The 288,358-nt window shown below is 31.9% G+C and overlaps 8 protein-coding genes and 1 long non-coding RNA gene across 16 annotated transcripts in view; 7 read left to right on the forward strand and 2 right to left on the reverse strand.

Annotated features, from left to right (window-relative positions):
- Window positions 1–614: 614 nt before the first annotated feature.
- LOC127738834 (sarcoplasmic reticulum histidine-rich calcium-binding protein-like) lies at window positions 615–10,250 on the reverse strand. The gene is made up of 5 exons (XM_052250237.1): window positions 10,085–10,250; window positions 8,825–8,896; window positions 8,329–8,383; window positions 6,967–7,003; window positions 615–4,743 (listed from the first exon to the last, which is right to left on the reverse strand). The coding sequence occupies exons 1-5, from the start codon at window positions 10,232–10,234 to the stop codon at window positions 4,659–4,661; spliced, it is 399 nt and encodes a 132-aa protein (XP_052106197.1). The 5' UTR covers window positions 10,235–10,250; the 3' UTR covers window positions 615–4,658.
- A 45-nt stretch (window positions 10,251–10,295) lies between these two features.
- On the forward strand, window positions 10,296–61,698 carry LOC127738807 (uncharacterized). 5 transcript variants are annotated; one of them, XM_052250191.1, is made up of 18 exons: window positions 10,296–10,365; window positions 10,747–10,936; window positions 13,135–13,185; window positions 14,451–14,655; window positions 16,289–16,612; window positions 17,720–17,804; window positions 18,067–18,146; window positions 27,639–27,722; window positions 29,639–29,722; window positions 34,454–34,489; window positions 35,591–35,854; window positions 42,764–43,099; window positions 43,716–43,757; window positions 44,600–44,625; window positions 47,582–47,911; window positions 48,536–48,641; window positions 58,896–58,955; window positions 61,236–61,698. In XM_052250191.1, exons 3-17 carry the CDS (start codon window positions 13,150–13,152, stop codon window positions 58,937–58,939), a joined length of 2,082 nt encoding a protein of 693 aa, XP_052106151.1. In that variant the 5' UTR covers window positions 10,296–10,365; window positions 10,747–10,936; window positions 13,135–13,149; the 3' UTR covers window positions 58,940–58,955; window positions 61,236–61,698. The 5 variants fall into 5 exon arrangements, with proteins under 5 accessions (XP_052106151.1, XP_052106152.1, XP_052106153.1 ...); XM_052250192.1 differs by lacking the exon at window positions 61,236–61,698 and adding an exon at window positions 60,831–61,169; XM_052250193.1 differs by lacking the exon at window positions 48,536–48,641 and having other exon boundaries at window positions 47,582–47,687.
- A 1,423-nt stretch (window positions 61,699–63,121) lies between these two features.
- LOC127738838 (uncharacterized) lies at window positions 63,122–72,235 on the reverse strand. The gene is made up of 2 exons (XR_008000173.1): window positions 64,142–72,235; window positions 63,122–63,896 (listed from the first exon to the last, which is right to left on the reverse strand). It is a non-coding gene; the product is annotated as an uncharacterized LOC127738838 (long non-coding RNA).
- An 11,568-nt stretch (window positions 72,236–83,803) lies between these two features.
- Window positions 83,804–106,349, forward strand: LOC127737124 (uncharacterized). Its single transcript, XM_052247658.1, has 7 exons — window positions 83,804–83,881; window positions 87,930–88,006; window positions 90,401–90,626; window positions 96,464–96,796; window positions 98,716–98,803; window positions 103,592–103,707; window positions 106,276–106,349. Exons 2-7 carry the CDS (start codon window positions 87,950–87,952, stop codon window positions 106,347–106,349), a joined length of 894 nt encoding a protein of 297 aa, XP_052103618.1. The 5' UTR covers window positions 83,804–83,881; window positions 87,930–87,949.
- A 296-nt stretch (window positions 106,350–106,645) lies between these two features.
- Window positions 106,646–136,695, forward strand: LOC127738809 (YTH domain-containing protein 1-like). Of its 3 annotated transcripts, XM_052250197.1 has the most exons (12): window positions 106,646–106,730; window positions 116,900–117,010; window positions 117,865–117,921; window positions 119,166–119,210; window positions 120,567–120,863; window positions 121,877–122,206; window positions 122,648–122,692; window positions 125,813–125,838; window positions 127,439–127,798; window positions 131,793–132,281; window positions 135,493–135,543; window positions 136,379–136,693. In XM_052250197.1, the coding sequence occupies exons 1-11, from the start codon at window positions 106,670–106,672 to the stop codon at window positions 135,520–135,522; spliced, it is 1,851 nt and encodes a 616-aa protein (XP_052106157.1). In that variant the 5' UTR covers window positions 106,646–106,669; the 3' UTR covers window positions 135,523–135,543; window positions 136,379–136,693. The 3 variants fall into 3 exon arrangements, with proteins under 3 accessions (XP_052106157.1, XP_052106158.1, XP_052106159.1); XM_052250198.1 differs by lacking the exon at window positions 131,793–132,281 and having other exon boundaries at window positions 136,379–136,695; XM_052250199.1 differs by lacking the exons at window positions 135,493–135,543; window positions 136,379–136,693 and adding an exon at window positions 130,036–130,066 and having other exon boundaries at window positions 131,793–131,906.
- Window positions 136,696–157,836: 21,141 nt separating this feature from the next.
- On the forward strand, window positions 157,837–188,290 carry LOC127737125 (uncharacterized). The gene is made up of 7 exons (XM_052247659.1): window positions 157,837–158,031; window positions 173,812–173,875; window positions 181,074–181,296; window positions 184,538–184,867; window positions 185,452–185,536; window positions 186,451–186,566; window positions 188,283–188,290. The coding sequence occupies exons 2-7, from the start codon at window positions 173,828–173,830 to the stop codon at window positions 188,288–188,290; spliced, it is 810 nt and encodes a 269-aa protein (XP_052103619.1). The 5' UTR covers window positions 157,837–158,031; window positions 173,812–173,827.
- Window positions 188,291–198,311: 10,021 nt separating this feature from the next.
- LOC127738811 (uncharacterized) lies at window positions 198,312–241,746 on the forward strand. The gene is made up of 10 exons (XM_052250201.1): window positions 198,312–198,337; window positions 199,941–200,234; window positions 200,914–201,237; window positions 203,923–204,249; window positions 210,268–210,315; window positions 212,247–212,272; window positions 214,917–215,168; window positions 227,469–227,960; window positions 230,517–230,586; window positions 233,465–241,746. Exons 2-9 carry the CDS (start codon window positions 200,162–200,164, stop codon window positions 230,559–230,561), a joined length of 1,587 nt encoding a protein of 528 aa, XP_052106161.1. The 5' UTR covers window positions 198,312–198,337; window positions 199,941–200,161; the 3' UTR covers window positions 230,562–230,586; window positions 233,465–241,746.
- A 4,755-nt stretch (window positions 241,747–246,501) lies between these two features.
- On the forward strand, window positions 246,502–266,337 carry LOC127738841 (leucine-rich repeat-containing protein 74A-like). Of its 2 annotated transcripts, none has more exons than XM_052250240.1 (12): window positions 246,502–246,648; window positions 252,680–253,243; window positions 254,191–254,375; window positions 256,932–257,039; window positions 257,926–258,019; window positions 259,104–259,153; window positions 260,521–260,688; window positions 261,860–262,054; window positions 262,483–262,578; window positions 263,479–263,751; window positions 264,491–264,576; window positions 265,918–266,337. In XM_052250240.1, exons 2-12 carry the CDS (start codon window positions 252,748–252,750, stop codon window positions 266,063–266,065), a joined length of 1,899 nt encoding a protein of 632 aa, XP_052106200.1. In that variant the 5' UTR covers window positions 246,502–246,648; window positions 252,680–252,747; the 3' UTR covers window positions 266,066–266,337. The 2 variants fall into 2 exon arrangements, with proteins under 2 accessions (XP_052106200.1, XP_052106201.1); XM_052250241.1 differs by lacking the exon at window positions 246,502–246,648 and adding an exon at window positions 252,311–252,416.
- A 5,479-nt stretch (window positions 266,338–271,816) lies between these two features.
- Window positions 271,817–288,358, forward strand: part of LOC127738842 (leucine-rich repeat-containing protein 74B-like) — a 24,181-nt gene continuing 7,639 nt past the window's right edge. Inside the window, exons 1-6 of the mRNA XM_052250242.1 lie at window positions 271,817–272,133; window positions 281,899–282,376; window positions 283,201–283,388; window positions 285,644–285,751; window positions 286,253–286,346; window positions 287,147–287,196. Of these exons, the coding sequence (XP_052106202.1) occupies window positions 281,995–282,376; window positions 283,201–283,388; window positions 285,644–285,751; window positions 286,253–286,346; window positions 287,147–287,196 (822 nt within the window). The 5' untranslated portion in view covers window positions 271,817–272,133; window positions 281,899–281,994. The remainder of the gene's footprint in view (window positions 272,134–281,898; window positions 282,377–283,200; window positions 283,389–285,643; window positions 285,752–286,252; window positions 286,347–287,146; window positions 287,197–288,358) is intronic.

The following is a 288,358-nucleotide window of genomic DNA, read 5'->3' on the forward strand; positions in this document are numbered from 1 at the left end:
GATTAGCTTGAAATATTTTTATCACCACAACAATTATAAATGCTGTTACAGTGAGGCCTGTCTAGTTTTAAATATAGGTTAATTCTGTAAGTACTCCAGCACCCTATACGAAATTGAATCTTAACTTATATATTTCTATACATATAAGGAGACGGGGATCCCTACTGACATTTTTAGTATAAGTGTGGGGTAATGATGGCTTGCTCACTCTGGTGTTTAAATTAGAAATTAAGACATTTGTCTTTCATACTTCACGAGGGACATATTCTAGAGACAAAAGTTGCAATATTAATGACAATCTTGTATATAAATCTTTCTGATATAAAAGTAAAATAACAAAAATACTGAACTCCAAGGAAAATTCAAAATGGAAAGTCCCTAATCAAATGGCAAAATCAAAATTTCAAACATGTCGAACGAATGGAAAACAACGGTCATATTCCTGACTTGGTACAGGCATTTCCTTGTGGTGGATTAAACCTGGTTTTATAGCTAGCTAAACCTCTCACTTGTATGACAGTTGCATAAAATTCCATTATAATTTATATTGACAACAATTTGTGAACCAAAAAAACAGACATAATAGGGAAAAATGTCAAAATAAAACACATTAACTAATTAGAATTTTTTATTTCCATGTTATTTAACATTTACACACATTAGTTGTTCTTCAGGATTTCACATACAAACAGTGACATACATACTCTATAAAAATACAAAAAAATGATGAACGTACGAAAACAAAACATAGAAATAAAATGCAGATGTTTGTCACCTAGCAACAGAACCATAGCTCATATGGTCCTTAAAATATTTTTTGACAATTTGTGGATCGCGAAATTGTCAAAAAATATCACAAGGACCATAAGAGCTATGATTTTGCAGCTATTTGTCACCAAAACAAAACATTCATTTAATATTTTTAAGAGTTTGGAACTAAATAATTCTGTTACCATTTGTGACAAAATTTTCACTCCATAATATTTTAAATCAATATTAATACTTTTGCTTAGAAATATTTATTGTTATACACAATAATGCATGACTGAATTGTTTTTGCTTTCAAGTTTATATTTCTGCAATGCGTAAATAATGAATTTAAATAAAAATTGAGCCAAAAATCATGTTCGTTTTTGAGCCAAAAGAAAAATGCATACACATCTTGATATTTATTTGAATCATAAATTATAGATAAAAACAAAAATTGCCAAAAACACTGATGAATGCCAACTACTGTAGTAAAAATGATACCTAACCAAAAATGTTGAAAAAATTTAACAATCAACAGTCTAAATTCACAAAAAATAACCCCTTCAATGAAAAAAAAAAATAAAACTACAACAAAATGGCAAGCTGTAATAATGCATGCTGTTATATTGTAATTTAACATATACAATATATTGTCTTTGTCCTATAAATATGATATTTTAAATAATAAGTAAGTTATAGATAAATATTTTCTGTGGGTCCTCTTTCATCTTGCCTGGGTTGCCAAAATGTCGATTTATATCAAATACTATTTATAAATTTTAAGTGTTATTTAAATTCTAAGCAAATACAATAGATTTTATCAACAATTACAATTTAAACCTCCTTCAACAATAATGACATTTGTGCAATCCAGTCCTGAGTTTTGTATGCATGTATATATAAACTGGTGATTTGAATTTTGATTCTGATTCAAATAGGTTTAAATGAGTAATGACAGCCATTCGGACAACATGGCGGATGTAAATAGAAATTGAGAGTTTAATTTTAAACTGAAATCATAAGACTATCTATTACAAAATGGGGACTTAACAACATAGTTTACTGATGCCTAACATCCTATTCTTTAAGCTGTCAAGTTAAGATCATTATTCCACACGATTTTTAACATGATGAGCCTGAATGCCCCAATCCAATTCTAAGGTTATAAAGCTGCCATTCAACCATTGTAGGAAAGAAGTTCAAGATGCAAATAGAATAAATATGGTATGCTTGCAGGGAATGTCAGACTCGCTCCTAGGACACAATACACGTATAAATATAATAGATCTATATATTAATTAGTGAATAATGGATGGATTATCACAGCAGATCTTAGGAATGTATCAGATCACAACACAATACAAATCTACAAATACTGAATAAGGACGAAAACATTTCACAGAAATTATTGTAGATTTTTTATTAATGGGAATAATGTATCGCAATAATAAGAACTCGCATCTGATACACATATCTGTATGCAGCATTTCCTAAAATTGCAATAATTAAATCGCATTTTTGTTTATTTTTCAAAAAATGGCAATAATAAATGTACACAATAATTCCTGAATTTACAGTATCAGATCTTGCACACATTGGTTAAGGGTTTTCAAATAAAAACATAGAAACATGTTAACTAGGCAAAGCATACACATAAACATCATGTTAGACAACTCTTGGGGGACTTAAGTTAACCAGATACATGTGTACACACAAATGTTGTGTCAAATGACACTCGTAGGATCACATCATACAACATAAACATCCGAATAAATACAGGAATTAAAATCTTCCATAGCTTTGAACACACTGAAATCAATTTTATTTCAAATAATGCTGTTTCATTTTTAGAAGCACTTCATCTTGAAATATTTACAAACTGAAGTGTATAAGGGTACTTTTAAGTAAATTTTGTGTTTAATTAAAAGTTTGATACACAGGAGTACTTCACAAACTTCTTATTATGGAACTTCTTCCCATATGACAATAGTTATCCCCAAATAGACTGAACAACATGAAAATAATCATTTTGTAATCTTCAAGAATCATAATTAACAAAACAACATCCAAAGTAATAATTTTTATCCATGAAACCAAAATAATTGTCTGGAGTGCACAGACATTTTAGTAAAAGTTTATGTTTCCGGTATTGGCAAAATAAACTGGATATTTGTTTTTTATTTATTTTTTCTAGTAACTTTCAATTTAAGTTTTACATGTATATTCCTTGTACATGTATTACGAAAGTAAGCATGGATTTCAAAGTCTTGACCTGACAAATAATTACCTTTCTGGTAAATAACATATAGAATTAAAAACTTTTATTTCTGTGATTTTGTTTAATAAATATGTAATTAAAAATGTGCATTTCATGTTATTTCAAGAAGAAATTGACATTTATATAATTTGGCCAACTAAAATAACTAAATCATAAAAATCACTAATAGCTAAAAGACATTTTTTTTTATATGTAGTATAACAAGGAAGCCAAAATCAACAGAGGAATCACTATATGTATTTGATAAAGATCTGACATACAGATAGATAAAAAAAAATCCATCTCCTCAAAGTTTTTGTAATTTTTCAGAAAAATCTACTTAAAAGCTTGGTACAATGAGAACCAGTTCCATGATAACTTACATGGCAATGAATAATGAAACCATGCACAATAAAGAACAAAGAGGTAGTTCACATCTTAAAAGGCATGTATCTATCACCATGACGACTAAAAAACCTAAAAATCAACAACGACATAGGAGGAATTTCAATCTGATAAGAGAAAATACTGAAATTTGATTGTACAAAGGAAATATTTTATATGTCAATTTCATAACATAACCTCAACAAGATATTAAATTGTTGTCCGACATGATCTGTGTGCACAGACTAGCAATCTTTCCACCCACCTTGAAAAATAAAATTTAGAACAACAGGCATAACAAAGAAACTCATAAAGATATTATATTAACCAAGGAATACAAATTTAAAAAAATAAAAAAAAAATAACATTTTTACACTTGAATTTAGGAGAGTTTGTTTCCTTTTACACATTCGTGAATACCTCTTCCTCAAAACTTCCCTGTAAATACATAATTCTAAGACAAAAAGCATACATACATGTGTACAAATAAAATTCCACTTTCATGAATCTTGTAGTCCTGAATTTAGAGATACCAAAATAACAAATTTGTTTATAAAAGAATAATAATTCACTCTCTTGAGTTGGACTAGGCACTAGAGGAAAAATATAGTCTCAGTCAATTTTGTGCATTTCAACAGAGTAACCTTTGGACTACAAGTATCACGAAAGAGCACAAATAAATGTTTTCTCTTTTCACCAAGTTTGAATATGTCATTTTTGAAAAGAATATAGGTAATATCCTTCTTCAAAAACCAAAATGAAAATAACAATACTCCATAGGTTGAAATTCATTGCTTATGACCAACCAATCTTTACATTTTGATGTATGCTCTTGAAATCACTAGCCGTAATGCATCAGATTCTAAAAGAATAAATTATAAGAGTTATCTCCCATTATGATAGGTTTTTACAGCTATTTTAGGCACATTTTATTATCTTTCAAAATCTTTTTTATCCTCTGGAACCAAAACTCAACTGTGCTTTATTTTACTATTTTACTAATTTTTTTTATCTACATTTGCCTTTAATATTTTATTTCCCAAAAATCTAAAATACCATGTGATTTTACTTATTCAAAATCAACAACCCTTCAACAATGGGAGACAACTCCCACCTTGGAGAAAAAAGAGTTTCACACAAGAGTAAAGTAAAATGTAGTAAATGAGGAGACTGCTGCCAGATCTTTGTTCTTGTTTCTTAAATTATAACTTAAATGTAGAAAATGATGAGGAGACTGCTGCCAGGTCTTTATTCTTGTTTTCGTGAATTATAACTCGTCTTTCCTATCGATATATTCCTTTACAGAATCAATATCTTTGTTGATTTCATCAGGATCATGACTGGGTAGAGCACTGAAAATAAAATCAGAACTCTGTAATTTCTGAACATGGCTAATTCTTTTAAACGTAATCATTAAATTTATTAAAGATTATAACTTGTTCTTTTCTAAATTGGCCCTGGTATCATCCTGAGACTCCCATATCAGCCTGAGGTGCAAGCCGAGGGATTATCTTTAGTGTTAGTGTTCTTTATTTGCGTAACAAGTTCTGCTGTGTTGTTTTGCTCCACTTTGAAAGAGCATCTTCCTTGCCCGACATTTTTTATTTGAATGCTTATGACCTTGTTGAGAGCAGTTCAAAATAACTATTTATTTGGCCTGGGCAGAATTACGACTGTGGAAATTCTACGTACATTAAATACATATGGTTAACCAAATGTTTATATGTGAAAATTAATTTTATATGCATAAGTCCTTTGCTACTTTGAATATCACTTTCACAGTCTAAATAACTAAATAATTCTATGCCTTTTATTGTCAGAGGATATCTCCAATAGGATTACCTTTTCCTTCTGGCTTAGAGGTAAAAATTAAACTCAGTTTTTATGTATCATATTTTCCATCATTTCAACATTTGTATGTTTTGTTGTCAGTTGGATAAGATGTCAGCATGTTAATACAATTTGTCAGTTACTAAGAGGTTTTTTTCTACAGCATTTTGATCATCACCAAATCACCAGATAAACTACTGATTCCCAAATTACCAGTGAAATGAAAATGTTATTTAGAAAATTCCTGACTTTGATTAGCAAATCCATTCTTGCAAAAAGATTGCTAAATCTCAACGTTTTGGGAATAATCTTACCGTCCTCCTTCTTGTAATTGTCTGTGCATTTATTTAGTTTTACTGATATGTATCTACTAAATGATTGACTTATCTCCTCCTTTATCCATGATTGGGACTATCAGTTTACAGACTGGCGGAATTAAAATCATTTTAATGCAGAAAATATGCCGAATTAAAATGTTCACTCATATATACACAGTTAAAACTATAATATGTCTCTGTTCAACATTAAACCAAAGGCTGGTATTTGTAACTTAAAATAGAAACATATTCCTTTCTGCTCACTTCTCCTAGAATTTGAAGGAATTCCAGCCCATACTGGAGGAGGAAACATATTTGAACAGAATTGTTTTGCTTTTGTCATATCGTGGCCTTTTATAGCTTACTATACAGTATGGGTTTTGCTCACTGTCGAAGACTGTACAGTCAATGCAAGATATCAACGCAATCTGGAATGAGTTTCACAAAAAAATCTTACAACTAAAGTTGAACGTAAGTCTTACACAGTATCCTTATGAATAATTTTAGTCGTAAGATTTTTTGTAAAACTCATTCCTGGTATTTGGTTGATAGTTTAATATCACATTGGCAAACAAACCACATCTTCTTACCGTATTTTTATACTAACAGCTTAAATATATCTTCCCTCATCAATTAAGGTATACAAAGAGAAACTAATTTACCATGCTCCCATTTTTAAAAATAAATGAAAAATTAAACTTCATCTACAGTTTTTACCTGTACGGGTTTATGCTATTAAAGAAAATTTCCAATTAAACATGTTTTAAAAACTTCTTTACTAAGGAAACAATCAGAAAAAATCATATGTAAAAATGTGTATTTTAACATACATGTTGTTTACAGAGGTGTTTATCCTTATTTCAGTCAATCAGACTGAAGTATTAACCATTTTCTCAGTTTTTTTCAATAGTAACACTGGTGAGCGCCAAAATGCAAACTTTGTAGGGGGATCTGGGGCATCCCCCCCCCCCTAAACTTTTTTAAAAAATAAGATGCAAAATCGTGCATTCTGAAAGCTTGTAGAGTCATGTTTTTGGATAACAAATATATAAATTCATTAGAATTTTTTTTCTGAAAATCTCTGAAATTCCACAAGTCCTGATCAGCCAGAGCTGCCTGCTTTGTAGCTGACATCTTTTCATAATTTTCAACTACCTTTTGTTACATACTTTGAAAGATTGGTAAAACAGACTATTAATTAAAGATGTTCGTCTATCTCTATCACGTTTTATATGGGGTCTCTTACACCGCTCATTCAAGCACTTTGTTAGAAAAAAAAATAATTCTGAAATGAACCAGAAACCGTACTTCTGGGAATAAAATCTGTTGTCCTTATTTTGCATTTAAAATCCTGGTAAAAATCCATAGTGGTAAACACTACTGAGTTCACCAAAAGTGATTCTTGTCTTACAAATATTTCAAACTTACCTCACAATAGCAGCTGATACTTTATCTAAAATTCCTCCTAAAATAAAAAATAAATCGTTCATTCAGAAATCAGTCTTTGCCATATTTATGATCCAGCGACTCTTTTCACAAAAATCTGAAGAGTAAAAATACTCGTAAGTCATACACATTTCAGTTTAACTTACGATCAATTTTAATCATAAGATTTTTTGTGAAAAGAGTCGAAGGCTGTGAGAATAGATAAAATACAATAATACCAGAAGTATAGAATTCTTTTTGGAAAGTAATACATGTATCATCTATATGTGAACATGTAATAATATATTTAATTATGATTATTTTAATGGTACAGATTTAGTCTAAATCTGTTTTAATTATTTTATTTGATAAAAGATGCTTCTTTTCTTACAGTATGTATATATACCCATGCTGACATGCACAACTGGTGCATCAAAATGGTTATTATAAGTACACATATGGTGATTCAGTTAAAATTCCATAACAATGGTGAGTTTTCAGTGAATGTTGATGACTGAAATTGATTCAATCTGAATTGTTTCTCTATTAACTTAGGAATAACAAGCATTCTGTGAGTATTGCATAGCAATACATAGTCCCCCTACCGGTTACAAATTCATTGTAATGGAAAGAAATTCTAACTTGATCTATAACTTGTCATGGTGTAAACTACATAAAAAAATCAAGTCAAAATCTTCAAGCATGACGAAAAAAACTGTTGAAAACTGATTATTTAAGTGAATTTTCTATGTCCAAAGACCATAACTCTGCACAAAATTATCAGACAGGAACAAAATTCCATCTTGATCTGTAACTTGTCATGATAAAACTATATACTAATCATCCAATCAATATCTACAAGAATTTCAAACAAACCTACCACTAAATTCTTCAAACAATTTACCAAAAAAAAGGAAAAAAATCCAAAATGTAATTTTGTCTTTTAAACATCTTTTAAAAAATGATTTATTTCCCTTTGAACAAAAATCTACTAATTAATAAGTATTTCATCAAAAAGTTAATTCTAGGGAAAGGGCTTTAACTGAACGAAGAGAAAAACTAAAATCGTGAAAATTGATCTTGACCTGTAACCATGGTAACCTGTCATGATAAATCAATATACCAAATATCAAATCAAAATCTTCAAGCACGAAGAAAAAAAGCCTGGAAAACTGATTGCCGGACTGACAGATGGACAGACAGACAGACAAACAAACAGACAGAGTGCAAATCTAAAGTCCCCTTCGACTTCGTCGGTAGGGGACTAATAAACTGAAATTCAATCACCTTCAATGTTAAGTAATTGCCCTGATTCACAGTGAAAAAGCACCATCTAGAGTGACCTGTGGATGCAGACCCACTTACCTGGTTGACATATAGTATCACAGACTGCAGAACACAGGTTACAGTATTTACAGTACTGAAATATAAAAACGATGTATACATTGCAATATTATAAAAAGGATATTGTGTGAGTGTAAATTAGACAAAAGTCTAATAATATTCTAAGAAATAGCCTATTCCTCATATGAACAGCGTTTTTATTGCTGATTTCTCTTAAATTGAGATTTTTATGTCAACAAAAAGGAAAACATGCCTCAGGACGTTTCACAGAAAGAACAAACTTTTTTGCAAACAACTGATTTAGAAAAACCATGAAGAACATAAACATGATAAAAGTTTTCCCACATACCCCCCTAAAATAATCAGTAGAGCAACATATTCTGCCTCTGTATCTTGTGCTTAATTATATTTCCCCATTTTTATTCTTTAAATTAAAATAAATCTAAAATTTGAAAGATTATAGTCAATGCTTTTCTACAAATTCATGAAAATACATGAAATGTGTAAAAATACTTACTTTACACATTTTGCAGTTGGGTTTGGATGCACTTGTTTCACATGGACAATCTTTTTCACACAATTTACAGAACTGAAATAAATATAATTATATATTATGAATTCTTGTTATATTGCCCAATTTCATACCAAATGGTATGAATAAATTTCATAGAATCAGTTTTAGTGGTTATTGAAGTACATTTTTAGAGTGGTAATGGCCGTTGGGTTTCAAGAATGTTTGGAATCAAATGTGTGTCCAAAGTTTAGGCGAGTTGTTTTTCTAGTTTCAATGGACCTCAAATGCTGCTCTTTTTTTATGAAGATTCATAGTTATGACAGTGTTGTTTGATCCTTTGAGTGCTTTATTACATGTGATCCCTTTCGGTCATTTTGTTACTCATGTTTTCTCACAAATTTGTATTCTTGCTACACTGTACTCACGTTAACCCACAAATTTGTATTTTTGTTATTCATCTTTTCCCACAAATTTGTATAACTCACCAAAAAGAATAATGAGGACACCATTTTAAATATTTTCTGTTTGAGTATGTATGAACATGATAAAATGAGTCTAGAGCTTCTTCAACATACGGTTTTATAGCAAACAAAATGAGTTCTCTGGGGCAACTCACCTAAGATCAATCAGGCAGATGTTTGTATCTGTACAAAGATCAGTATTGAGATGACATATTTTTTTAATATTCATTGTTTTTAGGTATAAATTATTGTGTTTAAAACGAGAAAGAAAAAAAAACGCTACTGTACATGAAGATAGTGTTTCTTTGTTTACATTGAAATGACATCATATATAAAATTCCTAACAATAGGACCAACTTATTCTTCTTCTTCTAAGTTCTTCAAGTGGATGTCCACCCTATTTGCAGGGTCATTGCATTGAAAATATATGCGTTTAATTTAAAAAAAAAATTAAAATTTACCTTGTTAATACAGTTAAATGTTAATTAAATAAAACAAAGGTAAAATGGTAAAATGAGAGAGAGAACATGTATTTACACCAACATCGGATAATTCAGTTACATTTTCATGAAAAAATTGAAAAATTATGCCATGTATGCTGGGAATGTGTTTTACAATAAATGTTTATACTAATATGCTGTTAACAGGGTATTGTGAAATATTCTAAAGGTTTCTGACTTCATCATCTTTTACGGACAACACCTGCCTCATATTACAAATTAATAAAAATGTTAAAAATAGTAAAAATAAGAAGTTGTCTCCTCCTTGTTGTAGTGCTTCTATTCAAGGAAAATTCAATTACTTTGCAGTAACTACAGTATCCACAAACAGATCCCTTCGCATATTCTACTTTTTCATCATCCACCTTCACGTCTTCTTTGGGACTACCTGCTATACAAAAAGCTATAAGAGCTAAACAAAAAAGTAGGGAAATGAAAAAATTCTGAGCCATCTTTTGCCGACGGAGAGTTATCTACCTTAGTGCCTACTCACTTCCGGTTAAAAAACAAAAACGAAAGTAGCCTGTTCCGTTGTCCGTTGATGAAGAAAAAACGAAAGTATCCATCATAATGAAGTAAAATGGTAAAGTAAATATTTTATGTGTTTTATGAAAGTTTAAATGGTCTTGTTATTGTAATGCATACACTCTTGAAAAGTATTAACTCATGACATGATCGAATCTAATCAAAAATAGCTCCAATTTCTGACTTGTTGCTGCTTGGACGTAGATAAACGTCCAAGAAAAAATATCTAAAAATAGTATCCAAAGATGCGTCATTAATAATTCAATCCAGCGAGATAAACATAATAGTAACTACTTGATTTCAAGCAACACGTCAAAAGAACTTGAAATATTTGAAGAAAAGTATAGTTTATGTACATGGATTAAGGTCTAATCAGCGTAAAATTGGGAACAACTCAAAACTTTCCAATTAATGTGCACTACTTTCACTTTTATTTTAGAAAGATGACCTCACTTACATTTGTGCTGCCAGTATTTTTACTGTAACATCAAAATCAATAAACATTCACATACTAAGAAAGAGAGAAGTATATGTTTGAAAAGAATTGGCGATAGTTTATGTTATTTTGAAGTTATTAAAGTGGATTGATTAATATTTACAAATGATTTACAACTTTAAGAATGTTTGAGGTACAGTAGAAATTTTTACTCTTGTTAAATATTAGATTTTTTTTTATATAAACTTTTTAACTTTTCGCCCAAATATCGCCTATTGAAAGCTTGATTTTACTTCTTTTAGTTGCTTTTATTTGACAGAATAGGTAACCTGTAAAATAAAATATATACTCAGCCCACCTCGGTGCAAAACAGATGTTAACGCCCAATTTAAAAAACTGACTCTAGGTTAAAGAAATATGATAACTTAGTATTAAGAGTCATGCTAGATGAACTTTTGCCTGTGCTGTATTTTGAAATAGTATTACAGCAATAAATGATCTAAATGAAGATTTTATCAAATTAATTATTTGATAGATTGATTGATTAGTGTTTAATGCCATTTTATCCAATTGATGATTGGTGTCATGCATGAAGGGTTGCGGTACTGTCTGCATTTGAAAGTACCCTTTCACTAACTTTCAAGCTTTTTAAATCTATAAGTGACCTTTTACAAATGAACATTTCTGTCTATTCAATGTATTTTAGTCAAAATTTGCAGACTGTAATTTGGGTGACCAACTTTGCAGAGCATACGGTAACCAAATTAATTCTATCTCATCCAGAATGTATGCATAAAGAATTTGCCGCTAGCATGAGAGGATGTGAAACATACGACAATCAATCAATCATTATAGAGAATGTTTGCTTATCTTGTTTTTTTAGTTTCGTTAAATATATATATATATATATATATACTATCAATTTATAATAGTCTTTTAAGAAGCTTGTTATTTTGAAACAGAGTAGCGAACACCCTTAACCAGATGACCTTTACATTTTCTTTTTGAACCGTTCGTTATAGTTTATATTATTTAATTAATCCATACTGACCATAGTATCAAATTTATTTTAAGGTATGAAATTTACAAATGAACATTTCTGTCTATTCAATGTATTTTAGTCAAAATTTGCAGACTGTAATTTGGGTGACCAACTTTGCAGAGCATACGGTAACTAAATTAATTCTATCTCATCCAGAATGTATGCATAAAGAATTTGCCGCTAGCATGAGAGGATGTGAAACAAACGACAATCAATCAATCATTATAGAGAATGTTTGCTTACTGTGGATTCATTTTTATTCGTGGTATACCAATTTTCGTGGGTTTCGTGGGTCACAGCGAACCATGAATTTAAGAATTCAACGAAGAATAATCCTGAGAAATGTGTATGGAGTCGGATGTTTATTTCCGGTTATGTTATGCAGTTCTAGTATAGTGTTGACTAGCGATAAACATTGTAACATAACACGAGTTTTTATTGAAAGAAGATACAAGTATTTTGGTTAAATCAATAATAAATATATCGAATATCAATGATAATTTACTTTTTAAAATTGGTTAAAACTGTTCATGGAAAATAACTGCAAGTTGTTAATTATCGTGTCATAGTTTGGTTTACTGGTGATTAAAAAATCAATAGGATTAAGTACGGGGATATTGCCTGTAGGTAATATTGTTTATGACATGAACATTTATTTTCACACCTTTTACTTATATGACTGTTTATTATATCTGATTAGGGAAATGCGCTTTCAATCATAGAGTTTTGAATGCCTTATAAAATTCCGACAAGAATTTATAAATTGTAAAACAAACAAATGATTATTTGTCTCTGTCCATTATTGTAATAGAAGTTTTCAATGAACATGATGAACACTTTAACCTAGAATGACCAAGCGAGGATTTTGACAATTCAAAACTTTTTCAATGAATTCCTTCTATTTTCTTTGTTTTATTATTGATCAAACCAAGGAGGTTATATGATCTCCTAAATCAAAAAGAAATCCATGAATTACGTATCTGAATTTTTTTTTTGTAATCAGCAATCCACGAATTTACGTATACCACGAAACAACTTTTTTTCTCTATCCACGAAAATTGATACCCACGAAAATAAATGAATCCACAGTATCTTGTTTTTTTAGTTTCGTTACATATATCAATTTATAATAAAATTGAGAATGGAAATGGGGAATGTGTCAAAGAGATAACAACCCGACCATAGAGCAGACAACAGCCAATAATAGTCTTTTAAGAAGCTTGTTATTTTGAAACAGAGTAGCAAACACCCTTAACCAGATGAGATTTACATTTTCTTTTTGAACCGTTCGTTATAGTTTATATTATTTAATTCATCCATACTGACCATAGTATCAAATTTATTTTAAGGTATGAAATATACAGATGATGATCTTCAAAGAAGGACAGAATATCTTACTGGTAAGAAAAAAGTTTGATCTATACGGTTTAGATTTAGAAATTAGTGCTGAAACATATTGTATAGACATCTGTCTATTGTTAATTAGTGCATTTTCATTTGCATCATTGGGTCGCTGTCTTGTTAACATACACTCCACATCTAGTTTTGCTATGTTTATTCATGCATTGTGATAAACATGTATATATTTGGTAAAACCTGATACCTAACGAAAGTCTATGCCAAGCCTTGATAATAGAATATTCTGTGTTGCCCGTCACTGTGCAAAGTTTTCGCATGGAACCAATCACATTCAGTTTTTTAAATGCGGTTCCTTACCTGGAAGAAGAAGAAGAATAAGGATATAAAAAATTGTTAATAAAATCTCAGATGCTGAATACTTAGTTGAGCATAATTTTGAAAGGTATTCTTAAAAAGAAAAGAATCTGAAAGGTTCATATACTTCTTTGGTACAATTAACTCCAAATAATTTAAGGCAGGTCATGTTTTAGAAAAAAAATTGCATTAAAGAATTATGGTGTACATATATAATAAGATGATGATACTTCCTAAAAATGACGGTTTTGGTGCAAATCTGAAATCCATGACATTTTATGCTCCAGCCGTAGGCATTAAGTGTTACCCTTGACCATCTGTCCTTCTGTCATCCCATCTTTCCTACCTTCCGTCTTTCTGTCCGTCCCATTTTGGTTGCAAACCTTGAGTGGGGCATTTGTGTCCTCAGACACATTTATCTTTGATTTCACTATGAAATATATCTTAGTATTGGATCTAATGAAAATCATATGTTTACATGAAAATAGTTTGGAATCAAAGAAATAATATGCATAAATTATTTTGGGAAATCATTTCACAATATGAAAATATAAGAAGATGTGGTATGATTGCCAATGAGACAACTCTACACCAGAGACCACATGACGCAGAAGGTTAGAAACTATAGGTCACTGTTCAACATTCAATAATGAGCAAAACCCATACCACATGGCAAGATTTAACATGCCCCAAAATTTCAAATGTAAAACAAATCAAAAGAGAAAACTAACAGCCTTGATTTAAGTACAGATATGGGTGATAAAGCTTTCTTAAAATTGAGAATTTTGTGCCAATTTGAAAGTCATGATGTACATGTACACCACTATATGGACCCTAGTTTTAACAATCAAAGAAAATATCATGTTCATCTAATTACATACATTTTTCGAGCTTCACATATATTAGGAGTTGAGAGTGAACACACATTATAACTAATTTTATACCTTTTCAGATTCTTGTATTTTTGATAAATGTCATTGATGGATCTAGAAACTGTACAGCACCATTGCGTGTAGCATCATGCCCTAAAAATACCCATGAATGGAGGCAAAGAGCAAAGAACCATTGCAATAATGAAGCTTATTTATATCACTGTCTTGTTACACAAAAAGATGAGCTTGTAGAATGTTGCATGACGCTAGAGATAGTAGATGCAGGTAAATTTAATAAAAATCAATCTTACTATATTATGCACATAGAATCATTGCAGGCATGGCAGGTGTAAATATGAAAATAAGGACACGTGGTATGATTGCCAATGAGACAACTATCCACCAGAGATCAAATGACTGTGCCCAGTGTTACCCTTAAAACAGTAGATATGCTGATCCTACAATGAATTACCCTGATACTATCAGAAATGATTCTCTAAGGTGTTATTTGCAATAAATTTGTTACCCCTGATGCTATAAATTTGAGAAACATAATGATATTATAAATTTTAAATTACTGTTGAGAACACTGCTTAAATGTTTTTGGTTTTAGTGTAAGAAAGTTAGTTATAAGAATTATTTAAAGAGTTTTGATTGCTATCATGAGGACAGATTTTTATGCAGAGTTGTATCTTTCGTCATCTAGTAATTAGTAATCTACTCTCAATCACATTTACATCAACTTGACCTTGGCTGTGAACTTGATGAGTATTATAAAACTAAAAAAAAAATATAGAAACATTAGATGCAATTTATTGCTTTGGTGTGATTAATTGAGACTCACTCGTTAGTTTTTACTAAAACTTGTACTAGTGGTTTAAAGTTATATCTCTTAGTCTTTTAATTTTTATGCCCCATTTATGGGCATTATATTTTTCGGTCTGTGCGTCTGTTCGTTCGTCCGTCTGTCCCGCATCCGTGTACTATGGACACATTCTTGTTGAGAACTATTTTAACTGGGCAGATTTGGTTGGTTATAACCCCTGGCCCGAATACCAAGGGCTGAAAAAGGGTTTTATACCATGGCTCTGGAGGAAGCATTTTTAACACATGACAGCTTAGTCATATAAAGATTGAAAATCATCTTAGTTTCTAGATAAATTTCTTGAAAGATATCTTTATTTATAATTGTAATTCAGCAATAATATTAGGCATTTGCCCCTAGACCTGACAGTTTAGCAAGGGTCATAGGAATCCTTGCACTTATATTTTTAAGGGATACCTGAAAGAAGGTTTTCTATATTTGGGGCTAATGAGAAAGTAATGTAAACATTTTTTTTTGTGATAAGGCCAAAAAAAAATATATGTCTGTTTAAGGTTACATACTTTAAAAAAATAGGGTAGGTAGGTCGGTATTTCCATTTTATTTTATTTTTTTATTTTATTTTTTGTGACATGTTTTTGAGTCATGCCGTTTCGTCTTGTCGTGGTCCGAGTTGATCATTGGCCGAGTTTACCCGTATTTTTAATGATTGGATTATTTCCCTTGGTAATTGGTTGGAAAAAATGGCGGCAAAGCGTTTATTTCATCACACGAGTTGCGAATTTCCTTAATACAGCTGTCATATTCACAATTGTGAACATTGGGATGTATCAGGCAATTGATTTATGTTATTTGCAACACTAACTTCGCTTTTGACACAAGTTCAGCATTGTTCAGTTTATTTTTTACTTTACAACGGAAATAAAATGACTTAGGATCGGCGCTCAAAAGTAGGGTCGGTCGGGTAACCGTAAACAGACAATATATTTTTTTTGGCCTAACTGACTTTTCCTGCTCCCTGATTTTTTTTTGAAAGAAAGGATTTCAGGGGAAAGAACTAGGCTACCATTTAGTTTACATGAACTTCTATTTCAGGTCAGTTTCCACAGTACAACACATTGAACAACAAGATACAGAAAATAGACTGTGATATTGATTATTATATGCCATCCAAATGGCCCTCCAATGAGATACTTAATCATGGACCTAGACATTGCAAATATGAAAAAAGTAAATGTAATCTAATGGGCATGAAAATTTGTTCGGATGGAAATACAAAAACAGATCGAACATGTAAATGTGATTATATGAACAAGTATGTACCAGAAATGAATATCAGTACACCATGCTTCGACCAAAGTAAAAGCGGATGTATACCAACAAAGGATTGTCCCGGTAAAAACGAAGAAATAAACATGGGTTAGTTATTATGAATTATATCTGTTATAAATTGATGAAGTGATGAAACTTTAAGTTTTTAATATATAAAGTTTGTTTTGAGACAATCAAAAACCCTATGTTGAAGAAAAACAGACAATATAAACCATGGTTAAAATAGAAAGAAAATGGAGAAAAGACAAAACAACATTACACATGACACAAACAAAATTTGTTTGTGAAAATTGCTATGAAGTTAAATAGAATACAGATATTTTATTTTTGTCTCGCTTGACAGAGTCAAAAAGTGAGACATAGGTATGCTGTTTTCGGCGGCGGCGGCGTCAACAATGTATTAGTTTGTGATTAGGTCTAGTTTATGGTGAACCACTAGTGGTAAGTCAAAGATATTTGTTATGCAGTTGTATTAGTATTGGCACATCTCATTACCATGGAGATTATTTGGCCCCACCCCCTCAGTTATGGTCTATTGACTTTGAAACTTTTGCTTAGTTTTCATGTATTAGTTTGTGATTAGGTCAGTTTATAGAGGAACTATTAGTGGTAAGTTATTTATAATTGATATGCAGTTGTATAAGCATTGGCATATCTCATGTCCATGAAGATTATTTGGCCCTGCCCCCTCAGTCATGGTCTATTGACTTTGAAACTTTTGCTTAGTTTTCATGTATTAGTTTGAGATAAGGTCGGTTTACGGGGAACCACTAGTGGTAGGTCAATGATATTTGGTATGCAGTTGTATTAGCATTGGCACATCTCATTACCATGGAGATTGTTTGACCCCACCCCCTCAGTTATGGTTTATTGACTTTGAAATTTTGCTTAGTTTACATGTATTAGTTTGTGTTGAGGTTTGTTTAAAGGGAACTACTTATGATAAGTCAATGGTATTTGGTATGCAGGTGAATTAGCATTGGCACATCTCATTTCCATGGAGATTGTTTAGCCATGTACCTTCAGTCATGGTTCATTGACTTTGAATATTTGCAAATCTTACATGTGAAAGTGTTGCTTTTTTAATTTCAACATTTGCGTTATCGAAATTACCAAAAAGCGAGACATATCTCTGTGATAACAGTTTATTCTTATAATTATCATTATTAATTGAATCTACTTTTGAATTTTAAGAATACAAGTGTATTCAAGTTTGTGATCCAGGATTTTATCGACCAGAAGGAAGAATGAATTGTACAGTAGTGCTTGAAAGTACAACGTAAGTGTAGAAAGCTACAAAATTATGTTTGAAAATAAGCTCTTGACACATTCCCTTTTCCATTCTCGATTTTTTTTTATCAATTTTAATGTAATGCAGGAAATTCCAATTAATCAGATTAATGTGACTAATTTTGATATTTTTAAATTTTTCTAATAGATGCAAGTACATACTTTACTATTTTATTTTATTAGCTTGTTATTATTGTTTCAAAATGTTTATAATTAAAACAATAACATTAGTGGTATATTTTTACCTTCAGACAAAATACAGCCACTAACACTGACGATACAACCAAAGACACGAAAGATGATATGAGAAGTAATATGACGAATCCAACAGGTATACACTCAGGTTGTGGAGGGGGGCACTTCAATACTTAATGGATAGGGGGTGCCGCTGGGGTTCTGTTACCCCACCCTTTTCATATAATTTAGATTTTGAAATTGTAAACCTTTTCATATATAGCGTAGGTTAAAAAGTTACCTTTTCCCATATTGTTTTGGTTTCGTGTTGTGAAATGTAAGTGTGGAATACAAAAGTGTCAAAAGAGAGAAACATGTTGATAAAAACACATCCAGAAACACCAACAAAGATGACAGACGAAGAAATAATGGGAACTTTATTGACCTTATCATATATTTCGGATAGTTTTTCCGACCTATTCACATATTTTTAAGCTTGAAAAGGTGACCTGCTCCAGCGGCACCTCCTATCACCTTGTATATAGGAAGTGCCCCCCCCCCCCCCCCCCGAGAATATATTATGGCCTTTTTATGAAATTTTCCTTTGATCTTACAGACTGATAATTTCCTTTCTTAGCACAGTAGAATGATATGAAAAATTTGTGCTAGAAACTAAGGGCGCACGTGCCCGTTGTCAATGAGATTAACAACTTCATCATAGGTAAAATAGCGATAAACAGATTATCATTGGTCATCTCTACTCAATTGCTTTTCTTACTTTCGCCGTACTGGCTAAAGCGAGAAAATCAATCTTGTTGAGTGATAAACGATAATCTATAATTATTATATACTGAGGATTCATTATTATTCATTGGAAACCAATTTTAGTGGGTTTCATGGGTTCAGGTGAACTACGAATTTAGGTGTTCAATGAATGAAAATTTGAATATAGGCTTGAATGCAGACTTTGGCAAAACCATGAAATCAGATAGCAGCGAAAATGCAAGTTTTCCTCAATCCACGAAAAATAAGTGCCCACGAAAATAAATGTATCCACAGTAACTAAAAAAATTCTCTTTTTTCATTGGCTAAAATCATACAGTCTTCTTTGATAAAACATTATATTCACCGTGAGAAAAATCATGAATTTGGAAGAGCTAAAGTGTACCGGTACCTAAATATAGATATTGCAAGGCAACATCAATGATGTAGCTCTATGCTGTCATCAGATTCTCAATTTTTTCTTTTTCTTGTTTTATGTGTATTTTTATACGCCCGTTTACGGGACGTATTATGGTATACCGTTGACTGTCTGTCCGTCTGTCCGTCCGTCAGTCCGTCCGTCTGTCTGTCCGTCCGTCGTCAACATGTCGGACATTAACTCAAAAAAGCTTTAACCAATATGCATGAAACTTTGGTGAATTGTTAATATCAGTTGCATAGTATTGCGCAATAGCAAGAAATCTTCAATTGCACAGTATTGTGCAATAGCAAGAAATCTTCAATTGCATAGTATTGCGCAATACCAAGAAATCTTCAATTGCACAGTATTGTGCAATAGCACAGTATAACGCAATAGCTAGAAATCTTCAATTGCACAGTATTGTGCTATAGCACAGTATTGCGCAATAGCAAAGTATTGCGCAATAGCAGTATTGCACAATAGCAAGAAATTTTCAATTGGGTCAATGTTTGCAATTGTTTCTCCATAGGCGGTAATGGTAACGTTTTCTTCTGTTGCTCAGTCCATATCATTAACTTGGATATGTATGATGACTCGTTTCGAAGCTGAGACATTATCACATATGTGGTTAAATTTTCAGGGTAGGAAGTTAGATTACTTTTCCCTTAAATTAGCAAACCCTGAAAATCCTTTCGTGATGCGGCTCCTCGTGGTAAAAAATCCCTTTTTTAACACAATAAGTTCTTTAAAAATTTAATACTTTGAACACATTTAATAGCTCCATAGTTTTTACACATTTATTCTATGTTCCCCTACTTTCTAAATCAACACAAATGGTTAAGCTCAGTCACTTGTTTATCATAGAAATGTGTCAAATATAACTACACAGAGATTTTTTGTTTACACACAACTTTTAAGTTCCTCATTTTGAGGCGCATTAGGGATAAAACCACTCTAAACTACTGTGAATGGCATTTTTATGATATATTTAGAGTGAAATGAAGTACAAATTTTCAAAATTTGTCCTTTCACATAATTCTATTTAAAAAAAAAAGTTTTTTTAGATGTATTTCTGTGAAAACCCTTTATCAGTGAGAAATGCACATGAGGTTTTAAAGGAAACATTGTGACATCACATGTATTATGACATCATTAAATAACGACCGATTAAAATAATGCTAATTACAGTTTGCAGTGATACATGAGGAACAGTTGCTTCAAGGTTTAACTCGAAATATCGAGTCGAAAAGATCAGTAACTAAGCATTTTTATATAATATCAAGACCATAGCAACAGTTTTCATATCAGCATATTTTCAACATACTGACTGTAATTTCAATTGCATAAATACCATAAATAAACAATTTAGAGCTTGCCTAATAAAATAAAATGCTTACCAGTTATTTAGAACTGTTTATAACCTCTAGTTTGCCGTCTCAGGTTAAATAGTAATGATATGTCTCAAACTGAAATAAGACAAAAAAATTTACTCAGGCTGTGTTATCATTTCATATAAATACATAAGTATTATTGAGAGAGAAAAAATCTCATTCTTGAAAGTTTTATCACAAAAAAAGAGAGATGCTTCTCCCTTGTGGCTTATTAACTTTCATTTAAACCTTTTATATGAGGAGCAATGAGTAGTATCTTAATTATAATAGTTGAATAGGTGCAGCACTATGTTTTCAAAAGGTTTGACCCTCCCCCTTTTTCACTGAGAAAAAGACAATATCTTGTGATTTGCTTGCGTGCATTAAAATTGAATAGTTCATGATTTTCTGAAGACATATTTGTCTGTTTATTCGCATATAATTTATAATGACCAGAGGTCAAATTATTGGGTAAACGCACATGTACAAAATGTAATGATGACTTATGTATCTAATTAGCTCACCGGGGCCCAAAGGGCCCCATGTGAGCTTATGCCATCACTTGGCGTCCGTCGTCTGTCGTCGTCTGTCGTCGTAAACTATTTCAAAAATCTTCTCCTCTGAAACTACTGGGCCAAAATAACTTCAAACTTTAACTAAATGTTCCTTAGGGTATCTAGTTTATAAATTGTATCAGAAGTTTTGATCCATCGACAAACGTGGCCGCCATGGCTTAAAATAGAACATAGGGGTCAAATGCAGTTTTTGGCTTATATCTAAAAAACTAAAGCTTTTAGAGCAAATCTGACATGGGGGTAAAATTGTTCAATTGGTCAAGATCTATCAGCTCTGAAATTTTCAGACGAATCGAACAGCCCATTGTTGGGTTGCTGCCACCAAATTGGTAGTTTTAACAAAATTTTGCAGTTTTTATACGACCGCAAAAAAATTTTGTGGTCGTATATTGGTATGACGTTGGCGTCGGCGTCGTTGTCGTCGTCGTCGTCGTCGTCCGGCGTCGTCGTCCGAATACATATTGGTTTTCGCACTCTAACTTTAGTTTAAGTGAATGGATCTTTTTGAAATTTGACCATAAGGTTAAATACCACAAAAGGAAGGTTGGGATTGATTTTGGGGGTTATGGTACCAACAGTTAAGGAATTAGGGGCCAAAAAGGGGCCAAAAATGAGCATTTTCTAGTTTCCAGACAATAACTGTGGAACGGTGTATGGATCTCTCTGAAATTATACTACAAGTTTCCATACCACAAAGGGATGGTTAGGATTTGCTTTGGGGGGTTATGGCTCAAACCGTTTAGGAATTAGGGGCAAAAAAGGGGGAAAAACAAGGTTGTCCTGGTTAATGGACAAATACTTTAGTACAAAACATAATTTAAAGCAGTGTAAGGGAGATAAATCAAATACATCATTGAAATTATCTCCCTTACACTGCTTTTAAATTATGTATAAAGTAATGGTTAATGAACAATAAAGATAATCTAAAACAGTGTAAGGGAGGTAATCCAAATACAACGTTTTAGTTACTTCCCTTACACTGCTTTTAAATTATGTTTAAAGAAATGCATATTTATAAAGGAAGACCAGTAAAAATATCTGCAAATGTTTTCATCTTTTTTTTTTACAAAAAAATCCATATGAAAGATTTGACACTATATTTTTATTAATTCTATTATAAAATAGATTAAGTTAGCACTATGGTAAATTTAAATGGGTAATTATGGTTGCCAACTCCATTGGAAATTTGAATTGAGATTATGACCATATCTTGAGGGAAAGAATTTTTTTGGGGGAAAAAGGGGGGGGGGATAAAAAGAAATTGTGGGGGGCCAATTTTTTCTCATTTCAGATTTCAGAAATTAAAAAGAATTATTCTTCAAATATTATTTTTTTTTCAAATTTCAAATATTGAAAAATTTCAAGAAGTAATCTTTAATTGCACAGTATGGCGCATTAGATTTGTAAAATCTTTGATCACATTTATTTATTTGTTATGCCGAATCTAACAGTGTATTTAGATTTTTAATTTTGGGTCCAGTTTTCAAATTGGTCTACATTAATGTCCAAAGGGTCCAAAATTAAACTTTGTTTGATTTTAGCAAAAATTGAATATATGAGGTTCTTTGATATGCTGAATCTAAACATGTATTTAGATTTTTGATTTTTGGCCCAGTTTTCAAGTTGGTCCAAATTGGGGTCCAAAATTAAACTTTGTTTGATTTCAACAAAAATTTGAATATATGGGGTTCTTTGATATGCTGAATCTAACCATGTATTTAGATTTTTTATTTGTGGACCCCGTTATCTAATTGGTTCATATTGAGGTCAAAAGGGTCCAAAATTAAACTTTGTTTGATTTCATCTAAAATTGAATTATTGGGGTTCTTTGATATTCCAAATCTAACCGTGTATTTAGGTTTTTAATTTTGGGTCCTGTTTTTTAAATTGGTCTACATTGAGGTCCAAAGGGTCCAAAATTAAACTTAGTTTGATTTTAACAAAAATTGAATTCTTGGGGTTCTTTGATTTGCTGAATCTAAACATGTGTTTAGATTTTTGATTATGGGCCCAGTTTTCAAGTTGGTCCAAGATAGGGTCCAGTATTTAAACTTTGTTTGATTTCAACAAAAATTGAATATGTGGGGTTCTTTGCTATGCTGAATCTAAACATGTATTTAGATTTTTGATTATGGGCCCAGTTTTCAAGTTGGTCCAAATTGGGGTCCAAAATTAAACTTTGTTTGATTTCAACAAAAATTGAATATATGAGGTTCTTTGATATGCTGAATCTAACCATGTATTTAGATTTTTTATTTGTAGGCCCCGCTATCAAATTGGTTCATATTGAGGTCAAAAGGGTCCAAAATTAAACTTTGTTTGATTTCATCGAAAATTGAATTATTGGGGTTCTTTGATATGCCAAATCTAACCGTGTATTTAGATTTTTAATTTGGGTCCCGTTTTTTAAATTGGTCTTCATTGAGGTCCAAAGGGTCCAAAATTAAACTTAGTTTGATTTTAACAAAAATTGAATTCTTGGGGTTCTTTGATATGCTGAATCTAAACATGTATTTAGATTTTTGATTATGGGCCCAGTTTTCAAGTTGGTCCAAATTGGGGTCCAAAATTAAACTTTTTTTGATTTCAACAAAAATTGAATATATGGGGTTCTTTGATATGCTGAATCTAACCATGAATTTAGAATTTTTATTTGTGGGCCCCGCTATCAAATTGGTTCATATTGAGGTCAAAAGGGTCCAAAATTAAACTTTGTTTGATTTCATCAAAAATTGAATTATTGGGGTTCTTTGATATTCCAAATCTAACCGTGTATTTAGATTTTTAATTTTAAGTCCCGTTTTTTAAATTGGTCTACATTAAGGTCCAAAGGGTCCAAAATTAAACTTAGTTTGATTTTAGCAAAAATTGAATTCTTGGGGTTCTTTGATATGCTGAATCTAAACAATTGTTTAGATTTTTGATTATGGGCCCAGTTTTCAAGTTTGTCCAAGTTGGGGTCCAAAATTAAACTTTGTTTGATTTTAACAAAAATTGAATATATGGGGTTCTTTGATATGCTGAATCTTACCATGTATTTTGATTTTGGACATTGGACCATAATAGGTAAATTAAAAAAAATTCAAGTTCTTAGACCACATTCTTTCTGTGTCAGAAACCTATGCTGTGTCAAATATTTAATAACAATCCAAATTCAGAGCTGTATCAAGCTTGAATGTTGTGTCCATACTTGCCCCAACTGTTCAGGGTTCGACCTCTGCGGTCGTATCAAGCTGCGCCCCAGCGAAGCATTTTATTTGTTACTATTTTGAATATTATTATAGATATATATAAACTGTAAGCAACAATAATGTTCAGCAAAGTAAGATCTACAAAAAAGTTGTTATGACCATAATTGTCAATTGACCCCTTAAGGAGTTATTGCCCTTTAAAGACAATTTTACACAATTTGTTCATCAAGTTTGCTAACATTTAAAAAATCTTCTCCTCTGAAACTACTGGGCCAATTACCTTCAAACTTTAAGTAAATGTTCCTTAGGGTATCTTGTTTATATATTGTATCCGAAGTTTGTATCCATCGACAAACATGGCCGCCATGGCTAAAAATAGAACATAAGGGTCAAATGCAGTTTTTGGCTTATCTCTCAAAAACTAAATCTTTTAGAGCAAATGTGACATGGGGTAAAATTGTTTAATTGGTCAAAATTTATTGGCCCTGAAATTATCAGACGAATCGAACAATCCATTGTTGGGTTGCTGCCACTGAATTGGTAGTTTTAACAAAATTTTGCAGTTTTTTGTTACTATTTTGAATATTATTATAGATATATATAAACTGTAAGCAGCAATAATGTTCAGCAAAGTAAGATCTACAAAAAAGTTATTATGACCATAATTGTCAATTGACCCCTTAAGGAGTTATTGCCCTTTAAAGACAATTTTACACAATTTGTTCATCAAGTTTGCTAACATTTAAAAAATCTTCTCCTCTGAAACTACTGGGCCAATTACCTTCAAACTTTAAGTAAATGTTCCTTAGGGTATCTTGTTTATATATTGTATCCGAAGTTTGTATCCATCGACAAACATGGCCGCCATGGCTAAAAATAGAACATAAGGGTCAAATGCAGTTTTTGGCTTATCTCTCAAAAACTAAATCTTTTAGAGCAAATGTGACATGGGGTAAAATTGTTTAATTGGTCAAAATTTATTGGCCCTGAAATTATCAGACGAATCGAACAATCCATTGTTGGGTTGCTGCCACCGAATTGGTAGTTTTAACAAAATTTTGCAGTTTTTTGTTATTATTTTGAATATTATTATAGATATATATAAACTGTACGCAGCAATAATGTTCAGCAAAGTAAGATCTACAAGAAAGTTAATATGACCAAAATTGTCAATTGACCCCTTAAGGAGTTATTGCCCTTTAAAGACAATTTTACACAATTTGTTCATCAAGTTTGCTAACATTTAAAAATCTCCTCTGAAATACAGTTGAGCGATTCAGGCTCTTGAGAGCCTCTTGTTTTACTTGTGTGAAGTGTGTTATTTTTCTATATTATCAGTAATTCCTGTAGACTAGAATGATAATTACAAAACAAAGACTTTATTGTGTCATGTTTACTTACAATTTAATAATGTTATTAAATCTTCATGCTTGTTTCCAATCATAACAAGTACCTTTCGGATCTCTCGGGAAAACAGAGATTAGATTGTGCATAAAAGAAGTGTTCAGCCCCGTGCCAGTAATGCATTTCAAAAGCAAAAATAGTGGCTGATCTTTATAGATAATGTTTATCTAGAACCAGCTGTGATAACTAGGTATATATTAAAGACAACTAACCTTCATTTTCACAATTTTCTCTGGTGTACAAGGTGCAATCCTTCATAAATCAGTCTGAGAGCTACTGATATCTTGTTGTAAGATGGGTCAATGTTCGCAATTGTTTCTCCATAGGCGGTAATGGTAACGTTTTCTTCTGTTGCTCAGTCCATATCATTAACTTGGATATGTATGATGGCTTGTTTTGAAGCTGAGACATTTTCACATATGTGGTTAAATTTTCGTGGTATGAAGTGAGATTACTTTTTCCGTAAATTAGCAAACCCCAAAAAACCTTTCGTGATGTGGCTCCTCGTGTTAAAAAATCCCTTTTTTAACACAATAAGTTCTTTGAAAATTTAATACTTTGAACACATTTAATAGCTCCATAGTTTTTACACATTTATTCTATGTTCCCCTACTTTCTAAATCAACACAAATGGTTAAGCTCAGTCACTTGTTTATCATAGAAACGTGTCAAATATCACTACACAGAGATTTTTTGTTTACACAGAACTTTTGAGTTCCTCATTTTGAGGCGCATTAGGGATATTGACCCAATTGCACAGTATTGCACAATAGCAAGAAATCTTCAGTTGCACAGTATTGCGCAATAGCAAGAAATCTTCAATTGCACAGTATTGCACAATAGCAAGAAATATTCAATTGAAAATTAATACAAATCTTTTCAACAATTTCAATTGGATTAATTTAAAGTCTTTAATTTTTTGGGGGTTCTAACCTTTTATTACTATTTTGGATATTGGGGTCCCATTTTTAAATTGGTCTACATTGAGGTCCAAAGCGTCCAAAATTAAACTTTGTTTGCTTTCGTCAAAAACTGAATTATTGCGGCTCTATGCTATGCTGAATCTTATTGTGCATTTAGATTTATTATTTTTGGCTCTTGTTTTCAAATTAGTCCATATTCAGGTTTTTTTATATGCTGAATCTAACCATGTTGTTAGATTTTGGATATCAGGCTATACTTGTTAAATTAAATGTCCCATTTCAAATTTTTAAGATCTTTTACCACATTTATTTTGTGTCAGAAACCTAAATTATGTAAATTTTTTTATCACAATCCAAATTCAGACAGTATCAAGCTTGACTATTGTGTTCAAATTGCCCCAACTGTTCAGGGTTTGACCTCTGCGGTCGTATCAGGCTGCGCTCGGCGAAGCATTTTCTTATGCATTGTCCTCTGCTGTTTAACTTTTGTCATGTTGTAAATATGTTGTCGTTGCTAAAGCATATTAAATGCTTTCTTCACTAAAGTATTCATTAAGGTATGTAATTATACTATATATGGAGACACAATTGGTTGGTTGACATTAAGCAACTATCACTCAATCAGTGGATGATCCAGGGGGGGGGGGGGGGGGGGTCCGCGGTTGGAATCCCCCCCTTTTTTTTTTTGACGATCAATACATTTGAATGGGTACATATGGTTGGACCCCCAATTTATCCTTGGTTGGGAACCCCCATTTTGAAAATGGCTGGATCCGCCCCTGCTCAATTAATAGTTTCTTTGATTTTTTTATGGGATAAAGATAATTTAAATGTGGGAGATGATTTATGAGCTTTGTCAAAAGAACCCATAGTTATTTATATTTATGTTGTAAATTATTTATTTAGGTGTTTACCAATTTGAAATATTTATTTGTAAATAAGACATGTTTGTTTATTACTGATAATTGAAATAATAAATACAGTTATTTATCTTCTATTTCAGATTTTAAGACAACAGTTGCTATACTAGTTGTAGTAGTATTTGCTGGTATTTTGGCTTTATTGGTCTATTTTGTCAAAATTGGTAGTAAGTATACTTAAAACACATTTAGCTCTGAATTCTCCCCCCAAAAAATTAAGCCAGTAGAAAATAGTTATTAAGGGACAGAAGACTTATGAGAACAAAATAAACATCTTTTGACATGTTTTTTTTTTGTGAACCAATATGTTAATCTCTATTATTATACTTCATATCAAAATGCGGGATTCTGATTGGTTAATACAAGGAAGACAATTTACTCTTATCCCATGGCAAATACTCTGTCACCCTTCACAGAGATGTTTGATCATTTGTGCGCTTTACTAAATAGGGATGACTGTTATGTATGAGACGTGATTTTTGAACAGACAGTTTATAACATACCATTCAATATAATAAAGTAAATAACACATAGCTAAAAGGGTGATAGAGCAGATTGTTACCCCTCTAAAATCATTGTCAACCTTGGCTTAGCTGTGGTTAACAATGTTTTCTCTTGGTAACAATCTGCTCTATCACCCTCTCAGCTATGTGTTATTTATATAATGTCTGTAACATTAATAAGTTATCTAGAATTACTTTTATAAAACCTTGTTAAAAATGGTTAAATACTGTATATTTAGTAAAAATGAAAACAAATTATGTGTTTCCTATATTTTTGCAGATATTTTTTCTGAAAGGTCAATTTTAGTTTACCCATACTCATGGAATACTACAATTTCCATGTCCCTTTGTTCATTGATTTGTCTATCCTTCTTACACTCATAACATTCATGACATCTCATACCTGCCAACTTTTCAATACTTCCATTGGGGATTTTAAACGTAAGAGGACCTAGTGCATGTTTTAAACATGTCTAAAGGTATATTCAATAGGATATACTAAGAATTTTAAGGAGTATATATGAATTTTAATGCCATTTAACTCATTTGAATAGCTATTTTGAGATATACAGTTCATATAATGGCGGATTTGAATAGTCAGGCCAACCACTCACATGGGTGATATCCCCTACAAATTGGGATAGTTGCCAGGCCTGAGTAATCTTTCTCAGCTTTTGTATTAAGAAATGATTTGATATTCAGTCTAGAACTTAATTCTGCAGATTTGTATTGTGTAAGCCATTTTCATATCTTTTGGGCAGTCCCAATCTGTTTGACAGAACTTAGAATTTTGATAATAGGGAGTACAATCTTGCAGTGGGGGCAGTGTAGAATATTTGAATAAAGCTTAATATTTCAGAAGACCTGGATGCTTCATACTTTGTATGGAGATACCTTATGTTACAAAGTTTCTGTCATTCATGTTTTTGTAGTCTAGTTCATATCTCAGATACTAGAAGCAATATGCCAACTGTATCTGCTGTATGAAATGATTGTAAGGTGTACATGTCTGTCTGGCAGCTGGTTTCATCTGACCTTGACCTCATTTACATGGTTCATTGGTCAATGTTAAGTTTTCATGGTTTTGTCCATTTAACAGATACTGTAAGCAATAGGTCAACTATATTTGTATATGGGATGATTGTAAGGTGTATGCATATCTGTTTGGCAGGGCCCATCTGACCTTAACCTATTTGTCATGGTTCATTGGTCAAAGTCAAGTTTTCTTGGTTAGGTCTGTTTCTAAAATACTACAGGTAATAGTTTTAACTATATTTGGGGTTTGAAATGATTGTCCTTCTGACAGGGTGCATCCGACCTCATTTACGTGGATCATTAATAATGTTATTTATATGTAATTCTTGTAGTACATGTGTAACCTTCTTCTTAATGACTTTCAACATAAATTCAATCATGATCAGTAAAGCAGGCAACACTTTTCAGCATGTGCACTTATGTTGTGTTGTTTGCACACATTTAGGCTTATGTGCCCTTTCAACTGCCACAGCATAGATGACATAAGTGAATAGTATGCATAGATACTATGTGAGCAATGATAGTTTAATCATTTATTATTTCAGAACTACAGGATATTGCATGCTGTAGCTGGATTATAAATAATATCACCGCAAAGAACTACCAGGGAGGTACTAGAAATACAATGAGTAAGTATTGTGCTGAGATAAATTATGTGATCTGGTAAACCTTTTTGGCCAAAAGGTAAATAGTGTACCTGGAAACTTGTCAGCTCATTTGAAATAACGTTATTTCCACAAATCTATATACAGGGGGTGTGACGGATCCATCATCCTTTGCCTTTCAAATTCTTAATATTTTCCGTGGGATATTCATTTTATAGAATTTACAGTTTTATAAAAGTAGAGTGATTACAATTGAGACAGAAGAACAAAGGAAAAGGAAATGAACAACTATGGGTCACCCTGTGGTCTTCAACAATGAGCAAGCTAGTTGATAGAAAGCTATTAAACCCTCTTGAATTACAAAATTTGCATCAAAAGATTGTGTACGAAATAAATTCAATAACTTCATCTCATTAACACAATTTTTCTCTTATTGCGAACCCAATGAAAGTTTTCCACAGTGCCATCTCTATCTTGACCAGGTATTTAAACTTTTGCAAGTTCACCTGTCCTATTGAATGAATACAATAGCTATTTTTCTCTGTGTAGTTTATTCACTGGGACCTTTAAATTTCTTCTAAGAGAAATCTATCACTCATTGATTAATTTACCTGAACAAAAAATTTAACTCTCCATGATAAAAATACATGTACCAATACTAAATAAGGACACACAAAACTATATGTGATGTTGATTTATTCAATATCTAATAATTTAGTAGGCTTCTAGAATGTATTAGGGTAAGTTGTCTGCATTGGCTATTTGCAATATTAGCTATAATAAACTGATTTACTTTATTTGCATTATTTAACAATTTTTACTAAATTGTCTACAGCTTTTCATAATTTTGTTCCAATGTTTTGACATTAAATTTTGCTATGTTCCTATGGAAATTTGTGACTTTCAAATTATTTTTTTTGTGTTGGACCAAAAAAACTATGAAAGTGACAATGCTAATATTTACTCTTATTATCCATTTAGACTGTACTTCAATGTACATTTATTCTAATCAAGCTTAAAGGTTTGTGAAAAAATGTCAAAATAAATAATCCTCTCAGACATAGATTTATAGAAATAAAAGGGATAAGTTAACATGAATAACTATCTGTGAAAATAAGTTGGTTTACAGTATTTTATTAAATGTATTCTATAACTAGACAAAAAAAAAAATCAAATTTCAATAGGAACATTGATAAAACTTTTGTTTGAAATCAACTTTTTATGATTGAATCAATGTTTCTATTAAACTGAATGAAAATATATTATTATAATATTGAATAAATACATCATCACACGCAGTTAATGAGTATATAAAAAGTATAAGAAATTTTTTTTACTCAGGTAAATTATTGCGAACCCAATGAAAGTTTTCCACAGTGCCATCTCTATCTTGACCAGGTATTTAAACTTTTGCAAGTTCACCTGTCCTATTGAATGAATACAATAGCTATTTTTCTCTGTGTAGTTTATTCACTGGGACCTTTAAATTTCTTCTAAGAGAAATCTATCACTCATTGATTAATTTACCTGAGTAAAAAAATTTTCTTAATTATAGACAAAAATACTGTTTTTATACTCATTAACTGCGTGTGATGATGTATTTATTCAATATTAATAATATATTTTCATTCAGTTTAATATAAACATTGATTCAATCATAAAAAGTTGATTTCAAACAAAAGTTTTATCAATGTTCCTATTGAAATTTGATTTTTTTTTGTCTAGTTATATAGAATACATTTAAGAAGATCTTAATTTGAACATCATAATTTTCAAGTATTTATTCATGTCAAACAAATTTTTTTTTAAAAGGAACAATGTTGAAAGTTTTGTCAGAAATCAACTTTTTATGATTGAATCAATGTTTATATTAAACTGAATGAAAATATATTATTAATATTGAATAAATACATCATCACACACAGTTAATGAGTATAAAAAAAAGTATTTTTGTCTACATATAAGATCATTTTTTTACTCAGGTAATTTAATCAATGAATGATAGATTTCTCTTAGAAGAAATTTAAAGGTCCCAGAGAATAAACTACACAGAGAACAATAGCTATTGTATTTATTCAATAGGACAGGTGAACTTGCAAAAGTTTAAATACCTGGTCAAGATAGAGATGGCACTGTGGAAAGCTTTCATTGGGTTCGCAATAATCAATGAGTGATAGATTTCTCTTAGAAGAAATTTAAAGGTCCCAGTGAATAAACTACACAGAGAAAAATAGCTATTGTATTCATTCAATAGGACAGGTGAACTTGCAAAAGTTTAAATACCTGGTCAAGATAGAGATGGCACTGTGGAAAACTTTCATTGGGTTCGCAATAATAAAATTTCAAACCCCTTTTATTAAAATTTTGTTTAAACTGTCTAGATTGTAAAATCATGTATTGAATCATTATATAAACTGCTGCTTTTGTTCTAAACTGGCATTTTGTTAAGAGTAGAAAAGTATGATACTTGAAATTAACAGTTGCAATATGCTGTATCTGCAATAGTTTGTTCAGGGCCTACAGTCACAAGCCTTGACTCAGTACTCAGGTGTACAAATTTTGTGCTCGAAACATCAAATCCAGCATTCTGATTGGTTGAATTCTGAGTCTTAGTACAATAATTGTACTTTGAATTTTTGTGACCGTAAGGCGAGGTATTGTACCTTTTATGCTATAAAATGACAATGTAAAATTATGTTTGTGGCAAGAAACAAATTTAATTAAAGGCTAGGGGTAGGTAATAATAAGCTAATACATTTCTTAGGGGATCAATTTTAATGAAACAAATGAGAATTGGATATCGCTTGATATCAACTTGAGTTATTTGATTTCAATATAATGATAAACAAGATTATTGCTACTATTTAAATTAATTAACGAGAGTTGATATCAAGCGATCATATCCAATTCTTACAAGTTGATAAACCTATTTCTCTAATGGTCAACGCATTCATTGTGTTATATAAAAAATTCCATGAATTGTTGATCTAGTCTTTTGCACATACATGTACAAGTATGACGTTATGTGTCCTGTTCCAGCTTCAAAATTTAACATAAGACATTAAAAACATTTTGCACACTTCAGAATGTAATTAAATTTGACAAAAAAGAAAATTTTCAGGGGAAAAGTGTGAGTGTTTTGTATATTATTGACGAAATCATATATGTCAGTTGTCATAGACGAAATTGTCTTAACTTTGGAAGTCATCAATGACCTAATGAATAGCCAATGGAAATGTCGTCATATTGATTCATGATGCTGAATAAGCCAGTCAAATGAATGCATGTTTCGTATCACTTTTTCCTATCACACTCCATGCAGTGTGATACAAGAAATATCTCTTCATGCAAGAAATAGATAACAGGCCACAACCATAAGAGAATAATAATATAACAGTTGTTGCCTTTGTTTGAGGTTGTAACACGAGGATATATATCGACACTAAAATCAAATATTCCTGACGGGATATTTTTGTATTTTATGTTAAAGTCATATGAAACCAGTTTCTTGAAATTTTTATGTTATCTAAATTATTGAACCAATGCATTCATATATACTTAACTAAGTCTTGCATACATGTTTTTCATATTACACATCTGTAACCTATTATCGACAATTATTACATTGGTAGCATTGAATTACATTGATTTCCCAGTCAAATAAAAACCGATAATTTCACATGTGAAATAAACGTGGTTATTTCACTCTCTGACATCATACAACAATAGGCGTTGTCAAGACGTCGATAACGTCGGATCAAAACAAATTGTGAATGCGTAGAAAAAAAATATAGTTCTTTACATTTTCTACATTAATTTCATTAAAAAAAGCCATTTGCCAATGTAATAAAAAGAATAACTAATCAAAGAATTCAAATATCGAAAAATATTCAACTCGTGACCAAACAACACTGATAATTAACTCATGCGCTATGCGCATTTGTGAATTAATGTGTTGTTTGGTCACTCGTTGAATATTTTTCTCATTTTGAATTCTTCGATTAGTTATTCTATAAATAATATTTCATTCAGTGGTTGTTGATCGCAAGCTAATTAACTTTCGAGTTTGTTGCCGAAGATTACCGTATCTTGGCATTGATAAACAATAAAAACAGAGCACATTGAAAGCGTGACAGATAAGTGAATTGAAAGAGCCATGACATTTGTTTTTATATTTTCCATGTGTTCCCATTTGTTAATTAAACTATTCCTTAACAGTTGTTAAATGATTTGTTGTATTAAATTTGTTCTTTAAGAATCTGTTATTTCTATTTACCTTCAAGAGCACATGTGTTTACATACCTTCATTCGGGTTTTCCCCTTGCGTTTGCGCTGTGCGGTGGCCGAAGTTATAACGAGAGGTCTCGTAGTTAAGGTCACTGCATACGGGAAAATATTGGCGAATTAGTGTCTTGGAAGTCAATAAATCAATATTGGAACATTTATGAAGACTTTGATAAAAGAAAGGATTTTCTTTTTAAAAAAAGTTCACGTTTAATACTTCTTTTAGAGTAAAACTTAGTCATTCAAGTATATAAAACATGTTCAACTTTTTTTTTAAATTTGAAGTTTCATATCACTTTAATCATAAAATTTAGGAATAGAAACCCCTCAGGAAAATTTACCACTATACAATATTGCATGCTAAATATTCTACAGAGAATATTACTACATGCTATGTCTTATGGCATGCTTATTTTTGCTAACTTTCTATAGAGAATTTTATTTGATATAGTACAAAGATTTTAACTATAGTTACAGGTGAAGAACAGGCTCCACTAATAATAATACGTAAGTATAATGGAGTAAGCCATCAAACACCCCCCCCCCCCCCCCCCCAAAAAAAAAAAAACCCAAAAAAACAAAAACAAAAAACAACCTAGCTATCTTACTTTTTTGTAAAACCAGTCTGGGCTATATTGGAATCACCTCTTTCATTTGTCAACCTGCCAATTGTCCAAAAAATGTTTTCGTCAAACTTTTATCAGAAATTACTGAACAGAATGACTTCATTTTTTGTCAGCAGCTTGACCATGATTAGTTGTAATGTGTGAGCACTTTTCATATCTGTCAGATACCTACTTTCTGTTTGCAGATACTTTTAAGTTTTCAATATGTTGAATGAACTGAAAATATTTTGTCACACATTTTCTAATACTACTGTACAGAATAACTTCATATTTGGTCAGCAGCCCAACAGTGATAAGTTTTTACTTTTGTGTGCTTTTTGGATCTGTCAGACACCTACTTCCTGTTTTGAAAGACTTTGAACTACAAGTTGCAATATGCTATGACTAAAATTGCATTGTTATTGTTTGTCAGTATTTAAGAACAAAAAATGTATATAAATCTTAATATACTAGGTTAACACTTATGATATATAGTTTATTGTGAATTATTTTATGGTTTAAGATATTCTTATTGCATTTAGCTTTTGAGACTTTGTTTTGTGTCGATTGACTTCTTTTTACCTTGTTAGTGTCAATTGACATTTTACAGGTCACATATGAGATTTTTGATTTGTGTCTTTGGGTTTCTAAAACCATTTTATTTTGATAAGGGGCTTTGAATTAAATTTGCAATTGAAATACAATTTATGCAAAATGAACATTTTTATTATGTGAATACACCCAGAACAAGCAGACTAGACTGGGTATGGGGAAGCCTTGCTAAAACTTTTTTAAATTGAATTTCAAAACAATTTTTCTGTTTTTAAACATCTTCAGATGCTGAAGCACCATGCACTTTTACATGAAAAATATTCAGGAACACTTATTGAGATTATTTTTAGTTGCAAGATGAGCAGTACCGGCTCCTAAATTGTCCTTCTCTTCAATATCTAACACTTTTGAAATACTGTAAGACTGAATAGTTATTCATAATTGTCTTCAGAAGCAGTTAAGGATAAGCATAAACCTAAAGTTGGAAGCTCAGTGGATCTGAAATATATGTTAGGAAATGGGAATAGTTCATCTTCTGGAGTAGAATGGTTTAAAGATGGAAAACCTATTCAGATCTGTTCCACCAAATATATAGAGACTACAAACACCTCATATCCATCCTTAAAAATTGATGACATCACTGTACACGATACTGCAGATTACAGTTGTAGAGTTAATGGGATTGATAGTGTTATAATAGCAGTGTCAGTGCAAGGTAAGAATCTTTGAACATCTGTTTTTTTTGTTTTTTGTTTACATTTTGTAATTTGTTAGTTAAAATAGATAACTTGCATTTTTTTCAGTAAAAGTTGATGAATGTCAAGAACAACTGACCGAGTGTTTTCCTCAATTTGATTTAAAGGCTAATATTTAAAAAAAAAAAGGGTAAAATGCGTGGTTGTACATCATACCAGTTAGTTTATTCTCCCAAATAAAACTTTTTGCTCCTCCAAAAAAGTTTTTTGCTTAACATTCACCTTACAGTTTCTCACACCTTAAACTTGTCTGCTGATGTTCTCAGAAATGCTAGTCAGATGTACTTATGGTTCGACAGTGTGCTTTAAAAATAAATCCTGTTATAAAAATAAGTTAAAATTCAACAAAAATTATCAACAATGAAGATAACCCCTGTTATGTTGCCTAACTGTGTTCCATTTAGCTTAATTAAATCTAATGTATAAGTTGAATTCCACATTGCCAAATGATAAGAAATCAATCTTTACATTTCAGTGCTCACAGGCACTTGGGATGTATTGTTGGGTTACTGTCCATGATATTTAGGTATTGGATCATACAGCATAAATTAATGAAATGAAAAGAGATTGAAAGTTTAATTTAGTATCATTATTGGCATTATTGATTGATAGATATATAATTATCAAGAAATGAACTGCAGAAATTAGAAATTCTCTTCATTAAAAGAGATAAAAACTATCAGATACATACTTGTCAACCTATGAAAATGAAAAAACCTGTACAAACTTTTTATACGACCGCAAAAAAATTTTGTGGTCGTATATTGGTATGACGTTGGCGTCGTCGTCGTCGTCGTCGTCGTCGTCGTCCGGCGTCGTCGTCGTCGTCGTCGTCGTCGTCGTCCGGCGTCGTCGTCCGAATACATATTGGTTTTCGCACTCTAACTTTAGTTTAAGTGAATGGATCTTTTTGAAATTTGACCATAAGGTTAAATACCACAAAAGGAAGGTTGGGATTGATTTTGGGGGTTATGGTACCAACAGTTAAGGAATTAGGGGCCAAAAAGGGGCCAAAAATGAGCATTTTCTAGTTTCCAGACAATAACTGTGGAACGGTGTATGGATCTCTCTGAAATTATACTACAAGTTTCCATACCACAAAGGGATGGTTAGGATTTGCTTTGGGGGGTTATGGCTCAAACCGTTTAGGAATTAGGGGCAAAAAAGGGGGAAAAACAAGGTTGTCCTGGTTAATGGACAAATACTTTAGTACAAAACATAATTTAAAGCAGTGTAAGGGAGATAAATCAAATACATCATTGAAATTATCTCCCTTACACTGCTTTTAAATTATGTATAAAGTAATGGTTAATGAACAATAAAGATAATCTAAAACAGTGTAAGGGAGGTAATCCAAATACAACGTTTTGGTTACTTCCCTTACACTGCTTTTAAATTATGTTTAAAGAAATGCATATTTATGAAGGAAGACCAGTAAAAATATCAGCAAATGTTTTTATCTTTTTTTTTTACAAAAAAATCCATATGAAAGATTTGACACTATATTTTTATTAATTCTATTATAAAATAGATTAAGTTAGCACTATGGTAAATTTAAATGGGTAATTATGGTTGCCAACTCCATTGGAAATTTGAATTGAGATTATGACCATATCTTGAGGGAAAGAATTTTTTTGGGGGAAAAAGGGGGGGGGGGATAAAAAGAAATTGTGGGGGGCCAATTTTTTCTCATTTCAGATTTCAGAAATTAAAAAGAATTATTCTTCAAATATTATTTTTTTTTCAAATTTCAAATATTGAAAAATTTCAAGAAGTAATCTTTAATTGCACAGTATGGCGCATTAGATTTGTAAAATCTTTGATCACATTTATTTATTTGTTATGCCGAATCTAACAGTGTATTTAGATTTTTAATTTTGGGTCCAGTTTTCAAATTGGTCTACATTAATGTCCAAAGGGTCCAAAATTAGACTTTGTTTGATTTTAGCAAAAATTGAATATATGAGGTTCTTTGATATGCTGAATCTAAATATGTATTTAGATTTTTGATTTTTGGCCCAGTTTTCAAGTTGGTCCAAATTGTGGTCCAAAATTAAACTTTGTTTGATTTCAACAAAAATTGAATATATGGGGTTCTTTGATATGCTGAATCTAACCATGTATTTAGATTTTTTATTTGTGGACCCCGTTATCTAATTGGTTCATATTGAGGTCAAAAGGGTCCAAAATTAAACTTTGTTTGATTTCATCTAAAATTGAATTATTGGGGTTCTTTGATATTCCAAATCTAACCGTGTATTTAGGTTTTTAATTTTGGGTCCTGTTTTTTAAATTGGTCTACATTGAGGTCCAAAGGGTCCAAAATTAAACTTAGTTTGATTTTAACAAAAATTGAATTCTTGGGGTTCTTTGATTTGCTGAATCTAAACATGTATTTAGATTTTTGATTATGGGCCCAGTTTTCAAGTTTGTCCATGATAGGGTCCAGTATTTAAACTTTGTTTGATTTCAACAAAAATTGAATATATGGGGTTCTTTGATATGCTGAATCTAAACATGTATTTAGATTTTTGATTATGGGCCCAGTTTTCAAGTTGGTCCAAATTGGGGTCCAAAATTAAACTTTGTTTGATTTCAACAAAAATTGAATATATGAGGTTCTTTGATATGCTGAATCTAACCATGTATTTAGATTTTTTATTTGTAGGCCCCGCTATCAAATTGGTTCATATTGAGGTCAAAAGGGTCCAAAATTAAACTTTGTTTGATTTCATCGAAAATTGAATTATTGGGGTTCTTTGATATGCCAAATCTAACCGTGTTTTCAGATTTTTAATTTGGGTCCCGTTTTTGTCGAGCCTGCGACTTTTGGTCGCAGAAAGCTCGATATAGGGATAGTGATCCGGCGGCGGCGGCGGCGGCGGCTACGGCGGCGGCGGCGGCGTTAGCTAACTTCTTAAAAGCTTTATATTTCAGAAGGTAGAAGACCTGGATGCTTCATACTTTGTATATGGATGCCTCATGTTACGAAGTTTCCGTCAGTCACATGTCCAATGTCCTTGACCTCATTTTCATGGTTCAGTGACTACTTGAAAAAAAAGTTAACATTTTTTGTAATGTTAAATTCTCTCTTATTATAAGTAGTAGGATAACTATATTTGGTATGTGCGTACCTTGCAAGGTCCTCATGCCCGTCAGACAGTTTTCACTTGACCTCGACCTCATTTCATGGATCAGTGAACAAGGTTAAGTTTTGGTGGTCAAGTCCATATCTCAGATACTATAAGCAATAGGTCTAGTATATTCGGTGTATGGAAGGACTGTAAGGTGTACATGTCCAACTGGCAGGTGTCATCTGACCTTGACCTCATTTTCATGGTTCAGTGGTTATAGTTAAGTTTTTGTGTTTTGGTCTGTTTTTCTTATACTGAATGCAATAGGTCTACTATATTTGGTGTATGGAATGATTGTAAGGTGTACATGTCTAGCTGGCAGGTGTCATCTGACCTTGACCTCATTTTCATGGTTCAGTGGTCAAAGTTAAGTTTTTGAGTTTTGGTCTTTTTTTCTAATACTATATGCCATAAGTCAACTATATTTGGTGTATGGAAATATTTTATGATCTATATGTCAGTCACGCAGGTTTTATATGACCTTGACCTCATTTTCACGGTTCATTGATCAGTGTTAAGTTTTTGTGTTTTGGTCTGTTTTTCTTAAACTATAAGCAATAGGTCAACTATATTTGTTATATGGAAGAATTGTTAACTGTACATGTCTGCCTGGCACGGTTCATCTGACCTTGACCTCATTTTCATGGTTCATTGGTCAATGTTTAGTTTTCTTGGTTAATGTTAAGTTTATGTGACAGTTGTAATAAAGCTTTATATTTAGGACTATCAACATAAAATCAATGATTAGTAAAGAAGGCGAGACATTTCAGTGTGTGCACTCTTGTTTAAATTGGTCTTCATTGAGGTCCAAAGGGTCCAAAATTAAACTTAGTTTGATTTTAACAAAAATTGAATTCTTGGGGTTCTTTGATATGCTGAATCTAAACATGTGTTTAGATTTTTGATTATGGGCCCAGTTTTCAAGTTGGTCCAAGTTGGGGTCCAAAATTAAACTTTTTTTGATTTCAACAAAAATTGAATATATGGGGTTCTTTGATATGCTGAATCTAACCATGAATTTAGAATTTTTATTTGTGGGCCCGCTATCAAATTGGTTCATATTGAGGTCAAAAGGGTCCAAAATTAAACTTTGTTTGATTTCATCAAAAATTGAATTATTGGGGTTCTTTGATATTCCAAATCTAACCGTGTATTTAGATTTTTAATTTTAAGTCCCGTTTTTTAAATTGGTCTACATTAAGGTCCAAAGGGTCCAAAATTAAACTTAGTTTGATTTTAGCAAAAATTGAATTCTTGGGGTTCTTTGATATGCTGAATCTAAACATGTGTTTAGATTTTTGATTATGGGCCCAGTTTTCAAGTTTGTCCAAGTTGGGGTCCAAAATTAAACTTTGTTTGATTTTAACAAAAATTGAATATATGGGGTTCTTTGATATGCTGAATCTAACCATGTATTTAGATTTTTTATTTGTGGACCCCGTTATCTAATTGGTTCATATTGAGGTCAAAAGGGTCCAAAATTAAACTTTGTTTGATTTCATCTAAAATTGAATTATTGGGGTTCTTTGATATTCCAAATCTAACTGTGTATTTAGGTTTTTAATTTTGGGTCCTGTTTTTTAAATTGGTCTACATTGAGGTCCAAAGGGTCCAAAATTAAACTTAGTTTGATTTTAACAAAAATTGAATTCTTGGGGTTCTTTGATTTGCTGAATCTAAACATGTATTTAGATTTTTGATTATGGGCCCAGTTTTCAAGTTTGTCCAAGATAGGGTCCAGTATTTAAACTTTGTTTGATTTCAACAAAAATTGAATATATGGGGTTCTTTGATATGCTGAATCTAAACATGTATTTAGATTTTTGATTATGGGCCCAGTTTTCAAGTTGGTCCAAATTGGGGTCCAAAATTAAACTTTGTTTGATTTCAACAAAAATTGAATATATGAGGTTCTTTGATATGCTGAATCTAACCATGTATTTAGATTTTTTATTTGTAGGCCCCGCTATCAAATTGGTTCATATTGAGGTCAAAAGGGTCCAAAATTAAACTTTGTTTGATTTCATCGAAAATTGAATTATTGGGGTTCTTTGATATGCCAAATCTAACCGTGTTTTCAGATTTTTAATTTGGGTCCCGTTTTTTAAATTGGTCTTCATTGAGGTCCAAAGGGTCCAAAATTAAACTTAGTTTGATTTTAACAAAAATTGAATTCTTGGGGTTCTTTGATATGCTGAATCTAAACATGTGTTTAGATTTTTGATTATGGGCCCAGTTTTCAAGTTGGTCCAAGTTGGGGTCCAAAATTAAACTTTTTTTGATTTCAACAAAAATTGAATATATGGGGTTCTTTGATATGCTGAATCTAACCATGAATTTAGAATTTTTATTTGTGGGCCCGCTATCAAATTGATTCATATTGAGGTCAAAAGGGTCCAAAATTAAACTTTGTTTGATTTCATCAAAAATTGAATTATTGGGGTTCTTTGATATTCCAAATCTAACCGTGTATTTAGATTTTTAATTTTAAGTCCCGTTTTTTAAATTGGTCTACATTAAGGTCCAAAGGGTCCAAAATTAAACTTAGTTTGATTTTAGCAAAAATTGAATTCTTGGGGTTCTTTGATATGCTGAATCTAAACATGTGTTTAGATTTTTGATTATGGGCCCAGTTTTCAAGTTTGTCCAAGTTGGGGTCCAAAATTAAACTTTGTTTGATTTTAACAAAAATTGAATATATGGGGTTCTTTGATATGCTGAATCTAACCATGTATTTTGATTTTGGACATTGGACCATAATAGGTAAATTAAAAAAATTCAAGTTCTTAGACCACATTCTTTCTGTGTCAGAAACCTATGCTGTGTCAAATATTTAATAACAATCCAAATTCAGAGCTGTATCAAGCTTGAATGTTGTGTCCATACTTGCCCCAACTGTTCAGGGTTCGACCTCTGCGGTCGTATCAAGCTGCGCCCCAGCGAAGCATTTTATTTCAGCTGATTTAAGTATTTAGTAAAAAAAAATTTATATTCTAAATCGAACAGTTTCCAAACCACAGACCTGCCACCAACTATCTCGAAAGACGAAAACTGTAATGAACTTAATAGGAAACATTGTTTATCTAGAAATCCATTAAAATTTTTTGAAATCAGACATTTTTCTGTCCAGTTCTGATTTAAAATCTACCCCATATGTATAAGCCTCCGCCAGTAAGAGCACTTCTGAATACCAAGAAAGATAACTCTAAATTTATCCATCTTCTCATTACTGATAGACTTAAGAACTGTGCCCATCCTTCTAACTTAATGACATTTAGGTTTAGGTCTTTTGAGTTATTGTGATAAGATAAGAAGATAAAAACAAATGCGACCACTTCCATTTAAGACAAGCACTGTCTTAAAATTAGTACAAATGCTACAATTGTGAAGAATTCAGTAATTTTGCATGAATTTATGATGCTATAACCTGTTGCATAAAAGCATTGTATTGACAAAAACAGCCCATTTTCATGGAACCAAAGTATTGTCCTTTCCAATAAAGAGCTAAAAATATATACGATTGACGAGCAAATCTAACAGACATGTCTACAATTCACCAAATGGGAGTTCTATTAAAAAATAGACTTAGCCTACAGAAACTTTTCTCTCACTACATGCAAAAACAAGAAACTTCATCCTTCTAATTAAATATTCGTGAATTTATTGTTTAAAAAGTGTCTGTCTAAATCATTTTCATGGGTTATTTATCTTTATCCAAATTTATTTCTATTGTAGAACCAGTCATAAAATTACAAAATTCCTACAATGTTAGTTGTGGTGACAATTTAACCATTGGTTGTGAAATGAAAAACTTTCCAGATGAATTGTCTTTTGAAGTGTGTTGGAAAAAGAGGAAAGAATTAAAAGATCAGGATCAAATTTTAGAACCTAGTGATAAATATGGTGAAACATATTCAGATTATCCTCACCTGACTATTTATAGGATATGTAAAGAGGATGAAGGGCACTACTCATGTTGGATTTCATATGAAATATGCGGAAGAACATTTCAGGTTCCTGATGCCAGAACTGCTATTAAGAATAATTTGACAACAGTGAATGTTAATGAAGGTAATTATTTTTTATGACTCAGATTATTCACTGCTGTCTTGCCACTTAGAAGTAAGCCCTTAATTAGCTACCTAAAAGATGACGTTTTGATCCATTTAGTGTGAATGTTTCATATATTCCTCCCAAATATGGGAGGACAATTTTTTATTTAAAAGTCAGTCTTTTTTTTAAAAAAAAACCCGATGTTGGATAGATGTACATGTGACATTATTCTATAAACATACATGAAGAGTAAGAACAAAAGGCTAAAGGTTCCCTTCATGGTCTTCTATGCTAAGAAAATACATTTTTCGAATTTACACGACATGCATGAGGAAAAATCAATGTGAACCCAAAAAGTCAACTTAGAATACTATTTACCAAAATAATAACAATGATGATGGAAAATAGGTGAAATAAAGACAAACTGTAAATGGCCATGATGTCTGTGAATCTGTCTACAAAAAATCATGGAACGAAAAAATAAAGTAAGTAACACTTCAGGATAGCTTATTTACAACTGTTGTAGATTTGAAGATGTAAAATTTGTTGTGAAAGAGCTACTGATTTCTGGCACAGATTAGTGTAATTAATTGTAGCAGGTAAATCGATTAAAACTTCTGTTTTTGAATTTCAGGTAAAGTAGTTCAGCATATTGACAAGAAAATAGATGTAACTGGTAAGAAAATAATATTTGTATTAGATTTTCTGTGCTTTGTTACATTAATTTTTATTGGATTATTGATAAGATTTAAAGGGAAACATATGCTTTGTATTTTTGCTTTTATATAAGAGACTTTTTATTGTTTAAACATTGTGTTATTTGATCTGTTGTAATTATGAATGAAAGCAGATGCATTTCAATAATTAATTATAATGCGATTGTTATGTAACAATTTTTTTCATTGGCTCAAATTTACCATAAATTCCATGGTTGACATGTCGTAACTAAGGAGTGAGCTGCAATGTTGAATTAATTGCTTTGATCAACAAATGTTTCATTACTACAATATAATTGAAAATAACAAAAACACCTACCCCAAAAACGCTGTTTTGATGTGATTTAATTCAAAATTAAATCGTAGAAGTAACATATTAACCTTCAGTTTGAACCTTGTCATTTGTATGATGCCATGTTTAGTCATGATGTTTATGCACCAAAATCATTCATGAATTTTCACGGAATTTTATCTTATTTCAAATTTATAGATACGTGTCAAGTTCAAATGTATTATTTCTTTTTGTAATATGCATTAAAACCATTTTACTGGCTCTGCCAAGCGTTGCCAGTAAAACTACAATTGTGACCATCAAATTGCAAATTGAAGCCGCCAACTCTTCAACTACAGTACTGTAACACTGGCACAGATTGGGATAAAAAACGTACTGTTGTGTTTAAAATCTCCAAAAACCCAGCAGGTCAAATATTTGTTCTTCTGTTTTTTTATTTGGTTTTACTAGTGTAAGAATTAATATCCAAACAGTCAATTGTATGCAGTTTCTTTTTTTTTCTCATTGCAGTTAATAATGCAGGAACAGTAAATATGGTAAGTTTAATAATAAATGTAAATGTGGATTCTCTTTGCTGAACAGTCAATAAAAAAATTATTTATATTGGCTTCACATCTTTCTGTAATATTTTGAAAGATAAAAGGCCAGACATGGACATCATGTTTTTATGATTACCGTTAAGATGAAATTGTGCTACATGTTGCCGTCAGGAAGAAAAATCGATATTATGGATTTATACGATATAATAAAGCTTATTCCTTAGATTCTAGGGATTGAGAGTAGGCATGGCCTTCATTGTCAAGCAAATAATTTTTTATTACTGTCAGCATTAAAATGAGTTTTAAAGTTTTATAGGCATCACTTACTAATTTTGAGCTACCATTAGCATCAAATGGAGATTAAATGGGGAATGGAAATGGGGAATGTGACAAAGAGATAACAACCTGACCAAGGAGCAGAAAACAGTCCAAGGCAACCAATGGGTCTTCCATTTTCCCATTCACTGTCATTTTTGGCTTGATATTAAAATTTGTTTGAGAAAGAGAGCATTTCTGTTTTCAATTAATCAGATCTGAGATTATTTTTACATGTCTGTTTCATTTTACACTGAAAACCATTAACTTATTGGTGTTTTCAACTTACTGTAGGTTTTTAAAGCAATTGCTTTCATGCTATGGCATATGACCATCTTTGTGACCCAGATCAGAGAAACTGCCCAGATCAAGAAAATTTTTTTAAAGCAGATTCCTGGTCTGTCATTCTTAAACACCTATGTATGTTTTCTAATGCAATACATTGATTGAAACTGTTGAAAAACGATGTATTTTTGTATTGTTTGACTACCAAAGAACATTGAAGTCCGAGTTGAAAAAAGTGCATTTTTATACCTGCGATTTCCTCCTTGAGATGCTTCAACAAAATATTGAATCATTTCAGTTTTTGTTTTAATATTGAAAATTTGGCCGAATTATCTCCCGTGCGTTTTTTGTTGTTTAATTCGTGTTTCTTTTCGAAAAAGGTCAAGTTGCTCTTGTTCATTCATAAAATTATTGTTCATTCATAAAATGATCGTAAAATCATTACACATGTTATAGTAATGTAATCTTATCTCACACTATTTGTTTTTAATTAAAAGTAGCACAGTTTACGCATTCTAATTACTCTTACCATGTTTTTAATCCATGAAATAACAGGCCTTATTATTTTAATTGCTGTTGATACTGATAGACTCCACTCTGTAAACAAATGATATAATGACAGTGTCAAATGTCATAATAACCCTAATGATTACCTGTAATCTAAAAATAGAGAAAAATTACTGAACTTGTAATTTTGTTTGCGCAAATAATTTTGCGCAACGAAATCTGTGTTAAAAACACATAACAATAAGTTCGTTTTCCTTTTTTGTCATAATTCCGTAAGATTTATCGATCATCTTATAGATTAAATGGCCCGTTCAAACGTGAAAGAAGCCAAGTTAAGACTAAGAGATATTCACAAACAATTTGGAATTTTCTTGTTTCATAGATTGAAAAAAAAATTTCGTCCATTTGGATATAAAAAAAATGGGAATGCATGACAAATGATGAAACAGATATCCTCGTCTTTCTAGTGGACGAGTCTACTTCGTTTTTGACATGGATCTGATAAAGTCGACGTGTTTGCAATTTTATTTCACATGTTTTCGAGGTTGACGATCATTATTCACCATGTTTCCTGAAAGTTGATAAATATTAAAGCAATGTGGAGCTGTTTTTTCTTGTTCGTGAAATGACAATTTAATTTCATGTTTGTCCGTGATACCCCTTTTTCGAAATTATATGACGATGGCACATATCAGCTGAGAAATAATGTTAGGGACTTAGATTTAAGAAATGATGATAAAGTAGCAGTATTAAAATATTGTTAGTAAGCTGAAGTATATTTATATTTTTTACATGTTTATGTCTTGTAAGATATTTTTTTTCTTTTTTTTTTTCGACCGACCGGACTCTTTCATGTGAAAAATCCGTAAACCAACAAATTAAAAAAACTCTGGTCTTAGTGATGAAATTGGTAAAGCGTAAGCCAGTTTGCAGGTTAATCGACAGTTAAAGTGCCTTTCATGAAAATTTCAAAAGCTGGTCCCATCTTCAAAATATTTAATCTTGTGTGTGAATGAATGATTCTTATTATGAAAAAAAACTACAGTTCGGAAGAACATTTGCGTCAAAAAAGTTGAAATCTTAAACTGAATGGTTAGATTTAAACCAATTATGATAAAATTAAAGCAATAAAGATAATGAAGCCTGGAAATTATTTTCCAGTTATAAACACTCTACCAGGGGATAATCTATTATGATTTCTTTGTGAGTTATATGTTTCTGCAAATATATTTGCCTCCACCGTAAGCCTGGGAAATGTAAAACATGGTAAAAATTACTTTCTGCTGGATAAGTCTTTTATTGATATAAAGTTAAAAATCCTTACTTCTCACTAGACAAGACTCCTGTCAGGTTTAATTCTTATACTTGTGGATGAAAAATAAAGGTCATAAAACATTAACTTGGCAGCCTTGAAGGCTTTGATTATCAAGGTGAGGATGGTCAAAATAGAAAAGTAAGGTAACATTATTATTTTCAGTGTAAATCTATTAATAGAATCATCCCATTTTCTTAATTTTGCTGTTTGAAAAAACTTATCAAGGGTACAAGGCTTCGAAAAGATTGGTGCATAGAAAATGTCACATGATAAGACTTTTGCCTTCCTGAAATTGAAACAACCATTATCCTAACACTCTCCTATGAATTCTAATACATTTGTATGTAGAAATTGACATTGAAGCTGCTCTATTTTTACTGTACATTATAATATTTAATCATATTACTTTTTATTGTATGGCATGATTGTTACTATATACATTAAAAAAGAACAAGCTTGATTTATACAACTCTTTCAGCTCAATGTAGAACACTGTTCATTTCAAAAGCTGTTTATATTTTATATTTTTAGGGTGATGGTGTGAATGCCAACTTCCCAAACAGTACGGGTAATTGTAATGATAATAAAACAAGCAGTGGATCCAGCAACCCAGGTGGAGTTAGTGAAAAAAGTGATAGTAATGTATCAGATTCAAGTGAAAAAAGATTGATCAGAAGCAATGCTGATGAAAAAAGCGCAGCTTATACAAATAACTCAGGTTCAACAGTAGGCAGCAATCAGATGGTTAATACAAATACTTCAGGTTTAACAGCAGGCGGCAATCAATTGGCTACAAACAATGATCATATGTTAGATGTAAATAAACCAAGATCTACTTTATTTTCTCAAATACCAGTCACAGTAAGTATTTGAAATGTATAAGGCAAAAGGTATAGGTAGATATAAGAAGATGTGGTATGAGTGCCGATGAGACAACTATCCATCCAAGTCAAAATTTATAAAAGTAAACCATTATAGGTCACAGTACGGTCTTCAACACGGAGCCTTGGCTCACACCAAACAGTAAGCTATAAAGGGCCCCAAAAAATTACTAGTGTAAAACCATTCAAACGGGAAAACCAATGGTCTGATCTATATAAAAAACGAGAAACGAGAAACACTTATGAACCACATCAACAAACGACAACTACTGAACATCATTTCTCTATTAAAATAATTGTGTGCTTCAAGGAGCATGTGTTAGCAGTGACAGCTTTTCTTTTGTATTGAAATTGCCTTCCTGAAATTGAAACAACCATTATCCTAACGCTCTCCTATGAATTCTAATACATTTGTATGTAGAAATTCACATTGAAGCTGCTCTATTTTTACTGTACATTATAATATTTAATCATATTACTTTTTATTGTATGGCATGATTGTTACTATATACATTAAAAAAGAACAAGCTTGATTTATACAACTCTTTCAGCTCAATGTAGAACACTGTTCATTTCAAAAGCTGTTTATATTTTATATTTTTAGGGTGATGGTGTGAATGCCAACTTCCCAAACAGTACGGGTAATTGTAATGATAATAAAACAAGCAGTGGATCCAGCAACCCAGGTGGAGTTAGTGAAAAAAGTGATAGTAATGTATCAGATTCAAGTGAAAAAAGATTGATCAGAAGCAATGATGATGAAAAAAGCGCAGCTTATACAAATAACTCAGGTTCAACAGTAGGCAGCAATCAGATGGTTAATACAAATACTTCAGGTTTAACAGCAGGCGGCAATCAATTGGCTACAAACAATGATCATATGTTAGATGTAAATGGTTTATTTACATCTAACATATGATCATTGTTTGTAGCCAATTGATTGCCGCCTGCTGTTAAACCTGAAGTATTTGTATTAACCATCTGATTGCTGCCTACTGTTGAACCTGAGTTATTTGTATAAGCTGTGCTTTTTTCATCAGCATAGGATTTACATGATAAAAAATTTTGTATGCCCCCGCCGCAGCCAAGGGGGCATTAAGTGTTACCCTTGTCAATCTGTATGAACGCCCCAAAATTAGTTTCAGTTCTCTAACTCCAGTTTGCCTCAACAAAATGTTATAAAACTGATACACAATGCTAATTACCACAAAACACAGATCAATTTGAATTTGGGTGGCATCACTTATACTGTTCTAGAGTTATGTCCCTTTACAAACGAAAAACTTGCTAAATTTTTCGTTTCTGTTCCCTTACTTTAGTTGGCCTCAACCAAATGTTATGAAACTTATACACAATGCTTATTACCACAAAACTCAGATCAAATCTGAATTTAGGTGGTATCACTTTTATTGTTCTTGAGTTATGTCCCTTTATAATGTTATATGCAAGCAGGGCATCATCTATTAAGTGGATACTAGAAGCAATTTCAACACAAAAGAAAAGCTGTCACTGCTAACACATGCTCCTTGAAGCACACAATTATTTTAATAGAGAAAACCAAAAAAGTGCCATCTGATTCAAGGTGTAGATAATTCTTGGGACTTTTTTCTTATCCAAATATACATAACGCTAAATGATGTAATGAAAAAAGAGGTTATATAAACAGACAAATTCCAATTGTGAATTTCAATCATTTGAAGAAACAGAAAGTTTTTGGCATTTGTACACTATCAAAAGTTGCCATTTCAACTCAATAAATAGCTAATGATTTTTAAAAATAAGGAGATATGCTAAGAATGTCAATGAGACAACTATCTACCAAAGACCATAGGGCAAGAACATGAAAAACTACAGCTCACCTAATGACCTTTAACAATGAGTAAAACCCATATAGTATAGTAAGCTATAAAAGACTCTTGGATGATAAAATCTTTGTTTTCTGTATGTTAGTATTTAAAGTAAAATGTAAAATGTAATTGAAGTTTTTCCATTTTTGTAGAATAATGTAGACATATCTACCATAAAACAGGTAGCTAAAAGAATGAACTTTACTGTGAAAAATGTACCTGCTGATGGAAACTGTTTGTTTCATGCGGTAGCTTATCAAATATGCTTTTTGTTGATCAGCAAACATATTTTGGAAAAAATCTAAGGAATTGAGACAAAAAATAGTTGACTTTTTGAAAAACAATGATAAGACCCCCAGTGGAGAAAAATATTCTTCTTTTTTGTCATGTAATGAAAACGAAAGACATGAAGAATGGACAAAGTATTTAGATGGCATGTGTAAGCAAGGAGAATATGGGGATGAAATTGTTGTAAGAGCAATAAGCCATTGTTTTAATGTTAATATATGGGTTCTTTCAACTCACAGATCCAATGACTTTACCAAATACCCTGCTGCCAGCTCACCTGATACTTCTAAAATGGTATATCTGGGATATATTCACGAGAGTTTACACTATATGATATTATCATTTCCAAAAGGTACAGTTTTTATAGTTACCTATACAGTTTTTATACGACCGCAAACAAATTTTTGTGGTCGTATATTGGTATGACGTTGGCGTCGTCGTCGTCGTCGTCGTCCGGCGTCGTCTGAAGACACATTGGTTTTCGCACTCTAACTTTAGTTTAAGTGAATGGATCTCTATGAAATTTTACCATAAGGTTCAATACCACAAAAGGAAGGTTGGGATTGATTTTGGGGGTTATAGTACCAATAAATAGTAAAGGAATTAGGGGCCAAAAATAAGCATTTTTGTAACTTCCAGACATAACTTGTGTGTTAGTGTATGGGTCTCTCTGACATTGTACCACAAGGTTCCATATCACAAAAGGAATGCTGGGATTGATTTTGGGGGTAATTGCCTCCAAATTTTAGGAATTAGGGGCCAAAAAAGGGGCAAAAAACAAGCATTTTTCTAGTTTCATGACAATAACTTGTGTGTAAGTGTATGGATCTTTCTGAAATTGTACTACAAGGTTCCATATCACAAAGGGAAAGCTGGAATTGAGTTTGGGGGTAATTGCCGAAACGTTTAGGAATTGGGGGCCAAAAAGGGGCCAAAAATAAGCATTTTTCTAGTTTCCAGACAATAACTTGTGTTCAAGTGTATGGATATCTCTGAAATTGTTCTGCAAGGTACCATACCACAAAGGGAAGGCTTGGATTGATGATGGGGGTAATTGCCTCAATATTTTAGGAATTAGGGGCAAAAAAGGGGCAAAAAACAAGCATTTTTCTAGTTTCAGGACAATAACTTGTGTGTAAGTGTATGGATATTTCTGAAATTGTACTACAAGGTTCCATATCACAAAGGGAAAGCTGGGTTTGAGTTTGGTGGTAATTGCCCTAAACGTTTAGGAATTTGGGGCCAAAAAGGGGCCAAAAAACACATTTTTCTAGTTTCCAGACAATAACTTGTGTTCAAGTGTATGGATCTCTCTGAAATTGTACTGCAAGGTACCATACCACAAAGGGAAGGCTGGGATTGAGTTTGGGGGTGATGAATCATAAGGGGGTTCAAAAAATTTGGGGGGGGGATTTTTTTTTTTTCCTTTTTTTTCTTTTTTTTTCCTTTTTTTTTTCTTTTAAAATTTTCCATTTTAAGTTGGTTATTTCTGATTTATATTTAAAAGCAAATAATAATGATATGGTAGGAGATACACACCAAACAGGATGTGTAAATTATTATATAATAAGTATTGTGCAATAGCAAGAAATTTTCAATTGCACAGTATTGCACAATAGCAAGAAATCTTCAATTGCACAGTATTGCGCAATAGCAAGAAATCTTCAATTGCTCAGTATTGCGCAATAGCAAGAAATATCCAATAGCACAATATTGCGCAATAGCAAGAAATTGTCAATTGTACAGTATTGCGCAATAGCAAGAAATATTTAATTGCACAGTATTGTGCAAAAGAAGATACTTCGTATAAATTGCTTATTTCTTGACCAATTTCAATGGGGTTTTATTCTTGAATTCTTGGGTTTCTTTAATATGCTGAATCTAACCGTGTATTTAGTTTTTGGATTTTGGGCCCCGTTTTTAAATTGGTCCACATTGAGGTCCAAAGGGTCCAAAATTAAACTTTGTTTGATTTGATCAAAAATTGAATTATTGGGGTTCTTTGATATGCCGAATCTAACTGTGTATTTAGATTCTTAATTTTTGGTTCCGTTTTCAAATTGGTCTACATTAAGGTCCAAAGGGTCCAAAATTAAACTTAGTTTGATTTTAACAAAAATTGAATTCTTAGGGTTCTTTGATATGCTGAATCTAAACATGTATTTAGATTTTTGATTATGGGCCCAGTTTTCAAGTTGGTCCAAATCGGGGTCCAAAATTAAACTTTGTTTGATTCAACAAAAATTGAATATATGGGGTTCTTTGATATGCTGAATCTAACCATGTATTTAGATTTTTGATTTTTGGGCCCCGTTATCAACTTTGTCCACATTGAGGTCAAAAGGGTCCAAAATTAAACTTTGTTTGATTTCATCAAAAATTGAATTCTTGGGGTTCTTTGATATGCTGAATCTAACCATGTATTTAGATTTTGGATATTGGACCATAATAGGTGAATGTCCAATTTAAAATTTTTCAGTTCTTAGACCACATTCATTCTGTGTCAGAAACCTATGCTGTGTCAAATATTTAATCACAATCCAAATGCAAAGCTGTATCAAGCTTGAATGTTGTGTCCATACTTCCCCCAACTGTTCAGGGTTCGACCTCTGCAGTCGTATCAAGCTGTGCCCTGCGGAGCATTTTATTATGACTTACTATACAATTTTTATATGACTGCAAAAAATGTTTGCGGTCGTATATTGGTATGACGTTGACGTCGTCGTCATCCGAAGACACATGGGTTTTCGCACAAAATCATTTTAAGTAAATGGATCTCTATGAAATTTTACCAGAAGGTTCAATACCACAAAAGGAAGGTTGGGATTGATTTTGGGGGTTATGGTACCAACAGTTAAGGAATTAGGGGCCAAAAAGGGGTAAAAAATAAGCATTTTTGTAACTTCCAGACAATAACTTGTGTTTAAGTGTATGGATCTCTCTGAAAATATACCACAAGTTTCCATACCAGAAAGGGATGGTTAGGATTGGCTTTGGGGGGTTATGGCTCAAACCGTTTAGGAATTAGGGGCTAAAAAGGGGGAAAAACAAGGGTTTCCTGGTTAATGGACAATTTAAAAGCAGTGTAAGGGAGGTAATCCAAAAACAAAATTGTACAATGTTGTACAATGTTGGATTACCTCCCTTCCACTGCTTTTTAATTATCTATTAAAGACTTTTATGATATGATGTATTAAAATGGGTAATTATAGTTGAAAAAGGGGTGGGTAAAAAAGAAATTTTGGGGGAGGGGGCAATTTTTTCTCATTTCAGATTTCAGAAATTAAACATAATTTCTTCACATATTTTTATACGACCGCAAAAAAATTTTGAGGTCGTATATTGGTATGACGTTGGCGTCGTCGTCGTCGTCGTCGTCGTCGTCGTCGTCGTCGTCGTCCGAATACACAATGGTTTTCGCACTCTAACTTTAGTTTAAGTGAATGGATCTCTATGAAATTTTACCATAAGGTTCAATACCACAATAGGAAGGTGGGGATTGATTTTGGGGGTTATGGTACCAACAGTTAAGGAATTAGGGGCCAAAAAGGGGCCGAAAATAAGCATTTTTGTAACTTCCAGACATAACTTGTGTGTTAGCATATGGATCTCTTTGACATTGTACCACAAGATTCCATATCACAAAGGGTCAATGCTGGGATTGATTTTGGGGTTAATTGTCTCAAAATTTTAGGAATAAGGGGCCAAAAGGGGGCAAAAAACAAGCATTTTTCTAGTTTCATGACAATAACTTGTGTGTAAGTGTATGGATCTTTCTGAAATTTTACTACAAGGTTCCATTTCACAAGGGGAAAGCTGGAATTGAGTGTTGTGGTAATTGCCCAAAACGTTTAGTAATAAGGGGCCTAAAAAGGGGTTTAAAATAAGCATTTTTTAGTTTCTAGACAATAACTTGTGTTCAAGTGTATGGATCTCTCTAAAATTGTATTACAAGGTACCATACCACAAAGGCAAGGCTGTTATTGAGCTTGGTTTGGGGGGAAAGGGGGGTGGGGGTGATGAATCATAAGGGGGGCGGGGGTCAAAAAAGGGGTAATTTTTTTTTTTCCTTTTTTTTTTGTTTAAAATTTACATTTTAAGTTAGTTATTTTTTATCACGAAGAGAAAGTAGGAATTGAGTTTTGGGGTTAATTGCTCAAACATTTATGAATAAGGGGCCAAATATTGGTCAAAAATAAGGATTTTTTTAGTTTGCAACAAAAACTTGTGTTCAAGTGTATGGATCTCTGTGAAATTGTATTGCAATGTACCATACCACAAATTGAAGGTTGTGATTGAGGTGGGGGATGATGAATCAAAAGGGGGTTGAAAAAATGTGTGGGAGGTAGGATTTTTTTTTTCCTTTTTTTTTCTTTAAAATTTTCCATTTAAAGATGGTTGTTTCAGATTTATATATGAAAGAAAATAATAATGATACGGTTATATATCATGAGGAATTGAAATTTAAAATTATTTATATTGGAAATTTAAGTTACATTGGAAAGTAATAATTGGCTTTGGGGGGGGGGGGGGGGGGTGGTGGTGGTTATGGCTCTAATGTTTAAGGAATAAGGGGAAAAAAGGTTAAAAAACAAGGGTTTCCATTTTAATAGACAAATAATTGAGTAAAGAACATTATTTAAAAGCAGTGTAAGGTTGGTAATTCAAACTCATTTAAATATCTCATCTACACTGCTTTTAAATTATGTAAATTGGAAATTTGCCAATAACTTTATTGTTAATAAATGCATTGGAAATTTGCCAACAATTTTAGTGTAATAAACTTCATTGGAAATTTGCCAATATAAAATTTTGCTGATGAAGGTTTTTTGTTTACCTTTAGCCTTGACTATGAAGTCATTTTCTATTTTTATAGCCTTATGATGTAGTTGAATTATTTAATACTTTTATGATGTGTTTAAATGGGGTTTTATCATGTTTATGATTGCAAATTTATTGTTTTAGTATAATAAACTCCATTTAAAATTTGCCAATAAAAAAAATTTTTGTTTATTTTTAGCTATGATTATGATGTCATTTTCTATTTTACTTTTATGGTTGCAAAGAAATTTTTATTTTTAGATATTACTGTTAAATGATGCTGATTAAGGTTTTTGCTATGTTTAGCCATGACTATGATGTCATTTTCTATTTTAATATCTGTTATGATGTATTTAAATGGGCTTTTATGGTTACAAAGGAATTTTATTTTTAGATATTACTATAAAATGTTGCTGATGCTGATTAAGGATTTTGTTTATTTTTAGCCATGACTATGATGTCATTTTCTATTTTAATACCTTTATGATGTAATTTCCATTTTTAGATATTACTGTTAAATGATGCTGATTAAGGGTTTTTTGCTATGTTTAGCCATGACTCTGATGTCATTTTCTATTTTAATATCTGTTATGATGTATTTAAATGGGCTTTGGTTACAAAGGAATTTTATTTTTAGATATTACTTTAAATGTTGCTGATTAAGGATTTTTGTTTATTTTTAGCCATGACTATGATGTCACTTTCTATTTTAATACCTTTATGATGTATTTAAATGGGCTCCCATGTATTTAGATTTTTGATTATTTATACATGTTACCAAATTGGTCCACATTGAACAAAAACGGTCCAAATTTCAACTTTATTACATTACATCAAACATTGAATTCTACATATTCTTTGATATATTGAAATTAACAAACAATTTAGTTTATGGATATTCCACCATAATATGTAAATTAAATTTTTTTTTCCAGTTCTTACACCACATTCATCCTGTGTCAGAAACCTATGCTGTGTCAAATATTTAATGACAATCCAAAGTCATAGCTGTATCAAGCTTGAATTTTGTGTCCATACTTGCCCCAACTGTTCAGGGTTCGACCTCTGCGGTCGTATCAAGCTGCGCCCAAGCGAAGCATTTTATTTTTTTTTTGCAAAAAAAAGATGGATGGGGATTTTTTTTTTTTTTTTTGGGGGGGGGTTCAATACGTCAATAAGCATAGTGTATTGCACAAAAGCAAAACAAAAAAAATGGGTTGATTTATACTTATTTTTTTGGGGTGCGGGGGGGGGGGGGGTGGGGGGGGGGGGGGGTGGGGGTCAATTCGCACAGGCACAGTGTATTGCACAAAAGCAAAAAATTGAATATCAAATCAAATCATATAACCAATTCTAAATTTTTTGACTACAGTTATTCTGTGTCAGAAGCCTATTATGTGTCAAATATTTAATTACAATCCAAATTCAGACCTGTATGAAGCGTGAATATTGTGTCCATTTTTGCCCCAACTGTTCAGGGTTGGACATATGCGGTTGTATCCAGCTGGGCCCGGCAGAGCATTTTATATGACTTACTATACAGTTTTTACAACTTACTATACAGTATACAGAATAAGTTTAACTCATTGTGGAAAGTAGTATGGTGACGGTATTAAAGTAGGGTTTGTTTTGATAGTTCTTAATCACCATGTCACTTTTTATGACAAGAAATGTGGCTGTTTAAGGCAAAAGGTCAGGTCAAAAAGATCGCAAGAACTTTATTTTTTTTCCCTGAAATATGTTAAAATAGCAAACACACATTAAAAGTCTGTTTCAGGTTTGGCACTTGACTTGACTTAATCCACTTCGTCCCAAGGGGGACATAGGGCGACTACAGTTTCTCTCCATTTCTTCCTGTCCATGGCTGTTCGTTTTGTTTCTTTCCAGGTCTTCCCAATTTTACTCAGCTCTGTTGTTAGTCCCCTTCGCCAGGTGTTTTTTGGCCTCCCCCTTTTTCGATGTCCTTGGGGGTTCCATTCTAGGGCTTGCTTGATGATATTTGTGTCAGGTTTGGCACAACAAGTCATAATTATAATTTATTGGTCATGTCCGGAAAATACGACCATTTTGGAAGCCCTATGGTGACCTGTAGTTGTTTACATTATTTTCCTTTTGTTCTTTTGGTATAGATAGTTATCTCATATGAAATCATACCATATCTTCTTATTTCTATCTTAGTTTGAATCTTTATTATCGGATACATTTTAGCAAAACATACATTTAAATGTAACTTTCTTATCTTTATGATCTTAAGTTTAAATTAGGCCTAATAAAAATTGTTTAAGGAAAAGCACTTAAAACAAAATTCTTGCCAATACAACAAAATAGAGGAATACTGCTTTTATTACTAATTTCCATGTTTGGTGTTGTTCAATAAATAAAGGCAACAGTAGTATACCGCTGTTCGAAATTCATAAATCGATTGAGAAAAAAACAAATCCGGGTTACAAACTAAAACTGAGTGAAACACATCAAATATAAGAGGAGAACTACAACACAACAGAAACACAACATTAAAATGTAACACACACAGAAACGAACTATAATATAACAATGGCCATTTTCCTGACTTGGTACAGGACATTTTAAGAAAAAAATGGTATGTTGAACCTGGTTTTGTGGCTAGCCAAATCTCCCGCTTTTTCAAAACTTATACACAATTTCTAGTCAACTTTTAGACAATTAATTTTCCATGGTCACAGGTAAATGACCAACTAATTTGTCATGTTAATGATATGCAAGTAAATAATATACTGTAAACCAACTAATTTTTTGTAACTTTGACGAGAAGAAAAATATTGCAAATATAAATGGTTGTGAATTTGTAAAACTTGGATCTTTCCTTATTCAATAACATCAAGTGAATTAGAAAATCATAAAATTAAATTGTTGTGAAGAGGCTGGAAAGGGCGGAAAGAGAAATAAAGTATCCATGAATATAAGTTGGTTTACAGTATAAAAAAATACCTACCACAACTATATTTTTTTATGTCTGATAAATCCAGTATGTTTGCAGTAAGACAACTGTAAAAATAATTTGTTGTTATGTGCACATTAGATCACTCCCGTTTTGACGATGATTTCATGGTTTACTGAACATGGAAATATGATAGTGCCAGCTAGTCATGGTGTTTGGACACATATTCTTGTTTTAAAGTTAAATTATTCAAAATTGAAAAAAATCTTGAATAATATATATATTTATACTGCAACTAGCTGTGTTTATTTCCTAAATATAGTAACAAAGCTTTATCCTGCAATCGACCTTTCTACTATACTAATACAGGTGTACAAATAACACGAAGCGATATATGTATACTAGACATATATAGTCTCCTGGTATCCTGCTTCTGTTGCGAGCGAATGGTTATGTCAAATGACTGTTTACGTCACAGTTTAATTTGGGATCCTCATTGCAGTCCGCGTTTAACTTTAAGTCATGTGGATTTCTTTCAAAAACAAATTCAACAATTGGGATGGAAAAAAAAGGTACAAAATTAATTGCAGGATAAAGACAATAACTGTTTAGTGTCTTTAATATCAGCCGTATTTGTACTCGGCTCGAAACAGGAGTAATAGCTCGCTGAAGCTCGCATTACACCTGTTTCTTAGCCTCGTACAAATACAGCTGATATTTAAAGACACTAAACAGTTATTGTCTATATATTTTGTGCAATGTCAATTTCATCATGGATCACTTTTTCCACAATCAGGGGTTCGTTTAGGGATGAAAATAAGTTTGAAATTTGCGCTACAATTCAAATAGCTATCAATGTATTAATTTAAGTTGCAGTATAAAAACAATATTAGGTCAATGTCAGAAAAATATAAACTTTTTTGTATTCGGCACAAAAATAGGGAGGGGCTCGGTAATACCTCGCCCTTCCCCAGTTTCTCAGCGTCATACAAAAAAGTTTATATTTTTCTGACATTGACCTAATATTGTATATATATATCCATAATATGTATGGTAGACTATTTGCTTACTTATCATTCTCTCTGTTTCAGAAGATGTTCCAACAAAACCATCCTTAACAGAATCATATGTTTGATGTCTGTAATATATAGGTAATAATTAGTTTATATTTAAAAAAAAAATTTATACTGATTATAAAAATAAGAAGATGTGGTTTAATTACCAATGAGACAACTCTCCACTAGAGACCATAGAAGGGGGCAGGGATAAAATAAATAGAACATTAATATAATGGAATATGTAGACAGCTCTCTCACAAGCAAAAAACCCTAACTGTAAAATATAAGGGCATACTGATTGTTTGTTTTTGAAGTTGTACATGCAGAACTTACTAGATAAACTTTCAATTAGCATTAATTGAGTATATAAATTTTCGTTGACTGTAGATTATAGCTTATTGCAGTATGTAGAATTCAGTTTAGTTTTATGCAACTTAAAAAACATCAGCTCTATCATGCTACACCAACATCACCTTATCCCTTTTAAATAGTGGGAGATATTGTAATTAGCCAGTCATGTGACGCCAGTTGACCTTTGTTTTAAGGTCTTACTACAAATATGACTTGGAGTGGTAGATTCCTTTTTCTTTGTGGATAGTTCATTCAGATCTGAATTTTGTTTTTATACATCCATTTCTCAGAAATTCATGATGATACATCATTAGGACAATAGAGGTACTGGTAATATATGAATTCAAAGTGTCCCTCATCCCCAATTTGTCTTTATTCAACCATGTATAATAATATGGAAGTAAAATTTAATATCATTGTAAATAGGTCTAAAATATATAGAAAACTTAGTTTCTGAGAATTTTAGACATCTAACTTGATATTAAATAAATGAAGTGCAAAAAATAGGTCAGAGTGACATACTTTTAATCAATGTCTGGTTTACTCTCCTTAATGGACCTCTAGGTGGTCTCCTTTATGTGTGTGGGTCAGGGTATGAGTTTGGTGACATTTAATCCCTCATGATATCAAATCAAAATATATTTGCTACCTTTCCCATCTGGCAATGTTAACTTATTTGTAAATATCATTATTTACAGTTTCTCTCTATTACTATATAGGTATGCAAAAAATAAAAAAATAAAAATACCAAAACAAAATGAGTAAAAGGATCATTCAAGGGCAATAACTTCTATAAGAGGTCAACTGACGATTTTTACAATGTTAAATTATTAGATGCTGGTGTCTAGTGCTGATCGTCTTTGCTTTAACAGTTTCTATCTTTTAACTATAGTTTCTGCAAAATCAAAAACATTTGGTTTAATTAAATCATCATTCAACTGCAATAACTTCTGTAAGGAGTCAACTGAAGATTTATGCCTTGTCAAGTTTTTTGTAGATCTTATCTTGCTGATCATTTTTGCCCTTTACATTTTCTGTCTATCTAATATAGTTTTCAAAAAAATTGGTAAAAATTTTAATTTTTAAAATCAATAACTCCTAAATGGATTTGTCTGACAGTTTTAATCAATATGTCATCTCTGAGAACATTTGACAGAAAGCTGTCATTTTTGTCAAGCCTAGAACATTTATGTGAGACATAGCGATCCTAGATTCCATTGTCAGCGTCGTAAACATTTAGGTTCGGTCTGTGGTTAAAGTTTTTCAAGACCTAAATGACTTTGTCAAACCTTCATGGAATTTTATGAAACTTATTTATGACCAAAATACAGTATCCAGAGCAAAATTTTGAAAATATTTATTTTAATTTTTCCATATTTTACTGATAAATGGACTTATAAAAATAAGAAGATATGGTATGATTGCCTATGAGATAACTCTCCACAAGAGACCAAATGACACAGAAATTAACAACTATAGGTCACTGTGTGGCCTTCAACAATGAGCAAAGTCATACCGCATAGTCAGTTAGTTTTTTTTACAATTAACAAGCAGATACAGTTTGGGGTTAAAGTTTGTTACACATTTTTTCTGATAGATGGACTTAATTTTTTACAGTTAACATTTACAGATAGTCTGGGATTAAATTATTTTGACTTGATAAATTTGTAAACCTTCATAGATTGTTATGAAACTTGGACAGAAACTTATCTTCTAGACCAAGAAATATAGTAGCATCTATGACACTTTGCGATTTCAACTCCTCCGACACCATTGGACAGAAAGCTCTCTTACTTTGTAGGTTTCTGTGCTATCATGTGTTGTTGACCATGTAATGCACTCATTTTGATATGACCATTGTTAATGGGAGAAATGGGACTTTTATCATATTTTGACTATAGTACCACAATGACACATTGTGACACACAATTTTATTTCTCATTTATACAGCAGCACAGAACATTTTGCTACAGATTAGCAATCTTGTTGTGTCTAACTCCAATGTATTTTGTTTACTTCCAGAATACTCTCAAAAGATATGATGTGAAACCGGTGTCAAATACTGCCCACAGCTGCTGATCTCTTGCATATCACATGACTTTGTGCAAAATATTCAACTGAGCATTGGCAGTTCTTTTTATATGTAATATATGTATTGGTAAAGCCAAAAATTTGAATGAAATCATTAGTTTCAGTGATTTGTGCATAATATTTTTAATTCATACAAAATCTTATGTATTTTTACATCTGATCTCATAAATTTGTTTATAAGATAAGATAAGATAAGATATTTTATTTCCAATTATGGGCCCCAAAGGGCATAAACATTACAACATCAATAATTTTTCATAATACAATACAAACAATGAGATAAAAAAAAAAAAAGTTAAACGAGAACTATTTAAGTTCTTAAAGAATACGTAGATAAAGAATCTATAGTATGTTTTTTTTTTTAATACTAATGCATTTTATTGCAAGTGTGGTTGATATACTGCCTGTACGAACTGTGACGCCCGTATATGACACCGAAACCAGGCGTAAAAATCATACTTTATCCGGGCGTCATTGCAGTGTTTAAGGAATGCATGTCCAGGCGTCAACCAGGCGTAAACCAGGCGGAAACCAAGCGTAACTGAGGCGGAAACCAGGCGTAATATTTAAATGAGTACGCCTGGTCCAGAGAAAACCAGGCGTAATATGCAAATGAGTACGCCTGGTCAATAAATAAACCAGGCGTAATATCCTTACATAATACTACACTTATTTCAAATCAGTGTGTTACCCTAGCTGTGTTCTTTTGTGTATTCAATACAAACTTCTGTACTGTTGCTTTAATTTCTCATTGTTTGACATAAAACTGGAAATATTAACCATTGAAGAAGCTAATATAGAAATAAATACATTTTAGACAGACACTGCCACTGGCTCAAATAAGTTTAAAGTTTAAAAAAGAATTATGACAATTAATTTTTCTTGAAATAAAACTTAAGCATTTTAATTAACTAAGTTTTTATAAATTAATGTCCTTTAAAATATAATGATAATACTGCAATTTAACTTCATGTAAAAGATTTTAATGTTATTATCCAAGGTTAAAGGTTTTGGGATTTCAAAATTACTGTTAGAACTTAAAACTTAATAACTTAGGTTATACTCACATAATTATTATTTACCATGTTTTACTTTCCATTTTTTCACAATTTTTATTAATCAATTTGATTCCATATTTCCAATTTCAAATTCTTTCAAAAAGCACAAAACAAGCTAATTATCCCTGAACATATGAAGCTGCCATAAGTCCAACTCTTGCAAACTAAAACCAAAGAGCCAAATTTTGAAAAAAATTCCCATGATCCTTTAAACAAAGCATTATGGGTATTATGACTTACGCCATACCAACAGTTTTACGCCCGTAAGAAAATTTACGCCTTGCTTATTTCAATTTACGCCAGGTTTACCACTTTTTTCTACGCCCGTAAGGACTAGAAATTTACGTTTCCTGCTCCCTTACGCCTGGATCTAGACACGTAAGTACCACTCACGCCTGGTTTACGCCTTATTTCCAGGCGTAATACGCCTTATAATTTCATACGGGAGATAACAAACAAGCAGCCCAAAAAGAAAAAAAGAAAAATAGATATCCACATATGTATAGTACACAAAAAGTTGGATCAATTAAATATATAATAATTAGCCAAAAAGAAAGTAGAAATTAAGCATGTCCATGACTCATCCTGTGTCAGCAGCAATTAGGAAAGCATTATGGTTTCCCAAAGGCAGCTGACACCAGGGGGCGATACCTTATGGGCCATAGGCATGTAAAATGTGTGTAAATGTCTCTTTCCTACCTGTATCAAAAGCAAACAAGGAAGCATCATAGGTAACTTGAATGCAGTTGATACCAGGGGATATATTATGATAGAGTTTTTGTTTGACTAGTTAGCCTGACAACTGACACAACATAGTCATACATCTTTTATAAATGACTTTTTTTTTAAAGTGCAAAGGTTGTGAGTTTATATTAAAATGCAATATGCAATTGTGTATGCAAACTATGTTAAAATATAAAACATTACAATTAATTTACAATATAAAAGTAATATTACAATTTTAATTGACAAGTAATTTCTGTAGATATTTGAGTAGATAGATGATACTGAAAACTTTAGCAGATTAAATTAAATTGGAAACTGTTGCAGGTTTTACTCATTAGATAACCAATGATAATGAAGCTCATTGTTAGCATGCTATGGAGTGCATAGTGGATAAAAATGTCACACTGTAAATGAGTAAAGCTTATAGGATAATTTAGATATTGAAATGGTATTTAATACCATTGCTCAATCATTTTTACCAATGCTCAACCATTTTGTATGGAAGGTGTAATAGGATCCCAGTTACAGGATATCAATCCAGTATCAACGAAATAATTCCTATATAAATCTACCATCTTTTAAATAAGATATAGGTATAAGATGAAAATTATGTAAAGATGCTTAAATTTGTAGTATATTCACAGGGTTTTCATTAAACTTTCAACTTCTGTTAAATTTTAAGTGATTCTGAAATGTATAGGGTGGATGATTGTCTAAGTAAATGGTCCTAATTTTATTTTCAATTTTAACCAGGAAGTTAATAAAGTTAATGAAATGGCAGTATAAATACTCAAAACAGTATTACTCTCTTAAGGTGGTACCCAACACCTTGACTAATATTAATTTGGCTCATTTAATTTTCATAAAATTTTGACAAAATGTTTACTTTGACCCTTTGACAAAAATATAAAAATTTCAAAAAATTTCAACCAAAAATTTTTGAAAACACTAATTTTGATCATTGAGAAGCTTAATATTTCCTTAACAATACAACGTGATAAAAACGTCTAGCTGATTTTTACAGAGTTATCTCCCTGTAGTGTTAGGTACCACCTTAAATGCCAGTCATGACCCTTCAAGACTTCTCCAAGAAACCATGAAGGGGGCTACTAGTATGAGAAAGTAATTGAAATTTTGCAGTCTAATATAATAGGGAATAAAAAATCTGCCCATCAATTATGATAAAATTGCATTGAAGTAATAGGGGAAATAATTGGGTTCCCGTTCCAGATTTAAATGTAAATTCATTAGATGCCTTATTGTTTTTATACAACCGCAAAATATTTGCCATCGTATAATGTTATGACGTTGTCGGAGTCATCCAGACAATAACTTTAGTATAAGTAAATGGATCTCTATGAAATTGTACCACAAGGTTCCATACCAAAAGAGGAAGGTTGGGATTGATTTTGGGTGTTATGGCCCTAACCATTTAGGAAAAAGGGGCCAAAAACAATACTTTTATTAATACTATGTATAAATTGCTTATTTCTTGACCAATTTCAATGGGGTTTAGTTCAAAGTCTTGAATTCTTAGAGGTTTTTTAGTATGCTTAATCTAACCATGTATTTAGATTTTGGATATTGGGCCCCTGTTTTTAAATTGGTCCACGTTGAGGTCAAGAGGGTCCAAAATAAACTTTGTTTTATTTCATCAAAAATTGAATTATTCGGTTCTTTGATATGCCTCATCTAACTGTGTAGTTAGATTTTTAATTTTAGGGGTCTGTTTTCAATTTAGTCCACATTAAGGGCATACGATACAGTTTTGATCCCACAGTGAATTTTTTTTATGAAAGTTTGCATACAAGCTATTTTTTACCTAGTCAATTCAAATATGTAATAAAAAATAGACCTTCATGTGCTACTTTTAGAGATAAATGGGATAAAAATTTTAGACATTTACTGGAAATTTCGGTTTCTTGCATGACATTTCTATCCTTTGGAAAGACACAGGGGCGATTCCATGATATTTGAAAGAGGGGGCGTAGAATACAATTTTTTTGGACCTTTTTTTGGCTAAAAAACATAAAATAATTGTGAAATGCACTAATATAACGGTTCTTTGACTTGGTGCATGTATATTTTATAGTTAAAGTGTCAGGGTTTGATATTTTTTATGCCAAATTCTCTCCACTAATTGTCTATGGTATATTAAAATGATTGGATGGATCTTAACAGCAGTAGACCAATAACGAGAAATTCCAAATTCTAGGGTATAGGGCGTTACTTTACATTTCAATAGTCCTAGGCCAGGATTTTATGAACAGGAGGCGAAATTCCGGTTGCCCTGGTATAGGGTCCATGGGGAAGGTCAGAAGCTCCTGGATTTCAACAATTTAGCATCAAATTATGAAGTATTATAACAGACTCCATGATAGACAAATTGGTGAAAATAGTCTGCCTTCGGATCATTCAAATTATGTATTGATTAACATGTGGATATCAAATCTTTGGAAGAAGTTATAAATTCAGTTAAAAGGTTATATGAAATGGGCATGAAAAATGGAAAATAAATCTTTAACGATAGCTTTTTCTGAACTTTTGATATATATATATACCCGTTTTGTTAAAATATACCTTTTCACTGTTTTGGTCTTTTGGAAAATGTTGTTTGTGCTGTATTTAGGCCCTTTTACCAAGAAATTTGTTTTGCATGCACACGTATAAAAATTGCAATCATAGGTTTGAACGTTGTTTTCAATTTAGTAGATATAAAAAGATGTGGTATGAGTGCCAATGAGACAACTCTCCATCCAAGTCACAATTTATAAAAGTAAACCATTATAGGTCAAAGTACGGTCTTCAACACGGAGCCTTGGCTCACACCGAACAGCAAGCTATAAAGGGCCCCAAAAATTACTAGTGTTAAACCATTCAAACGGGAAAACCAACGGTCTAATCTATATAAGAAACACTTATGAACCACATCAACAAACGACAACTACTAAACATCAGATTCCTGACTTAGGACAGGTGCAAACAGTTGCAGCGGGTTTAAACGTTTTAATGGTACCAAACATTCACCCTTATCTGAAACAATAGTGTAACATTGTATTTATAATACCCCGTTCTAGATAGTCAAATCTGACCCCTTCCAATGCAAGGCGAAAAAAACATAACCCCATTTCAGACAATTAGCTGAAAATGCAACCCCGTTTGTCGGAACAAACCCGGTATCATATATATAGCGAGTATCCCCCGGGTAGATGTAGAATGGCCATTGGGGAAGTGTCACACAAAACAACCATTTCATGTATAGATTTACTTACCGCTTTGGTTGTTTAAAAAAGGTGTCCAAGTCACCCATCGGATGGGGGAATCAGTATAAAAGAAATCAGAGTATGTGTTTAATTAATGAATATGATAAATTGCCATATTCAATACAATATAAGCAGATAACGATAGTTTTTTTTTTTTTTTTTTTTTGGAAAAGGGGGGGCGTACGCCCATTACGCCCTTACCTGGACCCGCCCCTGAGACATGCCTAACTTTTTTGTGTTAAAAGATAAATGGAAGCGGACTTTTGTAGAAACATCTGTGATATCTTCTCTAAATAAATGTGCTTTGAATTTGTATAACACTTCTTTGGAAATAATTCATCTTTAACACATTTTCATGATTTTAGTAAAAAAAATGGCATTTTTTGTTGTATATTATTCTAATTTGAAAAAATTCATCGGTGATTTGTTTATAAAAATTGGCACAAGTAATCTTCATACATAATCAAGCCAAATGTTATTTTTCAAAAGAGGGGTCCATGAACTCATCTTCAAGATAAATCAGTCTGAATGATGAAAATCAGTCCAAAAATGCATCTTTTCCCAATATGTCACAGTTTGAAGTCGTGAAAAATAATATTTTACGTTAGCGACGTCATTACCTCCACTGTAACTATCGTATGCCCTTAAGGTCCAAAGGGTCCAAAATTAAACTTTGATTGATTTCAACAAAAATTTAATTCTTGGGGTTCTTTGATATACTGAATCTAACAGTGTATTTAGATTTTTGATTTTGGGCCTGGTTTTCAAATTTGTACACATTAAGATCCAAAGTGTCCAAATTAAACTTAGTTTGATTTTAGTAAAAAAAAACTTTGAGGGGTTCTTTGATATACTGAATCTAACCGTGTATTTAGATTTTTGATTTTGGGCCCAGTTTTCAAGTTGGTCCAAAATGGGGTCCAAAATTAAACTTTATTTTATTTCAACTAAAATTTAATATATGGGGTTCTTTGATATGCTGAATCTAACAGTGTATTTAGATTTTGGATTTTGGACCCTGTTATCAAATTGGTCCATATTGAGGTCCAAAGGGTCCAAAATTTAACTTTGTTTGATTAATTCATCAAAAATTGAATTCTTGGGGTTCTTTGATATGCCGAATCTAACCATGTATTTAGATTTTGGATATTGGACCATAATAGATAAATGTCCAATTTCAAATCTTTTAAGTTCTTAGACCACATTCATTCTGTGTCAGAAACCTTCATCCACTTCTTCCATTACTAGGCCACCATCAATAAACTGATTATTTTGCCACTTTTGGATGCGCATGTAAATATTTTATAGAAAAATAATGTGAAGATTTGTGCTATACATTCTATACACAGTGAAGTTAAAAACATCTTGGACGACGGTCTAGATCATCTCATGTAGGTGAGGGAGCTACCATTTGATTTTTATGGGGGGGCTAGGATGAAATTTGAAAAAAATAGGCAGGACAGGAGTTTTGAGTAAAAAAAAAGGCAGGATGAGACACTTTGCAAAAAAAAAAGGTAGGATGACAATTTATGTAAAAAAAAGTCAGGATAAACTAAAAAAAAAAAAAAAGGCAGGACCGAATAGAGTGAAAAATAAAAAGGCATGACAGAGATTACAACTAAAAAAAATGCAGGACAACATTTTTCATCCTAGCCCCCCATAAAAATCAAATGGCAGCTCCCTTAGTCTTGAAACATTCAAGACTACCTGCACTGGTGGTGATAAATGGTAATGCGTTCCAGTTCCTTTATAATTTTTCTTGGATAGAACGATTCTTTCCTCAATTCTGTTCTATGCCATGGTACTTGGAAACTGTTGATGTTTTAATTTACCGGATAGTCTGTCTGGTGGATTGATAGTGTTATCTGTATTAACACTGCTTAACCTATACTGTGTCAAGTATTTAATCACAATCCAAATTCAGATGTATCAAGCTAGAATGTTGTGTCCATACTTGCCCCAACTGTTCAAGATTTGATCTCTGCAGTCGTATCAAGCTGCGCCCAGCGGAGCATTTTATTTGTACTATTGAGAAATATTTTTATACTATACTTGCTGACCCACTTATAACAGCCTTAACAATCCACTTTAATTTATAAATGCAAGTGGAAAGTGGGTGATTGCTTTAGTCTAACATATATGGTGCCAAATAAGAGAGTTGAAACTATGCAATAGCTGGTATTTTATTTAATAGGTTGAACATATTGTTATGCAATTGATTTCTTAATATACTTACAACAGTTTGTTGTTTTTACATGATTATTTTTTTTAAGGAATGTTTTTCCTAATTTACAATCAGCATCATCAATTGTTGACAGTTTTCATGAATTGAATCATGTTTATTTAGCTTTATATAAAATATGTACCAAGTATATTTTTTCTTGTCAACAGTATTTTTGTAAGTGCACTTAAACTGTAAATAGATATTAGCAATTAAAGGATAGGTTGTGATGAGTGCCTTAGTTGTCAAAAAAATTGCACTGGAATTTGAAGTTTTAATTTATGATATACACTTATATATGTCTCTTAATGTTGAGGTAATACATAAAATAAACAACAACTATAAATAAATGTAATTGTGACATCATGGAAAAGTTTCTTCTGCCATTTTCATGGACAAATATCAATTTTATGGAGATTATGTGGCACTGCACCTTCTGTCATGGTGCATAGGTTTAGTTTGATTTCTATAGTTTACATTTTGAATCATTGTCATTCTAATCTCAACATTTGAATGTTACTATCAAAATAAGATACAGGCTAGACATGTCCCTGTGTCAACAGTTTATTTATGGTTGTTGCAATGATAACCTCTGTTATATTTTTGAATAGATTGATTCTTTATAAATATTTAATTTATTGTTATATCATTTTATTGAAAGCATTGGGTCAGTATATTGTTTTTAATGTTTTTACCATATGGTTGTCTTTTAGCTGTATTATAAGAATCAAATCAGAATTTTTATATATACAGTTATACAACAGTTTTTGTCATCAGACTGTATCTAATTTATTCTTTATACAAGAATTGATTTAAAAGTGGAAAAATTTGTAATAAGGAAATTTGATAATAATATTTTTTTTCCATATTCACTTGACTTAGGAGGGTCAGTAAAGCATGTAGAGCTAAGAGGTTAGTTAGTTTTATATTTACTTCTATATTAGTCAATTGATGACCCTTAGCTATGCGTGCAAGGCTAACCTTACTTAATTGGATTTTTAAGAGAGACTAAATTTATTTTCTTTTGTTAACTTTGTTCCAGTTTTTATCAATTCCCTGTTTGTACATTCCAGTGTAGTAATTGAGTGACAATTTAAGTATCTGAGATCAAATCTCTATATCAATATGTCCGTCCTTAAAGGTTTCTCCTTTTAAAAGTCCCTGGGTATTTGCTTATCAAAGTAAAGCTAAAGCAACACATTATTTCATTGCTTTATGAGAAGATTTTTTTTCAAGACTTAATCTTTATTTGCAAAAAAGTATAAAAAAAAACAAAAAAAATCCAAGACAATTCCAAAAGAGGATCCAGAAATTTTCACAAGGGGGCCCACTGACTGCCTAAGAGGGGGCCTGCTCGAGTCATGCCTCGGTGATTCCCTATATAATCAACCAAATTTTTCCCACAAATATTATCGTTTATATATCCAGAGGCAGATTTAGGGGCCCTGCACCCTGACCCCCCCCCCTAAATCCACCTCTGCATATATAAATGATAATATTTTCATCAACCATCTTTTCTTTCACTAATTTCAATTACCAACTGATCAAATTTCACAGAAAATGTTGACATAACAGTGTATTGTCATCAAATTTATAATGTCATTCCATAATGGATTGTTTCAAATTGATTTCAATGAATTAAAGTTAGTAACTGTTTGAATTTATATTCATAAAGAAATATAACAGAAGACACCTGCAAGAATAGTTTAGAAGCCTTCAAGAAATTCAATATGGGTTCCAGATTCTACAATTATAAACAAAAATCAGATATAGTACATAAAAAGAATTAATTTAAAATACAAGTTAAGAAAGTATATAACATATTTAATATGTATCACACTACACAACTGTTTGGTATTTTGTAGTTTCACTTGCTCATAATTACTCTGTTATAGATTAGTATGTGAAATATGAAATATGAGATGAATTTTCATCAAGTACATTTGTTTTGTTTGTTCTTTTTAATGTATACTCAGCTCAATTTTGTTTTTATTTAGATATATTGTAGAGTAAAACTTTTAAATAGTTTTAGTCAAGTTTAAATTATTAAAGAATGTTGCAGTCAGGCATTGTGTCAAACTATTGTTATGTTTTAGTCATATATTGAAAGATTTACAAGTTTTCCATGTGTAAAAATAATAGATATTCGATTCAAATACTTGGGTTCCAACTTTTTCAGTTTTTACAAAATTAAGAAACAAATTGATTCTTAATGCAAGTTTTTAAGTGAATACTATAGAAAATTAATTTCAAAATTCATAATTAAATTCCTTAATAGTTATAGAGAAGAATAGTGGCTCATGAAAATCCCTCCATAAATTTTAAAATATTTATTGTTAATGATGAGGGGCCTGATGGGGGGTCTCATCACGATTCACGAGTTGATTTTTTTGTCAATCATGATTCACAGAAAATAAATTTCCATGATCACAGATCACGAAAATATAAAAAAAAAAAATCCGTAGAAAAACGGATCACGATAGCGAAAATGCGCCGATCACGAAGAACGAAAATAACCCATCAGGCCCCTCAATGATGAGGATTCACCCACATACACACAACAGATCCATCATAATATTGTAATCGCAATATAAATATTTATAAAATTAATGTCTAATTATCCACCTGTATGTTCATTGTTCTTTATTGAATGTTTTTATGTCTTATTGATATCATCCAATACTTAAAGGGTATTTTTTGCTGAATATAATTTTACTCATTGAAGGCTTGTATTACCCTTTAAATGTATTAAATCCTACATATATCTGCACATTTTTGTTTCTCTGTCAGTTATTTTCAATATGTTTTTTTTACCACTTCAGGAGAGTATTCAGGCAGGGGCACCCTCAGAAATCTGGAAAAAAATATAAATTTTAACAGAGGACACATTAAATTTATTAGGGTCATGCAATCAAATCTAGATCTGTGTCATAACTTATGTAAAAATCTTTATTAAAAATACTTTTAAGTCATAAACAGTTCCTATTACTTTTTATTTACCTAGGGGAATGTTGAACATCCTACACAGCAACAATGCACTTAGTCTCATAGTAATATAACTTTTAAAAAACTAGCAAAGGAAGAATGTTTTTGTCAATCACACGTGACAATGAGATTATATCAATTAAAAAAAAAGAGGAAACTTTCAGATCCTGTGAAGATGGCTGATCCTAGAACTTAATATATATTTATATAAGAAATAAAGACATGTTACTTAATTTTCTTGCAATTAAGACTTATAAGAGGAAAGATATGTTTTAATAAATCATTTGATCAGGTTAACAGATTTTCCTTGCTCAAGAATATATTATTTGCCATGATAAGGGCTATTCCATTAGAATGTGAGAGGGTAGGAAGGGAAGTTTAATTATTGAATGTGGGTCATGGGTCTTTTTTTCAGTATGCATCTATTACCATTATGCAAAATTATCTAAAAAATGGTTCTTAGTTGTAGGGATATTTTGAAAGTCCCTTCCTACCCTCCCACATACATTTTAATGGAATAGCCCTAACTAGAATGCATAATAAACTGAATTACTGGTAAAATATTATTATCAGATCGATTTTGAAAGCCTTATTAAAATATTTTCTGACAATCAGCATATAATATACATGTATAACCAATATACATGTGCTGCTAGAAATCAAAGGGGAATTTTAAGCATACAATGAACTAATGCATCTCTAATACATATCATAACTGTTTTAATCTAATGTTTTGTTTTTGAATGAATATTTGTGTTCTTTAAAAAAAAACTGAGAGTTGCCCTATTTCAACACCACTGTAGTTTTCATGGCCAGTCCTAGATGGTGCTGAGTAATTATTCTTTTTCTCAAACAAGGAATATCATGAGAAGAAGCATGCAATGTGATTTTGCCTCAATTGCTTCTGTTTTCTCTGAAACCTCTTTAAATTGACAAGGTAAATTGTCACTGAACTACTTTTTCTCTGTATACCAGTACATTTTTTGTAGTGTTGCAAAAGAGTAATATGAGTTGTGTGTCATTGGGTTACTGATTCATTGATGTATACAATAAATAGCATGTGTTGTGAGAATTGTTATTATTTTCTATATGTTGAGATAAATAAATGATAATTATGTGTTGTTTTCTGAAGAAAGAATTTTCATGAAAGATATCTTAGGGCTTCTTAGGACTTCTGTTTTTGTATTAACAGTTCAAAGGATGTGAAGCTCCAGAATTTACCAGTATATATTTATTTTTTTAATAATACACTTAGCAACAAAATAAACATACTACCTCTTTGTAGACCTTAGCTAGATGTCCTTTGAGACTACTATAGACTTAAATCTGCTTTGTTTTTATGCTAAAGATATTTTTTTAATGCTACATAGATATCTTTCTGCCTGTCGAAGACTTCAAGTAGGCTTCAATTTTTTTCAGGTTAAACACAAATCAAATTTTTTGATAATTGAAAAATCTATTTCAGAATGTTTTCAAATTTAAGACTTGATTTCCTTGCTTTAAAAACCATTGTGTCATAATTTCTGATTAGTTCAAAAAATGTAGCCATTTGGCAAATGAATTTATAATAGTGGTGATATGTTTTTTGGTTCATTTAGTATAATTCAAATAATAAATCATGCCAGCAGGAATTATTATTGTTTTGTTTATTAAATTTCTTGTACCATTAGTTATTTGTATGATTTTTTAATGTACTACAACGAGTATAAGTGTATATTATCACTTGTGATTACAGTAGAACAGATTAAGGTTGTTGATGTTGGTAACATTTTTCAAATATTGAACAAACCCTTTTGAGAGAATAAAGTGTAAAATACAATGTGTACTAACTTGCACAAATTATATTAATGTTTACTTAATCATTTTACTAGCAGTGAGTTTGAAAGATGTTTAATGATTAACTGTGAAGTGTTCAAGAAAAAAAGTATTTTTGGTGTTCCAATAAAAAAAATATTTGAATGTTTTGTTCCTTTTTTCAAGCGAAAGTATTTACAAGTTATCCTAAAAGTCAAATGGCTTATCTAGGGTTTGCTTACAGACTTGTTGCCATAATTATTGATATTGCTAATCATAAACTTTAACAACTACTTACCACAGATGTTGATAAGCACTGTTTCCATATAGAATTCTGTTATAAGAATTTGAAGGCTATTAATGTAAGCAATATAGTTTTCATCAAAAGTCTGTACAGACATAAATATCTGATTACTTTATGAGATGAAACTATACTCGTCATTCTTAAACATACAAAAACCCATTTTATACTAAATTTTCGATAACAAATGGGTATTGAAGACCTTTACCTTTAAGGAGGTAAAATGCAAACCTACAAATTCCTCTTGTTCATCTTCCTTAAACGAATATAGCCCTGTTGGGCGTGTTATAACTGGAATTTTGGCATTTTTGAAAATATACAACTTTGAGAGTTGAATTGCCTTCCTGTTAAAACCCTTAAGTTTATTTGCTTTCTTTTAATATATATTTAGCTAAGATGGCTTTGTTTTCGTCATAGTTCTCTCAATAGACACCGTGCAGAATCTTAACACTAAACATTATTATTCTGAAATCAAACTAGTAATGAAAATACTACAATTCAACCCCGCCTAGCACTTGAAATTCCTATTTCAAAATGTTACTAGTTCAATATGGTCCGTGTAACACTTAACAAATCAAATTTTATAGGGTGTTCAAATTTGAGTGTTTTTGATTTTTATGCCCCACCTAGGTGCATTATGTTTTTCGGTCTGTGCGTCCATTCGTCTGTCTGTTCTGCTTCAGGTTAAAGTTTTTGGTTGAGGTAGTTTTTGATGAAGTTGAAGTCCAATCAACTTGAAACTTAGAACACATGTTCCCTATGACATGATCTTTCTAATTTTAATGCCAATTTAGAGTTTTGACCCCAATTTCAGGGTCAACTGAACATAGAAAATGATAGTGGGAGTGGGCAGGTAAAAGTTTTTGGTCAAGGTAGTTTTTATACGACCGCAAAAAAAATTCGCGGTCGTATATTGGTATGACGTTGGCGTCGTCGTCCGAAGACAAATTGATTTTCGCACTCTAACTTTAGTTTAAGTGAATAGATCTCTATGAAATTTTACCATAAGGTTCAATACCACAAAAGGAAGGTTGGGATTGATTTTGGGGGTTATGGTACCAACAGTTAAGGAATTAGGGACCAAAAAGGGGCCAAAAATAAGCATTTTTGTAACTTCCAGACATAACTTGTGTGTTAGTGTATGGATCTCTCTGACATTGTACCACAAGGTCCCATATCACAAAGGGAATGTTGGGATTGATTTTGGGGGTAATTGCCTCAAAATTTTAGGAATTAGGGGCCAAAAAAGGGCAAAAAAAAACAAGCATTTTTTCTAGTTTCATAACAATAACTTGTGTGTAAGTGTATGGATCTTTCTGAAATTGTACTACAAAGTTCCATATCACAAAAGGAAAGCTGGAATTGAGTTTGGGGGTAATTGCCCAAAACGTTTAGGAAAAAGGGGCCAAAAATAAGCATTTTTCTAGTTTCCAGACAAAAACTTGTGTTCAAGTGTATTGATCTCTCTGAAATTGTACTGCAAGGTACCATACCACTAAAGGAAGGCTGGGATTGATTTTGGGGGCAATTGCCTCAAAATTTTAGGAATTAGGGGCCAAAAAGGGGCAAAATACAAGCATTTTTCTAGTTTTCAGACAATAACTTGTGTTCAAGTGTATGGATCTCTCTGAAATTGTACTGCAAGGTACCATACCACAAAGGGAAGGCTGTTATTGAGTTTTGGGGTGATGAATCATAAGGGGTGCAAAAAATTGGGGGGGGGATTTTTTTTCCCTTTTTTTCCTTTTTTTTTCTTTAAAATTTTCCATTTTAAATTGGTTATTTCTGATTTATATATAAAAGCAAATAATAATGATATGGTTTGAATAGATAAATTAAATTTTTTTAAGTTCTTAGACCACATTCATTCTGTGTCAGAAACCTATGCTGTGTCAAATATTTAATCACAATCCAAATTCAGAGCTGTATCAAGCTTGAATGTTGTGTCCATACTTTCCCCAACTGTTCAGGGTTCGACCTCTGCGGTCGTATCAAGCTGCACCCCAGCATTTTATTGATGAAGTTGAAGTCCACTCAACTTGAAACTTAGTACACGTGTTCCCTATGATATGATCCTTCTAATTTTAATGCCAAACTGAGTAGTCTAAGTGCCAAATTAGAGTTTTGACCCCAATTTCACGGTTAACTGAACAAAGAAAATGATAGTGCGAGTGGGCAGGTTAAAGTTCTTGGTCAAGGTAGTTTTTAATGAAGTTGAAGTCCACTCAACTTGAAACTTAGTACACATGTTTCCTTGTATGATCTTTCTAATCTTAATGCCAAATTAGAGTTTTTACCCCAATTTCACGGTCCACTGAACATAGAATATGATACAGTCCATCAGATTGTCTTTTTCTGAATTTTATGCCAATAGGCGAGACATATCTGTGTGTCAACAGTTTATTTTCTTATGGTATACTTTTGCGCCATATTTACCTGTAAACGATTTACCTATGTACATGTAGCATTAAGAATACTCACTTGTAAGGATGTTTGAAATTTTGTTCAAAAAGATAGAGTCTGATAGTGGGCCTGAAACCGACCTAGTTGTGATAATAAATTCCGTCAGACTTTTGTAGAGAAAATAAAGAAATTAGATGGAGATATGCTGTTAAATCATGCTATGCAAGGCTATTTACGGATGACTCGTACACAGTTATTTGATTGGGGAATGAAATCACATACATTAGTCAAGCACACAGAAACTGGCGCAAATGGATATCGGCCCCAAATACGATGTCATTAAATGTAACTATACAAAGAGTTAAAAGATGTTAATAAAATGCTAAAAGTTGTTAACTTCTACTTCATTCGGTCTCTGGGGGGAAGTTGTCTCATTGGCAATCATAACACATCTTCTTTTTTTATATAAAATTTAGATATGACACTGCAATATACCACTGAAGTCTGCTAACTGCTGCTTCAACTATTCTCGGGACCTCGGTGAGCGAGTGGCCTAGCTACTGTCACATGATCACTAGCCTGCCAACACGGAGGTTGTGAGTTCGAATCCCACACATTGCTGGTGCGTTCGACTCCAAACTTAATTGACTAGGATTGTCAATTTTCCTACCGAAGGTCGGTGGTTCACTCCGGGCACTCCAGCTTCCTCCACCAATAAAAATAACCGCTAGCCAATAGTGCTGAAAGTGGCATTTAACATCAATCAATTAATCAATCAATCATTTATTTTCTTTAACGTTGATGCCGCATTACATAGTCTGAATGGCATTGATGTATACTGCTAAACTCCATCGTTTGAGGTGGAAAACGCATTGTTTTCCTTAGGTTTCATTGGTACTTGATTATAAGCCCTATCCAAGTCCAGTTGATATATCACACAAAGCATCCTAGTTATCTTCAGTTCTCAGTATGGGATACACATCTTTTATTGTCTTTTCATTTAATTTCCGGCAATCCACACATAGCTGTCATGACCAGAGTATTTATTTTTTTGGATACAAAGACAATGGGAGCAGACCATGGAATACATGATTATTCTATGCAGAGACATTATTTGTTCTGTCATACTTTTCTTCTGCAAATGCGCTTCTTCATTTACCAAAATTTGCATCTTGAATAATAGGACCCTTATCGGGGGTTCTTTGATTGGTGTTTCATCATGTAATTTGATAGAATGCATCACGAACAAAGTTTTTCCAGGTTTTCAATTAGGATTTGCAAATATGTCTCTTGGTATTGCATTAACACCTTCCAAAATTGATCGGTTAATAACTTCTTTCCATCAAGAAACTTCTTGTCCAGGTAACTGTGCATCAGTCTTCTATCTTTTTTCACATCAATGTGACAAACATCAACATTATCAATCTCTACCTCAGCATTGCCACCGATATTCATAACTGGAACAAACAAAGCCATATGTGCTCCTTTATACAGTATGACATCTGTCTTGGTTGTATTAAATAATCTAGCATTAATTATTCCATTCAATTCAATCACAAGCACGTACACTTGCTAGCACTAGTCCATTATTTTTTATAAAACTTCTCTCAGGAGACAGAACCCTATAAGTATTCAATGAAGTATTTCCTACCTTTCTTGAAAATCACGATTTTACTACTTTCAAAATTACTACCCATCACCTTTATCATGACAATAACAATAAAATTTCAATACAAACTGTTAGACTGATTTTTGTCGAGCCTGCGACTTTTGTCGCAGAAAGCTCGACATAGGGATAGTGATCCGGCGGCGGCGGCGGCGGCGGCGTTAGCTCACTTCTTAAAAGCTTTATATTTTAGAAGGTGGAAGACCTGGATGCTTCATACTTTGTATATGGATGCCTCATGTTACGAAGTTTCCGTCAGTCACATGTCCAATGTCCTTGGCCTCATTTTCATGGTTCAGTGACTACTTGAAAAAAAGTTAAGATTTTTTGTAATGTTAAATTCTCTCTTATTATAAGTAATAGGATAACTATATTTGGTATGTGCGTACCTTGCAAGGTCCTCATGCCTGTCAGACAGTTTTCACTTGACCTCGACCTCATTTCATGGATCAGTGAACAAGGTTAAGTTTTGGTGGTCAAGTCCATATCTCAGATACTATAAGCAATAGGTCTAGTATATTCGGTGTATGGAAGGACTGTAAGGTGTACATGTCCAACTGGCAGGTGTCATCTGACCTTGACCTCATTTTCGTGGTTCAGTGGTTATAGTTAAGTTTTTGTGTTTTGGTCTGTTTTTCTTATACTGTATGCAATAGGTCTAGTATATTTGGTGTATGGAATGATTGTAAGGTGTACATGTCTAGCTGGCAGGTGTCATCTGACCTTGACCTCATTTTCATGGTTCAGTGGTTATAGTTAAGTTTTTGTGTTTTGGTCCGTTTTTCTTATACTTTATGCAATAGGTCTACTATATTTGGTGTATGGAATGATTGTAAGGTGTACATGGCCAACTGGCAGGTGTCGTCTGACTTTGACCTCATTTTCATGGTTCAGTGGTCAAAGTTAAGTTTTTGTGTTTTGCCTTTTTTCTTATACTATATGCATGATATGCAATAAGTCAACTATATCTGGTGTATGGAAATATTCTATGATGTACATGTCAGTCTCGCAGGTTTTATTTGACCTTGACCTCATTTTCACGGTTCATTGCTCAGTGTTAAGTTTATGTGTTTCAGTCTGTTTTTCTTAAACTATAAGCAATAGGTCAGCTATATTTGTTGTATGGAAGGATTGTAAGCTGTTCATGTCTGCCTGGCATGGTTCATCTGACCTTGACCTCATTTTCACGATTCATTGGTCAATGTTTAGTTTTCTTGGTTAAGTCTGTTTCTCAGAAACTATAAGCAATAGGTCAACTATATTTAGTGTATTGAATGATTGTAAGGTGTACATGTATTTCTCGTTTGGTTTATATGACCTTGACTTCATTTTCTTGGATCATGTTAAGTTTATGTAATAGTTGTAGTAAAGCTTTCATTTAGGACTATCAACATAATATCAATGGTTAGTAAAGAAGGCGAGACATTTCAGCGTGTGCACTCTTGTTCATTATAACATTGAAGTGGAATTATAGTCTTATAGGATTGTAAGTATGCTTTATTTTATCACCTTGCACTTCCTACAACAGTTTGTTCAAATTTCTGACCAGTTGAACAGTTTGGTTTTACAAAAAAAATTGCAATTTGGTCAGAATTTTAAATAAGTTGCAATAGGTTGAGAGCAACACTTACAGTCAAGTCACAGTAACTATAATTATGAGGGTCTGGATTGGGGGTCCTTACCTTCTGTATTCTTTAATTTTTTGGGGCATGTTTCTTTATCTTTAGAAATAATGCTTATTCTGTAGAATTCTCATAAAAATTACTTTACCATCAAATTATTATTATCACGATTTCTTTATTCTTAATCAGTATTATATTGCCTAATTCTTATTTTCCCCACAGTAAGACTTTATACTGTTGTACCCCATCATTTTCTGTTCTTTATTTTTTTCTCTCTAATTATTTTTCTCTATTAATTATTTCCCCCCATTGTTCCCTATTCTGAACACCCCATCCAGACCCTCATTATTCAGTAAATATTTTAACATTTTATTATGTTTACTAGGCAGAATATATGTATGACTCATATATGGAACTTTTGGGTTCAAAATAAAGATTCTCTTATCACGTATATATGCGTAAAACAAAAACAAAGGCACAAAAAAACAAAATAAAAAGGATATTTGAGTACCACAAAATTGCTGAACATTAGATAAATCTGATCAAATTAAGTTTTGGACCATGGCAAGAATAATCAAAATGCATTAATTCATTTGAGTAAAAGTAAGTTGCTAAAAATAAATGGAACCAACCGCTCTTTTTATAAATAGCAGTTGTAAAATTAAAATTACGAAATGACTTTATTTGTTTAAACTCTAGCGAGATAGTTCACACATAGAACTTATTTTGATACCACAGTCACTACTCAAAAAATGGAAATTTACACTGATGGGGTAATTGAAGTGATACTTTTTGTCGAAGACTTTAATTAGTTCTTAACCGACCCACACTGTCATTTTCATGGTTTAGGTCACCTCTCTAACTTAATTTTTAATGATATCCTTTTTACAAGTATATCATGGGATAGATAAGATCAACTTAATCATACTAATTGTAAGTTGACCTCCCAATTCCCAACCAAACTTTTAAGTGACCCAAAGGCATTCTTTCCTCATATTAGTTGGCAGCTCGTTTCATAGTTTGGCTCCTGCATATCTGAATGGGGCGTATGACATTTGCGCCGATTTTATAAATTTTCAGTTTTTCATTTGCGCCGATTTGGTTGTTAATTTCATTTGCGCCTATTCAATAATTTTAAGTTCCATTTGCTCCTTTTTGCATTTTAGTGCTGTGCCTTTTTCATGGCGTAAATAGGTTTCATTGTCCTTTGATATTTTAAAGGCTGTAAATAGATTTTTATATCATTTGATATTATATTGCTGTGTGTTTCTTTATTCTACATTGGCTAGAGGTATAGGGGGAGGGTTGAGATCTCACAAAACATGTTTAAACCCGCCGCATTTTTGCGCCTGTCCCAAGTCAGAAGCCCCTGGCCTTTGTAAGTCTAGTATGTTTTTTTTTTATTTTAGTTCATTTATGTTTTGGAGTTTAGTGTGACGTCCATTTTCACTGAACAAGCACACAATTTTATTTAGGGGCCAGTTGAGGACCACCTCCGGGTGCGGGATTTTCTCGCTGCATTGAAGACCCATTGGTGGCCTTCGGCTGTTGCCACGGTCTGCGCTTTGGTCGGGTTGTTGTCTCTTTGACATATTCCCCATTTCCATTCTCAATTTTATCAGTTATTTTAGTGGATGCAAACAGCTAGAGTGCTTTTAACCTTAAAATTGACTTGTTTTGCTCGAAATCCTACTTCCACCTACCCGTTGTGGGCAGGAGGCAACAGTTATATGCATGTTTTAATTGATAATTCATAACATATGTATAACTGGCTAGTGGAAGAGGTTTATAATGATAAATAGAAATAGTTTTCACCTGTAATTTACCTGTAAAACAATCGGCGCAAATGACAGACTGAAATAATCGGCGCAAGTGAAATGCAGATCGGCGCAAATGCAAAACGCCGATCTGAATGAGTGCAGCACATAGGTGGTCAGACTATTAAAATCATACCTCTCACTTGCCATATTTATATATATATATATCGTTTATGTATATGTGCAACGCGACATATCAGAAAACGGGATCGCTGAGCCGGGTTTGATTTTAATCAGACTAATAGGCGGTTTTCCTTACCTGTAAATATCAGCGATATACATGTATAATTGTCATTTCTGAAAGAATAACGACAATTTTTAATTTCGATAGGTTCATATTAATACATTGGACATTGTTTATTAACAGTTTTGTATACCTCTATTGATATCATTCTAAGTACATGTATTTTGATTTTAAACCTGGTATTTTTGACTTAGTTAAAAGCTGTTATGTACTAACAGAGGCATATATAAAAGTGAAATCATATATGCATATTATATTGTTATTCAGGTCTCAGACAGGGTTTATAATGCGACATTACCGGCTGAGCGTTTATATTGATCCCTTAATTAATCATTACTCTTATATATGGCGGTGGACACGGTGCAGGTGGTGTTGCCACGATGTCACAGAAGCAAAAGGTTCTAATCCCGCTGAGGGAAAAACAAAAATTCGAAGATCTAATTAACTTTGTTGGGCTAAATTTGAGACGAATTATATATATATATCAGTACATGTTTCTTTATATTTTGTGTTTTTCACTGAAGTAGATAACTTATATCGCTTTATTGGATTGTAAAATAGCAGTACAAAATTAGTCTAGTTTTTGCTCAAATCGGAAAATATTGAGACAGAATGGCAATGTTTGAGTAAAACAGTTTATTTTGATAAAGAAGAATAAGTGATTTATTGTATTTATTAAGACCATTTTTACAAAAATAAAATTTGTTTTTGTTCGATTCAAATTTTAAACTAAAGCGATATATGGGGAGATAACTATTACTGTAAAATTTCATAAAGGAATGTTAATGAAATTTTCATTTTTTACTTGTAGAAAGAAAACAAGTTCGCTGATACCACTTTTTATTTTTAATTTCTAAATGCATGTTATAAGACCTATCTTCCCATATTTTATTTCAAAATTCTATCTGATAGCCGATTTATTTCTATTCACAATTTTTTTCATGGATAATCTATGCAAAATTACCAAATTTTGCACACACTGTAGCTTGAAAAATAGCACGGCGACCTATACTTCAGTTTATGATATTTTTGAAAAAAGCACGGTAAAATCCACATTTTGGCAAAGTATAGAATAGAATAGAATATCTTATTCACCAAATTAGGATCCTAGGAGGACACGTAACACATAAATAATATCATTATAAACAATAATATTTGCAATGAAATCTAGACAATATACATGTAATAACGTTAATAAAAAGAACATAAAAAGAAATACACACACCAAGATAACAACATATTATAATTCAATTAATATATACTGAGGGATAGGCTCTGGGCAAAGAAAATTAACAATTTGCTTTTCCAGATTTTTCGGTGCTGCAGGCAATAATGTCAGTAATGTCATGAATTTTCTCACCTTTTGTAGGATTTTCTGTAATCGACGGCTGAACTTTTGGCGGTAACTGAAGTTGTTTCAGATTGTCCTTTTCTTCTTCAATTTTGCGTTTTAATTCCACTTTTTGTTTTTTCTCAGTTTTTAAGCGTTTAATAGATATAAGAAGATGTGGTATGAGTGCCAATGAGACAACTCTCCAACCAAGTCACAATTTGTAAAAGTAAACCATTATAGGTCAAAGTACGGCCTTCAACACGGAGCCTTGGCTCACACCGAACAACAAGCTATAAAGGGCCCCAAAAAATGACTAGTGTAAAACCATTCAAACAGGAAAACCAACGGTCTAATCTATATAAAAAAACGAGAAACGAGAAACACATTTGAACCACATCAACAAACGACAACCACTGAACATCAGGTTCCTGACTTAGGACAGGTGCAAGCAAATGCAGCGGATTTAAACTTTTTGATATGCGCCAACCTTCACCCTACCTGAAACGATAGTGTAACATCACAACATAGAAAGACACACTATAAAATATCAATTGAAATGGCTTAACTCAATCAAAAGACATATTAACAAAAACAAGTGAACATACACTGAACGAATAAATTTGATCTATGACACAATGTAAATACAAAATTAATAAAACAAGGGAGTTAGATGTTTAACAATATCAGAAAGACAACCATAACCTTGGACAAAATGCCGCCAAATAAAATAACGTACACAGGTAAATAAAAATAATTTTGTTGTAAGGTATACATGGAGTACGGAAATAATTTTTACAATATAAATAATTTGTATAGTTCCTAGTACGAGAACAAAAGTGAAAATTTATCGTCATACTGAACACTTATCAAAGGTGGTATGTATTAAAAATAGTGAGACTAGGTATGATCTCTAATGATAAAAGACAGTTGTCCCATTCACTCTTTCTGTACGTTGTTTTATAATATTGTATAAAAACGTTCTTTGGGTTATTGACTACATTTCGAATTTGTCTATGGAGAAACAAGCGCAATAAAACTTATACTCCCAAACCGAAAATAGAAACGAGCATTTGGATATCAAATTTACCATTGACGCAACTTTAATGTTTAGATGTAAAAATTCACTGTATCGTCGTTGTATCAGGTAGGTCTATCGGTGAAGTTGTTAAGAAGATAAACCAAGTATTAACTATGTTTTTCGCGCCTGTTACAACCTTTTACAGGTCGTTGTCGACGTTGACTAGATATGTCGCTGGTTTTAAAATTTCAGCTTTTTTCAACTTTAGGGGTCCCAACCTATTTGGAGGTCTACTACTAAGCTAACCCGAATTCAAAACCCATCCTAACTCATACCAAGGATTTGTATAGTGATATACAAATCCTTGCTCATACCAAATTCTAACACTATCCCTAATTCTAAAACCTAACCTAACAAAAGATTTGAGAGGATAGCAGAGATTGCAGAAATTTTGCACTGTAGAAGTCAAAAGTAGTAAAATGAATGGTCAAATCATGTCAATCTGTAATTTAGTTCTGAAGAAATGAAGAAACAAAACGTTTGTAACTTTCATGTAACTGGAGATTTGTTTTGTAACTTTCATGTAACCAGAGAGCATTATCATTCCAAAATTACTTCTGTACCATTGATTATAGTTAAATTGAACAATCAACAGGTGATAGGATATTAATTGCTTGATCATGTAGATATACCTTCTGATTATGCAATACCCCAAGGATGTTCGCCCTGTCAGATTCATGTTCGCCATAGTACATGTAGTACCTGTTGGCCCTAATACCTGTTAGACCTGGGTCAGTTCACCCTGATTTTTATTTCATTTTGTTGTCTTGTTGACACGTATAATATATATTTGAATAGAGTATGTTAAAGTTGGCCAAATATTTATGTTGCATTGCTTGCTACCAGATAATTATTTTCCTTTGATTTGCACTATAGTGTTCAGGAATATAATGTATTTAATATAAAATAACTGAAAATCCACTTCCATGATATATATATATATAAAAAATTTGGTCAAAACAAACGAGATAAAAAAAGCCAAGCTGCAAAAATAATTTCCCTCTCATCATTTGCTCATGTCTTACATTATTGCTTTTACTCTACTTTATTTCGAAAAAATGTTAGTTTTCATAATTAATCCACCAGTCAGTGAGATTAAAGACACTCGGCATAATTTACCTAGTATTCAGAATTCTTAATTACATTCAACAGTCATTGAAAGTAATTCTGAATAAACATCAATTTAATGTAATAATGAAGCCAATTAATGCTCCAAAATTAGGCTTTAATTTTTAAATATTTCCCTTCGGTTTTTGAGAAATATATATTTTCTTTAATATTTATTATATAAATATCTGACTAAGTTTATTAAACCTTAATACACCAATAATATTGATATTGGGTGAACAGACTCTATGGGCTAACGAACCCAGGGCGAAAGGACCTAGAGCGAACATGTCATCAGGGCGAACAGACCTGATACCAGATGATTAAAGGTTAATACCAGCATTGATAGAAAAGTAGAATTTGGCATTTCTACATTACTGTCTAATGTAGACTTGCAAATTATAAGTAAAATGTTCCATTCATTTGCATATTTAATTTGATTAAGTTTTTGTTTAACCGCAAAAAATTGACACATCAGTAAGGAGAGCTAATCAAATAAAAAATTCAGCAATACTGTAAACCAACTTATATTCGCGGATACTTTATTTCGCGTTTTGCCCTTTCTAGTCCATTTCGAGGCGATTTAATTTCGCAATTCTCAAATTTACTTGATGTAGATGAATAAAGAAAAATCCAAGTTTTACATATTCGCGATGATTTATATTTCCGTTATTTTTCTACTCGCAAAAGTCACGAAAATAAATTGCTCGCAATAATTAGTTGGTTTACAGTATTAATTGGAGGAGATTTAATGTCCCAGGGTGGAATTGGAAAAACAAAAAATTAAAATCAAAATCTACCCACCAAAATATACATTAATCATGTAATTGTCTTTATGGAATTTAAAATAACACCGTCTAAGATAAATAGACTCAAAGGAGTGTGCCGATTTACAAGGCAAACTGGGAAATAATAAACGTGATAAAAAAAAAAAGTAAATGACCTACAACATAAAACAGGAAAGGGTTAATACACATACTGTTGATGAACTCTGGGTAGAATTCAAAACTAAATGAACTAGTCAGTGAGAATATTCCACACAAATACCTCACTACAAAAAATAAAAAACCATGGGTTATAGCTGAAACAAGAAAATTAATGAAAATGAGAGAGACTCTATAAAAAGATGAAAAAATCTTGAAATGACATCATGAGAAACAAATAAAAGCAAATTAAACATCGGGTTCAAAAACAACTCAGACAATCATACTGGCAGTACATTGAAAATATTGTTACTCCAAAACCTGATGAAAACAACTTTTTCAACATGAAAAAATTTTGGTCTTATATTAAAAGCAAAAAAACTGACTACAGTCATGATAGTGGAATAACATCACTAAAGCAGAATGGAAAACTTATAACAGACTCAAAACAGAAATCAGATGCTCTCAACACTTGAACAGGCAGTTTCAATCTGTTTTCTCAGAACCAAACATACCGTAATCATTGCTACTGAACTTGAAAACAATCAGTGCATGCAACAGAAAACAGTTTACTGTAAATTCAGAAATTATTGCGATGTTTTTATTATTGAGAAAAATAGGACAGGGTTTTAATCGCAATAATTTAAACTCGCATTATTAATTTTTTTATAGGAATTACAGGTTTTTCTCGAAATCACAAAAATTCAAATCGCATTTTAGTCTAAAATGACAAAATCGCAATAATAAATGCACGCAATAATTTCTGAATTTACAGTACCCTACCATGCAAAACATAAGTATAACCATCCAACGTATCTCCAAACGCCTTTTAAATGAAAACCCATCCAAGTCAAGTGGACCAGACGAACTTAAGCCACGCCTCCTAAGGGAGTTAGCACATGAAATATCACCAGTGACTATTCTATGCTTTATATACCAGAAATCATTAGACACTGGCAAACTCCCCACTGACTGGCAAACTGCACATGTCTCCCCCATTTTCAAGAAAGGGTCTGAATATAATCACGAGAATTATAGACCTATTTCTTTAACATGCATATGTTGCAAAATTATGGAACATGTTGTAGTTAGCGCAATCATGACACACGCAGACAACCATAACATCCTGTATCCCTTTCAACAATTATGGAACATGTTGTAGTTAGCGCAATCATGACACACAGAGACAACCATAACATCCTGTATTCCCTTCAACACGGCTTTAGAAAAAATAAATCTTTTGAAACTCAGCTTTTGGAATTTATAGATGATGTCACGAAAGATATTGAAAATTCAAAACAAACAGATGCACTTATAATGGATTTTTCTAAAGATTTCGATAAAGTCAGTCATAATTCATTAAGGCACAAACTAAATCACTAAGGGATACAGGGTAAAACAAATGCATGGATACAGGGCTTTTTATCATGTCGTACCCAAGCAGTTATCCTAGAGGGTGAGACTTCAGGCTATGTCCCTGTGAAATCAGGAGTGCCTCAAGGATCTGTTTTGGGGCGGAGTCTTGATTTTGTTTTACATCAGTGACATATCAGTTGGCTTAAATTCCACCCCTACTTTATTGAGGATATAAACAAACTAGAAAAAGTACAAGGACAGGCTACTAGATTTGTCACTATCAGACACAGAAACACCTCAAGTGTTATTGACATGATAAATCACCTAAAACGGAGAGACCTTGCACAAAACTAAAAAAAAAAAAGATAAACAAATAGTAACTTTTATGGGAACTGTCCATAAGAAGAGAGGACAGAGGAAATGTGTCATGACACGATGCAAACTATTCAATGCATATTTCTAATTTGTTCCCACGCTTACCATGGTGCTATCCAAAAATCCTGGGGAGAACACTGACCAATGTAAAAACAAGGGAATCATAAGATAATATAAGCTTGCAAAAATTATTTGTATTAATACAGATAATTTGACAACCCTGCATACCAAGGTATCCACTTCAGGGACTCTATCGAAATGATTAACGCAGGCGTTGGTTCACCAAACGGAGTTTAATACAGATTAGGTTCTATAATTCATTATATGTGTAAAGATTTGTCTTTTTTTTTCAGTGAAAGGAAAATGTGCAGGAATGACATCAAATAAAGGAGTATTGAAAAGTATCAACACTTCATTCAAATTGTTAACAGTAAGTAGATTATGTTAAAGATGTTTAATATTTGAATTTTTTCTACAGTCTTATCAGAGGATGTGTTCAATGGTAATTACAGGAAAATAAGACAATTCTGAACAACATCATTTTGAGACATTTTTTTCGCCTGAGGGTCAGTGGTCAGTGCTTTCTGTAATCACTAACTGAAACGATTTATAACATATTTTTCTGATATTCTCCATTGATATATTTAAGAATTTATTAAAGAAACTCCACCAGGCAAAGTTGACCTTAGAAGAACTTGGTTGTTTACCTCCTCAAATATTGAGGTATTTACCTCCTCACATATTGAGGTATTTATATGTCCTTGGCTTTCAAATGTTTGGGTTTGATCATAGATCAAATTCATGCATCTTTCTGTATATATTTCCTATGTCACACTATTGTTATTAAGCCACAGTAAGAGCCTATTGTTCAATGATGTCATTGAAGCCGATTGACCTCTGGGAAATGGATGTAACATGTTCATAAAATTAACTCAGTGTCTAGATAGATCTGTTACTGTTGAAGGAAGTTCTTGAAAAGTGATTCGGACACACAAAATTCATCAAGTGTTATTTTCATTTTTTGTTTTCACTGGATTTTCATTTTGTCCTAATTAGTTCCCTACCGACGAAGTTGAAGGGGACTTTAGGTTTGCACTCTGTCCGTCTGTCCGTCTGTCCATCCGTCAGTACGGCAAATCAGCTTTCCACACTTTTTTTCTTCGTTCTTGAAGATATTGATTTGATATTTGGTATATAGTTTTATCATGACAAGTTATAGATCAAGTTCGAATTTTGTTCGGGTCTGATGATTTAGTCCAGAGTTATGGACCATATCTAATGTTAGAGTACTATGTTAAACCATATTTCTGTACAAAGGGAGATAAGTCATTTTTTAAAAGACATTCTTTGTTAAATTATTTGAAGAATTTTTTGGCAGGCTTGTTTGTTATTTAGTATAAACTAATTTTCTGAATGCTATATATATATATAAAAAAAAATTATGAAGAGAAATCCTTTAACTAGATAATAATCTATTTTTATTAATGTATATATTTCAATACATTTCATTGTGTAGATAAAAGTTGTTGACATTTTATAGATAAGTTACAAATCTATATTAGTTTGTGACAAATGAAAGAAAAAATATTTGGAACTATTAATTATATTTGATTATAATTTGAAAATAGATATACACTGTATTACATCATATCTAATTTTAGAGAACTATTAATCATATCTAATGTTTTTTCACTCATATAATCAGTTTTCCACACTGTTTTTAGTCATGCTTGAAGATATTGACATGATATTTACTTTTTGTTTACACCATGACAAGTTATAGAACAAGTTAGCATTTTGTTCCAGTGAAATGAATTTTTAGCCAGTAGGGGACTATGTATTGCCATGCAATACTCTCAGAATGCTTGTTTCAATTGGAATGAAATAAATACCATTAAATGTAACATTTATAATAATTCTATTACAAGTAGACAACTAAAGATATAAAGAAAATATTTTTCATGCAATAACGTATACAACTACATGATCTGATGATATTTGTAATTGAAGGTAACCTTATAATGTAGCCAGATTTAAGACAGCTTTCTTTATAAGGCAAATGTAAGGATAAAGTTAGTAATTTATTGTAAAGTGATAACTTGTTATGTGTAAGGCCTTTTTGGATCTGTCAGACATCTACTTCTTGATTTTAAATACTTCATTTTATGAATGAGGTAGGCCTATCACAACAATGCATGCAATTCATTGTTTCTTTATCCAGCCATTCACACTGAGAGTAGTCAAATGGTTTGCAAAATGTCTGGCTTGCTACTGTTACCCTGTCAACCCTATGGAGATAACATACTTTTTATTTTGTTTTATTCATTTTAGAAAATTTTTACTTCATCAAATTATTAAAAATGGCTGTCTTGAACAAAAAAAGGTCTGAATTTTCATATTAGAATAAAAAAATTCTTTTATGTCATTTCTATTCTTATTTTAACATAAGTAGGCATTGTATCTATCTATATGTCAATATATTACATATCACTTATGAGGGGGTCTCATAGGGGGGGTTGGGGTATGGTCCCGGACCCCACTTATCATTGCAATGATACTAGTAAAGCTTGTAATTTCACGTATCCTGCCTGACTTTAGTTCCCTTTTTCATATTTAAATTATTTGACTTTCACGTGTCACGCTTACACGCATCACGCTTACATGCATCACGCTTAGACCCCAATGAGACCCACTTATGATTGATGGTTAAAGAAATTAACTACCCATGTTAACATGGTTAAAACAGAGCATCTATGGAGCATGACTTGAAAGAATTATTTCATAAATCTTTTAATAAATTATAAACATTGTATCTTTTTTTCAGATTCTGATATTTTTTAACAGTTTTTGTGAAGTCGCAAGTCAGTGTTCAAAAGCAAACTTTGTACCAATTTGTAAACAGTCATCATCTGCTTGGATAGCACAAGCAACAGACATATGTGCTGACATAGATACCTATCATTGCCTTATAACAGAAAATTATAAAGAAAATGTTGACCATGATAATAAATATGTGGAGTGTTGTATGCCTAGTGAGACTATATCTGCAGGTAGTTATACCCCAAAATTATCTGTTCCTCTTATGATTATGGTCTGTTATCTATTTCTTGCATGAAGAGATAATTCTTGTATCACACTGCACTAAGTGTGATACAAAAAAGTGATATGAAAACTGCGTTAATTTTGATTGGCTTATCCAGCATCAAAAGACCATATTACGACATTTCAATTGGCTATTCGATAGGTCATTTTTAACTTTCAAAGTTTAAGGCGATGTACATTTCGTTCATGGGAATGGACATATGTGATTTCTTCAATAGTATACTAAACAGGCACACTTTTCACCTGGAAATCTTCTTTTTATCAAATTTTTCTTACATTCTGAAGCGTTCAAAAGATTTTAGAATGTCTGATGTTAAAGTTTGACGCCATAGACTAGATTCATGGAATTTTTTATTTAACACAATGAGATTGTTGGTTAAAAGAAATAGGTTTTAACAACTCGTGAGATATTTTGATTTAATGCTAAAAGACAAACAAAATAACTACATGTAGTACTATTAAGCATGGCATTACTGATATAAATCATTATAGGTTTCATAACGAGTGAGAATTGGATATCACTTGATATAAACTCAAGTTTAATTTTAATATAATAATAAACGAGCATACGGCAAGTTTTTTTATACGACCGCAAAAAATTTTGCGGTTGTGTTACTTGTGTATTGGCATCACGTCGTTGTCCACGTTGTACGAAGACATTTGGTTTCCGGACAATAACTTTAGTATTAGTAAATAGAAATCTATGAAATTGAAACACCAGGTTTATAACCACAAAAGGAAGGTTGGGATTGATTTTGGGGGTTATGGTCCAAACAGTTTGGGAATTAGGGGCCAAAAAGGGGCCTAAATAAGCATTTTTCTAGTTTCATGACAATAACTTGTGGAATGGTGAATGGATCTCTCTGAAACTATACCACAAGTTTCCATACCACAAAGGGATGGTTAGGATTGGCTTTGGGGGTTATGGCTCAAACCATTTAGGAATTAGGGGCAAAAAAGTGAGAAAAAACAAGGGTGTCCTGGTTAATGGACAATTACTTAAGTACAATGTTGTGTTTGAATTACCTCCCTTACACTGCTTTTAAATTATGTATAAAGAAATGTTGTATTGTCTTGAGGTGATTAGCTGTTAATTCATTTTTAGAAGTTACTATTTTGATAATTTTAAAAATGCTGATTAAGGTATATTAATTTTAGCCATAATTATGTATGTCATTTTCTATTTTAAGACTTTTATGATGTATTTGAATGGGTTATTATGGTTGCAAACTTCATTGGAAATTTGAATTGAGATTATGACCATATCTTGAGGGAAAGAATTTTTTTTTTGGAAAAGGGGGGAGGTTAAAAAAAATTGGGAGGGAGGGGAGGGGTAAAACAAAATTGGTGGTGGGGGGTGGGGGCAATTTTTTCTCATGATTTTAGAAAAAAATACAGATTTTTGAAAAAAAAAAAGGGGGGGGGGGGGGGTAAACAAAATTTTTTTGAAAAAGAAGGGTGGGGGGTGGGGGGGGGGGGGGCAATTCGCAACAGCATAGTGTAATGCACAAAAGCAAAAAATTGAATATAAATTCAAATCATATAACGAGGCTTGTTTAGGGGGGTATCAATATCCCATATCCCATTAAGTTTTTGTCCCAATATCCCATATCCCTATAATGTTCACCCCTAATATCCCAATAATTTTTTTTTACAAATATCCCGTATCCCTAAAACTATTTTGAAATATCCCAAAAATCATTAATTCATTCCCAAACCCATTTTTGTATACAACATTCGTAAATACATGTTGTACGTTGTAGTATGGATGTCAAGGATGTTGACTTTTTCACAGAGAAAAGTTAATCATTCAGAATTATCCAGAGACCTTTAAATTTTAATCTACATGTCTCTGGAATAACCAATATATAACTAAGCGTTTGTAACAAATAAAAAGTTACTGTAGAGATAAGCGTGAGCCACCAAATGTGAGCTCATCAAAGGCACGTAGCTAAGAGAATCACCCAATGTGAACTCACAGATGACACGTCGTTTTAATAGAAATGATAAGAAGCAAAAAATCCAATTCTACAATAAAAAAAAGAACGGAATGAATATAATATGCAGCAAAGAGCTGCACATGCAAAAAAGCATGTATAGTTAATCTATTAAAACGCAAATTATCAAATCAGGAATATATCCTGTTGGCGAAAGGCTTGAAATTTATACCAACGCCATCAAGCAAAAATGCAAAATGTCTATACTAAAAGACTACAGTGAATTTGCTAGACAACTGCGATGTCGATATATGTTCAGTCATGAAGAATAAAATGTGTAAGGGTTCCGCGGAACCCAGTGTCTCGCCTACTTTTGCTGTTAATCGCAGGCTCAACAAAAATGAGGAAAAAAATTAATAAAAACATTCCTCTCGATACTATCTTTTGATTGTGAGAAGCTTCTGTCCAAGTTTGGTAAAAATCCAGGATAGTTTATGAATCTAATAAATGTTTTAAAAACTTTAACTGTAGACTGTATGTAATGTTAACTGGAAGAAAAACTAAGTTCATTTATAAGTAAAATACTGAAAAACAGGTACAAAATTTTAACAAAATTTCCTTCTAGATACTAGCTTTTGATCATAAACACGCTTCTGTCCAAATTTGGTACAAATCCAGGATAGTTTAAGAAAGTTATTAAAATTTTAAAAACTTTAACCACAGAGTGAATGTTATATTTCCCGGCAGAAAAACTAAGTCCATTTATAAGTAAAATACAGAAAAAATTGATTTTTTTTTACTAAATTAACTTCTGGATACTATCTTATGATCATAAACAAGCTTCTGTCCAAGTTTGGTAGAAATCCAGGATAGTTTAAGAAAGTTATTAAAATTTCATAAACTTTAACCACAGAGTGAATATTTATGGACGCCGCCGCCGACGATGACGACAACGCCGACGACGGAATGTAGGATCGCTATGTCTCACTTTTTCGACAAAAGTCGAAGGCTCGACAAAAATGACCTTCGTCCATTTCATAGCAATATAGGATATAAACCTGCTTCTATGTGCCATACGTCAGAAAATTATATCGATTTAACAAAGCTTGAATTATCTTTTCTAATAATTAAAAAAAAAAACAATCTTACTAAGGGCGAAAGAATAGCAAGTACGCAATTTAAAATATGATGAAACAATAGTAATAAAAAAGGCAGATAACAATTCAAATTGTGTTATTTCAGACAGACTAGACTACATAACAGAAGTCACAAGACAACTAAATACTCAACATTACTGCCAATTAGATTCATTTAAAGGGGCATTGGTTGTCAATATCATGTTCATCGATTTGACTCAAATTCTCATATTTGATTTATAGCATACTAAAACATATATCCAAATTATTAAAAATATAAAATAAACAATTTACAAGGCATGGGCTCGATAATATGTTTCATCGTCTCTTGTGTATTTTAGTCTAGACGCCATCTAATTAACTATCGAGTTGACCTCCGAAGACTGCCGACGGTCATATAAGCGATTTATAAACATAAATGTAGATATGAATAGATAGCAAACTCGTGCAATAGGATTTTTCTAGGTCTGTTTAATTTTATATGGTTAAAAATATAGGGACGATGGATTCATAATATATGATGGAACATCAGATGAAATTGCAGATTCTTTTCGTCTAGCAAATAATTATAACCCCTTATTGAAGTCCACCTATGTAATCTCAAACGACAAAATGTCGTTCTAAGATGTTCTTGTAATTAAAGGTCAAAGATTTACAACACATGGCATTCTCGACCTTGAAACACATTTTAAAGAAACAAATTCTTATCTCTATCTGCATAGAAATAGCTGTCACTCACAGCATGTAATCCGAGGATTTATTAAAGGTGAAGCAATACAGCAAATTAGAAACACAAATGACCATAACAATTTAATAAACAATCAAACTAATTTCAAAGTCAAATTATTAGATAGGGGTTATGATAACGTCGAAATAGATGATAGTATTACTGATGCTTTATCAATTGACCCTACTGAATTATTACAGCAAAATAAATCGAAGGAAAAAGAAAATATTCCGTTAGTTTTGATAACTAAATATAATCCATATATATATATACGTAAAATAAAGAAACGGGCATTTATTACAGTTTGACGAAGATTGTGTATAAATATTCAATGCTGCACCAATAGTTGCGTATAGCAAACATAAAAGTGTTTGAGATATGCTTTAAGTTAGTAGATCAAAGTTGAAGACTTTAACATAAAATTGACAGTTGGACCCCTGATGATGGCAGATCTGTCATAATAACTAGACCTATTGATGAAGAATTGAAATATAAATATATCAATATATACATGAATAATTTTCATATTTGATTATACTAAAATAAAGCATCTAAAATGACCATCCCAAGCCAGAGCCTCTAATCCCAAGCTTTCACTGCCGAAACACTAAAATAGTGATCAATAGTACGTGTTGGGTCCTATCATGCAATTTGGGATGCGTGATTGCATGGGGTTTTTTATACTAACAAAACTCAATGAAAATCAACAAAGCACTTAAATAACTTTTTCAAGTAAATCATTTTTGGCAATTTTATCAAGTGACATGTAAATATTTCTGTACTTAACTTTTAATTTTCACATTTTTTTTTCATTTTTCATTTTCAAAATTCAATATCCCTAAAAATGCACCAATATCCCATATCCCATTTATTTTTAGGACAAATATCCCATATCCCTAAAATTAAAATGGCAAATATCCCGTATCCCAATATACCCTATACATTGCAAGCCTCTATAACCAATTCTAAGTTCTTTGACTACATTTATTCTGTGTCAGAAACCTATTATGTGTCAAATATTGAATTACAATCCAAATTCAGACCTGTATCAAGCGCAAATATTGTGTCCATTTTTGCCCACACTGTTCAGGGTTGGACCTCTGCGGTCGTATCGAGCTGCGCTTGTCGAAGCAATTTATTATCACTTATATAGTGATAAAAAAACTTGCTGTGCTTAAATTAAATAAGCATGCACATTAGAATTGATATTCCATAAAAAAATATTTCACGAGTTGTTAAGTTAAAACCTAATTCTTTAATTTGAAATTAAGGGCTTGTCTGTACTTATTCTTATGTTCAAAAGGTAAGATAATTTTTTTATGATTGACTGTAGGTTTATCAATAAGTGCACATTTTAATAATCACTTTTTATACAATCGTTGTTTTCTTTATTCCAAACACTGCCATATCTCACCAGTTATTGTTAGTTTTTAAAACAATATAATGTTAAGTGGCAACTAATATAGTTTCTAAGGCAACAAGCAGTGATAAAAATTGCACATTTTGAGTATTTCCCCAATTTTCTTGCATTTATCAATATTCACATTAATTTGAAAAAGGAAAAGTATGACCATATCAAGAAAATGTGAAACTATGCATGAAACATATTCTCTTGAAATATTTTGTTTTCTCAAATGTGCTTCATGTTTCCTTGTTACTGTGGGCTCATTATTATTTAAGGGATACCAATTTTCGTGGATAATGTGGATTTTGTGGTGATCGGTAAACCTTAAAATTTTCAATGAACTATAGGTTTTCTATAGACTTGTACCGGTATGCCAACTTGGACAAAACCATGAAATCATATATGCTTAAAATATTAGAACTCGATGCCCCTTCTTCTTTATTTACTACTTTTTCAATTTCATGCATTTCAGAGCATGAAGACTGTATCTTGAACTCAAAAGATGTCTGAAAGGTTTTAATTGTGTAGGTGGGAAGATCTCTTAAAGACATTTTTCATTTACATCCTTATTTTTCTTCAGGACACATGCCTAGATACAACGTAGCAAAGAAAACTCTCCAGGAAATTGTGTGTGATTCTGACTATTATAGTCCAAGACAGTTTCAATCAAACAAATACAGAGAACATGGAGTTGCTCATTGTATCCATCAAAAATCTAAGTGCCGTTCGGAAGGCATGGCAATCTTTGATGATAGTGATGCAGTATCAAATCGCAAATGTTTCTGTAATTATACAGGGAACTATGTGCCTGAATTTCCTGAATTCCTTGTAGATGGTGTCTATTTCGATGAGAGAGATAACAGATGCATTATTTCAAAGAAATGTGATCCATTATATCAGGAACTTAACATGAGTAAGTAAGATGAAAGAGGTATAGTACATGTATCATAATTTCATCAAAGGTATACCAGTAGTACTATAGTAATCATGACTTCTTTGTTTATACATTTATTTGATTAAAACTACTAAATTCCAATACAAAATACAAATGATACACTGTAGAAAATGGTAAAAGGGTTCAGAGAGTGTTATAAAATATCATATGGAAGATTAGAAGAACTACATGTACAGTCAACAAAACATCACACAGAAAGAAAACAAGTTTGAAAACTTTTAAGTGAAACTATAGAGAACATTCTTGATTTACAAGGCACTTGTGCACCATTTCTGTTTCTACATTTTGGTTCTAGGCAGTGCGTCGAAAATAGAGTGTATTGGTTATTTATTAATTTAGAAATCTGTTGAACAAAAGTTTGCAAAGAATCTAACTACCGGTAGATGAAATTTTCAAATCAGATGGCTATTTTAAATTTGAGCTAAATCTTCTTTAAGATCAAATCTGAAAAAGTCCCTACTAAACAAAATACAGATTACTGTAACTGACTTTACATAAGAAATATGTAGCTATTCTTGTCAAAAAGAATACATGTAGATGCAATATGACCAAAACAGACCACAAAGTTTCTTAATGATTTTGTTGCTGTTTAAAATCCCACTTTTAGGTCTTTGTAGGCCTATTTCAATTGATCACTTTATAAGATAATGGTTCATATTTTCTATCATTTGTTTTTATCTGTTTGATTTTATCTGGGTTTTCCGAAGGGTTTTGTTAAAGTACAGCGGGTGGGCTGCTGGCAGGCAGGCGGCTAACAACAGTTTCCACGCAATAACTTATGAACCTTTCTACCAATGCTTTTCAAATTTTAATATGTTGATACTAATGACCAAATAGAAGTGAACTTCTATATTGACGATTTTCATTTTTACTGTTCAGGAGTTATTCCTTGATATATTGGAAAATTGCACTTTATGTCGTTTCCATTCAATAACTTATGAGCCCTTCTGCCAATGGTTTTCAAATTGTTATATGTTGTTATTCGGTCTTACTGATGACAAAATAGAGATCAAGTTCAATATTGACCATTTTCACTTTTATCGTTCAGGAGGTATTGTCTTTGATTTATTGGAAAATGGCACATTATGTTGTTTCCATGCAATTACTTATAAACCACTTGACCAATGTTTTAAAAATTTTAGTATGTTGCTACTGATGAAAAAATGGAGGTCAAGTTAGATACATGTAATGCTGATTTTTACCTTTGCCAAGCAGGAGTTATGGTTCTTGATAGATTGGCATTATATGTCGTTTTGTGCAACCAATCCTCATAATGTTTTATTAGGTGGTCAAGTTTGAAATTGACAATTTTCATTTTTGCGGTTCAGTAGTTATGGTCCTTCATAGATTGGATATTTGAACTTTATGTTGTTTCTGTGCATATACTTTATTTATGAACTGTTCAGCCAATGCTCATAAAGTTTTAATATGCTGTTACTGATGACAAAATGGTGGACAAGTTTTATATTGACAGTTTTATTTTTGCCATTCTGGAGTTATGTATGGTCCATGATAGATTGGAAATAGGTATAGAATGTGGCAGGTCAAAAAATCTTGAAAGAGCCTTTCAAAGTACAGAAAACCCAGTTTGCTGTCAATTTGACAGCTCATTCCTTGTTAGGTTTAGTGATGGATGTTTGGGATAAATTCCAAAACTGTGGATTGAGCATACCAACCAATGAAAATTTGAAATTAATATAGATGCATGTGTTTTATGTATAGATTAACTTGTTATATATATATATTCATCAGATATCTTTGATAGAGAATTCAAAGGGTCTTTCAATATTTTGCGAAACATACTATCTTCATGCACTACCAACATGGAAATTAAATCTCTTGAACAACAAGTCAAATATATCATTTTATATTTACAGTGTACAAGTGTGTAGATGTTTGTACAAATAGAACTTACAGACCACCTATGTCTTTAGAATGCATTCCATATCCAACAGCATCTACAAGGTAAATCATTTATAATATTGTGGAGTGAGGATAAAAATTAAAGTACATCTACATGTATAACTATATTTCAAATTAAAATATGTTATTATATATACCATGTATACCACTTTAGGACAGGGGTCTATATAGCATTCACATTGTCCGTATGTCTATTGGTCCAACAAATATTTCTTAATTTTCTCAAGTACTTAAGAACATAATGACTTCATCTTTTGACATCAGATTGACAGTGATGAGTTGTGACATGTTAGTTTTTTTTATACGACCGCAAAAAAATTTCGCCGTCGTATATTGGTATGACCTTGGCGACGACGACGCCAAGGTCATACCAATATACAACCGCAAAATTTTTTTGCGGTCGTATAAAAAAAACCGTCGTCCGGCGTTGTCGTCCGAAGACACACTGGTTTTCGCACTCTAACTTTAGTTTAAGTGAATGGATCTCTATGAAATTTTACCATAAGGTTCAATACCACAAAAGGAAGGTGGGGAATGATTTTGGTACCAACAGTTAAGGAATTAGGGGCCAAAAAGGGGCAAAAAATAAGCATTTTTGTAACTTCCAGACATAACTTGTGTGTTAGTGTATGGATCTCTCTGACATTGTACCACAAGGTTCCATATCACAAACCGAATGCTGGGATTGATTTTGGGGGTAATTGTCTCCAAATTTTAGGAATTAGGGGCCAAAAAGGGGCAAAAAACAAGCATTTTTCTAGTTTCCAGACAATTACTTGTGTTCAAGTGTATGGATCTCTCTGACATTGTACCACAAGGTTTCATATCACAAAGGGAATGCTGGGATTGATTTTGGGGGTAAGTGCCTCCAAATTTTAGGAATTAGGGGCCAAAAAGGGGCAAAAAACAAGCATTTTTCTAGTTTCATGACAATAACTTTTGTGTAAGTGTATGGATCTTTTTGAAATTGTACCACAAGGTTCCATATCAGAAAGGGAAAGCTGGAATTGAGTTTGGGGGTAATTGCCAAAAACGTTTAGGAATAAGGGGCCACAAATAAGCATTTTTCTAGTTTCCAGACAATAACTTGTGTTCAAGTAAAATTAAAATTGAGAATGAAATGGATCTCTCTGAAATTGTACTGCAAGGTACCATACCACAATGGGAAGGCTGGGATTGATTTTGGGGATAATTGCCTCAAAATTTTAGGAATAAGGGGCAAAAAACAAGCATTTTTCTAGTTTCATGACAATAACTTGTGTATAAGTGTATGGATCTTTCTGAAATTGTACTACAAGGTTCCATATCACAAAGGGAAAGCTGGAATTGAGTTTGGGGGTAATTGCCTAAAACGTTTAGGAATTTGGGCCAAAAAGGGGCAAAAAAACAAGCATTTTTCTAGTTTCCAGATAATAACTTGTGTTCAAGTGTATGGATCTCTCTGAAATTGTACTGCAAGGTACCATACCACGATGGGAAGGCTGGGATTGATTTTGGGGGTAATTGCCTCAAAATGTTAGGAATTAGGGGCAAAAAAGGGGCAAAAAACAAGCATTTTTCTAGTTTCAGGACAATAACTTGTGTGTAAGTGTATGGATCTTTCTGAAATTGTACTGCAAGGTTCCATATCACAAAGGCAAAGCTGGGTTTGAGTTTGGGGGTAATTGCCCTAAACGTTAAGGGATTTGGGGCCAAAAAGGGGCCAAAAAACAAGCATTTTTATACGACCGCAAAAATTTTGCAGTCGTATATTGGTATGACATTGTCGTCGTCCGAAGACACATTAGTTTTCGCACTATAACTTTAGTTTAAGTGAATGGATCTCAATGAAATTTTACCATAAGGTTCAATACCACAAAAGGAAGGTTGGGATTGATTTTATGGGTTATGGTACCAACAGTTAAGGAATTAGAGGCCAAAAAGGGGCAAAAAATAAGCATTTTTGTAACTTCCAGACATAACTTGTGTGTTAGTGTATGGATCTCTCTGACATTGTACCACAAGGTTCCATATCACAAAGGGAATGCGGGGATTGATTTTGGGGGTAATTGCCTCCAAATTTTAGGAATTAGGGGCCAAAAAGGGGCAAAAAACAAGCATTTTTCTAGTTTCATGACAATAACTTGTGTGTAAGTGTATGGATCTCTCTGACATTGTACCACAAGGTTTCATATCACAAAGGGAATGCTGGGATTGATTTTGGGGGTAAGTGCCTCCAAATTTTAGGAATTAGGGGCCAAAAAGGGGCAAAAAACAAGCATTATTCTAGTTTCCAGACAATTACTTGTGTTCAAGTGTATGGATCTCTCTGACATTGTACCACAAGGTTCCATATCACAAAGGGAATGCTGGGATTGATTTTTGGGGTAATTGCCTCAAAATTTTAGGAATTGGGGGCCAAAAAAGGGGCAAAAAACAAGCATTTTTCTAGTTTCAGGACAATAACTTGTGTGTAAGTGTATGGATCTTTCTGAAATTGTACTACAAGGTTCCATATCACAAAGGGAAAGCTGGAAATGAGTTTGGGGGTAATTGCCCAAAACGTTAAGGAATAAGGGGCCAAAAAGGGGCAATAAATAAGCATTATTCTAGTTTCCAGACAATTACTTGTGTTCACGTGTATGGATCTTTCTGAAATTGTACTGCAAGGTACCATACCTCAAAGGGAAGGCTGGGATTGATTTTGGGGGTAATTGCCTCAAAAATTAAGGAATAAGGGGCCAAAAAGGGGTAAAAAACAAGCATTTTTCTAGTTTCAGGACTATAACTTTTGTGTAAGTTTATGGATCTTTTTAAAATTGTACTACAAGGTTCCATATCACAAAGGGAAAGCTAGGTTTGAGTTTGGAGGTAATTGCCCTAAACGTTTAGGAATTTGGGGCCAAAAAGGGGCTTAAAAACAAGCATTTTTCTAGTTTCCAGACAATTACTTGTGTTCAAGTTTATGGATCTCTCTGAAATTGTACTGTAAGGTACCATACCACAAAGGGAAGGCTGGGATTGATTTTGGGGGTAATTGCCTCAAAATTTTAGGAATTAGGGGCCAAAAAGGGATAAAAAAACAAGCCTTTTTCTAGTTTCATGACAGTAACTTGTGTGTAAGTGTATGGATCTATATGAAATTGTACTACAAGGTTCCATATCACAAAGGGAAAGCTGGGTTTGAGATTGGAGGTAATTGCCCTAAATGTTTAGGAATTTGGGGCCAAAAAGGGGCTTAAAAACAAGCATTTTTCTAGTTTCCAGACAATAACTTGTGTTCAAGTGTATGGATCTCTCTGAAATTGTACTGTAAGGTACCATACCACAAAGGGAAGGCTGGGATTGAGTTTGGGGGTGATGAATCATAAGGGGGTTCAAAAAATTTGGGGGAGGGATTTTTTTTTCCTTTTTTTCTTTTTTTTTTTCTTTAAAATTTTCAATTTTAAATTGGTTATTTCTGATTTATATATAAAAGCAAATAATAATGATATGGTTTGAATAGGTAAATTAAAATTTTTTAAGTTCTGAGACCACATTCATTCTGTGTCAGAAACCTATGCTGTGTCAAATATTTAATCACAATCCAAATTCAGTGCTGTATCAAGCTTGAATGTTGTGTCCATACTTGCCCCAACTGTTCAGGGTTCGACCTCTGCGGTCGTATCAAGCTGCGCCCTGTGGAGCATTTTATTATAATGAAAAATGTCAGAATATGAGACTTCAAGTTCATTCCATTTATTCCACATTGATTCAGCGATGATTGATCTGGAAAATCTGGAAAACCAATTCCAATTGCTAAGTTCTACTGAACAGAATGAATTCACATAGTTAGGTTAGTTGCTTTGTGCTTTTGAGTTTTAAGATGTGAGCTCATTTCAGATCTGTTATACACCTACTTCCTGTTAACCATTTTTTTATTATTATGCCCCCGCAACTAAAAGTTGGGGCATATTGTTTTACCCCTGTCCGTCCATCCATCTGTCCGTTCTTCCGTCCTTCTGTCCGTCCCATTATGGGTATATAGTTATTCCAGAGAACTCCTCCTACAGTTTGAATGCTAGGAAGTTTTCACTTTGCTGGCTGTTTGTACATATATTGAAGGTGTGCATGTGGTCAGGGTTTTGATTTTTATTACTATTTGCTCTTTTGGGAGATAGTTGAACTTTGTCATTTTTGGAGTATATACTTGCATAAGAGGTGCATAGTGTTACTGGATAACTCCTCCTACAGTGAACCATAGACCTATGTGCTCCCATGCTCAACTTTGTGTGTTTTAGAATAACACTTTGCATCTGCGGGGGCATCATTTGTGTCTCTCAGACACAATAATATCTCAAAGAAAGCCCTACATTGACTTTGTTATAATACAGTTACTTCAGAGTGTAGTGCAGGGAGGGGCCATCACTTTGTCTAATTAAATAGTAGAGACATCATTAGTAAAACAATGTGTACATTCTTTTTTTTTATGTGAAAATATATGTAAAATTGACTGTTGCGGATTCATTTATTTTTGTTGGTACCAGTTTTCATGGGTTGAGGAAAAATTGTATTTTAGTGAATACTTGATTTTGGGGTTTTGCAATGTCTGATTACACACCTCTAAAAAAATTCTACTTTGTTGAACATTTAAATTCGTTGTTAACCTATACCCATGAAATCCTCAAAAAATGGTATCCCACGAATAATAAAGAATCCACAGTGATATGAATTTTTCCTGTAATTTATTTTTTTTTAAATTCATTCTTAATTTCATTTTTCAACTATAAATATTTGTTTGATTACAGTTTTCAAGAATCAATTAATTTAACACAAGTTCTGAATCTTTCTTCAAAATAACTTCAATTACAGATCACCAGATAAAGTATCTTTGGGAGTAACAAAACCACCAGTAGCAACAACTACCAGTACAACTGAGAAACAAACAACTGTGATTAAAGTTTCACCAAAGGACGTGGGTCAGATAGGTAAATACATAATGTCAACTTTTTTCCTCATTTTTAAAGACGGCCAAAATGATATGGTGTACACCTTACAACAATTCTGTACACCAAATGTAGAAGACTTATTATTTAAAGTAACAGATAAGATGAGTTAAAGGTAAAAACTTATTAACAATCTTTGAACCATTATTGTTAGCTTAACAAGTTTATCTCTCTTTGACAGACACATACTTTACCTCTTAGAATGATAACATAAACAACCCAGGTCTACTGTGTTTAAAATGAACATTTACAAGCATAAAATATAAGACATAAGATATAGACATAGATAAGACAATGTTATAATTAGTCCAGCAGGTGAGAAAATCCTCTCAAAAGCAACAAGAGTTAGTGTTACTTTATCACACCATCACTGAATTGGACTAGAGTACTCATTGCCATTTGTATCTAGTATGCCTCTTTGGAGTATAACTGCTTCCCTAAAAAAAGGTCATTTTGACCTATATTTTATATTTTATTGATTCCATTTAGCTGATTCAGTTCTCAGATACTAAGGCCAAAATAAAAAAATACTTGTGTTTTGGGTTTCCATTCAAAACATGTTTTTATGCCCCCACCGTAGTGGAGGGTGCATTAAGTTTTACCCTTGTCCGTCAGTATGTCCATACGTCCCAAAGTTGGTTTCCGTTCTCTAACTTTAGTTTACCTCAACCAAATGTTATGAAACTTATACGCAATGGTTATTACTACAAAACACAGATCAAGTTTGAATTTTGGTGGTGTCACTTTAACCGTTCTAGAGTTATGCCCCTTTACAAATGGAAATATAGCTGAATTTTTCGTTTCCGTTCTCTAACTTAAGTTTGCCTCAACCAAATGTTATGAAACTTATACACAATGCTTATTACCACACAATACAGATCATGTTTGAATTTTGGTGGTGTCACTATTACTGTTCTAGAGTTATGGCCTTTACAAATGGAAAAATTGCTGAATTTTTCGTTTCCGTTCTCTAACTTAAATTTTCCTCAACCAAATGTTATGAAGCTTATACACAATACTTATTACCACAAAACTCAGATCAAGTACAAATTTGTGTAGTGTCACTTTTACCATTCTTCAGTTATGTCCCTTGATTTCTTTATATGATATGCAAGTGGGGGCATCATCTGTGTCCCATTGACACATTCCCCATTTATTTTTTACTCAAAATGGCTACCTTAAGGTTAAGAACTTTCTGTAGTGAGCCCTGCCAAAGTTGTAGGTTTTAATATAGATATTTAGCAAAATAAAAAAAGACTTCAAACCTACCTACCCTAGTTTTCTGAAGGATCTTAAACAAAAAAGCTTTTCCGTTTGGTTCTAATAGATAAACAATCATAGATAACAGGGTGTATAAAGGATGCATATGGGGATAAAATTGAGAATGGAAATGGGGAATGTGTCAAAGAGACAACAACCCGACCATAGAGCAGACAACAGCCGAAGGCCACCATTGGGTCTTCAATGCAGCGAGAAACTCCCGCACCCGGAGGCGTCCTTCAGCTGGCCCCTAAACAAATATATATACTTGTTCAGTGATAATGGACGTCATACTAAACTCCAAATTAAAAACAGGAAACTAAAATTAAAAATGATACAAGACTAACAAAGGCCAGAGGCTCCTGACTTGGGAAAGGCGCAAAAATGCGGCGGGGTTAAACATGTTTTTTGAGATCTCAACCCTCCCCCTATACCTCTAGCCAATGTATAGCAATTTATGTTTTTATCAGTTTGTTAAATCACAACTTGAAAAGGAATGGCATTAGATTCACACAGATTCTTGTACAGGACATGGAAGTTGTGCAATAAATTTTTATTGTGTGATTTCATCAGGTTTCTGCTCATATTATTTGGAGATGATAGGCAGCACCAAACTTCTTCTATCTAGTTTGCATCAAGTTGTAGAAGCTATACATTGCTCTCCTAAAATCTGACATTGTCAGAAGATATCATCAACTTTTAGGTTCAGTTTGTGGTTAAAGTTTGTTTAGACATAAATAACTTTGTTATAGAATTGTAAGAAAATTTGACAGATGCTTCTTCATAATCAGTGGCCAAGTGGTCTAAGTGGTTGAAGTACTGTATCACTAGCCTGTTAACACTGAGGTTGTGAGTTTGAATCCCACTAGTGACATAAATAAGTTTGTCATAGAATTGAATGAAAATTTGACAGATGCTTCTTCATAATTATAATCCGTGGCCTAGTGGTCTTAGTGGTTGAACTACTGTATCACTAGCCTGTCAACACTGAGATTGTGAGTTTGAATCCCACTAGTGACATAAATAAGTTTGTCATAGAATTGAATGGAAATTTGACAGATGCTTCTTCATAATCCGTGGCCTAGTGGTCTTAGTGGTAGAACTACTATATCACTAGCCTGTCAACACTGAGGTTGTGAGTTCCAATCCTGATATTGGCAGGTCCAATCTTCATTGACTAGAATCGTCAGTTTTCCTACAGAAGGACAATGGCTTCCTCCATCAACAAAAACTGACTGCCACAAAATGGCACAGTAATGTTAAATGTAGTTAAACACCAATCTTTATTAGACATCATTGACTTTGTTAAACCTTCACTGAATGTTATAAGATTAGACAGATGCTTCTTCATGATCAAGAAATAGCATCTGAAGAAAAAAGTTTGAATTTGTTTTATTTTATTGATAAATAAAATTCAGGTTGTGGCAGTCAGCATAACACTTTTACACTGACAGCAGCAATTGCAGTAAAGACACTAGGTACTGCAGAACACTTTACAATTTTCTATATGACACCTTCGTTTGATTGACTAAGTTCTGCACCTCCTAGATACTAAGTGATCATATTTTGATTCTTTTTACTCAAATTTATTTCTTATTTTATAACTGTTCAATTATTAAGCCAATTCAATGACATTTATTTATTTTTAATTGCAGATGCATCTAAAACTATCTTGTTAGTTGTAATGGGAGTTATTATTTTACTATTTGTTGCTGTCCTGTTATACATGTGCTGTAGGAGAAAAAGTAAGTTGACTACAGTTTAATATAAGATCAGAAGAATTTATGAGTGTGTTACTGTGACTCCTTTGTGGAAGTGAAGAAAGGACAACACTTTCAAATTGATGAGATGATGAATGGATAGTATTGTTAATCAGATGAATGATGAGATTCATAAACTTGACAATTTGCTATTCTCTTTTTAGCTGCTTTTCTCATAACTTGGCGTCCATCGTCTGTCGTTGTCAGTTAACTTGTACAAAAATCTTCTCTTCTGAAACTACAGGGCCAAATTTAACCAAACTTGGCCACAACCATTATTATGGTATCTAGTTTAAAAAATGTGTCAGATAACCTTGCTTGCCAACCAACAACTGTCCTTTTCTAGATTTAGATATTTCAGTTTTACACCAGAAACTTGACACAAAAATTTACAACAAAATGGATTTTTTTTTCCCTATTGTAAACTTTCTTTTTTGGACAGTGATGGTGCTTAGGCACCATCTTACGGTGTTTATGTGTTCCAACTTGTTTGTAGTGACGTTTTGGATTTCCATGAGCGTAACCTATGTATTATTGGTAAATTATAAAGTCAGAGATTTGGTTACCACAAATTACTTAAAAATTTTCCATAGATACAAAGGTTTGGTTTGCAAATTAGGCTGTACCTGTAGAAAACTTATTTCAAACTGAATAACACATCCTAAATTTTATGGTGATGTTGTTTACAGAGCCTAGAAATTTAGAATAAGATACCTCCCTCGTAATCTTATCAATCCTTTAAATAAACTTATTCTAAAAGGTAACCAGTTTAACACTGTAATTAGATCTTTGAATATTGTTTTCATTGGTATAAATATTGATTTTTTTATCAGTGAATTAAAACCATTCTAAATAGTATTGTTATACACATATGCACTTTCACTACAATCTGTCGATACTTATATTTTATCATGTGTGTACTAATTGATATTTTAGTCTTAGATGCATAATTGTTTTATTAGTTGTTATTGACTTTGAACTAGCTGTCAGTAACTGCAAGTAGTCTCAGATCTGTACTTTGTCTTTTTTGTTATTAAGGATGTATAAATACCCTGCCATGTCTGGTCTGTGTTTTTGTTAGATGTTTTTCTGCTTTGTATCTATCTGATGAGTTAAGCCCTTTTCAACTGATTTTTATTATAGTTTGTTCTTATGTTGTGTTGTAACACCACTGTCCCAGGTTAGGGGAGAGTTGAGCACTCACAAACATGTTTAACCCCACCACATTCTTAATGTGCCTGTCCGAAGTCAGGAGCCTGTAGTTCAGTGGTTGTCGTTGGTTCATATTTGTTTTTCGTAAATTGTTTTGTTTTAAATTAGGCCGTTAGTTTTCTCAATTGAATGTTTTCATATTTTTCATGTCAGGGCCTTTTATAGCTGACTATATGGTATGGGTTTTTCTCATTGTTGACGGTGGCTCGGTTGCAAATAATTGCTTACATCCACTTCATTTGAACTTTGGTGGATAGTTGTCTCATTGGCAATCATACCACATCTCCTTATTTTTATATGGCTGACATGTCTAAATATAGAACATAGTGGTTGTTTTTTGTTGCTGTATATCATATTTATTTTTCCTTCATTATTTTGTACATAAATCAGACCGTTAGTTTTCTCGTTTGAGTTTTTTTACATTTGTCATTTCGCGGCCTTTTATAGCTGATTATGCGGTATGGGTTGTACTCATTGTTGAAGGCCATACGGTGACCTATAGTTGTTAATTTCTGTGTCATTTGGTCTCTTGTGGAGAGTTGTCTCATTGGCAATCATACCACATCTTAAGTTTATACCTATTGACTTTTGAAAATCCCAATTGTGGTTCTAGTGCGCGACATCATTTTCAAAGGTAACTTAGGTTACAATTTTTGCAGCATTTTTGTGAAAGCTGTTTTGTACTTCAGAAATAGTGTGATATCTTTTTTTATGCCCCTACCGTACCCTTGTCCGTCTGTACGTACGTACATCCCAAAATTGGTTTCCGTTCTCTAACTTAAGTTTGCCTCAACCAAATGTTATAAAACTTATACACAATGCTTATTCTGTTTGAATATTGGTAAGGTCACTTTAACCATTCTCGAGATGTGCCCCTTTATAAATGGAAAAAAATGCTAAATTTTTCGTTTTCGTTCTCTAACTTGAGTTTGCCTCAACCAAATGTTATGAAACTTATACACAATGCTTATTACCTCAAAACACAGATCAAATTTGAATTTTGGTGGCGTCACTTTTACCATTCTAGAGTTATGCCTCTTTACAAATGGAAAAAATTTTCATTTTTTTTCTAAAAATATTAATGATGTCATTGTTCAAGTAATTTTTATACGACCGCAAAAAAATTTTGTGGTCGTATATTGGTATGACGTTGGCGTCGTCGTCGTTGTCGTCGTCGTCCGGCGTCGTCGTCCGAAGACACATTGGTTTTCGCACTCTAACTTAAGTTTAAGTAAATGGATCTTTTTGAAATTTGACCATAAGGTTAAATACCACAAAAGGAAGGTTGGGATTGATTTTGGGGGTTATGGTACCAACAGTTAAGGAATTAGGGGCCAAAAATAAGCATTTTCTAGTTTCCAGACAATAACTGTGGAACGGTGTATGGATCTCTCTGAAATTATACTACAAGTTTCCATACCACAAAGGGATGGTTAGGATTTGTTTTGGGGGGTTATGGCTCAAACTGTTTAGGAATTAGGGGCAAAAAAGGGGGAAAAACAAGGTTGTCCTGGTTAATCGATAAATACTTTAGTACAAAACATAATTTAAAGCAGTGTTAGGGAGGTAAATCAAATACATCATTGAAATTATCTCCCTTACACTGCTTTTAAATTATGTATAAAGTAATGGTTAATGAACAATAAAGATAATTTAAAACAGTGTAAGGGAGGTAATCCAAATACAACGTTTTGGTTACTTCCCTTACACTGCTTTTGAATTATGTTTAAAGAAATGCATATTTATAAAGGAAGACCAGTAAAAATATCTGCAAATGTTGCATCTTTTTTTTTTACAAAAAAATCCATATGAAAGATTTGACACTATATTTTTAATTCTATTATAAAATAGATTAAGTTAGCACTATGGTAAATTTAAATGGGTAATTATGGTTGCCAACTCCATTGGAAATTTGAATTGAGATTATGACCATATCTTGAGGGAAAGAATTTTTGGGGGGAAAAAAGGGGGGGGGGGGATAAAAAGAAATTGTGGGGGGTCAATTTTTTCTCATTTCAGATTTCAGAAATTAAAAAAATTATCCTCAAATATTATTTTTTTTTCAAATTTCAAATATTGAAAAATTTCAAGAAGAAATCTTTAATTGCTCAGTATGGCGCATTAGATTTGTAAAATCTTTGATCACATTTATTTATTTGTTATGCCGAATCCAACAGTGTATTTAGATTTTTAATTTTGGGTCCAGTTTTCAAATTGGTCTACATTAAGGTCCAAAGGGTCCAAAATTAAACTTTGTTTGATTTTAGCAAAAATTGAATATATGAGGTTCTTTGATATGCTGAATCTAAACATGTATTTAGATTTTTGGTTTTTGGCCCAGTTTTCAAGTTGGTCCAAATTGGGGTCCAAAATTAAACTTTGTTTGATTTCATCAAAAATTGAATATATGGGGTTCCTTGATATGCTGAATCTAACCATGTATTTAGATTTTTTATTTGTGGACCCCGTTATCAAATTGGTTCATATTGAGGTCAAAAGGGTCCAAAATTAAACTTTGTTTGATTTCATCTAAAATGGAATTATTGGGGTTCTTTGATATTCCAAATCTAACCGTGTATTTAGATTTTTAATTTTGGGTCTTGTTTTATAAATTGGTCTACATTAAGGTCCAAAGGGTCCAAAATTAAACTTAGTTTGATTTTAACAAAAATTGAATTCTTGGGGTTCTTTGATATGCTGAATCTAAACATGTGTTTAGATTTTTGATTATGGGCCCAGTTTTCAAGTTGGTCCAAGATAGGGTCCAGTATTTAAACTTTGTTTGATTTCCACAAAAATTGAATATATGGGGTTCTTTGATATGCTGAATCTAAACATGTATTTAGATTTTTGATTATGGGCCAAGTTTTCAAGTTGGTCCAAATTGGGGTCCAAAATTAAACTTTGTTTGATTTCAACAAAAATTGAATATATGAGGTTCTTTGATATGCTGAATCTAACCATGTATTTAGATTTTTTATTTGTAGGCCCCGCTATCAAATTGGTTCATATTGAGGTTCGAAAGGGTCCAAAATTAAACTTTGTTTGATTTCATCAAAAATTGAGTTATTGGGGTTCTTTGATATTCCAAATCTAACCGTGTATTTAGATTTTTAATTTTGGGTCCTGTTTTATAAATTGGTCTACATTAAGGTCCAAAGGGTCCAAAATTAAACTTAGTTTGATTTTAACAAAAATTGAATTCTTGGGGTTCTTTGATATGCTGAATCTAAGCATGTGTTTAGATTTTCGATTATGGGCCCAGTTTTCAAGTTGGTCCAAGTTGGGGTCCAAAATTAAACTTTTTTTGATTTCAACAAAAATTGAATATATGGAGTTCTTTGATATGCTGAATCTAACCATGAATTTAGATTTTTTATTTGTGGGCCCCGCTATCAAATTGGTTCATATTGAGGTCAAAAGGGTCCAAAATTAAACTTTGTTTGATTTCATCAAAAATTGAATTATTGGGGTTCTTTGATATTCCAAATCTAACCGTGTATTTAGATTTTTAATTTTAAGTCCTGTTTTTTAAATTGGTCTACATTAAGGTCCAAAGGGTCCAAAATTAAACTTAGTTTGATTTTAGCAAAAATTGAATTCTTGGGGTTATTTGATATGCTGAATATAAACATTTGTTTAGATTTTTGATTATGGGCCCAGTTTTCAAGTTTGTCCAAGTCGGGGTCCAAAATTAAACTTTGTTTGATTTTAACAAAAATTGAATATATGGGGTTCTTTGATATGCTGAATCTAACCATGTATTTTGATTTTGGACATTGGACCATAATAGGTAAATTAAAAAAATTCAAGTTCTTAGACCACATTCTTTCTGTGTCAGAAACCTATGCTGTGTCAAATATTTAATAACAATCCAAATTCAGAGCTGTATCAAGCTTGAATGTTGTGTCCATACTTGCCCCAACTGTTCAGGGTTCGACCTCTGCGGTCGTATCAAACTGCTCCCCAGCGAAGCATTTTATTAAAATTGGAGTTATCTTCCTTTGTCCATGATTATAGTTAAATCAACTACAATCAATGCTTTATACAATGCAATGTTTAATTTTGCCTTCCACTGATAAAACACAGATCAAGTTGAAATTGGGTAGTGCCACTTTAACCATTATTGAGTTATGCCCCTTTATAAATCGAAAAATTGCAAAATTTTTAGTTTCCATTCTGTAACTTAAGTTTGCCCCCACCAAACATTATGAAACCTATACACAATATTTATTACCACAAAACTAAGATCAAGTACAAATTTTTTGTTTCTGTTTTCTAACTTTAGTTTGCCTCAACCAAATGTTATGAAACTTATACACAATGCTTATTACTACATAATACAGATTAAGTACGAAATTTGGTTTGTGACACTGTTACCATTCTTGAGTTATGTCCCTTTATAAACAAAAATTGCTGAATTTTTGGTTTCTGTTCTCTAACTTTAGTTTGTCTCAAACAAATGTTATAAAACTTATACACAACCGTTCTAGAGTTATGCGTGTTTACAAATAGAAAAATTGCTGAATTTTTAGTTTCTGTTCTCTACTTAAGTTAGCCTCAACCAAATGTTATGAGACTTACACACAATGCTTATTACCACAAAACTCAGATCAAGTTCAAATTTGGGTAGCGTCACTTTTACCGTTCTTCAGTTATGTCCCTTTATAACTATATGATATGCAAGCAGGGGCATCATCTGTGTCCACATGTGGACACTATCCATGTTTATTTTGTAATGCTGTGCTTTATTAAGACAAGCTCCTTTTATAAATAAGTTTTCAGCAGAGGTATCTTTGGTGTGCAGTAGCTCACTGAAAATCTAGTTTTTCTTGCATATCATCAGTGTTAAAGATTCAATTTAATAAATACCAAACTAGTTGTGAGTTTAAAATTGTTATTTCTAGTTATTTAGGTAGTTCTTTCCAGCAAATTACGTCAGATCATGCTATTTTCCTCTGGCTATGGAGTTGTCTGTCAGTCTTTAAAAGATTATTTTTATGTCCCACCTAGGGGCATTATGTTTTTTGGTCTGTGTGTCCATTTGTTCGTTTGTCCGTCTGTCCGTCTGTCCGTCTGTCCCACTTCAGGTTAAAGTGTTTGGTCAAAGTAGTTTTTGATGAAGTTGATGTCCAATCAACTTGAAACTTGGTACACATGTTTCCTATGATATGATCTTTCTAATTTTAATGCCAAATTAGAGTTTTGACCCCAATGTCATGGTCTACTGAACATAGAAAATGATAGTGCCCGCTTCAGGTTAAAGTTTTTGGTCAAGGTAGTTTTTGATGAAGTTGAAGTCCAATCAACTTGAAACTTAGTACACATGCTCCCTATGATATGATCTCTCTAATTTTTAATGTCAAATTAGAATTTTGACCCCAATTTCACGGTCCACTGAACATAGAAAATGATAGTGCGAGTGGGGGCATCCATGTACTATGGACACATTCTTGTTGTTTGCTGTTTTTTGTATCTTCTTATTTTTGTTACCTCTTTAAAAAGTTCATGTTAATGCTTCTAACAAACAGTGCACCTAACAGAAGGCAAGGTTCTTTAGAATTTATTACAGAACTCTTCACCAATATCCAATGATTAGTTTCCTAAATGTAATGTTGCAAAGCTTTATTGCTTTAGCATGCAGCAAGCTTATTTAAAAAAAATAAATTTCATGATAATCTTTTACGCCAGCTAGCTATCAGCTTTTTAAACTATTTTGATGTTCTGTTTGTTTTTTATACTTACTTTGCCATTGGCATGGGGGCATTTGCATCATTTGTCATCCATCATGAACTAGTCAAAAACACTAATTATATCTCTTTATTTATCACCTTGACATAGATGAAATAATATTTCACTATTAGAAGTCAGTTTGGTTTATTTTTTTTCAAAATAAGCCCAAGAACACTGTTGATGTATTATTGGCTTGCAAGTACTATACGAATATATTTCTTAAAAATTTATATGTTATTTATTGTACAAATTATTATTGGTCAAGGGAGAAACTTTGGAAATGTTTGAACATATAAGAATGTGTAACAAAAACATGCCGATTAAAAATTTAAAAAATGATTAAAATCAATTTAAAGCAAAAATGAAAAGTTTCTTTTTGAACTGTTCTTTGTGGATAATTGTCTACTAACCAATGTCATCAACAGTTGCCTTTTTTTTCTGTCTGAGCAATCAAAATCATATATTAAGTATTAATTATATAAAAATCTTTAGAACTGTTGAAATTACTTTAGGAAGATGTCTGGAAATACCATGTACTGCTATTAAGTGTCAGTTTTAAAAGCAGTATGACTGCCACATTGATACTTTACTATATGTTTCACTTTGTAAATACAGCTTTTTCACAAACCATGTCTCTTTTGGGGAGATAAATAATATTCATAGATATTTTGTTTTGTTTACATACTGGTTCCCAGATATGATCTCTCTGTTTCATCTCATAGAGACATAAAATGGGAATGTTACCAGTATAAATACACATGGATAGCGGCCAAATTGAATTCTGAGTAAGACCCTAAGTGAACAGAGGGGTAGTACAGAATTTTAGTATAAGTTTGGGCATATACATGTTGAAAATATGCTGCATATATAGCCCTATGTTTTGACCTTTGAATAAAATAGTAGTGCATATAAGCTTTCCTATCTAGGATATAATTTTTTACGAAACTTCATAGTAAAAGTGGCACAGTTTTAGTCGTAAAAGGAGTTCCTATGGGAAATTGCATTGTCTATATTTACAGAAGTGCAACCTATATATTGATTCCTTAAGGAAATGTATAGGAATTTATGTATGTATATCCCCGCTTCAAAGGAAAGAATACTGTTTTACCTCTGTATATCCGTATGTCCATCCGTCCCATGAAATTCTGTTGCATTTTACTAGGGAACTATAAATAAAAGCTTCCTGAAATTGTTTTCAGTCTTCATGTGATAATGCTATACTGTGTAATGCAGTTTCACATTCATTGATCATCAACTTCATGTTTAACGAATACTTATATAGTCTAACACATAATTGCCCCTTGTATGAAATATTCATCCCAATTTTTTAGAGAACTATAAATAAGAGCTTCCTGCAATCAATTTTTGGTCTTCATGTGAACATGCTTTATGGTGTAATGCAGTTTCAGATTCATTGATCGTCAACTTACTGTTTACGGAATACTTATATATATATTCTAATACATAATTCTCATGTATGAAATTTCATTGCATTTTTTTTGGAACTTCAAATAAAAGCTTCCTGAAATTTGTTATCAGGCTTCATGTCTTCATGCTTTATTGTGTGATGTGTTTCAGTTTCATGGCTTATCAACTTTCTGTTAACCAATTACTAATGGATGTTGCTAAACTGCAGAAATAGACACGGAAACAAAGAAATATGAACGGAATTTGAGAAAAAAAGACTGAAGTAACAAAATCACATAAATATATTGAAAATAGGATAGGAGTTATCAAGGAAAATAGCAAACAGTTTAGGAAATACACAACATCTAAAAAAAAAACTCGCTCATCTAAGTCTATGTGCATGTTCAACAATGGGGACTTTCCAACATTGTAGACTTGAATAGATTCATGACAAAAATCTTTTGTTGATCTTGCATTGCTGACAATTTTCTGTTTACAGTTTCTCTCTGTCTTCTTTAATTTTTACCCAAAACAAAAGAGGGTAAAAAGGGTTGCTATTTAAGGGGAATCACTCCTATAAAGAGTCTACTTACTATTACAATACAATTTGAATCGTTTGTAGATCTTGTCTTGCTGATCATTTTTGTTATTTTATGTTTCTATCTATTAGCGTTTTTCAGAAAATAACCAAAAATGATAAAAAAATGATAAAAATCATCATTAAAGAGTCACAACTCCAATAAGGAGTCGTTTGGAGATTTCGACTAAGTTTGACCTATTTGTAGATCTTGTCTTGCTGATCATTTTTGTTATTTTATGTTTCTATCCTTCTTTTATAGTTTTCAAGATAATAATAATCGAGCAGCACCCATTACTTATATATTCTAACACATAACTACTATTTATGAAATTGCATCACATTTTTCTAGGGAATTTCAAATAAAAGCTTCTTTATATTTTGTTTTCAGGCTTCATGTCTTCATGATATACTGTGCGATGCATTTTCAGTTTCATTGCTTTTCAACTTCCTGTTTATCGATTACTTGTATGTACCGGTACTAACACATAATTTCCATGTATGAAATTTTTATTATGTTTTTCTAGGGGACTACAAATAAGAGCTTCATAAAATTTTTAATCAGGCTTCATGTGAACATGCTGTGTGATGCAGCTTTAAATGTATTGCTCATCAGCTTCCTATTGACTGAATTCTGAAAGCGGGGGTATCATTAGTGAGCCAGTAGCCATCAGTTTTACTTGTTTCAACAATTATAAAGATTTCTATATACTTGTAAATTTTGATAATAGCTTTTTCATATGTCATATTGTTTTTTTACATATATATCCCTGTAAATATGCATCACACAAATTTGATATCCAACAATTAGTATGATTTTTTGGAGCTGTAAAATTCAATGCTTTTAATGGATTTCTTGTAGGCTTCATACATTTGTTTAAAATTTTACTTTCCAATTATAAAAAGCTCTCACTTTTATTCAACTTTTCGCAGATAAATTAGCTTACCTTAACAACACCACAACATATTGATAAATGATTTAAAGTTTACCTACCCATTTTAAAGTTAGGGGAAATTTTCACTTACTCATCTCTGAAACTATCTTTTCCCTGGTATCATGGAAGTTGAATTATCATAGCCATTTCCTTGTATCTCAAAGACTCTTGCATTTTTGCTAAGTGATATACAAATCATTCTTATGTAAAATGATTTTTTTTTATGTTCTACGTATCTAAGGACATTGGCTATTGTAAGCAAAATGCTTACAAAAATTTCCTATTTTCAGAGAATCATGAAGGTGGTGTTTGCTTTAGATTTGACAGAAACGTTTTTCATATACACAGTGTAGACAGTGTACACTTTGGGAAAAAAGTGACTATACAGACTGCAGCCCAAGGTAAATTAATACAATCTGTAATAAGATTTTTATATACTAGACTAGTTGTGTTAACATGGGTTTTTCTATCCTTCCTCATGGGCTTGTAGAATTACACCTTCTAACTAGAATTCATTTAGAATGGTGCAGAATTCCCAAGTTTATCAGTTTACCCAACTAAAATAAACAGGATTTTTACATAAAAAAATTTAGCTATCAAAAGGGCTATGTCCTTGTACTTTCATTCTTTGCATCTGTCTTATCTGCTAAGAAAATTACAAAAACTGAATAAAGTACAATTAGAAGAAAGATCTTCAGCTAAGTGCAAATGTACCAACAGTAACCTCAACCAGCTTTCATTCGCAGTTAGCACATTTCCATCCTCACAGCTTCTCCATTTGTGTGCCGTGTGCCTTTTTCTAATTTGATTTTGAATATGTAGTTAGTCATTCATTATCTAGATAAAGCCAGAGTGATTACCACACCTGGTCCATAGATTCATAATTAGTAGCTTCTCTCATCATTTTGTACTGGTCTTATATCTATTTTCATTAATCAGGGTTACCTTGGTCAAACTTTTTCTAAAATTTTTACTTCTGAAATCTCTAAAGCTGGAATCTTATGATCACTGAGTCTTGGTGTGTGCAGGTTTTTCTCACTTTCAAAGAACTTCTCAGAATGTGAGATATAGATATGCTAATGAACTACATGTATTTGCATAAAGCCTCAGGTAGAAGCACTAGGTAATCAATATTTCAACCAAACACAGATGCTCTGAAAAATTACATAATCCTAATTTGATGTTATTATGTGTATACTGGCAAAAATGTTTTTGTTTAATATGTACAAATAAACTTCTTGTGACTTTTTTTAAGGAAATCCATCAGAACCTAGTGAACAGCCTGAAATTGTTCCATTAATGGAAATAATTAGTAAGTAATATTGTAAATAAAGCTTTGATTTGTAATGGGATAATTATTCATTCATGGATGGCAGAAATTAGCTACTGTTTACAACATACATTGTATTTCCAATAATACTGCCATAATTGCCTCACTTGTCAAGAAGGATGTAGAATGTGAAACATATATAGGAATTCTTATTAAAAAAAAAAATTTAATGTGATGATTTATCAAGGGAAATAATTCTATAACTTTAGAAAAAAAATTCAATGTATGAATATTTTATGAAATAAGTTGATTTAGTTGAATTATTAACCAAAGTTCCTGCTTAGATTTGCTCCTAAATTTGATTAGGCATGATGATCTAAATAGGTATAAGTTGCAATTTTATAAGCATTGACTTGTAAAAATTTCCTTAACAAACTAAAATTTTGTAAAAGTCGCAACAATTTCAGATACTTTCAAAATGACTGAAACTTACAGTGATTTTACAAATTGATGTAAAATGCAAACCATGTATATATACTTTATGGTCTAGATCATATTTAGTGTTTTTGAAATACTGATATAGTCTGCAACATAAAAGTAATTTACCTGAAAAATTTTAACAGGAGCCTTTACTAGTTAATCGAATTTAAGTCAAAAACTATCACTTTTTAGTTTTATCTGAATCTCTCTCAAAAGAATGAACAATGAATTATAAAGGGTTCAGTCAATTTTCATACTTATCCACTGCGGTACTGTACAGACAATTCACTTCAGTCAATTAAGATCTGTTCAGTAAGTATTATTTATCTGTACAAATCAATAACATACTGAATTGTCTGAAAAACTACTGAACAGTACTTAATTGACTGCAAGCAAATGGTCTGAACAGTAGTGCTGTAATTCAGTGGTTGTTGTTGGTTTTTTGAATACCATAATTTTGTTCATTTAATATTGTAGTTTAATTCAGCCGGTTAGTTTTCTCTTTAGAATTGTTTCATTTTTTCATCAAGATGTCTTTTATAGCTTACTATAAAATATGGGATTTGATCATAGTTGAATGCTGTACTGTACCACATAATTATTCACGTCTTTGTTCCTTACTTAATCTTTGATAGCTAGTTGTCTCATTGGCAATCATACCACAAATCTCCTTATTTTTATATTGCATGCCAAGTTTTAACATGTAAATATTAGTTATATTGTGGTGTTCTGTATCTGATTTTTAATAGAATTAAACTTATTTAAAATTACTATAATAAAAATTGTCTTTTTCTTTTTTTCTAAAGGTGAACCATCAGATCCAAATTTAGAGTCAGAAACACTCTCAAAGGGTATGTAATTATAAACATGCACATTATGTTATTTTAAGTTAACTTTCCTAAGTATCCTGCAATATGCATCTTCGCTAGCCAAGGGTTACGATCCAGTCCCTTCTTCTTCACCCTTGGCAGATTTAGCAAACATTTGCGATAACAATGTTGCGTCTTCTATCGGTTGATAAAAGTCACGCCCATTCTAAATACATTATTTTTGATCAATGGTAACACTTGAACTCTCTTCAGTGTGGAGATGTAAAAACGGTTGCGTCTAGAGTTTACAAACATCTTGAAGCAGACAGGAACTGAAAATTTAAGTTGACATTCCATCATTTGCGCAAGAAACATATTTAGGAACTTCTATTAGTTGATTAAGAACATTTAAATTGTCACTAAATATCGTCATATGTTTTGGGGGGTAAAGATTTGCTGGACAATCAGCACGTGGCAATTGTTTATCTATATTTTCTACATTTACACATGATCATGTTAAAGGCCCTTTTTGATTGGATACAGCCAGTTACGACTGCAACCAATGGAAAGCACTACCTCGTGGATCTGAAATTCTCTCTTAATCCGCCAAGGGTGGAGAGGAGGGGACTGGATCGTAACCCTTGGCTAGGGAAGATGGCAATATGTTGAGTTTATTCTTTGGGGTTTGTTTTGCAAATCAAATGATATAACTATGTGCCTGTCCCAAATAAGGAGCCTGTAGTTCAGTGGTTGTCGCTGGTTCATGTCTGTCATACTTGTTTTTTCGTAATTGTTTTGTTATAAATTAGGCTGTTATTTTTCTCAATTAAATTGTTTCATATTTTTCATGTCAGGGCCTTTTATAGCCGACTATACAGTATGGGTTTTATCATTGTTGAAGTTCGTACATTTGCCTATAATTGCTTACATCTACTTCATGTATGATATTAATTCCAGGTTTAATAAGGTGTTGGATGAACAGGCATGAAATAGAATACAATTAAAATTGCTGTTGTAAATAAAATTGAGAATGGAAATGGGGAATGTGTCAAAGAGACAACAACCCGACCATAGAGCAGACTATTTTAAGAAAAATAATTGAAAATTGTACATGTTTTAGTTGGTGGCAAATATTCCATGTATGATATTCAAGACAAACATTACAGACGTCATCAACCAAAGAGTAAATTGAGTTCGAGGTCTATGCAATATCATATTCTTACCATTCGAGTCAAATCCATGTGGTTCAATCCACCTATAGTAAATCCAACAGCTTTGAGTTCTCCAGCCATATGTTAACACATGTAAAAGTGTTGCTCATGTTGCTGCAGTATTCTTTTGAGTTTACTATTTAGTATATATATACATGTCTAATATACTTTCCTGTATTTTCTACAGAACCAAATGTACCATCATTGCGAATTAAAGTTCCTAAAAAGTTATATACTGAAGTAGTAACTTCTACCTTAAAAATTGAAGTTACTATTTCTGGAGATGTACATGAAGTAATATGGTATTTTAACGAAGAGATGGTAGATTTAACTAACATTACAAAATACTCAATTGAAAATATTTCGCAACCATCACTGACAGTAATGAATTTGGATAGATCTGATAATGGAAGTTACTATTGTGAAGCTATTGATGAGAAGGAAAATAAAGTACAGAGTGATTCTATTAGAGTGAAAGTGAAAGGTATTACTGCAATAGAAATAGATATTTAATTTTCTACAGCAAGTTATGGAAAATGAGGTCAAAGGTCGCATGACCTTTAGATAAAATATTCTACTATAGTGGTATCAGTCTTCTTTGCCTTCAAACATATCATTAAAGTGAGATAAAAAAGAAGAAAAGCATGGTGCAAGTCCTCTATAAACAAACCTTAATGCAACAATTTGGATTTAACCTATAAGAATCAGTGTTTTCTCCAGGTGCAAAAAAATCCCATCCCATTTATATGTCATAAAGTAAATACCAAATTATTCTGGGACTAACTGAAATGTAACAAAAAGTGTCTGGAGATGATTTAAAAAAAGACTTTCAATCAGCACTATTTTTGAAATATTATTGAACTTTCTGCCTATCAAAACATGGGATGAGTTGTATAGTAAAAATTCTGAAATTGAGAATTATTTTATTGGAGGTGATTTGATAAAGATATCCCATATTTATTCTTTTTGTGGGGATAGGGTCTTTTTTTTTGTTTAGATACTAAAATTAGTTCAATAATGAGCAAATATTTTAATTTGGGGACTATATTTTTTTTACAATAATATATTACAAAAATGTACCAAAATTTAATCCTTATCACATGTGTAAGACAATATCATTCTCTGAGATCTTAACAGAAAGGATCATACATAGAAGTAAACAGAAAAAAAACTACACTAAGCTCTTTCCCTTTACATGGGGCATTCGGATTGTCAGCTTGCTCACTAAAGATTCATTCATTAAAAAATGGTATAAATTTTGAAGGTTTAGTGAGATTTCCTTTAAAATAAATCTTTTTTTTTTACTCTTTATGTATAAATTGTTATTTTAGACATCAATTTAAGCAAAACAATTAAACTTGAAGGGTTGTACAATGTTATATTGTTATTTAGGTTTCTGAAGTTATTATTGTGTATCTGAAACCAGATCAGTACATTGAGATCTGTAATGATCACACTTTTAGACAATTAGTAAATACAACTTTGTTTTATCTTTAGAGCCTGTTGTGAAGGTGAGCAAATTTTCAGTTGATGTTGACAAGGGAAATAAAACTACAATTGAATGTACTATTACAAATAAACCCAGAGATTGTAATATCACTTGGCTGAAAATTTTGATAAGTGATAAAAATATGAAGGAAGAATTGAAAACCAGTAAGAATAAAGATGCCAAATATCAAGATTCCAATGTAGACTTTCCACACTTGACTATATTAGATGCTCAAGAATCAGATGAGGCTTATTACCGTGTTTGCCTTAAGTATTGCACATCTGCTGGAGAAAGAACAGTTGAAAGTGAAAATCCAACAAGACTTCATGTGCATGAAGGTATATAGGCAGGTTTATCTATGCAATGTGTTGCTTATAAATAGTTTGATTTATTGAAATAGTTTTATTAGGGTCCCATCATCTTTCGGGAAATAACTCCAATAGTAATTACTCTTTCCATATCAATCAATATATTTCTATTTAATACTTTGATGAATTATAGTTATATATAAAAACATGAGCACAATTTAGAGGAGAGTAATATATCTTATTATTGATATAGATATGTTAGGTTAATGCATGTAAAAAGAGTCCTTTAAGAATTTGAAAGGTATATTGATTTTTCTTTAAGGTAGACATTGCATTAAGGTAAATTTTCTAAAAAAATTCAAGCTTAATTTTAAATTTAAAAGGAAATTTAACCTACCATTTATTTAAGGCAAGAATGAAATTGCCTCCTTCCTATTTATTATCTAAAGCTTTTTTTTATTAATGTTTTAGCAAAGAAAGGAGTTGTGAATATAGCTAAGAATTTTGATGTGAGAAGTAAGTACCATTGTATTTGTGTAATGATTCATTATAATAGAAAACAATCTTATATGTTTGTTTTATCTGTAATGACAGGGTGCATATTTGGCAACAATTTTTGAGAATTTCTGAACAAGGACTCTCAGGACTCCAGGGTGATTCTTGGTAAGTGACCCTAATATGCTTTGCCACAACCTTACTAAAACAAGTTTAAGCATTTTGAATTTGGGTATTTGATGACTATTTCGAGTTCAAAAATTTGATTCCATGTCAGTTTGGGTCCAAATATTGCCAGCACTAAACAGAATAAAACACTTTTGCCAAAGCTTCTCCAAATTCAAAATACTAGGCTTAAATGTATTGCCTGCTTTATATATTGTGACTGATAAATGGGTTTAACACGTTCTTTACTGGATTGAACTGGTTTGTGTGTCTCTATGGCATTATTAAAATTGCATGAGACTGTCACCAGGCCAAATTAATTGTTGTTTTTTACCATATCAATTTTTGGGCAAGTTACAGCAGTTGCAAGACAGGAAACATATTAGAAATGGTAAAATTACATATCAAGCTTACTTGCTTACAACTTACAACTCCTGTAAGCATCACTGTTCATTGTCTATATTAAGTTATTTGGTTTTGGTCTGTTTTTCAAAAACTATAAGCAATAGGTCAACTATATTTGGTGTATGGAATAATTGTAATCTGGAACATGTCTGTCTGACATAATTTATCTGACCTTGACCTCATTGTCATGGATCTTTTCAAATGTTAAGTTTATGTGACACTTGTATTAGAACCTTTATCTTTAAGATTTTCAACATAACATCAATGTTCAGTAAAACAGTCAAGACATTTCAGCATGTGCACACTTGTTTTATTCTTTTTGTTATGTCGGCTGTTGCATTGTCGCTACATGTCAAGCTATGTGTATGAAACCATTTCAAATAATCTGATGAAAGGCCATATGCAATTTTATTTTATGTTCTGTACAACATGCTGTAGTACTGTAATTTGTTTATAAGTCTGAAAATTGTTGAGGTGATGAAAAAAATATTATCTTCATTGACATGATAGCCTTGTCCTACTAAATCTGCAACTTCTAAAACATTTTTTGACAACTCCTGTGACCTGTCAGTTTTACTTGTGAATACTTCACTGTAGCAGATATACCCTGTTTGGGCATCTGCCAATGCCTATATTTTAATTCCCATTTGGCAGGCTTTGCTGGCATGTACTGCTTAAAGGACCAAGTTCATGAAGGGTTAAAATTGGCCCTTAGATTTAGATTTTTTTTTAATCAGGCCATAATACTACAAATTTCACATAGAAATAGTTACGATATTACTTTTAATACAAATTAACTTCATTTTGGCACATCAAATTAAAAATGACGAAGTATTGACTCTTTAAGTATGCATTATTTGTGTTGTAAAAACAGTTTTTGTCAAATTTTCAATAATTCTTAACAATTTTTAGCATAATTTACTTTGGCCACCACCCAAAATCCAGATAGTTTTGTGTCTAGAGATTCAATTTCATCATTGGCAACTCTTGGTTACAGAACATTTTGGATCCTAGGTTGAGCCCTAGGGTTTCCTCCAGCTTTTTATGTCCGAAAAATGCATAAAGTCATCGTATTTTGACAATATATCCAAAATGTTCTGATTTTGAGGCCAAAAATGAACCCTTACGAAGAGATGTATTTTAACAAAGAAATAAGGCATTTGAAAAAGATCCATTTAAGAACCAAATTATGGCCATTTTGAAATTTTATGATAAAGTTGAAATTCAAGGCCATATTTTGCCTAAAGGGAACCTTGTCCTTTTACCCTTCCTTTGAAGGCAATTATACACTCGTCAATAGACGTCTGATGGTTGGGAAAGAATTCTCATTTCATTGAAAAGTTGAATATATTTAAGATATTTCTAATTTATATAGAACATCATATAATGGTTCACCTGGTTGTGCAGCATTTTTGTTATCGGCAAAGTGTAAGTAACTCATGATCTAAATAAATCTGTTTCCGTCCAATGTTTTGTGAAAAATACGAGATTCTATATTTGAATCTGTTGACCAGTATAGCATTATCTCCGGTTTGACGTCAATGCTAATTCCAAAGCAGAGACCAATGAAAGCTTTTGTTTTAGATAAAGAAGATTTAGACTGCCTGATTAATCCCAATCAGGATTGTGAGTTATCTGCTGAGTAGCATACTTGTTGGTTTAAATTTTTATGTACTCCAAGATAGTGTCATCAAGAATTTCTTTTTTACTTTTTTTTGGCACTTTAATTTGGTCATGAAATTGAAATTTCGATGGATGGGTGCGTGCAGCTTCTGATACTTCTGATTGGTTTCCTGATGAATTTCGTTCTGAATATCCCAATCGCATGATTCCTGAATGAAGCAAGACTTGTTCACACAGCTGTCTAACTGTTGGGTTGATTTTTTTTTGCCACAAAATCCAAGATTTTTGTAGGAGGATTCAGACATTTCAATTTTGTTTTTGTTTACGGACAACATTTTTTAATCACATGGTATTTCACATGTTTTAAAAAGGGAATCCCCAGTTTGAAATGCGATAATGCAAGGTCAGAGTTATTAGTAAAGGGAAATATTTTTATACACATTCTAATGCTCATTGGAGATAATTTATTAACAAGTTTATACTGAATTTTTCATTGAAAAATCCCCTAATCACAAATAATTACCATGAAAAAAGATAAGGCAAGGTAAACTTTCTAAGGCAAATATGTTCTACTTACAATGATTCTCTATGGCAAATATGGTTGACCTTTTGTTTTCATTGTTTGAGAAATTGACGGTATGGAATTTGATATTTTTCAATTAACCATGAAAATTAGGTAAAGTCAGGCGAATCATTTACATATTACAATGATACCATATAGCAAATGAAATTGTACAATTACAAATAGTAACTAAAACAATCAACATAACACAAGCCTTTAAAAGCATTCAAACTCATTTAAAATTGGTCTTTATCATAGTCAATATAGCAGACAATGATTTTCAGCATGAATACTCATATTATTATGATGTACTGAATTTTGACTTTGTTGTTCACAAATATCTAGAAACATACCAGTAGTAAAATGTAATTATTTTCTGTTCACAGGTAATCATATTGGACATGTGATTATGGTAAGTAATATAGTTTAAGAAGGGCAGATCTTATATAAGCTTACTTGACTTGACCTTGACAACCTCTTATTATCTACATGTTCATGCTTGATTTATTTTTTTAAAGGTACTGTTTAAATATTTCCAGCCTCACACTGAAAACTGTGTGAAATGATCACCTCTTCTCTGTGTTTTCATCTTTCTTCTTTGAATTGATTTGACAAGGTCAAACTAGACCTGGGGGCCTCAGTGGCAAAGTGGTCTAAGTAGTTGACCTACTGTATCACTAGCCTGTCAACACCGAGGTTGTGAGTTTGAATCCCGCATGTATCAGGTGCTCTCGACTCCAATCTTAATTGACTAGGATTGACTGAAGGTGGGTGATTCTTCCTCTACCAATAAAAAACTGACCGCCACAAAATAGCTCAATAGTGCTGAAAGTGGCGTTAAACAAAACACCAATGAATGAATCAATCAAACTAGTCCTGTCAAAGGGTGTGGTTCTCTCACAGAAATCCAGCTTCCTTCACCAATACCGGTACAATACAGCCAATAATGCTGAAAGTGGCAAACTTTAAACTCCAACAATCAAGCAATCAATTAAACTAATCCTGGAAATGAGAATAAACTATTTTTTTTGGGAAAGAAGACTCTCAAATTTTCGGAAGTCCTATACAATTTACCTAGTTTCAAAATTACAATTATTCAAGGAGTGTTACTGAAAAGTAAAATAACAAAAATACTTAACTCAATGGAAAATTCAGAATAGAATGTCCCTTATCAAATGGCAAAATCAAAACCTCAAACACATCAAATGAATGGAAAACAACTGTCATATTTCTGACTTGGTACAGGCATTTCCTTATGTAGAAAATGGTGGATTAAACCAGGTTTCATAGTTAGCTAAACCTCTCACTTGTATGACATTTGCATAAAATTCCATTTATTGACTGACAGCAAAGTGTGTACAAAACAAACAGATATAATAGGTAAAAATGTCCAAAATTTGGGTACAGCAGTGAACATTGTGTTATAATCTTAATCACTATAAAAACAAACAGCTATGTCAACAAAGAAAATCAAAATGGCATATAGCACATAAGCAAAAATTAAAGACAAGAATACAAAGAATGACCATAGCACAATAACACAATGATGGGATGTATAGATTCAAGCCACGCCAAAAGGATAGTACCAAAAGTGGACTAAACAGTATAGGTTAATAATATACTAAGACAAATAAAATAATACTATAACAAGTAATTAAGATGATAAACAAACATCAGTACCTAGAATCTAGACTTTAAGACCATCATGTATTAGTTGTGAAGTTGATATGGAATATTTATCAACAACGGGTTGATATCTTCCGATGAACCTTTTTTAGAACCCTGATTCATCAAGTTTCTACTAGGACACTGGTGATGTTTTATAAAGTCTGAGTAGCAGCTGCATGCTCTTGAAATTTTTTTGTGCATTATAAAATGGAAGACATTAAAACATGCAATATAAAAAAAATTTGAATCTAGTTGTTTTTCTTTATATTTAGTGCAAATAATCATATTTACCTTGAAATATCTGAATAAAAATACTGGTAATAATGTTTTCATTTCATATTTAGGGCAGTCAAGATGTTACATTGCAGAAAGGGGAAAATCCTGAAGACGGCAAACCTAAAATAAGTGGTTCTAAGGAAAAGGATGATAATGATGATGGTGATAGGGATGATGACGATGAAGAGGAAGAGGAGGGGGAAGAGGAGGAAGAAGAAGAGGAGGGGGAAGGGAATGAGGAAGAAAGTACAAAATCAAGTGAAGATGGTAATAAATTTCATAAAGGCATTCACAATGGAGATACTTCAAATAACTCATCTGCTGGACAGAATAAAGGAGAAATGAGGGACAATGATATTGTAGATATAAACAAGGAGATGAAGCTAAATTTAAAGATACAGACTGCAACATCAGGAACATGGGGGAAGGTGAGTTGCTACAAACAATATTGATATTTCAGCAGCTGGTATTAAATTGTGAAGATGGAAAGTTTTTGCCAAGGTGTTTCAATTCAGTAATTTCACAATAAAGATGAAAATGTCCTTGTGTTGAGCATAGGACATTAGATTTATCTCAAATTCATCAAGTTAGTGGCTAAATCAGTTAAGCATTTGAAAAAATTGTAGAAAAAAGACCAAATATTGTTTTTAATTTCACACATTTTCTGAAACTTTCCTTTGTGTAAATCAGAACAAAAAAATTAATTAAATTCAGTCATACCAAATAAAGACTTATATAGTCCGCGGGTTTTATTCGCCAAAATGGAACCTGCCAGACAGGGGTGCTGACTATAGAGTACGATAAGCAAGAAATAGGAGAAAAAAAATGTGTAAGCGAGGTGGTTTGTTTACATTCTGCGATGTTTGTTATTGATATTGTAGAGGGAGCTCTTATCATTTTCAAAACTAATAATTTGACCTAATCCTTATTAATATGTAATTTTTATTCAATATCAAATATAAACTGATAAATTTCAAAATTAAATGCTTCACTTCAAATTTCTCGTTTCTTTTCACTGCATTGCTTAAAATAAACTGGAATCTGCTTGAATTTAGAGGAACGAAAAAAGTGTAGAAGTCAACCGAGAAACTGCTTACGATGTATAAACTACAAAATGTAATCGGTTATTCGTTCTGTTTTGGTGTTTCATACTGGCGCATGTGTTTTGTTTTAGCTTAAGATCCTTCAAACATTAATGTGATAGATATATTAAACATTGTTTTACACAAGGATGGAACTGTTTTACTTTTAAAGTCATATTCTAGTGATATCTATTAAGTACGGATTTTCCGTACACTCTCACCTCACCATATTTATTTTCATTTACACATGCTATTCAAACTTCCGGTTTAAACATACACAAGTTTGTAAATTGTTTTTATTTGTGATTTGGACTTATTTTAACACTCTTGAAGTGTTCTAGAATCATTTACAAACATTTTCACTTTCTATTTGATGATGAAAAATACTGCAAATGACAACACACGATTTGAAATTACCAGAGTTTCATTAGACATTTTCTAACAGTTACAAAAAGTTTCTTTACCTGAAATTTCTTGGTGAGAAGGGGTTGTGGACAATGTACCAGTGCGAACTATACAAGCCCGATTACGGTATTTAAATGACAAAAGATTTATATAAAAAAATTATGATAAAAAGCATGAACAAGAAAAGTGCAAGGCTTATAAAAATAAGGCAATTCCTTATATCTTCATCAAACTGTCCTTGGCAGCATCATTTTGTATTATTAATCATAAGAGGCATCTTTCAGATTGTCAATGACAAAATATTTGATTGTTTACCATCCCTTCATTTTTTGTATCAAATAAAATTAACCTCATAGTTAATTTTTTTATTTGCTTCTGTTCGTTATAATCCATAAATGATCCTTGCATGATCCTTTTCAAGATGTGATGATGTTGCCAACTTGAACTCCAAGACAGCCACCAAAGCAGAACTTGTTTACCATAGAATCCATTTTACAAACTGAATGCTTTGTATGGATGTCAATGATTAAGTCTGTCATAAATTAAGGATTTCAAATTATTCTGAAAAATCCAAAATATCCATCTTATAGACTTTTTTTTAAGCACAGGCCTCTCAATGAATGTGAATCATCTTTCTATAGGATCTATTTATGTTGTCTTGCAGGGTTCATCTGACCTTGACTTCATTTTAATGTTTCATTGGTCATTTTCCCAATTAGGTCTTTTGCAGATACTATATTAAAGCAATAGTCTTAACTATTCGGTGTATGGTATGAAATTCAATCATGATAAGTTTGATGAATTTGACATCCTGTTCTGGAGTAATTGCCCCTGAAATGTTGATTTTTTTTTTTTTTTTTGCAGTTTTGGCTGTTCTCTGAATAACTATATGAGCTAGGTTAAACATGTAAATTTGCAACACAAAATGTAACTGTAGTATATGCATATTAAAGTTCTAATTAGCAAACTGATGATAGATTCAGACACATGTGGGCTTCTTGTTATATGCAGGTTCAATTAGTTTAAAAGTTTCCTAATTCAATTTATAATTATGATATTCTATCTTTGAACTTACAAACAAGGCAAGGGTCATCTTTATTACATTGTAACTTCAATGCTTCTATATGTAATTTAGTGTTTTAGTTACTTCTTGTGTACATACTGTTCCATATTTTTAGGGTATTATTCATTCCATATGACAAATCAAATGTAAGTTGGTATTTTACATGTAAATAACAATTTATAAAGCTTAAATGTAGCATAACAAAAAGGCAAATGGAAATAGTTATGCTTAGTGTCTCATTTGACAACTGTTGGTAGAGAATTTATTAATGGTAAAATAATTTAGACCTGTGGACCTGGTTTGTCTTAATAGGTATACTCTAATGACTCTCTCTGAAATTAGTCTCCCGAACCAAATTTTTTACATGTTTAAAATAGAAATGTTTCAGATTTTGTATAAACATGGTTCAGCCTAAATTACTTGTATTTCCACAATCACTCACATGAAGTTATTGATTTTATTAACACAAGTTGTGAAAAGTGTATACCATAAGTGGTAGGTCAATGCTATTTGGTATGCAGTTGTTTAAGCATTGGCACATCTCATTTTCATTGAGGTTATTTAACTGTGGCCTTACCATACCTTCTTTTTATATACCCTTGAAACTGTAAAAGAGAAAGGAAAAAGTGACAAAAAAAAAGACCAGGCAAACGCTCAATATTATAGTTAGAAGTTAGAATTTTAATATAGGTAAATGAAATTAAGATTTTGAAAAGTGTCTATTAAGCATGAATTGCAGTATGGCGATAATCCTCTTCCATAAAATTGAAGTCAGTCTTAAATTTCATGCTTTGGTGACTCTGATTAAGTTTTAACTCCCATCTTTATTTCTGCACTATATTTTAATCTGCAATCATGTGATAAGGTGTTAACCTCATTTAAGCTGTAGGTTCATCGGAGTTACTAACTATTTGCATCTGTAGTCAATCAGTTAGTCTGTCTTTACACAAAATACATTTTGATCATCGCCACTGAAACCATACACCTATTTTGGACCAGAGTTGGCAGGATTGATATATTGGAGGTCCTGTATAAGTATTCAAAAAATCATTTTTCCCTTTGAGTGAAAAACCTGGCTGCAAAGCCGCTGCATAAGTCAATATTTGATTCTGATTGGCCAATTATTAAAGTCTCCTCCTTTGAAAAGAAAAGGCAGATTTTAAAAACATCAGTTGATTAATGAAATTACCAACCTTTGGATAAATATGTCAGAAAGAATTCCCTGTGAGAAATAAGGGGGAAGATTGCCATGTGAGAGAGAATTAGACTTCTATCATCATTTAGTTGGAGTCATCTAATGTTTGATGTTGGTGTAAATCTGATTAAATACCCAATAGATTTAAGTCCCGGAAATATACTGATTTTAGCATATGAACTATATCCAGCATATTTCTGAGTCATTGCAGGCACCACATTGTGACCTCATTTGCTATAAATTGTATTCCCTTGTTCAACTTTTCATGTCAATATGATGCCAAGTGGTCTAAGTATTTCATCTGTTGAGTTAATATTACTATATAACCTGTCAACAGAAAGGTTGTCATTTTAACCATTCACACGGCTGGTATGAAATATATAGCCAATAATGCTGAAATTGGTGTTAAACATAAAAATCTATCAATGTGAAGCTATTTAGCAAAGCTTATTATTGTAGTTTTATCTAGACTGTTCTGTTAAATTTTATCATAAACAAAATAGCAACTACATAAGTAACAATTCATCTGTCTGATTCGTTTCAGCTTAGAATATTATATAATACAAATAATTCATTTAGGTATTTAACACATTTCTAAAAAAATACTTTATATAACTAATGTTAGTTGATCCTTCAGTTGAGTTTTTACTTAAACAAATGATTATTCCTTTTTGTAGAATAATATTGACTTATCAAATATAGAAAGAATAGCAGAAGAAATTAAATTTAGTGTTAAAAATGTTCATGCAGATGGAAACTGTATGTTTCATGCAATTGCTATACAAATCTGGACAATGTTGCAAAGCAGAATCATGGAGGAAAAGGCTAAGGAATTAAGATCCAAAACAGTTGAATTCTTAAGAAACAATGATGAAACACCTAGTGGAGAAAAGTATTCCTCATTTTTAATATGTGATGAAGAAAACCAAAGACAGGAAAAATGGCTGCAGTATTTAAAAAACATGAGTTCTCCTGGAATATATGGAGATGAAATTATTCTCAGGGCAATAAGTCACCATTTCAATGTCCATATATGGGTTCTTTCAACTGCTAGGCCAAAGGAATTCATCAAATATAATGCGGCCAGTTCAAGTGGTGATACTATTGTAGTGCATCTTGGTTTTATTGATGAAAGTCTTCACTATGTGAAATTAGAACGAAAAAAGGTATAAATTTATATTAATTTATAAAAAACTAAAATTTATTGCATTTAAATACAAAATAAGTTAAAATTTTTAAGCTTTAAAAAAATCTCCCCAAAAAACAAAGAATAAATTGTAAAAATGCAATGCTCATAGAAAATTCTAGAAAATATTTTTACCCAATCTTTGTTTCTAGAAGCACAAAAACAAACGTTCACATTTGCTTTGTTAATACGCTTGATTCTAATCTATATCTTTCTATCAAAGTGTTTGGTTTTAGGTGACTTAATATATTTCTTTAAGCAGTGTCAGATTAAGTAACCTAGAATAAAATATAATAGGTGTTTGAAAAATGTCAAGAAGGCACAATGACTATGTCAGTTCATAGATGCAGGGATCCAGTTAGCTCATAAAACATTGTCATGACATTAGAAATCAGTGTATAGTAAAAGAGTTTTTCTGTTAATGGATATGATATAGATCAAAAGGGCCCAACGGCTCAATGTCTTAATAGTTTCTAATTCATCAAAGGAATATTTAAGAAATCATGTAGGTGTTAAAGCACTGGATTGGTGATTTCGTTGGGACTAACAGTCCACCAACTGTAGTATCGACCAATTTTTAGAAATGAAAACTTCATACTTTGGTGTAAGGTATTAGGATTTATCTTTGTGGGAGTATAGCAGTGTCCAACAAAAAGAAGATCAATGTGACCTACATTTACACTTAATTGACCTTGATTAAGATTATTGTTTCCATGGTCAGGCCTCAGATACTAAGTGACCTGCAATATTATATTTTGGTGAAAGGATTCATCTTTTGGAGTATTGCAGTCTCCCACAATAAGAAGCTCATGCTGACCTATTCGTTACTGTAAATGAATGTGTGAACAAATAACAGAAATAAGTACAATTTGGTGTGTGCAATTGGGAAAAAATTGACAAGAACAATTAGTTATTTGTACCATTGAATATTTCCTTAGGTTACTAGTAATATATTTAAAAATGTTCATACATAAACAAAAAATGAATTTATTAATTGTACCTTTAGGTTCTTTTTAGATTTTGACCTTTTTCATAGGCTTTTATAGTTACTGGATGTCTTTGCCAGCTAAAAGTAAAATTTTATCTTCTTTGTGTTTAAATTAAGATTCTTCGTGCTCTTCTATTCCATAGTGCCAATGGGGTGGGGGTATTGACTTATCCCTGTGCTTCCTTCCTATGTTCCAAATTGGATACATTAGGCTTGTTAGAGACATGGTTTATCCGCTAACATATCCTTCAGTTTTCAAGCTAGAACTTATATATTATGTAGTACACATACTCAAGTTTTATATTTTATCAAGATTTTGATTTCCTTTAAAGGAGAAGGTCTGGTAAAGGTCAATTTTGGCCTAATTTGAAGTACATCTGATGAAAGAGTTTTGACATTTTTGAAACACTTAATTTTCTACTTCATTCTATTCTTTAAACACCTAAGTTCGATTCAATTATGTTATTTAAATGATTTATCATTAAAGACACTCCAATTCAACCTAAAATTTATCAATTATGCCATTAATTGTCACTTTTCAGATGGCTTTTGTCTAAAATGAAAATGGCTGCATTCGTATTCAGTCTCAACCTTATATTTGTTATTTATTATCATCAAATACAACACATATAATGTGTAGGGTGATAGTTCATATACATAAGATGTGCATTTCTTCAGGATTATGATTTTGTTTTAAATTTTCCACAAAAGACAGAATGTTGAACTTTTTGTAAAAGTAAGTAGAGTTCATGGTTTGAACATCAGTAAACTGTGGTTACTTTTTTTTAACAGCTAATTCCTCCTGCAGTTTTCAAGCTGAACTTTATAGTTATGATTAGTGTTTGTACAACTATAAAAGGTGTGCATATTTACATCAGCATTTTCTGAGAGTTTATATTATGCAGGGTATTATAACATATATTAAGGGTGCATATTATCCCAATTTTGATTTTTTATTACATGTTCACTTATGAAAGAATGTTAAAAAATTTTTGGAATGGTCGCCAATGTGTCAGTTTGTTAGACACACCCACTTGAAGTTGCACTTCAACATCAATGTTTACGAAATCCAATTTTTTTGGCATTATATTCATGCATGCTGCAGGGCATCATCTTTGTCTAGTTTTTGTTTGCCTTTTTCAGATATTATCCATATTCATGTCTTTTTTGGCATTACATTTACATTTTATCAACAGAAGTGTACCATATCATGAAAAAAAGGGTTCACAATTGTTAAACTGTATCATATATATGATTAAAGAATCCAATTCACAATTTCTCATTAAAAAAAACACATAAAAGAGCAGAATTGAGATTTACAAGAGAACTAGTTTTACCCAGTCACATTTTCAAGTACCCATCCCAAGTCAGGAACATCATCATCTTTAAACTTTTCTTTATTGAAATATTGGGTGTTGATGGCATATAGTATATAATATTTTTGTTGAACTCATTAAAAACTTTTTATGGACTTTGGATGATTTGGAGCTTGAAAGCATCTATTGTTGAGGACTGTATGTTTCCCTTTAAATATCTTGAATATTTTTAAGCCCTGCCTGTGATAATAGAGGCTTTATGTTTCCATGGTTATGCATCTGTCACTCTTCTCATATCAGGTTTTAGTTTGAGGTAGATTAAGATTTGGTTTAAGGTAGTTTGTGGCTGCATCAACTTGAAATGTAGTACACAGGTTTGCTATGATGTGAACTCTTGAACATATATTTCAAATTAGGGTTTGACCCAGATTTCACAGTTTGATGAACATAGAAATATGATAGTGAAAGCAGAGAAGGGTGTCCTATGACACATATTCTTGTTGTTGATTGGTTGCTGCTCATTATTGTATTCCTCACATCTTCTTTATTTAATTGATATGACACAGCATCTATGCAGTGAACATGTTTCATTGCCATATTGAGAGAAGAAGACATAAAATTATTAAACAAATTTGTGATCACGAAAGAAAGCAGTAACTCACAACACACAGAGGGAAAATATTCTAAGATGCAAAGAAGTTAAAATGTCAAATAGATGTACAAGAAATGAACTAAAAAAGAATAAGCATGCATAAAATTGTGATGGTAATCCACAAAGAATTGATGTCATTTTCATGCATAGACTTACTTTTATCTTGACTTTCAACTGAAAAATTTATATATTTGCAAACTTTTATTTATATTGAAGTTTTTTTTTTCTATTATAGGAACAGGTCAACTTTGAATCAGTTGTGTGATGTTCAGAATAGTTAGGCCAGGTAATTAAAAGCTTTTTATAATTGTGCAAGACCAAATGTGAAATAATTCTTCTTTAATTTCACTTTAAAATTACTCCACCTCAAGTTGACAAAAATAATAATGATGCTTCAATCTGTCCAAAATCATATTAATGTATGTGAGAGATCTGGGATATATCTCATTGAGAAGTCAACAAGACAACACAAAATAATGAATGTAAACCTAGATGTGAATTCATGAAAAAAAATGTCCATCTCACATTTTTGGAGCAATTTGCAGCATTTTCTCTTGATTTTTTTGTGAACTCAAGTTCTCATAAATTTTTTTTACATAGTGCATTCAAAATTTTAGAATGATTGTATGAAGATTTGCAGTCCTTTTCTTTACACATACTTAGAGATTTTGCCTGATTAATCTCATATCTCGCAGAAGATTTCAATTTTCTTATTTTGCTAATTTAAAAAAATCTTTAGATATCACCTTTCCTTTAACTTAAGCTTCAAATCATTCATATACTGTGGATTCATTTATTTTCGTGGGTACCAATTTTCGTGGATTAAGGAAAACTTACATGTTCTTGAATATTTAATTTTGTGGTTTTGCCGAAGTCTGCTTACAAGCCTATAGAAAATTTGGTATTTGTTGAACATTTAATTTCGTGGTTCACCTGTACCCACAAAACCCATGAAAATTGGTATCCAACAAATAATAATGAATCCACAGTACTCTCTGAAGCATATTAAAAAATGTATCAATACCATTTATTTGATGTTTACAATTACAAACCATTTGTACTGCGACTTGCCCATCTTAGTCTTTTTCATTATCATATGTATTCTTTTAATTCTTTTACAGGTTGTATGACAAAAGTTATAGTCTACAAATGTGTTCATAGAGTTTAGAGAAAGGTACAGCATGCACTGCCAGATTGTACTGATCTCATACAAGGTTCAGAGAGAAAGTTGTTAAAAGATCAAAACCTCAAGTTTTCTGTGAAACAAGATGTGTTACTGTCTGGATGTATGGTAGTTTTGATATGTGTAGATGTTGGTTATTTAGGTATTATGGCTCAAGGCATGCTTATAGTTTTCCACAAACAGCATATCATATAATTATACATATTTGTTATTTAAGCATATTGTTGAATTTCATCTCATTGTTATAGATTGAATGTAATTATTATTATGTTAATGTTACAGCTGTTATCCTAATGCTAGCGAGTTAAATGTTTGATTTGCTTGCTTGCTTTGTTTGTATTAAAGTTTGCTCAAGCATTGTAATTAAGATTGACATCTGCAAAGAATATAAGTAGGTGGAGTTAAACCTGTATATAGGAAAATTTGATTATTTGATAATGTCCAATCAAATTTAAATATAATGTATACAAGTTTAACTCTGCCTTTTTATATTGTTTTCAGATGTCAATCTTAATTACAATGCTTGAGCTAACTTTAATACAAACAAAGCAAGCAAGAAAACCAAACCTTTAACTTGCTAGCATTAGTATAACAGCAATAATGAATATAAAATATTTTGTTAGTTGGTAGAAAGTACCAATGCTCAGTTTACTATGGATTCATTAATTTTGGTTTATATTAATTTTTTATAGTTGCAGAACAATTAGCGATTACAAAGGTATATAAATTTTGATTTCATAATTTGCTCCTATCAAAGTAACTTAACCTTTGTATCTCTTTGAATATTTGTGGTGTCTACTAAAAAAAATCCAAAAATTAATATTCATCAAATATCAATGAATCCACAGTAATTAATTTTGATCTCCTGTTAGTTTTTTTTAATGAGAGATGAAACTATTTTTATATATAAATTGGTGCAAATAAAACTATGCAACTTTTAATCTATTGACATGATAGAGGATTCTCAGGATTATTGACAACATAATAGCTTAGCTTAATCCTCTTCATGGTCTTGAGCATATAAGGCATAAGCAAGGCACCTCCAATAAGATCTATCTTTTGTCATTCTCTCTTTATGATTCCAGGTGTGACCATGTCTTTTTATATTTGCAATTGTGTCTCTTCTCCTTGTACCTTGTGGTATCCATGTCAACATTTTATTCACATTTCTGTTATTACCCATTCTTCATATATGACCAATATACTTCCATCTCCTTCTTTTGGTCTCATTTGCTTTGTTTATCACAACTGTTCTTTGGTAAGTTAACTGTGAAAAATTATGTTTGGCCATCTGATGTTTATAATTTGTAATGAGCAGCATCCTTCAAATCCTCTAATTCATCTTTCCAATTGTAAAGTTTTTTGCCATGTTTCTGCACTGTACAACAGGACTCGCAGAACTATCATTACTCACATATAGTCAAATCTTTGTAGAAACATTTCAAGGTCATCATTTAAAATAGATTCTCATACAGCTGATTTTTTCAGAACCAAATATTTATTTTGTTTATCCTACCTTTATTTATTTTTAATTTTCTAGGTGTCTCCAAAAAATTGCAAAAATAACCCTCATCATCCATCGTTCTAATAGTTCAAAATAGTTGGATGAGAATCTTAAGATGGTTTTTGTCTTGCATGCCACGAAAGTCGCGGAAAGCGAGACATAATGATTGCTTTTCTGTTGACGGCTGCAATGACGCCGTCAACAATTATTAGTTTTCTGCTTAATTTAGTTTGATAGGAACTACTTGTGATAGATCAATGATATTTTGTATGAAGTTGCATTACTATCAGTACATATCAGTTTGACGAGTATTTTGAGGCCCTGCCCCCTAGGATATGGTTCAGTGACTTTGAATTAATTAGCAATTTTGAATGTTAAGTTTTCTGCTTAAGATAGATTGAAGGAACTACTGGTGATAGATCAATGATATTTTCTATAAAGTTGCATTACTATCAGAACATATCAGTGTGACGACTATTTTGAGACCCTGCCCCCTAGGCCATGGTTCAGTGACTTTCAATTAATTAGTAATTTTCAATGATAAGTTTTATGATTAAGTTAGCTTGATAGGAACTACTTACAATAGACAATATTTTCTATAACGTTATATTGCTGTTTGTACATCTCAGTATATCAACCATTTCGAGGCCCTACCCACTAGTTGGTCCAGCAACTTTGAATTAATTAGCAATGTTGCTGTCCATCAGATTGTCTTTTTCTGAATTTTATGCTAACAGGCGATACATACCTCTGTGTCAACAGGATATTTTATAGTGGCTTAAAAATCATATCATACTATGCCATACTTGCCAACCTCTGACAATGAGAAATCATGTCATGACATGACATGACATGTCAAAAAGCGTGTGAAAACGCGTGACGAAGATGCGGACTTTTTTATATGTACAATGTTCATAATTTCACATTATCATGATTATACAAATTTGTTAATATATAATAAAAACAATATTCTAGAGTAAACTTTTATTGTATTCAACAGTGGTCTGTTTTGCTGCTTTTAAAGCAACACCCTAGGCTTAGGCACATATTCAAATCAACTGCCAGTTTGATTACATTTACTTGATAACAAGGCACACAATATATCATTGTCGAGTTCTGATCAGAATTCAGTGTAGATTTTTTTATAATTGAAAATGTTCTCTCACAGTCAGAATTGATATTTGGCTGAACTTAAATAGCTTGATAAGCTTTGAAAGAATGTCATAACGTATTTTGCCATCTAAAATGTCATCTATTATCTTTGCCATTGCTCCCAACGAACTATATATGTTGCTATTGTCTCTGAGGCTATTGTCTGGTCAAAACTGGGTAGTTCATCAGAAGACAGCTGGTACTATGAGAACTGATCCAACAGTTCTGTGATATTTCCATCCCCTTTGGCCTGTGGGAATCTGTTTGGCTAGGTTTGAAACTGAAAAAGAAAAGTATTTTATTATTTGATTATCATTAAGCACGTTAAATGCTTAATCAAATCGCTACATTGTAGTTCTCCTCTCACATGTATTGTTATGATTGCAACATAGGGTGCACAATGCGTTACTCGTCTCTCGATAATTTAAACTTGAACTCCCAAATATAATTTGTAAATCTTGAAATTTATCTTGGTACGTACACATCGTTTTCGCTTAGCAATCGGCTCTTTAGACGACGGTACAGGTCCTGAAAGCGAACTATTTCTGGCGACATTTCCCCTAAGTGAATTTGAAAGAAAGAAAGTCACAAAATCGTAAAAACTAATCACAAACTACTTACCTTAAGGGCTTTTGCTGTTCGTCCATATAGAAAATAAACAATGGCGACAATACAATTACTTCGAAATTTTCGGTATTTTTTGTCTAATAATGAAAAAACCCGAGAATCGCGATATCACTAACGACCAAAAAATCAAAACAACGAAAAAGCGTGTAATTGCGTGTAAAGATGCGAAACGCGTGTATCGCCATGTGACAAAATCCTCGCGTGTAAACCGTTGAAAAAGCGTGTATTACACGCGAATATCATGTCAGTTGGCAACTATGTACTATGCTTAATTATTTTTTGACAAAAGGAAGACAATTCAAATGTTAAAAATGTTCCATCACACACCATACATCTGCTACCATAAAAGTCATATATTGAAAAAAGTCTGTTAGTTTTGAATGCTTAAGGACAATATTTTTTTTCAGAATCATTAAGAAAATGTTAAGTTTTAAAGATGTGCATATAAAAAGTTAATATTACACAAAATGATTAAATTCATCATTAATTCAATTATGATAAACATAGTACAACGCACATATTTTATTTTGATTTATTATAGATGCTTTAAAAATGGCATCTTTTATTTTATGTATTTTGTATTATACCTCATATAGATTTCTGTAAATTATTATTATTGTATATAAGAAAGGAGTATTTTGTTTAAAATGATGAAGATGGTAATAAATTCAGAAAACTTAGTATAAAATAGGTCTGTGGTTTTGTATCTTACACATGTTTCAAGTGAAATTTGACTGCTAAAAATTAATTGTTGCAGTATTAAGTTATGTTAAGGGCATCAATGTATATAAGTGTGTTATGTATTATAATAATTTTATATTATGTAATATGCTAGTTGAGAATATAACAGTAGAGAATATGCCAGTTTAAAGTTATGCTTTTTAAATCCTAGAGAGACATTTAATAAATATTAATCAAATAGCTATAAGTCAGAAATCTGTGATATATTTATGTAAAAGTTATATTTTTTTATATTCCCACACAGTATAACTGTTGTACAGTAACCCACCTAACCTGTAGTATTAGATATTCCCTATTTTGGATTATATATGATTACTTTTTGAGAAAATTTTATTATTTGAAAAATTATTCAAGGAAATATGTTTAGATTTCAATAAGAACATTCATAAACCGGATTTTCGAAGGAAAATCAGTTATTTTGTTTTTGATTTTCAAATTTAATCAGACATAATTTGCGTTTGCGAAAAAAATAAATAATTTATATGTAAAAATTATGGTTATTTGTGAGGTTGTATTTAAGTCTTATTCAGTGAAATTTAGAGTAACCCAATTCAATGACATTTACAGGGAACCTGATCAATTTCAACAATAAATAAACAATAATGGTTGTATTTTCAGTAAAGATTGGCTTTTATGAAAATGCTGAGGTTTTTGGTATTTTTTTTTAAAAACGTTTTTGTATCAATTTAGAAAAGCATTTTTTTATGGCATTGCTTTGAAGATATAGCTTTGACAATTATTTACATTAAACCTTAGTAGTTCTCTAATCAAGTATTTGCTCAATCACTATGATCAAGGGAAACTGAATTCCAAAACATTTGTTTTTTTCCATTAGATATAGCTTTCATATATTACTACCTTTGTGCTTTGCTTTTATTTCACTTTGACCATTTTGTATTGCCAAAGAAACCATGATGTAAAAATTGTGTTTTAAACACTATCAGTGGAAGCTTTTAAAATAGTTAGAAATAGAAAAATAGAGCTTTAAGCTACTATAGCATATGATGCTGCCTATGAGACCGTTGTTCAAATTCATTTTTTATTGTACTTAAATTCTTTTTAATTTATCATCTATTTGATTGATTCTTGAATTAATCAAATAATGTTTACAAATTACCTTTTTTACTTTCTGAACATGATATAAATAGGTGTAATTTGATCATTAGATGCAGATATTATACAGAGAATTGTGCAATGTACAGTTTTCAGGAAAATGCATATTGGACAAAGTGATTATGCTGTCTGAACATGTGACTAATAAATGGAAATCCCCCAAACATAGATTAACAGTGTTTTGAAAGTCTGACGTTTTATTAAAGTCATTTTTAAAGTATCTGTTCTAAATACTGCATTACAGCACCACATACATTATCAGTGTCAGTTATGTATCAAATGCTTATTTTTGTCGTGGCTACTTAATTGATACGTAAGAATTTTCTGTCTAAAAATATGTGAGGCCTTAAATAGGAATAGGGTATTAGAATGAAATTGCTTTGCTTGAAATAATTCAACGAACAAACCAATGTTGTAATCCTACAGTTGTCTTTGTGGTTTTGTAATGGTATAAGACTGAAAATGCTCATTTTTTATATTTGTACCTGGAATGTCATCATTTTGTATATAACCTATAAATACTTAAGAGTTGTAATAAGTCCACCCGACCTCAGAGCTATTGTCATTACATGGAGTCTGATGTTTGTAATCCATAATTGACTTTTTAAAATATCTTTTTTGAAAGCTCGAGGCAAAATGGAACTGATCTTGGTCACAATCATTTATAGGTTGCTTTACTTGGATGATCTTGCTAGTCATCCAACATTGTTGTGGTTACAAATATAGACCATAATGACTTGGATGGAGAGTTGTCTCATTGGCACTCATACCACATCTTCTTATATCTACATAATGGTAAAATTAATAAATATAATAGTAAGTCATTGAAAATCCCATAAAGTTTATATGATAACAAAACTTTTGGATACATAAATAATTTTCTTTATTGATTTTGGTCTACTCCAAATAGTATCGAGAATTACCCTCACTATAACTAAAAATACAAGATTGTAAAAAAAAATCAGTAAGAAATATAAGGAATCCTGTAAAACGGTAATTTGCTCTAATCCAGCCGTAGCTATAATTTTGGTATTTTTTCAGTTTTATCATCTTTTTAATTCTGTGTAAGTTTTGAATTTTCAAATATTTTGGCCTTGGGCATCGCCGAATAAACATTTATTTTCAAAGTGTGCATCTGGTGCAGTAAAGTTGGCACCGTTTAGTTTATTGCTTCTAACATATGGGGAAGTCAGTCATTTATGATACTGTTTATGAAAAAAACAGACACCATGTAACTTAAAGAGGAAAATTTGACAAAAACTGAAAAATAATGTTGAGAACACATTCCATCAGGACATTTAAGAAATTTATATACTTGTCATATCATAGAATAGTGTTCTTAAATACTATCATAATTGTCTTAGACATAACTAAAAAGAGAAAAAATTGCAATAAAAATTCAATAAAAGCTATCCTGAAAAACATGTAAATGTTGGTTACTGTCGTCATAAAAAGAAATAGACAATGTGCTAGTTCTGTGCAGTCCTATACTATTTTAAATAATGATTTGTTTTAATTGATGACACTGTTTGGGTGGTGGTTCCTTCCCAAAACTGCTGGACAACAGGTTATTGCTCTGAATCATTTGTTATAATTTTATTGAAATTATGCATACAATTCAAGTGAGCTTATGGACTTCTTTGAGGATTTAGATTAATGCCGCATTGCTGGAATGGTCAGCCTAAATAAAAAAAGATTTCAAGTTATTTAGAAAATATGAATACACAATTTTTGCAGATGCATACAGAAGATTTGAAAAAAAAATAGTTGCTTGTAGTTTTGATATTAGAATGTGGATAATTGCAATATAGCTATTACATCTATTAGTTGTTTGTTTCTTTTAATTTATTTAGTTGTGCAAATAGAATGCTGACAGTATTGTACTTCTATGTATTGAAATTAAAGAAAATAAGTGCATAATATACATTCATTGAATATTGCAATTATATGATTTAATCAACTGTATATGGAAAATTTTGAAATTATATAATATAATTAGCTGCATAGCACTGAACTGCAATACTATGATGTAATTGATTAAATATATAATACTTAAAAAGTGATTTGATCAATGAATCATCTGAATAGAGAAAAAACTTTTAAATGTAGTATCCTATAGTTCAAATAATTAAGTTAAGTTAAAGACTTTACAAAAATGTATAAAAATTAGCAAACATTTTTTATTTCAATTGTGCATATATCATGTATGTGATATCTTTTAAAAGCAGCATTTAAAAATTGTGATTTTCTCCACATTTATGTTTTGACGTACAAAATTAAAAGCTTTGATGAGTTTTAAAAAAAAAAATGATTAAGGTTGCAAAAAAAAAAAATTCAAACAAGCATGTTACACCTAAAATGTTTATAAAATATAGACTATTGCTGTCTCATGTATAAGTGAAACAATATTTTTATCAAATTTCATCATATTGTAGGGTTCTGTTCATACTGATGCATTTTTTTATACGCCCGTCAAAATTTTGACGGGACGTATTATGGTATACAAATGTCGTCTGTCTGTCCGGCATAAACATGTCGCACCGTAACTTGAGAACGACATCCAAATTTCATTAAACTTAATATAGTTGTTTCTAATGATGGTCAAACGATCCGTATACTTTTTGGTGAAAATAAGATTAAAACTTTTTGAGTTACAAGTAACTAAAACAGGTGTGTGTTTTTTTTCACATGTCGCACCGTATCTCAAAAACAATTTATGATTATTGCTTAAAACTTTACACACTTCTTAGGATATATTAATCTTAAGATCTGTATACTTTTTGGTGATGATTCAAAATTTTATTTTTGAGTTATTGAGTAATTTGTTAAAAAAAGGGGATGGGGTTTTTCACATGTTGCGCCGTTTCTCAAAAACGATTTATGATTATTGCTTTAAATTTTACACACTTCTTAGTTATAATAATCTAAAGATCTGTATACTTTTTGGTTTTGATTCAAAATTTTATTTTAGAGATATTGAGTTTTTTATAAAAAAAAGGGGTGTTTTCGCATGTCGCGCCGTATGTCAGAAACTATTTATGATTATTGCATAAAAATTCACACACAAGACAACGGGCGTATCATGCGCTCATGGCGCAGCTTTTTATTCTCAATATAACCGATAACCAAAGTTAATAAAATAAGGTATAATGAGATCTGATATTAGTCCTTAAATGTAAAATTACAAAAAAGTTGAAAGCAATAGGATAATACAATAATTTCTAATGTTACAAAAGGGATGTGCAAAATATATTATGCGTTTTTGATGTTGGACCAAATCAACACTTGATAAATTTCAATGCTCAAACCTAAACATTTGAAAGCCAGGAATGCATAAATATGCTGAAACATTATACAATTATAGCCTTTGTATGAGGTCGATACAAGGATATATTGACTGAGGACGAAGTCCGAGGTCGATATACTTCTTTGGGTCGATATATCCTGTATTGACCTCATCAATAGGCTATAATTGTTATATTATTAATTTCTGACCATTTTTGTATCAAAATTCTGATTTGATTTTTTGATTTTGTTGGAATTTTATAAATATCATATTGTCTCCTAGACAATAACAACATATAAGTTGTTATTTCATTTACTTTTTTTTTTTTTACATCTTATGTATATGAAGATTTTTTTCTTCAAATAATTGATCATAGATATTTTTTTATAAAACTTTTAACAATATCATGAAATTCATTACATGAGGTCACAAAGTATATCGGTTTTTAGATATTCTAAAAATAACTGTGCAATATGCTTTTTGCTTTGCAATATGCATTTTGCTATCCACAGTTTTCTCTCTACCTTCAAAAATATAGTTTAAAATGTGAATATCTCTGAACGAATCAAATTAGTTAAAAAATATGAATTAATAATATTAGGAACTATATCATAATTTGTCTTGAAAGATATCATATCATTTCAGTAGTCTTCCAGATCAAATAGAAATCCTTGCCTTGAATGAAATCATTATTTTATGATACAGAATTGTTTTAGGTGAAATACTTGGTGATTTTTTCTTGTATTTGCATTTCAACTCATTTAATTATTGTTAAGAGGGTAAAACATGTTTTTTTATTTTTTATTATTCTTCCCTCAGTTTATTTATTTTGTATTTACATTGTATCATAAATCAAATTAATTTGTTTAGTGTATGTTCACTGGTGTTAATATGTCTTTTGATTGAGTTAAGCCATTTCAATTGATATTTTATAGTGTGTCTTTCTATGTTGTGATGTTACACTATTGTTTCAGATAAGGGTGAAGGTTTGGTACCATTAAAACGTTTAAACCCGCTGCAATTGTTTGCACCTGTCCTAAGTCAATAATCTGATGTTCAGTAGTTGTAGTTTGTTGATGTGGTTCATAAGTGTTTCTTGATTCTCGTTTTTTATATAGATTAGACCATTGGTTTTCCTGTTTGAATGGTTTTACACTAGTAATTTTGGGGCCCTTTATAGCTCTGTGTTGAAGACTGTACTTTGACCTATAATGGTTTAATTTTATAAATTTTGACTTGGATGGAGAGTTGTCTCATTGGCACTCATACCACATCTTCTTATATCTACTTGCAAATATACATTCATTAATCATCAAGTGGGGATTTACTTAAATTGCTATAAATGACTGTTTTCTTAGTTATCAGTTGATTAGAAAAAAGTTATGGTTTCATGTATTTTTGTTGTTGTTTTATTGCATACTTACATTGGATTCATGAGTAATAGTTTTCCCTGTTTTACTGATACATTGCAGATTTTTAGTCCTATTTGATAAATGCAGTACTTACCAATTATTTTATAATCAGGAGAAATAATATTGATTGATTATTTATTTTATTTTAATTGATTTTGCTAATATGATATATTGTTTATGTTTTATTGTAACTTTTTTCAGTTTCATAGTCATTATAAGCATCAATGTTAAAATGAATGTTTTTTTTATGGTTGTGTATAGTTATTCGTAAAGATTTGCAATTAAATAATATCATATGCTTGCAAATTTTTAACAGTGTTCATGATAATTCTGAAAGCATGTTGGTGCTCACATAGGTGTCAACTCTTAATCCTTTTATACAAAACTTTTTTATATCATCTTATCTCTTTTTGAAGACCAAAGTCCTTACATGTAGGTCATGATTCCCTCTTTGGAGATAACACTTTTCTCTGCATTTCAATATTACTTCATAAGATGTTTTCTGTTTTTTTTTTTATCATAAATTTATTTCTTTACACAATAAAAAGAGACAAAGCCACCTGCCGTGTTGTTTTAGTTTATATATCCTTAAATAATTGGATCTATCTGAATCTTGAAAGACCTTTAAAAATGAATAATATAAGTAAGAAAGCATAGATAAAATAGTGTTAAAACAGCAAGAAATAGTAAATTTTCTGTCTGAAGAAATTTGCAGAGGGAAATCTAAAAGTTTTAAAATTTGACACCTATGGCACCTTTTATTGTTACTATAGAAAAAACTTTGTGCATACAATTTTAGTAGGAATATGATAAACTATTTTTTTTTTAATGTTAAAAAAAAAGTGTTATTTAATGTAGAAAGGTAATGAAAGTCATGAGGTAAAAAATGTTTGAATTCCTTGAGGCATTACTGTTTGTAGATTATTTGGCTCTTGCCATCACTTAGTATCTGTCGTAAACCATTTTGAACAATTTTATGCTCTAAAATCATGTGACAACTAATTCAGTATAATTATATATATTTACATCAAAATTATTCAGTAAAATGTGTCTGAACTGGTCTCCATGTGCCTGATCATTATGACTAGTATTGACAGTTAGCCATTTCAGTCCGGTTTCAAATTTCTAGTCACTCAGATTCATGGGAATACCATGTGTTCAATCCACCATTTTCTACATTTGAAAATGCCTGTACCAAGTCAGGAATATGACAGTTGTTGTCCATTCGTTTGATGTGTTTTGTCATTTGATTTTGCCATGTGATTAGGGACTTTCCGATTGAATTTTCCTCGGAGTTCAGTATTTTTGTGATTTTACTTTTTATGCCATCTCATTAATAATTCTATGATTCTATGATTGCAACTGTGCTAAAACCCTAAATTCATTCCCCACAAGATACAGCTTTTTTATTCAAATCTTAAGGTATTAATTTGTTCCTTTACTAAAAAATGATTTGCAATTAATTTTAAAAACTAGCCAAAATTGGCAAAATAGAATACCTTTAAAAAAATCTTGACTGACAGCCAATTTTATCCGAACTTTTATGATTGTTTACACCAGACATACTATCATCTTTCTTCAGTAATGGTTTTGTATAATCTTGTTTGAAATAGTGCTAATTTGTTGGTGCAGTTTCAATGATTGCTGGTGTTGTTAAAAATAGAATAATAAGAAAAATATACAAGTTGAATGAAAAACAGATTCGTTTGTTCTGATGCCTATATTGATGTATTCCTGAAATCGAAGAGTGATACAGTCTCCATGGGTCTCTAGTCTTGTTAAGCAGATTGTAGTTATGATGTAAATCATGTTTATTTTAGTCATTTTTTTAAACTTAAGATATTTGTTTTAACATCGTTGTTGATTGGAATTATGTATGCCAATGAAAATTAAAGTAATTATACAGCCCCATTTCATTAAAAAATCACTTTTTATTCTTGTCAATTTTTTATGCTCAAATATTTATAGAACAACAACAAAAAGTAAATTTATTAATATATCAATATTATAAATTTGTTTTTTTTTAAATTTGCAAATGATGAATATATAGTTGAATAAATTTTGATCCTTTTGAATTTACCAATCACCTTCAAGTTGGTAATATTCTTATTTTGGAATCTTTGTTTGAATGTTGAAATTTGAATGGACAACATAATGTCCTACCATGAATTTTTATAGAAAAAGCAGGAATTTTTTAATTATATATATAAAAATTTTATACTATTTCAGCTTTGAAATGCAATAAAGTCGATTTCATCTATAGTATTGTTTTAATTTTAAATACATAATGAATTGTCATGTAAAACACAGATATCTGTCAATCAAACTCAAAAACATCTTAATTGTTATACAACATCATGATATGATCTTCAGAAAATGGACAAAGCATAGTTTTTATTTTCTGAATGGAAGAGGGAATATTTTATAATGGGTAACATCAGCAAAATTCATTTGTGTCATTTCTTTGGTACAAAGATTAAACGGACTTGCAACAACACCACTGATTTTTCTGTTGAAATTAATCTCAGCAAAACATGATGAAATAAGGAGACATATTTCAAACATTTGGAGTGAAAAATTTAACTCAACATATTCATTTCCAGTTGTATAGAAACATTTCTTACTTTATTTTTCGAAAGCCTCATATGACAACTAAACCACTCTGTCCATAAAAAGGTTTGCAGACTCAATTTCTGACGACAATACATGCTAATTATCAAGTTTAGATTACAAGCATCATATACAAAGAACTTTCAAAGAATTGCCAAATGTAATGATAATTCTGATTGATATAATGTTTCTGCCCCTGGGTTCTTAAATAAAAACAAATCACGATTGTTTATTGAATATAAGAAAATAACAATAAAAAAAACGTGTAAAAACTCACCAAAGATATCAGGCTTATAATTTGCTTACACTCGTTTCGTCTGCATACGACTCACCTGGGCGCTCAAATCAAAACAGTTTGGAGGTCAAATGAAAATGAAGAGCATTAAAACCCTAAAAATTCCCAAAAGTTTTACCAAATACGTAAGTGGCAATCTTTTCATGCGGGTAGAAAATTTTTAGTGTTTGGAATATAATTCAACATTTTACAAAGAGTAAATTTATAGAAATGGAACATATCAATACTTATTCATGTCAACACAAAAGTGCTGACTACTGGAATGGTAATAACACCAGAACCACTATCATGGTATCGACCCACTTGTAAAAACTCGTCAAAGATGACAGGCTTAAAATTTTATACGCCAAACTCATGTTTCGTCTGCATAAGACATATCAAGGACAATTAATAGTTATCAAAGGTACCAGGCTTATAATTTGTTACGCCAGACGCGCGTTTCATCTACATAAGACTCATCAGTGACGCTCAAATAAAAAAATCAAGAAAGACAAACAAGTATAAATTATGTGTTCAAAGGACAGAACACCCTTCAAATCACTAACCCCAACTTAGAAAACGGGTTAACCTTTAGTACTCAGAAGTGTAAGTATTGTCAATTCCATTGATGTTAACCGGACATGTTCTTGACAAAAAATTATGACCAGAAAGAACCCTTGGAATGGTAGCTTCCTTGTAACCAGCAGTGGTTTATAAATGAAATCCAGTTAGGAAATACAGGCTCTGGAGTATCGTGTCAACAGTGAGAAAAATACTCTACACTGGTGCTGTTTATATTTTGCTACATACTTATGAGTAAATCTATTAAGTTTACTTTCAATCGACACTTTCTATTGACTTCTCTTTGTATGTTTCTAAGGTATTTTTATTTTTTCAGTTCATTGAAATTGATGTGATAAAAAATAAGTCCTCAAACTGACTAATTCAGTCAATGGACACCATCTTTAAAGCGGAACATGAAATCTAGAGAAAAATTCTGTTTGTCTTTTGTGAAGTCCCTCTCTAATTTGTGCCCCAAAAGAATAAAAAAAAAACAAGTCAACAAGAGGGAGAACAAAGTTGCCATATACTAGTAGATGTGGATGCTTTTGATATGATAAACATGTCCATAAAAAACACCAAATATGTCAATGAAAAAGTTTAAATATCTTGACAGGTGTCACATGTAGAACAGGATCTGGCTACCCTTCCGGAATGCAGTCGCTCACCCCCGGTTTTTGATGCAGTTTGTGTCGCTCAGTCTTTAGGTTTTCAAGTGGTTTTTGTTGCCTGTTTTTCTTTGGCGTTTTTTCTTCTTTTTTTGCTATGAAGTTGGTTTTTCTTCCAATAATAAAGATATTGTCCGTTTGGTATCTTTAGCCTCTTTATGATATCATTTCAGATTTTTATACGGCCGCAAAAAATTTTTTGGGATCGTATAATGGTATGATGTCGTCGTCCGAAGACACATTGGTTTCCAGACAATAAATTTAGTTTAAGTTAATGGATCTCTATGAAATTTTTTAAGAACGTTCAGTACCACAAAAGGAAAGTTGGGATTGATTTTGGGGATGATGCTTCCAACCGTTTAGGAATTAGGGGCCCAAAAGGGGCCCAAAACAAACATTTTTCTAGTTTCAGGATAATAACTTGTGTATAAGTATTTCGATTGCTCTGAAATTGTACAACAATGTTTAATACCACAATTAGAAGGTTGGGCCCCTTTTATATTTCATATTAGGGGTTATGGGGCAAACAGTTTAGGAATTAAGGGCCTAAAAGGGGCCAAAAACAACAATTTTTGTAGTTTCCGGACAATAACTTGTGTGCAAGTGTATGGATCTCTCTGAGTGATATTGTACCATAAGGTTCCATATCACAAAGGGAAGGCTGGGATTGAGTTTGGGGGTAATTGCCTCAAACATGTAGGAATTAGGGGCCAAAAACATGCATTATTCTAGTTTCCAAACAATAACTTGTGTTATATGTGTATGGATCTCTCTGAAATTGTACTACAAGGTTCCATACTACAAAGGAAATAATTGGATCGTATCTTGGGGTAATTGCTCCAAAGGGGGATTCCAAAAGTTGCGGGGGGGGGGGGGGGGGGGAGAGGATTCCAATTTTTTTAAGGAATTCATAATTTTTTCAAAAATTTTCAAATTTCAAATTTTGTAAAAGTTTCAAGAAGTAATCTTCAATTGCACAGTATTGCGCAATAGATTTGTAAGATCTTTTACCACATTTATTTTGTGTCAGAAACCTATATTATTTCAAAAATTTGATCACAATCAAAATTCAGACAGTATCAAGCTTGAATATTATATCCAAATTTGCCCCTACTGTTCAGGGTTCGACCTTTGCGGTCATATCAGGCTGTGCTCAGCGAAGCATTTTATTTTGTTATGGTAGGCAAATCCTGCTGCACTAGTGGTATGAATTCGTTCATGTCAAAATCGAGGAAGAGAGGACAGGATTGTGGTAACATATATGTGGTCAACTGTGACCGATATTCCATATCTATCAACCCGGCATCTCTTGTAAACGTTTGTCGAAAAAACCAAGGGATGACTTCAACTTTTCAACTATGTAGTAACTGGGACTAGTATAATAGTCCCAGGTAGTAATAGCTTCCTTGTATAAAGCAACTCTCTAGACAGTCGGGGATATAACTCTATAGGGTTATTACAGAAAAATAACATACATTTGTTATTGTGGACTAAAAAATCAAAGAACTGTGATAACATATGTATGTTACATGTTTCAAAGGGACAATATACATCACTAGTTTAGTTAAAATGCATACAAGTTTTATTGATATTACTATTGTCTTTATGTTTACTTAACTATAGAAAGATATAACAGTTCATAGTTTGCCAATTTTGCATAGTACACCTATATGTTATTACAGAAAAAATATGCCTGTAATAACTAAAGGTGTTATCACATCTTCTCTATATCACTCCAAAACATTTTCTCAGACATACATCATGCTTAATTACAATGTATTTTAATTTATTGTAAGAAATAATGACCAGAGCATGTAATGAGGTTCTGCGCAAGCTTCCCAGTAATTCCCAAGTGTCTCATATAATAGGTTATATCAGAGATATATAAATTGTATTATATGTCTCTGGTTATATTAACTAAGCTATGTTATTACAGCTAATTTCATCCCTTAAAAGCCTCGTCTCATTGATTTACCATGGTTAATCAAAAATGTAATAATTTAGTTAGAAAATTAATTATCAATGCTATGCATTTAGTTTCTGCGCAAAGTCTCAAGAGTTCCCTACAACTCGTAGTTAAGTTACGAATCGACTAGTTACGAAACGACCAGGTTACGAAACGACCTGCACCCGATATGAGTTGTAGGTTATGGAAATGTTGAATAAATATTTCGATTAAAAATATAAAAAGACTTATTAATATATATAACAATAACAAAGGACAACATAATGATGAATCTCAAAGAAAGAAAAAAAAAATGAGTAAGTTTATGTTCTAAAGGAAGACGATTTGCAAAAAAAAAATTAAAAAAAAATTGAACTGTGCCAACGCCGGTCCGAAGCCCAGGTGAAAAAGGAGGACGGTTATGCAATTGCATGTCAATTTTACATCTGGATACTATCTTATGATCATAAACAAGCTTCTGTCCAAGTTATTAAAATATTTAAAACTTTAACCACAGAGTGAAAGTAATGTTAACTGGCAGAAAAACTAAGTCATTTTATAAGTAAAATACGGATAAACAAGATTTTTTTTTACAAAAAGTCCTTATAGATACTATCTTATGATCATAAACAAGCTTCTGTCCAAGTTATTAAAATATTTAAAACTTTAACCACAGAGTGAAAGTAATGTTAACTGGCAAAAAAACTAAGTCATTTTATAAGTAAAATACGGATAAACAAGATTTTTTTTACAAAAAGTCCTTATAGATACTATCTTATGATCATAAACAAGCTTCATGCATGTCAATTTTACATCTGTATGATTCTTATTCTCCGGGTGCGGGAATTTCTCGCTGCATTGAAGACCTGTTGGTGGCCTTCTGCTGTTGTCTGTTCTGTGGTCGGGTTGTTGTCTCTTTGACACATTCCCCATTTCCATTCTCAATTTTATTCTGTCCAAGTTTGGTAGAAATCCAGGTTGCAGGCTCGACAAAAATCAAATTTGAACAATTCTTAATATTACAAAAAGGAAAATCGGGATACCTGATGAGGATAGGCCTAGGTCTATACGAACATAGCCGAAACACCTTTTATATAACAAAGAACACAGACTCAGCTCTGTGATTCTTTTTTAAGAATACGCACACTATTCAAATTAGAAGCATGCCGTGTGAGTTTTTTTTTTTAAATGTTCACCAACAAATGCTGAAAACAGTATTCCATAACATAAAATTATCATCATACATTGAGTTATGAGAAAATGAATTTATCACAAAGGATTATAAAAAGATATACTGGAATAGTCCTGGACACGACTGATTTTAATATGTTTAAGTGATGGTCTGTGGTGTGTACATTACTGGAATGCTTCTCAGAATAAGGGACCAGCATATTACCAGTTGTAAGATCACAATGTACAATGATTTACATTTTCTACCGAAGATTGGCTGTCAAAAAGCTAACATTCCAATTTTCAATAACAGTTAACAGCAAATACATTCTCACAATAACAGATAACAAAAAAGATAATAGTCCTATAACAGCTAACAAGGAGTATGACAATAACAGCTAACAGCAAATTCAATTTCAGAATAACAGATAACAAAGAATTAAATTGCCCCATACCAGCATAACAGATAACCCCCCCCCCCCCCCCCCCCCTTATTGATGGTAGTGACATGGCTCATTTGAAACAGTTCATCGGTTCGACTGTTCAACGTAAATTTGACCAGAACGTAACTCATAAAAGTCTTCATTCACATGCAGAACAAATTGACAATGCATCTTATAATTATCTAAAGGAATTTAATAAGAATTAAGACGAAAACATTGTCTACAGAATATGAATTTCTATACAAAACAACGAGAAAGGTGATTCAGACATCGAGCTGAATTATGCAGAGGTATTTGCAAATCCTATTTATGGAAAATCTAGAAAAACTTTGTTGAGGGTGCATTCTATAAAACTGATTACATGACAAAACGCCAATCAAAGAACCTCCGAGAAGAGTACCATTGTTCGAGAGGCTAATTTTGGAAAATGGAAAATAGACTTTACAGAAGAAAAGTGTCATACCACGAATTGGTCCTCCTTTTTTGACGGAAAAATACTATGAATGAATATAACTCTTGAAAGAAGAAATACAATTTTGTCTTGGTACTTGTTCATTAGTGAAATCCATTGGATATGTTCAGGGGCGGATCCAGCCATTTATAAAAGGGGGTTCCTAACCCAGGATAAAGGGGGGGGGGGGGGGGTGTTTCCAACTATATGTCCCCATTCAAATGCATTGATCGTAAAAAAAAAGGGGGGTTCCAACCCCCGGAACCCCCCCCCCCCCCTTGATCCGCCACTCCACTGATGTTTCATAATTTGTTCTAATTGAATTATTTTTTTTTATTTTTTAAAGCAAAAACACGGGTTAGGTTAACAGCACTAGAACACTAGTTTTCAAACGTTTACAGTAGCTATCCCACCGCGCTGCCGCTATTTGTAGCGTGTCCATTTTTAGGGTCGACTGATAACTATGATATGATTCTTATTCCGAAGCGAATCTATGTAAGATCCATATTAAATATAAACAACTATTAACACAGTATTTAGTTTTTTGTCGAGCCTGCGACTTTTGTCGCAGAAAGCTCGACATAGGGATAGTGATCCGGCGGCGGCGGCGGCTTAACTTCTTAAAAGCTTTATATTTAAGAAGGTGGAAGACCTGGATGCTTCATTCTTTGTATATGGATGCCTCATGTTACGAAGTTTCCGTCAGTCGCATGTTCAATGTCCTTGACCTCATTTTCATGGTTCAGTGACTACTTGAAAAAAAGGTAAGATTTTTTGTAATGTTAAATTCTCTCTTATTATAAGTAATAGGATAACTATATTTGGTATGTGCGTACCTTGCAAGGTCCTTATGCCTGTCAGACAGTTTTCACTTGACCTCGACCTCATTTCATGGATCAGTGAACAAGGTTAAGTTTTGGTGGTCAAGTCCATATCTCAGATACTATAAGCAATAGGTCTAGTATATTCGGTGTATGGAAGGACTGTAAGGTGTACATGTCCAACTGGCAGGTGTCATCTGACCTTGACCTCATTTTCATGGTTCAGTGGTTATAGTTAAGTTTTTGTGTTTTGGTCTATTTTTCTTATACTGTATGCAATAGGTCTACTATATTTGGTGTATGGAATGATTGTAAGGTGTACATGTCCAACTGGCAGGTGTCATCTGACTTTGACCTTATTTTCATGGTTCAGTGGTCAAAGTTAAGTTTTTGAGTTTTTGTCTTTTTTCTTATACTATATGCAATAAGTCAACTATATTTGGTGTATGGAAATATTCTATGATGTACATGTCAGTCTCGCATGTTTTATTTGACCTTGACATCATTTTCACGGTTCATTGCTCAGTGTTAAGTTTATGTGTTTCAGTCTGTTTTTATTCTTAAACTATAAGCAATAGGTCAGCTATATTTGTTGTATGGAAGGATTGTAAGCTGTTCATGTCTGTCTGGCATGGTACATCTGACCTTGACCTCATTTTCACGATTCATTGGTCAATGTTTAGTTTTCTTGGTTTAGTCTGTTTCTTGAGAAACTATAAGCAATAGGTCAACTATATTTAGTGTATTGAATGATTGTAAGGTGTACATGTATTTCTCGTTTGGTTTATATGACCTTGACTTCATTTTCTTTGATCATGTTAAGTTTTTGTAATAGTTGTAGTAAAGGTTTCATTTAGGACTATCAACATAATATCAATGGTTAGTAAAGAAGGCGAGACATTTCAGCGTGTGCACTCTTGTATGACTATATAATTATTCTATAACTTCCAACTAGTGTAAAAATATGTAAATATTTTCATATACTTTCATTCCCATTTGTAAATACAAGAAAGATATAGTTCTTTTTACTTCTAGTTTTAACATCATTATCTAATCTATCAACTGACGACAGAAAACTATGTATTCTCTCACACTCTCACACGTTCTTTGTACTCTCCTCTTGGCAGTGCCTCGGCGGTACCTGATAGTATCGTTCTCTCAGTTGACACTGGTCGGTATCTATATACCATACATGCACACGATATCTTTAACAAACACTTAATGCGACTATTTTTTAACCGAACCCCTTATAAAATTACTAGACTCAGTTTGAATTATTTCTAGGACTGTATATTGCCCTAGCCAGGGAAAAATACCGTCGCAGTATTGTGTACAATACATTACATGTATTGTAATCATTTAATTGTTTTTACAATACTGGGACAAAATTTTATTCCAGTAATATGATACAGGAGATCCACAATAACAAACAATACTGTATAAAACTGTATGCTATATAACCTTTTCTGGAAAAAAAAAAGAAATCATGCATTCTTGTTTGTTCTCATAGTGAAATCTAAAATGACATTGCTGAATTTATAACAGAAATTATGTTTTGAATATCATGAGCTTACAATAGCTCTTCCCATAAATACCCCTTTTAATATTTTTTCCAAAATAGAAAAAAATAGACTGCGTTTATATTGTAACGTGACCGAGGGTAGGAACGTGATATAATCCCCTAAAAAAATCATCAAAATAAAACAAACAAACAAAAATACACTTTTATTTTTTTTTATTTTGAGGATACTCGTGTGTATGTTTGTCTAGACGTCATCGAATTATCCATGAAGATGACCTCTGCAGACTGCCAACGGTCACATAACTGGATATAAACATAAATATAGATATAAATAGATAGCGAACACGTGCAATTAGATGATTTTTCTAGGTCTGCTTGATTTCATATTGTAGGTTAAAATGTATGTTTATCATAATTTTTACTTGTATAAGAATGATTATTTGTGACCGGGTTAAATCAGTCAACCAAATGGTTAATCCTTGTTTCGCTTTCAATGTTTAGATTCTCAGTTTCCCTTTTTAATAGCTGATACATGCGTAATCCATCTCCAGCTAAGGGTTAAATTGAAGGTCACATGAATACGGTTTCAGTGAATAATTCATCAGCTATGTTTCTTATCTTATTTTGTAAAAATTGAACAAAATTGGCTGCTAAAAGCGAATTATTATTTCACCATTTCACTTTCATTAATGATTGAACAAAACCAAAAAAAATCATATTTTATTTTTCGTACCTTTTAAATTTAAGAAATAGAAGGGAAAAAATATAGCAGAAAAAAAATAACATGTATGTTTGGAAAAAAACTTATATATTAGAACCGCACTTTTCCCTTGTCAAGTTATACACCCGCCCCCTCCCTTAAAAAAAATAATAATAAAAAAAAATTGGTAAGTCTTAGACTTTGAATTTGTTATTCACTACAATTTATGTACAAAATTCTTCTAAATACATTAAACTACAATGCGAAAATAGTTTTCAAATTATCATCTAAGAGTAAGAGACCGACAGACGGCCAGCTTTTTGAAAAGCTAACTTGTAAAACTGATCTTCAGAATTATCTCCCATATACATTGAAGATTCACTTCCGGAACAGAAACGAAAGTAGAAACTCAAAGGAATCCAAGATTATCGAGAAACAGAAAGGGATGTAAAAGTCAGTTAATAGTAAATGCGTAATTTTATTTAGTTTTAAAGAAAGTATACTAGACATAATTTGTGTTTTCCTATGACAAATAGTCGAATAAAGTGTTGAGATGCACAGAGTGTATATAAACAGCTAACAGGCATGCAGGTAAATCATACTAAATGTCAAACTTGATACGAAAAATAAGAATATAGTTCTATGTAATAAGAATAACTTATTGAATATAGGGGGTTTTGAAGTTCTGAATTGGGTAATATTGGTTTGCTCTATGAACATCATGTACCATGTAGCTATGACTGTCAGGGTGTGGGCTGTGGCTGGATACCACAACACGTTAAGGGTATGGAAATTTACAAATGTTCACGTTGATGAATTTTCCCCAAAATATCCTCAAACAAAAAAAGTGTACTTGTTTTAACATGAAATACTAGGGTGAACTACATGTACTTCTAAAAAGAATAATGTCAAAAATGTAACTGTCATAACACTAGCTGAGTTCTTGTATACTTTTTTTCCCAAGGTGGTCCTTCCAAACAACCTGCTGGTCCTCACTATTTTTCTATTGCAAATTACCAAAATTGTGTCAGTACTTTGAAATATTAGGTTGTCAAAACCTTTAGACTAACAGTTTTTGAGAACTCTGCTATAGAACTTTTACTGTAAACCAATATTTAGGCTATATAGGAATCTATTTTTATATCATATATTTACAATACTTTAGTTTCAAGATAGTCTGTTTTCCCATGTCCAATTTTATTTTACACAGACAAGTCACATGATGACGTTAGAAATCTATGCAGTGGTTGGAATCAGAACAACATGAGGGTAGTTAGGAATGCCATTTACCCTCAGGCATCTAAGGTCATTTTCGACTACCGTTAGCATCAAATTGGTTAAAATTTTCTACTGATTCGTCAAAATATCCTTATCCTGATTCGTCAGTGGTCTCAAAAAATAATTATTACTGTTATTTTTGGAAAGAATTTAACTTGATTTGTCAAAATCAGTTAAATTTTTAATCGTCAGAAAGAAATTGTACATTTATAGTCATGCACCAAAAATGACCTTTAAATGTCATTTAGCGTTATTCGTTATGAAGATACCCCCATTACAACCCTCCAACACTATCTGCATTAAAACATTAACATATATGGGCAATGTCACGTAACGGTAGGTTTTCATTAGGGTAAGGAGTTCAAACTAGAACACTGGTTTACTTTTTGAGGTGGAAAAAACTAAGTATGTGCATAGAAAAATGTCATGTGATATTTTCTTGATCCCTACATTGAAACAACAACTATCCTGGAAATCTATTATAAATAAATATTGATTGAAATGTTATCAAATTATTAACAAATTAATAATTTGTTTTCCTTTTTACTTAGCATATTTTCATGTATACATCAGGGCTTCCAAAATTTTTTTGAGCCAGCTGGACATTTCGTATCTTATCCCGATTTTAAATACCTTTAGACTTAGTAAATTAGGCAATTATGATAATCAGTTGGTCATCATATAACCAATGATTGACATTAAAACGATATTAAACTTTACTTTGATATAAATTCGATGTTCTGGCGTAAAGTGTTAAATTGAAAGGGCAGTATTCGAAGTGTGCAACATCAGCATACTAATTCTGCCTAATTCCGCTTTAGACTCTTTATTTGTGCAAAATAACGTTGTCAAAAACTTTACTTTCGTTTTTAAAATCACATTTTCCTAATGCCGGATGTTGACTTGACAATGGTAAATCACGGATCAGAGACGGATACCTAATATCCGTGTACGTTTATGATCGAGTTAAGTAGCCTTTTCAAGTTATTTCTTCAAGAAAATACTCAAAATGAACATTAGATAAAGGTATCAATGATAATTTTAGCATTATTGAAGAATTAGGATGCATAATTAAAATTCCCACCAGCGCACAATAGACAATAGACACATGCGCACACATGTACTTGTTCAAACAACGTGGTTCTGACGATTATTCGTTTAAAACCTTTTCAAATTTTTCATCAAATCATATTTATTAACGTATTTCTTATAATTTCAATCTTTTAGACTAAATTAATTAGATGCAACCCGCTGAAATGTAAGAAAATAACTTTGAATACCCTTTAACGTACCCCAGTATTTAACATGATGTATAGTGTTTTTAAATATAATAATGAGGGCCCCTCAATAATGAATATCATACAAATTCGAATTCATTTATAAATACTCTTATTTCAAGAATTATTTTAAAATCTAAGGATACTTTTTTAAAACTGAATGCTCATTTACAATAATATCTACAAAGCGTAATTAGATAGGGTGTTGTTCCATACACGCTTACATGTTTGACCTCGTTTACCTGATCACCTATATGTCCATTGTTATGCATCATCAATTCTATTGATTAAGACAAGCTAAGGTCTCACATCAAAGGTAATGACCTGTAATCAGTGAATGATTTATGGCTTCAATATTACTTATTGAAGTGATAATTGTTTGACAGCTTGTTGTTTTTTAAATAAAAGAACAAATTTTTTTTTCTACTTTTTATTGATGTACCAAGCCGTGCATTTATGTACCCAGAGGATTAGACTAACTGAGACACTTCAAAGTATGCTGCATCTGTTTAATTAAACCCAAATATGACCGAAATATCTTTGTGAAATAGATTGCCACAATTATAAACTATAATGCGCAAACGGACATTTTTACCGAACGATAGTTGGTTAAAAAAGTGAAATGACCGTTTTATGAAAATGCCTTGCATAACAAAAAGTGGCAAACCTATGATATTTGACCGTCTGAGGCTGAGAGCAGCCGGACTTTTTATATAAATTTCGGTCAAGTCCGGAATATATGACCGTTTTGGAAGCCATGGTATACATCCAAAATTTATTAATTACCTTAGTATCATACATGCTTTTAACTGATGGCTGAATAAAAATAGTGAAATACATTTTGTCATATTTAGCACATATTAGATCTGTCCGGGGCATAACTTGAACAAGTAACTTTCAAAATTATCTATACATTAAATGAAAATGACCCAAGGGTTTCAATCCTCTGCTGAATCAAACTAAAAACTTGAAAAAGGTATCTGCTGCTTGTATGAGTAAGAGTAAAGATGGGTAACCTCTGAGTCAGAATAATGTGTCCAGGTAGAGTGACTTGTTGTCCTGCTGAGGCAAAAAAAAAATATATGTCTGTTTACGGTTAGCCGACCTAACCTGCTTTTGGGTGCTGACCCTAAGTTATTTTATTTCTGTCTTTACCTAAAGTGAAAAATTAATTGAACTTCAAGAGCGAAAGTTAGAGTTGCAAATTAAAGAAATCAATTGCCTGATACATCCTATCATATATATATAAATGTTCGCAAACGTGAATATGACAGCTGTTTTAAGGATATTCACGACTCATTAAACACTTTGCCATCATTTTTTCCAATCAATATTAAAGGGAAATAACCCAATCATTAAAAATATGAATAAACTACCACCATGGACAACTCTGACCACGGCAAGACGGACCGCACAATTCATAATCATGTCGCAAAAAATTAAATAGAAAATGAAATAAAATGGAAATAACGACCTACCTTTCCTATTTTTTATAATGATGGATCCTTAGACAGACGTAATTTTTTTTGGCCTTACTCTGTTAAAATTCAGCTCATCATTTCAGACTATAACAAAGCAGGAATACTCTAGATCTTCATATTATATTATCATTTTCTTCCTGATATACATTAATATGTGTCACTGGATGTACCATCAATATAATCGTTAAAATCATCCTCATCATCATCAAATGCTAGCAGTAAATTGAAAAATAAAATATTCAGAGAGATGTGTATTCAAACTACCATAAACACTTCTGGTGGGAAACATATTTAAACCCGCTGCATTTGTTTGCACCTGTCCTAAGTCAGGAACCTGATGTTCAGTGGTTGTCATTTGTTTATGTGGTTCATAAGTGTTTCTAGTTTCTCGTTTTTTATATAGATTAGACCGTTGGTTTTCCCATTTGAATGGATTTACACTAGGCATTTTTGGGGCCCTTTATAGCTTGCTGTTCGGTGTGAGCCAAGGCTCCGTGTTGAAGACCGTACTTTGATTATTGTGACTTTCCTTTTGAATTCATATTGTGTCCACAGCTTTTATGAAGATTTCCAATTTGCTATCAAAATTATTTCTTAATCCTTTACACCCTTCACGGTTACTTCATGTACTTATAAAAATCAGTGCAGAAGAAATGAAATTTTACACAAAACAGAAGTTTATTAACAACCAGAGCTCAAAAACAATTTTACAAGACTTAGTATAGATAGAATAATGTTCGCAAAGACCTTATACATATATGTTATATTATTTATCCAAATTGAAATATCAACCAAAAACAGTCAAACTGTAAAAAAACAGTGGAATCGTTTCAAGATGTACAAAAATAATATCCATTTTTCCTGCAAATAGACTTATTATAAAAAATTGTTTCATTCTTATCATGCTTTTTATTCCCCTACCAACGAAGTCGAAGGGGACTTTAGGTTTGCACTCCGTCCTTCTGTCCGTCTGTCCATCCGTCAGTCCGGCAAATCAGCTTTCTACACTTTTTATATGCCCGTTTACGGGACATATTATGGTATACCGTTGACCTTCTGTCCATCGTCTGTCCGTCCGTCTGTCCAACCGTCCGTCATCAACATGTCGGACATTAATTCAAAAACGCTTTAACCAGTATGCATGAAACTTTGGTGAACTGTTTATATCTATTGACGTGACCTCCTTTTCGTTTTTTTTATAAATTTCAGATTTACCATTTCCGAGTTTTGGGGTTTTATTCATTAAAAAAAGGGGGGATTTTCCAGTTTTCAGACAATAACTCAAAAATAATTTCACCAATTTGCATGAAACTTTTGTGAATTGTTCATATCTATTGACGTGAGATCCCTTTCGTTTTTTATAAATTTCAGATTTAACGTTTCCGAGTTTTGGGGTTTTATTCATTAATAAAAGGGGGATTTTCCAGTTTTCAGACAATAACTCAAAAACAATTTCACCAATTTGCAAGAAACTTAGGTGAATTGTTTATTTCTATCGACATGAGCTCCCTTTTGATTTTTATAAATTTCAGACTAACGTTTCCGATTTATGGGGTTTTATTCATTACAAAAAGGGGGATTTTCCAGTTTTCGGACAATAACTCAAAAATGATTTCTGCATTTTTTATGCAACTTTGGTAAATTCTTTATATCTATTTTTGTAAGCTCCCATTTGATTTTTATGAATTTTCAATTTTACGTTTCCGAGTTATAAGATTTTATTTGTTTATAGTCTGACAACAGATTTACTAAGTATTGCGCAACAGCACAGTGTATTGCACAACAGCAAGAAATCTTTCATATAACCAATTTCAAGTTCTTTGATTACATTTATTCAGAAACCTATAATATATCAAATATTTAATTACAATCCAAATTCAGACCTGTATCAAGCTTGAATATTGTGTTCAATAACTCAAAAATGCTTTCAGCAATTCTTATGAAACTTTGGTGAATTGATTATATCTATTGATGTAAGCTCCCTTTAGAATTTTATAAATTTTATTTGTTTATAGTCTGACAACAGATTTACTAAGTATTGCGCAACAGCATAGTGTATTGCATAACAGCAAGAAATCTTTAATTGAATATAAATTCAATTCATATAACCAATTTCAAGTTCTTTGACTACATTTATTCAGAAACCTATTATATGTCAAATATTTAATTACAATGCAAATTCAGACCTGTATCAAGCTTGAATATTGTGTTCATTTTTGCCCCAACTGTTCAAGGTTGGACCTCTGCAGGCGTATCCAGCTGCGCTCAGTGAAGCAGTTTATTTGTCATGTGAAATGTACTCACTTATTATGAGTACACATGTAACTTGAAGACCCATTGGTGACCTTGGTCTGTTTTCTGCTTTGGTCAGGATGTTGTCTCTTAGACACATTCCCCATTTCCATTCTCAATTTTAAATCACCTAATTAATTATATTTGGAGTGTCAAAAACTCTTTGGATGCCTAAGATGAATTACATCATGCTTTTAATGATACTTTTGATTTGGTTGAAATTTAAAATGTTGGATTATCTATAATACACTTCCACTCAATCTTATACAATCTTATCATATCAAAGTTTTCTCATTTAATTCAAATCATGGTACTCGAATTGGATCAAAATTCAAGTTAAATTAATTGCTAAATTTGCTAAAAATATACTTCCTCACTGTGCAGAGAGGAGTATTGTTGTAATTTTTTTTCTTGACAACATCTACCCCAGAAATAGATTACCATGTCTGGTGTACAAAATTTAAACCTAATATCTATGATAAATTTATTTTCAACCACTGGGTCGATCCAACTGCTGGTGGAGTTTTTCCCCCCGAGGGTATCTCCAGCCCATAAGTCAGACTGTCTGTGTTGACATAAATTATCATTGATATGGTGATAATTATAAACTAACTGTTTACAAAACTTTAATTTTTGCGGAAAAATAAGGATGTTCTACCCCAGGAATAGATAACCTTAAGCTGTATTTGGCAAAACTTTTAGGAATTTAGGGTCCTCAATGCTCTTGAACTTCGTACTTTATTTGGCCTTTTTAACTTTTTTGATTCAAGCATCACTGGTGAGTCTTTTGTAGATGAAAATCTCTTCGAGCGTACAAAATTTCAATCCTGGTATAAATGATGAGTTTATCTACATGGATCATGTACATACCACATCTTCTTATATCTATGTACCGGTACTTAATTTCCTTGATGAAGTTAAAATAAAAAGGTGATTCAGTGATAAATATTCCTATTGGCACGAATCACACTCCTTTAATGGCATACTTATTCCTGTATTGGAATGAACCACAAGTAATGGCCAAACTCAGTAAAGATCTGTTATAGTTATCCCATGAGGACGCGGTGTGTCAGTGTAAGATCACCCCGATGGCCGGAGGCCAGAGGGTGAACTTACACTGACACACCAAGTCCAAATGGGATAACTAGTTTACATCCCAGCTGTTCTAGATTAGATAAAAACCCATTTACGCTTTATCAAATCTAGTTTAGAATGCCACACAGTCATTATAATATACTTATATATTACTATATAGTATATACCCTTTATGAGCCCCAAACACAATGTTTAAATATATTAAATTAACAGACAGTTTGTATCCAGTCGTCCTGGTGTAGGGGTATGACTTGTGGGTCAATATGCTAAAGTTCTTGAGTTTGATTCCCAGCATAGATACTGGATTTTTTCTACACAAATTTTGATAGTAAGTCTTTCTGGACTTTTTGGAATGAAACTAAACATGGCATGAATGTTCCTTATAAGGTTTTAACCAAGTGTTGTTACTTTGTAGCCAATCAATCATCCAAGATGGCTGCCAGCAGGGAACTTAGTTTAACAAAGGACCCTATGTGAAATACATACAAAAGTCTTCTTTTAAAGAATCATTGAATGGAATGAAACCAAACATGGCAGGAATGTTACATATGAGGTGTTGACCAAGTGTTGTTACTTTGTAGGAAATCCATCATCCAAGATGGCTGCCAATGGGGAACTTAGTTTAACAAAGAACCCTATTGGAAATATATACAAATGTCTTCTTCTAGAAAATCGCTTAATGGATTGAAACCAAACTTGGTATGAATGTTTCTTTTGAGGTGCTGACCAAGTGTTGTTACTATATACTGTGGATTCATTTATTTTCGTGGGTATCAATTTTCGTGGATTGCTGAAAACTTTCATATTCGTGGATATTTGATTTCGTGGTTTTGCCAATCTCTGTATACAAAGCCTATTGAAAATATGTTATTCGTTGAACATTTGAATTCGTGGTTCACCTGTATCCACGAAACCCACGAAAATTGGTATCCAACGAATAATAATGAATCCACAGTAGCTGATTTGTCATCCAAGATGGCTGCCAGCAGGGGGAGTAAGTTTAACAATAAATAAACATAGGACCCTATGGGGAAATACATACAAATGTTTTCTTCTAGAGAACCACTAAATAGAATGAAACCATGAGGTGCTGACCGAGTGTTGTTACTTTGTAGTGGAACCATCATCCAAGATGGCCGCCAGCGGGGAACTTAGTTTAACAAAGGACCCTATGGACAATACACACAAATGTCTTCTTTTAGAGAACCACTGAATGGAATGAAACCAAACATGGCATAAATGTTCCTTATGAGGTGCTGATGAAGACCTTAATACATGTATCTTTATAGATTGAGATATACTGTAAACTGCAAAAATATCAAAAAAAAGAAGATCTACACATAGTCAACATGAGCAAAATTGTAAATTGACATCTTGTTGGAATTATTGTCCTTATAAGTCATTTTCTACAATTTTGATGAATTTATTGGTAATTTCTGTAAACTTTACAAAAGTCTTCTGCTTTTGATTAATTTAGGAGGCCAATATTAAACCAAGTTTGGCCTCAATCGTTATTAGAGTATCTGTTATCTATTTTTTCGTGATTTCCAAAACCAAAGTAGAATCAGGTGAGCGACACAGGCTCTTGAGAGCCTCAAGTTGTGGTTTCTCGTTTAAACTTTACAGTGGAGAGGAATTGTAAATTTGCATAATGATCAGTAGGCCTAAGATTTGCAAACAAGCCTAATTGCCAAAATCTTCATACAACTCCTTATAAGAGACTTAAAGAGTTATTGCTCTTGATTGACAATTTTTACCCATGTTTATATTTTTTTTGTAAAATATAGTAAATAGAGAGAAATTATAAATTACCAAAAAATGCCAGCAGGCAAGGTCTACTTTATAGACCACATAATTGTCAGTCAACTCTTTATAGGAGTTATTGCCCTGGAAGAATGATTTGTTCCAAAAGTTTTGTGTTGTCTTTTGGCAGTAACAATAGAGAGACTGTAATTACCAAAAATAATCAGCAGGACAAGATCTACAAATAAGTAAACATAGCCAAAAAAGTCCTGATAGAGCCTGTTGTTCAGTGCTTGTCGTTTGTTGGTGTGGTTCATAAGTGTTTCACTTTTCTCACTTTTTATACAGCCGCAAACAAATTTTGGGGTCGTATATTGCTATCACGTCGTCGTCAGCGTCGTCATCGTCCGAAGACATTTGGTTCCTGAACAATAACTTTAGTTTAAGTGTATGGATTTCTATGAAATTTAAGCAAAAGGTTCAAAACCCCAAAAGGAAGGTTGGGATTGTTTTTTGGGGTGATGGTCCCAACCGTTTAGGAATTAAGAGCCAAAAAGGGGCCCAAAACAAGCATTTTTCTAGTTTCAGGGCAATAACTTGTGTATAAGTATTTATTTTCCTCAAGATTTAAGAAATTGTCAATTTTCCAACAAAAAAACAAGATTTAAGAAATTGTCAATTTTCCAAAGAAAATTTGGGGGTCACAATTTATTTTGCTAATTCTTTGTACATGTATATAGTCTGAAAACAGATTTACTAAGTATTGTGTAACAGTACAGTGTATTGCACAAAAGCAAGAAATCTTCAATTGAATATAAATTCAAATCATATAACCAATTTCAAGTTCTTTGACTACATTTATTCTGTGTCAGAAACTTATAATTTGTCAAATATTTAATTACAATCCAATTTCAGTCCTGTATTAAGCTTGAATATTGTGTCTATTTTTGCCCCAACTGTTCAAGGTTGGACCTCTTCCGTCGTATCCAGCTGTGCTGGGCAAAGAAGTTTATTATATAGATTAATATTAGATCGTTGGTTTTCCTGTTTGAATTGTTTTACACTAGTAATTTTGGAGCCCTTTATAGCTTGCTGTTCGGTGTGAGCCAAGGCTCCATGTTGAAGGCTGTACTTTGACCTAAAATTGTTAACTTTTTATACATTGTGACTTGCATAGAGAGTTGTCTCATTGGCACTCTTACCACATCTTCTTATTTATACTAACAGGAGTTATTACCCTTGCATGATGATTTTTAGCCATATTTGTGTTTTTACCTACAAAAACAATAGCATGGTTGAAATCATCAATTGGCTTGTAGCAGTTATCATCCTTGAGTTATGATTTTTACCTACTTTTTTACATCGAGACGACTGTGAGGTCTTTCCGATGTATTGCTATCACCTGAACTTTGCACACATAACTTTCGTTTTGGGATTGTAACCGATCTATAAACATGACAAATACGCGGATATTAAACTAGTGCAAACTAACATTCTTTATCGTTTGTTATAAATACATCTCTTCAATGAATACTGATAAAAAATATTTTTGTTTAGAACATAAATTAATAATATGAAAATGTTTTGTCGTTAGATATATATATATATATATATATATATAAGTGAAAAATCATTGATAATATCTATGCACACGTACATTGATAATATCTATGCACATGTACGTTAAAGCATGCAGAAGAATATCTCAAGAACGTTTTGCGACAATTCCGGCAAGGACAGGTAACTCTGTAATTGTTTTTGCGGGAAAATATGAACTAATCTTTTAGAAAAATCGAAATTTTTACAGAAGAGTGTCCACCATGCACTTGCACTGCACTATTATTAGAATAGTAGAATAGTATGATATACAAATGGATGAAAATTATATATACATGTAACTGTTATATTAATATAATATATAACAACAAACCAGTGTAAACTGATTTATATCACTACATTATAATAGTTAGTACGGTGAAGTTGAATTTCCTGTCATTTATTCATCATCTATGCATGAACTTGTCTCAGAAAAAAATATATCTCTGAACATTAACCTCAGTTTCAGGTATAGAGATGTGATTTTTTTCTGTGACAAGTGCTTTTGATCATCCACAAGAACTTGCGGTCATCCGATGTTCAGTACTTCAGTACTTTGATTAATTTTTGCTGGTGTGTATATTTCCAAAATGTTAGCTATGCCCATGCATATATCTGTAACAATATTTAAGATTTAAAAAAATGTAACCTGTAACGGAAAAATTCATCGATCAGGATTTCTTTACCCTAAATTACGTACAACAGTTACTAAGTTCTTCCATATACAACAGTTTGGTTTGAAAGTTTGGCTGTTCCTATTGAAATCTTTAAACATATGGTATATTACACCCATATTTTACTGTCTTTAATAGGTTGTGGGGAGAGTTTATTGCTCACATCACAGACATGTTAAATCCTGACACATTCTTAATGTGCCTACTCTAAGCCAGGAACCTGTAATCAAGTGGTTATGGTGGTTGTTATAAGTTACTATTTGCCTAATTTTTTTTCTTTCATTGTTGTAATTTCCATTGGTTTTCTTTTTCTTTTTAGCTGACTTAAAATGTTGTGGGTTTTGCTCATTGTGTTGAAGGCATTACTGTGACAAGTTCTTGTTTACCTGTTTGTTTTTTGTCTATGGATCTCTTTTGCAATCGTAATGTCCATTGAAAGGCTTTTTTTCTCATTATAACCTTTTCCAGTTTAATAACCATTTCAATTTATTTTTTAATAGCTACTGTTTTCAGTTGCACCTGTGAATGGTCAAATGGGTAATACAAATGTACATTGATTTTGAAAACTTTTTGCAGTTATAAAGTCATAAAAGATAATATAATATGGAGTCCTGTGACAATAACTACATCAATATAAAAAAATAAATCAGCTGTTAGGTTTGCTTCTCTCACTCTTTATTTTTCTCTGTTAGCTTGTTGACTCTGAAATGTACAAGTTGTTCTGAATATGCATGTAACTTTTGCTGTTTGATTGAACACTGCCCGTGCGTGTGCACTCGACTCCAATCTTAATTGACTAGGATTGTCAGTTTTCCTATCGAAGGTCGTGGTTTTCTCTGGGCACTCCTGCTGCTTCCACCAATAAAAACTGGTCGCCATGAAATAGCCCTAATGTGGTGCTTAAAAGTGGTGTTAAAACACCAACAATCAATCAATCAATTTATTCTACTCATATCAAGCATATTGGGTAAACTTATGCATCTATGCACCTTTTATCTCTTCACAAAAAACATCATACAAAAATTTATCTTCAGTTAAACTAAAATGTTTATACTTTTAAGTTTACTTTTAGTGCTTATGTACTCTATGACATAGGAAAAAATAGTTAAAAAAACAATAATAAATTTAGATTAAAGATGCTAATTTTAGAAATATATGTACAATGTACTATTATGGCATTTCCTTTATTCTGGGTATTTTGCAGATTTATTTTTAAAACTATTGTAATATATAGTATATTGAAATGAATAAGCTTGATATGTATTTACATGTCTATCTCAATTAGGTGATTCTTAAATAAGGGTAAAACTATTTTTAGTTTTTATGCAATATTTGTCCAAAAGGTAGATGAATATGACAATAAAAATAAAATTAAAATCATAATAGATTGAAGTTTAATAAAGGTGACCTTGACAATTTTAATATTTTTATTTTAGTGTCAGAATGTAGAACTTATGTATAATTTAATTATTTTTTTATAGCATAATCAGATTCAATTTATTTACTTTGAAATGAGTGTTTGAAATACTTTTATACAAACAGATAATGATTAATTCTGAAAAGTTGTTATTCTTATTGAAATAATGGGAATAGGATTTGGTCATTGATTTAATAGGATTAGGTCATCATGATCACTACCCATAGGTGGATATTTAAATTCCATATTTCATCACTTCAGTAAATAGATTAATGTTTATCACCTGTTTTAGGCAGTGACTAAGCTTTTTTTTAGTATGGAACAGAAATGCCAAATTACTTTCTGATCCCATATTGTAATCTTAACATTGTCATGACATTTTCCATAAATAAAGTGCAGAAAAGTTAAGATAATAGATTGTTTTACCCAGACTGAGTATACAGGCACACATTGCACTAAGGTATTGAAATTTTGCAAATAATAATTTATTTAATAGTGAAACATGTATTTTATTTCATGTTAAGACAAGAACTAAAGAAGGAAATTTTTGAGCTAAAATGTTCTTGAATCAACTTTTCTAACTTTTTGCACTATGTTATCTTTTAAAAAATATAGAGAGGACCAGAAGCAAACCCAACAGCTTATTTTTGCCTATTATCTTGAAAACTAATAGATACAGAGAGATTTCAAATTGCAAAAATGATCAGCAATTCAGGATCTACAAATAAGTCTGCTTGATCGAAATTGTAAGTCGACTCCTTATTAGAGTTATTGTCTTTTGATGACGTTTTTTACCAATTTTTTGCGTTTTTCCCTTATTTTTTAAAAATTATGATAGATAGATAGAAGCTTTAATAAGCAAACGTGATCAGCAAGACAAGATCTACAATTAAGACAAATGGAGGAAATTGTCTGACGACTCCTTTCTGGAGTTATTGCCCTTTAATGTCAAATTTTACCATTTATTTTGCGTTTTTGCCTTATATCTTCAAAATTGTAATAGATAAAAAGAAACTTAAATAAGCAAATATGATCAGCAAGAATGTAGTTCTTGTCTTGCTTATTTAAGTTTCTATTTATCTATAATAGTTTTTATCAAATAAGTCAAAACGCAAAAAAAATTGGTAAAAATTGACATTACAGGGCAATAACTGCAATAAGGATTCTACAGACAATGTCCTCTTTTTTGTCTTAATCCTAATTGTTTTGCGTTTTACCTTATTTGATTAAAATTATTATAGGTAAAAAGAAACTTTAATTAACAAATATGATCAACAAGTCAAGATCTACAAACAAGTCAAATTTTGCTGATATAGTTAGTAGACTGCCACTCTTTTTTGGGGTGATTTCCCTTAAACAAGGATTTTTTTACCCTCTTTTGTGTTTTGAGCAAAAACTAAAGAAGATAGAGAGAAACTAAACAGACAAAACAATCAGCAATACAAAATCAACATAAAAGAGATTTTTGTCATGAATTCTATTCTCGTTTGACGAGAGTGTCCTTTTGAGCTAAAGAGGGCCAGGTGAGCTTTCCTCATCACTTGGCGTCCGTCGTCCGTCGTCTGTCGTTGTTGTTGTAGTTAACTTTTACAAAAATCTTCTTCTCTGAAACTACTGGGCCAAATTAAACAAAACTTGGCCTCAATCATCCTTAGGGTATCTATTTTAAAAAATATATCCGATGACCCCCGCCCATCAACCAAGATGGCCACCTCGGCTAAAAATAGAACATGGGGGTAAAATACAGTTTTTGGCTTATAGCTCTGAAACAAAAGCATTTAGAGAAAATTTTGACGAGTAAAAATGTTCATCAGGTCAAGATCTATCTGCCCTGAAATTTTCAGACAAATCAGACAACCCGTTGTTGGGTTGCTGCCCCTGAATTGGTAATTTTAAGGAAATTTTGCAGTTTTTGGTTATTATCTTGAATATTATAATAGATAGAGATAAACTGTTTACAGCAAAAATGTTCAGCAAAGTATGATCTACAAATAAGATTAACACGACCAAAATAGTCAATTGACACCTTAAGGAGTTATTGCCCTTTAAAGTCAATTTTTCACAATTTTTTGTAAATTTTTGTAATCTTTTACAAAAATCTTCTCCTCTGAATCTACTTGGCCGAATGGAATTAAACTTAGCCACAATTATTATTAGAGTATCTTGATTGAAAAATGTATCTGATGACCCTGCCCTACAACCAACATGGTCCCTATTGGTAAAAATAGAACATAGGGGTTTACTACATGTACTATAGAAGTCTATGGGAAAATGTAAAAAAAACAATTTCAAATGGTCACAACTTGAAAACTAATTTGAATAATGATAATGGGTCTTCAGTAACTAACTATTGTAAGACTACAATGGGTTGACTAGATTTTTTTTCCAGGGGGTGCAATTTTTTCAGGGGGGGGGGTGTTAATAATTTCTCCTTGATATGTTCCATTTTCATAATTTTCAGTGTCACTTTTTCTATAAACCATTAATTATTATATCTTTTCTTTCAGCATACTTATATTGGCTGAACGCCCCCCAGACCCAGCGGTTAGTCTGAGTCAGGGGAACCCCTGCCCAAATTTTTTTTTGAAGGGTGTTCCATAAAAACAAAGGCATTTTCAGCATTATACAGGCCCTGGGTGAAAAAAATTTTGGATCGGTGAAAAGAAAATTTTTAACATGACCAATTGGCAATTGACGTCTTATTGGAGTTATTTTCTGCAATTTATTGGTAATTTTTTATAAATCTTAAAAAGACTTCTGCTTTTAATTTAACTACTGGGCCATATTTAACCAAACTTAGCCTCAATCATTATTAGGGTATCTATATGATTTTAACCTTATTTTACATGATTTCCAAAACCACAGTAGATACAGGTAAGCGACACAGGCTCTTGAGAGTCTCTAGTTTGAATATGTATATATACATAGACCTAGGTGAGGAACACAGGCTCTTTAGAGCCTCTACGTTTTTTTTTAAAAGTGACCTTGTGACCTTGTGACCTGAGATATTTTTCAAAAATAACCTTGTGACCTAAGTGGGTAACCTACTAGTAGCCCAGAAATGTCCATGAGGATCTCCAATATTTTGATATGATCCTGTTCATCTAGTTGAAAAAGAAATAGAACTTTAAAATGCCTAGTAATATAACATAATAGATATAAGAAGATGTGGTATGAGGGCCAAGGAGACAACTTTCCATCCAAGTCACAATTAGTAAAAAGTTAACAATTATAGGTTAAAGTACGGCCTTCAACACGGAGCCTTGACTCACACCGAACAGCAAGCTATTAAGGGCCCCAAAAATGACTAGTGTAAAAACCGTTCAAACAGGAAAACCAAAGGTCTAATCTATATGAAAAACGAGAAACACTTATGAAAGACACCAACAAACAACAAACACTGAACAACAGGTTCCTGACTTAGGACTTAAGCTTATTTTTGCAAATATAATTGAAACTTAATTTGACAACTTGAACAAATAAACTAACATGTCATTATGTTTTTTTCTTTCTTTCAGAAAATGCACATCAATTATGAAGTACATTAATGACAAGAAAGAAATTATATACAACATCCTGAGGGTATGATAAAATTAAATTCAGTTTTGGTTTATAATGATTAAAGACTTACACTGATCAGAGATATATTGTATCTATATCTTTCTATTTTATGCTTTTTTATGATGGTCTTAGGGATCTCCATGACCCTATGTATGATGTTATAACATCATTAACTTATCCTCCAAATGGGGCCCCCATTGTTAAATAATATCCTCCCATGCACAGTCATAAAAAAACTATGCTAGAATCTGCTGTTTCAAGTTTGCAATAAGACCCAATTATCTGTAATTCATGATCTTTTTGGACAATAAGTACATTTTCTTACAAAAAGTTGATGTCACCAAGCAAATATCTCCATGTCACAATGTTCTATGGCAAGTTTCCCCCTGTTAAAAGGAAATTGAAATCTTGTCTTCTGCAAAACTCCTCATATAATCAGACTCATTCAGAGGAGGAAGGGCCTCGGTGGTCGAGAGGTCTAAGTAGTTCATCTACTATATATCACAACCTATGAACAATGAGGTTGTGAATTCAAACCCCACACTCTGCAGATGTGTTCGGCTCCAATTTTAAATTGACTGGGATTATCAGTTTTCCTGTAGAAGGTCTTAGTTCACTATGGGCACTTGGGCTTCCTCCACTAATTAGAACTTACCGCCATAATATAGTCAATATAGCTGAAAGTGTTGTTAGACACTAACAATCAATCAATCAGAGGAGAATATTTTAGCGAATCAATAGGAAATTTGAGGGAAAAGTATTGTAAATTTTAACAATGTTTAATGCCAAAATATAACCTATTTAATGCCAGATTTTTAACCATTCTACAATGTTCTATGGAAAAACGAAAATTATCTTTGCCAATTTTTGCGACTGAAATATAGTTTATTACATTAAATAGTAAAATTATCTATACTATTAAATTTGTAGACCAAATTCTTTTAGCTGGTTTGTCTCCGAGGTGACGATTATTATGTAGTAATAAATAGTTAGTGTATGTAATGTACTTTATAACTTCATATAGTAATTGCTTTAATTAGCGTAGCTTAATTAATTAAACTCCAAATAAAGTTCCATAGCTGGTTTCTTACCGTCTACATCTTGTAAGTTGGCGGAAATGGTTTTGTATTCAATTTGTCTTGAATTTATGACAACTCGGCCCACGGCCAACTCTCACCACTCAAACACTCTCACTAATTATTACAACTTGCATCACTTTATCAAACTTGCACCACTCAAAAAAAAAGAAAAGAAATATAACAAAAGAAATGTGTTAAATCATTAGATTGTTTTTCTTCTCTTTGTAAATTCCTCCTTTCTCGGAGCACCTGTGTCACTCAGAGACAGAACTCGCACCACTCGAAAAAAAAATACTACAAACTCGCACCACTGAAGAAATGTTTTAAATCATCAGAGAGTTCTAGATTGTCTTCTCTTAGTTATTTCCTGTGTAACACCAAGACAGAAGCTACTAATTGGACATTAAAACTCCTATGGCAGAAAAACTGACAAACTAATCAAAACTATCAACATAATGCACCAGTGCATAGAAACAGTTTGAGAAACACGAACCCAAGCTGTGTATCACCATAAACATTTCAAGTAGTCTTCAAGCCGCGCTCGCGCAGGTTTTTTCTAGTAGATTTAAATGTTAAAATAGCACAATATTGAAATGTCATATTTCAGTAAAAATGCAGTGTGATAAATGTGAACATGATGAATATCTGGTTCAAAAACTTCCTAAAATAGACATGATAGAGGATGTACAAGTTTTACATGTTTTATTCTCTCAGCAGATTCTAACTATACTTATGACTAGTTACAAAAATAATGATAATGAAAGTAGAACAAGGAAGTCTTTGAGATTAAGAACTATATTTATATTATTGCATACACTCTATTAATATCAAAACCAGCTAGGAATTTTCAGGTGTCAATTTTTTTAACAGATTGTTTCTAGTTTAGTTTTATGTAGACTAGAAAACATGAGAAGTTTCTGATCGGTTAAGAAATGTCTGTCTGCTGTTCAAATATAAGTGATGTCTGCCATCATAGTTACTAGTTTAAAAAAAAAAAAAAAGAACTAGGCAATGCTGTATTTCACTGTGATTCATCTGTAAAAGGCAGAAATTTAAATGACTTTTTTTAAATATAGACAAGTCAAATGATTTTTTTGGCAGACAGTCACCTGTTTATCAGTTTACAACAGGTGAGAAGTCTAGATACAATTGGATTGTCATTTGCTGATCAATACTTGAAGAGCTGCTGTTAACATGATTAAATCCTGCCAGCTTGTATATTCGAACATGATGGTAATGACATCTATGAAGTGAAAATACACCTTATCGCTATTTGTCTGCCAATACTGGACATCACAAAGGTTCACGTAAAATTTTGACGTCATAATAGAAAATATCTGACGCCACAATGGAAAAGTAATTGTTGTATGACTTCAATAGTTCAAGAGGCGCAGATTCTCTGGTCGAAGCAGATTTCCAAATAGCGATAAGGTCTATGGTAGTATGGGGAATGGGAAGAGGGGAGGGCAGGGATGTGGGCATATGAGTTCTTTGAATTCTGATATTGATTTACAAATGTTTGTATGAATGAATAAAAAAAATGTCAATGAGACAGCAAACCAACGACACAAATAACTAAAGGGCATCTAGAAGTCATCATACAGTCCTCAACAATAGCTCTTAATCACCCCAAGTTGAATATAAGATGTGATTATCAAAAAATCCAAAAGCAGTGCTATATTCTCAAAACAGCATGAACATTTGACATTTCCAAAAAAAAAAAATGATCGACTTGTAGTTATGTTGATAAAAAACTTGTATGCACATGATGCAGATACAGTACACACCAGGCCTTTGGGGCATTAATCAGTACTCAGAGTTCAAAAGGTATAAGTTTGGTAAGGGCCATATTGGAATATTGAGTCCAGTGTTTCAAGATAAAAAATGTTTTAAGTTGATGAAAAGACACTTAAGAAAGAAAATACCGGTAGAGTTTTTCTTATAAAGGGTTAAAATTTACAACCCAAATAGGCCATAAGTAGAAATTTTGGTGAAATTTGACAAAATGGTCTAGATTTCAACCAAATTTAGGCCTAGGAAACATAGAACTCAGGCTGCGACAAAATATTTAAGTCAGATATATGTAAAATGTTATTACTAACATTATGTTAAAAGATCTTTTTTGTCTAGACATGCGCTCATGCAGTAGCTGAGTATGTTTCTTGTAAAAAAAATCAATGGAAATTTAAATCAAAATGTGTGCTATTTGTGACGTCATGAGAAGAGCATTCAACAAATAGACATATTTTCTGTCTAGTCATTATTTTAGCTATGATTCAAATGAGTGTGATATTGGCCAATAAATCCTAATTTGAAATTGTAGCTAGAAATAGGGGCCAATTAAGGGCCTTATCGAACCTTCGTGCTCCAAACACCAAATCCAATATTTTGATTGGTTGATGTCTAAGTCTGAGTACGATCATCGTACTCAAAAGTTTATTAGACAGTAAGCCTAGTTGATTCAGTTAAAACACACCTTGTTGTTATTGAGGGATTAACAATAAAGCAGGTTGTCTGAAAGAGAAGAACAATTAAGGTTTTTCTGGTTTCCAGACAAATACTTAAGTATTCAGAGTCAATGGATCTCAATGAAATTGTACCACAAGGTTCCATACCACACACAGAAGATTGGGGTCGATTTTGTGGGTTGTGGCTTAAATCGTTAAGAAACTAGAGGACAAAACCAACAAGACTTTACAATACTGAAACAACAAATACTGATATGGCAGGAGATACACACCAAACAGGGTGTGTAAATTATTAGCTCACCTGGCCCTTCGAGCTATTCTCATCACTTGGCCTCCGTCGTCCGTCCTCTTCTGTCGTCATTGTCGTTAACTTTTTTTACATTTTCACCTTCTTCTAGAAAACTCCCAAGATTGCCGCCAGCGGGGGACTTAGTTTAACATAGGACCGACTCGGACCCTATGGGAAATACATACAAATGTCTTCTTTTAGAGAACCAGTGAATGGAATGAAACCAAACTTGGCATGAATGTTCCTTATGAGGTGCTGACCAAGTGTTGTTACTTTGCAGTATGTCCATCATCCAAGATGGCCGCCAGCAGGGGACTTAGTTTAACATAGAACCCTATGGGAAATACATACAAATGTCTTCTTTTAGAGAACCACTAAATGGAATGGAACCAAACATGGCATGAATGTTCCTTATCAGGTGTTGACCTAGTGTTGTTACTTTGCAGCCGATCCATTATCCAAGATGGCCGCCAGTGGGGGACTTAGTTTAACATAGGACCTTATGGGAAATACATACAAATGTCTTCTCTTAGAGAACCACTGAATGGAATGAAACCAAACATGGCATGAATGTTCCTTATGAGGTGCTGACCAAGTGTTGTTACTTTGCAGTCGGTCCATCATCCAAGATGGCCAACAGCGGGGGACTTAGTTTAACATAGGACCCTATGGGAAATACATACAAATGTCTTCTTTTAGAGAACCAATGAATGGAATGAAAGCAAACATGGCATGAATGTTCCTTATGAGGTGCTGACCAAGTGTTGTTACTTTGCAGCCGATCCATCATCCAAGATGGCCGCCAGTGGGTGACTTAGTTTAACATAGGACCCTATGGGAAATACATACAAATGTCTTCTTTTAGAGAACCACTAAATGGAATGGAACCAAACATGGCGTGAATGTTCCTTATGAGGTGCTGACCAAGTGTTGCTAATTTGTTGACGATTTACTGTTCAAGATGGCCACCAGGATATTTTATTAAATAACGGGACCAATATTAAACCAAATTTGGCCTCAATCATTATTTGGGAATCTGTTATGATTTTTATCTATCTTTACATGATTTCTAAAACCAAAGTAGAGTCAGGTGAGCGACACAGGCTCTTGAGAGCCATTAGTTATATTTAGTTTGTAAACAGATTTACTAAGTATTGCACAACAGCAAAATATTGCACAATAACAAGAAATCTTCAATTGAAAATAAATACAAATCTTGTAACCAATTTCAATGAGGATTAATTTAAAGTCTTGAATTGTTTGAGGTTTTTACCATATATTACTATATTGGATATTTGGACTTTTTTAAATAGGTCTACATTGGGGTCCAAAGGGTCCAAAATAAGACTTTGTTTGATTTCATCAAAAACTGAATTCTTGTAGTTCTATGATATGCTGAATCTAACTGTGCATTCAGTATGTTCAGATTTGTAATTTTGGGCCCTGATTTCAAATTACCGGTAGTACATATTAAGGTCCAAAGGGTCCAAAATTAAACTTTGTTTGAATTCATGGTTTTTTTTATACGCCTGTTTACGGGAGGTATTATGGTATACCGTTGACGGTCTGTCCGTCCGTCGTACCGTCTGTCCGTCTGTCCGTCCGTCCGTCCTCAACATGTCGGACATTAACTCAAAAACTCTTCAACCAATATGCATGAAACTTTGGTGAATTGTTTATATCTATTGACGTGAGCTCCGTTTTGTTTTTTTATAAATTTCAGATTTACCGTTTCTGAGTTTTGAGGTTTTATGCATTAAAAAAGGGGTGATTTTGTGGACAATAACTCAAAAACAATTTCACCAATTTGCAAGAAACTTTGGTGAATTGTTTATTTATATCGACATGAGCTCCCTTTCGATTTTTATAAATTTTAGACCATACGTTTCCGATTTATGGGGTTTTATTCATTACAAAAAGGGGGATTTTCCAGTTTTCGGACAATAACTCAAAAATGCTTTCAGCATTTTTTATGAAACTTTGGTGAATTGTTTATATCTATTCAGTATTGATGTAAGCTCCTTTTAGAATTTTATAAATTTTAGATTTTACATTTCCGAGTTCTGGGGTTTTATTCATTAAAATAGGAGGGATTTTCCAGTTTTTGGACAATAACTCAAAAACAATTTCACCAATTTGCAAGAAACTTTGGTGAATTGTTTATTTCTATTGACATGAGCTCCCTTTTGATTTTATTTTAATTTTAGACTATACGTTTCCAATTTATGGGGTTTTATACATTACAAAAAGTGGGATTTTCCAGTTTTCGGACAATAACTCAAAAATGCTTTCAGCATTTTTTATGAAACTTTGGTAAATTGTTTATATCTATTGTTGTAAGCTCCCTTTTGATTTTTATAAATTTAAGATTTAACGTTTCCGAGTTTTAAGATTTTATTCATAAAAAAAGGGTTGATTTTCAAGTTTTTGGACAATATCCTTTAAGTTCTTAGAGCAGTTTTCATTAAACTTTGATGACTGATATCATAAGATTTATATCTATTAAGATAACCTCCCTTTAGCTTTTTATAAATTTCTGATATAACATTGAGAAGTTATTGTTTGTTTATAGTCTGACAACAGATTTACTAAGTATTGCACAACAGCACAGTGTAATGCACAACAGCAAGAAATCTTTAATTGAATATAAATTCAATTCATATAACCAATTTCATGTTCTTTGACTACATTTATTCAGAAACCTATTATATGTCAAATATTTAATTACAATCCAAATTCAGACCTGTATCAAGCTTAAATATTGTGTCCATTTTTGCCCCAACTGTTCAGGGTTTGACCTCTGCGGGCGTATCCAGCTGCACTCAGTGAAATAGTTTATTTATATATGCTGAATCTTAACCATGGAATTAGATTTTGGATATTTGACCATTAAGTAGATTAAATGTCCCATTTAAAATTCTTAAGTTATCTGACCACATTTATTCTGTGTCAGAAATCTATAATGTGTCAAATATTTAATCACTATCCAAATTCAGAGCTGTATCAAGCTTGAATATTGTGTCCATACTTGCCCCAACTGTTCAGAGTTCGACCTCTGCGGTTGTATACAGCTGCTTCAGGCGGAGCGCATTTTTACTGAATAAAACCTGAATAACTTTTGTAGTGAAAGTACCAATTTTGGTTCAGAATTTAGCCACCCTTTTACCTAAAAAGAGGCTACCATTACCTGTATCATGTGTATGTTGTCATGTAGAAATTGTTTTAGCTTTGTTTAAGTTTATATTACAAGTACGGTAAGATATATATGAATGGGGATAATACCTCCAGAGCCATTTTCATAAATTTTGCAGTTTTTAGTATTGTCTAAAATACGTAATTGTAATTGTAATTAATCTGTATTTAAAATATATTTTAATATATAGCTGTTGATACTTCTTCACTTTTGTGGAGTAAGTGACAGTCAAGGATGTCAACATGTTCCAAAGGTTGTGGCCAGCTGTCCCAAGTCTGCTTATGATTGGACGATGCATGCAAAGATAATATGTACAGAGTCGAACAACTATCACTGCCTAATAACAGAACACCATCGTGATGACAAACAACATATCATTGAATGCTGCATGAAGCCTCAAAACATCACAAGGGGTAATTATTCTGGTATCATATAAGGAGTAACTGTGGCCATTTTTTGTCAGGCCTGAGAAGGAAATGGTCGTATATTGGTATGACGTTGTCGTCGTCGTCGTTGTCGTTGTCCGAAGACACATTGGTTTTCGCACTCTAACTTTAGTTTAAGTGAATGGATCTCTATGAAATTTTACCATAAGGTTCAATACCACAAAAGGAAGGTTGGGATTGATTTTGGGGGTTATGGTACCAACAGTTAAGGAATTAGGGGCCAAAAAGGGGCCAAAAATAAGCATTTTTGTAACTTCCAGACATAACTTGTGTGTTAGTGTATGGATCTCTCTGACATTGTACCACAAGGTTCCAGATCACAAAGGGAATGCTGGGATTGATTGGGGGTAATTGCCTCCAAATTTTAGGAATTAGGGGCCAAAAAAGGGGCAAAAAACAAGCATGTTTCTAGTTTCATGATAATAACTGGTGTGTGTCAGTGTATGGATCTTTCTGAAATTGTACTACAAGGTTCCATATCACAAAGGGAAAGCTGGAATTGAGTTTGGGGGTAATTGCCCAAAAGGTTTAGGAATAAGGGGCCAAAAAGGAGCCAAAAATAAGCATTTTTCTAGTTTCCAGACAATAACTTGTGTTCAAGTGTATGGATCTCTCTGAAATTGTACTGCAAGGTACCATACCACAAAGGGAAGGCTGGGATTGTTTTTGGGGGTAATTGCCCTAAATGTTTAGGAATTAGGACCCAAAAAGGGGCCTAAAAACAAGCATTTTCTAGTTTCCAGACAATAACTTGTGTTCAAGTGTATGGATCTCTCTGAAATTGTACTGCAAGGTACCATTCCACAAAGGGAAGGCTGGGATTGATTTTGGGGGTAATTGCCTCAAAATTTGAGGAATTAAGGGCTAAAAGGGGCAAAAAACAAGCATTTTTCTAGTTTCAGGACAATAACTTGTGTGTAAGTGTATGGATCTTTATGAAATTGTACTACAAGGTTCCATATCACAAAGGGAAAGCTGGGTTTGAGTTTGGGGGTAATTGCCCTAAACATTTAGGAATTTGGGGCCAAAAATGGGCCTAAAAACAAGCATTTTTCTATTTTCCAGACAATAACTTGTGTTCAAGTGTATGGATCTCTCTGAAATTGTACTGCAAGGTACCATACCTCAAAGGGAAGGCTGGGATTGAGTTTGGGAGTGATGAATCATAAGGGAGTTCAAAAAATTTGGGGGAGGGATTTTTTTTTTCTTTAAAATTTTCCATTTTAAATTGGTTATTTCTGATATATATATAAAAGCAAATAATAATATGGTTTGAATAGGTAAATTAAAATTTTTTAAGTTCTTAGACCACATTCATTCTGTGTCAGAAACCTATGCTGTGTCAAATATTTAATCACAATCCAAATTCAGTGCTGTATCAAGCTTGAATGTTGTGTCCATACTTGCCCCAACTGTTCAGGGTTCTACCTCTGCTGTCGTATCAAGCAGCGCCCAGCGGAGCATTTTATTGCATCTGTCAAGGTACCACATCCTGTTTGCCGATAGACAAATTTCAGATACTCAATGTGCAAGGAAAATGTTTGTCAAACAATTTTTGGCTTTTATATTTGGTTCTTCATCTTGAAAATGTTGAGTTGTAGCTTGTAAGCAATTTTTAGCTCACCTGGCCCAAAGTGCCAAGTGAGCTTTTCACATCACTTGGTGTCTGTTGTCCGTCACTGTTGGTTGTCGTCATTGTTGTTTTTTTTGTCCATTAACTTTTACAAAAATCTTCTCTTCTGAACTACTAGGCCAAAGGTGTAGGTTCTGTTTTTCCCCCCATGATTTTCACAGTTTTTGACATAATCAACTTTGGTAGCAACCCCTGATCCACAATTTTTTTTTGTCTTGAGATTTGATATAATTATTAGCATCTTTTAGTTACAGAACATTTTGGATTGTAGGTTGCAGCCAAAGAAATCCTAAAGCTTTTAACAAAAAAAAAATGCACAAAATCATCATGATTAGACAATATATCCAAAATATGCTGACTTTAGAGCCTAAAATGTACTTTTTTTGAAGAAATTTATTTTACCTAGCATGCTTAAATGATTTCTTCCAATTTTTCCGTTTTCATGTTTTCGTCTATATCTTAAAAACTATAAACGATAAACGATATATAGACACTATAAATAGCATAAATAATCATCAAGACAAGATCTACAAATAAGGCATATTTTTGTAAAATTGAGAATGGAAATGGGGAATGTGTCAAAGAGACAACAACCCGACCAAAGAGCAGAAAACAGCCAAAGGCCACCAATTGGTCTTCAACACAGTGAGAAAATCCAGCACCTGGAGGAGGGCTTCAGCTGGCCCATAAACAAAAATGTGTACTAGTTCAGTGAAAATGGACGTCATACTAAACTCCAAAACATATAAATGAACTAAAACTAAAAAACGTACAAGACTAACAAAGGCCAGAGGCTCCTGGCTTGGGACAGGCGCAAAAATGCGGCAGGGTTAAACATGTTTTGTGATATCTCAACCCTCCCCCTATACCTCTAGCCAATGTAGAATAAACAAACACACAGCAATACGCACAATAAAACTCAGTTTAAAAGAAGTCCGAGTCCAATGTCAGAATAGGTAGCAAAAGAAACTATGCAAAATGACAATGATACATAAATTAACAAAGGACTACTAGCAGTTACTGACATGCCAGCTCCAGACCTCAATTAAACTGATTGAAAGATTATGTCTTCATATGATGAAGACTCTTTATAGGAGTCATTGCCTTTAAATGATTATTTGTTTACCCTTTTTTTGTGTTTTGGGCAAAACTAAAGAAGATGGAGAAACTAAACAGAAAAATTTATCACCAATACAAGATCAACAAAAAAGAGATTTTTGTGATGAAATCTAATCTAGTCGATAATGTTGGAAAGTATTCATTGTTGAAGATGCACATAGATCTAGGTGAGCAACACAGGCTCTTTAGAGCTTGTGGCTCTTGCGACATTTGTATTGCAGCTACTTCCTGTTTGATAATAGTTTGAAACACTCATTATTCAAGGAAAATTTTCGTCAAAGTTTTATTGGACTCAATAAAAGAGAACAATCAGTTATGCTTCAGTATACATGTTACCCCAATCAATAAAATGCAGACACACAGATCCAGATTCTGAATTAAACTGAATGTATTTGCCTTGTTTAGTTAGAAATTTCTTTACTCTGGTACATGTATTCATATTATTTTTTGATTTAGGACATATGCCAAGGTATAATTTAAACAAGAAAGATTTACAGGAGATAGAATGCCAAGAAAACTATTACATGCCAACACAGTTCCCATCTAATAGATACAGAGACCATGATGTTCAGCACTGCAAATATATGAAATCAAATTGTAATATGGAAGGAATGAAAATCTGTAATCACGGAAGTACAACAACTGATAGATCGTGTTACTGTGATTATAAGGAATTATATTTACCAGAGTTGCCCTTAGATCCTGGCGAACACTGCTTTTCACTGAAAGATAATTTATGTAGTCTTAGAAATGACTGTGATAGAACTTATCAAGAACTAGATATGAGTAAGTTTATATAACTTTTAGCTCACCTAGCACCTAGCACAAAGGGCCAGTTTGGACTTATCATATGGGATCATTTGTGTATCATCCCTTATTTGTTGTCTGATGTAAAATTTATCAAAAAAGCATTAATAGGCTAATTGATAGTAAATTTGCTGATCATGTTTACAAACAGAATTTAACTAAACTTTTACAAAAGCTTCTTCATAATCAAGAGATACCATCTGGAGCCAAATTTTGAAAGTTTTTTGTTCTTATTTTGCTGAAATTTCTAGGTTAACAATACAGACATTTTAGATCCCCTAATTTAATTGTTAAAATATCCATAATGACTGTGCTAGTGTTCCTGTCTCTTGAAATATTTTATGTAAGAAAACTTTAACCAATAGGCATTAAAAATAAACATCTACATTGAAATTGGAAGTTCTGACTGTAATATCATTTCAAAATTTCATAAATTTTCATGATAGGTACATTTATATGTCAGTCAATTAATTTGCTGTTTGCAAGTCTTAGTTTTTACAGTATTCATTTCAACTTTATTTTCACTCATTCATTATGCTATATATTTACATATTTTATTTAAGTGTACCAGTGTGTCAATAAATGTAGAAATGGTTACTATAGACCTGAAAATGAATTGATATGCAGACCTATCTCCATAAGCCCAACGTAAGTACATGATATATGACTTATTTTACTCTTTGTCTTTGTAAATCAACCTTCATGTTGAAGAAAGAAGTTATTTTTTTTTTGTTACTTAAGCCCTTGATTTCACCTTTTTTATGCTATTAATAAACTGCTTGTGTTTTTAAAAACAAGTTTGTCACAAAGTGGTGAAGCACCCCCAAACACATTGTACATCACTGCAAAGTGTCCAGATATAAACTAATGTTTTATTACTGAAATGAGCATAAATGAAGTTAATAGTACATGCAGTATATTATATATAAATACTTAATCAGCACAAACCTCAGTAATATATTCGGTTAATTTAAGAATATGATGTACTGAGATTGCCAATTAGACAACTATCCACCAGAACAATGTTCATTATCCTTGACCTCATTTTCATAGTTCAGTGACTGCTTGAAAAAATTTCAAGTTTTCTTGTCATGTGAAATACTCACTTATTATGAGTAATAGGATAACTTTATTTGGTATATGGGATCCTTGCAAGGTCAACTTGTCTGTCAGACAGGGTTCACCTGAACTCAACCTCATATCTTTAAGTAGTAATCAATGTGAAGATTTCGTGGTCAAGTCCGTTTCTCATATTCTACAAGCAATGGTTCAACTGTATTTGATGTATGGAATGATTGTAAGGTGTACATGACACACCGACAGGTTTCATCTGACTTTGACCTTTATTTCATGGTTCATTGAACAATGTCTTGTTTTTGTGGTTTGATCTATTTCTCAGAAATTATAAGCTATAGGTCAACTATATTTGGTGTATGGAATGATTGTAATGTGTACAAGTCTGGCTGGTAGGTTTCAGCTGACCTTGACCTTTATTTCATGGTTCATTGGATACAAATATTTTTATTCGTATTTCTGAAAAATTTGTTTATTTTATTCAACAGAATTACTGATAAAGTAACAGTTGAGGTATCTGTTCCTGACAGCAAACCAACAAAAGTTCCAAGGTTGACAACAACAAGAAGGGATGAAATGATCAAACCAAAAATGGAAAATGAAGGTACACATTTTTATTTTTTGCGGTCGTATATTGGTATTACGTCGTCTTCATCATTGGCGTCAGCATCGTACGAAGACATTTGGTTTCCAGACAATAACTTTAGTTTAAGTGTATGGATCTCTATGAAAATAAACAAAAGGTTCAATACCACAAAAGGAAGGTTGGGATTGTTTTTGGGGTGATAGTCCCAACCGTTTAGGAATTAGGGGCCAAAACAAGCATTTTTCTAGTTTCAGGACAATAACTTGTGTATAAGTATTTTGATTGCTCTGAAATTGTTCCAGAAGATTCAATACCACAAGTAGAAGCTTGGGATTCATTTTGGGGGTAATTGCCCTAACCGTTCAGGAATTAGGGGCCAAAAAGGGTCTAAAACAAGCATTTTTCTAGTTTTCAGACAATAACGTGTTCAAAATTAATTTTTTGAAAGGGGAGAGGGGGGTAATTTTTTTTTTTTGGGGGGGGGGGGGCAGTTTTTTTTCTTCAAAAGAAAATTCTCTTCAAATATTATTTTTTTTGAAAGGGAGGTGGGGGTAAAAAAAATCTTTTTTTGGGGGGGTCAATTTTTTTCCCCTCAAGATTTAAGAAATTGTCAATTTTCCAAAGAAAAAAATTGGGGGTCACAATTTATTTTGCTAATTTGTTTGTATTTTGTCTGAAAACAGATTAACTAAGTATTGCACAACAGCACAGTGTATTGCACAACAGCAAGAAATCTTCAATTGAATATAAATTCAAATCATACAACCAATTTCAAGTTCTTTGACTACATATATTCAGCTGATATTTAAAGACACTAAATAGTTATTGTCTTTATCCTACAATTAAATTTGTGCATTTTTTTCCATTCCAATCGTTGAATTTGTTTTTGAAAGAAATCGACATGACTTAAACACGGACCGCAATGAGGACCCAAAATTGAACTGTGACGTAAACAGTAATTTGACATAACCGTTCGCTCGCAACAGACGCAGGATACCAGGAGACTATACATCTAGTATACGTATATCACTTCGTGTTATCTGTACACCTGTATTAGTATAGTAGAAGGGTCGATTGCACGATAAATAAATATACTTTCCACTATTTGTTTTTTGTTAGTAAACACAGCAAACGGAAGTGAGTTTTACAAGAAAGAAGATCCTATCGAATATATTTAATATATGTTCAGATATTCCAGTTACCAATTAACATGTGTGAATTTTACCATACTTTTCAAGAGAAAAACTACACAAGTTACAGAAAGTACAGGTGTATGAATGGTATCTGTTGTACCAAAATTTATGAACAAAGGGAGATAATTCGATTCACAATATTGTCACAATATATTTTATTGTTTTTTACAATAAGTGTTTGATTTTTAGCTATTTTTGGTTTACTTTTTATACATTGCGACATGGATGGAGATTTGTCTCATTGGCACTCATACCACATCTTCTTATTTATATATATTATATCAGCAAGGTCTTGGAAGATAGCCGACTAAGTATATTTTACATTTTTTTATGTCCCTTGGAAAAAAAATATATGGAAAATAGCATTAGCAATTTCAACCTACATTTCTCTTACAAATTTATAAAAAGTTTTAAAGGACAAAAAAAAAAACTTTTTTAGTTAATGGCCTTAAACAAATAAAATATGGGAAGCAAGGAGGACATTTGAAATCTGTTCTTTTATCTGGACTGTATTACTACTTTTGAGATTAATCAAACATAGTATATTGAGCACAACATTCTATACATCCTATCAATAAACATGACAATATTAATGTACCTATAAAAACAACGTTTTATTCATTTCAGGAAAACATGATCTAGTAACTATTATAGTTTTTGTTGTTATATTGATTGGACTTTGTTTGGTTATAATAATAGTATTGCTATGTTATCTTCGGAGGAATAAAAAAGGTAAGACTATTCCTTAGACTTCATTTTCATAGAAATAAACTGATTTGGCAAACAAAGGTAATTATACTAAGCATCTTCAGCTACGCTTAGCTCATGACAAGCTACTATAAATTCAGAATTCAATTTTTAATGTGAATCTTGGACAATAATATGAGCTTAATTTTTAGGAGACAATTACAGAAAAATATGACTGTCAAAAATAATTTGAAATCATTGTGAAGTTTTAAAACTTCTTCATATTTTTTCATTAATGAAAAATATTAATTTCTGAATTTACAGTTTTCATACTGCTTTGCTCTTCATTACCTATGTCTGCAAATTGCTGATTAGCTTTAATATTTTGCCTCAGCTGCAACCTGTACCCTCTGAATTCAGCAGTTCCTTTCTTACAAGGCCCATCTCTGAAACTCTTAAATGCCATCACACCTTTATATGCTGTCTAAATAATCAACATGTATTTTTTTGGAAAATTAAACTAAGCAAAACCTATCATTTTTATGTGAAATATTTTAAAGAAATTAAAGGCCTTTTGATATGAGAAAGGGACAATGGTACTCAAAAGTATATACATTTTCTATGTAATGTAATATGCTTTATCACTATTTTACAAAATTTTCCTTTGATCTTACTGACTGATTATTTCCTTTCTCAGCACCGTAGAGTGAAATGAAAAATTATCGATAGAAACTAAGGGGGCATGTGCTATTGTCAATGAAATGAACAATGTCGCCATAGGTATAATAGAGATAAACAGATTATCATTGGTCATCTCAACTTGATTGTTTTTCTTACTTTCACCGTACCAGCTCAAGCGAGAAAATCAATCTCGTTGAGATGACCAACGATAATCCATAAATATAGCTTAATGTGATAATTTGAGGGTAGTTCTTATGATCTTTTCTTTTCACTTCTTAGATTTTGAACTTTCAACTGTAATGAATTTGACTTTGGTTGATTGATTTTCTACTCTATGTTTTAAATTTTTGGCTGAATTTTCATCATTTGTAAATCCTTATTGTATATTCTCTTCAACTTTAATTTTGATTTGGCCTCCTAACGGATTCAAATACCACTGATGAGTTTTCTGTAGATACTAGATGAAACACACTTCAGGCATTATAATTTATAACCCTGGTATCTTTGGTGAAGGTTTGATAGTTGGACAGGCTATCGCAAGTGTTCTACTCCTAGATAATGTAGTACTAGTGTTTGAATACTAATTCTAGGAAGATGCTTCTAAAATTTTGAGTTACTTCTATTTTGATTAGCTTACAGCTTGAATTAAAATGTACTGAATGTTCATCGATAATTCAAATGAATTCAACTTCATTTTGAAAATGGCTATCACAAACACTACTTCGCGGATCTGCGCTGTGCGGAAATTAAAATCAATACACATCTACACAAGACAGCAGTTTCTACGTTATGCTTTTATCGGTATTCCCCAGACATGTGTGAGATCCATATATGTGTACCTCCCGACGGGAGTACAATAATCCCGGTTTCAGGGATTTCCTCCCGTCCTCCGGTTGAAGGGAAAATAAATACCGTGTTTAAAATATTTTATGAATGAACATTTTTCGATGCTATTTTTAATACGATTATTACAAATGTTTATTAAAGACATAAAAGCCTGAGTGTATCGAAAGTAACCTGGTATCTCATCTCTGCCCATAACAGACTCGGACTATAACAAACTCGGCCTATTACAAAATCGGACTATAACAAAATTAGTATATACTATTTGTTATTAAGTCTCCCAAACAAAGTTTGGAGACTTATTGTTTTTGCTCAGTTATTATTTTTCTTCTTGGGGTCTATTTATGGGTATTTTGAGGGGCCTACAGAAGGGAGGGATTTACTAAACCCAATGGAATTTTATTTTTTTAATTTTCAAATGACTATAACTTGAGAACAGTAAGTGATAGACACACGCGGTCTTCAGTAATGATCTCAGGACAATAAAAAAAATTAAATATAATATAGGTTGAGTCCCTGGGGTCAAACCCCCCCCCCCCCCCCTTTCCCCTTTCTATTTGAGAATGGGCTTTTATCTTGTAAACAGTTGAGATCCCCACACCTAAACCATATATATTCATGTATGGGATAATAAAACATATCAATGAAATATAACGGGAGTCCCTCTGTGTCACCCCCACCCCCTCCTGTTTAAGAACTTGTAAATGGTCGAGATCCTCACCTTGAAACCAAATTTATTCTTGTATGGGACAATAAAACAAATCAAATGAAATATAGGGGGAGTCCCTGGGGTCACCCCCACCCCCTCCTGTTTGAGAACTGGTAAACGGTCGAGATCCCCACCCCTAAACTATATATATTCTTGTATGGGACAATAAAACAAATCAAATGAAATATAGGGGAAGTTAACGGTGGTCACCCCCACCCCCTTCTTTTTGAAAACTTGTAAACGGTCGAGATCCCCACCCCAAAACCATATACATTCTTGTACGGGACAATAAAACAAATCAAATGACATATAGGGGAGTCTCTGGGTGTCACAACCACCCTATCCTGTTTGAGAACTTATAAACGGTCGAGATCCCCACCCCTAAACCATATATATTCTTGTATGGGACAATAAAACAAATCAAATGAAATATAGGGGGAGTCCATTGGGGTCACCCCCAACCCATCCTGTTTGGGAACTTCTAAACGGTCGAGATCCCCACCCCTTAACCATATATATTCTTGTATGGGTTAATAAATCAAATCAAATGAAATATAGGGGAAGTTAACAGGGGTCACCCCCACCCTCCTTCTTTTTGAAAACTTGTAAACGGTCGAGATCTCCACCCCAAAACCATATACATTCTTGTACGGGACAATAAAACAAATCAAATGAAATATAGCGGGAGTCCGTAGGGGTCACCCCCACCCCATTCTTGTTTGAGAACTTGTAAAAGGTTGAGATCCCCACCCCAAAACCATATATATTCTTGTACGGGACAATAAAACAAATCAAATGTAATAAAGAGTCCCCTGAGAATTAACCCCCCCTCCCGCTTTCTTTTTTGAGAACATGTAAACGGTCGAGATCCCCACCCCTAAACCATATATATTCCTGTTCATGATTTCAAGAAGATTTGAATGACATACAGGGTTAATTCCTAGGTGTCACTTATGCATATCATTTTACTAGACCAAAGCAATTTGTACTGGACTTTACCCAATGTCAGGCGACCATGGGAATGACTAATTATGGGAGCTTTGTTTGGGAGACTTCGTAACAGCATCCTCTTACAATTATTTCTTGTATTAAGTAAAAATTTTTAGAAGTTGGAAAAAAACGTGAACCACACAATCTACATATCATAGTCCGAGTTTGTTAAATACATAACAATTCAAACATGAAAACTAACTGCTTAATTAATAATAATACAATTTACAACAAACAAATATGAAGGACCTTAATCAATAAAAAATACTTAATCACAGGCCCTTTACATGGGATGGGCACAGAAAGAAATTAACAAAGCTTTCTGTATATTTGATTATTTTAAATCTACAGTTTAAGGTTGCAATAGAAATTATCAAAATTTTACATGACAAACATATGAAAAAAGTGATTTTTGATAATTGCTGATGAGACAATGGTTTAGGGAAAAACACCAAAGCTTAAATACATATTTGAAATAATACACATCTACAACCTATTTGAAAAAATACACATCTACAACCTATTTGAAGTAATACACATCTACATCCTATTTGAAATAATACACATCTACATCCTATTTGAAATAATACACATCTACATCCTATTTGAAATAATACACAACTACCGTTGCAAACTTTCCACAGGTGCTATCCAGCACTTTGATTCTGTGATATTATATGCAAGTACTGATCAGAGTCACTGAATTAAAGATATGAGATCAAATCAGGGGTATTTATAATTGCCAAACATTTAAAATACATGAATTTATAGTTGGCATCAATTGATTTATATTTATTAAAAATTTGGCATTAGCTAAATGGGTCATTAAGTCCTCATTAAACCTTTATGATGCATTAGGTTAATGAAGACTTAATGACTCATTAGACTAATGACACGTTCGTACAAGCGGCTGCTGTTCAATGTGAGGTGTCCTGACCCTCTGCTTGAAGTTTCTTGACATTTACCAAACTCTGTTCCTGTGATGCATGCCAAATTTCAAATGAAAGTATCTTGTCTGGTAAGAGGATATAAGTAAAGTTTGCATACATGTGCACGGCTGGCACAGTTATATCATTTGATCACAAGCATAGCCCTTTTTAAGGTCTGGCTAAAAACATATTAGGAAAAAAAAGTTTTTTGTTGCTAAGGAATTTTTTGTAGGGAAAAGATATTTTGCCAAGACATTTTAAACAAAGAATTGTAAGGTTAAAATGATACATGTATTATTGGAGCTTTTTCTTCCTTTACATTTGAATTCAATAACTTTAAGCAACATGAGTGATGGTAGGTTAATCAGATTATACTATTTTCAGAATTTTCATAATATGTATTTTGAAATGTGGTATTATACAGCTATTTGTGGGGTTCTAACCAATCCTCCATGTTTTGAAGCTTCAAGATTCATTACCCTCATGCAGTGTGACACAGCCTTTGCAATTTTATCTTGTAGATGGTAATGGACCTAATATTTGTTGCCCTTTTGGACCTGTTCATCATAGTAATATTAACGCGGGAATTTATTCTTCTGGGAATCAGAACCAAATACTTAATGAGTGTGAGTATGATTAACAGATTACTATATGGGTTTTTCCTATCAGCCTTAAAAAGTCATTTAAAGACATCAAGATGAGTGAGTTTTGAGTCTTTATATAGTTTGAAAGGTAATAGTAAAAATGCCACATAATGATCTATCCATCACATGAATTTTGAACATGCAAATTCAAAACATAAAAAGTTAACATAAGACTAACTAATAAAAGGATATATTATGATTTTTTTTTCAAAGGACTGTGGTTGTGCTAGTTGTGATACTAGAGATTTTTTACAATTGCATTTGTACAAAGGTTTGGTTGAATTGCACTCAATTGTCTGCAAACCTTAATCTTAATTACTCTGCTTAAGCATACACCTGAGTCCACAAGCAAGGAAACTAAACTTTTGTTCAGCATGCAATTGTAGAAAAGATTCCAAGCTACTTACTTGTAAAATACAGTTTAAAAAGGTCAACGAATTAGAAAGTTTCCAGTGTGTCGATTCAGTTGTGCTTCTATACAAACTGCTTTGCCTTGTGTTTGTGTGTTTATTGAAAGAGCTATGATATACTTTTCTGTCTATATCTCACTTTAAATACTATCATAATCTTAAATGGAATAAAAGTTCCTTTAATAATAAATCCACTGCATCAATATAAGTGTTGTATTATTTTTAATGACCATAAAAAATGCTAACTTTTTAATCACAAATCATTTATTTACATACATGTAGTTCTATTGCCAGTCGTTACCAGTGTCACTAAGGAATTGCTGTTGTACTGTTACAATCACCACTAATCTCAGTATGCTACAAGTCTCATTTCTTTAAGTTATAGGTCAAATAAATTTGGTGCATGAAATCAATAAGCAACTAGATCAACTACTGTGGGTTCATTATTTTTCGTTGGATACCAATGTTTGTCGGTTTCGTGGATACAGGTGAACCACGAATTCAAATGTTCCACAAATTACAAATTTTATAAAGGCTTTGTATGCAGTGATTGGCAAAACCAGGAAATCAAATATCCATGAAAATGGCAGTTGTCCTCAATCCACGAAAATTGATACCCATGAAAAAAAATGAATCCACAGTATAGTTGGTGTATGTGGAATGATTGTAAGTTGTTCATGTCTGTTTGGCAGGGTTCATATGACCTTGACCTCTTTTCATTGTTCATTGGTCAATATTCATATTTTGTAGTTTGATCTGTTTCTAAGGTACTATTAGTAAAATGACCACTATTTTGGGATATGGAATGATAGTAAGGTCAACATGTCTGTCTGGCATGGTTCATCTGACCGTAACCTCATTTTAATAGATCATTGATAGTGTTAAGTTTATGTGAAACTTGTAGTTAAATCTTCATATTACAGACTTTCATCATTAATTGAATGATGAGTAAAACAGGCGAATCATTTCAGTGTGTGCAGTCTTGTTACAGTTTATTATTTAAGGAATGACTGTAATAATTTTTCTGTCTATGAAGAAATAAGTTAATAAATGTGGTGCACACTGAATAACACGCGTAGCGGGTTATTTAAAAGTGTGCACCACATTTTTAGTTCACCTGGCCCAAAGGGCCAAGTGAGCTTTTCTCATCACTTGGCGTCCGTCGTCTGTCGTTGTCGTCCGTCGTCGTCCCTCGTCGTTAACTTTTACAAAAATCTTCTCCTCTGAAACTACTGGGCCAAATTAAACCAAACTTGGCCACAATCATCATTTGGGTATCTAGTTTAAAAAAATGTGTCCGGTGACCCAGCCAACCAACCAAGATGGCCGCCATGGCTAAAAATACAACATAGGGGTAAAATGTAGATTTTGGCTTATATCTCTGAAACCAAAGCATTTAGAGCAAATCTGACATGCGGTAAAACTGTTTATCAGGTCAAGATCTATCTGCCCTGAAATTTTCAGATGAATCGGAAAACCCGTTGTTGGGTTGCTGCCCCTGAATTGGTAATTTTAAGGAAATTTTGCCGTTTTTGGTTATTATCTTGAATATTATTATAGATTGAGATAAACTGTAAACAGCAATAATGTTCAGCAAAATAAGATCTACAAATAAGTCAACTTGACCAAAATGGTCAGTTGACCCCTTAAGGAGTTATTGCCCTTTATAGTCAATTTTTAACCATTTTTCACAAATTTTTGTAATCTTTTACAAAAATCTTCTCCTCTGAAACTACCAAGACAAATTTAACCAAACTTGTCCACAATCATCATTATGGTATCTAGTTTAAAAAATGTGTTCGATGACCCTGCCCGCGAACCAAGATGGCCGACATGGCTAAAAAATAGTACATAGGGTAAAATGCAGTTTTTGGCTCATATCTCTGAAACCAAAGCATTTAGAGCAAATCTGACGAGGATAAAATTGTTCATTAGGTCAAGATCTATCTGCCCTGATATTTCAGACCAATCAGGCAACACGTTGTTGGGTTGCTGCCCCTGAATTGGTAATTTTAAGAAAATTTTGCAGCTTTTGGTTATTATCTTGAATATTATTATAGATAGAGATAAAGTGTAAACAGCAATAATGTACAGCAAAGTAAGATCTACTAATAAGTCAAAATGACCAAAATTGTCAATTGACCCCTTAAGGAGTTATTGCCCTTTATAGGGGGTCTCATTGGGGGGTTCTGATCCCGGATCCCGCTTACTGTTTTGTCAGATTCCCGTATCCCGCTTACACTATGTATGTAAGCAATTCTCACTTTTTTGTAATTTCCCGTATCCCGCTAGACTTTATTTCCCGTTTTCACGGCACAATAATTTGACTTTCACGTGTCACGCTTACAAAAAATCGGCAATCCTGCGTCACGCTTAGACCCCAATGAGACCCACTTTATAGTCATTTTTTACAATTTCATAAATTTTGTAAATTTTTGTAAATTTTTACAAAATATTTTCCACTGTAACTACTGGGCCAAGTTCATTATAGATAGAGATAATAGTAAGGAGCAAGAATGTTCAGTAAAGTAAGATCTACAAACACATCACCATCACCAAAACACAATTTTGTCATGTATCCATCTGTGTCCTTTGTTTAATATGCACATAGACCAAGGTGAGCGGCACAGGCTCTTTAGAGCCTCTAGTTTATGTTATTTCGAATAGACAGAAAAAATATTTAAGTCATTCCTTATAATTAAATTCTAAAAAGGAGTAAACCATGATACAAATGTTGATGACGTTGCTGTCACATGACAAAATTATGTCTATGAGCTGATAGACAAAACACTTTCAGCCAATCAGAGGACGTGTTACATCCAAAATTAAATTATTATGCTATGCTGTTACACCCCTGCCCTAGTTCAGTTTTTAGCTCACCTGGCCCGAAGGGCCAAGTGAGCTTTTCTCATCACTTTGCGTCCGTCGTCGTCGTCTCCGTCTACATCGTCCGACGTCATCTGTTAACTTTTACAAAAATCTTCTCCTCTGAAACTACTGGGTCAAATTTAACCAAACTTGGTCACAATCATCATTGGGGTTTCTAGTTTAAAAAATTTGTCTGGTGACCCGGCCAACCAACCAAGATGGCCGCCATGGCTCAAAATAGAACATAGGGGTGAAATGTAGATTTTGGCTTATATCTCTGAAACCAAAGCATTTAGAGCAAATCTGACATGGGGTGAAATTGTTTATCAGGTCAAGATCTATCTGCCCTGAAATTTTCAGATGAATCGGACAACTCGTTGTTGGGTTGCTGCCCCTGAATTGGTAATTTTAAGGAAATTTTGCCGTTTTTGGTTATTATCTTGAATATTATTATAGATAGAGATAAACTGTAAACAGCAATAATGTTCAGCAAAGTAAGATCTACAAATAAGTCAACTTGACCAAAATGGTCAATTGACCCCTTAGGTAGTTATTGCCCTTTATAGTCCATTTTTAACCATTTTTCGTAAATTTTTGTAACATTTTTACAAAAATCTTCTCCTCTGAAACTACTTTGCCAAATTTAACCAAACTTGGCCACAATCATCATTGGGGTATCTAGTTTAAAAAATGTGTCCAGTGACCCGGCCAACCAACCAAGATGGCCGCCATGGCTAAAAATAGAACATAGGGGTAAAATGTAGATTTTGGCTTATATCTCTGAAACCAAAGCATTTAGAGCAAATCTGACGAGGATAAAATTGTTCATTTGGTCAAGATCTATCTGCCCTGAAATTTTCAGACCAATCAGGCAACACGTTGTTGGGTTGCTGCCCCTGAATTGGTCATTTTAAGAAAATTTTGCAGCTTATGGTTATTATCTTGAATATTATTATAGATAGAGATAAACTGTAAACGGCAATAATGTACAGCAAAGTAAGATCTACAAATAAGTTAACATGATCAAAATTGTCAATTGTCCCCTTAATGAGTTATTGCCCTTTATAGTCAATTTTTTACAATTTTCATAAATTTTGTAAATTTTTGTAAATTTTTACATAATATTTTCCACTGTAACTACTGGGCCAAGTTCATTATAGATAGAGATAATAGTAAGGAGCAAGAAAGTTCAGTAAAGTAAGATCTACAAACACATCACCATCACCAAAACACAATTTTGTCATGAATCCATCTGTGTCCTTTGTTTGATATGCACATAGACCAAGGTGAGCGACACAGGCTCTTTAGAGCCTCTTGTTGTTTTTGGTTACTGACTGTGGAATATGATTTTTTGTTTATTGCATTGGTCTAAATCAGGCTGTTATTTTTTCTTGTTTGAATTACAATTAGTGCCCATTAGCATGGTTAGGGCCTTTTATAGCCTCCTATACTGTATGGGTTTTGGTCATTGTTGAAAGCCCTACACAGTGAAGTTGAGTTCCTTAAACCACATCATTTACTATTTGATGGATAATTATTTCATTGACAATCATACCACATCTTCGTTTTATTTTTATACAGACCTTACATTACTGCTTTAAATAAACTTCTAAATAAATGAAGAATATAAAAAGTTGAATAGTTTATAAACATTATTATTATTTTTTTCATAATATTTTACATTCATTTGTCTGAATCAAAGGATTGTCTGAAAAGATGGAACAAATAAGAAGCCTAATCCTTATCAGCTATAAATCGTGGCAAAATGTTATTTGTTTAATTATATATTTTAATTTTTTTTGTAGGTAGAATAAATAAACCTCTTCTTGTTAAAAGTAAGTAAACTTTGTTGCAATTTAGTTGTTCTTTCACCTTTTTGTTTATCAGGTATGAAGTACCAATTATCTTTAAATCAAAAATCACTCGCTTACTCTGACCCAAGAATGATTTGAATAATGCATTGACTTAAGTTTTAACAACGGATAAAGATTTGATATGTGTAATTCAAAAATTTTTCAGTACAATATTGGTTAAAATGTCAATCTTTTTCTAATACACTCATTATCATTATTGGCAAAGAATAATATTTATGTTTAATTCAGAGATCATTCTGAGGCATAAGGTTAAACTTATGTCAGCAGTCAAAGGTAAACAATCAATGTAATGATATGTTAAATTTAACCAGAAAACATTGGTTTGATGAATGTGGGATTGCAAATTTATAGTTAATTTTACACAGCTACTGCAGCCACAATTTTCAACACAAATACCACTAAAAAACTTATATGATTGTGATCGGTGTATGGGATAGTTATATCTATAACATCCATTACCAACCTTTCCAGACTTCCTTCAACTTCATATCTCTTTTACTTTCTTGTTTTCTCTCTTTTCTCATGTTTTAGCTATGAACTTTGATCTTTATCACTATGAGATAATCATGTAATGCAGGTTAGTTCATTCAGTTATTGGATATATATAAAGAATAAAAAAACAATACCGGAACTACCAAATATATTTGACATGACATCAAATTAGACTGTGTCAACCATCAACAATCTTTTCATAAAAAAGCCTACTCAAGACATAGATTAAGGTGGTACCTAACACTACCGGGAGATAACTCTGTAAAAAATCAGCTAAACGTTTTAATCATGTTGTATTGTTAAGGAAATAGTAAGCTTCTCAATTATGAAATTTAGTGTTTGTCAAACTGCTATATATCCAATGAAATTTTTCTGAGAAAGTGTGTGGTTCAAGGATTTTGATATTTTGATATTTTTGTCAAAGGGTCAAAGTAAATGTTTTGTCAAGATTTTATGAAAATCAAACGAGCCAAATTTATTTTAGTCAAGGTTTTTGGTACCACCTTTAAAGTAAAAGCAACATATACAAAGAATGACTCAGTACAGGCACAAAATATGAAAAAAAAAAAATTTCCTCAATACCCAAAGCGGTATGAGAAATTTCAAATTGAGTAATCAAAATCATAAATTGGAGAAAGACCAACAACAATCTACAAAACAGTACACAGAAAACTAAAGATTAAACAACATTAACCCCATATAAACCTGTGTGGTGAACTCAAGTGTTCCATGGTGGGGAGCAGGATCTGCATAACTAGTGATTGCTGTTATGTTTCCTCATTTTAATATAAAAATAAGGAGATGTGGAATGATTGCCAATGAGACAACTATCCACCAGAGTCCAAATAAAGTGGATGCACTAAACTTGAATTAAAAGAAATAGAAAAAATGTAATAATAAAAAACTACCGGGTAATAGTGGACAGCTCTCTCACAAGCAAAATACCCATAACTGCAAAATATAAGGGCATACACTAAAAGCATATATGACACATTCTACATTACTCATTAACTGTTGATGATTTATTGTAAACATCGTAAACAAATGTATCTTTGAAAAATTACACTTTCAGATATAAAGGTTTCAAAACAAAAGTATACTAAATTATATGGATCTGAGGTTGAATTAAAAGTAAAGATACCTGAGGACGGTGGACCTGTTTTTTGGCTATTCAATGACGATTTGTTAAACACTTCTAATTCTACGAAATACAGATCAGTCAGTGCATCCCAACCTTCATTAAAAATAAATGATCTACATGATGCAGATATTGGTACTTATGTATGTAAAGTTATGTATGAACCTGAAAATGAAAATGAAGAGGAGGACTCAGTATTAAGTCCAACAATAGAAGTTGAACTTAAAGGTAAAATATACTGAATATTAAAATACCTGGTTTGTCCTCTTCTTGAATGCTTTTTGGAGCTGCTAATATTTCTCTGGCTAATGAATACAATTACATGCCTTAAACTCTCCTTTATTTGGACCCAAAAAATTTATTGTCAGTCTTGTTAGACACATGTAATCGAGAACCATCTCAGTGGTCTTGTGATATCTTGTTTGCCTCAATTATGGGAGGTTGTTTGTTCAATTCTCTGGCTAGGTTAAATCATAGACTTTAACATTGGTATTGACTGCTGCACCACCAAGCATGCTGCATATCAGAATAATGTGTCAGTGTAGGGTGACATTTTGAGCTAGCAAGTTAACAAATCTGATTAAGTGTGTCAGCAAAATCCTGTGTGTATAAAAAAAAGTCATGAACAAAATTTAAGGAATTATAATGATAGCAGATATACTTAACTAATGTTAAAACAATGTTTGATCTTGGACGACAGAAAATTAGTAAACTGTTATTGAATAAAATCTATATTTAAGCTCTATATGCTTTATGCTTAAAATATTACTTACCAGTATTTGGAATTTAGAAACAAAATTTTGTTATCAAACCAGGTAAGTTGAATTTATGCACATTACTTTATTAAACTGACTTAACTGAGTTATAGTCATATTCTCAACAAAAATCCTTTTTTTTTCATGTACAGAGCCAGGATTTTGTTTAGAACTTTCAAGGTTAGAAGTAAATTTTGGAGTTGAGGCTTCGATTCACTGTAATATATCCAATTGTCCAGAGAAATGTGAATTTTACTGGGAAAAAATTAATGGAAAAAATGAAATAAATGAATTACCAACCAGTTATAGAGCAGAGGACAAATATTACTGTGAATCCACAAAGGATTTTTCAACTTTGACTATTAAAAATATGGATAAAGATGATGTGGCTTTTTATCGTTGTTGTATAAAATCCTGTTCGTCAGAAAATGAATTTAGATTCAAAAGTCATAGAAAAAAGGTTTATATACTAAATGGTAAGTTTCTTGCTTCATATTTACTTAATTTCACATAGCTGATATTTTTTACTCATATTTTAATTACTTATTACCTCGCATGACTCTTAAGGACTTTTGTAATCCATTGCAATCTCATTACATAGGTTGATAAGTAACTTAAGGGCATACGATACAGTTTTGATCCCACAATGAATTTTTGACAAAAGTTTGCATACAAGCTATTTTTCTCCTAGTAAATTCAAATATGTAATAAAAAATATACCTTCATATTTGGACATTTATTGGAAATTTCTATTACTTGGACATACCAAACTTTTTTGTTTTAAAAGATAAAGGCAAGCAGATTTTTGTATAAACATTTTGAATATCTTCTCTACATAAGTTGGCTTTGAATTTGTGTAACAATTCTTTGGAAATAATTCATTTTTATATGCCCGTTTACAGGACGTATGATGGTATATCGTGGACCGTCTGTCTGTCCATCCGTCTGTCCGTCTGTCCGTCCGTCCGTCCGTCCGTCCGTCCGTCCGTCCGTCCGTCGTCAACATGTCGGACATTAACTCAAAAAAGCTTTAACCAATATGCATGAAACTGTAGTGAATTGTTTATATCTATTGACGTGAGTTCCCTTTCGTTTTTTATAAATTTCAGATTTACCCTTTCTGAGTTTTGGGGCTTTATTCATTAAAAAAGGGGGGATTTTCCAGTTTTCTGACAATAACTCAAGAATGCTTTCACAAACTTGCAAGAAATTTTGGTGGATTGTTTATATCTATTGACATGAGCTCCCTTTTGATTTTTAGAAATTTTAGATTTTACGTTTCCGAGTTACAGGGTTTTATTCATAAAAAAAGGGTGATTTTCCAGTTTTCGGACAATAACTAAAAAATGCTTTCAGCAGTTCTCATGAAACTTTGGTGAATTGCTTATATCTGTTGATGTAGCTCCCTTTAGTATTTTATAAATTTTAGATTTTACATTTCGGAGTTATGGGGTTTTATTCATTAAAAAAGTGGGGATTTTCCAGTTTTTGGACAATAACTCAAAAATGCTTTCAGCAGTTCTCATGAAACTTTGGTGAATTATTTATAGCTATTGATGTAATCTCCCTATTGATTTTCATAAATTTCAAATATGACATTGAGAAGATATTGAACTTTATTTGTTTATAGTCTGACAACAGATTTACTAAGTATTGCGCAACAGCACAGTGTATTGCACAACAGCAAGAAATCTTTAATTGAATATAAATTCAGTTCATATAACCAATTTCAAGTTCTTTGACTACATTTATTCAGAAACCTATAATATGTCAAATATTTTATTACAATCCAAATTTAGACCTGTATCAAGCTTGAATATTGTGTCCTTTTTTGCCCCAACTGTTCAGGGTTGGACCTCTGCGGGCGTATCCAGCTGCGCTCACCGAAGCAGTTTATTATCACACTTTCCTGATTTTAGTAAAAAACAGCATTTCTTTCTGTATATTTATCTAATTTAAAAAAATCACATAGGTGAAATGTTTATAAAAATTGGCACAAATAATATTCACACATAATGAAGCCAAATGTCTATTTTAAAAAGAGAGGTCCATGAATTTGTTTTGAAGTTAAATCAGTCTGAGTGATAAAAATCAGTCGAAAAATGCATCTTTTCTCGATATGTCACAGTTTGACATTGTAAAACATAACATTTTACGTTAATGATGTCATCAGCTCCCCTGTAACTGTATCGTATGCCTTTAATAAATATAACCAATTGTAAGATTTCTGCTGACACCAATGGAACTACCCCTTACCACTGCCATTTATAGGATGTTAAGTTTCAATATTTCATTACATTTTTACAGTGAACATCATACATTTCTGCTATATCTGCAGATAGAGAAGAGAAAAAAAATACTGTATTTTTTATGCCCCAGCTGTGGCGGAAGGGGCATTAGGTGTTACCTGTGTCTGTCCGTATGTTCATACTTCCCTAACTTTAGTTTGCCTCAACCAAATGTTATGAAACTTATACACAATGCTTATCACCACAAAACACCGATCAAGTTTGAATTTTTGGGTTGCTTCACTTTTACCATTCTTGAGTAATGTCCCTTTATAATGTTATATGCAAGCAAGGGCACCATTTGTGTCCCATGAGCACACATTCTCCATTTATTTTAAATCCTGCATCAAGGGATTCTGTAAAGGAAATGTATTCTAAAAGGAAAATAAAGATTTTATTTTTTTATTTGCTTTTCTCACATAGGAATATTGTTTAACACAACCTGATTGGATGCAGCCAATAGTAACAACTTTTCTACATATTTATTTATAGAAAGGAGTGTATGCTTTCCATTGATTTAAAATATAAACTTTGATATGTGCATAAAAGGTGTACTACAATGAGATAGCAACTCACCAATAACAGAAAGACATCTAGAAGTTAATGTAGAATCTTTAACAATAGCTCTAAAATTTCACAAAATCATAGATACTTGTCAGTTGTGAGTAATTTTAAGAGACTATTAAAGATCTGCCATCAAAAACAAATTTTCTAAATAAAGAAAGAAAACCCAGAATGAAAACCATTTTTGATGATTCCTTTTATTCTTTGTATATATTATCATGATTATTAAGATATGACATTAGACAATCATGTATGTCAATGTATGTATAAGCAAGAAATACACACTTTCTTCTTTTGATTTATTTCTAGAACCAGATGTTGAGATGAAAATCCATTCAATAGATGTTTATATTGGTGGTAAAGTTTCTATTGGTTGTGTTATATCACATAGCCCAAGAGACTTTGAAGTGTTCTGGGAGAAAATAGATATAGATGATGACAAAAAGTCTTATTTGATAGAAATTAATGACCAGACAAAGGAGAAGTATGAAAAGTTCACTATGAAATATCCACATTTAACAATTAAAAATGCACAGAAGTCTGATGATGCCTTCTATTGCTGTGGTATAAAATACTTGTCTTCTTCTGGCGACCTTGTTGTTAAGAGTGAATGGACACGTCTTCATGTTCTTGAAGGTAAGTTTTTTCTTCAACTGTAATTGTTTATACAATTATTTTCTTTCTTTAAAAAAAAATAGACTCTCAATGCCCATAATTTAATCATTATACTCAACATGACCACATGCTAAGAAGAAGCGGGGTAATGTAGTTTTAAACCTCTTTGTCTGTCTGTTTGTCATTTTGGTTTCTGGATACTGAAAAAATACCTATATCAGATTGCAACCATACTTGGATATATTGTTAAATGTAATGAGTGAAGGAATATTATTGATTTTTAAGTCACAACTTACGAGGTAAAGGTCGTAGTAAAAAAAGTATTTGGTTTTTGATGACATTGTTTTTATGCCTCCGCCGTAGCAGGGGGGGCATTAAGTTTTACCCTTGTCCGTCTGTACTTACGTACGTACATACGTACGTCCAAAAATTAGTTTCCGTTCTCTAACTTTAGTTTGCCTCAACCAAATGTTATGAAACTTATACACAATGCTTATTACCACAAAACACAGATCAAGTTTAAATTTTGGTGGTGTCACTTTTACCGTTCTAGAGTTGTACCCCTTTACAAATGGAAAAATTGCTGAATTTTTGTTTCCGTTCTCTAACTTTAGTTTGCCTCAACCAAATGTTATGAAACTTATACACAATGCTTATTACCACAAAACTCAGATCAAGTTTGAATTTTGGTGGCGTCACTTTTACCGTTCTAGAGTCATGCCCCTTTAGAAAATGGAAAAATTGCTGAATTTTTCGTATTCGTTCTCTTTCTTTAGTTTGTCTCAACCAAATGTTATGAAACTTAAACACAATGCCTAATACCAAAAAACTCAGATCAAGTACAAATTTGGGTAGCGTCACTTTTACCGTTCTAGAGTTATATCCTTTTGTAACGTTATATGCAAGGAGGGGCATCATCTGTGTCCCATGGACACATTCCCCATTAATTTCATAATTAGTTCTATTGCTGGTTATTAGATATACATCAGTACTTTGATCAAAGGAATGAATGAATGTGTTAGTTTGAATAATTTCTATATTGCAATTAAGATAAATGTTATAAATGATAAAATTAAGATATTTCGATCACGAAGTAGGTTAAAAAAAATATTTTAATTTAGTTCTTGTCCTTTGGTCTCTGGTAGCTATAGATAGTTGTCTCATTGACTGTCATACCACTTCTCCTTATAGATATTTTTGTCCCATTTGAAATGGGCACAATGACCCGATCTTTCCAATGTATCTTGATAATGGAGGGATTTGGTTTTTTGTTAAACAGGTAAAAATAAGTGTAAAGTAAACATGGTATAAGAGTTTTCTAGACTGTTTGCTAGGAGCAGTTGTCTGTCTGGTATACCATTTCTTATGGCCCTGGCCTCAATTTTATACTGTGGTTGTCGGGTTAAGTTTTCAAGATGATGTCTGTTTCTTTTTCTCTGTATATGATAGGTTAACAATATTTGTTATGATGAGTAAATATTCGTCAAATGGTATTACAGAAGGCAAGACATTTTAGTGTGTCAACTCTTGTTATATTTTTTGGTTGCTATCTCAATTAACAGATACCTATCATGCTCTTTGATGGCTTCAGCGGCCTATGTGAAAGATAACTTGTGAATAGTATAGTATTACTAAGTTGACATAAGGAGTAATACCACCATTGTTTTTTCCCTATTAGCCTTTGTGTTAAATTGGCATTTTTTTTTTTTTAAATTGTGCAGAATTTATCTTTATTTCAAATAAAGAAGTACTTGACATGAGTAAAGTTTTATCCTGTCTAGTACTACAGTGAAACTTTCACATTGCATTTAATTGCATATAAGATAATAGCCATCACTGGAAGTAAACCTATCAAATTTTCATCCCTTTTAAGCTCACCTGGCCCAAAGGGCCAAGTGAGCTTTTCACATTACTTGGCGTCCGTCGTCGTCGTCGTCGTCCGTCGGCGTTAACTTTTACAAAAATCTTCTCCTCTGAAACTACTGGGCCAAATTTGACCAAACATGGCCACAATCATTATTGGGGTATCTAGTTTAAAAAATGTGTCCGGTGACCCGGCCAACCAACCAAGATGGCCACCATGGATAAAATTGGACATAGGGGTAAAATGTAGATTTTGGCTTATATCTCTGAAACCAAAGCATTTAGAGCAAATCTGACATGGGGTAAAATTGTTTATCAGGTCAAGATCTATCTGCCCTGAAATTTTCAGATGAATCAGACAACCTGTTGTTGGGTTGCTGCCCCTGAATTGGTAATTTTAAGGAAATTTCGAAGTTTTTATACGACCGCAAAAAGTTATTGCGGTCGTATATTGGTATGACATTGGCGTCGTCGTCGTCGGTGTCGTCCTGCGTCGTCCGAAGACACATTGGTTTTCGCACTCTAACTTTAGTTTAAGTGAATGGATCTCTATGAAATTTTACCATAAGGTTCAATACCACAAAAGGAAGGTTGGGATTGATTTTGGGGGTTATGGTACCAACAGTTAAGGAATTAAGGGCCAAAAAGGGGCCAAAAATAAGCATTTTTGTAACTTCCAGACATAACTTGTGTGTTAGTGTATGAATCTCTCTGACATTGTACCACAAGGTTCCATATCACACAGGGAATGCTGGGATTGATTTTGGAGGTAATTGCCTCAAAATATTAGGAATTAGGGGCCAAAAAAGGGGCAAAAAACAAGCATTTTTCTAGTTTCATGACAATAACTTGTGTGTAAGTGTATGGATCTTTCTGAAATTGTACTACAAGGTTCCATATCACAAAGGGAAAGCTGGAATTGAGTTTGGGGGTAATTGCCCAAAACTTTTAGGAATAAGGGGCCAAAAAGGGGCCAAAAATAAGCATTTTTCTAGTTTCCAGACAATAACTTGTGTTCAAGTGTATGGATCTCTCTGAAATTGTACTGCAAGGTACCATACCACAAAGGGAAGGCTGGGATTGATTTTGGGGGTAATTGCCTAATCTAACCGTGTATTTAGATTCTTAATTTTTGGTCCCGTTTTCAAATTGGTCTACATTAAGGTCCAAAGAGTCCAAAATTAAACTTAGTTTGATTTTAACAAAAAATTGAATTCTTGGGGTTCTTTGATATGCTGAATCTAAACATGTACTTAGTTTTTTGATTATGGGCCCAGTATTCGTTGGTCCAAATCGGGGTCCAAAATTAAACTTTGTTTGATTTCAACAAAAATTGAATGTATGGGGTTCTTCGATATGCTGAATCTAACCATGTATTTAGATTTTTGATATTTGGGCCTGGTTATCAAATTGGTCCACATTGAGGTTTAAAGGGTCCAAAATTGAACTTTATTTGATTTCATCAAAAATTTAATTCTTGGGGTTCTTTGATATGCTGAATTTAACCATGTATTTAGATTTTGTATATTGGAATACCACAAAGGGATGGTAAGAATTGTCTTTGGGAGTTATGGCTCAAACCGTTAAGGAATAAGGTGCAAAAAAGGGGGGAAAAGGGTTTCCAGGTTAATGGACAATTACTTAAGTACAAAACATAATTTAAAAGGCAGTGTAAGGTTGGTAATTGAAACTCATTTGAATATCTCACCCAAACTGCTTTTAAATTATGTATATTGGAAATTTGCCAAAAACTTTATTATTAATAAATAACCATTGGAAATTTGCTAATAACTTTAGTTTAATGAACTTCATTGGAATTTTGCCAATATAAAATGTTTCTGATGGAGCTTTTTTGTTTATCTCACATAAACTGCTTTAAAATTATGTATATTGGAAATTTGCCAAAAACTTTATTATTAATAAATTCCATTGGAAATTTGCCAATAACTTTAGTTTAATGAACTTCATTGGAAATTTGCCAATATAAAATGTTGCTGATGAAGCTTTTTTGTTTATCTCACCTAAACTGCTTTTAAATTATGTATATTGGAAATTTGCCAAAAACTTTATTATTAATAAATTCCATTGGAAATTTGCCAATAACTTTAGCTTAATAAACTTCATTGCATTTTTTCTAGTTTCCAGACAATAACTTGTGTGTAAGTGTATGGCTCTCTCTAAAATTGTACTGGGGGGGAGGGGGGGGGGGGGGGCTGTGCGAAAAGTTGGGGGGGGGGGGGGGATTTTTTTTTCAAATTTTTTGGGGTTCATATTTTTTTTCTTCAAAGTTTTTGTAATCTTCAATTGCACAGTATTGTGCAATAGCAAGAAATCTTCAATTGAAAATAAATACAAATCTTTTAACCAATTTCAATGGGATTAATTTAAAGTCTTTAATTTTTGGGGGTTCTTACCTTGTATTACTTTTTTGGATATTGGGCCCCATTTTTAAATTGGTCTACATTGAGGTCAAAAGGGTCCAAAATTAAACTTTGTTTGATTTCATCAAAAACTGAATGATTGCGGCTGTATGATATGCTGAATCTTATTGTGCATTTAGATTTTTTATTTTGGGCCCTGTTTTCAAGTTAGTCCATATTAAGGTTTGAAGGGTCCAAAATTAAACTTTTGATTGATTTCAACTAAAATAAAATTTTTGGTGTTTTTTTATATGCTGAATCTAACCATGTTGTTAGATTTTGGATATCAGACCATTCTAGGTAAAATGAATGTCCCATTTCAAATTTTTAAGCTCTTTGACCACATTTATTTTGTGTCAGAAACCTATATTATGTCAAAAATTTGATCACAATCCAAATTCAGACAGTATCAAGCTTGAATATTGTGTCCAAACTTGCCCCAACTGTTCAAGGTTCGACCTCTGCAGTCGTATCAGGCTGCGCTCTGCGAAGCATTTTATTGGTTATTATCTTGAATATTATTATAGATAGAGATCAACTGTAAACAGCAATAATGTTCAGCAAAGTAAGATCTACAAATAAGTCAACTTGACCAAAATGGTCAGTTGACCCCTTAAGGAGTTATTGCCCTTTATAGTCAATTTTTAACCATTTTTCGTAAATTTTTGTAATCTTTTACAAAAATCTTCTCCTCTGAAACTACTAAGACAAATTTAACCAAACTTGTCCACAATCATCATTAGGGTATGTAGTTTAAAAAATGTGTCCGATGACCCCGCCCGTGAACCAAGATGGCCGACATGGCTAAAAAATAATACATAGGGTAAAATGCAGTTTTTGGCTCATATCTCTGAAACCAAAGCATTTAGAGAAAATCTGACGGGATAAAATTGTTCATTAGGTCAAGATCTATCTGCCCTGAAATTTTCAGACCAATCAGGCAACACGTTGTTGGGTTGCTGCCCCTGAATTGGTAATTTTAAGAAAATTTTGCAGCTTTTGGTTATTATCTTGAATATTATTATAGATAGAGATAAACTGTAAACAGCAATAATGTACAGCAAAGTAAGATCTACAAATAAGTCAACATGATCAAAATTGTCAATTGACCCCTTAAGGAGTTATTGCCCTTTATAGTAAATTTTTTACAATTTTCATAAATTTTGTAAATTTTTGTAAATTTTTACAAAATATTTTGTACTGTAACTACTGGGCCAAGTTCATTATAGATAGAGATAATTGTAAGCAGCAAGAATGTTCAGTAAAGTAAGATCTATAAACACATCACCATCACCAAAACACAATTTTGTCATGAATCCATCTGTGTCCTTTGTTTAATATGCACATAGACCAAGGTGAGCGACACCGGCTCTTTAGAGCCTCTAGTTTCCTGTTTACAAGCTTTAGTAACTATGTCACCTCAGGTTTCCAACATATTTGATAGAAACGCCAAATAAGAAAAGAATGTGCATTGAAACATCCAAGATATATATGTTTATGACTCTAAATTTTTTTTCTGCTATGAAATGTAGGGTTAATTTCCTACAACTGTCAAATTCAAGAGAATATTTTTTTTTTTAACCTTTTTCATTTGAAACCAGATGTGACGTACTATGATTTGGTGGTATTACACAATAAAGTTGTCCAAAATTATGGTCCATCTGTATTAGAATATTAAAACATTATTAAATTTTCATCTGATAACATGTTATTGCAAAAAAATAATAGTATGAACTTTATAATTTAAAATTTTCAGAAAAGAAAACTGGGGAAACTAAAATAGAAAAGCAGTTCAATATTCATGGTAAGTTTTTAAATTAGATATATATTTTAATCTATATGTAACATCTATTGGTAGATGTTTTAAGATTTTTAGTATAAATATAGTCTGATTGATATAATAAAAATTTTCTTAATATTTCTTTAATGTATTCTCTTGTGATTTTGTGATATAACTATGTACATTGATTAATATAAAACCTATTCTGTACCCAATCTGAGCTATTTATTATCCCTTTATAGGAGTTATTGCTCTTAATTGACAATCTTTACCAATTTTTTTCATTTTTTAACCTATGAGCTTTTTTCATCACTTGGCATCTGTCGTAGTTGCTTAAAACTTTTACAAAAATCTTCTCCTTGGAAATTACAGAGCCAAATTTAACCAAACTTGGCCACAATCTTCATTGGAGTTTTCTCTATTTTTTTATTTTTTAGCTCACCTGGCCCGAAGGGCCAAGTGAGCTTTTCTCATCACTTGGCGTCCGTCGTCCGTCGTCCGTCGTCCGTCATCGTCGTCCGTCGTTGTTAGCTTTTCACAAAAATCTTCTCCTCTAAAACCACTTGGCCAAATTTAACCAAACTTGGCTACAATCATCATCAGGGTATCTAGTTTAAAAAATGTGTCCGATGACCCGGCCAACCAACCAAGATGGCCACCATGGCTAAAAATAGAACATAGGGGTAAAATGTAGATTTTGGCTTATATCTCTGAAACCAAAACATTTAGAGTAAATCTGACATAAGTAAAACTGATTATCAGGTCAAGATCTATCTGCCCTGAAATTTTCAGACAAATCTGACAACCTGTTGTTGGGTTGCTGCCCCAGAATTGGTAATTTTAAGGAAATTTTGCAGTTTTTGGTTATTATCTTGAATATTATTATAGATAGAGATAAACTGTAAACAGCAATAATGTTCAGCAAAGTAAGATCTACAAATAAGTTGTCATGACCAAAATTGTCAGTCGACCCCTTAAGGAGTTATTGCCCTTAATAGTCAATTTTTAACAATTTTTCGAAATTTTTGTAATCTTTTACAAAAATCTTCTTCTCTGAAACTACTGAGACAAATTTAACCATACTTGGTCATAATCATTATTAGGGTATCTAGTTTAAAAAATTTGTCCGATGACCCCGCCTTCCAACCATCATGGCCAACTTGGTTAAAAATAGAACATAGGGGTAAAATGCAGTTTTTGGTTTATATCTCTGAAACTAAAGCATTTAGAGCAAATCTGACAGGTGGCAAAAATGTTCATCAGATTTAGATTTTTCTGCCCTGAAATTTTCAGATGAATTCGACAACCCGTTGTTGGGTTGCTGCCCCTGAGTTAGTAATTTTACAAAAATTTTGCAGTTTTTTGTTATTATCTTAGATATCATTATAATATCTAATATCTAATACTATTAATTATGATTTTAACCCTATTTTACATGATTTCCAAAGCATCAGTAAATAAAGGTGAGCAACACAGGCTCTTGAGAGCCTCCAGTTTATTTTAGAAATTTAATTTACTATGCCTATAATATGGATTTTTTGCCCAAAGAGTAGCTTACCTAAGCTGTATTTTGCAAAACCTTTCAGAATTTTGGGTCCTCAATGCTCTTCAACTGCATACTTTATTTGGCTTTCTTAATTTTTTTATAATCAGGGCATCATGGATGAGTCTTTTGTAGATGAAACACACATGTGGCATACAAAATATGAATCCTGGTACACGATGTATCTATGATGAGTTTATTGCTTTGGAGGGTTTTTTTATAAATGAAAATTTATCAGGAAAAGTTAATGGTCAAAACCTGTTGAAGGGTATTAAAATATGAAGTAAATTAAGCAAAAAGTTATAAATTATAAACAACAAAGTTGGACTCACACATAAGAAAACTATATCAAGTACTGAAAATGGAATGATATAAATAATAACATATTTTTTACTTTTTCTCTCTTATACAGCGAATAAAATAGTACATCTCAACACGGTAAGTACTAACAATCAATTGTGTATAGGTTCAAATGATATATATATATGCAGAAGAGGTGCAAGTGTTTAATTTTTGTTGTTGTGCACATACATTGTACAAACATGAAAAATAGTACAATGAATAAAATGAGTTTTTTCCTAACTCAACAAAAATTAAAATGAATGCTTGCATGGATGGTTACTATATAAATTATACATTTTTTTTTCTTCAGTAGTCAGGCTTTTACAATCCCTGTACATCACCACCTGACTTAGTGTTAAAGGGGTTTGATGTATAAAACAAAAATTTTGAATAATTGACTACATTTTTTCTACTACTGTGAATATATATTATATGAATATTAACAATATAATAAAAAGGGGAAAAGAACAATCACACACACATACACACACTCTTGCACTTGTGTTAACATAACATAAATCAACTTGTGTAAGGGGTCTCGGTGGCCAAGTGGTCTAGGTAATTCTACTACTGTAATCACTAGCCAGTCAACACTGAGGTTGTGAGTTCGAACCCCGCTCGTGCAGGTGCACTCGACTTCAATCTTAATTGACTAGGATTGTCAGTTTTCCTATCGAAGGTCGGTGGTTTTCTCCAGGCACTCCGGCTTCCTCCACAAATAAAAACTGGCTGCCACGAAATAGCCCAAATGTGGCGCTTAAAAGTGGAGTTAAAACACCTACAATCAACAATCAATCAACTTGTGTATTGCAAAGAAAAATGTTATCTTTGTAAAGATCTGCTCTTTATAAACTAAGTTTAATTTTTTATTTTATATGATTTGAATCAAAAATAATTGTTACTAATCAGTAAAAATGTAATCTACTGGGGCCCAGAATTTAAAAAAAAAAGGTGTGGTACCATTTTTCTTTGCTATATAATGTTCTTTTTCCTGATATTTTCTTATTTTTGCTATTAGCCCTATAATACTGGGTTTCTTTTCATACAATTTACATTTGTATATATAGTTCTTTGCAATAATAATCATCAAATTCAACAGTAAACTCTCATTTTGAAGGCCAAGATAAATGTGTTTCTTAGATAATGTAAAGTTCACAAAATATATATATAAAAAATAAATTACACATAGCTGAGAGGGTGATAGAGCAGATTGTTACCCCGAAAAACATTGTCAATAGAGGCGTAGTTGTGGTTGACAATGTTTTTACATGGTGTACCAATGTGCTCTACCACCCTCTCAGCTATGAGTTATTTAATTTATTATACTGAGTGTTCTACAAACATTCCCCGTTTCCATTTTCAATTCTATCATTATTGTCTTTTACTGTTAAATTTGAATTGAAAGTACTGAACTATGACCTCACCTAGAAAAAAACAAGAAAAGTGAAGCAAGATATATTTGTTATTTTGACAGGTCAAAACGTAGAACTTGAGCATTATGTTTAATTTTATTGATGTAAATTCAATTCATTGTCCTTTAAATTATCGATTTTTGATTGGTCTGCACGAGAGGGTGACATTCAAAAAATTGTCTCCCGCTGAGCCATGGGATAGAGTAAATTTTCTCTCTCATATTAGCCAATCAAAATCTGGCATTCTAACGTAAAGTATAAGAAAATATAATTTTTAATTTGTTGACAGATTAATTTAAAAGAGGACATAAAACGAATTTCTAATCTACAAATGAATATTCAAATTCAAAAGAAAACGGCTGTGATCATGTTGAAAATTAAATCTGCTTTCTTTTCAAGTTTGATTGAACGAATCGTTTTGAATAATTATCAAGTTTGAAGATATTTAGAATAGATAGATATAGATATATCTTTTCATATTAATTTTTTCAATCTACAATTGTACACTATTTTTCTTTTAAATTTAGCTTGATATGAATCAATATAGTTTAGCATCTAATGGAAAGTAACATGTGTAGTTTTATAAATAAATTACTGTAAATAACAAACCCTCAACAGAGAAAACAGATATCAGCAAAGTAATGGTAAATGTTAAACAAATAATACAATGTATAACTCTTAACAAAGAAGAACAGAAATCACCCTGGTTCATTTGATGTTGATTTTTTTTAGCGCAATACAAGCTAAGGTAGTGCTTTGACATGAAATGACTGTCACATAATGTGAGCTTAAGGGCATATGATACAGTTACATGGGAGGTAATGACGTTGCTAACGTAAAATGTTATTTTCGCGACATCAAACTGTGTGATATCGGGAAAAGATGCATTTTTCGACTGTTTTATGATTTAAACTGATATAACTTGAAAACGAGTACATGGACCCCTCTTTTTTAAAATGGCATTAGGTTTGATTACGCATGAAGATTATTTGTACCAATTTTAATGAAAAAGTCATCGATGATAACAAAAATGATATAAAATGTTTACTGTTTTTTTTTTTACTCTTTGTGGAAGTAGGATTACAGTTGAAGAAATTAATTAAAAGTGGAATTTACAAAAAATGTAATGACAAACATTTCAAAACATTTTCTAAAATCATTATAGTAAAATAAGATGATTGGTGATAAAAATTATAGTAATTGGTTAATTTTAAAATTTGATCATGTAACCTCTGTGTATATGAAGAGATAAATATCTTATGATGGTCAGATAATTAGTAAAACTATTTTTAAATGAATTGTGAATAATTTTTATAACATTATTGTAGGGTGTTGGCGAAGTTCATATGAATACAGACGAAACAAAAGAATCATCAAATTCTAACCAGAGCAGCAGTTCATCTGGCTCCTCTGATTCAAATGCTGATGACAAAATGGGCGACACGTCTTCTACTGCAAGTGAAAGCAAGCCAACTACAACTGATAATTCAAGGGATACTGCTCCAAAGAATGGTCAGACGTCTAGTGATATAGATATCAATCTTCAGGAAAAACCTCAGTTGAAGATTGTACCTCCAAAGGTTTGTCTTATTTCTACATAATAAATCTGATTGGTGCTGGTTTGATAATTTGAAATATCCTGTGGATTCATTTATATTCGTTGGTACCAATTATTTTGTGGATAAAAGAAACATTGTATTTTGTGTATACATACCTGCTAACTTTTCAAAATGGCCATGGGGGTTTTACGTGCAACATGGCTATTACAGTCTTAAAACCCCTTCAAGGGGGCCTTCACATGTATTTTAAGGTTGTTTTTCGGCTTCTTCATACTTTTTAAAGCCTATAGCCATTGTAAAATTAACTGTTTTGTTTAAAGTTGCTCTTTCAAAATTTCAATTTGGGAGCTTTCATGGGGGAAATCCCCCGCAAATAGTGACAGTTGGCAGGTATGTGTATATTTGATTTTGTGGAATTGCCAAACTCTGCAAAGAATCCAATAGAAATTTTTTCTGTGTTGAACATTTAAATTTTTGGTTAACCTTTACCTATGAATACACAAAAATTGGTAACACGTGAATAAAAATGAATCCACAATATATGCTTTTACACTCAAAAATGTTTCAACTGTTTCAGTTATATCTTTAATCAAGAACAAAACTCTTCATTTTCTTTGCATTCTCATTTGAAGTAATCCCTAGCACTAAGAGCAAATAAGTAAAGGAGGTCAAGGCTTTTTTGTTTAATTATCAACACATGTCAGAACAATTTGGCAAATGTCACTTTTATTGAATGTTTTATACTTGGAAAATTTTTTTAATTTAAAGATGCAATGAAATAGTCCTCATAATGATTTCACTTTCCTTTTTGGGGTGCATTACATTTGCGCGCATTTGTGGATTAAAATATTTTACGTTTGCTCTCAGCTTTTGATTACATTTGCGCGCATTCATTTTACTGGTAACACAGGTAGAATAAAGATAATTCATAATAGATATGATTACAGTTAATATGAATTTTGAACATATTCTATTTGTAAATGTAAATAATAGCTTTAGACATACATATAAGTTAATTGCAAATATATCAGAGTAAATAGTTTTCTGTTTCATATTTTTACCTATTAGTGATTGCTTTAACAGGACGGAAACCCAGTTGAAATTAAACAAAAAGAAATGGAACTCTTAGTTAGAGAAGGAAAAAAAGGCCAATTTGATAAATTTGAATTGTTTACATCTGTTTCTATGGGCTTTAAAAGTTTAATGAATGTGCATAATTTAGGATTTATGCATCTTATATATGTGTTTTTACTTAAATTATGGTAAAGAGCTTCGAGAACTTTTAAATTATAGACCGATTTTTACAAAACAGTCGTTTGGGGTAGGTGCAAATACATGTGGATCTTTTTTGTGCATAAGCATAAATTCCACCGAAAAAAATTCCAAAGAAAGATAAAAGATTGATATTTCTGAAGCATTAGTTTGCATCTCTGCCCCCGTTGACAGTTTTTTTGGAAAAAAATCCCCCAAATTTTCAATAATTTCATCGAAAAAAGAAAGTCGAGTACACCTTTTTATGTTCAGGCGTGTTTGAGTTGACTATTCTGTCTTGAAAAAGTATAAAAGAAAAATATCTGATACATCATCTTGCTTCAGATTCTATTATTTTTATATATTTAGGCTATAGGTTGATATAATAACATTAAAACCTTACAGTACTAAGAAATGAAATATACGGGTCAAGTGAAATATCTTTCTAATGAGTCATAACAACAGAGTAGGTGTGTTCGAATTATAAATTTTTACTAAAAGTACTTGACGATAGACTTTACAAGTGGAACTTAAAAATGCATTACTTCAAAAAAACTTCTCAGACAATAGTTTTAAGTTGACCAAATGCATAAAAGTACATTAAAATATTGCTCAATAGAAAGTAGATACATTTGTCTTTTATGATACAACTGGCATATAAGGATCCTAATGATGCTATGTGGATAAACTGATCAGGTTTCAAGAGTTAAATTGACAGCACGTCATTACTACAATGGCTTCCATTTTTATGATTATAAAAAATGGGTGGTGTAATGGGGAGATAATTTTGAAGAAGTAGAATCCTGACAGTTTAATAATTAATTTAAGTCAGTTTGTAAAGTTGTGTCAAACACACACATTTAGTTTAGTTTGTCAGATATAAGTCGATGGAAAAAAATCATTTGTGTACGATAGATTTACTTTCCATATTGATAGAACACTTTAAGTCATTGGATAATTCATGGCGATGCACATCCATGTATTTTTGTGCACGTTACGACATGTGAAATCAGTACTTTTATTCTTTAGATTTACTATGTTTTACCTTTTTTTTTAGTGTTGGAAGTTCAATAAATAAATAAGAATGAATTACCTGTATTTACCTGAGTTTACCTGTAAAAGAATACACGCAAATGTAATCAAAAGCTGCATGCAAACGTAATGATTTTTGCATGCAAATGCAATGGTAATGTGCGGAAATGTAATGCACCACCTTTTTGTGTTTAAGATTTATTGTCCCACCATGAATTAAATAAAAAATATATTTTTATTTTTATCTCAACTGGCCATAAGGTCAAGTTTGAGCATGGTCATCACATTCTCAAATGTTTGCCATTAATCGGGTATTATGAAATTTAAATAAAAAAAAAAACCTCTAAGACTTAGTTTTTTTGTCTCTAGCCATGTTTGAAAACAACTTAATGAAACTAAGAACACATGTTCATTATGGTGCAAACTTTTTAAATTATGGTTTCTACCTAGATTTCATGGTTCACTGAACATAGAAATGTGATAGTTTGAAATTAGTACATCCTTAGGTTAAAGTTCTTGGTCAAGGTAGTTTAATTACCATGAAGTGTTCACATCATCTCAAAAAGCTAGTATGTTACACATGGTCATTGTGAAGTGAACTTTTAAAATCAAATGAATGCATCAATTTCATGGTTTACTGAACATGGGCATATTATAGTGCAAATGGGATATGGAGCCGTGTAGACACATATTCTTGTTTTACTTGTTTTGTATTGGACAAGGATGCCATTAAAAAGATTAAATGAAGCCATTTTTGAGCCACTAGTATCAAAGAAAGATGGATTTTGACAAGATTGTTCAGAAGTCAAATATATTCAGTATATACTTTTGAATACTTAAACATCAGTTTTTGACAAAATGTTTTGGATTTAGGGTTTTATGATCTGGTCAGCAAGTTTTTACTAACTGTGTTTAAATTCTTGCCTATGTATCAATGCAAAGTAAAGTGTGTTTGTTTGTAAGTTCATTTAGAAGGAGATGTGTTTGTATTATAATGCACCAAGTTTTTATAGTATGATGTTTCCTTTTTCTTCTAGAACTGGGTCAATACTATACTGATGGTGAACTATTAGTCCCTGAAGGTAGCCCAATTGTCAATGTTTAGCCACTGACGTGATTAATAACATACATTTAAAAAACTTTCATATAAAAAAATATTAGATACTAAACTAACAACAGGCAAAGTTGACTTAAAAGATGGTTTGGCAATTCTTTTTAGGTGCCTTTTGGTCATAAGCTAGTCAAATACTTATACATTCCTTGTTTTCAAATCTTTGGTTGTGATCAGTCTGATGGATGTAAATAGAAAAAAGCTCTTCTAATGCAAATTTTTAAGGTGTCATTTTCATTTATAGTCTGCCTTTATAAGAGCTCTTGATAATTTATTTTTCATTAGATATTGATAATATAAAAAAAGGTTAAATTCAAGAACAACTTATGCATTTTAAGATTAGTCATGATTAAATTTTTGAAGGATTATGCCCCTTGATGGCAGAAAATTTGGCATATGGCTACTAAATACATTTTTCTTCATTAGCATAGAGTAAAGCTAGCTTTTTGATATATCAGGCATTTGCTATTAATTCTTACATTTGTGTATGATTTTTGCCATAACTAAATATTAATAGAAGTCTGCATAGTTAGCATGTAAACAGAAGACTAGGTATAATTTGGGTGTGCTTGTGGTGTTCTGACCTGTAAATTTGTCAAAATATAAAATTAGCCATATTATTTCATTTATTCATACCTGTCACCTGACCCGGATTTTGAGAGTCACACCCGGGAATTTAAGAGCTCACCCACACACTACAATGATGGTTAAATGATGATCGATATCTCCATCCAAAATATTGCCTTACAAATGTTTCATCATACTTAGTTATTTATGTGTTCATTTAAATAAAAAAATATATCAAATCTTAAATTCAATATTACACAAAGACTGCAGGGATAAAGATTTTACAAAAATTTTGGTTGGAAGAAAATGGAGAAATATTAAAAAACAAATCAACAGCAAATATGAATATCTTGCATAAGCTCTGGCAGGAATATTTTGGAATTTTTACTTTGTAAAATTTCCTTGAAGACTCTCATATCCATTATATTTTGGCAAAATATGTTAACATTTTGAAGTTAGAGAGAGTAGTGTCCCTTGATATGTCAAGACGTATCGCACAATACTCCGTCTAAAAAGCGATAAAATTCGTTGTTTGAACTGAAAATGAATGCAGAAGTGGAAGCATTGTGTAAGAAAATGACCCAGGATCGCCTTCTGAGGCTTTTAGAAGGTCTACAAGGTACAGAACCATATATAGTTAACAAAGAAGCGACGGTTCATCAAGATGTAAACAATGAAAAAATGGCGACCTACGCCGAAGTTACTTCAGATACACATTTAAGTCAGGGTAACACACAATCTGAACAATCCTACATTGAAAAAAACACTTATTATAGTAAACAAAATGAACCAAGTGACCCAAGTGATTATGTAAAGCCAATTTTCTTGAAAGATCAAGATGTTCATGGCTCGGTCAAACCGCCTCGGGCGCAATGGCTAACAAATGTTGAAATCTTCAAATCAATTGGTGCCAAAGTCCCTTCACAGTGTATAAAAGGAATACAGAGAATCAGAGAGATGTGGCGAATTTATATGGACAATGAGGGTGACAGACTGTCTTTGTTGGTGCAGGGGGTAAACTTACGTGGCAGGCAAGTACCCCTTCACTCACAAAACCCTCACAACCCATCTACGCTGCAAAAAGACACAATACGCATAAAGGTGAAGAACATCCCCCTTTCTGCGGATGATGGGCAGATACACCGAGCCCTAACCCTTCAAGGCTGTGAAATTCAAGATTTATTTAGAGAGAAACTAAGAATAGATGGTAAGATGACAAATTGTGAAACAGGAGATAGGCTTGTTATTAGCAAGACTCTAGATAAACCGATCCCCAGAAATCTTCCGATTGGAAAATATTTTGGGAGAATTTTTCATGCTGGCCAACCAGAATTCCAAAACAACAACACTGGGGTAATAGAAGAGAGAACATGTCACAAATGCCTTAAACCTGGTCATATGTTTTTCCAATGTCCCAATGACTGGGTGTGCAAAATATGTAAAGAAAGCGGGCACAAAATGATAGACTGCCAAAAAATTTTCAGGATGTTGATGAAACTAGGCAGCAAGCCGAGAATGACAGCAATACATCTATTGACAACAAAAATCAGGATGAAAATGTAGAGTATACTGAATTAGAAGCTCCTACAAAACCACCTACTAAAAAAAAATCCGAAAAAAGAAACAATAACAGCAAAACATCTACTAACAAGACAGTAGCACCAAAAAATGGTAAGGATGGAAACAGTGACAATGTTGACAAAGCACAACCACCAATAGACAGGTTCGTTAGAACACCACATAGGAGAACAGTAAATGCAAGTGACAGATCACCTCCAACACCTACAGAAGCTCTACATGACAAAACTAGTGGAAGTATTGGAACTAAAAAAACTAAAGCATAAGTCAAATGTTTACAAATCACAAAACAATGACAATGATTGTACAATAGTTTTATCATACAAAATTTACTAAAAAAAATAAAAATGACAAATAAATTACAGCTCATATCAAGAGTTTACCAATCAAATAGACAAAACATATATTGTAACTGTTGCTTAATCTGTTTCAGTCTTGTTTTTGTTTTGCTGAAATTTTATCTTATTTTGATTTCATATAAAAAAATAATAAAAATATATAACAGTTTAAAGCTCTTTAAAAGAGTTAAAAGTTGCTATGAAGAAGTATTTTTCAAATGTGAAGTTGTACTAAAATGTGAAGTATGTAACCTATTTGTGAAAATGTCAAATGTAGTGTGTATATGTTGTATAACTATGATACATGTAATAATACATCAGCTGTTCAATGTTTACATTATAAACATAGGAAATCGGTTTTTACCTATGCTATATATAGTAACACGATTTACACTATCAATTAACGATAAACAGAACAAGACACTTTTCTGTCTAAACCATGTAAACATTACATCGCCGATGAGGTACATGAAAATCAATAAACCATATAATAGTAATACGATAGAACAAAATAACTACTTACCTGTAGAGTACGTAAATGGCCCAACAGTATGTATTTGTCCACAACAGTATACTTTTCATTCAGAAAAAAAATGCACAAAGTATAAACCAAGTACAGATATATACAATATAACACCTGACTATTTCCATTGTATTGAATTGAAAAACCATGCTAGTAGCGTAATTCAGAAGAAATTCTCCACGGTTCAGAATATATCGAAGCAAATCCACATTGTTATATGTTTTATGTCTGGTTTATGCAGAGTTCTATATCCAAAAAAGAAACTTCTGTACAATCAAACATGTAACGAACAAGTTACGCTTAACCGTAAGAAGTTAAAGAACACGAACGGCATTGAATTTTCCACCTTTCAATCGAATCGAGTACATGCTGTCAATTTAACAGATATTTACATGATAGTATTTTTCATTCAAACACAGATATCTAATTCTGAATTATTCAACTATCATACGTTAATTACTACACCATCAAACGATCCAAAAATAATTACACTGTGTTTTAAAATACACAAAACTTACACGAGGTTCAATAGCGGAACAATTGGTTTAAAGTCACACCAGGTGAAAAGTAATTATTATATAGGTTGTAAAAATATGTGTAACAACTATGTATTAACTAAAGTAATGAATATGTATCTCAATTGTGTATCAATTAAGTGTTACAGAGACATAATTGTATTAAATGTCGCTGAGTGTTATAAAATTTTAACTTTGTGTTGTGTGTTGAAACTTGAATATAATTATAATTCATATATTATTAACTATGACATTTACAAATACAATTAATCTAGGTAGTCTTAATGTTAACGGAATTAGTTCAAGGGAAAAAAGAAATAGAGTTATAGAATGGGTTACGGCTCAAAAAAGCGTTATAAGTTTTTTACAAGAAACACATTTTGATGAAATTATTGAAAGGGAAATAAATAATAAAACGGAATATGATACTTATTGTAGTCATGGTACTACGGCTAGTAGGGGTGTAGCTATTTTAATTAAAAAATCACTAAGCTACGAACTAATAAATAAATTTATTGATAGTGACGGAAGATTAGTACTTATCAACGTGCAGATAAATAACTCAATTTTTACATTTATTAGTGTATATGCACCTAACTGTAAATCATCTAGAAATTCTTTTTTCAAAAAGGTCAGTGAAAATTTGAAGGAACACGGTCTAGGAATACCAATACTTGGGGGCGATTTTAATGAGACAATTAAACCAATTGATAGAAAATCTATACGTCCATGTAAATTTACTCAACCCGTAAACGGTTTAAAAAACTTGATTAAATCTAACAAACTGTCAGATGTTTGGAGAAACTTAAATGAATGTAAACAGCAATTCACATGGAGAAGAAGAGATAGGTCACAAGCTAGTAGGATTGACATGATTTTTATGGGGTCAGATTTTTTACCTCTTGTAGAATTTTGTAAAATCAAACCGGCTGTTATTCGGTCTACTGACCACCAAAGTGTATTTCTAAAATTTAAGCCAGGGGTATCAGAAAGGGGCAATGGGTATTGGAAAATAAATAATTCAGTTTTGCAAGATAAAGATTACCAAGAACTGATTAATAATTTGATAGATAAATATATTTTCGAAAAGGAAACACTAGATTGTAGATTATTATGGGATGGTTTTAAAATTGCGGTAAGGGAAGTAACCACAAATTATTGTAAAAATAAAGCAAAGTTAACCAAGGGGCGAAGATATACTTTGGAAAAAGACTTGGAAGAAAAAATTAAATTAATGGACGAGACGACTATAGATGACAATGAAATAGAAAAAGAAATAAATGATATTGAAGAAGAGCTAAATAAGATATATGAAGAAAAAGCGAAAGGAGCTCAAGTGAGATCTAGAGAAAAATGGGTAGAGTTTGGTGAAAAAAATAATTCTTATTTTCTAGGGTTAGAAAAAAAAAGACAAGTAAAAAAATCCATAAGTAAGCTAATGGGAGATAAGGGGGAAATAATTTCGGATCAAGAGAAACTTTTAAACAAAATAAAAGATTATTATGAAAACTTGTATAATAAAAAAAGTTTAAACAAAGATTTAACAGAACAATATATCAGCGATACAAAATTAGAAAATAAAGTGGATGAAAATGATAAACTAATATGCGATGGGAAAATTACAGTGGAGGAATGCACACATGGTATCTTTAAAATGAAATTAAATAAATCTCCAGGTCTTGATGGACTTACGGTAGAATTTTATAGATTTTTTGGGAATAAACTTAAGTTACTACTGGTAAATGTCTTAAATACAGGATACGATAGAAACAGTCTTTCATATTCACAACGTACTAGTATATTAACTTTGATATTCAAAAAGGGGGATCCTTTACTTTTGGAAAACTATCGTCCAATATCTCTTCTTAATATAGATTTTAAAATTTTGTCATATGTTCTTGCTCAACGCTTAAAAAAGGTACTTCCAAAAATTATAAATGAGGATCAAACCGGTTATGTTAAAAATAGATTTATTGGGTTTAATCTGAGACAAATCCAAGATGTTATAGACTACTCAGAAAGATACAAAATTGAGGGAGCAATTGTTTTTGTGGATTTTACGAAAGCTTTTGATTCGTTAGAATGGGATTTTATGCTTGGAACTTTGAAACATTTTGGATTTAATGAATCATTTATTAAGTGGGTTAAAACTATGTATACAGACGTTCAAACATGTGTCATGAACAATGGGTGGGTATCAGAAAATTTCAAAAATTCACGGGGAATCCGACAAGGCTGTCCTTTATCAGCATTATTGTTTGTTTTGGCAGTTGAAATTATGGCCCTACAGTTGAGAAATAGCAACGAAGTAAAGGGAATCACTATTAAGTTAGATGGGAAAAGTCACAGCATTACAATTTCACAATTAGCAGATGACACAACATTATTTTGTAAAGATAAAAACGATGTAATATCTGCAATGAATATAATAGAAATATTTGGCTCGTTTTCGGGTTTATTGGTAAATAGAAATAAAACAGAAGGATTATGGATCGGGAAATTGAAATCATGCAAAGATAAAATTGCGGGGATTAATTGGGGAGATAAACCTATTAAAGCTTTAGGGGTGTTTTTTGGACATGATAAAGAGGAATGCAAAAAATTAAATTGGGATTGTAAAATAGAAAAAATGATAAAAATGTTCAAGACATGGGAAAAAAGGAATCTTTCAATTTTAGGGAAAATACTAATTATTAAAGCACTAATCTTGCCTTTATTTACATTCTTGGGAAGTGTTTGCTTAACTCCCGAAAATTATCTTAAAGAACTAGAAACACGAAGCTTTAAATATATTTGGGATGGGAAGCCAGACAAAGTAAAAAGAAACCTTATAATACGTCCATATGAAAAAGGGGGCTTACAAATGGTCGATTTTAAAAGTTATTTTATGTCGCTAAAGGCATCATGGGTATATAGACTTGTTAATGGTAAATTTGCCAACTGGAAGCTTATACCTTTTAAATATCTAAAGGTGTCTAATAATATGTTATTTATATTTAATATGAATTTAGATGATATAAAACATTTAGAATATTTTAAATGTGTTCCAGAATTTTATAGAGAAGTAATAAAGTCCTGGATTTTGACTGGGGGTGGGCAAACAAAACAACCAGATACATATTTTGATATAAGAAAGCAGACAATATGGGGGAATAAATTTATTACATTTCATAATAAACCAATTTTCTTTGAAAACTGGATTAAGAGTGGTATGATATACTTAAATGACATTTTAGATGACACTATGTCATTATCAGAAAAATATATTTTGAACACATTAAAGTGTAAGGTAAACTGGATTGCAGAATTTCATATATTGAAACATGCTATTCCACAAAATTGGATTCACATAGTTAAGCAAGAAAATTCTGTTCAAAGTACAGTTAATGTCAAGAGAAATAAGATCACATGGAAAGATCGTTATTTTGAGACTACATGTTTTTCAAATAAAATGTTATATGATTCGCTAGTGAATAATAAAAAAGAACTGTCAGTAGGGATAAACAGCTGGCTTAAAATTCTACCAATGCAAGAAGCTCCAAATATGAATTCACTATATAACTTTATTTTTAAATATTTAACTGAAAATAAATTAAAAATATTCAGATGGAAATTACTACAGTTTATTGTACCAACAAAAAAGCTTTTATTACAATGGAAAATAACTAATAATGATATGTGTAATTTTTGTAACATAGAAGAAGATTATGATCACTATTTTTTCAATTGTTCTTATTTGACAAGATTTTGGCAGCAAATATACGATCTCTTAAAAAGGAGTAATATAGATTTTTTAATAAAACTACAACACCTGATATTTGGATACAAAATCACAGACAACAAGTATTACTCAATAAATTTTTTAATTACAATACTTAGTTTTTCAATATATAAGTCATACTATGTATCTGAGCAGAAAACAAAAAACATAGACGTCTACAAAATTTTTGTCAATGAATACACTAAGAGAGTAGACAACAATATTAATGGACATAAGACAATAAGTCCAATGTTACTAACAATTAAAAGGAACATAATCAGTGAAGAATTTTTCTAGTATTGTTATTATAATGTTTTGTAAACAAAATGTATGTCAATTAATCTAATCAGCTGACTATTCCCTGGGTAGTCAGTGGATCATAACAGGGTACGTCAAGAGAAGCTTGGAATCTTGATGATTTATGTAACAAGCAATATTTGATGAATAAAATAATTATGTTGTTAAAAAAAAAAAAAACATTTTGAAGTTGTGAAGCCATATTGCATTTACAATGAACTGTTTAATTTTCAAAAATTGCAGTTTAATCTTGATTATGCTTTGAAAGCCTCTTAACATCTTTTGTGCATTTGGAAAAGTACCTATAGAAGGGGTAGATAATGAATATCTACCCCTTCTAGGTGCTTTTCCAAATCCTTTACACGAACAATGAAAAACAATCGATAAAAATGTCGATATAATCGATAAAAAATCTCCAGTTTTGATGCCCAATCTCCAGTTGAAAATTTTCAAATCTCCAGGTGTGACAAGACAACTTTGTCACATGAATCTAAGATACCTTGAATCGAACTAACGGCAGGGATTGTATGAACATTTGGATTGCAGAAGATAGAGAATTTAAATTTTATAAAAAGCATGTCAGGCCTATTTTTTTGTCCCCTGGACAAAAATGGTTGATTATTGTTATACTCCTCTCTGTCTGTGATTTGGCATTGGATAATAGAATAAATGTTTTGTCATTCAAATTTTTTTTTTTTTTTCAAAGTAGAATTATTTACCGGTATCACATGCATGCATAGTACTGTGGATTCATTATTATTCGTTGGATACCAATTTTTGTGGATTTCGTGGTTTCAGGTGAAGCACGAAATTAAATGTTCAACGAATGACACATTTTCTATAGGCATGTATAAAGGTTTCGACAAAACCACCAAACTAAATATCAACGAACATGCAAGTTTTCCTTAATCCACAAAAATTGGTACCCACGAAAATAAATGAAACCACAGTATTAAGTTTCATGAATTTTTCATAAAATGGAAGGTTGTTAAATTTTGTATTGAATGTATTATATACGTTGCACTGTTTGTCTATTCAACCCTGATTTTTTGCTAGAATATTTTATTTTGCACAATGTTTGGGCATAAATTAAATGTATGCCTATTATCAGAATTTTTATTTGAAAGAATTATGAATAAAATGAAAGTTAGCTGAACTTGAATTTTTGCTAAATTTAGCATCCACTATACAATAGCAGTCCTGGCTCTTTAAGTAGCCTGTAATTGTTTAAGCCTATCCAAGTCCTTTTAATTTGTCCCTATTCCCTTTTTTTTTAAAATTGGTATATAAAATTTATTCAGGAAATTACAAATTTTTGTTAAGCTCTAAGCTTCGTTTTTCCTTTGTAGGAAGATTTTAGTTTTAGTGAAATGGAGCGAATAGCTGTTTTAAAAGGATTTGTTGTTAAGAATGTATGTGCAGATGGGAATTGTATGTTCCACGCAATTTCACATTACATTGGAGATCAGATTAGTACACGCCCACTTATAGCAGAAGAAAAAGCAAAAGAACTCAGAAGGAAAATTGTTCAGTACTTAGAGAAAAATGACACAGCGCCACAAGGAGACAAATATTCATCCTTTTTAGAGGATGAAATAAATGATCAAAAAGGGGACAAATGGTCAAAATATTTAAATTCTATGAAACAACAAGGAACATATGGGGATGAAATTATTTTGAGGGCCATTAGCCATCATTTCAGTGTTCAAATTTTAGTGTTGTCTACTGAATCCCCAAAAAGATTTTTAAATTATGATCCAGCTCAACCAAATGAACAAACAAAAACTATTCACCTTGGTTTCATGCATGAAAATCGTCACTACGTCAGACTTGAAAAAAAGGTAATTCTGTAATTTTGCTTGACATTTTAATAGAGAATATAGAAGTGTTTTCATGATTGTGAAACCAAAATCTTTTTATTTTATAAGAAAAAAAAAATTTGATGTTATTATATAATTTCTTACTATTAATTTGGCTTCAACATTTATTTTTGCAGGTTTAAAGATTTTCTTTTATTAAAGGCATATTAAAGGCATATTCTCTATATCTGTAAATGTTTGTAAAAATAACAGGTATATATAAATAGTTTTAATTACTTGTAAATATAGATTCTTACATTGATACCAGTGGATTATCGGATTTATCCAATCGAGATAGTTAAATTATCAATTTTAAAGTCTGAGCCTTGGCGAGGACTTTAAAATTTATAATTTAACTATCGAGATTGGATAAATCCGATAATTCACGAGTAACTATGTAAGAATCTGTTTCTCTAATAATGATTAAAAAATACATTTTCATTTTTTGTTAAACCAAAACCCCCTTCGAGTGCCTTCCACATTTCACAAAGTTGTCAATTTCATTAACACCTGTTAGCATATTTTGAGCTGATAAAAGTTATGACCCTTATATTCATCCAATCATCTTCTGAGATCACCGGCAACCACACGTTGATTAAATTTTTTTATACAATGAGTGCAGAATGGTATAAATTGTAAAAGAATTAGAGAATCCTGTATAACTAATTTTTATTCTTATTTTATAATTGTTTATGGACCATGAATTTTGAGAGTCATTTTTGGCATCATTTTATAAAAGTTATTAAAATATATGATATATTAAATGATATAATTTTTCTAAAAAGATCAACTTTTAAGAAAAAAAAATTATTATGCTATTTATCAATGTCATCATAAGTTTTAAAAAAAAAAGAGAGCAAAGTTTGCTTTTGACAAAATTAAGTTCAGTTCAGTATAAAATGTTGCATGCTAATTGTTGTAGGACACTAGGTCAAATAATTTTGTTCTTGCAAGTTTGTTTTCTTTTTATGCTGATTGAGAATATTAAACAAGTTGGAGATTATCATAATAGGCAATGCATTTTGATCAACAATTGACCTTGACTGCAAGGTCAATTTTTCTTGATTTTTTGGCGATTGTCTTATCTTTTCCTCTTATAAGAATATTCTGAAGAAGCAATTATAATAAAAAAAAAAAACCAGACATGCTGATTATAATCTTTAATTTTCTGGTCAGATTTGGAATATGCATTGAAATATTTGTCAGTAGACCTTTAACAATACTTCTTGTGTAATATATAGTAAAATTAGTCTGCGCTGCCAGTAAGATGTTTGAGTAGATGTTAAGAACATTTTGTGGTGTTTTCTGGACATGTTTTTATGCCCCACATAGGGGCATTAGGTTTTTCAGTCTGTGTGTCCGTTCGTTCGTCCATCTGTCCGTCCGTCCGTCCGTCCCGCTTCAGGTTTAATTTTGTGGTCAAGGTGGTTTTTGATGTAGTTGAAGTCCAATCAACTTGAAACTTAGTACACATGTTCCCTATGATATGATCTTTCTAATTCTAATGCCAAATTAGAGTTTTGACCCTGATTTCACGGTCCACTGAACATAGAAAATGATAGTGCCCGCTTCAGGTTAAAGTTTTTGGTCAAGGTAGTTTTTGATGAAGTTGAAGTCCAATCAACTTGAAACTTAGTACACATGTTCTCTGTGGTATGATCTTTCTTATTTAATACCAAATTAGAGTTTTGACCCCAATTTCATGGTCCACTGAACATAGAAAATGATAGTGCCCGCTTCAGGTTAAAGTTTTTGGTCAAGGTAGTTTATGATGAAGTTGTAGTCCAATCAACTTGAAACATAGTACACATGTTCCCTGTGATATGATCTTTCTAATTTTAATGCCAAATTAGAGTTTTGACCCCAATTTTACAGTCTACTGAACATAGAAAATGATAGTGTGAGTGGGGCATCCGTGTACTATGGTCACATTCTTGTTCTTTTTGTTGTCTTTCAATTTTTGCTCTTATGTAGTCAGTTTTTCTTTCACTTATGAGTTGAATGTCCTCCTTGATATCTTTGGTCCTCTTTTTATTGTCCATATATTTGTTTTATGATGTACAATTTGCATGAACAACAACAATAATAGAAAAAAGTTAGGCTTCTCATACAAGACTTCTAGATTTCTCTTCTGGTTGGCTCTTTTTATTTTTTTATTTTTAGGGTCATTAATATTTCAAGATATTGGTGACATTGAAACATTGTTATATCAGTTAAGGGCACAATGTATGTGTTCCTTAACAGGATCAACAATGGAACATGACTTCAATACAAAAGGTCTTGTTTTCCTCAACATGGTCTTATAAAAGAAAGTCAGTATTTACAAAATGCTATCACATTAAGGAATCTATATGATTATTTTCCTTGTACAAAGCTATAAGCACTATGATGATTTTATGCAGGGTATATATTATTATGAAAAATACAAATTGACAGTAATGTTAACATGTAGCTTAGAATAACTGCTCCACAACAAATACAGACATATCTAAGTTATTTAGAATATGAAGTTGAAAGATATTTGAATATTTGTTTCAGGAAAGAATGGATCAACAATCCTCAACCAGTGAATCAACAGTTTGACAGCAAATAACCTTATAGAAACGAAGTAAGTGTAAATATCTATACAATTGTTGTCATCCACAATGTGTCATATATCAATGTTTAGTTACTTTTATGACAATGGCAGGCCTCTACAATAACTTTTTTTTCAACTTGTCCAATAGGACAAGTACATTCCAAAACTTACTTGTCCGAATGGAATTGTTACTTGTCCAAAAAATATCTTAATATTAATCTTTTTTGCATTTTAAGATGATTCACCGAACAAAATGAATTAAAACAATAGAACAGAATTTGATTTATATCTCTTGAAATCCTTTTCAAAAATATGAGTTGAGAACAACTGAATCTAGTCATGTCACAGGACTAAGGTTCTAGTTTTCATCAATGCCAAAGTCTCATCAGACTCTGCACATGAGACACAGTATAGTAGGCCTGTCAGTCTACACTAATTGGATTTGTATCCTAGTCTTTTATGTTGGTATAATATTGATTATTATGATTAATACCCAGTACTACAATCAGCTTTGTTTTTAATATATTAAAATGTTTATTCAAAAGCAATCAAGTATTGTTTTGTCTACATATGATCAAATACGATTTTAAGAATTTTATGGTCAATTATTTCTTCATTTTTATTTAAAAAATATTTTTGTTAAAAAAAATTATGGTATTTAATATAAAGCAACAGAATAAGATAGGGAAACCAGGTACTGGATTGTTTTGGTCCCGAAATGTCTCCTACAATGCCAAACTGTCTATTAAACATGTCTATTAAAAATGTCTCCTACGGTGCCAAATTGTCTATTAAACATGGAGCCAAATCGTTTCCGTGCTGGTGCCGAACTGTCTTGTAACGTTGCCATATCTACAAAGCGCATCGCAGATTCTGTTCAGTAAGACTGGTTTCTGAGAATAGTATGCGTTTTATCTGTTTTAAAGTATCTGACAAAGAACCAGTTTTAAATTATCGATCGCAAGTAAACATGTCAAATTAATATTTGTTTTTTATCTTGTTTTTTGTTCATAATTACTTTGATCATCAAAGTTGGATCAATCATTTAATTTATTTTCTGCTAGATAATTTTACTTGTCCCGACGGTCAAGCTTGATATGGCTTTTACTTGTCCGACCTTTTTAGCTTTTCTCATCACTTGGCGTCGGCGTCGTCGTCGTCGTCGTTGTTAGCTTTTTACAAAAATCTTCTCCTCTGAAACCACAGGGCCAAATTTAACCAAACTTGGCCACAATCATCATTAGGGTATCTAGTTTAAAAAATGTGTCTGATGACCCCGCCAACCAACCAAGATGGCCGCCATGGCTAAAAATAGAACATAGGGGTAAAATGTAGATTTTGGCTTATATCTCTGAAACCAAAGCATTTAGAGTAAATCTGACATAACTGTAAAACTAATTATCAGGTCAAGATCTATCTGCCCTGAAATTTTCAGACAAATCTGACAACCTGTTGTTGGGTTGCTGCCCCAGAATTGGTAATTTTAAGGAAGTTTTGCAGTTTTTGGTTATTATCTTGAATACTATTATAGATAGAGATAAACTGTAAACAGCAATAATGTTCAGCAAAGTAAGATCTACAAATAAATCTGATGACCAAAATTGTCAGTCAACCCCTTTAGGAGTTATTGCCCTTTATAGTCAATTTTTAACAATTTTTTGTAAATTTTTGTAATCTTTTACAAAAATCTTTTTCTCTGAAACTACTGAGACAAATTTAACCATACTTGGCCATAATCATTATTAGGGTATCTAGTATAAAAAAACTAAACTAAAACTAAACCCCACCTTCCAACCATCATAGCCAACTTGGTTAAAAATAGAACATAAGGGGTAAAATGCAGTTTTTGGTTTATATCTCTGAAACTAAAGCATTAAGAGCAAATCTGACAGGTGGAAAAAATGTTCATCAGATTAAGATTTATCTGCCCTGAAATTTTCAGACGAATCTGACAACCTGTTGTTGGGTTGCTGCCCCTGAGTTAGTAATTTTACAGAAATTTTGCAGTTTTTTGTTATTATCTTAGATATCATTATAATATGTAATATCTAATACTATTAATTATGATTTTAACCTTATTTTACATGATTTCCAAAGCAACAGTAAATACAGGTGAGCGACACAGGCTCTTGAGAGCCTCTAGTTTTCCTCTGGTACCAGACAATCGGACAAGCGTTATTGTCGAGCCCTGAATGGCTGTGCACAATATAACCATTCAAGAACATGATGTTCAGACACAGAAGTGGCTGAGTGGTCTAAGTAGTTTATCTTGTCAACTCTGAGGTTTAAGCTTGATGTGTTCAGCTCATATCTAAATTGACAAGGACTACTTGTTTTGTTACTAGGTATTAGGGGTTTTCTCTGGATTATCCAGCTCTCCTGATCAATAAAAACTGGTTGCAATGATTAAGTCAAGTTTTTTGAAAGTTGCGTTAAACATCATATAAATAACACATAGCTGAGAGGGTGATAGAGCAGATTGTTACCCCAAGAAAACATTTTCAACTGAGGCGAAGCCAAGGTTGACAATGTCTTTTAGAGGGGTAACAATCTGCTCTATCACCCTCTCAGATATGTGTTATTTAATTTATTATACTGAATGTTCTGTTCTTACTGTCTATTAAATTTCAAATTCAAAGTAATAAACTTTGACGTCTTGTACATAACAACCATCCGTATTTAATAAAGAGCACACTTGATCAAGCGTCTCCATGAAGGGTAATAGAGTATTTTCCATAGGATAGAGTAAATTGTCTCCCTTGTATTAACCAATCAAAATCTGGCATTTTGACATGAAGTATAATAAAAACAAATAACAAACAAACAAACATACGTAATCTCAAGCATTATATCATTTTAGTAAATCATATATATTTAACAGTATGCTTTTGTTTCACATATTTTTCAGAATTCAGGGTACAAGGATTAATTAAGTGCTAGTTTGTTATGGGGAATGTGTTCTGCCAAAGATTACAGATCTCAAGTGTGTTTGTTTAGTTGTTTCATTAGATATCCTATCAGTAGAATAAACAACAGAATTGCCCTCTATGCAATATTTTGATTGATGGAATGTGAAAATGTTTGTGTTTTTTTTTATGTGTTCATTCTGAGGATTAAACTTTTCACTTAAATTAGAATGGACAACAAAATTGTCCAATGTGCAAGATCTTCATTGAAGGAATGCGAAATGTTATGTGCATTTTTCATCTGATTTAATTGTTCATTCTGCAGATTTAATTTTTAACTTAAATATGGGTACACATTCACATGATGCAATTTTATATTTGATCCATCAACTGTAGCACTCAGGTAAAAGAAATTTCTAATTTGGAAATATTTAGGTTTTGTGTTATTCTAACGAAATACCTCAAGGCTTCTGTGCTTTTGGTATATATATTTGTTTTGCATGTACTGGTAGCACATCTGAAGAACACCAAATGAAAAATGAATTCATGTGAATGTAGTTACTTGTAAATATTTTGTGAACTATTGTTTAAGAAATAGTTATTAAAATGTAAAGATGCTGCCTTATAAATACACATATCATGCTTTAGTACATCATTTGTACAGTGTATTTGTATATATTATTTAGATTAGTATTTTATAAAATGTAAATTATTGCTATTTTGTTTAAAATTTTCTTTTGATCTGTCTATATGATAATTTTCCATCGCAAACTTCTCAAGTGATATGAGTTTCTCTAAGTTGAGTAAAAAGAGATTGGATGATGTCATGAGCCAATGTCATTGACGTTGCCTAGGAAAATAGCTATTTACAGATTATGGCATTGTCAGTTTGTCTTCAACTTATGAGTTTGAATAATCCTTTGGTATCTCCCCCTTTCTTAATCAATGATCTTTTAAAAAGAGGATATTTCTCTGCCTTATATGTTATATACTATTACTGTTACCATCTATTTTTCAATGGACAATCAATAATTATATAACTAGAAATAATTTGAAAAATCTTTCAGAACAAATTACTAATTTTGACTTTCAGACAGATGACTTTTGTGAACTCTGTCAAATAGATTCATCAATTATCTTTTACATTTTTCACTACATTATATCTAAGCCCTATTTTTTTTTCAATAGCCTTATTTATAAATTATAAAGAATGTTATGGATTATATTATTATTGGTGCATTTGTAGTGCTCAGCAGTTCTTTTTAAACAAAAAAATCTTATGATAAAATGTACAACACATATTTTTAAATATTGTTTTTGTGGAGAATAAACTTGATATTTTATTATAAGATTTTTGTGTGAAAAAGGCAACATATCCAGATATCTTGATTGCTCATATTGGTAAAATATAATAATAATATTAAGTTTATCTATGTTATGTACAGTAGAGAGAAATATTTATACAGATTCATGTGCCAATATAGAAGTCTATGCAAAAAAAAATCCAGTTTGTAATTGTGCAAACACACAATTATAAGGACACATTTTTGATGTAGAAAAAAATAGGTGTAAAAGATATTGTTGTTTAATATCCCCACCTCAAATGGAGAAAATTCAGTCATTTTGGACTATTGCTTCATTATGACTAGAGTTAACTAAATATTACTTAGTCTTTACTGTGATATAGTTATTTTATCAGTATTGTATATAATATATTTTTGTATTTCCTTATAGTATATATGTAACAGTACCAAGGATCCGGAAATTTTTCCAGACAATTTCGGTCATTTTGAGATGTTTGAAAAGTTGATGCCCCTTTTCAAATTGTCGATATCAACTTGACTATATTCATAGCATCAACGAACATGACGAACTTGTATTGCTGTTTCACCGCATTTACTAAGTAAATGTCTTACCATTACCATGAAGGACAGTTTAGGGAAGGCAACAGTCTAAAATTGAAATGATTTTAATGACTCAAAATGGTTAATTTCTCAGACATTGCTTACGTTTCTTTTGATTTGACAAAAGTTAAAACCGGAAGTTTGCGATATTTTAAAGTATGAATAATTCCGGATTCATTTCCGGGATTTGTTTTGTTTATCAAATTGACAGGAAATCACCGGCTTTTTTTATTTTATTACCTTTAAAAGTGTTTGAATATAACAGATAATAGTTGCACTCGTTTAATTTAGAATGAGATCAATTTGCATTTTACGATTAAATATTTTGGCTGAAGACAATTTCACGCATGCGTATTACACAGTAAATAAAGCGCATGTGTTAATACTCATGAAATAGTACTTTTTTCTACGTATTAAAATTTGGATTTAATATTTAAATCAGAATTGATGACTGTCTTTGATGAAAAGTAAATAAATAATGAATACACTTGTCAGGGAACTTTAATGTTTTAAAGATATTATTCTGAGCTTGTGATCACTGTCAGGTGTGAATATTAAAACCACAGGTAAAAAGTGATTAGCGATCATTAGCCAATGTTTCCCGGAGGCATTGATATAGATATTAAGAGGGCCCTCAGGATTATCAAACTACTGTAGTGGCAGTTTTATTACAGGAAAAGGATTATAAACAAAAACAAGTGATCAGAAATCCAAAATGGCGATTAAGAAATCCGATTTCAAACATTGAGTCAATGAATTGACTGAAATTACTTCTGTAAAAAAATAAAATTTGTCCTAAATCCCAATTACTCGTTTAGGACAAATAGTTTCATCTTAGGACATGACTGGCAAATATGACCGTTTCCGGACCCTTGAACAGTACTGTCAGATGTCCCACCAAGTCAGTGGTATTTACTTTTTCAGTATAAAATTTACAATTAATAGATTACTGTTTTTTTTTTCCATTTACAAACAACAAAAGATGTTGGTACAAAGTACCATTGTTTTTTTTTCATGTAAGCAAGTGTGGACACAGATCAGTGTGGATAGTAATTGTTTTACTTCATGTAAATAATTTGATGTATCCAGATAAGTAAAGCTGGATTTTAGTTAGAATTTTAAAAACACTGTCCTTTAGACAAAAAGGTGTAGAATATAGAAAGTGTGTCTCTCTTTTGGGTTTAACATTGTTTTTTAATTTTAATTTTCAATATGGCATTCTCAGTACGGACTAAATTTCTTTAAATAAGAAAACTTTAAAAATTAAAATCATTATAAATATAATTTGAAAAATAAGTTTAAATTTGAAATGCTAAGAGAATTAAATACTAGTAAATAAATTAATTCAGAGGAAAAAAGATAGCTAGAATGAAATAATATATATAAATAAATAAAAATATTAAAATAATAAAACAATAGAAATAAGAAAAGTAAAGTAAAAAAAGAAAGTGTTTCAGATGATCAGATAATTACAAATACATAAAGATACATTATTGTTTAAAGAATGTTTTTGCAAATGACTACTTACTTTCAATAATTTAGACATCGAATTTGAAGTTTCCGTCCAGAGCTATTAGTTGCTTTTCTAACTGTGCATTGTAAATTCAAATATGCTTTTTAGAATGTTTTAGTAAACTTTCTTAATAGCCCTGGAGTAAAGTTATTTGTTTTTCTATTGTTGAAAAGCTGAAAATGCTCAATTTTTTAATGGTCATTCCTAGAATTTCACCATTGTGGAATAATATATATATATATTATTAAAGATGAATAAATGCAGTACTGCAGAAAATATAATTTTCTTGAAAATGTCTAAGTTTGATTGTTTAAAATAAACATAAAATATAATTGTGTGACAGAAGAGGTGTACATGACCATGTTATATAAGATTGATAAAACTTCAAATACGAACAATTTTAGTATTTTGTATAAGAATTATGATAAAAGTTGAGTTTAAGATTTTTGTTTGTAATTCAGAAATTAATGCTAGGTTTTTATTAATGTGAATAATGTGACTCAGTGAGTATTGCAATAATAAGAACTTGCTGTCTGATATCTGATATGAAATATAGAGACATTCAAATATGCAACAATATTTGAGGAAACTTTATAAAAAAAAATGTATTCATAAGGATATTTAATAGAATCATTTTAAAAGAACTTCAGAAAAATATTTATAAAAATATTTTTTTTAATGAAAAACTTTGACATAACCTTCAGCTGTTTGAATTTACTCAACCCTATCTAAGAACAGCCCTCTTTTAAATACCTATAACGTATTATAAAAATTTAGGGAGTCAAACTGCATAATATTGCTAGAAAAGTCCCATACTCCATCACCCATTTAGTATTATTTAAATTTTCCCCTTTTCATGATTTTGTCACATATCATAATTCTTCCTAAGTTCAATAGTCAGATTATATAGGAACAATTAGTTCTGCTTCATTTGGCCTGTGACTAATACATTGAATTTATCTATTACCAGATTTGGACAAATTTTAAAACAAATTTGATTAAGACATGATTTCATTGTCTGGAACAGTTTTTCAAATAAATATAGGATATGTTCAAAAGTAAAAAGTCATTTATTTTATAGATTAAACCTTATTGTATGATAAGAATTATACTTTAATCAAAACAATATAATACTTTTCGTAATTTCAAAAGTAAAGAGGAAACCAAAGGCCATTTCATTAGGGAACAACCATTTAACTTCAAGGAGGGGGTTATGGTTTTTTCCTAAAAATATATTCTGATCCTCAATTTGATGAAAAAAAATATTGGGGTCAAGCAGATGACAAAAAGTAATTATCCTGAATCCAGATTTTCCCCATACCTTATACTGTTAAATTTTGAAAAAAATAATTTGATTGATAGCGTTGAAAAACTAAAAAAATGTTCGCCCTTTGCGTGAACAAAATATTCTGACTGGGACAAAATCCATACCCCCTTTGAAGTTAAATGGTTGCTCCATTAATACACCAAATTTTTTTGCCAGTGGAGGAATGTTTTACCTTGTATTTTTTTATGTCACAAGAGATAATATTTCATGTACGCGTTGGAAGTTCATCCAAATAAGTCATTAGTTTTAAAGTCTTGAGTACAATCTAGGGAGTGACAGGATAAATTCCTAAAGTGCAATTTAAAAGGAAATAAATGCATAATATGAATGTCAGATTTATATATTCAAATGTAAAAGTTTTAGAAAAAGAGCATAAATATATCAATAAGGCGATATTGACTTTCATAACGATATATATATATATGACATATGATATTATTGAAAACAATCCCAAGATTTAACAATTAGTCTCGTAATTCTTTGTTGCCTGCATTTCTAAAAAACATACATGTAAATTGTATATCTAATAATAATTTGTTTAGAAGGGCATTTTAATTTATTTTTATCCTTTCATCATGAACATATATTATTACAATTTGATAAGCTATTATTTTTATAAATTATACTATTATTTTTTATGAAGTTTGATTCTGAAAAAAGGGAAAAGCAGAATTTGAAAAAGAACAGGTTGCAATCAATTATGTGTTCTTGTATATCTTTTAAGTATGAAATTAAGATGTAAACATATATATGCAATACTTAAAGTAAGTGAAGCTGGATTCTAGATGTAAGGTTGATTAATTAATTGATTGTTGGCATTTTATTTTCCTCTTAATAATTGCTACTGTACAATATGCAAACAACAATCTATCATTCATAATATAAGACATTGATAATAATAGAAGATGTAGAAGTAATTTAGATTTATAATTCTTATCATGTTTAGAAATACATTTATGAAGACTTTTATTTAATAAATTGAAAGTAAAAGGACATTAATAATGACAGGGCATATAATTATATATTTTATTCCCCATAAAGATACCATTTAAATTGGTAATTGCAGTCTTCCAGATGCATAAGAAATACTTGCCTATTGCTATAGTTTTTGTATTTTTATATTATGAAATAATTTCATGCTTAAAATACTAAAGCCACATTTTTATCTTTTGTTAAATTTGATCAGCTGAGTAAGTAAAAATTATTTTGGATTGACTTTGAAAAGATCCAACTCAATATTTTCTATATGCAACACTTAATATAGAAAAATGAGCTCAGGTTCATAAATTCATTACCTGCTTCTTTCATTAAAAAAAAGATAAAAGGCCAAGTCCATGTTTTTTTCATGGGATTATTTGAAAATCTGTGTGTCTCAAAAATATGTCTCAAATATAAAACAAAAAGTGCTCAATTCCATTATGTACTGAAGATTTCCTGAAGATTCCAATGAAATCCAGTCATAGAAACAAAGTGGGAATGGAAGAGCAAATGAACAAATGGATTGGAGAATGAACATACTATTCACTATAATTCCCATTTTTACTTAGATATATGTCAACAGATATTTATTCTGCTGAAATTACTTTGGATCAATAAATAAGAAAATTGATAGTGGAATAACATATAACTTTTACAGAAGTTTATTTATCTATCAACTCTTCATATCCAAGACAAGACAAGTCAGTGTCTGAATTTTAGTAAAACTTTCAGAGAATTATTTGCACTTCATATTAAGCATTTTGAAACTGCTATTTGATTTTCTACCTTATCTGATATACTCCAATGAAAACATGGACTTTGTAAGAAATACAAAAGGAAAATGGCATGTTGTAGCACTAACTGTATTTCATATAAAGTTTTTCATAAATCTTCTGTAACTAATGTCATTATGGACCTCTTATTTAATTTTTTCGGTTTGAGTGATTGTTTGGATTTCCAAAAGCAATTTTTTAGCATTTCTGCACTAATGATTGGAACAGGATAATGATTTTGTGAGCTCCTCTTTAAGTTTTTCACATTTGGTTAAGAAATTAAGTGCTGCAGTTATTTTGACGTCACATAGCAGGCAAAATTGACAACAAATATTAGCAATTTCATAATGACATTAAGTTCACTTATGTACAAACGTACAAACATTATCAGCATAATATGAAAAAAGACAAAGAAATTTGAAAATTACAAGCTCAATAGCTTTAGTGTTTTTTTTTTATTATTATAGTTTTTGGTCTTTCATGTTTTGGCAATTATATTGTAATCAGGTTCAGAATTGTTTTGATTCTTTTTTAATTGTATATGATTTTGTTTATTTATAATTCCTTATTTAATTGTAATCTTCAACCTGTTTAGTTCATGTATATTATTAGAATTACAACCATCATGGATTTTTGGTTAAATGGTTGTGAATATTTTTATTGATGGCTCAACTGTTGTTAGCAACATTACATTACCAGTATAAACATTATCGATATCAGTTTCTAAGTAGTCTATATTCCTTCTATTCTATAGTTTGGATCAGAGAAACCTATCAGTGTTATATGTTTTTGTGATGCCAAAGACTGATGTATTTATGTTTCAAATAAATTTCCAGAAAAGAAAAAAATAAGAAAAGGAATTTTTAATTCTGTTTAAATTTTTTGTGGCATTATTATTTGTTTACAAGTACAGCTGAAAGAGATTCCAAAAGAAAAAGGGGTATGATAAGAACAATTTCTTGGACCCTTTAAAAACCAATTTTAGATTTAACAAAATCCCTCAGATATTTATTTATGATAATTTTTTAAAAGTCTGATATATATTTGCTTTAGGCATTATTTCTGCCATTTCACAGTCCAAATAAAGGCTCTTGTCACACCTAATCCTATATTATATTTCTCAAGCATGAAAAAAACCTTTTGTAGAATTGAGTTATCTATATGTTCAAGATGCAATCTAGTCTTGTTAATTTGGTCATTATAGTTTGTACATATCATTATCATGAGCCAACAAGAATAAAATAAATTCCATAAGGTTTTTTTTTTTTTTAGAATTGTATTAAATCGATTCATATTAATTAATAAATTCTATTTTTCATTAAGTAACTTTTCTTTAAGGCTAAACTGAACATGTTTGTAATATCTATGCATCATTTCCACAGATCACATAATTTTTGTACCATGACATGTTTAGCTGTTTACACATTGAAACAGTTTTTTTTCAAATTATGGCATTGATAAAAGTTTTGAAAAGATTGATGACCATGTTATCAAATTGACTATGTGAGCACCACTAAAAAAAATAAAGCATATGGGTATTTGATAAAACATGTGAAATAATGACGATTATAGATACCAGGTTCAGTGACTATCGTGAAATGAAAGTAAATTCACTAAATAAATGTATCAATGATGTGAAAAAATTTTGTTCTGTTGTTGCCTTTATGTAAACATGTTTATTTTATTATTACCGTACCATATAGGAAACTGGAATGTTCTATAAAACATGTATTTTCCTAATGAAAAATAATATAATTCCAGCCATTATTTCAATAAAATTGATTTCTTATTACGTTTTCAGTGTTAAATATATGCAGGTAAACAATCACCTGAAACTTTATATTCACAGACACCAGATTTTGTTTTGACATAATGATACATTCGTGTGTATCATTAACAGTAACACTCTCTGTAAGCAAAACTGCGTTTGTACACTTTAGCCCATACCAGCAGATTTCTTAAACTAGGGGCTCGGGAGAGATCTTTAATATTTTGGAAAAGTGACATGTTTACAATGATCCCGAATGACAGATTGCATATAAATTAGAACACACTGAGTCCTTTTATTTTATTTTATTTTTATAATTGTATTCTAACAACTTGCTCTTTGAAGGATGTGATAGTAAAGTAACATGACTGGAAAACAGTAACCTATATAGGATATTTAATCTTGTATGGAAATTATCATTGGTGCCCTATCTTTAATTTTACTGTTGGAGTAAATTGGTGCTAGTCATCAATAGTTTATGGTTAACGTGGATACACAATATTTATGAATAATATATGTGAATTATACATGATCGCCACAGCAACCCTAAATGTCTAGATATTTAGAGGTCAACATATAGTGTTCCAATATGAAAAGCTCATGATTTAATAATGTGACATAATTTTAAATCGACTGAAGACATTCTAACAAAGCTTTATAGATAAGAGGCAACAGGAGTTTTCAGATGTTCAAAATTCGTAAATATATGTTGAACCACCAACCAAAAGACAAAACCCTGAGGATGACGTCTAATGGAAGGTCTGCTAGTACGCATGCAGCACCAGATATCTCCGTGAAAAATGTCTAATTCAGGAAAAGAGTATAAAAAATATACCAAATTAAGGTAAATTCAAAAAGGGGAAGTCGATAATAACTTTAAAAATCAAACGTTATCAACCAACGGAACGAGTAAAAACAACTGTCATATTCCTGACTTTGTACAGAAATTTTCCAAAGCAAAGAAGAGAAGATAAGATGACTATACTGGTGTATTAAGATCTTTAACTATAAAATTATGTCTCTCCCCAGGAACATATATATTGACATAGATAGATATACTGTTCCCAGCTCTCGATCCCGAGTTAAGACAATGCTCATCGTCAAACAATTTTAATGGCGACTGTTAAACTTATGTATGATGTCTAATTCAGTCGTTCTTCCTCTTACTCCTGATGGAGTACACCTCTGAAATTGAAGTACGTAAATTGGGACCATGTAGGTGCGTCACTTATTAAATGAGATAGGAATACGCTATAGGATAGGATGGGGGCCTTGTGAAATGATTGTTAAAATTAGCATCTAGAGCAATATATTGGTATCGTAAATTTTATCAATACTGAGGAACATGAAGTTGATAAATGGGAAAACTGAAATCGTCATGTTTGTCATATACATCCTAGTTTTAAGTATTTCATATGTGTTAATTATAAGGAAAACAATTCTAAAAGTATTATGCAAACCCTCTAGTTTCAACAGTATTCTAATTTCATGTGTACTAGGGTAAATGAAATACAAGCACTCGCTTGGGTGGCAGGATATCATCAAGTAAAACTTAAAAAAATTGGCAATTGTTTATCATGTAAATACAAATACAAGTAGGTCATTAGGGCACACTTAGTACCCGTTGAAATACTAACTCAAGCCATTTTAACTGAAAAAATAACAACCACATAGTCCAGCACTTTCTTGATGTTGTGTTCTCTGTATTTGTTGTTTGAATCAGTGTGGTTCTTTACAACTAACATTTGTTTGTTACCTTCAAAATGAAATACGTATCTTCGATTTCAATTTCATTAGAATTAACAGATTTACTTATAAATGAGAAGGTTTGATCGATCTACTAATTGAGCGTGAGCTTGCGAAATTGTATTATACAGTTGGAAAATTAAGAAGTTTCAAAATTGTAATGGTTTCATCTAAGATTTTAGAATAGATCCTCAGAATCTTTTGATTTTATATCTAACTGGTACCGCCGGTTGAGTATACCTTATGACAATGTTTTTAATGCCATCTTTTACTGTAGAAAAAATGGTAGTAAGAATATAAGAAGGAAGATAAGTGGAACATTCTTTTAGGCAAAAATAGTTTACCGATATAGAAATCTTATAAATCAATTAAGAAGATACAAATCAAGGGACTCTAATGAACTACAAAAGTAGCGAGACTGGATGAAAGAGGGTACGCGTCTCCTGCTATACATTCATCTACACTAGCCTGCTTTAGAAGATTCATTTAATGATCTGGCTAAATGAATATACAGCCAAAACAGGACTGAGCTTTCAACACTACCTGCATAATCTGAAGAGATATCATAAACTTCAATGACTATCAATGTTGGTGTATTAAAAAGAACCTTGCGTATCTATCAGATAAAACTCATCAAATATACAAGGCTGATAATTGTGCATGAAACTCATCGATCGAATTCAAACAGCTGGGAATGTCAATTAAAATACGAAGTTGAAAAGCATGAGAACCTAAAATCAAAAGATTGAGCATATGGTATTTGATAAACAATGTTTAAGAGAATGACTGCATCAATGATAGTTCCTGTCAGGAGTGCTAACTACAGGGCAGCTGACGTCCGCCAGCAGTGACATCGACCTAGTGGTTGAATAAACAAATCAAAGAAACCAGGCTTTAAATTTAGTACACGAGAAGGGCTTTTAGTTACGCTCGAATTAAAACAGTTAAAAATGCCAAATAAAATATCAAGTTTAACAACAGATATGTTAGATGTTGAGATAAAACTGCAAAATACCTGGGGGTAAAAAAATCTTATTGTGTCGAGTAATAATTCAATAAATTTTCAAATAAAAGTAAAAATGAACCGGGAGCTGTTTTGAATTTTGAATAATGTTAAAATTATGTTATCACACCGTTTACCTTTCCCCAAAAGTGTAACGTTTCTCCAATGGTTGCAGATAACATCCTCCTTTTAGAGATAGCTTAACTTTAAATACATATAGGAATATACACACCATAAATAATTATGAGCATTAGAAACAAATGGAAACCGGTTTAGCATAAATCTTGCCCGTAGTTTTGTTTGTGGTGAGTCTCTTTTTTTCAAATGATATGGTCACTCAATTAATGTCAGTATTTGGTAGATATGTTCCATATGTTCACAATTTGTTGATATCACTCTGCAGCAGTGCTCTTTAGTACACAGATGTAGCGTGACTAAAATAATAATAGAGTTCTGTTCAAACTGGTGGTAGATGCTGTCTTGAAATTGCTTTGAGTGTGAATGTCTGATCAGTGTTACCCTCGCTGGGATTTTGAGATGAAGAAAAAAAGTCTTTTTTTTTTATTCTTCGAAGTATATGTAGGGATTTTGTGTCACGAATCAATACCCCATATTCTTTCGTAAAAAAAGAGTAAACAATAAAGGCAACAGTAGTATACCGCTGTTCGAAACTCATAAATCGATAGAGATAAAAACAAATCCGGGTTACAAACTAAAACGGAGGGAAACGCATCAAATATAAGAGGAGAACAACGACACAACAAAAACACAACATTAAAATGTAACACACACAGGAACGAACTATAATATAACAATGGCCATTTTCCTGACTTGGTATAGGACATTTTAAGAAAAAAATGGTTGTTTGAACCTGGTTTTTTGGCATGCCAAACCTCCCGCTTCAATGGCAACGTCAAACACAACACCAAAACGACGACATCACATGACAGGACCACAATACAAATAAATGGGAGAACATATAGAACAAAGAAACACACGAATAATAGCTAACAAAAGGTACTAGGCATAAAATTCAATACGCCAGACGTGCGTCTCGTCCACACAAGACCCTCCAGTGACGCTCAGATGAAAAAAGCTTGAAAGCCAAAACAAGTACATAGCCGAAGAGCACCGAGGACCAAAACTTCCAAAAAGTTGCGCCTAACACGGCCAGGGTTTTCTGCCTGGGACAAGAACATCCTTATTATTTAGAATAATTTATACTTTTGCAAACAGTAAATTTTATAAAATGACTTTATAATAGTTTAAAACAAATCAAATTAAAAAAAACAAACCATACTTACAAGCAAGAAAATATACACACACACCCACAAATATACAGAAGAAGACCAATAGTCTGAATGTGTGTGCTTCCATCTTTAAAACAAGAAAAAAAAATGATAACTTTAATGGAAAAAAAAAAAATGAACAAAAAATGATATTTATCAATACATGTATCTTTATATGTAGCCGTAAGAGAAACTACTATAAAATTTTACAGGCAGTCGACATAGTGGTTACATCTTCGTCCTACAATGAATGTTTTCATAATTTATTTTTTAATAATTCAAATTAGAACAAATATGACTCCTTGAAGCATGAACCAAAAATATAAAAATAACCATAACGCAAATTAATACACTGTCGAATTACAGCCATTACGGGTTGAATGCAGTTTCACTTTAATACATATGAAATCCAAGAGTCATAAAATAATAATCGATTGCCGGTTTCTTTTGTAAATAGGATCTTTAAATTTGAAAAAAACCCTTCTGTTTTAACAGATACTGTATATTTGAGTATGCGAAGTTATCAAGACAGCGAATTCATTAAAATTAACGTCATAAGGGGTATATAAATAAAAGATCATGCATCTAAGTTTTGACTAACGGTATTTAAATATCTTCAACATCGAAATGGGTGACAATTTATCATTTATTACCATCATTTAAATAAAACAATAATATCAACCCACTGATGCTTGACTTAAACAATTATAACTTAACTTTTAAAATCCAACCACACGTGAGGCCTTGATACTATCTCTACAGGTCTAGTTCTGTCATGGAGACGCTGTGTCACAGGCCACAGATCTGATGGGGATTACTGCCAATTAATGGAGTCAATGTTAGAATTGGATAAAGGATAGATTGCAGATTTGCAATAGTTTTAAGGTAAAATTTATAATAGCTTTGTTAAAAAAAAACAACCCTAAAGAAAGTCTTTATTTAAAACAAGTGTGAAATTTTGAAGTTTAAAAATTGCATTTGTTATTCTCATCATGAATAATACACACAAAACTTTTCTATATATTTTGTTTTTGTTTACCTGTCTGTTCTGAAATAAAAACAAAAAAAACCCCCGAGATTCAGGTTAAATCAAAACAAATCTATTCAGACATTTGCATGAAAGGATATTTATGTCTTGATTTGTCGTTGTTTTTTGACAGTAATTATTGTAGAGAATTACTTATTTATTTATAACAATTTGTCTTTGCAAAATGTCACAATGATATCAAAATGTAGCGACATATCTGCATGCAACACAATACCAAATACATATAGTTAAAACAACGAATAAACGACTGAAGCTCACGATATGTTTTCTTCATCAATAAATGTAAAGTTAAACCCCATTAAAGCGAGTAAAAACTAAAACACATGGAGAGCTTAAAAAAAAGACCCATAAAGGCATGTGGAATCTCATATTGTATTGATAGTTTAAAAAGATCCTACATGGAAAGTGTAAACAGAATCCCCCCCCCCCCCCCCCCCCAAATATATGTGAAAAGTCATTTCCTATAGCATATAGAGTTCGAAAAAAACCCAGACAATTGCATATTGCAATGAAAATACAAAAAAAATAGCAATGTTAACCATGGTTAGCATCTCAATACAATATTACAAAATTTTATGCAGCAAGTGTATAATTTTAGAAGTCTATTGTCAAAAAAACTTAAACCAACATATTGCAAATTCAAAAATATAAACTGCTTACTAGCAAATAAATCTGAAACACCCCGCAAAAAGGATACGGCGTTTACCGGTTTACGAATTAATTGCATCATCAACCTCAAGTGAAAGTTGGTACCAAACAATCATTAAATACAAAAATACAAAAAGTAAAATTGGATACAGAATAGACTCATACGGTCATGTTTTCCTCTGACTGTTTTTCGCTGAATGACGTCTTTACAGTAAAAGCATTGGATGTTTTATATGTGCTGGTTGATACTTTAGTCTTTGATACGCCCGCTAACATGTTTAACGCCGCCACATTTTATTCTGTATGTGCCTGTCCCAAGTCAGGAGCCTGTAATTCAGTGGTTATCTTTAGTTGCTGTATATCATGTTTGCATTTTGTTCATTGTTTTTACATAAATTAGGCCGTCATTTTTCCCGTTTGAAATGTTTTACATTTGTCATTTCGGGGCTTTTTATAGCTGATTCTGCGGTATGGGTTTTGCTCATTGTTAAAGGAAGTACGGAGACCTATTATAGTTGTTAATTTCTATGTTATTTGGTTTCTGGTGGAGAGTTGTCTCATTGGCAATTATAACACATCTTCTTATTTGTATATCTAGTTCATATAAATTAACAACCAAGAGTAAATACTAAAGAAATTCGTATTTCAACAGAATAAAAATTAAAATATTTATGAAATTTGTGACAAAATGAATTCAAGATTTTGTGAAGATTGCTCCGAAGTTAGCCTATTTAACTATATATACTGGGTATGAACAATCCCCAATGATTTTTATAACTTTGAAATCGAAGTTTGGATTGTTAAATTTATTTTGATATTAACAATATCCAAACAATACAGAAACTAGAAATATTTGTAAAGAATAATGGTTGTGAAATTCAAATTACGTTCCATTACGAGTCAATTTAATGCCTATAGGTCTTTAAGAACAAAATCATTATTTCAATAATTCATTCATTCATTTTGCACTATTATTATAGTCATTATGAACTTTAAATAATCGCATCACAATGCAAACTTTAATTTATTTATGAAGAATATGCGACAAATGATGTCGTTACATTTAAAACAAAACAAATACCGTCTGAAGCGATGTATGGGTGTGTTGTGGATCAGCATGAATAAGTTATTAGAATATATATGTAATAAACTGTATATTAGTAAGCTAAGTAAAATCTTTAAAGTGAATGAAGATTCTAATCATACCATTAGTATGGATAGTGACTACCGCCATAATTCATCACTACACGCTTATTTTATTGCAGACTCCCCATTTAATTTATCTATTAGTCAAAACTTCTTCCGTCTGGTATGTTGCATAAGCCTTCATGGCATTATCTTACTTAGTATCACCTTACTATGTTTTGCATTACCTCTTTATTACTAATGTACACATTCGTTTAACATGTTTATGATCAGACAAGTTCACTCATTGATACAGATCATATTTACGCTGGTGTTCAACATGAATATGCCAATTCGTAATGTAAAATTATATCACAGTACAAAATCGATTGGATATATCAAAAGAAGCCTTCCCGATGGTATAACCCTTTGGATCATCAGTGCGCATGCGCCTACATAAAATATCATTAGTTAATTCGTCATGTTTTGTAAATTTTCTGTACATTATACCTTAAACTGAAGTTTTTCTACCCCGAAGTATATATTGCCTTAGCCAGATTAGACAAAACGACATGGATTTTTTTTTGTGTTTCAATTCTCTTCAACCTCCTACTTGATTTGGTGTTTCGACTGTTTTGCATCCGGGCGTAACTCATGCGTCTTGTGTAGACGAAACGCTCGTCATGCGTATGAAATTATCCGTATTAGGTTTTTTCATACTGTCGAAGAACAGCGGATAATTATTTGCACATTTTTATATCAGGGCTAAAACAGATATTGTTCGGTTGTTGTAATGTAGGCTAGTTTAATTTTGCACCGTCATAATTGGATTGGTGTATTTGTTTAAATAATTTGCATATAACATTGTTGTTGGCCTTGTCTAAAAAGTAGCAATCATTTCTATAAAATCAAACCATAAAAGACCTGACATATACAACTTCAGAGAAAATAAACGAGGCGAAAAGGTTCGTGAAGAGCGAGACAAAGAAAAATGGTTATTTTCAGAGAATCGAAATTCTAAAGACGCCTACTTCATTGTTTTAATATTTATTTCAACACATATTATAAGTTATGTGTACTCCTGCGAACCAGTTAGTAGGATGAAAGTGTACTTAACATGAAGCTGATGAATGAATGAGTGGATGGGTGCCACATGTGGATCATGTTGAGCAGGATCTGCTTACCTTTCCGGAGCATCTGAGATCATCCCCAGTTATTGGTGGGGTTCTCTCAGTCTTTGGTTTTTTATGTTGTTTTGTGTACTGTTGTTTGTCTGTTTGGTCGTTGTCAATTTATTTTCAACTTATGAGTTTGAATGTCCCTTTGGTAGTCTTCGCCTCTCTTTTGAAAGTGTTGCAGTGTCTATGATGAAAGAAAAAAAAAAAAAAACCAATTTAAGTGTTAAGAAAACTTTTTATTTTTTAGAACATTTTATGGTTAGCTTAAAGATAACAGTGTAGCTTTTTGATGTCTTTATACAAACATGAAACAAAGTTTGTCATAAAGAGCGTTGAAAAACCTCACTTAAGTTACAAATTAATGCATTAGAAAGAAAAATACTATCAGTCACAGTAAACAGCATAGATACCAGGAATACAAAGACAACATGTAACACTAAAGGAAGAAAGATAAATAAAATTCGGAAACTATAATACAATAATCATGAGTATAATTATGGCGGTTAACCCCTTTCATTCATCTGATAATCCATAAAACTTGACCTTAAAGTAACAAAAAAATAATGTTTATAAGAATTGGAATTTTGTTGATATCAAAATTGATCCGGCGGAATTCATCACGATATCGATTCATAATATCAACGTTCACTCAAACAAGTTACATTTTCAAATAGCTAATACTTAAGTCTAAATTGAATGTACCAGTCGCAACACATATTGGATATCGCACAAGTCTTTTGATTGTTGAGTTCTGTAGAATGATAAGTATTTTCGTGACAATATTAGCAATGTTAGTGACGACTGAATTGACACTGCACACGTTTTGCGGTCACATAATGAGTAGGCCGACAGATACGATGTGTCGGTGTTCCAATCCACGAGAGACGGATTTTCCCGGTCTATGATCCTAGACACCAGAACATTCTTCTCTTTTGAAATTTACTGATTATATCCTATTCTCTTCATGTCACTTTGACTTAGCGTAAATTCGCATGAAGGGTAATTCGAGCAAATCAGGAGACGTTTACCCTGTAGACTATTCCGGTCGCTCCATTTGGAGTTCACGCGCTTGGGTCTCTTAATGTTCTTCAACTTTGTACTTTATTTGGCCTTTTTAACGTTTTTGTTTCGAGCGTCACTGAAGAGGCTTTTGTAAACAAAACTCGCGTCTGGCGTACAAGAATTTTAATCCTGGTATATATAATGAGTTTATTCGCTCATGCCTTTTTCTTTGTTGGTATATTCTGAATTGATTTAGAGTTTATAACATTGGTAAAACAACTGTTTGTTTTTACTTTGAAAGAAACCCTTTATAAAGTGTGTGCATCCGAAGCGTTTTTTTTTTTGATTTTTGTCATCATGATTGCTCAAATCAAAATATTTCAAAGCCAGGGCTGCGTAAATATCTTGCAACATAAACAAATATTTTTTAAAAAGGGCTATAGAATTCAGCAATACAACTTCATGGAAATCAAGATAAACTATAAATTACATGGAACTAATTATCTAATTACCTAAAACAAAAATGTCATATAAAGAACGGCCAATTTACAACAACAAAGGAAACGCAAAAACCCATAGCGCTTCAATTATTACCCCCCTCCCCGCCCCCCCCCCCACCCCAATATCCTCACATAAGGTCGACATAATATGGTATTTGTTTAATGTCCAGGGATTTATTCAAAGTCAAGTCTGCTTTCTCATAATTTTGAAAAGCAGTTTTATTGAAAATGTTTTAAAATTCATATATCTGTTATTACATTATAAATCAAACAAAAGTACTTTTGAACTCCAATTGAAATTTCGAGAAGTGAAATAAGTCAAACGTTATCACAAATATCAAAAGATAAAGAACGTTTACTAGTAAGTATCTAAGAGTATGTCTGGTAGGTAATTCCGAGTACTTGTATAATATATCCGAGTGCACTTGAATTTTGATATTACATTTTTATGCTAAGCTCTTGAAAGTTTTATTAGTTGATCGTATGCAAATGGTAAACTTGATACACTTGAGGAAGGCGGTCTCGAGCTGAATAAAATATGACGCAAGTCAGTACTTACTATATCATTTGTTTTAAGTTAAAACATAAGTAATAATAAATAATAAATTATTCATTGTGTTGAATTAACAGTTTGTAGTATATCCAGTGTATTATTACTCGTATATATTATAATCGAACGAATATATCTGTTTTGTCTTTGAGAAGTGTATAGTTGACTGTTTTCCCTTTAAGCCATGATGGTGTCTTGATCTTTATTTTGAATTATGGTTTAGTTTCTTCCAACTAGAACAAACTAAAAAAAAAGAAAAAATAAGTACCCAGCAATAAAAATGCATGTCTTATTTCATATACAAAGTACAATTTACACGGTTTGAATGTATATTACATCCTCATATTTTTCAACGTAAGTATGTACTTGGTTAACAATGATTTATCTTTTGTCATACTTGTTCGATATACAAACACGACATCAATATTATTACCAAATTAAATTGTTACAAAATCTGATTTAAATTCAACGGAGAAGAAAGATCTGCACAATGAATAATTTGGTGAATATTCCATACAATGAGAATTTAAATTACAAACTACTGTTTATGTAGTGCAAATTATTCGCAACTTCGTAAATGGGATTTTATTTCATTAGATTAAGTACGTATTTATGGACTTAGTTATTGCTAGTTTTTTTGATAAATTTGTGTGATGAATATGGGAGGGATTAAATTTGGCGGTGCTATATGTTCCTAAATTGTACCCAATAATATCTAATTGACTTATAATTTGTGAAATACGAAACAACGAACGAATTTATTTCATCAATGCAGAATAAAAAAAACGTTGTATTGACTTATTCTCGAAAACGTTATTCTTTTGTTTTTGTATTGGGATCATTACATTTGTGTATACATTTACAGATTCAGATTAGTGTCCTGACAGGTATTACGAAACATAAATTTCACGATTGTAATACTCAATAGTACCAATGCCAGTCGGCACAGACGGACCAACTGTTCAACCACCGAGGCTTTCATCGCCGTCAAAACTTCCAGCCCAATTTGAAATAAATGAAGAAGATGAGTTGATGAACATTAAACCCGAGGATAGTGTCTCGGAAACAAAATCAAGAAGGTCATCGAAAGATACTTCAGGTCTTATAACAGACCTCACAAGGTTAAAAGCTATTACTGGCGATGACCGAATCGGTGACCCGTTGTATGTTACAGAATATAGACAAAAACTACCAGATCTTACACAAGAAGTTATAAAAGAACGAACATTTGAAGGAGATGAGTTTGAAATACGTGGGTTAAGTGGTGCTGATTTGACAAGACATTTACAAGATGAATATATAGAAGATGCTGCTGATGGCAGATCTGATGTGTTCGAGGACAATGAATCTAATATATCATCGTTGGAAAGTGACGATGAAAAAGCCAACGAAGAATATGATACAGACTTTGATCCAACAGAGGCTGATAGTGAGTAAATGTTTAAAAAAAAGTGAACAAATATCATTGCTGATGTATTCCTTATCATAGTTAGACATATTCGCGACGTTATATATCATTTTTCTAATCGACAAAATAATGCTTTAACAAATCGCTCGTTAAAATAAGTTGGTTTAAAATATTTGCACCGAATCCGTTTTGAAAACACAACATACGTATTCTCATTTGCAAGCAAAAAGTATGTGCAATACTTTATTAGGATTATGTTTTCCACCAGAATCGAACATAACACATAAAACACACGATAAAAATAATAACAACTGCATCGTTTAACGTTATTTAATAATCGGGTGCCAAATGTGGAGCAGGATCTGCTTACCCTTCCGGAGCACCTGAGATCACCCCAGTTTTTGGTGGGGTTCGTGTTGCTTAGTCTTTAGTTTTCTATGTTGTGTTTTGTGTACTATTGTTTGTCCGTTTGTCTTTTTCTTTTTTAGCCATGGCGTTGTCAGTTTATTTTCGATTTATGAGTTTGAATGTCCCTCTGGTATCTTTCGCCCCTCTTTTAAAAAAGAAAATAAACTGATATTGTCACCCATATATCAAAATATTGATGACGAAAAGTAAAATAACAAAAATACCGAACTCCAAGGAACATTCAAAACGGAAAGTCCTTTACCAAATGATAATATTAAAAACTGAAACACATCAAACGAATGCAAAACAACTGTCATATTCCTGACTTGGTACAGGCATTTCCTTTTGTAGAAAATGGTGGATTAAACCTGGTTTCATAGCTTACTAAACCTCTCAAGCTTAATTGATCATATGGATGTTAAAAACATTGATTTGCGATATTCAAAAATTGTTTTCTTTTATATCAATTTTACACTTTTATATCAAGTTTCTTTCTGTCGGTATTTATACAACTACTCCAGATGAAAAAAAAAAATAAATTATTGTTTTTTCTTCCATAGGACTGATTTACCCAGAACGATATGAAACTGACCCAAATGGTGTAGGATTATATGAACGCCATTGTGAAGAGATTGGTGTACAGCCCATTACCTACTTCATCAAACATATGCAGGACACAAATCTTACAATGAAATTTCATGGACTAGGACCTCAAGGAATGCGTGCTATTGCTGGCAATATAGAGGTAGGAATTGTGTCTAGATATAACTATCGAAAGTAATTTTCTCATTAACCTTGCTATTAGACTATTTCGAAGTACAGATATATTCATACTAAATGAGTTAGTTTATGATTTGAATATATTTTTTTTAACACACGGTGTGTCGGGGGGTAGTTTGTCGCATGTTTATGTTAGTTCGTACTTCTATTTTAGTGTTGTCTGGTATCAATGATCCTGTTCAAAAAAAGAACCTGTGCACAATGCATGACTAAACTCTTTTGTTTTTTTGATGTTTGTCTATCTATTGACGAGTACGACTTATCCAACAAATGAATATAAGAATCTTTTTTCTAAAAAACGAAGTTTCCTTGAAAAAAATACAAAACAGGTAATAACATCGCATTAAAACCGATTTAATAAAAAGGAGAACAAAATAAGTCAGTTCACCATAAAAAAGACAGTCATAAACGACAATATAAAAAACAATTTAAGTACTGTTAACTAGTTCTCTTCCACAACAAAAAATGCATATATATGACAAATCAGTGTTGCTCAAATAATACAAAAACCCCAGATAATCAAATCAATAACGAAGATGAGGGCATTGAAAATCAACAATTTCAAAAGAATTTGCGATATCTGGATAAGTCCATCGATGAAAACCCTCAATGTTTCGAAAGATTTTAACATTTTGAGAACAGTCAATGAGCTGTCATACAATTGAAAGGTTTAGCTTGCTATGAAACCACCATTTTCTACATAAAAAAGCCTGATCCAAGTCAATTGTTTTCCATTTGTTTGATATGTTTGAGTTTTGATTTTGCCATTTGTGAAGGGATTTGCCGTTTTGAATTTTCCTTGGAGTTCGGTACTTTTTGTTATTTTACTTTTTACAGAACAGAAATTGACCACATCATGGATATTTTAATCTGAGGTTATATAATTGATTCACCATGTGTGTAACATTTATACTTCAGTGTCTACTTATGCTAAGACTATTATATTTATCTTATTGGTTACAAGTATAGCCCTGTTAATGAACATCCCTTATATAGTCATACCATTACAGTATCATATAAATTTAAATGAATCAATGCGCCTACCTTCAATTACATATTTCCGAATCTAATCATGTCATAAGAGTATTGTTCAATGTTATTGGCTGTAAGTACTATTATTTTATAAGACATTTCCGTATCTAATCACATTATAGGAGTAATATTTGGATTTTCCAGCGTTCTTGCTACTCCTTTTGGAGTTAATGCTCGTCTCTAAGTTTTCTTTTTAGGCTTGATTTGTGTCTTATTAATTGAGTTAGGAGGTTTGAAAATCGGAAAACTACTTTGCCTCAAATAATTTGTTTTCATTTGATTGAACGGTTAACTGCCATTCAGAACGACATTTTTCTGCATACTAAAATATCATAAAATTGCTCTTTCATTAAAGTAGGATTGGTTGAAGTGCCACACGACAGCTCACATTTCCACATCAGATTATTCCACACAATTATTGTTTTGATCGCATTGGTTGTAAGAGTCTCTGAATAACTGTCCACTTCGATATCATATCACGTTATGAAAAAACGATCTGATTGGTGATAAATGCCTCTCAGAAACCGTACATTTCTGCATTTTATGTCACAGCAATAATATTTCAAATTGATTTGTTACAATCTGGTGACAAGCGCCTCTTTTTAACTTAATAGTCTCCATATAATTGATATAAAAATCTAATCTAATGCATTGTCACTACAGTTATATATATGTTAATTCTACATATCCGTGTTTCTACATTTGAAAATTTAACAGCTTTTTCATAAACTTAAAAGGAATAAAATATACATAAACAACTATGAAAATGTTGAATACTGTATTAAACGTATATTTTTCACATCTTATCATGTTACAAAAATATCATTTCAATCTTAATCTGAAAAGACTCTCTCAATAACTTCAAATTTTGAGGATCATTTGTCAAAATTTGATTTTAAGTGTAAATTAAAATAGAATGCTGCAAAGATGAATTTTCTTTCATATGGGATACTTTCAAAGTCCAACGATGCATTAACATCTAAGGAATAATTTCACAAATATCGGATAATAAAAGGAATAGCGAAAACCATTAAAGGTTGCAGTCGTTTTTTTCATATTTTTTTTTATCTTTTTAGAAATTATATACTGAAACATACTTAATTAATTCTAATAATTCAATACAAAGTTATCAGATATCAATATAAATTTGCTTAACCATATGCGACAGAAAAGAAAGAGATTAAATATAGTTGAAACTCGTATTTTAATTTTTCCTAGAAATATTAAACTACAATAGGTTTAGACATTCAATTAATTACTTTTTGCTTATAGTCGTTTGCAAAAGATTTTAAAAAGTTAATGCAGGCACTAAATTCTTAATTTACAGTATGTCTATAATGCAGCTAGTCACCAACCGAAAGATAAAATTTTATATTTAATTTGTAAATAAAAATCCAGCCCGTTGCAAGTTAAGGCATACTATTGTAATATTTTTTTGCAAGTAAAAGAAAGATTTCCGTTGCCAATTTATGTGTATTTTTTTTCATAGATTAACACAGTGACAGAGAGAATCGATTTAGAGGGTAATTACATTCTCGGGGAAGGTGCAACATATCTCACGAGAGTATTGAAGGACAACTCCTACGTATCCGAGCTGGTAAATGCTTAACTTTATATTTGATGCATTACATTTTATAATAAGACAATTTCAGAAAACTACTTTTCAAAGATTTCGATGACGAAAAAAAAAGATACACATTTTTCGTCGGATAATTTTTGGAAATCCAATTAAATAAACTGATTGTACAAATATATACATCTTTATAATGTTATAAGTTAAATTTTAAGCAGAAAAAAATTGTTTTTAGAAATATGTACAATCAGATTAAAAATTTATTAAAACTTTCCTTGAAAATATGCAGGCTATTCTCAGCAAAACTGTTGTTAAAGCTGACAAATGAAGAGTTTATAATATTTTTAATGTGATTTCATGCGAAATGAAGTGGGCAATTTTGTAATAAAACTGAATTATGGCAAGTACTTGGAGTATCTCCATACAGACACAATAAAAATGTGCCGTACTATAATCTATGTAAATACTCATCAAAGTTAAAAAAAAATCGTAAATATTTATTGTTTGTGAATTATGTCACCACAAAATGACGTCACTACATACAAGTGTAAGTTGTTTTAAGAAATAAAACGATTTCAACAACAATTGCAGCAACATAGTGTATGCTTACTCTGAATAAAAAATCAGTTTCTGAAATAATAAGGACACTCAGAAAAATTGATCAATTCTAAAACAATTTACATTCCAGAAATAGTAAAACGATGTTCAAACTATATTTTTGATAATTTTCCGTTAAACCTTAGTTCTAATTCTGAAAATTGAATATTTGTCGCTATTTATCTTTTGAAATATGATGTTCAGCAAACCATTTGAAACATCTAATGCGCGTAAATTGAACGAAAAAGGTGAAGCAAAATATTCATTTTATTGGTTACATACAAATTTAAGATTATTTTGTATATAATTTCAGGTATTGTCTGAAAACAAAATAGGATCAGAGGGAGCTGTGGCACTGTGCGAATTATTAACCAAAAATAAAACCATTATTCATTTGAATCTAACAGGTATTTTATATTCTAATGCAATTATTTTGTATCAATGGTTCTGATTGGATGATAATAGTCGTAAAATTCTCTATCTCCCTGTCTGTAACTAAGAAAGCCGACATTTCTAATTCTTGAATGTATTGACATTTAATTTCTCCAGTAATAAGCAAAAAACTCACATTTTGCACCTAGCATTCTTCTTTTTATCAAATTTTATTACACTCTGGAGCGGGCAAAAAGCAAGAAAACGCCCGTTTGATGACAGGAGCATACCTATGACGTCACATAATTATGCGCTAAAGAAGATAACAATATTTCGCAGAATTTTCGTTTCGCCAGGTAAACTCAATTTGCGAAAGTAAAACTACCGATGGACGTCCGCAAAGCTTCAAATACAATACAGTTATCTCTAGAGTAGTACTATTTATTGTGTAAATTATATCTTACAAATGAAAGTTAGTATCTTTCGCCCCTCTTTTAGAATATTTACAGTTGGTGTTCAATTCATACAGTCACTGATTTCTTATTGGTTGCAAGACGAATTACATGATTTCGTATTGTGTTTTAATCTATGTAAATGCAACTCAAGGACGGAAGTTTTAACTCCACCCACCAAATAAAACAACATTAATATCATACTTTGTTCGTGTACTTGACGTAAATGTTTAATTTTTAAGGAACTATCTACTTTGAAATGAATATCTCGCAAATTCAAGTTTCACCATTATTACTTTAGATGATAGTGCTTTAAACATTTCTTCAGAACGTTTGCGTTCAAAGTAAAAATGACGAGAACATATATATTTTATTTCGAATATCTGTAAACATAAGACTCAACCTTAATGTTTTTTAATGAAGTTTTGTAACAGTCACATATTTAACAAGAAGATGCAATATTTGAATTTCAGTTGCTTTCATTTCAAATAAACTTTCAATTTAATTTTGTTAGTACAAAATCTTATGTCATCATAACTTATTGGGAAAAAATAAAAACACCAGAAGAATAAGAAAAAAAGAAAATAAACCTAAAAAAAATAGTAAAAGGACTATTATTATTTCTATACAGAAATTTTGAATAAACCATAATTGTTATGAATTTCAGGGAATGAAATAGATGATTCAGCTGCTGATGCATTTTATGACATGCTAGTGGTAAATATATGTGTGTTGTCTCTTTTAGATTTACTGACATATAGTAATCAATTCATACTAGAATTTAAAAAACTAAATTACTTTTACTACAGTCAAATATTCTACGTTTAAAACACATATGATATATTTGATGAGTTTTTACACCCACTTGTTCGATGCCTCTACAGGTGGACGAGGGAATCACCATCCCAGCAAGCAGCACTTCAGCGATGACATGAACTATCTTTATTACGATCATTTATTTGCAGTTAACTGTTTATAAAAAAAATTGAATTATTCGAAACACTAATGATTTCTACTCCAGGCAAAGATGAGTGTAGCCATATTTACAAACAAATTAGGAAAATTTCTTTATTCAATATTCTCATCAACTTCGTACTATATTTGGTCTTTCAATTACTTTGATTCGCACGGAAGCCGGTTATGGCAACTGAAGAGTCTTATGTTGAAAAAAACATGCGTTTGGCTAACCAATTTATAAGCCTAGTATATTTCATGAGTTTTCAATTATAGTGGACTGATTTGGTGTGTATACGATGACCATCATTTAAGAATAGATCCGGTGATAAATATTAATTATCTTTAAAATCGATTAATATTGATAAATTTTATGATCTGTAGCAAGAAACAGAAGCTCCCTGCAAAAAAAAATTAAAAACACTTTGTCCGTCAATTCGAATGTTTTTTTAGACTTCTTCTTTTAATTTGAAGTGATCTTATATGTTACTTTAAATAACACGTACTGTCTTGCAGAGGATAATTAAGTTTCAATCAATTTATATTTTCTGTCGACGTAGATATGCATCCCACCTGCAAAAATCAGAAAACTCGCTTTTTTCCCTGTTTTAATAAAATAAAATCAAACTGATTAGTAACAAATGGAAAAACGTATTTGTCTGTAATAAACGACATTAAGCTATATCTACGAAACGCAGCCACATTGCATAAAACATGTAAATTTTCAGGTGACGGTAACTTTTCGTTAACCAGTTTCCCTTGCAAATAATTCATTGCATTCAAAATGTTAGTCCAACTATTATTGTTATAGTTTTTTTCTTCATCAAAATAGCTTTTAAAACAAGTTCGATAGTAAACGTACATGCGAAATTTTCAATAAAAAGGATATTAAAGATATGTTGCTTTTCTTGTAAAGATTTCAATCTAACTAATTTTTTTTTCTAACCGAGAAACAGTTGTAATTAAGAAAAAAAAAAGATGAAGACAACACTTTTAAATTTCATGCGCCAGGAGCGCCTTTCTGGACCTACATTCATCAGGAAATCCGAATACTTGAAAGCCAAGGATATATAAGAACCGAAACAGTCGAAGAGCTATGCAAGGAAATAACAAATATATGTTTTTTTCAGGCAAACTCTGAAATTAAAACATTGATTTTGAAGCATAATTGCTTTGAAGAGTACGGTGCTGATTGTTTCTGTAAGATAATGGATGAAAATGTGACATTACAAACATTAGATCTCAGCTGGAACCACTTCCAGACCAAAGGTTGTGCTGCACTGGCTGAAGGGATTAAGGTCAGTCTGATAATAAAAAAGTAGTAAATAATAATAACATAATTTTTGTAAGACTTGACAAGAATTTAAATCTGAATGTATTTTTAAGACCTCAGTTTGTGTTTAAGTTATATATTTTTTTCGTCATCTGTTTTCTATTCCTTTGGCGTATAACATGTATATGTTTGTAATTAATGAACAATGTGTTACTCCTTCACATTACGAAAAAAACGCAGATGATTGCGTCAAATACTGATCTTTTTTTCAAAAACAAAAAAACTGATATCAAACAAATGATAGAGACGTCCAATTAGACATACGTATTCTGCATTTGTAACGACCTTTTACTTGCTTGTGTGTACTGAACGGGAGATAAACTTAGTCCTAGTCATAAAAGTTATATAGGAATCGAATTTACGTACATGAAGATTAACTCTTCGTTCGGTTACTTTTTTTTTGAAAAGATAATCAACTTAGATAAATAAAGCATCCCCTTTTCTGGAGATAGAACACTTCACTACACACATTGCTGTTTTAGAAATTATCGCTTTATTTCTATTGGAAATAGACCATGGATTTTTTAACTGTGTAATATCCCCAATTCTGATCTGCTGGATTTGCTAAAGAATTGCGCATAGATGAGTTAAAACCATGCAAACAATTCAGGAAGATAATTTTGATAACAATTATTTTACAGCAAAAATACCTGCAAAAAAGTGTAGATATAATACTATAAAATATTGTTCTTTGAAATTGTATTATAGTTGTTTAGGGAGATAAACCATTACACATGGATATCAAATACACAGCTATCTCCATTTTTTTTCAAAAGTGGACATATAACACTATAAGATTCACACGACGAAATGCATTCTCACAAGTCTGACACTTACGTTTTATGCATAAATTGTGTTGCTTCTCTGGGCGTCTCTGTCAAACAATTAGTGATAAAAAATAAAAAATAAAATAAATAAAAAGACCAACCAGTCCAGTATCTCATGCAATCAAGTGTCAAAACTAGCACATTCTTTCTCTTTCTCTATCTATCTCTCTCTCGCACACACACACACGCGCATCCACATACACAATGTTTGTTAAAGAAATAAAGACTAATGGTAAAGTCTAAAATAATCTATTAAGGAAGAAATTTGAAGATTTGGGACGGAAATGTGTTCAGTTCTATTTGTTGCAGCTAAATGAAGGACTGAAGTATTTAGATGTCAGCATGAATGGATTCGGTCTAGAAGGAGCACGAGCAATGGAGGATGCGCTAAAAACTAACAGAATATTGAGAGAGTTGCATTGTACGCACTGTAGAATACCCGTAGAAGGTGCACCTCACATAGCTGCTGGTATACAAGTCAATGAAGCTTTAGTTAAATTATATGTAAGTAATAAGAGCACAAAGGAATTACTCGACAGGTTATAGAAGGTTTCTAAGAGAAAAACTTGTAGTGTAAAAGACGAACCAATCTTAGATATTGACAAGAGAGTCAAAGCAGGAAGATTTTTGCAGGAAAAGTTCTGCTTAAGTATCATTACGGATACAATATTTCAAGGGATGTTTATTTCATGTCTATTACACAATACACTTTCTTTTACTATTCAGTTTTGTCAATATACCATTGCATAAATGTTTTGATGAATAAGTATGATGTAAAAGTGTATGAAAACAACACGTGTAATACTGATACTGATTATTGTCTGCACGAGACGTGTTTCTGGAATATAAAACATCATTCACAAGGTACGCTCGAGACTAAAATGTATACACTTGTGAATAAAAGTTGATAAAAGATAATTATTTAATTTTAGATCGGACATAATGAATATGGTTGTGACGGAGGATTTTTTATACTCGAAGGTGTAAATAGAAATGACAAGAAGACACTGCAATATTTAGATTTTGCGGTAAGCTTATCTGTTAGAATTTATTTTATTCGATTGTCATATAAGGAAGAGGTTTAGTTAGCTATAAAACCAGGTTTAATCCACCATTTTCTACATAAGGAAATGACTGTACCAAGTCAAAAATATGACAGTTGTTTTCCATTCGTTTGATGTGTTTGAGCTTTTGATTTTGCCATTTGATAATGGACTTTCCGTTTTGGATTTCCCTTGGAGTTCGGTATTTTTTTTATTTTACTTATTGACACTTTAATTTTTATTCCGAATTTTCTTCACGTGTTAACCTGGGCCGATATGCATAAAACTACTTAAATAAAGATTTGTTCCGAACGGACGAATTTTTCTAAATGTCCTACGATGAATTCGTACTACGATTGGATATCTTAACTAAAGTGGTTTTATGCATATCTGACAGCCCTGATTTTCATGCTAGACATGATCTCGATAGTTTGAACTGACATATTAGTGTGCTCTGATCGTGGTTTTACATATTCAGCATACTAGCTGTTGTCATAAGTTTTGTTTTAGAGACACCGGCAAATCGACATAACTTATAATAATTTCTACTTAAAATATTAAGTATCGAATGTTTATTGCAATTTGTAAAGTTTGATCGAATATAATTCTAATTTGGTTATCTCCCTTTCATCAAGAAAACAAATCAACTTAAATATTTTCTATCTTCCATCACCTATAGACTTAGTGAAGTATGACTTATTTCGCTTCTCTGGACGGACGTCTCTATTATGGTAGCTTGAACATTTTAGATGATATCTGATTCACCATAATTAGTATTCAAAATGTAATCACCATAACCGGTTGAACTTACTGTATAATTTGGGTTTTAACTGGGAAAAATAAATATAATTGCGATAATTTTTTTTTTGTAATTGCCTGAAATAGAATTTAATGGTAAGAAGATCGTTTCAAGCATTAGAGAAAGAGTTACGAGAAGACCGCAACTTAGTCACAGTATATGGAGGTGTTTTGGTGGATGTGACCAGTTTCGCAAGTAAAAAGCCCCGAGATCCCGAGAAATTACTGGCGTCAGATCCTATGACGAAGCTAAGGGAATATGTAGAGAAAGCTGGATATAGGATGATAGACTTGTTAAAAACGTTCGATAGAGATAACAACTGGCAGATATCCAGAGAAGAATTATCTATGGGTGTTAAGGTATTTGTTAAATTATATAATAGTTTGTTTTATTAAAAGAATTAACACTGCATGTATCCACGCATGACCATTAGAGATATGAATATCCGATGTTTATTTGCAAAATTTCACATAATTTCTAGAAAGTTTCCACGCAGTCTAATGGTCATTCAAAACATGTTCATTAAACAAAATAGAAAGCATTCTTAATATGAAATGATATTCAACAGTTACAATATGGATAGCATCTAAATAAAAGAAGATGGGGTTCAGTTAGACATTTGCCAAACATCATAAAAAACTATAGAGTCTTCAATAAGAGAGGCGAAAGATACCAAAGGGATATTCAAACTCATTAGTCGAAAACAAACTGACAATTAATATTAACGTCATGGTAAAACATAAAATAAAACCGACCAAAAAGACAATATTATAGACAACACCAGACAAGTGTTCATACAAGTGCTTATTTACAAATGCATTATTTAATTAAATTTGACAAACGATGAATAATAATATACATAAAATTGGTTAACTTTTTAATAAAGCGGTTTCAATGTTAAGAATCAAAATCCCGAACAAAATACACATGAATCTTCAGCTACAAATATTTTGAAGTAAAAGATTTTCAGAGTTAAGTGACATTCTGTGAAAAGACGAAAAGATACAAATATCATCTCATATCTGTTGGTAGCTAATATTTCTAGTCCTATATGATCCTTCTTGTCAAAATATGATCATTTGATCTCTATTTCAATAGAAATGTAACATTGATTTAACTGAAGAACAAATTGACAAGTTGATGAGCCAGTTAGACCTAGATGGCAATGGTGAAATAGATCTAAGGTAAACAAAATTAACGAAGAGTTTTTCCTATTAGTTCTGTGCGCATGTTTTCTTCCAAAACTGTTCGGTTTGATCTTTTCGGTAATGTAAGATGTAGTTGTTTCTGTTCTTACTTTAATGCTATATATATATGTAGGCCTCACATCCATGGCGAGTTTCAGATCTATTGTATATTCCTAATCTATGGTAAATATGACGTCATGCCATCCCAAAACTTTATTCATCGCGGGATCAGGACGGTACAGCATATATTGCCCCGCCTCTGGATAAAAGGTTACATCTTCCTATAAACCATCAACAGGGAATTTCAAAGCGGAAAGTGTTTCCCTGTGTATTTGTTTGTAATACTCTGTGAGTCCCGGGTAATATGACATTATTTAATTGTGACGCTATAGTTTACTCTTTTCCCAATTACGCAATTTCAAAATCTGCCATAGATTTGGAGAAAACGAAAAACTGCCATAGATTTATGATTTGTATTGCATTTGTGACGTCATATTTGCCATAGATTTGAAATCTGCCATATATCTGGAACCCACCATAAATTTGATTCCTACATATTTATGCATGGGATTGTAAAATCTAAACGGAAACTCCGCATTTATGAAAAACACGCATGTCCATTGTATATAAGTATGAATATCCGATGTTTTTAGTATCTCTAATGTGTAAATAAATTTAGGAGATGTGATGTAATTGTCCAGTGATGAAATTAATGCACATCTTCTGTTTTATTTTGTTTTATAGAGACACATAATTTTATAAATCTTTTTATTCCTCAACGTTTGGCTGCGTGTATTCGTGGTGAAGATTAATGCATGCATTCGTATCGAACGCAGCAAAAGTGGTCAGTTTTAATCGATCGATTTCGCAGGGAAATTCAAAAATTATTAAAACGAGTTTCAGAGTAGTGTGTATTGTTTTGTGGACTGTTGTTGTCTTTTTCGCTTTGGCCAAGGTGTATATTGATATTTGATTCTTCCCCTTTTCCACTGACGTTTAATTGGAACTTTTCCATTTCCCAAAATACTTTTTTATGTACAAATACATAAAATGAAATATCTAGTAGTACTACAAGATTCCCTTATATACGTATAACATATCAATACTTTAAAATTAGTGAATCATACTGTTTTACATGTGAACAAGTTTCCATATAAGGTCGTGTTCAAGAAATATTTGTTGATTTGCAATATTATTATGTACTGAGATCTCCAAGTACATATTAGATTGCATTTATTCTGTACATGGTACACACTTGGAGCTCACACATTCATAGTTAGCTCATACATGTAATAATCGTAGAGAACCATAGTAATACATATGCATCTTCTTTTGCAGTGAACTAATGGAAGGAAAGCTAGAAAATACTTTACTACAACGAGAAGCTATAAGATATAGAGAAGAAGTAGACAAAAAGACGAAAAAAAATGAACAGATGACGGCTAAAGCTGATCCTCAATCGTTTATGGAAATGATGAATGATTAGGACACATACTTAAACGATACTCAAATGCCTTTTCCTATTTCTTAAATATATTTACAACATATTAAGAATCTGTAGTATAAATAGAAAATCTGTATTGTGAATTGACTTTTAAATGTCAACTGATTAAGCAATGCGTGCCAATCGGATTTTTATCAATTGACTTATATTTGTGTTTGTGACTGTAATTTATTATGTACATTAAAATCAGTTTACAGTACAAGCTTTAACATAAAAAGCTCTGCAATAGCGTTATTGTCAGACAACTAGGTTGATTAATCTTTGTCAGATTTCTTGATAAATAACATTTTGGCATAACATTGCACGTGATTTTTTTTATCGTGAGAACCGAACAAAATAAACTTTTTACATGGTGATTATGATAATAGAAAGAAATTTTTCAATTCATCAAAAGAATCGAACGCAACAAGATTTTTTCGTCTAACATTGTAACCTGTTATTTGTATTAACAATGGAGTATTTCTAGGAATAGGCTAAGGGTTTAGCCCGTTTCTTACCGCCGTCAGGTGACAATTTAATTATATTAAACAAATGGCTTCTAATGAAAACAGAAATGCGCATTATTTATTCGATCACCACCACTGCCGAATTCAGAATCCACAAAAAATCCTATCCCATCATTTTAGTCTTAGATAAATGATGTTTTTATTAGTTGTTATTGGCTTTGAATTAGCTATCAGTAACTGCGAGTACTCTCAGATCTGTGCTTGGTGTCTTTTCTGTTGTGATGGATGTATACATTCCCTGCTACGACCGGTTTTTGTTTTTGTTCGGTGATTTTTCTACTTTGTATCGATCTGATGAGTTAAGCCTTTTTAAACGGATTTTTATAGTTTGTTCTTATGTTGTGTCGTTGCACCACTGTCCCAGGTTAGCGGGAAGGTTGGTGCCTTCACACATGTTTAACCCCGCCACATTCTATATGTGCCTGTCCCAATTAAGTCAGGAGCCTGTAGTTCAGTGGTTGTCGTTGGTTCATGTCTGACATATTTGTTTTTCGTAAATTGTTTTGTTATAAATTAGGCCGTTAGTTTTCTCAATTGAATTGTTTCATATTTTTCATGTCGGACCTTTTATAGCCGACTATACGGTTTGGGGTTTTCTCATTGTTGAAAGCCGTACGGTTGCCTATAATTGCTTACATTCACTTCATTTGAACTTTGGTGGATAGTTGTGTCATTGGCAATCATACAAATCTCCTTATTTTCATTTAACGTTTGTTTTGTTCATGGACTTATTAAGTATTTTTTAAAGAATTTTTTGTCCGTTTATACTTTGTTAGTTTTCTTATTCTCAGCTAATTTTATATTTTGTTCCTTTTGTTTGTTAAAAATCTGGCTGATAGTAGTTCCAAGCAAAATTTTACATAGAAAATGTACAAACTGATTTTGTGCCTCTGGTTATTCATATCATATTGACAAAACTATTTGTTCTACAAAATGTATATCCATTCGGCAATTTCATAGAAACACTAGTCATATACATTTACTAGAACAATTGTAAGGAGACTAGTTGGCGCATATTTTTTATTTAAGCAAAATAAGACAAATTACCAGAGGGAGGGGCATTAAACCTGACAAAAAATTAAACGCTCGACTATAGCAACTACACAACGAATGGAAAACAACTATCATATTCCTGACTTGGTACAGGTTCTGAATGAAAAGTAAATATTATCTTTGATGTGTAAAAATAAATCCATTAATCTGTTTGACTTATTTCTTCGTCACCGTCCATACTCAAATGCAAACATTTGATTAACTATTACAATTGTTTAAATTTTATAAAACTAAGTATTAAAGTTCAAACTCTCTCCTTTGAAATCAGTTTGATTGATTTGTTGACGGTTGTTTGCTTACCATCAAGTTACGAATGTTTGATGTATCGTCTGAATGAGAACAAATAATAGGTATGTCCTGATAAATGGGGCGACGGGATGCTGGGCCGAAATGTTTATCTGCTTCTACAAAATGAGGGTGTGTTCTTCTTGTCTCATTTTTACAGAAACTAAAGTTTAAACCTTCTCCGGCGAAATTTAATGTATTTGCTGATTGTTGTTAGCATAAAATCAAGTTGCTTATTTTTCATGCATATTTAGGATGAGAATATATTTACAACAAATATTATAATAAAATTGAGAATGGAAATGGGGAATACATGTGTCAAAGAGACAACAACCCGACCATAGAGCAGACAACAGCTGAAGGCCACCAATGGGTCTTCAATGCAGCGAGAAACTCCCGCACCCGGAGGCGTCCTTTAGCTGGCCCCTAAACAAATAAGTATACTAGTTCAGTGATAATGGACCTCGTATGTTCTGCAAAGTCATCAACTTGGATGACGGGCGGGACATTTGATCAGCATCTATAAAATAAGTGTTTATTGGATAAGGTCATAAATTTTGCCGTTCAACTGGCCACCTAAACAAATCGCCTAAAGGGTTACTCTAAAAATTCATTGATTTTCATGTCTTTATTCCAACAGTACGTGGCTGGGTTTTTATAAATCCCGCACAACAAAAAGGACGCGTTGTTGTAAAGTTTTGACAATTCCTTTAAAGCTTATGTTAATTATAATGGCTATACATGTAGACCCATTGGTGGCCTTCGGCTGTTGTCTGCTCTATGGTCGGGTTGTTGTCTCTTTGACACATTCCCCATTTCCATTCTCAATTTTATGTAGTTATGATTCTATAGCTTTTGAAACATTTGGCGCTTTTAATTTATGATTACGGTTAACAATAAAACGCTTCGAACGCAATAAATCCAGTCTACTTGTTTTTGATAACGTACTAACAAATCTCTACTACTCCATTTAACTATTCAAATTTTAACCTGTAATTTTTAAGAATTTCTTTTTATGTCAATTAAAACTACTGCAGTGACGTTTTATAAGGGTGATATTAAAACGCAGACAACAGAAAAAAGAGAAAGTGTATTATTTCTTGGGGACTAGGGGTGTTTACATGCCCTAAAATCCCCATTTTACTTCTCTGTAGGGTGCTTTGGTATTGATGTTCCGAAATGTACATAACCCATGCCGTCAGTTTTGGACTTATGTGGATAGTTGTCTCATTGGCAATCAAACCACTTCTCTTTATTTTCATATACTTGGCTTCAAAGACTTTTTGGTCACGTGCTTACCTGATGATGGTCATTCCAGATTCACGTTTTGAGCGCATTAAAATCAGTATCATACATTAATAGAATAAAAAATAACGACTTAGTTCTTTTATTAGGGTTCGTCAGGAATTAGTAACCAATCGATAAAAAATATTTCTAGATTTTTAAACTTAAACATAGAACACTTTGACGCAGTTCTTGAAGAATCAAAGTTTTTATATCTTGTTAATTTGTACATTCCAATTGACATGCAAACTTGAAATCATATCGTTTGATACTGGACACGACATATTTGTTTATATTTGCTATATAAAGTTCTTTAGTAGGTAATTGCAGATAAGCATTTCCTACATCGTGTCGGAGATGTCATGTATTGTACATACGAATCGATACTGCATCGGAAGCTCTAACTTTCGAACTTAAAACAGCACTTAGAACAGGTAAAGACAATGCATTTCATACTACTACTGGATCAACATCGCTTGGGATTAACTATATAATCACAGAGTATCATACGCCCATTATTAAGTGTTTGATTATTAAAATGTTTTCAGATACATTAAAAGATGAAAACAAGACTTTAAAGATTTCCTTCGTACGAAGCGTTTTTCTGAATTTACCTTCTTCAGGATCGCTCACAGCCGAATATTTGAAAGCCAATGATGTATAAGAAACAAAACCGTTGAAGAGCTGTATGACAGAAAAGGACATAGAAATAATAGTCAAATTCATCTAAGGTCAACTTTGCCTGAAGGAGTTGAAAGAAAAAAGGGCAAGAAGATAAACAGTTGGTATTCAAAAACCAACATCACGATCAAAAGAATAAACATCCCCCCACAAAACTCCTGATAGAAAACTCAATATTGACCAACAAGAACTCAACTAAATACAGGTGGTAGACTGTTTTCTGCTGCCTCTTTGACACATTCCCTGTTTCCTTTCTCTATTCTATCAGATGATTGTGTCGGCATCTCCTGCTCTACTAAAGACTCCAGTTAAATCATGTCGATGAGTCCTATCAAGTGATAACGGTGTATAAATGTTAGTTTGCTTACCCCAGGAATATGATATCTCATTCGTTTGTTTTATTCTGTTACAAGGTAGCTCTCTTAAATTGTTGTCGTTATTCCAATAACCATCTTTATTTGTCAAAACAAAGGTTTCGACTTACTCAGACACGTATGACCTTTCAGACTATTTAAGCTGTTAAGTTAGGGTCATTTAGTTTTCAATTGACTTCTAGGGTTTTTGATTCGCTTGGAAATACAAAGGTTTGTATATTGCGCGCAAGAAAATAATTATCATAAGAAAATAGTAAATGTTAACTCATAATGTTTATTACATCAACATCCGTCATGTATACGCGTGAATGCTTAATCAAAGTTTTCATTAGACAAACACACAACACAAAATCTTTTTAAAAGGATACATTCAAGGCCGTACTTTGACCTATAATGGTTTACTTTTACAAATTGTGACTTGGATTGAGAGTTGTCTCATTGGCACTCATACTACATCTTCTTATATCTATTCAATATTGTTTTCAGTAATTCTAAATAGTTTCATGTTGAGAGACTAATAGTTTTTTCTTATTTGTCTTATGAACAAAATATAAAAGATGATCGTTTGAACCCGTTTGCTGTGGGTTTTTTTAATAACGAGTCAGACTGCGAATTTTGAGGAAACGGAAGGGATGCCGGGCTAGTTTAAACAAGACTAATACCGGGTCTGAACCTACGTCGCTGTAATTCATTGAGGTAACATGTATACTGGAGCCCTTTCATTGAAGTCAAGAAAACTTTGACGAAAATTTTCCTTGTACAATGATTGTTGTAAAATTTCAAACTATCGGCAATTGGAAAGTGAATACATGGTAGATGTAAAAATTGCTTACTCGCTACAACTCAACATTATCAGGCTGCATACCAAATAATAAACCATTCCCCTTCATAGAAACCAAAAAAACTTAATCGAAAATTTTCCTTGTACAATGAGTGTTGTAAAATATCAAACGATCGGAAATCAGGAAGTGGCTACACGGCGGATGTAAAAATTGCTTATTCGCTATAACTCAACATTATCAAGCTTCAGATCAAATATTAAATAAATCTCTTGCATAGAAGCCAATAAAACTTTGACCAAAGTTTCCTACCTTGGGTCTTTAGAACGAACGGACGGACGGACGGACGGAAGCTGGTAAAAATAACTACCTTTAAATTGATGAAAGACGGACACAATGGTGACTAAAATAATATAAGACACACAAAATAAATCGGACCAGAACCCCAGGACTGCATTTCATTTAGGCCATTTTAGTTCAATATACCCACAAGAACTAAGCGGTGTTACAGTAACACCGTGTGGAACGTGACATTTTATTTTATTGTGACGATGATTTTTCTATTGAGAGGAATATTAAAATGTATTATTCAGATTTCCGTATGTAACAAACAATTTTATTAAGATTATAAAATGATGTATATTCTGTGTCACTGAAGAAATTTACATATTAAACGTTCTATTGATACGGGGGCATAAAATGTAGACTATAAAACGCTTCTTTTTCACATATATCTAATGTAATCTGCACATGTTATACCATTTGTCGTGATATGCAGTCAAACAAAACTTTAAATGTCAGATTATCGACGGACGAACACGTGATTTTAACATCAATACACACAATCCAAATCTGCTTTGTGGATTTAAAAAGAAGTGGATAAAGATTTCAACATAGCTGTTTATTTACCTAACGATGGCTTGATTTGTTATCTAAAGATCCGCTGATGGTCTGGATCAACGAATCATAAGAATTGATATTGCATTTTATTATTTTCTGACGGTATTATTCAAGACAATTGTTTTAACAAATTAATGTTAAATTAACTAGTTTGTGTTATTTGTGCGAAACATATCTGGAAGCAAATGGTAAGTTCATTTTATTTTTAATTTCACTAATTTATATCTAAATTTTGATACATGACTGTATCTGTTAAAGTCTATGCAAAGATCTTTGGTGGATAGTTGTCTCATTGGCAATCATACCTCAGTTCCTTATTTTTATAAAGATAGTTCTCGATAAAAGAAAAGGCTTTCAAAATTACCGTCTTAAAGTCTGAAAAAAATGTCATATCACCAATAGGATATATATATATATATATATTTCATATCCCCATAACCTTTATTAAGACGAAATTTTTTACACCTGTCTGTTATTTACGAAACTCGAACAAATACTTGTGTACTTCGCTTTACATATATTCAATTCATTTTGGGATATAATATAATAAAAAAAGTCATGTTTAATTTAAAATAAAATTGAAATAAAATTGACAGACACAGATTTAGTACATGTATAAAAGGCTTATGACAGAGATTATTATAATCGAAAAAAGAATAATATTTGAAATTCATAAAGAAAACAACAGATTTAAGTATTTTTCTAAATGTTCAAATATTGCCAGATTTACTTTTGGTATTAAAAACTGAGCTGTTTTAGACTTAAAGATTGTGATTGATCAACTGAGCTCTGATCTACATGTACGCTTTGAAAAAGTCATGCTACGTTGTAGCAAAGATTAAATACTGTTGTGATATTTTAACCTTTGGCAACACGTATTATTTCAGCGTTTCAAATTCATAATTATTTAACATTTAATCCATTACAACTGCGATTAATAACCCTATATATTAGCACCATTCTAGATTTATTTAAGAACTTAATACAAGAAATGGGACGAATGTCATTAAGTACCGTGCAACACTAGATAATAAAAATACATATCTATAGATTTCAACCGTGGCGGATTCAACAGGGGGCGTAGAGGGCGTACGCCCCCCCCCCTTTGAATGGAAAATATATCATATTTTAGCATACATTTTTCCAAAAAAATTCTCGGTTCGCATCGCTCGGCAATATATATTAGATTTTCTTCAATAACGCTCCCTTTCACAAATCCTATATCAGCCCTTGTTCACATTTAACTATTGTTTGTCTGTTGGTCTTTTTCTTTTTTAGCCATGGCGTTGTCAGTTTATTTTCGACTTGTGAGTTTGAATGTCCCTCTGGTATCTTTCGCGACTCTTTTGCAACATCGAAATCAAATCTCTTGGAATGAACTGGAGCTTGTCATTAGCCATAACGTATAACACGAGTAAAGCATCGTTTTTGGATAAGGTTCAGATTGCAAAATCGTCAGTAGTTTTTTGTCCAGTGTTATTCATATATATATAGACAGTCACTATTTTTATTTTATCTGTCTCTTTTGACTATGGTGTTGTCTTCTATATGCAGCTTATGGTCAAACATGTGTTTGTTGGTAGGGTTCATATTGCAAAATCGTTAGTAGTTTTGTTTTGTGTATAACGTTATGTAGACTGTCGTTTTTTTTTTGTCATGATTCTTTTGATTATGGCTTTGTCTGTCTAAATTTCGGCTTATGGTATTTGCTTTTTTCTTCTTACTTTTTAACGGATTTGTTACGACATTGATGTCTATCTGTCCTTCTCAGTTGGAAAGCGACTCACAGTTTGATCTCATATAAAGTAGCAACAATGGAGTCTCATATATAACCGCAAATATTCAGTAAAACCATAGATATAATAGACATGGACATGGCTATTATATCTATGGTAAAAGTTACTAAAACTATGGTCGAAAAAAATATAGGCTTCTGTTATAAATGGCCCATCGTCATGATAAAAACTTAATGTTTGAAATAATCTGGAATCTATAAGTTTTTCACTCGTTAAGATTTGCATATCTTATTGTAGCTATTCTTGCTAAATACTGCCGTAAAACTTGAAATTTAGATTAATATTTAGAGACAGATCGGAAAATGTTGCAACCGCGGTATATTTATCGACAGCAATGAATCCTTTTAGTGAAAACAAATTTCGCTTGAAATAACAATGTCCTAGAATGTTATTCTACCTAGGTTTATTGACACATAGATGTATAAACCCATATCTACATCTATGATTGACAGCAGTAAATCCGCTGAAAAATTATTTCGCTCGAATAACACATTGTGATTGTAAAAATATAAAGGAATTAAAAGTTTCAGGAGACGTAGTTAAAACAGACACTCATATGCAATATTTCAGTTAACAAATTACAGTTAACTTACTAATTAATTGGCATTCTTACCCACACACTTTTATAGCCATTGGTTAACTCATTTGATAGCCTGCACAGGTTCAACTATGACGGGATTTTTCTTTGTTGTTTCTAAACTGAGCTCATCAAAATTATTTTTGTACCTGTTGTGTAACAATGATACTATTTTATTATCAATCTTTTGTCTATTTTATGATATCAATGAAGGATTATTCTCATTGTCCCTGCTATCATAAAATTCATTTACACAAAGTAAATATAAGATAAGCTAAGAGGGTAAAAAGGAGTGTTTTATTGTGGAGTTGTATGTGGTAGAATATAAACGGTCCAAACGTATAAAGTTACAGCTGCTCGATAATTAATGGGATAAGTTAATTTGAGCATACTTGGAGACTTTTTATGACTATGAAAGAGTACAGCTTAATTCGATATGATATACAGTTCGGCTTTCTCACCAGACGTGGCTACGTATCTATACATCCCGCACATAAAAATGTATGTCCTCTTCGGCTTTTGTAGTCCCGCAAACGCTTAAAATGCACTAAACCGACCCGTGAAAAATTGTGTTTTCAAATTTTTGTTTTAGAGTAGAAGAATTCTGGACACTTGCCCATACAAACTCATCCCATTGACGACCCCATGTGACTTTCAATAACGTCGTTATTTTCCAGTAAATGTCCTTGAATACATATAAATAGACCCCAAAGGCTTATAAGAACACAAAGTGACCAGTGAAAACTGTTCTCAAAGCTTTCACAATAGAAGAATTTTAAATTCCCACCCGGCCCCTTCGCACTCAACTTAAACTATCTTACGTCGCTCAATGTAACTTTGAAGACCTCCAGCAGCAGCAATAAAAGATATTCCTCCTCTTGTTTTACATGGTTATTTTCAAGTTTATTATGTCTTTGAAGTGTTGCACCCCTGTAAATTCTATCCCCCACCACTTGTTTCAATAGGTAAACTTACCACATGGGGAGATCAGCATTTGAGGTAAGGAGGTACAAAAATGATTTACTTACTTCAAGTACATTAAAATTTGACACTAATTGTACTATTCCAAAACACAATAAAATAGTGAAACCTACAAGATGTCTAACTACAAATCAACTTAAATGTTACAAGATTTCAATCACGTTGATAAATTTAAATGAAAATTGAACTTTTCCGTTATCACTATGTCTTTGTACAATTACGTTTGGATCGATATAAAATTTCAATATAATAATACTCAAACGTTATTGACATTTTAAACTTTAAGGACGAAAATTAAGATTTTAGATAGTGTTGAAAATATGAACTTTCATGTTGAAGTAGGAATTGCTTGATATTTTAGATTTAATTTTGTGTTTGACAATTGATGAACATTACAAGTTGCACTTTCAATACATGTACTCTGACATGTGCATATCATATCAATAACAGAGTCATTGAATAACTGAAAAGAATGTCTTTCAAACGCTTAAAACTTGCATATCTAAAAATACATAAAAGAATAAAAAAAAAATGAATAAAAAAGAAATGATATATTTTTACTGTTGCTCACGTATGAAATGTTTAATGTATTTTAATTTGAATGTAAAACTTCAGCCTTCTCTGTCAAACTTTCCTTTGTGGTTAAAGTTATCAATTTAGTTTGGTTTGTTATAATGTAAATCATTCTCTAGTTTCAAACGTCATTGAAGTCATGTTGAAAGAGTGAAAGAAAATTAAGATCGTTATCTTACCCCTTTGAGTGCAGAAAATGGACACTTTAATCGAATTATACAGGCACCATTTATATACAAAAATATTAATTAAAGAAAACTTAATACTATATTGTTAGTTTGTAACGATCGTTACATAATTCATCAAAATTATTCTGTCATTCACGTTATTTTTTTTTTATCGAAAATTTACCTTTACATTTTTACCGAATGATTTTTACGACAAAGTTAAGTTTTCAATTCATTATATTAATGACGGGAACAAAATATACAATGGATCAAACAAATACTGTAAGTAGGCCGACCGGGATCAAGAACGTCACGATTACTAAGTTTGGACTGCCTACGGAAAAAGATAATTAGATGCAGAAATTTAGCTTTTTAGCATGTTAACGTAACCTGTGGATTTTGGAGTTGCTGCAACGGTTCTCTTAATTTATAGACAATCATGACATACACTCTACTCACATATGGCATCGGATTTATCATCTACTTTCTGACGAACGTGGCTGCGTATCTATATATCCCTCTCACCAAAACGGATATCGCGGGTTCTACTGTCAGAGTTATCATATTTCTAAATAATTGTCACTATATGCGTGCATTTTAACAAGAATTATACATTTTTACATTTTTAATTTGTAATTAATTGAAGGACTAAAATGATTTCAATGGCACCAGTTTAAAATTATTATAATTCTATTGATATAGATAGATAGTATTATGAATATCTTTGACAGATATTAATAGGCTATAAATCATTATATGTACAAGAATCAAACTCCGCCATTCTAAGTTAACCCTTGACGGTTCTGGATATACCTTGTAATTGATATTCCAATTATTTGTTGTGTCATTTACTAAACGTATTCTCTCTTGTGATCAATTTCACAAACGTTTTCTCTCTATTAACCAATTTCACAAACGTTTTCTCTGTATTAACCAATTTCACAGACGTATTCTCCATATTAACCAATTTCACAAACGAAATCTCTCTTGTAACCGGGTTTACAATGGTACTCTCTCTTATAAAAGGGAGGCGGATGATACCAAAGTGATATTCAGACTTATGAGTCGACGGCAAACTGACAACGCCATTACAAATTAAGAATAACGACCAAAGTCAAACAACATTATACAAAACACAACAGAGATTCCACAATAGTTTTCTCTCTTGTACCCAATTTCACAATCGTTTTTTCTTTTGTTACAAAAAAGTGCCACAACCCTTTTTTCTTATATATTATAACCATTTTTCAACCAAAATATTTACATTCTCTCAAATTGTCGAAGTCACTTTTTAGCATATTGTGTCAGGGTGATGCATGTAAAAAATTTGATTATTTCGAATCTGAGTTATGACTTTGTGAGTTCTTTGAAGAAAACTCAGAGTTCTCATAGTGAAGCTGTTGCAGATTTTCCCGATTAGCATCTCTAAAAGATAGGCAAAAGATATAAAAGTGACATCTAAACTTAAGTCACTAAAGTCAAAAACAAACTGACAATGCCATGGAAAAAACGAAAATCGACGAAAAGACAAACAACAGTACACAAAACACAACATAGAAAACTAAAGACTGAGCAACAAGAACCTCACCAAAAGCCGAGGGTGATCACAGGTACTCCGGAAGGGTAAGCAGATCCTGCTCCACTAAGGTTCCAGTGATGTCGTTCTCATTTCAGTATGAGTATGAAGTCAGAGGGTGACATTTACGTGATTTATGCATAATTTGGACATTTGGTTTGAATTTTAATAATATCAATTAGTATAGAACTAGTCATTTTCCATGTGCTTGTATATCAACTAAAGTATATATTAACGGCCTCCTTGGTAGCTGTGTATTCACTTTGTGACGTCCATTTTCGCTGGACTAGTACAAATTTTTGTCTAGGGGCCAGCTAAAGCCCGCCTCCGGGTGTGGGATTTTATCGCTGTGTTGAAGACCCATTGGTGGCTCTGGGCTGATTTCTGCTCTTTGATCGGGTTGTTGTCTCTTTGGCACATTCCCCGTTTCCATTTTCAATGTTACTTGCTGTTTCAAATTTTTATAATCAAGATTATGGTTCCCAAAAATAGGAATAATATCTTAAAGAATGCATCTTAAAGAATGCATCGTCCCCAAGGGTGACTGGGGAATAGAAATATGGTCACTACAGGTCTTCTTCCGACCGGAAGTAAAATCCTTGCAAAAGTGGGGCGTCCGTTTGGCTGTGCGGGATGTATCAAGTACGCAGCCACGTCCGGTCAGAATGAGGACGTAAAATCCGATGCCTTGTGTAAAGAGTTCAACGTCAACGCTCTTTGCACGTTAAGAACCCTTCTAGAAACTCTTTGAGGGGTCCGTAGGTGGCCTGTTGCAAGGCTACCCTCATTTTCCCGTGGGAGTCAAAATTTCCCCGACCTTCATCTCGGACGGCCTATATTACAGGACCTACCTATTGTATGTATTGTTAATTTGTTCTCGTCCTGAATATGCATGAAATATTTGCAACTGGACGTTAAGTAAACCACTAATCAATTAATCATTAAAGAATGCATCAACACTATTGTAGACCATTAAATTTGTAAATAAACATGTCGTCTCAAGAATTCATTGAACATCAAGAACTACAGTCTAATATAGACCTTGAAGAAAAATTTGCTGTCTCATTGAAATTTACACTTAGGAGACGTATTATTTATTTCGGTTAAAAGATTCATTAATTTATCAAAGTTTTATCCACTAATTTTTTTTATAAGTCTATCTTTTCTTCACTACTCATCTGACGTCAATTACATTTTATGGATCTCACCATTGTTCATTAAAATTCATTAATGACGGTGACACCGTTCGTGGAATACAAATTATTCCATTGACTGTAGTCCGTTATTTATATATTTCTAAATACTGAAAGATTTTTAAATAATAATATATTCTTTACTAAAAAATCGTGAAAGGCAATCATTGAGTTCAATATTTTTTATTTTTTGTATTATAAATATAAAATTAAAGGGAGTTTCGATTTAATTTTTGAAGTAGCAGCTTGTACGAGCTGAACTAATTTAAAGCACACGTGGCTTGAAACGTTATGTTTCACACCTTTGTCCTTTGGTTTTTTGTGGATAGTTTTCTCACTGGCAATCATACATTTAAAACATTTCATTATATTTACAGTGGAGCGGCATAATGATATATTTAGCGATAGTTTCAGAAGATCCAAGAAAAAGACATTCTTACATAATTAATTCGATTTAAAACTAAACGAAAGTTTGGGGCACAACTTTATTGTTAAACACTAAAACAATAATGAAAATAAGATTTTGAGTCCATTTAGGATACCGTGCCACGTTCACACTAATTTCTAAGTTCATTGAACTAAAAATCTTGGTCAAACCTTAATTATTATGAATATGTTTATAAATTGTCAAGTTAATGCAACCACAACTTAATGGTAAACTACCGTATACCAAAACGGTGCAGACGACCGCCATTGGTCTGCAGACGACCGCCATTGGTCGTCTGCTCCGTTTTGCAATGACCCGAGAACATAATGCCCCATACTACAGTAACTGGGTATAACGATCATGTATGATACTTGCGCTTTTGTTAATTACCACTGGTTTACCAATTCATTCTTTAAGATTATTTGTCGCTACTATGTCATCAACTTAGTTGTCAGCGATTCGGCACAGGAGTTTGCACATTTACACACTAAACTGTTGTAGGACTAATTCCAAAAACAAATGATATTTAGTGTGTGTCTTTTTTTAAAAGAAATAAGGCAGCATTTCCATGATTAATGTCTTTACAGAAGCTGTTTTAATAAAATAGTAATCTACGATCTGAACACAAAAAATAGGGTAGGGAGAAAAATATGTTTCCTATATTCCATTATTATGTTCACTAATTAGGCACATATCATGTATGTTTGAACCTGTAAATACTAGATAATTGCACAGTCATGTTTCGACTGGTGAAAATTAATGAAATGAAATGTGATCATGTTAAAGTCAAGAAGTCTTTCTGCGTTAACAACTACCCTTATAGAAACCAAAATGGTCGCTAGGTTGTTGAAACAGCATCATCAATAAACGTGGATCTAACGTAATTACAACCAATTTTGCTGGTTAGATTCAAAAGGAGAATCATCTCGACACACTAAGGGTATAAGTATAACATCGAAATAAAAGAAATCTTTGAACCACTACAAAAGTCATGAAGGGTGTTTTAACGCTGATGTTCCCAGGGTCTTTGCTCTTTGTGACTACCAATTATTGGACAGCCGCCATCTTCCTAAAGATATTACCTATGCATGAATGTTGCTACATCTATTCTTGTCGACCTGGTAGTGTATTGGCGAATATTTAATGATCTTGTCAATTTTGTTACATCAATGTGTATATACAAATTCTTTTGTGTAAATACAACATGGTACAATCGACAAGTGGTTTTAAGTTAAAACAATTAGTCCATGTTTAATTAGTAAACAACATTAAATTGAATAGTTGAATAGATAATTGGTAACTATTGTGTCCATTTAAGAGTATAACAAATAATAATTAAAATTATTTTTATCTGTTGATAAACAATTTAGATAGTGCAGTTTCATCATTGGATTCCAGGTCGATGTTATAGAAACCGAACTTTTTTTAAAACATATTTTAACATTATCACTGGTTAGCATTTTTTTCAAACCTTCCATATGTAATAAAAAAAACTTACGAATATCAAAGAAAATACCACAGGATGTACTTTTCTTTAAGGAATGACTGTAATATTTTTTTCTTTCTATGGAGAAATAACATAAAAAATGTGGTACACACGGAATAACCAGCGTAGCGGGTTATTTAAAAGTGTTCACCACATTTTTTGGGTTATTTCGAATAGACAAAAAAATAATACAGTCATTCCATATAATTTAATTCTAAATTCCATTTTTAAGGAGTAAATTTTGAAAAAAAAAACGTTGGTGACGTCACGGTCCCATGACAAAATTACGTCTATGGGCTGATAGACAAAACACTTTCAGCCAATCAGAAGACGTGTTACATCCAAAATTAAATTATTATGAATTAATAGCATTGTGTAGTACTTAATAAACCATACCAAATCACAACGACACAATAAACCAAAAGAAATCACGAGAGACTTGTGCAGGATGATTGTGTCTTGTCCTTTAATACATGTTACCCTTCCAGAGCACCTAAGATCACCGAAGTTGTTGGTGGGGTTCGTGTTGCTCAGTCTTTAGTTTTCTATGTTGTGTTTTGGTGTACTGTTGTTTGTCTGTTTGTCTGTTTGTCATTTTCTTTTTTTTTTGGCCAAGGCGTTGTCAGTTTGTTTTCGACTTAAGAGCTGTGACTATAATTATACTAGTATAATAGTCCCAGTTAAGAGTTTGAATGTCCCTTTTGTATTTTTCGCCTCTCTTTTAATAGATCCATGTGTTCATTTTCAAATCTTGACTTCTTCCTATGGTGCGTCCTGTAAACAACAGACAATAGTAAAAATATTATTAAATATACCCGAAAAGTAAACTTCATTATTTGAAAGGTGGTTTATTTAGTTCAAAATGTAGTCAAGTATTAATAAACACATGGCGATTATATGGTTTTTAAATAACATGCAAACTCAAAGGTGTACAGTTACAATGTAGGACTAATTCTATATTTCTACAGGGATTAACGAATTATAACATACAAGACTGTTAATATAAACTAACGGAATCATGTTTACACTTCACATGACACAAAATTGATTCTTATATAAACTTCTTTCCTTAAACTTGATACTTGTTGTTAAATCCTCATTTGTATCAATTATTCATACATATAGACGTTTTAATGGAATATATTTAAACTGTTTTATTTTCGTCTTGATTTTTCAGATTTAGACATATTTTCAAAGACATCGATATTAGAATTTGGATACATATTATCATTTTTGTTTAAAAAATGTAAAGTCGTAAAATGATTAAATAAGAATGACATCTTTTGTACAAGTGACATCTTCCGCGCCTAGTAATAATAATAATAACAAGATAAAGACAAGACAGAAGCGATCGTCAATATTGTCTCCTCTGCCTGAAGACAGCGATGAAGAAGAGCCAAAAGCACCAAAACCTCCAACGTTAGACGATTTCATTCCTACAGGGCAGAGGATATTTCTCACGGAGGAACATGATAGTTTTGGAGACGATAACGGCAACGGTCCAGAAGTGTGTTCCGACGAAATTACTCTTAATGGACTTAATGGTGATTGTTTTATTGAAGATGAATTTTTAGAAGGAGAATTTGTTTCGGATGATAGTTCTGTGCAATCTACTGATGATGATTATGATACAGATTTAGAGGTCAACGAAGAAGGTAGGTTAAACAGGGCAGGTAACCCTGTTTCAGAGTTTTTTTTAGGAAAAAACTTAACAATAGTACAGGCACTAAAAACTTATTACAGATTCCTGGCTTATAATTTATCTTTTTGGTACGCCAGACGCGCGTTTCGTCTACACAAGATTCATCATTGACGCTCGAATCAAAACAGTTGAAAGGCCAAATCAAGTACGAAATTGAAGAGCAATAAAAACCAAAAATTCCGAACGGATGTGCCAAAGAAGGATAAGGCAATCTACGTTATAATTATCAAGATATTAAGAGTTTAGAACTGTTAGCTAAAAGTATCATCTTTTCTACCTTTTGGAATACAATTACACATTTAGCTTGTGTTAACAAAATACGAAGAACGTTTGATAGAAGTGAATTCTGATACGAATTGATTGTAAGTCGTCTGTAATTTTCAATGTCAGAAACATTATTATCAACATACAGTATAGTATAAATATAAAAATAAGAACATGTGGTATGATTGCCAATGAGACAACTCTCCACCGGAGACCAAATGACAGACATAGAAGTTTACAACTATTGGTCACCGTACGGCCTTCAACAATGAGCAAAACCAATACCGCATAGCCAGTTACAAAGTTCACCTTTATAATCTGTGTTAAGGTTTTGGCAAAGTTTTATAGCCAAGAGGGTTGTGATGGTCTTTCTCGTCATGCCTTTAAACTCTCTCTTCGTTCTCAATGGTATGCACAATAAACGTCACATGAGTTTATATTTTCATTGTCATTCTTTTACTCGTATTTCAAGAAAAAAACTTCACTTTTTACTGTGACACTTTTATGTTACAGAATGGTTACATCCTTCCAAGAACGACTATCATGACACAACGGGGAAGAAAAAATACATGAAAGTGTGTAGTGACATGGGGATACATCCTGTGTCATATATTGTGAATAACTTAGAACAGAAAGAACTCAAGCTCCGATTTCACGGTCTTGATCAACTTAGTATAAAAGCAATATCTATACCTCTAGAGGTAAATATTTTTTGTGTGATAGTAAGTAAAGTTTTACCATGGAAACAGTAAAAAATGAAATAGAAATATTACATTAAGCCGTCCTAGAACATAAAGAACTCAAGCTTCGATTTCACGGTCTTGACTTAGTATACAAAAGCAATTTCAATACCACTGGAGGTAAATACTTCATATGTTCTGTTGAGGAAAGTTTAATCATGAAAACTGTAAAAATTAAAAAGCAAATTTACATTAAACCATGACAGTTATCATGCTTATTTTAGACAAAGAGGTAGTTTTGTAACAAATTACTGATACACGAGGGTCTGAATGAGGGGTCCTTAATTTCTGTGTTCTTTAAATTTTTAGGGCAGTAATCTTTATCTTTAAATTTAACGCTCATTCTATAAAATTCTCATGAAAATGACTGCAAAATTAAATTTTCATGTAATTTGGTGATTTCTATATTCTGTACATCGTTCATTTTTGTAATCAGTATTGTATTACCTAATTCTTTTATTTCCACAATTATAACACTTTTGCACTCCATTATACTCCATTCTTAACATATTTTGATCATTTTTCTCTATTCAATATTTTTTTACCGTTAATATATATTCAGTTAACCGCATCCAGACCCTCGTACACCAAATATCAGGAAACGTATATAATACTGAATCGAGAACACGTTTTCTTTCTTTACGCCGGTAAGATTACTGCTGTCTTTCCTCTAGTTTTTTCGAATATTGATATTAATGAAACACTGTCTTCATAACTAACAAAATTTGAAATAAAAACATCGATCGATATTGGTAGTTTTTATTATTCCGCTAAAGCACAGGAATCTTTGACGTTTCTTCTGTTTGAAAGTTTGTTTTATCAAATGCCTAACAAATAGCTCTACATGTAATTGTTTTTTTTCATCAGACGCTTTACCGTATCACATTAATATCGAGGATCTTTGACTTTTACAAAGCTAACATCCGGATGTCAGTCACATTTGACAACACGCCAGGCTTGTAAAGAGGTATGACTTCCGGCAAAGCAGAATTTCAGACATCTTTAATTTCTATGAAGCTCATGTCTAAAGTCAATTAGGCTGGTTCTACTCCTGTCATCTGGGTAACTTTCTTATTCAGATCTAGATGTCAAACATCTGTAGCAAGAATAGTTGTTTGTGAGCAGAATGATGTATAAGAGAGTATAATAAACGCGAGGTTAATAGGTTTCGTTCTCTCAGTATATTTTATGATATATTTGACAAATTATTGCTAGACGTGGTCATAACACCAACAGTTGACTTGCATATAGAAATATAATTCCGGCAGTAAAACCTTTTAAACAACGAAGTGCCCGTCTGGCTATGCGAGATGCATAAATTTGTAGCCACGTTCGAACTAAAACGGCATGCTTTAAAACCATCGAAACAACTCTCTTAGAGGTCTGTATGTGACCTGTTGCAAAAAAAGTCATTACTTTCGATGTGTCTCGGCGACAGCCTCTTTGACTTGCAGCCCCCTCCACCGACATATTGATCTCAATCAAAGCAATAGCAAATGCATATTGGTGCAAATAAAACATTTAAAAAAAATGACTGATCATTACGATATCATTTTACAGACAACTTAACATAGATAAAAGTCAACAAATTGAAATAAAACCAGTATCAAAGAAAGCTTGCATGATGGGAGGTCTATGATTTCTTTGATTCTGGTTAATTTATTCACAGCTTATATACATCGGACTGGTTTAAAGCTTGACATATATGTGATATAGACACTTTTTCATCGCTTAAGACTGAGTAATTTATCAAGTGTTTCCGGTGATTTGCTGTCTCTGTGACATATACACGAAATCTCTGTATTAGAAGTTACTGCATACTGTATGTGCCTGTCCCAAGTCAGTTAGTGTCGTCGGTGGCTGTATGCCGTACTTGTTTTTAGTTTTTTTTTCTTTAGCTTAAATACCGTCGACTTTTCCCTTTCGAATTGTTCAACATTTTGTCATTCTGGTGCCTTTTATTTCTTACCTGACATGGTTTTGCTCATTGTTGAAAGCTATACGGTGACTTACACATTTTTGCTTGCATCATTGTCTTCGATCCCTAGTGGATAGTTGTCTCATTGGAAACCATACCACATGGTCTGAATTTTATATTAGCAGTTGTATGTTGTCCTGAATAGACATACAGTATTTGACAGTGTTGCTTGTCAACAGAATGATGTAAATATAATTTATTTCAATATCTCTATCCTACTCTTCAATCTTTTTTCCAGACAAATACAAATGTAGAAATATTAAACTTACAAGGAAATGGAATAGATCCTCTTGGAGCTAGATGTTTATGTAGGGTTCTCCGAGAGAATCTCTTTTTGACAGAAGTGGTAAGATTTTTTAGCATAAGCATTCTTGATAACCAATTCAATAAAAAGAAAAAAAAAACATTTTATTTCAAGGTTGATCAAATACACCACAAGATATATCGAAATAGCATTTGGTTTGTCATTTGTTATTTTTTATTATCATATTTGGCCCAGTACATATTCTATAAAAGTCATTTCTGGAATAATTAGAGTATGTCGAAAATAACATGTGCTTTGACATTTTTGACGATTTATTTTGGAATAGTTCACACCTAATGAAGGTTATATTTCAGAAATGTAGGTCGAACAAACTGCAAGAGTATCAAACAAACAATATTATAATAATTATACAAATATAGTTTTCAAAACATAGTTTTTCTTGGAAAAGTCTTCAGCACAGTAAGCGTCTAATTCTTTCACAATATTCATTACTTTTTGAGTTGTGAATTTAGATTGTAAAGCTAATCAGAAACAAACGGAACGAAACTAAAGAATGATTGATGTAAACATTGTATGTTACAGGTGCTATCTGAAAACAAGATTGGAACGGAAGGTGCTGTGGCATTATGTCAATTTCTTAAAGGAAATCGCAACTTGATTAAAGTTGACCTTACAGGTGAGGCCATGCAGAGGAGTACCGGATAACCATTTAAATAGGATTAATCTGTTATGATTAAATATACTTAACACGAGTTTAAGTTTGTTTAAAGGATAAAAAATCTATAATGAAATAAAATAAGAATAAAGAAAATATCAAGCATCAGATAGTCATTATTTTTTTGTGTACTTTATACAATTTTCAAACCCCATATCCATCATTAAAGTTCAATATTTGATTAAAAATTTCAAACTAGATATTTGATTTACTGTTATTTCAAAGAAATGTAAGGTATACAAGTAGAAAACAACTAAAAACAACAGGTCTGCGTGTACTGTTATACGGCGTATCCTTTTTTGCAAAAGCTTGGAAATTTTCTTTTCAAGAGAGGTGGTCGATACGAAAGAGATATCCAACACTTTTTACGAAGACAAATCAACAATGCCATGTCAAACGCCATGCACAATCAGATTATACACATTTGAAAAAAAATCATATATGCAAATTTTATTTTAATTTTTACGAAGAATTTCAATAGTCAAGAGTAAATTAATACAAAGCAACTGCGTTATCAGGATTATAAATCATTATGACATTTATAGCATATAACAAGACCGAGGCATTCTTAGAACAGCACCAAAAGAAAAGTACCTACATGTCAAAGCTAAATATAGTGCATTGTAAAATAAAAACCGATAAAGACATCAAGTCCTCCCTTAGTATAATTATCCTATCCTTACAAAAAGTTAAAAAAATGAAATGAATGAGTAACCTTCTACAATGTATTTATCATATTATAACTTTTTTTTTTTTTACAGATAACGAAATTGGAGATTCTGCTGGACAGAGCTTCTACGAAGTGTTGAAGGTATGACAATAGTATATTCTTATAGGTTTTTTTTTCTTATTCTATTGAAAAAAATTAGGTCTAAGTCTCAAATGGCCAGATTGCAATATTTGTGACTAAATTTTGCTGAAAAATGAATAAGTTCCAAAGTCTGGATGAATAAGAAAACAATCCTCAAACAACTCCATAACAGCAGATGCACAACTTCAACATATGTGCAATCTTTCTGAAGTTTCAGGCATCTGGGTTGAAAACTGTAGGAGGAGTTGATTACACAAAATAAGTATCTACTTTTACCCTCCCGACATCCACCCAAATCCGCCCACCCATCCACCCGCCCGCCCGACACACTATAAGCCAGTTTTGTACTTCGTTCAAGCCGACCAACAAATAAACTGTTTTTATAATCAATTTTCAATATTGATATCAAATTCTGGACAGACATTGTCTCAAAAGTTTCTGAAAATATTGACTATAAGTTCCTTTTTCATTAGTATTGTCAGGATATACATGCAAACACGTCGCCTACTTGACCTGAACACATATTTGCCATTTTGTTTTGTAAATTTATCTGTTGACAATTTTGTCATCATATGACCAAGGGTTAACCAATAAAACAACGGCATCGATAATACTCGGTTACTCACATATGTGACTTCGTATCTCCATACTCGTTTTCGTGTTTTTTTTTTTTTAAATAACGACATTATTTGTTAGACAATATATTTGTTTTAAATGCAACATATAATCGTCAGTTCATCAATGGTATTTTTAATCTGAACCAGTTAACAATAACTCTGTGATTAGTAACGTAATAAAAATACACGGCTACTTATTTCAATGGAAAGGGCTAACTAACTACCCGTCATGAAACTGAATCAAAAGACAAATTATTGTGATAAATATTGCGAATAGGAAGCTGTGTATTGGAAAACTATTTACAAGGAACATAGGAAGCTGTGTATTGGAAAACTATTTACAAGAAACATAGCAAACAATTGCCGTAATTAAAACATCAATCTTAAATATAGGGAGCAATTTTAGAAATTGATTATGATTTGTTAATAACTATTATCTTTGATTACTATTACTACTGAAACAGTTCGTTAATTCATGGTGAGTGTTCAGCGGTAGGATTTGAGAAATACGAATTAGTTTCCAGTAATTACAAGTACTCTTAGAT

The sequence above is a fragment of the Mytilus californianus genome, unplaced genomic scaffold (assembly GCF_021869535.1).
Source record: "Mytilus californianus isolate M0D057914Y unplaced genomic scaffold, xbMytCali1.0.p SCAF_4, whole genome shotgun sequence".
NCBI classification, from domain to species: domain Eukaryota; kingdom Metazoa; phylum Mollusca; class Bivalvia; order Mytilida; family Mytilidae; genus Mytilus; species Mytilus californianus.

Coding starts and splice junctions, on each gene's coding strand:
- LOC127738834 (XM_052250237.1), bottom strand. CDS start 10,234: ATGGCTCAGAATTTTTTCATTTCCCTACTTTTTTGTTTAGCTCTTATA. Junction 8,897..10,084: donor GATACTGTAGTTACTGCAAA/GTAATTGAATTT, acceptor TATTTATTTCAG/TTCTGTAAATTGTGTGAAAA. Junction 8,384..8,824: donor CCAACTGCAAAATGTGTAAA/GTAAGTATTTTT, acceptor TTTATATTTCAG/TACTGTAAATACTGTAACCT.
- LOC127738807 (XM_052250191.1), top strand. CDS start 13,150: ATGATGATCTTCAAAGAAGGACAGAATATCTTACTG. Junction 16,613..17,719: donor AAACGAAGAAATAAACATGG/GTTAGTTATTAT, acceptor TTGAATTTTAAG/AATACAAGTGTATTCAAGTT. Junction 43,100..43,715: donor AACAGTGAATGTTAATGAAG/GTAATTATTTTT, acceptor TTTGAATTTCAG/GTAAAGTAGTTCAGCATATT.
- LOC127737124 (XM_052247658.1), top strand. CDS start 87,950: ATGACATCAAATAAAGGAGTATTGAAAAGTATCAACACTTCATTCAAA. Junction 90,627..96,463: donor TAGTGAGACTATATCTGCAG/GTAGTTATACCC, acceptor ATTTTTCTTCAG/GACACATGCCTAGATACAAC. Junction 98,804..103,591: donor TATCCAACAGCATCTACAAG/GTAAATCATTTA, acceptor CTTCAATTACAG/ATCACCAGATAAAGTATCTT.
- LOC127738809 (XM_052250197.1), top strand. CDS start 106,670: ATGGGAGTTATTATTTTACTATTTGTTGCTGTCCTGTTATACATGTGC. Junction 122,207..122,647: donor AAGACTTCATGTGCATGAAG/GTATATAGGCAG, acceptor TTAATGTTTTAG/CAAAGAAAGGAGTTGTGAAT. Junction 132,282..135,492: donor TGAAATTAGAACGAAAAAAG/GTATAAATTTAT, acceptor TTTCTATTATAG/GAACAGGTCAACTTTGAATC.
- LOC127737125 (XM_052247659.1), top strand. CDS start 173,828: ATGAAGTACATTAATGACAAGAAAGAAATTATATACAACATCCTGAGG. Junction 173,876..181,073: donor TTATATACAACATCCTGAGG/GTATGATAAAAT, acceptor TTTAATATATAG/CTGTTGATACTTCTTCACTT. Junction 181,297..184,537: donor GCCTCAAAACATCACAAGGG/GTAATTATTCTG, acceptor TTTTTGATTTAG/GACATATGCCAAGGTATAAT.
- LOC127738811 (XM_052250201.1), top strand. CDS start 200,162: ATGTATGAACCTGAAAATGAAAATGAAGAGGAGGACTCAGTATTAAGT. Junction 210,316..212,246: donor AAAGCAGTTCAATATTCATG/GTAAGTTTTTAA, acceptor TCTCTTATACAG/CGAATAAAATAGTACATCTC. Junction 212,273..214,916: donor AAATAGTACATCTCAACACG/GTAAGTACTAAC, acceptor ACATTATTGTAG/GGTGTTGGCGAAGTTCATAT.
- LOC127738841 (XM_052250240.1), top strand. CDS start 252,748: ATGCCAGTCGGCACAGACGGACCAACTGTTCAACCACCGAGGCTTTCA. Junction 259,154..260,520: donor CATTTTATGACATGCTAGTG/GTAAATATATGT, acceptor TGTTTTTTTCAG/GCAAACTCTGAAATTAAAAC. Junction 262,579..263,478: donor TGCAATATTTAGATTTTGCG/GTAAGCTTATCT, acceptor TGCCTGAAATAG/AATTTAATGGTAAGAAGATC.